The 288,358-nt window shown below is 34.5% G+C and overlaps 3 protein-coding genes across 3 annotated transcripts in view; all 3 read right to left on the bottom strand.

Moving 5' to 3' along the window:
• Positions 1-52,277, bottom strand: part of jp (junctophilin) — a 403,025-nt gene extending 350,748 nt beyond the window's left edge. Inside the window, exons 1-3 of the mRNA XM_089096954.1 lie at positions 52,037-52,277; positions 22,109-22,320; positions 8,354-8,628 (exon numbers count right to left, since the gene is read on the bottom strand). Coding sequence (XP_088953080.1) covers positions 8,354-8,628; positions 22,109-22,320; positions 52,037-52,257 — 708 coding nt within the window. The 5' untranslated portion in view covers positions 52,258-52,277. The remainder of the gene's footprint in view (positions 1-8,353; positions 8,629-22,108; positions 22,321-52,036) is intronic.
• A 26,221-nt stretch (positions 52,278-78,498) lies between these two features.
• On the bottom strand, positions 78,499-228,036 carry apolpp (retinoid- and fatty-acid binding glycoprotein apolipophorin). Its single transcript, XM_089096953.1, has 42 exons — positions 227,899-228,036; positions 223,553-223,719; positions 216,358-216,543; positions 214,083-214,229; positions 209,242-209,389; positions 208,414-208,697; positions 206,465-206,671; positions 205,028-205,207; positions 201,957-202,144; positions 198,841-199,104; positions 196,654-196,949; positions 194,791-195,051; positions 192,129-192,427; positions 189,772-189,904; positions 180,133-180,305; positions 175,776-175,981; positions 172,093-172,241; positions 160,685-160,922; positions 159,196-159,371; positions 156,969-157,171; positions 153,077-153,466; positions 148,445-148,648; positions 145,551-145,721; positions 140,699-140,931; positions 137,153-137,282; positions 131,371-131,536; positions 125,237-125,400; positions 124,052-124,306; positions 121,956-122,132; positions 118,649-118,798; positions 117,100-117,274; positions 111,712-111,896; positions 107,559-107,779; positions 105,565-105,857; positions 101,082-101,251; positions 97,916-98,062; positions 95,265-95,408; positions 92,214-92,352; positions 89,681-89,898; positions 84,915-85,151; positions 81,518-81,675; positions 78,499-78,746 (listed from the first exon to the last, which is right to left on the bottom strand). The coding sequence occupies exons 2-42, from the start codon at positions 223,661-223,663 to the stop codon at positions 78,563-78,565; spliced, it is 8,160 nt and encodes a 2,719-aa protein (XP_088953079.1). The 5' UTR covers positions 223,664-223,719; positions 227,899-228,036; the 3' UTR covers positions 78,499-78,562.
• Positions 225,576-261,270, bottom strand: LOC148947250 (vitellogenin-like). The gene is made up of 6 exons (XM_089096546.1): positions 261,073-261,270; positions 245,909-246,085; positions 242,029-242,169; positions 239,123-239,324; positions 227,899-228,142; positions 225,576-225,780 (listed from the first exon to the last, which is right to left on the bottom strand). Exons 1-6 carry the CDS (start codon positions 261,268-261,270, stop codon positions 225,576-225,578), a joined length of 1,167 nt encoding a protein of 388 aa, XP_088952672.1.
• Between the last annotated feature and the right edge of the window lie 27,088 nt (positions 261,271-288,358).

The raw sequence follows: 288,358 nt of genomic DNA, 5'->3' as shown, positions 1-288,358 counted from the left end.
AAAGTTCATTTTGGATTTCTTTCGTTGAAATGCAAGAGTTGGAATATTTCAGTAGTGTTTTGTCGTGGTTTACCTTGTCACAGTTACATTCACTTGATTTTTCAAAGTTCTTTGTTTTGTTGTGGTTTACTTTGTCACACTTACATTCTCTTAATTTTTCAAAGTTTATTTTGGATTTCTTTCGTTGAAATGCAAGAGTTGGAATATTTCAGTAGTCTTTTGTAGTGGTTTACCTTGTCCCAGTTAAATTCTATTAATTTTTCAAAGTTCATTTTTTGTCGTGGTTTACCTTGTCACACTTACATTCTATTGATTTTTCAAAGTTCATTTTGGATTTCTTTCATTGAAATGCAAGAGTTTGAATATTTCAGTAGTGTTTTGTTATGGTTTACATTGGCACAGTTACATTCTCTTGATTTTTCAAAGTTCATTTTGGATTTCTTTCGTTGAAATGCAAGAGTTGGAATATTTCAGTAGTGGTTTGTCGTGGTTTACCTTGTCACAGTTACATTCTCTTGATTTTTCAAAGTTCATTTTAGATTTCTTTCGTTGAAGTGCAAGAGTTGGAATATTTCAGTAGTGTTTTGTCGTGGTTTACCTTGTCACAGTTATATTCTCTTGATTTTTCAAAGTTGATTTTGGATTTCTTTCGGTGAAATGCAAGAGCTGGAATATTTCAGTAATGATTTGTCGTGGTTTACCTTGTCACAGTTACATTCTCTTGATTTTTCAAAGTTCATTTTGGATTTCTTTCGTTGAAATGCAAGAGTTGAAATATTTCAGTAGTGTTTTGTCGTGGTTTACCTTGTCACAGTTACATTCTATTGATTTTTGAAAGTTAATTTTGGATTTCTTTCGTTTAAATGCATGAGTTGAAAACATCATTTGTCAGTTATGTTGGACAAAAATTTTTTTATCAAGGAAATATCTGAATGTGTTTAAGGTATAGTACGAATGGCTTACAAAAAACACGGAAATACTATCAGAATGATAAATTCTTTATCAACATCCGTTGTTGGATATGTCATTATGAAAAAAAAATTGTAAGTAAGTAAAAAAGTAAGTAAGTAACAAACTCTTTCTTGAATTCACCTCTTGGATACACAGTACAGAAATTTAGTTCAGGAAATTATGAAAAAAAATTGAACAAATTCTGTTTTAACATTCATTATCGATTGATGTCGCTTCCTAGACAGACAATACACCAATTTCACAAAATCTAAGTATAGGAGTGATTAAATTCCATATCAACATTCATTTCTCGGATACATAGGAAAAAGTTGACAAAATCTAAGTATCAGAGTGAATAAATGCTTTATCAGCATCCTTTGTTGAATATATCGGATAAAAGTGACAAAATCTAAGTAGCAGAGTGTATAAGTGCATTATCAACATCATTTGTCGGATACGTCAGTTAAAATTGACATGTCGGATAAAATTGACAAAATCTAAGTGTCAGAGTGAACTTTTTTTTCTCAACATCTTCTGTCAGATATATCGAATATAATTGACAAAATCTAAGTGTTAGAGTGAATAATTTTTTTTATCAACATCCTCTGTCTGATACATCGGATAAAATTGACCAAATCTAAGTATCAGACAGAATTAATGCTTTATCAACATCATTTGTCAGTTATGTCGGACAAAATTTTTTTATCAAGGAAATATCTGAATGCGTTTAAGGTAAAGTACGAATGGCTTGCAAAAAACACGAAAATACTATCAGAATGAATAAATTCTTTATAAATATCCGATGTTGGATATGTCATTATGAAAAAAAAAATGTAAGAATGTAAAAAATTAAGTAAGTAATAAACTCTTTCTTGAATTCACCTCTTGGATACACAATACAGAAATTTAATTTGGATACACAATACCGACAATAGGTATTGGTATAAAAACACTATATGACAATTATATAACAATTATAATTATATAACAAAAACACAATAATAACAATTATATTCGATGTATCTGACAATAGGTATTGGTATACAAAAAATTTATTCACTCTGACGCTTAGATTTTTTCAATTTTATCACATGTATTCGAGAAAGGGTTGTTGATATAGAATTTAATCACTCTGATAATTAGATTTTGTCAATTTTATCCGACATATCCAATAAATGATGTTGTTAAAGCATTTATTCATTCTGAAATTTAGATTTTGTCAATTTTATTTGATGTATCTGAGAAAGGATGTTGATAAAAAAAAAATTACTCTGACGCTTAGATTCTGTCAATTTTATCCGATGTATCTGACAAAAGATGTTGATAAAAAAAAAATTCACTCTAACGCTTAGATTTTGTCAAATTTTTCCTATGTATCCGAGAAATGAATGTTGATATAGAATTTAATCACTCCTATACTTAGATTTTGTGATAGTTCTGTATTTTCTGTCTAGGAAGCGATTTCAATCGATAATGAACGTTAAAAAAGAATTTGTTCATTTTTTTTCATAATTTCCATAATTAAATTTCTGTATTGTGTATCCAAGAGGTGAATTCAAGAAAGAGTTTGTTAGGCCTACTTACTTACTTTTTTACATACTTACAATTTTTTTTTCATAATGACACATCCAACAAAGGATGTTGATAAATAATTTATTCATTCTGATAGTATTTTCGTGTTTTTTTTGCAAGCCCTTCGTACTATGCCTTAAACACATTCAGATATTTCCTTGATAAAAAAATGTTGTCCGACATATCCGACAAATTGTGTTGATAAAGCATTTGTTCAATCCGATGCTTACATTTTGTCAATTTTATCCGATATATCTAACAGAGGATGCTTATAAAAAAATCATTCACTCTAACACTTAGATTTTGTCAATTATATTCTATGTATCTGACAAAAGATGTTGAGAAAAAAAAATGTTCACTCTGACACTTAGATTTTTTCAATTTAATCCGGCATGTCAATTTTAACTGACGTATCCGACAAATGATGTTGATAATGCATTTATTCACTCTGGTACTTAGATTTTGTCACTTTTATCCGATATTTTCGACAAAGGTTGCTGATAAGGCATTTATTCACTCTGATACTTAGATTTTGTCAATTATATTCGATGTATCTGACAATAGATATTGGTGTAAAAAAATTTATTCACTCTGACGCTTAGATTTTTTCAATTTTATCCCATGTATTCGAGAAAAGGTTGTTGATATAGAATTTGATCACTCTGATACTTCGATTTTGTCAATTTTATCCGACATATCCGATAAATGATGTTGTTAAATCATTTATTCATTATGAAATTTAGATTTTGTCAATTTTATTTGATGTATCTGAGAAAAAATGTTGATAAGAAAAAATACTCTGACACTTAGATTCTGTCAATTTTTTCCGATGTATCTGACAAAATATGTTGATAAAAAATTTATTCACTCTAACACTTAGATGTTGTAAACTTTTTCTTATGTATCCGAGAAATGAATGTTGATATGGAATTTAATCACTCCTATACTTAGATTTTGTGAAATTGCTATATTGTCTGTCTAGGAACCGACATCAATCGATAATGAATGTTAATAAAGAATTTGTTCAATTTTTTTCATAATTTCCTGAATTAAATTTCTGTATTGTGTATCCAAGAAGTGAATTCAAGAAAGAGTTTGCTACTTACTTACTTTTTTACTTATTTACAATTTTTTTCATAATGACATATCCAACAACAGATGTTGATAAAGAATTTATTCATTCTGATAGTATTTTCGTGTTTTTTGCAAGCAAGTCATACTATATCTTAAACGCAATTTTATATTTCCTTGATAAAAAAAATTTTGTCCGACATAAACAACAAATCATGTTTCCAGCTTATGCATTTCAACGACAGAAATCAAAAATGAAATTTGAAAAATAAATAGAATGTAACTGTGTTAAAGTAAACCACGACAAAACACTACTGAAATATTTCAACTCTTCCATTTCAACGAAAGAAATCCAAAATGAACTTTGAAAAATCAAGAGAATGTAACTGTGACAAGATAAAGCACAACAAAACACTACTGAAATATTCCAGCTCTTGCTTTTCAATGTAAGAATTTCTAATTAAACTCTGAAAACTCCGGAGAATCTTACAGTTTCAAGTTAAAGCGCGACACACCACCATTGAAATATTTTAACTCTTCCACTTCAATGAAAGAAATCCAAAATGATCTTTGAAAAATCAAGAGAATGTAAGTGTGACAATGTAAACCACGACAAAACACTCCTGAAATATTTCAACTCTTGCATTTCATTGAAAGAAATTCCAAAATGAACTTTGAAAAATCAAGAGAATATAAGTGTGACAAGGTAAACCATAACAAAACACTACTGGAATATTCCAACTCCTGCATTTCAACGAAAGAAATCCAAAATGAACTTTGAAAAATCAAGAGAATGTAACTGCGACAATAAAAACCATAACAAAACACTACTGAAATATTCAAATTCTTGCATTTCAACGAAAGAAATCCAAGATGAACTTTAAAAAATCAAGAGAATGTAACTGTGACAAGGTAAACCATAACAAAACACTACTGAAATATTCCAACTCTTGCATTTCAATGAAAGAAACCCAAAATGAACTTTGAAAAATCAAGAGAATGTAATTATTATGAGGTAATCCACAACAAAACACTACTGAAATATTCCAACTCTTTCATTTCAACAAAAGAAATCCAAAATCAACTTTGAAAAATCAATAGAATTTAACTATGATTTTTTTGTTTTTCCTTAAGTATTTTTTATCTCATTCGAAGACATGTAAAAAAAAAGTTGAAAAAATATATCATGTTAAAAAAAGAAAATAATAAAAAAAAATTAAAAAAAATCGAAAAAAAAAATTCCAACAAAATGGGGGGAGGGGGCCAAAAATTTGGAGGGGAGGGGGGATCCCTTCGAGTTTGGGGAGAGGGAACCTTTGGGGGTTGGTGTCTCTGCTGGTTAGGGTCGTTGGTGCTTATTATCCTTGATGGTTAGTACTCACATACACCTTACTACATGATTTTCAAGGATTTATAAGGTTTTTTATTAATTTCATTATTAAAATTATTTTATTGCCATCTACATCTCTCTTAGTATAAACTTTTTAGTATACTATAACGTTAGACTCTATTTTAAACTGACAACACTGTTCAAACGCCACTTGTGTATTATACAGAACACATCGAAGAAGTAAAGCTATCCATTATTAAAATTCTTTTCTTACCATCTACATCTCTCTTAGTATCAACTTTCTAGTATACTATAACGTTAGACTCTATTTTAAACTGACAACACTGTTAAAGCGCCATTGAGGTTACCTTAACTGCTAATCACTTTAACTCTTTTTCTCCATTGTCATATGATCCAATTCGCAAATTTTATCTAGCTCTGTTTTTTCCCCTATTATTCAAATAAGATCGTTCGTACTGTCCAATTCGCGAATCCCTTATCCCTTTTTGCAAATGTCAATCAAACAATTCTGATTGTAGCATCCATGAAAACGTGGAGTTGAAGCAAACTTGTGTAACAAGCTAGACTTCAGGAACCAGTGGGGAATCCCCACTCGTACTGCCAGCTTTTTAAAATGCCCCCGTGAAAGTGTAGTGCATATTCTTGTGAAATTGATATCAATAGCAAAAAACCACTCTGGTTGTATTATACAACCTTGACTATAGTTTCAAAAAATGTTTTGCCATTTTATAGGTATAAAAGGATTGGTCGCTTTTTGCAATGTGCATGTGAAACTGTAGTGTATATTCATGCCTCAGGCGTAAGTTTCCTTGTCCCTTTCCTTGTCCCTTCTTAACCTTATAGAAGCTTACTACTGTCAATTAGGTGCAGATCCTTCCACTTCGTCACATACAATTTAAAGTTTCGGTTCAGATCACTTTTCTTATAATCCTCATTTTCTCACCAATTAGGTGCAGATCCTTCCATTTCACCCTAACAACATAAATTTTCGGTGCAGATGACCTTTCTCATAATCCTTATTTTCTCACCGATTAGATGCGGCCTCTTCCATTTCATCCCGTAGAATTTATAGTTTTGATGTAGATCACTTTTCTCATAGTCCTCATTTTATCACCAATTAGCTGCATCTCCTTCCATTTCATCCCGTACAATTTAAAGTTTCGGTGCACATCACTTTTCTCATAATCCTTATTTTATCACCAATTAGATGCGGACTCTTACATTTCATCCCGTACAATTTGAAGTTTTGACGTAGATCACTTTTCTCATAGTCCTCATTTTCTCACCAATTAGCTGCATATCCTGCCATTTCATTCCGTACAATTTAAAGTTTCGCTGCAGATCACTTTTACTATTACCCTCATTTTCTCACCAATTTGGTGCATATTCTCAGATTTCATCCCGCACAATTTAAAGTTTTAGTGCTGATCGCTTTTCTCATATTCCTCATTTTTTCACCAATTAGGTGCAATCCTTCCATTTTACCCCGTACAATTTAAAGTTTCGGTGCAGATCATCTTTCCCATAATCCTCATTTTCTCACCGATTAGGTGCATGCTCTTTCATTTCATCCTGTACAATTTAAAGTTTCCGTGCAGATCACTTTTCTCACAATCCTCGTTTTCTCATCACTTAGGTGTAGAATCTTCCATTTTATGCCGTACAATTTGAAGTCAATGCAGATCACTTTTCTCGTAGTCTTAACTTTCTCACCAATTAGGTACACATCCTTCCATTTCATCCCGTACAATTTTAAGTTTCGGTGCAGATCATTTTTGTTATAAGTCTCATTTTCTCGTCAATTAGGTGCAGATTCTTCCATTTCATCCCTTACAATTTTAATTTGTCATCGAACTAGAGCTCCAAGTTTCACTCAAGTTATTTTGGCTGACTTTCTTTAATTGTTAAATTTTCATACCTGGAATCGTCATGACATTCACTTTCCCCGTCAATTAGGTGAAGGTCGATCTTATTGATTCCCTTTAATGCTCTGAATATAGAATTTAAGAAGTGCTGGATTCGGTAAATTAAACTTCCATTTTTTGGCTGATACCCATCATATGATTTAGTTTCATCCCTTTTAAGGTCCAGTTGTTCATTTTTACTATAACTTTACATTGTTATCTTTATATAGCAAATATGGCTAAGTAAGGGAGTGAATTTCCTACCTATCATGGTTGCTATATTTCTCAACAGCACTTACTCGATTTCACGTTTGAGAAAGCATTCTTTTATTACTAGCTTACAAGTGACACAAATATTTTACATTTTTGAATTTTTGTCTTTTTGTAATAAGACGGTAACAATTAGGATCTAAACATTCTCTAAAAATTTGAGACGTTATTATACGTCAGCTTACGTATAATGTACATGTGCGTTTCTTGATTAATTTTTTTATTAGCGCAGATAAAACAGAAGAAAAAAGTTGTATCTCTCCGTTTTTTACCTTTTTGAGATAGGAAGCTGAAAATTGTAGTTAAATTTGATTGTTTTAATTCATTTTAAAAGTGTACTCTATAATACAGGGCTAAGGAAGAACAAAATCACAAGTTTGTATTTTGTTGGGAATCTTTTCCGTCAGTTCCCATACCCAAAAGATTGCTTATTCGGATCAATGCGAGAATTGGTGAGCCAAATGAATGCCCTAAAATTTTTGTAATTTTCAAATAGGAAGATAAAAGTAATATTTAAATATTATCTACTAATATATGACGTCGTAATACGTGAGCTTATGCATGGTGCATTTCTCTGTTTATTTTTTTATTAAACCAGAAAAAAAGGGTTATATTATTTCTATTTTTTTACCTTTATGAGATAGGGAGCTGAAAATTCTGATTTTCACAATTTTCTTATGATGTTTATTTGGATTTATAATAGGAATTCATTTTATAATATAGGGCTAATGAAGAATGACGCCAAAAGATTCGGATTTCTTGTGGAATCTTTACCGGGCGTTTCCATACCCAAGGAATTGTTTATTCGACTCAATGCTAAGAATTGTTTAGCAGAGCAAGTGCTGTGAAATTTCTGTATTTTTAGAATATCAGGTAGGTAATTACGATTTAAATACTCTCTTTTATTATACGATGGCATAAAGTGTCAGCTTATGTACGCCGTAACCGTTCACTTTTTGGTTTTGTTTTTACTAGCAAAGCGGTCTTATTTTGTCTTATTTTGTCATTCATAGTAAATTTTGCACATTTTAATATTGACATCCTTTATAAGCTAATTTCTGCTCATTTAAAGTTTTTAAATTCACCTTTTACTCTTCATTGCAAAACTTCTTTCTTTAATTAGAAAAAATGAAATGGGCCAAAACATTGGTTCCTTCAGCATTCCTTTTTCCTGCCTAATATACTTGCGAGCTCATTATCTACTTTCCCTATTGGCGCAATAAATTCTTTTTACCTGGACAATAGATTTCTTTATACTTGAAGTGTGTTCCACGAGCGACCGACGACGGGCTGGCACGTCATCACTCCTGGCTTTCAGCACAAAACCACCTCGTCCGTCATCAAGTCTGCGATCTCTTTCTGCAGCCGGATCCATCGTCTCACTTCTAAGTGAAACTTGTGATCCGCGGAAGTTATTTCCACGCTGGTTTGAAGCAACCCCAAATGGAGCACTAACTCTAACTCCATAACCATGGCGGAGACCTCTTAGCCACTGTCCTTGGAAAGTACCTTGAATGAATGGGAATTACTCTATATGATAGAAAAAAAGTTCTGAAATGTTATGAGTAGCCTTAATAAGCTTTGAGCATACTTGAGAATAATTGATCAACTGTAAAAAAACCAATACAAAAAAAAAAAACAAAAAAAAAAATATATATATATTGTTGTTTGCAATTATTGTCATCTACAATCTTGCAAAGATGATTACTCTTTCGGCTTAATCAAATCTTTCGAAGACACTGGATTAAGTAGGAAAGAAGTAGGCTTAAATGGCTTAAGTAGGCTTAAGTAGACTCAAGTGGGTACAAAAAAAGTACCAGTAAGGTAAAGTCCTTATAATGACAATGTTTCCATTTCGACGTGAAAATTCACACTTTGGGGTCAGGGCAATGCTTTTTCCCAAAGTGGGAAAATTCAATAAAAGACATACATTTTTTTATATATTTTTTAAATATATTCGTTTTACTATTACTGAATTTTTTCCGTTTTTGTGATTTAAAAGCCTCATATTTGCTGATATCATGGTTCTTATGCCTTTATTGATTTCATTCATCATGGGAAATTCAAAAGACAATGGAAAGCTAGTTCAGCATATAGTTTTGTGCTTTAATTCAGCCCCACCCCCCAAAAGTCATAGTCTTATAATTAAGCTTTTTACATGATTCGCAACATCTCAGTTTTCTGTTTTAAGACTGAAAACATTTTGTAAACGGGGTGTCTTTAAATTTAGAGAGACTAAGCACGATCGTTAACAATCTGTTATCTTTCATCTGTAGAATATGGTCTAGTCAATTCAAGCTTTCTTTTAGTATAACTTTACAAAGTGGGACCAAGCAACATTTTTGCAAGGCTTATGGTTTGATACATAAATAACAGCTTTGTCACATCATCCCCATACATACGACGTCAGCTCGCAGGCTTATCATTTAATTTCTAATGTCTGTTTTTCAACTGCGAAAAACCCCCTTCGCCTAGGCTATTATAATTTCCACATCTCAACCGCATTCACCTAACTAAATAAGTTAAGATATATCCTTGATCAGCTTTCTAGTTACCTGTTATCATCTCTTCACCCTAAAATATCTCTAGTGTGGAAGACTTAGTCTTCTTAACCTTAATTTTTAAATATGTTTTTGTACCCTGAACTTCCAAAACCTCCGAAAATTCATTCATTTTACCCACATCTATGGTATTCAAACCGTCTGGACAATCTCAGTCTAAGAGAGTCTATTTATTGCTATTTTGCAAGCTTTTTTCTTAAAATTATTCCATCCATCGCACCTTTTGAATTCAAAGCTCTCCAGTTTCATATCCAAATGCTCTCAGGGAGTTCCACTCGAATTATCAACTAGTAGTCTGTCAACATCATAACCACCCTCAAGACTACTTTTTAGGATTTTCAGCTTCAATTTAACTCCCGAGACTACTAGATGGTGACCTTTACTTCTAAAATCAATAACGACACTTCTGTAAACCCAAGTGTCCTGTATCAATCCTTTCAGTCTCTGATTTACAGTCAAAAGATCAATAAGGTTAGTCGTCTTGCCATCATGTAAGCACGATCTTAATATATCAGTTATTTTGTGATCAAATCACACATTAGTTATAGCTAGATTATTGTACCTATAAGAATGTAGCAGTCTATCACAATGGTTATTTTCCTCCCCTACGTCAAATTTACCTAAGCTAGCACGCCATGCATCCTATTTTCAAACAGTTCGTGGTAACGAATTGTAAGTATGGAGCACGTCGGCGTAATAGTAACCAAAACTGTAAAAAACTGAGTTTTGATATCAATAGATATATCAAAAGAATCAGCTTATTATGCTGATTCCAAACATATTATATTATTCAAGTTTAGTGTCACCCATCAAACGTTACGAGCCTGAGAAATTTGCCTGATTTTTGAAATGAGAATGATCATGGATCTAATGAAAATTATACCTTCAGAGTTTTCAAGCTCCTATGTGCAAAAATGTGGAATTTTGCATATTATTTTGCCGGCGGAAAAGTCACGGATGCATGTTTATTTATTATTCTTTTTTTAGGGGTGATCGTATCGACATAATGGTCCTCGAAGATCGGGAGAGGGTGGATTCGAACGGAAATTGAAAGTTTTAGTGCCCTTTTAAGAGACCAAAACCATTGGAGGGCTACTAGTCTCTTTCCAACGCCCCTTTTTTCCAAGAGTATCCAATAAAAATTTTGAGATAGCCATTTAATTCAGCACACTTGAAAAATCCAATAATTATGTCTTTTTGGGTAAAATGACCCCCCGCAGTCTGTGGGGAGAGGCATGTAAGTTATAAAATTTACCCATCGTTTACGTAGACTATAGCATTTTTTATTGGGAAGCATGCAGACGCTTTTATGGGGGGTGGGGAATTTTTCTAGGAGAATTTTCCATGGGGAGGGAAATTTCCGAGGATGAACTTTCCAGAGAAAATTTTACAATGGGGGGGTACAAAATTCCTATACTAAATTCTTTTAACTCTCTTACTTTCTCTGTGCCAACTCAATTTTGCATGTGGAGATGTTCCGGAGGAATTATCCGGGGGCTATTCCCAGCTTGTTTGGATTTCAAGAATGAGAAGGAGATTAGAAGGATATATTTCGGGAATGATCGAGAAAACGATTAGAAATTAAAGTCTTTTTCAATTGAAAGTATGCTAAGGAGAACTTTTCAAGCTGAATTGTCCGCAACAAATTATACAGGGCGGGGATTTATAGCGAGGATGGAACTGTCTGGAGAGAAGTTTTACGGGGGGGGGGAGTGTATTTTACATGGGATAAAATTTCCACGGAAGAGTTTCCCATGAGTCGGGGGGAATATTTCATAGAGGGTAAGCCAGATTTACCAGCAAAATTTGAAGAACGATCAGAAATCAATTAAAAAACCACAAGTTTTTTTTAACTGAAAATAAGAAGCAACACTAAAACTCAAAATGAAAGAAATCATTTCGTATTTCAAGGGATCGCCTCCTCCAGAATACCTTCCTCTTTACGCTAAAATTGACTGTTTGTCCCAATTTTTTAAGAACGGCTCCTGGACACAAGGACCGTTTAAATACAATAGGAAGCTTTGTTAAAAGTTCTGAAAGATTTACCGTAAAGAGCAAGGTATTGAGGAGCGGGACAAACCCCTTCATATACGGAATAATTTCTGTTCGTTTTGAGTTTTAATGTGGCTCCTTACTTTCAGCTATAATACTTGATGTTTTTTTATTTAATAATAATCTAAAGTCCATAGTTGACGAGTAGCATTTTGAAAGGGTCCAACATTTTTGCATGTACCGGTTGAATAGTATATTTTGCCTTATATTTGCCTCTCAGTCTTCTCAGAAAATAATTCGGCGCTTGAAATTGGCGCGCTGAAAGGTTTTTGGTGGCGCACCGCAAGTTTTCGGCGCGGCCTCGGGAACTAGCAGCTACCCACAGAAAGTCTAAAGGATGTTTAAATTCCTCTGTGTTCCCTCCATTTTCAGAGATTGAAATGTTACTAAATGAATTATTCTACTGCAAAATTACAATATAAAGGCCTATTTTTAATTCCACAGCGACATATTCAGTCTTCTCTTCCTCTTTCCGCAACCAAAATAAATATAAGGAATGCCGATCATCACATTACCAATGTAGACAGGGCTTGCTTATTGACTTTATTCGTAAAAACTAGGAAACAGACAAGTTCACAACTTTTTTATTTTGAATTGTTACCGCTCAATGTCTTCCCCCTAAGTCTGAAATCGATATGTGTGAATTCTGAAATCACTTTACTGAAAAAAAAGAAAAATTTTAAGAAGTGTTACTTTTTTTTTTTAATTAAAATATAAGTTTCTACGACAACTTCTATACGAAGTAACCTGGTCTAAAAAAAAAAACATAATAATAATACATTGTGCCCAGATCGCTCTTTACTTAGGCAGCGCTATTACTCTGCCTATGATAAAGTTCAAACATGCATAATTTCCGGACCTTTTAACTACGCTGAACAATATGGTTGGCTCAAAATTTTGATTGGATGTTGTTTGGGGGAATGTGGGCGTGAGAAGGGAGTAGCTACCCTCCGATCGGTTTGATTTACAAAAAGGGCACTAAGAGTTCCGATTACCAATCTAATAAGCTCCCTTCCGAATCTTATACGACCGCCCTTTCTATAAATATCTTATATGCCCCCAGGGAACAACTTACAACGCTTGATCTGAGGGCTGTAGGGGGGGGGGTGTCATCCTCAAAGACATCATTTCCGGACCTTTAAACTACGTTGTACAAAACGGTTATCTCAAAATTTTTACAGGATGCGTTTGGGAAAATGATGGGCGTGGGAGGGGGGTTGGTTGCCCTTTAATCACTTTTGACTATTAAAAAGGGCACTAGCCCCTTTAATTTCCAATCGAATTAGCCCTTTTTGAAGCTTCTACGACAACTCCTTCTTTACGAAGTGCCCTGGTCTAAAGACAAAAAAAAAATAATAATACATTTTGCCCACATCGCTCTTTAATTAGGCAGCACTATTGCGCTACCTATGATGAAGTTCAAGCATGCAAACCTTTCTCAATAAAATATACTATATGTAAGCAATGAATGGATTACCTAGCTCACACGTCATAACCTGAAGACTGTGGGGAGGTTGACATCCCCAAAGACATTACTATTGGACCTTTCAATAAAGCTGAACAAAATAGTTCTCTCAAAATTTTGATTGAATGTGTTTTGGAGAATGATAGGTTTGCGGGGGAGGGGTTGGTTGCCCTCCATTCACTTTTGACTCTTAAAAAGGGCACTTTATCTTCTGACTTCCAAGCGAATGAACCCCATCCGATCCGAAGTTTATACGATCATTCGTTCTATAAAAACCTTATATGCCCGGGGCACAGCTTAGATCTTTGCCCCTGGGCTCTGAAGAGTTTTCTCTCCCTTGAAGGCATTGCTATATGCTTTTTAAACTATTGTGAACAAAATGGCTATCTCAAAATTTTGATCAGATGTGTTTGGGGAAAAGAGGGTGCTAGGGAGGGGGGACTAGTTGCCTACAATCAATTTTAATTCTTAAAATGGAATTAAAACAGTACATTTCCAATAATAATGAGCTTCCTTTAAAGTTCACACAACCAACCCTTCCATTAAAAGCTTATATCCCCCAGGGGTATAACTTACAATTCTTGCCCTGAGGGCTGTGGGGGTTTGTCATCTTCAAAGACATAATTTCTGGACCTTTCAACTACGCTGAACAAAAAGGGTATCTCAAAATTTTGACTAGACCTGTTTGGGGAAATGATGGGCGTGGGAGGGGGTTTGATTGCCATCCAATCATTTTCGACTGTTAAAAAGGGCACTAGCCCCTTCAATTTCTAATCGAGTGATTCGTTTTCGAAGTTTATACAATAACTCTTTCTATTCGAAGTGCCCTTGTCTAAATAAAAAATAATAATAATAGATTGTGCCCATATCACTCTTTACCTAGGCAGCGCTATTGCGCTGCCTATGATAAAGTGAGGAACTGCAATTCTATCATTAATAACTTCTTCACTTCGGCATGGCTGAGGAGCTTCTTAATCATCATAAGCCTTACTATGTATCCTATTCTTCCTACCTGAGTAAACAAATCCTTGTTTTAATTCTTACTTAATTTCTTAATTGTTAACCCTGGAAGATAGTTTCTGAAACTGCTAACAAGTTCAAAACGTCTGAATTTTTCAACACAGATGTCAATACTATCGTTATCAGTCAGCGTCGTAACGTTCAATGTTGCATTCAATGTTGCATCGTTCAATGTAACGTTCAATCTTGCATCACTCGTGTTATCTAAATCATTAATATGAATATGGTCTCAAAAACAGCAAGGGGTTCCACCAATGCAGCTTAGGGACTAACAACTTCTTTCCAAGTATACACAAAATGCTTAAGCTGACTTAGAACCAAACAGCAAGAAGTCCTTGGGACTTCTAGCTGAATGAGGGCTCTGTACAAGCCTGGACCCATTTTAGTCACTACATGGTTTTAGCCCTTGACGATACTCTCATATTAACAGCAGTCAACCTCCTGTACAAACAGTCTCAAACCAATTGCCAATGAGTAATTATAAATTTATGCCTACAAGTATTATATGCCTACAGCTTATTTGGAGAGCTTGATAACTAAAATAGCTAGAGATAGATTATTCAGCCCACCAAAACAAGCAAAACCAAGAAGAAGAAGAATTATCGATTGATCAAAATCCAGTTCAATGCTTTGTCATTTACTAGGCTATAATTTCTTTGAGGGGTTGGCACTCCTTTAAGTTAAGATCAAGTCTCTTTTTTCAGTTCGTTGAGGGACAAGTTATCTTCAAAGATCATTTCAAACTTCTTTTTATATGTGGGAGGGGGTTACTTCATTTTGATTAGAAAGGCCGTGGACATCTAGTCTAAACATCCCTCTACAATTTCCTTTCTTCTCTGTGTTAACTGGATTTTTAGTCCAGTTTTTAGATGATTTGTTATTTCGATTATTAATTTTATTTCAGTTTAATTTAATTTTTTCATTTTTATACTTTTTCTACCTTCTTTATCTATTTTTCAGTAGGTCTCAGATAAGTATGCAGAACAATTCCACGTTTCTTCTAAAGTCCAGAGAAATTCTTATCTTTAGTAGAAAAAAAAGATATAAAAGGGATACTAAATTGCCAAAACTTGTCAAGGAAACTCGAAGGCAAAACTGGATTTTGCATATGAATTTCCGAAGAGAATGCTTCATTGGCAGAGTTCCAAGTAGAAGATGAAATAGCGCCAAAACAGTGCACTTGTTTCCATCGAACCTTCGTAGAAGAAAATAAAAACATTTTTCTCAGGCTTTTTAGCTTGTCATAAAGAGTCTTTCTACAACTTCGTCTTCTTGGATATCATCCAAATATAGTCTCCATCATCCATTCATAAGAATAAATGAATAAACTAATAAGTGCGCCTTTTCTTTGGATTGTGTTTGGGACTTGAAATCTTAAAAGTAGTATAAATGTGAAAAAAGTCTTTAACCGAAGAAACGATATTACGTTGAGACTAGGTGTTAAGTAAAATAGGTGTTAAATATAAAGGTTTGACAGTTGGGGTGAAATTTGTGGTGAAATTTAAAACCTCCCAGATTTATGAAAAAGGTTAAACACAGGAGCCGTGTGTCAGGGTTCCTCAAGAGGTATCAGTTGCTATAGATAAAGGGGAGGAGGGCAGTTACTCAGTCCAAATCTCGTTTTGTCCCTGATTTTTACTTTTCCTCTCCAACAGTTTCAAACATAAACCGCTTCTGTGATTATATTTGTAATTATAATTGTGTACTTGTAATGTTATTTTTCAAACATTACGAATCGTTTAAGGATTAACTTGGCTCAGTTTTACCCTCTACTCGGAAAATAAGCTTGCTCCCTCTAGATTTCTTTTTTTTTAGTTACGCCAATGGGTTTGCCCTATCCCCACTTGTTTGTGTAACAAATATTTTAATTATTATTTTTGTCATTTCCGCTTGAATAATTCACATATTTTAGACACAAATGCATTAGACGTCTTAAAAGGCAATATTCTTTTTAATCTCTTTATTACTTAACCACTATGTGGCTACTGAGGCAGTTCTGGTTATGCTTATGTTCTTTTATGCTTTTTTCAACAATCGAACGGCAATAAAATATACTACGAGTATTAATGATTAATAATCTTAAACATTTATAATTTGAACACCCGTAGGAATTGCTAAAAAATTTATTTTTAAAGTTAAACTAGATAGAACAAACATGAGATACTGACATTATCAAACGTTTAAATCAGGGGGCTCCCTTTTTGTATGTCTTTTCTGCAGTCTTTGGATAACCCCTTTGAATAGGCTGCTTGAACCCCGTTTTATACAGGCATCTTCGATAATACTGCTAAATAACTTGAAATATACCAATGGTATGTGGGTATTTTTTATACGCCCACTGGTCCTTGGTAAGAAGTTCAGTTATATTACTTTTAGTGAACCTAAGTGCCTTATTGGGGAAGTTCCGGACCAATTTAAAACTAAAATTGACAATTTCCACAGAATTTTAAATATTTGGAATCTATACAAAAGAGTTTATTTTTTCTAAAAGTTACTTTTTTCGAAAATACTTTTATTGAATTCAGGATTGCCCGTAACAAGGTAAACTCTCTTGGAAGAAGAGCAAAGAGGGATTCTTTTGAAAAGAAACTTACTGAGACCAAAAGTAATTCAAAAGAAACCTGGAAGGTCATCTGGGATATGATATCAAAGAAGAGCAGTGGTCAGTCTCTCTCAATAGAGGCAGATGGGACTACACTCCATGATCCTCTACAAGTAGCTGAACATTTTGCAGATTATTTCTCTAAGATTGGTCAACCAGTGCAACAGGAAAATAACCAGAGTCCTGAATCCTTCCGCGAGTATGATTTTCAAGATGATAAAGGGGGCAGAGTAGCCTTTGAGTCTGAGAAGTGTGCCAGTGATGAACTACCTAAAATTGCTGGAAGCATGAGCTCCAATTCAGCGGGGATAGATGGAATGAACATCCGAACTTTTAAGTCAGTTTTGGTTTACCTTCTGCCTTGTATTTTTCATATAATACATTGTCGCTAGAGAATGGAATCTTTCCTGGAGGTCTCAAGACAGCCAAGGTTATTCCCCTTCATAAAGGTGGCTCAAGATCTGATATTGGGAACTGGAGGCCAATCTCCATCCTTCCCCTTTTCTCGAAAATACTTTAAAAAGTTGTTCATCGACGTCTCTACCAGTATTTGACACAGCATGGTATCCTTAGTGATACTCAGTTTGGCTTCCGCAAAAGTCACTCAACTACACATGTCGTGCAACAGCTATGTGATTTTGTGAATCAGTGTCTTGATAGTGGAAAAATACCTCTCACTGATTTTATAGATTTTAAAAAGACATTTGATGCGGTTGATTTTAGTATTTTGTTAAATAGATCAAAGCTTTTAGGGGTTAAAGGGGCTTGTTTGAATTGGTTTGATTCTTTTTTAAAGGGAGGTCAATAAAGATTGTAATTGATAATGTAAATTCTAGTCCATATCTTTTGAACTGTGGTGTTCCGCAGGGTTCTGTGCTGGGTCCACTTTTATATTTGGTTTATGTAGATACTATGAGATTTTACCTTCGTGATTCGTGTCGTACATCTTTCGCTGATGACACTGCTATTTCTTTTCGTACTGTTTCTGTGGATGAGATATATAATCATGTAAATATGGTATTAAATGATTTAAGTGTGTTTACGTCTTTAAATGTGTTGCTGGTTAATGCAAAAAAGACAAGTTTTAAGGTTTTTAGTTGAATTGGTGAATCCATAGATCTCGGAGGGCGAATATTATTTTATGGCAATTCTCTAGAACAGGTTAATTTAATGAGGTATCTGAGTTTTTACCTAGATTGCAATACGTCATGGAAACGTCACAGTGATCTTGTGGCATCAAAAGCTGCAAGAGGCCTTGGAATTATACGTCCACTGAGGCACTTCCTACCAGGTCGGGTGATGTTGCTTCTTTATCATGCGGTTATTAGCCCCTATATATCGTAGGGTTGTGTGTTATGGGCTAACAATTTTTTTGGTAATTTTAGGTGTGTACAGGTATTACCGAATAAGGCAGTCCGTTTGATACGGGGGGGGGCACGTTAAAGAAACTAATAATACAATAGCTTGTTTTAGGAAACTAAAGGTGATGGATGCAGGACAAGTTCGTGAATACCAGGCTGCGGATTTTACTTACCAGTGTTTTCATAAAGTGTGTCCATCAGTGTTTTTAGATTTTTTTTTTCTGATTTGCATGATTATTATACAAGGAATACTAATAATGGCGTGGCTAGTTAGGCTATTGGGTTTGGGACGCGGGTCAGTGGTGTGACTCTGTAAGCTTAGCCAGAGTCGACCCAGCTCTAAATGGGTACCTGGAAAAATCTGGCGAAGGTAAGCAGCAAAGGGTGAGCGAAACCACAGGATGGCTGGCCTCCAGACCCCCATTGCACTTCCTGGCTGAAGGGCCACGAAACGGAGATCAGCACCGCCGGTTTGGACCTTAAGGGTAAAGTGCCGTCATACTTGCCTACTTTTTATTTAATACTAATAATCTGGTAACAGAGTATAGGTGTGGAAGTCAAACTGGATTTCTGAAACATCTGGGCCAGGGGTGAGGAACCATGATTCAGAGATTGAGGATATATGCTATAATTTATTTTCTTTTGTTTTTATCACCTTTTTTTTCTGTGTTTTATGTGATTGTTCATCAGTATGTGTGAAAATGAAATTTAAAATTTACTTAGAAATTTAAAAGTTATTTTTTAAGTACGTTGAAGTACTCTGTGGTAACCACCCAGTGCCAGTGCATTTATGTCTTCCCATGGGCGGTTACATATTGATCAAGTTTAACTAGGTCGTTTTGTAATAAATTAATCTAATCTAAAAAAAAAATCAACAGATTCAAAATTTTGAAGTAATTTCCATTCGAGTCAAAAGAAAGGAAGCTTTGCAAGACATAATCCTTGCACGTGTAACTTAAATCAAAAATAATATACAGTTATAAGTAGTCAAAAGTAACTATTGCCGGTCATGAGTATGTCCTCCCCCCTTGGGAGGTGATTGGGGTAGATCACTACTTGTATATTTGAAATCTACAGGTAAATTGTATATTTTTGTAGTTCTACAAAAAATTTGGTTATTTGCATTTACGCCTAATAACGAAGGGGAGAGACGTCCAAAAATTTCTTTTCCAAAAGTCTATTTTGTTTACCTTTAGATTCCAAATATTTAACGCTTGATGTTACATGTCTGAAATGAACATTTTTTTCGGTCAAATCTTACATATCTTTTAAATACCAAAGTTACCGAAAGATCGTGTCTGAAATGATTATCACCGATTTATTCTTGTCCAAGAATTCAGTTTTCTGGATTTCTAAGGTTGGTACCAGATGATACTGACTGTTTTGCTTTGAGGAAAGAATGTATTAAAATATCAATTTTAAACCTTTAAGAAAATGAGTGTTCTAAAAAGTCAAAGCAATCGTTTTGTATTTGTTGTATGTTTTCTTATACTTCAGTATTCACCTTGTAATTCTTAAGAATATGAAGTTTTAGAAGGATAGTAGGAATGTATTCCTACTTTTTAGGACATTCCTACTTTTTACAATAATGAATGTATTATAAATTTTAGTGTTGCAGCACAAGACAAAAATGTTATTTAAAAAACAATAGAGGAAGAATGATAGAATAAGCTTTAAATGGTATTTTATGTCTGAAACAAAGTATAATCACCTACGGAACAAGTACTGACAAAATCTATCCTCTCCACACAAAAAATTGACCCTTTGTATACCTATGCGAACCTGGCAACCAAAGTATAATCACCTACGGAACAAGTGCGTAACTCGCCGCCTGAATCACGCTGTAGCATAATTATTGGCCGGGGCAAAGTACTTTGACTCGGAGCGATTAAGTAGTACAACCTTTTGCATCTACAGGCACTGAAGTACGCGGGGTCACTTTTGGAGAGTTTTGTCAGTACTTGTTCCGTAGGTGATTATACTTTGGTCTGAAATAACTTTAATAAAATAATTTTTTTTTGCAAACTGACCAATGGTCCGCGTAGCACAGATACCGATCTCCTGATTCTCTGACTTCGTTCGGGAGTGCAATACATGATTGGGTGGAATTATTTCCGTCTTTTCCCCCCAGATCTCTCCAGGTACCCATTTGGAGCACTGATTAAAGAGTACTAAAGCTCTTATTAAATTACCACACCAGTACCCGGCAAAGATCATTTAACGTCTAAATCGGGATCTAGGTTGTTAATTTCTAGGTAACAAAATGATATACTATATTTACTATAAATGTGCTTATAAGAAAATTAAGCGAGTAAATAGATAGCATAGCTTTAAAGTTGACATTTTTAAAACCCAATAAGCTACGAAAAGGGAATACAACCAAACTAATCTAATCACAATATAATTGAAATATACTTGGCTCTAGCAGCATCAGAGATGTATAAAGATTACAAATCAGAGGCTAATGCTCCAGCATAAAATAATAAAAATAAAGTACTATGTCCATCAGAATTACTATTTAAGGGCTTTTAAAGTTATTACTTATAATATATACGCTAGTGTAGACTTAGTAAAGAGCATTGTGTTTCCAGTGTGATTTCTCCATCCTGTTATGCAGAGAAGGCGATTTAAAAAGTTGGGAGAGTGCTCGAATTGCAAATTTTGACATCTGGCGCTATTATTTAGGGACAAATAGACCAAGGGTACCTGATCTCTTTTTTTTGTCCCAGGCTCATTGTTTGATGGCTTAGCATCAAAACTTTTGATTATTTTCTCATCAATATAGCGATAAGCGTGCAAAATATTCCCCTAGGGATGGAAACATTCATACAGCCCAAAAATTATAGGGGCAAAATTTTTAAATAGCTTATTTTAAGACAAGCAACATGACTCGTTAATCCTGTGCTCATTTGGTTCCAACAAATCGTAAGTTTTAGTTCTAAATAATCGCCAATCCAAGCTTAGGAAAAAGAAGAGAGTGTAATGTTTTTTTGCCAGAGTAATATTTAATTATTACTATTCTTCAGATTTTTCAGCATATGTTCCAGTCAAAGACTTGAAAAAATCCTAGATAACAAATAACGCTATGACGCTATGAGTCACCAATTTGTCAGAAGGGCGTATCTGCAATATTTCATGAACAGCTAAGAGTATTAAGTTTAAACTTTCGGCAAAAATTGATCAGGATGTTGAACTAAAGCAAAAGATACGGTGTACGCCATCCATGTTCTTAAAAGGGCGTAAACCCTGTATCTCAGGAACAGCTGTGTGGACTAAGTTTAAAATTTTCGGGGAATCTCGAGCGGGGAAATTGAACTAAATTAAAAGAATTTAGGTAAATCCAATTTGTCAAAATGGGACATCGACAATATATAATACATGGCTTAAGTTATTAAGCTGAAACTTTGAGGGAATGTTGAATTAAATCAAAAGACACCATGTGCATTCAGGTTGTCGAAAGACATTATCTGCAACATTCCAGGAACAGCTAAGGGCTCTAAATCTGAACTATTATGTAAACTTAAGGGGGATGTTGACATAAATGAATAGGTGCTATACGCATCTAGGTTGTTAAAATGACGTATCTGTTATATTCCAGGAATGGCCGAGGGAAATAAATTGAAAGCTTCAGGGAATCTTGAGGGGGTTGTTGAACTAAATCTCAAATAATATGAGCATCCAAGTTACCGGGTCCTGCATATCTGCAAAACATCAGGTCTTGCTAAAGTTTTAAATTTGGAGTTTTCAGGGAATGTTAAGTGGGATATTTACCAAAATCAAAAGACGTTGTGGGTTTAAAAGAAACTTATTATAGTTTCTTTTGAAGAGAGGGTGAAAATAGAAAATTTTTCACCCTCTCTGCTTTGCACATATAGCGTTTTTCTTAAATTGAGAATAATATTTGGAGCTTAGGATGGAAAAAACTTACCCACATCAGCATACGTTTCAGTGCCATAGCCGTCTTGCAAGCCATTGGCCCAGGTTCCTTCATATTTAGCATTAGAGCTAGTTGACTGTCTTACCCCATACCTCCCTTTGAGCCCCGCAGTCCATTCTCCTCGATACAGCCACCGACCTCGTAATTCAACGCCAATTCCGTGACGTTTTCCATTTTGCCATTGTCCCTCATATGTACTGCCACTGCAAAAAAAATAATGAAAATCGTTTCTTAAAAAGTTTTTCACGGAGTATTAGCAGTTTTTTTTACTCTAAATAATATTTTTATTATTTCCGTGACGTTTTCCATTTTGCCACTGTCCCTCATATGTACTGCCAGTACAAAAAAAAAAAAATAATGAAAAATGTTTCTTAAAAAGATGTTCACGGAGTATTAGCAGTTTTTTTTACTCTAAATAATATTTTTGTTATTTCCGTGACGCTTTCCAATTCCGTGACGTTTTCCATTTTGCCACTTTCTCTCAGATGTACTGCCACTGCAAAAAAAAAACAATGAAAATTGTTTCTTAAAAAGTTGTTCACGGAGTATTAGCAGTTTTTTTACTCTAAATAACATTTTTATGAAAAAATTACTATTAATTGGCCTATATAATTTTACTCTTGGAAGCATGGTATTTAGATCAACAGCTGGAAAAGAAACACATAAGGTTTAAAAACATGTGCTCAAGACAAATTCTCAATATCTGCTGGAAACAACAAGTAACAATTGCTTATATACACCAAAAGACGTCTTAGCTTCTAATAACTGAAGTCATCAAGCACGGGAATTGGCATTGTTTTGGGCACGTGCGTAGTATGCCTGTACTCGACTTCCTAATATCGCTCTTCAGTGGCAGTCGTGAGGCTTCAGAAAGCAGAAGGTCCAAAAGAAACACTAAGATGCAGTTTTCAAACGAATTCACAAAATATGAGCACCTCACTTCAACCTGGGATGTCATCTGTGAAAGATGACTGACGAGTCTTCATGGATTGTCAAAGTTTGTCTGGAAGATCAGAAGAATCTAAGGGCTGTGGTAAGGAATGATTTTTATTTGATGATTTCTTTCAAAACTCTGTCTGAAAAGTACATTGAAAGTGGGATTTGGTTGTCATAGAAAATTTTCAATTTCTGTTCAATTTTCAATGGCTGTTCGGGTGTTTTCCAATTTTTTAGTCTAAGGGGTTGTCGACGCAAGCAGCTGTCACATTCAAGTCGTCATGTAGTCACAATCGCATGTTTCGGTGAGTCATAGTTGCAGTCACAAGTAGTTAGAGTCTCAGTCAGTCAGACTTGCACTTGCAAGTAGTCACAAACGCAAGCAGGAACAGTCTTAGATAGTCGCAGTAGCAGCAGTAGTAGTAGTACCAAGAGTAGCATAAATAGTAGTTGTAGTAGGAGTAGTAGCTGTAGTAGCCCTGAAAGCTTAGTTGTAATGCCCTCAGCCATTCCTGAAATGTTGCCGATATGCCCTTTTAACAACCTCCATTCATATAGTCCGTTTTGATTTTTTTCTTCAACATAAATTCAAACCTCTCCTGAAAGTTTCACCTTAATGCCACCTTAATTTCACTGTGGATAAAAGTTACATACGTAAAGTGGGGTGGAAAATACACATCATTTTCTTCTCATCAAAATTAAAAGAGTAAAATAGAAAAAAAAACTTGAACTTATCCTTGAAGGCCAAAAATGCCTTGCAGCTAATGGAATGAAAAAAAAAACTGAATGAAGGGACAACACTTTTGCCTTTAAAAGAAATGTTTTGAGACAGGAAAACTAGAATGCAGTTAATTTGAGCTTTGTTCTGCAAAAAAATAGTTCTGGGCTCAAACTTTCTTCTCTACACCAAGCTTGGATGTCTTGTATTTTTTTTTTTTTTCCACTGAAAAAATTAACACTCACTTATTGTTTAATCCCAAAATTTAATATCTATTTTAGTGGGGGAGAATTCTATTAGTAATTTCAAATTTTTGTTTTAGTTTTAGATCTTATTTTTGATTCATGTTAGTTACTGGGAAACTAACTTATTTTCCTGCTGACAGTGAATATGCACGTTTTTACTTTGAAGTAATCAGTTAGAAGTAATTTTCTTTAAGAACAGCTTTGAAATGGAGACTTCTCCCAAAAAGAAAAAAACTTTCGTATTATATCGTTCTTTTAATGGGGTATTCCGGATTTTTAACAAAGTCTAGACGTTCTGGATCAGCGTCTAAAGAGATGTCATTCTCATCATTTAGAAACCAAATTAGCAATAAAAAAATGGATGTTTAAACAAAATATAAAGTTTCCATATCTGCCGGCGGAGCTTCTTCTTAGTCAAAAGTGTTCAGACTTTACAAATTTTAGCATTAGACCAAAAGGAATGGGGAAACACCCAGATAAGCATTACACACCTCTATTACTAGCAGGGGTGGATCCAGGATTTTTGTAGGGGGGGGGGGCAAAATAGGTTGATCCGATAAACTTGCGTTAGGAGCAAGTTTAATTTACGCAAGCTTGCGTTAGTTAAGTAAATTGCGCTACTTTAGATTACGCTAGAGGGGCGCCCCCTCGCCCCCTGGATCCGCCACTGATTACTAGTATCTATTGTCTTCTATTATCAATGAGTCTCAACTTATTATCATATGAAATATACCCATGTAAAGTGTTTTTTTTTCTTTTTTTAAGAAGAAGGACGATTCATAACGATTCCTAAACTCCGTTCTGATTCAAAATTTCCTCACAAGCCCCAATATTTAACATACGCTTTACTGAAAGCACATAGGAATGAAATAAACACAGCCGATCGGGAACACTCCCGGCCGAAGGCACTGAATCAGGAGATCGGTACCTGCGCAGCACAGATCTTTGGTCAGCATGCGATTTTTTTTTAGATCGGGAACACAAAATGTTTATTTCCCTTTTCCTTTAAAATCTTTAGTCCGAAATTTAAGGATTTGTAGGTAGTGAACCTAAACGAGCAAATTTATCTCTCGATGCGTCGTAAGAAAAAGATGATATTTACTGAAAAGAGCAGCGGGGAGTGTAATGCAAGATGCCTTTAAACCTGAGACAAATGATATGCATAGCTTGCCGAGAAACATTTTCCAAAAAAAGAATCAGAAGACTCATAGAGTCAAAACTGAAAAATTTGCTATGCTCTTCTCAAGTTTTTGTTCCTACCTTGTCTAGATCCCAGATAGCTGGCACATAAAGAAAAGCAATGCGCCTAGTTATGATTCAAGTCATCTTTTTTTTGTATGATTCACTAAGCAACTGTCACTTCGTCTTGACAGTTTGGCAACATTACAGACATAAAAATAGCAACCTTTTTTAATGTTATAATTCTTTTACACATTCTCCCTGAAAGCTTTTATTGTTAAAGATGTTATATTGCCTCTTTAGATAATTAAATGCAAGCGAAAGGTAATAAAACTAGAGACACGACCTGGTCACTCAGCGTAAGCAATGCCATCTAACGACTATCAGTTTGGTTCTGTTATTATCGTTTGAGAAACTTATGCCTGTGTCACATTGTGGTCATAAAAGAATAAAGTCAAAATACGAAGGACTACGGCACCAATCCCGCATGCTGATCGTAATTTCTCGAGTTGAACATTGTTCAACTTTCCAGCATAAAATTTGTGATTGGTCAATCAGAGTCAAGAGTTAAGGCATAATTATTTGAAATGAGAAAAGATGAAGGCTTGGAACAGCAGTTTTTGCATATGTAACTCTTGAAAATAACACAAAGACATAGTATTAGCAGAAAATAGTTGGAAACAAAATGGTGGGATACAATAGTTGGGATACAAATAGTTGGGATACAAGCTTTTAAAACAAACTTCTAGTCTTAATTTTCCACTTCTGAAATACAATTGTGATGTTAAAATCCAGAAACAAAAACAATATCATTCATAAATCTTGGTTTTTTATTAAAATTTGTGACTATGGCGTGGATCAGGCATTAGTCTTAAATGTCCAAAGAAAGGCTAAACTAGCTTATAAGATGGAATATTTAAAACTACGAAAATGGTTGACTGAAATAGCAATATTTGAAAACTGATAATGCTTCATTTGTCCAAATCTACTTACTGAATTAAATTGGAATTAGTAACTAAATTTCAGCTGTTATTTTGGAAGACAGTGAAGTTTGCAGGTTGTTTTAAACCTATGAGTGTAATAATCTGAACTTGACACTAATGGCAACTTGCTAGAAGGAAGAAAAGGAAGAAGTAGAATAATCAATCAACCATTTTTTATGTGCTTCATATTAAAAAGCGTGGTGTCTCTTCCGTTGACAAAGGAAAAGAATTCAAAAGTATCTTTATTTTAAATGAAAAATTGCTTCTAAATTGATACAAGGGGTTTAGATTTCCTTCCTCTTTTCAAATATGTTATTGTTTAAATTCTTTACTTTTGTCAACGGTGACGACGCCTTGCTGTATAAAGTCAAAATACTCATTTGGTTATCCTCCTTTTATTTTACTGCTCAGATACTAGTCATTTTTTTTATTTACCTCTTAGGTTTTCACGAAATTCTCTCTAGCAGTTTTCCGCTAGTCATTTATATCAAATGGAAAGCTAAGTGGCCCTGGCTAGCAAACTCGCAAATTCCGCTTTTTATAAAATTTTTCTTCCGTCCTTGATTCAGCTAAGAACTGTTATATTCATTATGGAGACAGTCTTTCTGAATTCTGTAAGGGACTTAAACAATATTGCTTGGTTAATGTTGTCTCAACTTTCCATGTTATTGAAATGTATAATCATTGATAACTGCAACAAGCCTTAGCCACGGTAACGTATTTGCCAGTGCATTAGGGTTTTGTGTTAAAAGTGGAAAAGCCACCAGCAACACATTTTAATAGCATATTGCTAATACTTTCTTCGATGAGGTAGCAAGACTAAAAAAAATCGAGTCTTGAATAAAATGTATCTCAAAAGTACGGAAGACAGATAAGATATGACAGATAATATAGATAAGAAATATATGCCTTTTAAAGGTTTGTAACATCCAACCTCTATGGAGAGAGGTGGGGGTATCAATAATCTATGTATGCCAGGCCAGTTACTAGAAGAACTGACAAGATGCGTTGAAAAACACTCAACCAACAGGTATAGTTACAGCGTCGGGCATCCGTGCTCAATAGAACCTCATGTCCGTATCCTTGTCATTCAAAACTATGGTCTGTGGGATCTAAATCAAATTTTGTAGGCATTAGCAACAAGATGTTTTGTTGTGTTTTTAGAGAATACATGTCAAACTTGGTAGACACTGTCACTTTTGTTGATCCAAAAACTGTAACCTAGGGAAAAGCCACCAACAACACATTTTAATGGCATAGTGCTCCCTTATATAGAAATCACGACAATAAGCATCAACTTATCTAATACTGCCTTTGATGAAGCAGCAAAACTGTAAAAAAAATGGAGCCTTGAATAAGATGTATCTTAAAAAGTAGGAAGACAGATAAGAAGGAAGACTCAAATTCGTCTCTGGGGAATGGAACACAATTTGGCGTTACGCAGCAAAACAATTAAGCTAGTTTTGGCAAAAACTTGAAGAAAAAATTGGTTTATCTACTTTGTAAATGTCTTTTTGTGATTCTGTTATACACTGGATGGAAGATAAAAGAAACACTTTTGCTAGAATGGCAAAATAAGCGTTTTCGTAACACTTGTTTTTTTAATAACCCACATTCTTCCCACTGAAATGGTCTTAGAATTTCCTATTGAGCTGTCATGCAAAACAAACTGAGAGCCGAATTTTGTAGCAAAGGAATCACTAATTTTAGGCTCCAAACGAAGAGTATCCACAAAACCTCTAGAAACATCAGTTCCATGTGCAACAACTTATTTGTGCGAAGCAAGATTTTTGTCTGTTATGGTTATAACATTAAGACTCGCTCAAAAATTAACTTTGAATAGGAAACAAAGGTCGCCCTTGTCAATGTTATTCCGAGATTTGAGAAATTGGAGATTGATCAACAATCCCATCCCTCTCATTAATAATTCTAACTGTGTCAATCATCAATTGATGTTTAATAAATTCTTTATGAATGCAAAGCTTGTGTTTATTTTAATTTTAAACTATCCAAGCCATATTCAAGTGCACTCAGTGCTGAGCCCTTAATAAATGCATTGGCACCACTCTGCATTTATTCACCACTATCACCACTCTGCCACTCTGCCACCAATATCACCACTCTGCACTACAGCGGCAGTCTGCAATAAATGCAGTCTGCCGCTGTAACGAAGACCATGGTGGTGGTTGTCCGTCAAAATCGATATTTGTTGAAATCAGGTATTTTACATTATCACAAGGAGAATACTATTTGTTTTTAATTTTTAGCTGTTAAATTAATAATCACTCATAAAAAGGTAAGTTTTAGAATTTCTCAAGCAGGTCAAAGTTTAAAAAAATGATTTTTGAGGGAGCCTCGGAAAAATATAAGTTTTTAGGGAGTCTTAGTCCGAATAAGATATATAACCTCTACTTTAACTGAAATATAAGTTAAAAAACTATACAATAATCTTGTTTCGAATACTTTTAGTTTTGCTGATTAACGCTGCAATGTCAGTAGGGCCAGCGGTTTGGAATTCCTACTAAATCAGTCTTAAAGAAAGCAAAGTTCCTCTTAATCACTTTGCTCTGCTCTTTGCCAAATCAGTTCAGGTGTTTGCAAAATTAAGTCGCCCCCACCCCACACATTCTCCCCCCCCCCCAATATTTTCAGCCAGCCAGTAAAAAAATTGAGTCGGTAAAAAAGTGGCAAGAAGGGCAGCTATTTTACTGGCTCAATTTTTTTATTCGTTAAATAGGCAGATGGAAATAAATGAAGTAAAGTGAGTGGAAGGCAATTGATCTCAGTCGGTAAAGTAAGTTTACTATAAAAATAAAAATAAGTCGGTAAAAATAGCCAAGCATTTGGTATCCATTGGCTACCCTCCCTCCAAAATTTTGTCTACTGACGCCTCTGTGTAGGGGAGAATTTCCTGAGAAAATAGCAAACTTTTCATTTCTTCAGATGGGGATTTGGACTCTGTAATGATGCCTTTTAATATGCTGAATTTTATGTTTAATGTTTCTCAAGATGAACCCCCCTTTTGACGTGTTTTCCCTCGATTTGAAAATCAAGTAGTCTAAATTCTCCTAGGTTCTTAACTTTTCAGTGGTAAATTTATTCTTGATGAGTATTACAGATTTGGAATCACCGCGAAAAGTGGATTCTTTTGATGTACATATTGCTATGAAAACTTCTTTTTTTAGAGTTTTGGTTACTATTATCACGAGTCGTTCCTTATTTACGAAATTTCGGCAAATGTTAAGTTTTGCACAACGAAATACACTATGAAATTAACAAGTTTTTAAACTTAAGCCAGCCATGAGCACCACCAGAGATGGATCAGAAAAGGGGGAAGGGTGGAAAAAATGGCCCACCCTGGGAAAATGGATGAGATTAAAAAACTTCACTTCGACATATAAGCTTACATGTGTCCCATTTTGTCCTCGAACATATTAAAAACTGTGTCATTTTCATTTTAACGGAGATTTTACTACTTATTAAATAATTAGTTCATAAGTGAAAGTCACATTTCCATTTGATAAAAAAAAGATGCTAAATAGCCGTTTGTTCTTTTTATCACAATTAACTCACAAAGAGGAAATTGATAATAGATGTCATCTCCCATCTAAACTTGGTGAGAATTACGCACAAATCTCTGCCTTTTAAAGGTTTGTAACAGTCCAACCTCTGTGGAGGGGGTGGGGAAATCAAAATTTCTGTATGTCAGGCTATTTACTAGAAGAACTAGCAAGGTGCGCTGAAAAACAACTCAACCAACATGTATAGTTACGGCGTCGGGTATTCGTGCTCAATAGAACCTCTATGAGGGATGGCTGTATCCTTGTGATCCAAAACTATGGCCTCTGGGATCTCAATTAAATTTTGTAGGTACCAGCAACTATATATTCTGTTGTGTTTTTAAAGAATGCGTGTCAAATTTTGTAGACACTTTCGCTTTTGTTGATCCAAGAACTGCAACCTAGGGATTTCAAAAGCTACAAAACCTCACAAGGTCTCGAAGTCGGAGCTCTAGGTTATTGGTTTTATCTCTCATCGCATATTGTTTCTAAAAAAATGAAATTCTGTTTCTTTCTTTCTCTCTCTTGCTCCCTCTCTCTCTCCCCATCTTTCTCCCTCTCTCTCTCTCTCTTACTCTCTCTTTCTGTATCTCTTTCTCTCTCTTTCGCTGTCCTCTTTGCCTCTCTCTCTCTATCTCTCTCTCTTATATCTATTATCTCTCTCTCTCTCTCTCTCTCTCTCTCTCTCTCTCTCTCTCTCTCTCTCTCTCTCTCTCTCTCTCTCTCTCTCTCTCTCTCTCTCTCTCTCTCTCTCTCTCTCTCTCTCTCTCTCTCTCTCTCTCTCTCTCTCTCTCTCTCTCTCTCTCTCTCTCTCTCTCTCTCTCTCTCTCTCTCTCTCTCTCTCTCTCTCTCTCTCTCTCTCTCTCTCTCTCTCTCTCTCTCTCTCTCTCTCTCTCTCTCTCTCTCTCTCTCTCTTTTCGCTAATCCTTTCACCAGTAAAAACCTCAAAAAATTTCCTGCAAACAGAACTGAAAACAGAACTCATTTCTAGCTCTAAAGCAGGGAACCCTAGCGCACAAGGCTCATTTTGTCTAAGCTAGCTGCATACATGCTTTTATATGTACATATATATATATATATATATATATATATATATATATATATATATATATATATATATATATATATATATATATATATATATATATATATATATATATATATATATATATATAAATATATATATATATTATATATATATATATATATATATATATATATATATATATATATATATATATATATATATATATATATATATATATATATATATATATATATATATATATATATATATATATATATATATATATATATATATTGTATTCAAGCAATATCCACGGTTCCTAAAAAATTCCGGAATAAATGAGGCCAAGATCCATCATTTTTTTCAAAAGAAACGAGGAAATGAGAGAAATTACTATCCATCCTATTTGAAAAGAATCAGTATCCCCGAGGGTCTAAGATATATTTATCATCTTAGGACATTTTTCAGTTATCAGAATCCTCTTGGCCAGCTTTAAGTGACTCAAGTCAAGCACTTATGCCGGCACGCGGGGGGGGGGGTATTTCTATCAATCTTATTTTGCCGCTTCTTTCTGTTTATAGGAGACAGAAAAAGAACAAAGAAATTTTTTCAAAGGCAAGCATTTACAAATCAGAGAATTATGATGTAAAGTTTATTAAAAACAACAGCAATAATGAATAAGATTAAATTTTATTAAAAGCAACATATATTATATATATATATATATATATATATATATATATATATATATATATATATATATATATATATATATATATATATATATATATATATATATATATATATATATATATATATATATATATATATATATATATATATATATATATATAATATTATATATATATATATATATATATATATATATATATATATATATATACTGACATATATATATATATATATATATATATATATATATATATATATATATATATATATATATATATATATATATATATATATATATATATATATATAAGTTTTGTAGTGGCAGAAATGAAAGATTCTTATTTGCAAGAAAACTAGTATATGTCTGATGATGTTAGTGTTGTGGGATCGTAAAATAACCAAGTTCAAATTCAAGTTAGAATTTTATTTTTAACACTCGCAAATAAATAAATAAAAATGACACTTTCGCGCCTGACAAAACGTATGAGAGTTAGCGGTCACGCAAAACTCTACGTAACTGCTTACGTGGACTACCAAGTAGCATTAAGTATTTAGTTAGAACTCTCATAAATAAATAAATAAAAAATAACCCATAAAATACATAACAAAAATTAATATAAACAATAATAGTAATAATAATAAAAATGAAAATAAAAGTAGAAAGAAAACTAATTGAATAAAAATAATAATGAATAAATAAATATACAAAAGACAAATGATAATAATAAATCCAATCCCCATGATTCAAAAACACTTAACTCCCTCTTCCACCACCCTGCCCTCTCAGTTCTGCCTTATATTTCTCAGCATGATATTTTACTCTGACTAAATTAAAAAACAGTGTTTTAACAAAAAGTATAGAGTGGATTAAGACATAGCACTTAAATTTAAAATTTGATTTAAATTTGATTCGATATAGCACTCCTCAATACCCATGCTCTTTCAGCTAGTGTTGAGTCTTCTGTCACGATGTTTCGAGAATAAACTATCTTAACAGTTGAAACAGTCAACCAGTCATATTTGTAAGATTCTATCATGTTTTCAGAAAATTGTAAGCTATACATCAACATAAAGAGCTGGGAAACCGAGAAAGTGGGAGACAGGGTTGGCACTCTGACATGAAAGAAGTTACTAAATCGGAGAGGAAAAATTTACTAGATTGCATCTGTTTTACTAAATGCTCAAAAAAAATTTTCCACGTGCGGCTACGCCGCACGCGCACAGTCAAGCATCGATTTTTACTATAAGAGGATAATCAATACGATTTTCACAATCTTTTTTTCCTTTTTTCTTCTATTTTTTCTCTTTTCCTTTTTCTTTCGTTTTCATAGTATGATTGAAAATTCCGGAAACCTACAAGTTCAAAAATCTTTTTTTGGATATATATATATATATATATATATATATATATATATATATATATATATATATATTATATAATTTATATAATTGTTACATTTCTACTTACTTTTAATTTCTCTCAGCAGGCACCTTTTTCCTCAATAAAAATTTTCAAACTGAGGAGATTTAACTAATCACCTTGGGTGGTTGGCTTTTGTTTTGATTCCAATAGATTCCCAATCATCAAAAATCCAAGTGTCATTATAGCTTCATTTTTAGTTGGTAAGATTTGATACAAAGAAAGCTGATTTTTTCGACCTTTAGACGCTGGAAGTGAAGTGTTTGTATGTGAAATTAGGTGACTGCTTGTTTGTCCCTGAAACAGATAGGCAAAATTGTAAATTGTAAAACATAAAAGCAAAAATTGTAAATTGTCATATGTTTACGATAATTTTTTTCCCTGAATTCATGGAAAATAAAAAAAAAGTTTTGTTTACAATAAATCATGACTTTTTACTAGTTTTTACTAGATTTCGGGAAATTTACTAGATCCTCTAAATTTAATAGATTTTTTTTTTTACTAGATCTAGTAAAATCCTACTGACGTTAGCAACCCTGGTGGGAGACGTACTGATATTTGAGATGGTTTTTGTTCGTTTTAGGTTTTAACGTCGTTCTTTGCATTCACGTTAAATCCTTTTATACTTAATTTTGGTGAGAATAAGTACAGATTAATTTCATTATGAAACAACGAACCCCCACGTGGGAGTATGCCCTCGTGAATAGTTTTAAACGTCTTCCAATATATGAGGTTTTTTCATGTCTTGAAATTATTGCTGTCTCATAATTTTAGGAATTACAACGTTTTTATCCAAAGTGGGTCAAAACTGTCGTTCTGCTACGTAATCGCAAGATTTTTTGCACTTAAATGGGCATAAGAATTAGAAAGCTGCTTTTAATTAACTATTTCTTCATTGTTCAAATATTTGTTTTAATAAAATCCCCCCTGGAAGTTGGAACACAGCATAACCTCTAAAAAAGGTTTTCAAGGGGTGTAGGAAATGTCAAAAGAAAGTATTTTTTCAAGCCACAGTTTTCTGATTTTTTAAGGGCAAGAGGTTTCTCCTCATGATCTTGTCTCCGGGCAATTTCACCTACTACCTCCTTTCTGTAGAGCTAAGGACGTGAATGCCCAATTCCGTTTCATTCTCGGAATCTTTCAAGCAGTTCGTGGTAACGAACAGTAAGTAAGGAGTGACGCTGCTAAATAGTAACCGAAACTCTAAAAAACGGGAATTTTGATACCAATGGATATATAAAAAGAATCAGATTTAGAATCAAAGAATCAAAAGAATCAGTGATATATTAAAAGAATCAAACATATAAATTTCATCAAGTTTAGTCTTACTCGTCAAAAGTTACGTGCCTGAGAAAATTTTCTCAGAAAAGGTTTCAAGCTCTTATCTGCAAAAATGTGGAATTTTGTATTTTTTTTTTGCCAGAAGAAAGGTTACGAATGCGTGTTTTTTTGTTGTTTTTTTTTCTTTTCCCAAGGGGTGATCGTATCGACCCACTGGTCCTAGAATATCGCAGGACGGCTCATTAGAACGGAAATTAAAAGTTCTAGTGGCTTTTTATGTGACCGAAAAAAGGGAAGGCAACTAGGCCCCCTCCCACGCTCATTTATTTTCCAAAGTCACCTGATCAAAATTTTGAGATAGCCATTTTGTTCAAAATGGTCGAAGAATATAGTAACTATGTCTTTGACAATGATTAATCCCCCACAGTCCCCAGGGGAAGGGCTGCAAGTTATGAAGTTTTCCCAATGTTTACATATAGTATTGGTTATTGGGAAGCATACAGACATTTTCAGGGGGGATTTTTTCAGGTAGTGGAGGGAGGGGTCGGATGTTACTTGGGAGGATCTTCCCATGGAGTAATTTTTCATGGGGGAAGGGACAGCGCTATGAAGGGGGCACCGGATTCCCCAGCGTTATTTAACAAAACGATCGGAAATCAAATTAAAAAAACAAGTTTTCAACTGAAAGTAAGGAGCACTTCAAAACTTAAAACGAACAGAAATTATTACGTATATGATTGGGTCTGTCCCCTAGTCAATACCTCGCTCTTTACGCTATGTTTTAGTAATTTCATAAGAATTATTTATTCCAATTAACGGCCTTCGTGATTAATGAGTCATTCTTAAAGAATTAGAACAAAATTTGAACTTTAGCGTAAAGAGTAATATAGAAGTTCGTTACGTAATTCGTAAGTTACGTATATTTATTACTAATAAAAAACGTTCATAAATAAAATTAAACAACTTTCGAAAGAGGCATTTAACCAAAAAAAAAGTAAAATTAATATGCAAACTCCGTTTTAATTATACATGTTAGGTGAGCCAAAATCAAATCCTGCATTAATTCAAAAACGTTCAGAAATTAAATAAAAAACAAGTTTTCTTTTTAACTAAAAGTAAGGAGCGACATTAAAACTTAAAACGAACAGAAACTATTCCGTGTATGAAAGGGACTGTCCCCTCCTCAACGCATCGCTCTTTATGCTAAGTTTGACTCGGTCTCACAACTTTATTTTCGAAAACAATGAAAAAACTTTAGCGTAAAGAGTGAGGCGTTGAGGAGGGGACAGCCCCTTTCATATACGGGATAATTTCTGTTCGTTTTAAGTTTTAATGTCGCTCCTTACTTTCAGTTAAAAAAACAATGTTTTTTTACTTAGTTCTCACAAAGACGGGAGCTGCTACCCATCTAACAATCCATTCTTTTAAAACTAATTTATAAAATTAAGAGCATTTTTCCAAATTGAACATTTCAATTGGATAATGGATAAGGGTGCCACCCCGCTTCTTTTTCCATATTGACCAGATGAATTCTTAACAAAATATTGGAAAATATGAACCTTAGAACGTACTTTTTGAGCTTTCAGACTAGCCGCACTCTCCACAAATTGATCCCTGCAGTCCCTTCAGAGTTATGTGTATGTAAACAGTATACACAATCACATTTGTACATACAAACATACAAATTATATATATATATATATATATATATATATATATATATATATATATATATATATATATATATATATATATATATATATATATATATATATATATATATATATATATATATATATATATATATATATATATATATATATATATATATATATCATATATATATATATATATATATATATATATATATATATATATATATATATATATATATATATATATATATATATATATATATATATATATTTATATATATATATATATATATATATATATATATATATATATATATTTATATTTGTATATATATATATATATATATATATATATATATATATATATATATATATATATATATATATATATATATATATATATATATATATATATATATATATATATATATATATATATATATATAACATGCAAAGTATACACAAGCTAATAATCAATTCATTCGAATGAATCAATTCATTTGCATGAAGCTGTTAAATTGTTATCTGTTATAATCCTTTATCTTATACGTATGCCAAATTCGTTTGTTTTAGGACGGAATGAGTCACTTTATGGGGTGATGAAAGAGTTTATATACAAAACGTTTAACGGGATATTGTTCATCAGTCTTAACTGATTGGCAGCCTCAGAGCGTGTTTTCGCTTCTATTTTGGCTCTATTTGGGCCAAAATTTCGCACAACAAACTGCCTGAAAGTGGCATCTCACTTGGGTGCAATCTATTCGGTTACAAAAAAAAATGAAACGTAGTGGCCAAAATTTATGTTCAAATAAAATCCCCAAAATTACTTTACTGTTTGTTCGATGCCCAAGTACTTAAAACACAAATAGGTACCTGGGACACTAAAGGCTAGAATCTCATTTCCAGGGTTCTATTGACTTTGATTACGTAGTCTTCATCAAGATTATATTTTTAGAAGGACCTTTAATCCCCTTCAAAAATTATACAGATGCTCTTGTAATAACTTTTGATAGGTAACTTCAATCTTAATAAAATTTAAATAAACATTAATGTTAAATTCTTTTGATGAAAATACTGTTTCCAAAATCCCTACTCTTAGAACTTCGACTACAGCCCATAATGGTCGCTCTATATTTTGTTATTTGTTTCGTTTTATTCGAATGGAATAAACATGTAACTATAGGCTCATATAAGCTTTTAATCCGTGTGCTGTATGATTTAAAGAGTAATTACTATGTAAAGGTACAAACTTATTTAAAAAGCGCCTTTTGGACCACTGTAGCAGAAACCATTATATTGTTTGCAATAAAAGACCGCTGCAATATCCTCTCCTCTTTGATGTCCTTTTGTTCATGTTTTTATCTTCAGATTATGAAACAAAATAATTTGCAAATTTGCAATATGAATTTATGTCTTTGTGATTACCGTAGCTCAAAACACTAAATTGTTTGTGATAAAATGTTGCTGCTATTTCTCATTTTCATTTTTCAAATCATCTCAATTTGAAATAAAGTGCTTAGCGATTTACAATACTAAGTTAGAAGCGTCGTTTCTAAAGGAATTTGGATAAATAGCTTTTGGCTTGGATTCTACTGAAAGTCCTGGATAGCCGCCATAAAGTGGAATGTTGGCGACACCTCGCGGCAAAGATATCCTTAAACGATTTCAACCTGACACAGAACGAGAAAGAATATAAATATTTTATGACAACCGGCCTCTCTATAAAAAAAAGGAAAGAAAAAAAAACAACAATCTATTTCCTTTATATCTAAATTCAAATTCATTGAACAATTCGTCATTGTGATAAATTAAATAAAAAAAGCATTTCAAATGAAACTAAATAGCGAGGTAAAAACTTAAAATGAATGGTTGTCGTCCTATGTTTGAGGGGGATTACTTCACACCTTTACCTTTTACTATTTACGCTAAAAATCTACTTTTGGTACGAGCGTCCGATAATATGTTAAAACTTCAGTGTAAAAAGTGGAGTGTCTAAGGGGGTAACAACAAGACTCCTCCTCTTGTGTAAAACAATATGCGTTCACTTTATGTTTTAATGTCGTTCTTCACTGCCTTTGAAAAAAAGCTTTGTTTATTTAATTTCTGTTCATTTTTATGGCATTTTCAGGGTTACCCTTGTATGAGGTGGGACATCCTCTTTTCAGGACCCTTGCCACTCCTTATCATCAGTTTCGTCGCCTAGGCAATGACAATATCCTCTATTCAAACTTAATCTTTCGAAAAAACTTTGGCAGGGGGGGGGGAGAACTAAAATTTCATAAACTAATTTTCATATCATAATGGAAAATGAATTTCCAGGATGGGGTTCTTTGGACATATCTTGTTCTTAGGGGTTTCCCACCACTCTTACCTCTGTTCACGTACGCTTTCAAATGTATCCTCTTATTTCACATCCTGGATAACTTTCTAATAAGAAGATTTAATCTTTACAAAATCCTTGCTGCTTGCTTGGTCCAAATATGTAGTTCTAAGAAAAGGATGACAACTCAACCTTGGAAGTGGGGGGATAGACAATGAACTGCGGGCAATTTGGGCTTCAAATTCTGAGAGGGACAAACCGTTCGGTTACTATTTTCTTTCTTCATTTGAATAGTAAAACAACGTTTTCTTTCGTTGCTTTGTATTATTATGCAAAATATATGAAACTAGCCTCTCAGATTTCAAAACGATAAAGTCTACTATTACTATTACTAACCCATCCCAGTCTATTCCAAACCTCTCTAATTAAGTCTTCCGAAGAAGCTCCCATTTCCCTTAAACTTTTCCCTACTATATCCTTCTACCCCATTCGGGACGGCCCACTTTTCGTTTCCTTTCTTTCATTATAGCCCTTGAAAGTGGGATTTAACCACATTTTTCGTACAGCTTACTCTTTACACTTCACTTTTTTTTATTTTAGCAGCCGAGTATTTTGTTGAAAATTCGCAAGAAATGACCTAATTTACGACAAAATAACAGTTGGCCCGAAAATACTAGTCCATTTTTAAAAGAAGCCAATTGTCTAAATTTACAGAAAAATGTGCTTGAAACTATTCTCCACACACAGACATATAAGCAAGTACCAGAATCTTCATGGCATAATCGTTAAATTAAAGTAATCAAAAATCTTCATCTTCAATTTTTCCATATTTGTCTTTAAACCTCATTGATTTGACTTTAGGGTGGCTCATATATGACAATTTCTTGGCAGCGACACTTCAAGCTAATTCTTAAACACAATTTTCAAATATCAATCAAATACTTTGTGAAATTGAACTCTGAGTAAAAAGCAACAGTACCAATAAAAATCGAAATTCCAAAAAAGCAAGTTTGATAACAATGTATAGTACAAAAAGAATCTCTATTTTATACTGATTTAAAGTCTAAATTTTGTTCAAAATGGTAAGAAGATACAATCTTTGTGAAGATTATAAGACGCGAAGATCAAATCATAAATATTTTAATATTTTTCTTTGAAGGGGGTAGACCCTTGGCCTCTGCTGTGTACAGTCAATTTAGAACGATAAAAAATTCTAGAAGTAATTTTTAACTGATAAGTACTTGTGCTACTGTTTAATCTATATCTACGTAGGCTTCCGAGAAGAGGGCAGATTAAGCATTTTATCCTCCTCCTTTGAAGGCAAAATATATGCAAAAAAGGCATATTTTTTTACATTTGGGTTAGATATGAAAATTATGAAAAACAAAGTATGTCTTTAACCATTACTTCATTCTCAACCCTGGGAAAACTTCGAATCCCCTCCCCTCTGGAGAAAACTGTTCTGGGTGCTGTTGTTCTCTACCATATTTTCCGTAGTTCCTAATAATGAACTTTAAATAAGGAGCGACTTGGCTGAATAGTAACCGAAACTCTAAAAAGTGGAACTTTAATATCAATAGATACATCAAAGAATATACTTTTTATGCTAATTCCAAACATATAAGACTCATTAAGTTTAATCTTACTTATCCAAACCTAAGAACCTGAGGAAATTTGTCTGATTTTCAAAGAAGGGGGGGGAATCCTAAAAATTCAAGTAATCTTAATGAAAATCACACCACTAGATTCAGCATATTAGAGAAACCTGCTGTAGAGGTTTCAAGCTCTTATATACAAAAATGTTGAATTTTGCTTCTTTTTTTGCCAGAAGAAAGATCACGGATGCGGATTTTTTTTTTGGGGGGGGGGGATCATATCAAATTTGTGATCTTAGAAAATCGGGAGAGGGCCTATTTGAAAAAAAAATCAAAAACTCTGATGCCCTTTTTAAGTGACCAAAAAGACTGGAGGGAAACTAACCCCCCTCCCACGCCCCTTTTTTCTTCAAAGTCAACAGTTCAATATTTTGAGATATCCATCTGATTGAAAATAGTTGGAAGGTCTGATGGCATTTGTATCTAATATCCCCTACCTAATATTCTTCTAATGTGTTTCTCTGTCACTCAATCCTAATGAACTATACCAAAGTAAGATAAAAATATAATACTTTAGAAAACAAATTTGGGGCCATATATTTGCACATTATGGAGGGGGGGGTAAAACATAGCGGGTCTGCATGTCTAATGTGTTGGGTACAATTATTCAGCATATTATGCAGTAAGAATTATTTTCTAACTTCACACTGTCCAAACACTTTACCCCCCCCTCTAAATGTACAAAAATATAGCCCAAATTATATATTTTCAATCTATTCTGTCACTTCTCTTTGTCTTGTCTCAAGCTAAGCTGAAATAAACTAACGAAAAAAACTGGTTCTATAATTCTTCAATGAATGAACAATCATAGCAGTAGGGGGTTTATCATACAAGTTCTGGTCTGATAACTACGCCTTTGGGGATGACATGACCCCATTGTCCCTGGAGAAAGGGCTGTAAGTTACAAAATGTGCCCATTCTTCACATACAGTATTTCTTACTGGGAAATATACGATTATTTTTAGGGGAGTATTTTTTGCGGGAGAATTTTCTACGGGAAGAGTTTTTTGTTGGGAGGAAAGTTTCCGGGAGAATATTCCAGGGGGATATTTTACACTGGGGGAATTTACCAGAATCCTATACGAAATTCTTTTTATTTGTCCTACTTTTTCTTTGCTGACTCAATTTACAAGTGGAGATGCCTGGGGTGTCCGGCGGAAATTTTCAGGGGGGTTGGAATTGTCTAGAGGATTTTTTTCGTGGGGGAGGGATTTTCCACAGGAGTAATTCTCAATGGAGGAAATTTCCACAGGAGCAACTTTCCAGGGGGATTCCCGGGAAAATTTTTCACGGAAGGGGGAGGGATTTTCGACATTATCTAAAAAACGATCAGAATTTTTTTTTTTTTTTAAATCAAAGTATGCTGAGGAGAATTTTTCATGGGGAAACATCGGCAAGAAATTTTTCAAGGGGAACTCTCGGCGAGGATGGAATTTTCTGGAGAAATTTTCCAGAGGGAGGGAGAGGATATTTTTCATGGGAAGAATTTTCCAAGGTAGGATTCTTTCATGAAGAAGAGAATTTTCCATGGAGAGGGAGCCGAATTTTCCGACATTATTTGAAAAACGATCAGGAATTTAATTTTTAAATAAAAATGTTTTTTCAACTGAAAGTAAGAAGCGACATCAGAACTTAAAACAAACATAAATTATTCCGTACATGAGGGGGGTTGCCCTCTCCTCAATACCTTGCTCTTTACGCTAGTTTGAGTTTTTGTCCAAATTCATTAAGAACAAGTCCTGAAAGACAAGGCCTTTTAATTAGAATTGATTTCCACAAAACCAAACAAGTTTTTCAAAGAAAAGTAAAGAGCTTCATTAAGTCAAAAATGAGCAGAAAAAAAGTCAAATAATCTTCAAAATGTAAAACTACCACAAATCACTATCAATAAACGATTGAAACTCAAAACGAACAGAAATTACAATAAATAATCGAGCCAAACTCAAAACGAGCAAAACTTGACATAAGGACTAATAATCCCCATGCCTCCTCAAGACCAGAATTTAATTTAAGCTTTATTGAAAACAAATACGTTTCAAATGTTTTCACTATTTTTACTTTCATAAATAAAAAATATCAAAACTTGAAGGAGGAGATATCAGTATATGTTAATTAAACTGACAATCCACGTTCTTTTTCTTTCTTTCTTTTTTAAGCAAAACACAAATTATGTTCTGGTCTTGAGAAGGAATAGCGTTTATTAGCCATACTCATGTTAATTTTTGCTCCTTTTGAGTTTGACTAGGCTATTTATTGTAATGTCTGTTCATTTTGAGTTTAATTTATTTATTGATAGTAATTTGTGGTAGTTTCATGCTTGGAAGATTATTTGATTTTATTTCTGCTCATTTTGGGCTTAATGGAGTTCTTTACTTTTCTTTGAAAAACTTGATTTGTAGAAAAAGTTTTTAAATTAATTTTTGTTCGTTTTTTTATTGACATAGTATTTTCATGGAAAAAATAATATTTTATATCTTTTCAGTTTTTTCTGTAAGAATCCATAGTTTGGGTTGTTATTTGTATGTTTGAGAAATTTTTTCAAAAATTTTTAATCCTGACACAAACGGTATTTTTTAATTTAATTTCATGCCTCCTGAAGTTGACTCCAAAATAAAACTTAATAGCATTGCCATAAAATTCAATCTATGCTTTTTGACAACCTGGATACACTTCCACCCTTTTTATTTATTTAAATTGTAAAAGCAGAAGTAGTAATAGTAGTAGCCCCAAAAGTTTCAGCTTAATGCTCATGGTTGTTCTCGATATATTCCTGAGGTGTCCTATTGGCAACCATAAACACAATGCCTTTTGATTTATTTTAAAGCAACATTTAGTTTCAAAGCATAATGGGCCAATTGCATAATTGTGGGGGTTTGACATGCCCAATATCTCTAAAGACATAGTTGTTGGACCGTTCTACTATGCTGAACGAAATAGCTGTCTTAATAGTTTGACTGGATGTATTTGGAAAATAAATGGGCTTGAGAGAAGGGCTACTTGCCCTCCAATCTCTTTTTACTCTTAAAAAGGGCACCAAAACTTTTAATTTTGAATCAAATTAGCTCCTTAAAATTTTCACTTATATTTCTAGCTATTATAGAGTGGTGCTGCCTATGATATTGCTTGTATGCCTTTTAAAAAACCTAGATGCATACAGTTTTTTCGTTTAGTTGAAATTCTTAAACTTTCCCTAAATGTTTCACCTTAATACCCTTAGCGTCAATAGTTACAGTAGCACAACTTACCTTTATAGGTCTAACTTAATAATATAAGTTGTTCTTCAGATATTGCTTTTTTGCCCTTTTGAACGTCCACATGATCATAGTTTGTTTTGATTTAGTTCAACATCCACCTTAATATTCCTTAAAAACTTCACCTCAATACCCTTAGCTTGCAAAGTAGGAATAGTTGTTGCAGCATTAGTAGCAGTATGCGCATAGCCCCATTGGTTTCTTCAACACCCCCTTCAACACACGCTGAAAGTTTCAGCTTAATACCATTAATTGTTCCTGAAGCATTTCTGATGCGTCCGCTTGACGACCTGTGTGCATAGTGTGTTTCGAATTAGTTCAATAAAGTTTCCATATATCCCAAATTTTTCACCTTAATATCCTCTTTTAATAGTAGAATTAGTAGTCATAGTAGTAGATTTAATTGTAGTAGCCTAAGCTTTAGTGACATTAGTAGCAATAGAAGTAATGATAATAGTAACAGTAATAGTACTATGAATAGAAGCAGTAGCATTAGTATGCAAATATTTTCTTGTGTTTAGTTCAACATCCCTCACAACAAGCCCTATTAGTTTCAAATTCACGCACCAAACTGTTCCTAATGTATTGTTGTTGCACCTTTTGACAACCTGCATACAGACGGCGTGTCGTAATTCAGTTCACCTTCCCCCTCAAAATTTCGTAAAAATGTCACCTTCATACCCTTAGGCATAGTTGTAATAGTGGTCATAGTAGTAATATTGATATCATTAGTAATAGTATTGAAAAGCGGTAGTAATACTAGCAGCAGTAGTGTCAACATATGGCCTTTTCGTCAGTAGAACATTCCTCTCATTAAGTCCTAGAAGTTTCAACTTAACACAATCAGCCGTTCCTATGACATTGCTGATATGTCCTTTTAATAACCTGTATGTTCTTGTACTTATTGAAATTTTGATCTCAATGCTCTTAGCCCTACAAGTAGTTACAATAGAATTAGTAGTAGAAATAGTGGTAGTAGTAGTAGTAGTGGTAAATATAGCAGTGACAGTAGTATTAGAAGTAGTATGCACATATTGCCTTTTGGTGAGAAGATCTTCCCCTTTAAGCATTCTCTGAAAGTTCTAACTTAATACCTAAATCAATTCTTCAGATACACTGTTTTGACTATATGCATGCACGTCGCGTCTTTTGATTTAGTTCAAGTTTCCCCTCAATATTGTAAATGGAGTAGTATGGTAGTAGTAGTGGTGGTAGTTATAGTAGTATTGATAATATGCAAATATTGAATTTTGGATCATCTCCCTTATCATTTCCTGAATTTTCGAAATTAATATGTTCAGTTATTCCTGTGATACACCCTTTTGGCAATCCATATACACAGAACGTGTTATGATTTAGTTTAACTTTTCCCTCAGCATTCTCTGTAAAGTTCGCCTGAATGCCCTTCATCTTCTTGGAAAGTAAAGATCAAACATGCATTCCTTTCTCAATAACATATACTATGTGTAAACAATGAACGAATTGCCTAACTTACAGCCCTTGTCCTGAGGTCTGTGGGGAGGTTGACATCCCTAAACACAAAATTACTGGACCTTACAACAATGCTAAACAAAATAGCTTTCTTAAAACTTCGACAGAGAAATTTTGGGGAATGATAGATTTGGGGGGGGGGCTGATTGCCCTCCATTCGCTTTCGACCCTTAAATGGACACAAAAACTTCCGACTTCCAATCAAATGAGCTCCATCCGATCCAAAGTTCGTACGACCATCCATACCATAAAAACCTTATATGCCCCGGGGCACAACTTATAACTCTTGTCCATGGGCCCGGGGGATTGTGTCCACCCTAAAGACATTGTTCTATAAGTTTGGACTATTGGTAAAAACAAGGCTATCTAACAATTTCAATTGAATACGTTTCGGGAAAAGAGGATTTCAGGGAGGGAGGGGGTTTGGCTATTATCTCTTCATAATATATTACTCTTAAAGGGGAACTATAACTATACATTTCCAATCAAATGAGCCTCTTCTAAAGTTCGAACGACTACCCCTTCCGTAAATACATATATGCCCCTGGGAAAAACTTACAATCCTTACCCTAAGATTCTGGGGAATTATGCAACCCTAAAGGCCTTGTTATATAACCTTTGGACTATTTTTGTACAGATGGCTAAATTTTCAGGTCTCTAAACTACGCTAAACAAAAAGGCTATCTCAAAATATTGATCATATTCGTTTTGGAAATTGATGGGCGTGGAGGGGGCTTGTTATCCTCCAATCACTTTTGACTATTAAAAAGGGCACTAGCTCTTGCAATTTCCAATTGAATGAGTCTTTTTTGAAGTTTCTACGACAGCAAGAAGTAATTTCAAAATATCTATCAGATGCATTTTGGGAAATACGAGGTGTGGGGGGGGGGGGTTGTATCCCTCCTCCAATTACTTAGAGCCACAAACAGAGTACTAGAACTTCTGATTACCCATCCAATGAGCTCCCTCCAAAGTGTATACGACCACGCTTTCTATAAAAACCTTATATGCTCCGAGGGAATAACTTACAACCCTTGCCCTAAGGTTTTTTTTGGGGGAGGGGGTTATCAACCATTGCCCTGAGGGGTTTGGGTAGGCGTGGGAGGAGGGTTAGTTGCTGGACAATCACTTTCGACTATTAAAAAGGGCACTAGCCCTTTCAGTTTCCAATCCAAGGAGTCCTTTTCAAAGTTTTTACGACAAATCCTTCGATACAAAGTGCCCTGGTCTAAGAAAAACTAGGTAAAAAAAATAATAATACTATTATATTGTGTCCACATCGCTCTTTACTTATGCAGCGCTATTGCGCTGCCTATGATAAGAAGTTTTTTAAAAGTATTAGAAACTTTAAGTTTTTAAAACTTTAGGCATTGAGTAGAAGTCAACCCCCCTCATATACCAAGTAATTTATGTTCGTTTTAAGTTTTGATATTACTCCTTACTTTCAGTTGAAAAACTTGTTTTTTTATTTAATATTGAAAAAAGAAATATGATTATGCTCTATCCATCTAAAACTAAAAACAATTGTAAGTTTTCAAAAAATTTATTTCAAGTTAATAAAATTAAATATATTTTCAATCCTTAATAATGACAGATTATATAACAAATAGTTTGTTTATATTTATGGCTAATGCACCTTGCTAAGAGAATGAATGCCGCCGGCTAGGCACGTACTTAGAAGTTTTTCAGAGGGGGGGATACAAAAAAAATGTGGAATAAGCTCAATAAGAAGTACACAGAAATTTGAGAAAAGCATTTCAGCGGGGATGTGGGCCCTAATCCCCTCTCAGCGCACGTTCCTAGAACTAGCACGACCTTAGCAGTTCGGTATTTAATTTTTTTTATTAATTTTTTTAAAAAAATCCAAAAAGAAATTTTCCATAGAAAAGTAAAGAGCCCTGTTAAATTTAAGACCAAGAGAAATAAAGTTATGCTATAATTCAAACTCAACACGATCAGAAATTACTATTAAAGAATAAATTAAACCTAACACAAACAGAAATTACAATAAATGATTATCGAACAAAGAGATCAGATTATTATAGTTATTAATTAGAAATAAAAACTTTCTAAAAAAGAAGTTTTTCAAAGAAAATTAAAGAGCCATATTAAGTTTAAGACCAGCAGAAATAAAGTTCTATAATAATTTAAACTCAAAAGGACCATTATTAAAGAATAAATGAAACCCAACAAGAAGAGAAATCATGGGCAGCGCAATAGCGCTGCCTAAGTAAAGAATGATGTTGGCACAAGGTATTATTTATTTTTGTTTTTTTTTGGCTTCTTGGTCTTAGACCAGGGCACTCCGTATCGAAGGAATTGTCATAGAAACTTTGAAAAGAGCTTATTCGATTGTAAATTGGAGTTGGTTGTGCCCTTTTTAATAGTCGGAAGTCCACCATATCCACGCCCACCATTTCCCCAGACACACCCAATCAAAGTTTTGAGATAGCCATTTTGTTCAACGTAGTTGAAAGTTCTAGAAAATAGATCTTTGAGGATGACAACCCCCCCCCCCATAGTCCTCAAGGCAAGAGTTGTATGTTATGCCCTGTACAAGGTTTTTTTTTATAGAAAGCGTTGTCGTAGGAACTTCAAAAAGGGCTCATTTGATTGGAAATTGAAATGGCTAGTTCCCTTTTTAATAGTCAAAAGTGATTGGAAGGCACCTAACACCCCTTCCACGCCCACCATTTATCCAAACACATCCAATGAAACATTTGAGATAGCCATTTTGCTCAAAGTAGTTGAAAAGTCCGGAAATTATATCTAAGAGGATGAAACTCCCCCCACAGCCCTCAGGGTAAGGGTTGTAAGTTGTGCCCTGGGGACGTATAAGGTTTTTATTGAAAGCTTTGTCGTAGAAACTTCAAAAAGGGTTCATTCGATTGGAAATTCAAAGGGCTAGTGCCCTATTTAATAGTCGAAAGTGATTTGAGGGCAACTAACCCCCCTCTCACACCAACTTTTTCCCCAAACACATCCAATCAAAATTTTTAGATAGTCCTTTTGTTCAACGTAGTTATAAGTTTTAGATTTCAGGTCTTTGAGGATGATAACCCCCTCAAAGACCTGATGTTCTAAGTTATGGTTATAAGTTGTGCTTTGGGGGCATACAAAAGTTTTAATTAAAAGTGTTGTCGTAGAAACTTCAAAAGGGCTCATTCAATTGGACATTAGTAGGGATTGTGCCCTTTTTAATAGTCGAACGTGATTGGAGTATAACTAACCCCCCTCTCACGCCCACCATTTCCCCAAACACATCCAATCAAAATTTTGAGACAGCCATTTTGCTCGACGTAGTTAAAATGTCTGGAAATTATGTTTTTAAGGATGACACTCCCCCCACAGCCTTGAGGGCAAGGGTTTTAAGTTATGGCTTGGGGGTATATAAGTTTTTTTTTTTAGAAAGCGTTATCGTATAAAATTCAAAAAGAAATAACTTGATTGGAAATTGAAACGCCCAGTGCCCTTTTTAATTGTCGAAAGTAATTTGATGGCAATTAACCCCCCTCTTACGCCCAACAATTCCCCAAAAATATCAAATCAAAATTTTGAGATAGCAATTTTGTTCAACGTAATTGAAAGGTCCGGAAATCTGTCTTTGAGGATGACAACCCCCTCACAGCCCTAAGGTCCAGGGTTGCAAGTTATGCCCTGGGGCATGTAAGATTTTTATAAAACGCGGTGTCGTAGAAACTTTAAAAAGGGCTCATTCGATTGAAAATTGAAAGGGCTAGCGCCCTTTTAATAGTCAGAAGTGGTTGAAGGGCAGCTAACCCCCCTATCACAACCACCATTTCCCCAAACACATCCAGTTAAAAATTTTGAGATAGCAATTTTCTGCAACGTAGATGAAATTTCTGGAAATTAGATCTTTGAGGATGACCCCCCCCCCCGCCCTTACGGCAAGGGTTTTAAGTTATGCCCTTCGGGCATATAAGGTTTTTATTGAAAGCGTTGTCATAGAAACTATAAAAAGGGTTCATTTGATTGGAAATTGAAAGGGCTAGTACCATTTTCAATAGATGAAAGTGATTGAAGGGCAACTCACACCCCTCTCGCGCCCACCATTTCCCCAAACACATCCAGTCAAAATTTTGAAATAGCCGTTTTTTTCAAGATAGTTGAAAGTTCTGGCAATTAGGCCTTTGAGGATGAAAAACCCCTCGCGTCCGTCAGGACGACGGTTATAATTTATGTTCTTGGGTCATATAAGGTGTTTATAGAAAGCGTTGTCATAAAACCTCAAAAAGGGCTCACTCGATTGGAAATTGAAAGGGCTACTGCCCTTTTCAATATTTGATAGTTATTGGAAGGCTTGACATTTTTATAGTAAAGATGGATGTGGATACAATGTATTATTATTTTTCCTTTTTTTTTTTTTGTTTAGACCAGTACACTTCGTATCGAAGGAGTTGTCTTAGGAACTTCGGAAAGGGCTCTTTCGATTGAAAATAGAAAGGGCTAATGCCCTTTTTAATAGTCGAAAGTGATTGGAGCGCAACTAATCCCCTTTCCACTTCCACCCTCCCACGCCTACCCTTCCATTTGCCCTTTATGTTTAAAAACTAAATGCTGCCTTGAGATTAAATCAAAATGCACTGTGTTAACACTAATTCCCAATAAGGCATCTCAGCAGTATCCCAAGAACGACTGAGGGTATTATGTTCAAACTTTCGGGGCTACTTCTGCTCTTAGAATTTAACCAAATCAAAATAACGTTAGTGTATCCAAGCTATCAAAGAAATTAAACAGATTTTTTTGCGAATGGTATCAAGTTTTCTATTTCAGGTCAACTAGAGGAGGTATGAAACTAAATTAAACACTACTATTCGTGTCCCGATTTATAGAAGGGTGTATATTATTAAAAATTGCTAAAAATTTTCTCCAGAATACCAAACTATAAAGTCTTAAAAAAACGAAAAGATTTAAAGAATTATTTTCTTTTTCCCTGAAAGGACTATGTCAATATAGAACGAAAAGAAATTAATTAAAAAAAACTTTTTCAAAAAAATAAGCTTTTCAAAGAAAAGTAAAGAACTACATTAAACAAAATGAGCAAAAATAAAATAAAATAATCTACCAAGCATGAAACAACCACAAATCAGCATTGATAAATAAATGAAACCCAAAACGAACAGAAATTATAATAAATAACTGAGTCAAACTCAAAACGAGCAGAAATTAACATGAGTAGGGCTCAAAGCCCCTATGCCTTCCCAAGGCCAAAACATAATTTGCACTTTACTGAAAAAATATAAATGGTTTTACTTTTATAACTTTAATAAATCAAATAATATTAACATTTTGATTACTAAATATCAGTATATGTATATTAAACTGACAATGCACATTCATTTGTGTTTTTTTTCAGTAAAGTACAAATTATGTTTTGGCCTTGGGAAGGCATAGGGGCTTTGAGCCCTACTCATGTTAATTTCTGCTCGTTTTGAGTTTGACTCAGTTATTTATTATAATTTCTGTTCGTTTTGGGTTTCATTTATTTATCAATGCTGATTTGTGGTTGTTTCATGCTTGGTAGATTATTTTATTTTATATTTGCTCATTTTTGGTTTAAAGGAGTTCATTACTTTTCTTTGAAAAACTTATTTTGTGGAAAAAGTTTGTTCAATTAATTAAAATAAATGACCATGTCAAACGTAAAGATAACAAATACGGGTACAGATGAATCAATAAATCTTAAAACGAGTAAAATTAGGCTAAATTGTACGGTCAAGTCAAACTTAATAAGAACAAAAATTACTACAAACAGGGCTTTGGCTATTGCCCTCCTCCCTCTCCCCTAACCTTAAAAGTTGTAAAGCCTATTCCGTCATTTGTCTTTCATTGAAAAGTATATGTATTTTGAACATTGTGCTTTAGTTTTTCAAGACATAGACGACATATGAAAAATAAATTCCTATAATAATCAAGACAACTGGAAAGAACCAATGAAAATAAACTGAATGTTTAATGTATAATCATATTAAATCCTGGAAATCTCTGCAATTAGCGATTTTATTTTAATGTTTTTATTATATATAAAGAACTTTTAAAATATATATATATATATATTTTTTGGGGGGGGGGATTAGTTTCAAAACCTTTATTTTAAGTCCATTCCAGTTTGACATTGATGCGTCTGTCTATAGTAATTACACAGTAATTTCAGCCCAAAGAGGACCAAAATACTGTCGAATGAAAATCCTGAGATTTGTCTGAGAAAATTTTTAAATACTGAGAAAATTCTGAATATTCAGTTCCAGAGGCCAAAATTCAATGAGAAAGCTATAGCTGAAAGTAATAAATTTTATTTTAGTTATTTGACTTTGGGAGTTCTTCAGCACTTATTTATCTGAGTTTAGTCTAGATTAATACTGATGCCTCTGTTTGAAGTATGCAGTATTTTCAGCCCAAAAAGGATCAAGTCGAATGCAAATTCTGAGATAACCAATTGACTTAATATTATAGAAAAACTTTAAGTTGAGCTTCTCAGTTTCAGAGGCCGTAATGTATCTGTTTCGGAGGCTATAATATAGGTTAAGGATATTGGCTGAAAGCAAGCGATACAATCTTAGGTACTTAACTTCGGGACTACTTCAAAAACTATTTTTCTGAGTTTAGTTCCGTTTGAAGCTGATTTTCCTTTTTTTTAAGTAATTATGAGAGATAGTATGCTCAATAAGCGTTATGGTTACCCAATTTTTCTACTTGGGAAATTTGTGAATTTCGGCCAACTGTCTAAGGCTAAACGGAAAGCAGGTCGTATTTGGTTGGATGGGAGGGTTCCGTAAGGAAAGATTTAAGGGAAATGGGAACTTTCTGGGAGGATGTAAAGATGAAGGTTTGGAATATATTGGGATGGAGGAGAAGCGTGCGCAGCGATGCAGGCCTGAGGCGGATTTGTGCTGCGGTGAGTTGTTAGTAGTAGTAGTGAAATGAATATTGTTTCAAGACTCTGAATGCGCATAGACAGCATTTTGAAATCCTGTGAAAAAATAAATTTAATAAATATATTTCTTTTCCCTGTTAATATGTACCAGAGAAGACTATTCAGATCTAGGGTCCTAGTGAATTAAGAAAGGGTAAATAAATAAGGGGTGCGCAAAGGGATGTCATTTGATCCTTTTCCCTCTCTTACCCGCTACATCTTCACAACATTTTTACTTTTTTTTTATATCTGTGTTTTACGTTTTTTGTTAGCAGCCCCCCCACCCCTGGCTGAATTCCTAGAACTTGCGCTGGTAATCTCATTCAATGTTTGTCCATCCAAACCAAACACAGTCTAGTGTCTAGTGAGTAGAACAAATAAGCCAAAAACATTCAGCTTCTCCTTTCGATTATCCCAGCCCATAATAAAACCCTAAACAATATTCAGCTGTACGACTTGTATTTTTGAACTTCAGATTCTCAGACTTCTGATTTTGTTTCAAGTTTACATGACCAGTATAACTAACTTAGAGGGGCTAATTTGATTTCCTTTCAGCTCATAGTTGTCTTACCTAGGCCATGTATAGATCCCAGATACTTCAAATCCATAGTGCCAAGAGCCTGCATATTCACCCTGCCCTTTAGGGCCTGTGCAAACACCATGTCCGTGGGCTTTCCCATCCTCCCATCCACCACAATATGTTCCCCCATCGTCAAAATCAAATCTTCCCCCATGAACTTGTCGTGAGCCAACTGTGGCTATGGACATGGTGGGCTGTGGCGACGGCTGCATTATTCCAGACTGCTATACATTCCAAAAACAGTTTAACTCATGAGGAATCTTTAGAACTGAAGAGATCTATTGCTGTGTATTACAAGAGTTCCAGATATAACCGCTATTAGGTATCTCCGAGAAGTACGCAGGCGTGTTTGCTCGATATAACACTTGGAACTTCCTGAGCGTTACCTCTCCGAGGGATGTCATTGCCAGACTTGAGTAAAAGGTGATCACATTAAGATATTTTTTCACACACGAGCCGGTGAGATTCCTTGAATCTTACAAAACTGTGGACTACCCCTGAGACTAAAACAAATCTTTCTTGCATTCGAGAGTGAATGATATTAATGCAAAACCGAGTGCATTAAGAACGACGGTAAGGTGATGAAAAATCTGGGTGGAATGCATTTTGATAAACATATTTTTAAATATTAATATAAAAAAACTCGGACAAATGAGAGGAAAAGTGCGGAAAACGGAAAAGTGTGGTGGCTTAAAAGAGTGCCATGCACGTACGAAAGGATTTATATATGGAAGTTGGTGTTCCAGGGGGAGGGGGGGGTATAAAAGTATGTGGACAACTGATCGTGTATAGAGATAGTGTAGGGAACGGTACTTGTCTGTTATAGCACCTATGTTGTAGCACCTATGTATATAGAAGCTAAGTAGAAGGTAAAACCTGTTTCTCTGACGCTCATTCCTAATGTAAATTAAATTAAAAAACAAGTTTTTTCAACTGAAAGAAAGGAATTAAAACTTAAAAAGAATAGAAATTATCACGTATATGAGGGGTTTGCCCCATAGTCTGTACCTCGCTGTTTACGCTAAAGTTTGAATTTTATTCGAATCACAAATCCCTGAATCACAAAGGCCGTTTAATTAGAGTAGATACGTCTTTAGAAAGTACTAAAAAAAACTTTAGCGTAAAGAGAAAGGTATTGACTAGGGGGCAAACTCCCTCATATACGTAATAGTTTCTGTTCGTTTTAAGTTTTAATGTCGCTCCTTACTTTCGGTTGAAAAAAACTTGTTTTTTTTATTTAATTTCTAACCGTTTTTTAAATGATGCTTGGAAATCTGGCACCCCCTTCATAGAAACGTCCCTTTCCCAAAGCAAACATCCTCCATGGAAAGATACTCCACGTAATATGATCATTATAATGAAAATATAATACTTTTTTAGCAAATCTGGGCTATAGATTTGCACATTAGGAGGGGGAGGGGTAAAGTATATTGGGTCTGCATGCAAAATGTGTTAGGTACAATTATTCTGCATGTTATGAAGCAAGAATTGTTTTCTAACTTCAAACTTTCCAAATACTTTACCCCCACCCTCTTAATGTGCAAACATATAGCCCAAATTATACGTTTTCCATCTATTCTGTCATTTGTCTGTATTTGTCGTACCTTAAGCTGAAATAAACGAACGATAAAACCAGGTCTTTTTAGCTTCTATACACATAGGCGCTATAACATGGCGCTATAACAGACAAATATCTAGGGAATCATGCACAATTTAGAAATCTTGAATTCCGAGGAGGGTAGAGCCCCATTTCCCCCAGGCATATATACCGAAGAAAAATACTTAAGCAAGAAAAAAAATAATAAAACATGCATAAAAATTACAATCCACCACTCTAAAAATAATTCAATTTGTTCCTGAGTTTAAATTCTAGCAATGAAGCTACAGCATCTAGTATCTCGCGGTATGAATCAAAATTGGTAACTACTACAGTCAATTCCCGTGAAACACAAAAAAAAAAATATTTACATAAACCTAAAGCTCAATAATGGAATAAAATGTATGCATAGTAAAAGGCAACGGTAGTCTAAAAGGAGAGAAACACTGAACATTTTCCCTCCACATTATTGCTACACCAGTTTCCTTCGGTGCTTTAAATCACCATGATTTCTTATTAACAATTACATAAAAAAAACAAGTTTTTTAAATTGAAAGTAAGGAGCGACATTAAAACTTAAAACGAACAGAAATTATTCCGTATATGAAAGGGGATGTCCCCTCCTCAACGCCTCGCTCTTTACGCTAAAGTTTGACTTTCCCACAACTTTATTTTTTTAAACAATAAAAAACTTTAGCGTAAAGAGCGAGGCGTTGAGGAGGGGACATCCCCTTTCATATACGGAATAATTTCTGTTCGTTTTAAGTTTTAATGTCGCTCCTTACTTTCACTTTAAAAAACTTGTTTTTTTTATTTAACTTCTGAATTTGCAAATTTCAAACAAAATTTGCATATTAATTTTACTTTTCTTTTGCTAAATGGCTTTCTCTAAATTTGGTTCTGACGTAATTTACAAATTAACTTACGTAACGAATTTCTATATTCGTATATTTTTATTAATTATATTATGGAGTTCGCTCCCTAGTCAATACCTCGCTCTTTAAGGTAAATTCAAATCGTGTCCCAATTCTTTAAGAATGACTCCTTAATCACAAAGGCCGTTAATTATAATAAATATCTCTGATGAAAGTAAAAAAAATTTTTTTCCCTTGTGAATCAGACGAATTTGGGAAAAAAGGGGCGTGGGAGGGGGCCAAGTTACCCTCCAGCATTTTTGGTCTCTGAAAAGGGCACTATAACTTTTGATTTCCGTTCGAATGAGCTCTGTCTTGATGTTGTAGGACCACGGGGTCGGTACGATTACCCCTTAAAAAAAAAAAAATAATAAACACGCATCCGTAATCTCTTCTGGCAAAAAATACAAAGTTGCACATTTTTGCAGATGAGCTTGAAACCAATGTAATAGGGTTTTCTGATACGCTGAATCTGACGGTGTGATTTTCATTAAAATTCTTTCACTTGTAGGGGAGCCTTTGATGAGTAATACTAAACTTAATAAAATTTATATATTTAGAATCAGCAATATAAGCCCATTCTTTTGGTACATTTATTGACATGAAAATTCCGTTTTTTAAAGTTTCTATTACTATTGAGCCGTATCGCTTTTTTTATGGTTTTTTATTACGTATTTGTTTTTACGTATATGAGAGGTTTCTCCTCTTAGTCAGTACCACGCTCTTTGCGCTAAAGTTAAGATTCTCTTTAAATCACAAACCCCTCAATCACAAAGGCCGTGTAACTAGAATATATAGCTCTTTTCAAATCACTAAAAAAAAACTGTAGCTTAAAGAGCGAGGTATTGACTTGGGGCGCAAATCCCCTCATATACGTAATAATTTCTGTTCGTTTTAAGTTATAATGTTGCTTCTTACTTTCAGTTGAAAAAAACTAGTTTTTTTTAATTTAATTTCTGATCGTTTTTTAAATAATGCTGGGAAATCCGGTGCCCCCTTCATAGAAATGTCCCTTGCCCCAAGGAAAATCCTCCACGGAAAGATTCTCCCAAGTAAATCCCTCCTCCAGCCCCCCCATCAGAAAAAAAATCCTTCCTGAAAATGTCTGTATAGTTCCCAATAACCAATACTATATGTAAACAATGGGCAAAGTTCATAACTCGCAGCCCTTCCCCTGGGGACTGTGGGGGTTAAGTTATCCTAAAAGATATAGTTACTTGGTTTTTCCACTGTTCTGAAAAGAATGGCTATCTCAAAATTTTGATCGCGTGACTTTGGAAAAAAAATGAGCATGGGAGGGGGGCTAGCTACCCTCTTATATCTTTGGTCACTAAAAATGGCACAATTACTTTTAATTTACGTTCCAATGAGCCCTCATACGATATTCTAGGACCACTGGGTCAATATGATTACCCCTGGGGAAAAAAACAAACAAAAAACAAATAAACACGCATCCGTGATCTTTCTTCTGGCAAAAAAGGGAGAATTCCACATTTTTTTAGATAGGAACTTGAAACCTGTACAGTAGGGTTCTCTGATACGCTGAATATGATGAAGTTATTTTCATTAAGGTTCTATATTGTTTAGGGGGTCTTTCCCCCTTTTTTCGAAAATAAGGCAAATTTTCTCAGGCGCGTAACTTTTGATGAGTAAGATTAAACTTGATGAAACTTAAATATTTGAAACCAGAATTAAAATCTGATTCTTTTGATGTATCTATTGGTATCAGAATTCCATTTTTAGAGTCTCGGTAACCATTGAGCCGGGTCGCTCCTTACTTACAGTTCGTTAGCACGAACTGTTTGATAGCTGGTGAGACCATGTCTACAAATTTCCAATCTCAAAATCCAAAATATGTGGTAATGGAATGTAAGGAGGACTATTTCTTATAGTAGTCAAAAATCTAAAATATAAGTTTTCATCATAATATATTCATCAAATAGATAGTCTTTTATGGTGATTAATTAAAAAAAACTTTTTCCACAAAATAAGTTTTTCAAAGAAAAGTAAAGAACTCCATTCAACAAAAAATGAGCAAAAATAAAATCAAATAATCTACCAAGCGTGAAACTACCACAAATCAGCATCGATAAATAAATGAAACCCGAAACGAACAGAAATTACAATAAATAACCGAGTCAAACACAAAATGAGCAGAAATTAACATAAGTTGGGCACAAAACCCTTATGCCTTCCCAAGGCCAGAACAAAATTTGCACTTTACTGAAAAAAACATAAATGTTTTTACTTTTATAAATTTAATAAATCAAATAATATTAACATTTTGATTACTAAATATCAGTATATGTATATTAAACTGACAATGCACATTCATTTGTATTTTTTTAGTAAAGTGTAAATCTGTTTACTTACTTTCTTAGTAAAGTCTGTTTACTTTCTTTGATAGCTTGGATACACTTACGCTATTTTGATTTGGTTAAATTTTAAGAGTAAAAGTAGCCTTGAAAATTTGAACATAATACCCTAAGTCGTTCTTGGGATACTGCTGAGATGCCTTATTGGGAATTAGCATTATAACAGTGCATTTTGATTTAATCATAAGGCAACATTTAGTTTTTAAACATTTTTTTTTAGAGAGAGAAATTCATTTTTATTAAATATCAATATTCACAAAAAAAACATATCAAACAGGTCTACCACGTGAACATACCAAACAACATAATGGGCAAATGGGAGGGTGGCATGGGAGGGTGGGAGTGAAGGGGGATTAGTTGCTCTCCATTTACTTTTGACTATTAAAATGGGCACCACCCCTTTCAATTTTCAATCCAATGAGCCCTTTTCGAAGTTCCCCCGACAACTCTCGATACGAAGTGCCCTGGTCTAAACCACAACAACAACTAAAAATATTACTAATCACTTTCGACTATTAAAAAGGGCACTAGCTTTTTGATATTAAATCGAATGAGCCCTTTTCTGAAGTTTCTATGACAATGCCTTCTGTAAAAACCTTATATGCCCCCAGGGCATAACTTAAAACCCTTGCCCTGAGGGCTGTGGCCGAGTATCCTCCTCAAAAACATATTTTCTATATGGAAATCAACTATGCTGAACAAAATGGCTTTCTCAAATGTTTATTGGATGTGTTTAGGGGAATGATTGGCGTGGGGGGGGGACTAGTTGCACTCCAATCACTTTCGACTATTAAAAAGGGCACTAGCCCTTTGAATTTCCAATTGAATGAGCCTGTTTTGAACTTTCTACGACAACTCCTTCTTTAAAAACCTTATATGCCCCCAGGGCATAACTTAAAACCCTTGCCTTGAGGGCTCTGGGAGAGTGTCCTCCTCAAAAACATATTTTCTATCTAGAAATAAACTACGATGAACAAAATGGATATCTCACAATTTTGATTGGATCTGTTTGGGGGAAAGATGGGCGTGGGAGGGGGGCTAGTTGCCCTCCAATCACTTTCTACTATTAAAAAGAGCACTAGCCCTTTGAATTTTCAATCAAATGAACCCTTTTTGAAGTTTCTACGACAACGCCTTCTATAAAAACCTTATATACCCCAGGACATAACTTAAAACCCTTGCCCTGAGGGTTATTGGGGAGTGTCCTCCTCAAAAACATATTTTCTATCTGGAAATTAACTACGCTGAGCAAAATAGCTATCTCAAAATTTTGATTGGATGTGTTTGGGGGAATGATGGGCGTGGGGGGGTCTATTTGCCCTCCAATTACTTTCGACTATTAAGAAGGGCACTAGCCCTTTGAATTTCCAATCGAATGAGCCTGTTTTGAAGTTTCTACGACAACGCCTTCTATGAAAACCTTATATACCCTCAGGGCATAACTTAAACCCCTTGCCCTGAGGGTTGTTGGGGAATGTCCTCCTCAAAAAATATTTACTATCTGGAAATCAACTACGCTGAACAAAATGGCTACCTCACAATTTTGATTGGATGTGTTTTGGGGAATGATGGGCGTGGGGGGGGGGGGTGGAATAGTTGCCCTCCAATCCCTTTCGACTATTAAAACGGGCACTAGCCCTTTGAATTTCCAATCGAATGAGTCTGTTTTGAAGTCTCTATGACGACCCCTTCCATATGAAGTGCCCTGCTTTAAAGAAAAAACTCAATGATACATTAAACGTTTTGAAAAAAAAAAAAGTTTCAGGAGAAGAAGAATCGCTATTGAAAGCTGATTCAAGAATGGTAACTATTCTTTCGATTACTCTTAATGGTGGATATATTTAATGGCATCTACAAAAATTTATTTGTAAATAATAGCATCTACAATAAAACCTATCTGTAAACAATGGGTAAGATCCATATTTTACAACGCTTGTCCCTGGGACTGCGTCGGTCATATCCGGATATTTTATAACTCCAAACATAAAAATACATCCTTAATCAACAGTTACTACAGTACAGCGGCTATGAGACTCTTCCCTGAACAAGAAGGATTGCAGTTTGAGTTCTGTAGTAACGATACAGAGATCAATTATATCCTCAAATTGTTATAAGAAATGATTGTTACACTTTGAGAAATTACGGTACTGTGAAGAACGTCAATCCAGCGACTGAAAATATTCCAAGCAACTTAAGAAACTCTGCATGGTATATCTAAGAAGAGCATTTTAAACTTCTGTGCCTTTAGACTCTGTGTGGTGACGTTAGTGCATTCTAGAAGCTTTTGAAACTGAGTATAGACAAGTACAAGCACCAAAATGGTACCATAAAATTATTTCAGGTGGACATCTGTGTTACAGGCGATTTGTCTATGGTACATATTTATGGTACACCTTATTACATAAGGTGTAAGATTCACCTTATTGACTTGCCTAAGAATTTGTTCTTGCCTTAAGAGGTATCTAACCTGCTGTAAGACAACTTTCTTCGCATTTTTTTAAGAGATCACAAAAAATTGCTTTAGGCTCGATCTCACGAGTCGAAGCCGTTGCACATAACCGTGCCTAATGGAAACTTCTGTTGGAGAAATTATGGATGCCGGATGAGGCGGATCAGCGTCGAGTTCCCGTCAAAAGTGAAGTAAGTAAGTGGTAAGGTTGCATGATAAGATATCACTATGATAGTAGTTGTAGTAGATATGTTGACTTTCTGGAATTAATTCGTAACAAGACCAGTATTTTGGAGTTGTTTTAGCATCTGGTATGTTCCTTCTTTCGATAAAACTGAAAACATTTGTATTTCACTGGACTAAGCAAGTTTTGCATCAAATTTACTACAGAAAGTGTTCCTAATCCAGGTGAAATAGGGCTATCCCAAAGGAAATCACTACAGAGTAAAAAAAAAAATACATATATCATAAGCTTTCAGAGGTATTGCGTTTTGTATTTTGCTGATGTACGTATAGTGCTGATGAGAAATAAAGATTGACAAATTTTTAATAACTGTTTTTTAAGTTCATTATTCTTCGGCTTCAAAAAATTTTAAACTAGCTTCGATTTTACATTTTTAGCAATGACATACACTTCAGCATTTACTTTATAAGGTCGTATTCTCACCTGTTCGATCTGTTCGTCCGTGCTGTACTGCCACTAATTCCAGCCGAATACGAAGTCAAAATAAGGGTAGTCCTAATTAGCCGGCTTGGACATCATGGTTGCAGTGGCAGCTGCAACTTACTTACTTGTGACGGGATCTAGACACTGATCCGCCTCGTCCGGCACCCATAGTTTCACGAACAGAAGTCTTCCATGAGGTAAGGTCATGTGCAACGGCTTCGACGTAGTAGAGCCAATCTCCGCCACAGAGCCGACCGAAAAGACAGAAGCCTCCAAGTTGCTCTGTGTCGTTTTCACCGTTGATCACCAATCTTTCTTTTGGCCTCCAGGGCAAATTTTCCTATTTCCTCAATATCAGGGAGTTCAAGACAGACTAATCAAGGTGCTTGGGGGCCCCTGGTTGAAGACTTGGGGTTATGTGCGGGCAACAGGATGAGCTCAGGAGTTCTTGAAAATATTCCTTCCATCTTGATATTCTTGCAGATAGATCCTTTATGGTCTGCTAATAATTCAAGTGGATAATAAGAAACAACTTCTATACTTGGTGAATAACCGAAGTCAAATTTTAGGGATTATCAGGTTATGATCTGAACAGATCTAGAGCATGTATTGACACGAAGATATGGCCTGAAATCCAGCACAGAACTTCTAAATCTATACCTGACAAGTACATAATCTATCTTGCCCTTAGTAATTCCATCATTGGAGTACCAGGTAATCAATGTATTTTGTTGTGCTGGAACTGGCACTACTACTACTAACAACTCACTGCAGCACCAAGCCACCTGTGGCCAGTACAGCTACGCACGCTCCTCCTCCATCCTAATTTATTTAAAGCCTCCCTCTGTATACCTTCCCAGGAAGTTCCCAATTCCCTTAAATCTTTTTTTATGACATCCTCCCACTCCAACTCCACCTCTTACCCCACCTCACACCCCGGACGACATCCTTTCCGTTTAGCCCTAGGCGTTTGGCTAAAAACGACAATCTTAGGCAATAATTCATCCTTCATCCGCAGAACTTTTCATTCGCAACCATTATCTTGGTTGCTTCAGCTTTTATTGATCGAAAATTTTATGGTCCGGTCTTCAGAGGGACTTTACTATCTGGAAAGGCTCGTCGATTTTTCTCTTCCGTCACCTTCCTAACGAGAGCGTGTCGCCCCCGTCGCCCCGAGGATTCTAGTTCGGAATCCTGTAGTGATGCAGTGGGATCGATCACAACTCTGTAATATCAGACCAAGAGTTTAAACTCAGCTGCAGCAGTGAACTGCAGAACCCAAAATTTGATCCTGGTGATAATATTATATGAAAGCGTCTCCATACTATTCAAACATGAATTAGGAAGATAGGGAAGAGATGAAGCAATAGATAGATACTAATAAATAAAGTAACACTGAACTGTCAAGTATGCTATCCACAAAACGGCTAACAGTTGGTATGATATCACACCACTTTCAAAGCCCGTTAAAACAAAGAAAAGAGTAACGGAAACAGGATCAAACACAAGAAAAAGCATAAAAGCACGGTAACAAAGCAACACAGGGGGGACAGAACAAAAACCTAAAATAGGGGAAATTACCTTTTACAAGATTTACAGCCTAAGACGAGTAGAAATTGCTATTAATGAAGAAATGAAACCTATAACAAACATAAAGTAGCGTTTGTCATAACCATGATAGGCCTTATGCCTTATTTACAAGACAAAAGAAAAGAAAACATCACTGCTTCCAATGCAAAAAAGGGATTTTTCTTGTTGCTGAAGATGGGGGACTACCATGGGTGCCCATAAGCTAAATTCCAGGGGGGGGGGCAAACTTCGTTTAATTGCTACTTTTAATGCTATATAATAGAAATCTCTGAACAAAAAAATAAAACAAAGGCAGCATCATCCAGCCATGGGGGGGGCAAGAGACCCCCCTGCCCCCCCCCTTATGGACGCCCATGGGGACTACAGTTCTGCTGTATGGGGCTTTCAAGTAAGGCAATTCCAACAGTGCAGTTTTCATTCTGATTCCACACTAGTTTTGAGGGTTTTTGGCCTATTTTGGAAATTCCTATAAACCTGTTTCTGTAATAAATTCTAACTATTCAGCAGATTCCAAACTTTTTTGGAATTGATTGGGCGGTCTTACCATAATTTTTTGAGTTTGGAAAAGAGACCCAAATAAACGACAGAAAATTAAAATCTGACATCTGCTTTCACAGATATCTTAGAAAAATTATTTAATTTCTATAATTTTTTTGCCAGATATGCCTATATTCAAATTTAATGAATTTATCATCAGAAAATTTTAATTTTGTTTTTTCGACTAAACGAAGAAGAATTTTCTTTTTGAAGTTCAGGAAAGGGCCCTAAAAATTTTCTAACATACCTGCTTGAATAACGCTGAAAATCCGTTCAAAAGAAATTTCATTTGATTGGCCTGGTCACTTTGGGAGTTCCTGTGGTGTCACCCGCTTTGAGTGATAGATTGACTGATACAGTTTCAATGTTCTTCAATCAAATTTGATCGCAAAACACAAATTCTTGGCAGCTTTCAATCATAATTAGGCCCTGGGAAAATTTTCTAATCGACCCTTTGTCTTTGAGGCAGTTAGCCGGCGTTGAGGCTCACTATTTTTTTTTAAAGAATCGAATGTCCGTAAGGTAAGCCAATATAAGAGTTGTCATTTCTGAATCAGCTTCAAATGGTGATTGCTCCTCACTTGACAGCTCTTTTTTTAAACACGCTTTCATATTTTAGTTTGCTATGGGCTAAAGTTTGTTCCATATGAGGTTGCATCTGGCACTGCAATATGACAATGCAACCATGATTTCCCTGTTAAAATATCTCAATATTTTGGATTTAATGATTAAATCAGTGGAGTACTTGATACAAAACTAAGTATCACGATCAGGTATGTTGGGCTAACATTTCAAGAGGCCAACCTACTTTCAAATCCTCCCATAAAACAGGTGAACTATGCGCAAAATTGGAAAATAGGGCAAAATAGTATAAATCTGTATAGTTTTAAGATCTAAATTCAAAAGACCCACTCCTTTCACGTGTATGTGCCTAACAGGGAGAAAAGAGGTTTCTTACTTACCTCATATTCAATAATTTAAGCTTTACAGGGGGAAAAATAACAATTTAAAACACAAATACATAGAGAAATTAAGGTGGAAGGACATAGATTACTCAACTGAGGGACTAAAAGTGCATGAAATATCGTAGTATATCTATAATGACAGATGTACCTTTGAAGTGCATAATTAGTTGTAGAAAAAAAGAAGAAAAAAATGACGAGGACCATATCCTACACACTAGTGATGGTCTCCGACCGCGCGTAACTTCTTTGGAGGAGGACAACAGATCTTTGATTCCAATTTACAATTTGGGCATCAGATAAAAGGATGCAATTTCTTCAATAGGTAATCTCGTTTAGGTTACCAGTAGTAAGAGAGGTGCTGATTCTGAATATACATGCACTTTCACAAGCCTGAGGCATGGATATGTGTGTAGTTTAACCGGTACATTGGCTTACCAGGGCCAGTCACCTATTACTACGAACGGTATAATAGGCACCACTGAATATACATGCACTTTCACAAGCCTGAGGCATGGATATGTGTATAGTTTAACCGGTACATTGGGTTACCAGGGCCAGTCACCTATTACTACGAACGATACATGCCTTAGCAGACGGTTTTTCTAATGTGAAACGTATTTTTTTGTGTGTCAGTCGGTTAGAGAAAGCTGGCGGTTAGTCCATATGATGACTTGATTAGTCGGTTTTTAAAAAAACTTGGCAATCTATAATGTACTCAAGCAAAAAGCCCTATATAATGTCCATACACTGCATTCCTATTTTAATTACGTTTTAACACATTGATTAAATTACACTATATTCTATTAGCTTTTAAAATAATGGATTCGTCAATTTTCAATTTGAGTACACTTTTAGTTCTTTTATTTCCCAAAAAAAAAATTAAAGAAGAATATTTTAATATTCAAAAGAAATTTCAGTGGGGACTTAGCCCCCCGCCCCTCCAACAAAACACAATATTAAGACTATGACGTGTATATTAGATAGAAACGGCGAAGCAAACTTTTTTCTATTGTGTAAATAAAATATCTCCTACACAGCTATGTTTGCAAGTTTTAATTGTTTTGAAAAACAGTTCTTTATCATTCAGAAACAAGCTTTTTCCAAACATGTTAAATTTTTCTCGTTTGAATGAAAAGCTTGCGTGTTACAAAGAGAGTGACAGTTTTGTGAGTCAAATTTCACAAGCTCCACGGGTGACATTGTGACACTTTGATGGTGGTTAATCGAAGCTCTCGTTCCGTTGATGTGCCCTCATTTTCCTTAATGTCACTTATTTACTAAGAAAATTAAATCTCGTACAGGTTTTTACTGAGGACATTAAATCTCGTATATGTGTTTACTAAGGACAAATTTTTTTTATCAATATTAAGGTTCTCTTTAGCCCTGTTTAAAGTTTTATGTTGTTTTTAATAGGGAATTTCGCCTGTTTTTATCATATTTGCATATTTTTGTTGGGGAAACACACTGAAAAGCCATATTAAGAGCTATATTTGTGAGTTTTTCACTGACAATTCCATTTTTTTTTAACCAAGCCTTGACCTTCCTAAGTGCGTTTATACTGCGAAATGTCCCTAAGCTAACACAGCAAATGATAGAACCCCTACTAAAATTTTCGGCAATATTTAGCAATAAAAAGAAGGAAGGTAAAGAAATTACTAATAGGAGCACCTTTAAGCCATTATATACATCACGCCTTGATGAGCAATAAACTTTTTGCCTTTAAACAAGAGGAGGAGGGCAAAATTTGACATCTTAAGCATTTATCCAGAAAAATGTAAAAAGGGGATTTTTTTTTTCATGTTACATTTTGCCTTCTTTTTAAGGAAAAGGATTCGTCCAATAACCTCCTGTTAGAAAAAAAAGCAAGAGGGAGTGAAGATACATTCATGCAAGGCCACAAGGCTACCTATTACCAAATATGCTGGTAGAATTACACATGACCTGGACCAGCCCACGACCACACAACTTTTAGTGCCAGGGCCCTCTCACGCCAGCATTAGCCCTATGCAAGCTGGAAGGAAATTGAAAAGAGAATGGACTGCTTCTCATAATGCCTCAGCCCAGCCTACTCAAGATCGTGAGGTTGACCTCCCTTATGTTTGGCCAGGGACTTCATGTGTAGAGGCCCAGTCAGAATTTGTAAGTATATATATAATTTATTTTTTCTTTCCCTATTTTCAAAAATAAGGTAAATTTCCTCAAGCACATAACTTTTGATGAGTAAAACTTAAATTTGTTTCTAAACTATTCTATAATAATCCTATTTCATTTTCTTTCATTAACCAAATTAGCAGTATATAAAGGAATGCTTATAACACTGAAATAGCTTATCATGCATTTCTAAAAGAACTTACCTCTAACTTCTCTTTTAAGCAAGACGTTTTCTAATGCAATAATCCAATATTCCTTTAAACAATCTAACTATATAAAAATAAACAATTCACTATTTCACAGTTGACAAACATTCTTAAACTACTATATGTTTTTGCACTAAGCTTTTGCACATATCCGCCACTTATCAAAATCTCCCATCACTATACCTTAATTTTCATCCGCCCCGATAGGTATAATTTGAATTTTCAGTAGGGTTTCTTGCAAAAGGATCTCTAGGTCTGATAAGATATATTACCACACGAAAAAGGTTTTTTCATAATTTCCAATTATATCATCACAGTGATGTCAAGAAACATTATTTGGGGCGAACCCATTTCAAGCAATTATTTCGAGGAAACAGTTAGGGGCATTTCAAAAGATATTTTCGAGAAAGAATTTGAGGCTGTTCTATTTGAACAGTGTTGTTAAGTCCGATACCCCAACTCGAGCGGGCTATAATCCTCCTCCATTCCCGGACCCTACTTTTTACCAAGGGATCTTCCCGGGGGGGGGGCTCTAAAAAGAAGCGTTAAACATTTAAGTTTAATTTAATTGTTTTTATGTAATGAGAAAAAATAGTTTTTCTCTCTTACGATGATTTATGTCTTCCCGATCCGAAACTTCCAAGACTTCAAAAAAATCCGCTGAAAACTCACATAGTATAGTCTAAATTATCGAGAAAGTTACTCCAACACCACCAACCGAGAAATGGGTTCTTGTCCAATCACAAACGCTGAATATCACTGGTGGATCCAATATTCTGCATAAGTTGAACGATTCTTAAATTTTTTTGAGTTATATTCATGAATGTCAAGCCATCGAGTTGTAGACATGCTTTTTCTTTTTATTCAAAAAATATTTAGAATAAAACCATTAGTTTTATATATCATCCTCTTGTTCTAACTTATCCCCTAAGAATAAGACTTCATTTTCCTGACTAAAACAATATATATTTTTTTAACATGTTCTGTTGTAACTATTAAATACATTTGGCATTTTAACTTTTTTTTTCGTCTTATTTTATTTGTTCAGGTGGTGGTGGTGGAACAATGACTATGAAAAATTGACATTGTTTATTAACTTTATAAAAATAATGGTTATTTTACATACAAAATAAAACTTTTTTTCTACAGATTAGTGATATAGCACCACCGCCACCATTGAGTGATGAAACACGTGAATTCACAGGACCAATTCTTTCACCACCAAGGGAGTTCAGTGATGAAGCTACACTAGATCTAGAGAGTATAGAGTCGCATAAGGGTTTCCTCAACGATGTTTTTGGGGAAGTGGCCAGCCTAGACGACTTAACCCGTGATATTGACATGCTTGAGGAACCGGGGTGGGAAGATATATCTATGTATGAACATTTAAGTGACATTACAAGTTCATCTGAATAATCTCCTCATATTGAAAGTTCATCAAGGTAATAGACAGGCTGGGTCGACCAGTGATCCCCAAACACCTTGGAATATAGAAGTTGAAACTATCTCACGACACCTTAACCCACTAATAGTGAACAGACTGTAAGTGGTGGTGGTGTAATTGGCAGTTCTCTGTCACCTTTCGCCATTCTATTTGATGTTCAATGTAGTAGTAGTAATACAATAGTAAAAGTATCCCCTCTTCCGGACCGTTATTTCTGACCGTTTAAGTTTTTATGTTAGTGTTGTCAGTCAAAAGCTATGACCTTGAGAAAAGAGCTTGAGAAAATTGCCTAATTATCGAAAAATGGGGGAAACATCCTCCAAAAGTCGACAGGAATGCCCCCCTCCAGCGCTTTCTCGGATATGTTGAATAAAATATGCAAAGTCGACATAGCTTTATTTCATTTTTTTAAGGTTAATTTAGACGAGGTTACGTGCGCGCACGTAACCTCGTCTTTGTAAGTAAGTAACAAGCTCTTTATTGATTTCACCTCTTGAATATACAGTACAGATACTTCATTCAATAAACGCGATTAAATAGAGGCTACGTTTAAATAAATCTGACGTTTGAATAAACGGTCAGAAATAGAGGCTGTTTCCAAAGAATTAGCTAAAAAACCAGTCTGGTTGAAAACGTGGAGTTTTCGTACTGCTCACTTTTTTGCAATGTGTAGGAACCGGTGGGGAATCCCCGCTCATTTGGAAAGGTGTCAAGGAAAGGCAAGCAAATAGCATGTAGTTTCAAAACGTGTTTAATCGCGTTTCTTGAATGAAGTATCTGTACTGTATATTCAAGAGGTGAAATCAATAAAGAGCTTGTTACTTACTTACAAATATTTTCATAATTTCTTGAATAAAATTTCCGTATTGTGTATCCAAGAGTAGACTTCAAGAAAGAAATTGTTACTTACTGGGAATTTTTTCATAATTTCTTGAATTAAATTTCTACATAGTGTAGCTAAGTGAAAATTGTTTGTGATAAAGAGAAAAAGAAAAAAAAAGTTACTTACTTGCGATTTTTTCATAATTTCTTGAATGAGGTATCTGTACTGTATATCAAAGGGGTGAAATAATCCCCGCTTATTTGGAAAGGTGCCAAGGAAAAGGCAAGCAAATAGCATGTAGTTTAAAAACGTGTGTAATTACGTTTCTTGAATGAAGTATCTGTACTGTATATTCAAGAGGTGAAATCAATAAAGAGCTTGTTACTTACTTACAAATATTTTCATAATTTCTTGAATGAAATTTCCGTATTGTGTATCCAAGAGTTGACTTCTAGAAAGAAATTGTTACTTACTGAGAATTTTTTCATAATTTCTTGAATTAAATTTCTACATCGTGTATCTAAGTGAAAATTGTTTGTGATAAAGAGAAAACAAAAAGTTACCTTCTTGCGATTTTTTCATAATTTCTTGAATGAAGTATCTGTACTGTATATCCAAGAGGTGAAATCAAAAAAAAGAGTTTGTTACTTACTTACAAATATTTTCATAATTTCTTGAATGAAATTTCCGTATTGTGTATCCAAGAGTTGACTTCAAGAAAGAAACTGTTACTTACTGAGAATTTCTTCATAATTTCTTGAATTAAATTTCTACGTCGTATATCTAAGTCGTGAAAAACAATTAAGAGTTTGTTACTTACTTAGAATTTTGTCATAATTTCTTGAACGAAATGTCTTTTCGTTTATCCAGCAGGCGAATTCAAGAAAGAATTTGCTACTTACTTACAATTTTTTCAGAATTTCTTTAATGAAATTTCTGTATTGTGTATCCAAGAGGTGACTTCAAGAAAGAATTTGTTACTTACTTACGATTTTTTCATAGTTTCTCAAATGAGGTTTCTGCATTGTGTATCCAAGAGGTGACTTCAGGAAAGAGTTTGTTACTTGCTTACAATTTTTTTATAAATTTCTTAAATGAAATTTCCGTATTGTGTATCCAAGAGTTGACTTCAAGAAAGAAATTGTTACTTACTGAGAATTTTTTCATAATTTCTTGAATTAAATTTCTACATTGTGTATCTAAGTCATGAAATTCTTGAATGAAATTTCCATATTGTGTATCCAAGAGTTTACTTCAAGAAAGAAATTGCTACTTACTGAGAATTTTCTCATAATTCCGTGAATTAAATTTCTATATCGTGTAGCTAAGTGAAAATTGTTTGTGATAAAGAGAAAAAAAAAAGTTACTTACTTTGGCGATTTTTTAATAATTTCTTGAATGAAGTATCTGTACTATATATCCAAGAGGTGAAATCAAAAAAGAGTTTGTTACTTACTTACAAATAATTTCATAATTTCTTGAATGAAATTTCCGTATTGTGTATCCAAGAGTTGACTTCAAGAAAGAAATTGTTACTTACTGAGAATTTCTTCATAATTTCTTGAAATGTATATATATATATATATATATATATATATATATATATATATATATATATATATATATATATATATATATATATATATATATATATATATATATATATATATATAAATATATATATATATGTATTCTTCACCGTCACTCAACATCTCAACTACATCCAACACTTGCATGGTATTATTGGAATCTCGTTGCACGTGAGCGTAAGAGACCCCTATGGCTTCATGTATTTTAACACGATTTGAATTTGACGGATCGCACACGTCTGTCAGCTTAGCTTCGCAGTCCAAAGCGATCTTATTGCTCTGCAGGGGCGTGTTTTGAAAAATTTTAAAACGTAAGATCGCTGTATCTCCGCTTACCGTCTCCACAGCCTGGTATCCATGACGTTTACAGTGTTTAATGTGATGCTTTAAATTTAAATCAGAGCGAAATCTTGAGAGACATGTTGGACAGTAATAACGCGCCTCATGTTTCCTACCCTCACTTAGAACCCTACTAATATCCGTAATCGGATCGAAATGACCAATTTAATTGGAGTCTGTGGGTGGGGTGTATAGAAGCCACACCCAATGTTCTACTGATTCAATTGAAGGAGCCCGCACTGGAAATAATACACCCTTCTTATCGGAACGCTGACCCTCTTCAAATTCTGTTTCATACTATAACACCGTGACACCAATCTTTAAATGTGCATTAGTCCGCTCAAAAATATCTATTCCTTTTAGTCTCATGGGAAATTGACCATTTAAACAATTAAAATCTACTTTTTGGAATTGTGAACCTATCTAACTATTAACTACTCTTTTGTACAACTTCTTTTTAGTAGTATCCTTTCTAAGTGGTCTGCATTCTGCAATTAAAACTGGATACTTTAAACAATACAGCTTCGTATTGAAATAGATTCGTTTTCTCTCCCGACACCCCTCTAAATCAGAATGATATTTTAATTCAATTGCCCTCTCCCTATGCCCACCTTTTACAATAAAATCCTTTTTAAGCCTACATTTGTTAACATTTAAACTTTCAATAAATAAAACCACAGATCCACTACCTCCCTCGTTATAATTTTCCCACTTACTTTGAATACTATTAGCCCAATTTAGAAAAACTTCCCCATAATTTGATAAATGCGGGTGAATTGCCAACATCTCTGTGTGCAAGTATTTCGAATACATCTCACCCGCACTTTCATTTCAAAAAAAATTTTTTTATTGCTATTGATGCTTTTAAACTGACCCCCACACCCCACACCCGCATTTGTTGTTCAAGAATGGCTCGAATCTTATCAGTATATGAATGTGTAATGTCCGAGGGTTTTGTTATATCCCCTGACACTAGAGAGTTGAAGGGCTCACCGAATTAGGCACTGTAAACCTATGTTTGATGCAAGGCAGAGTTAGACAGAAAAAAATCTGGAAGAGGGGTTACTGTTAGTGTTTTATTACTACTAGAATCTATATCATCAAGTGGAATGGTGGAATGTGATAAAGAATTGCTAATTACATCCTCACTCCCAGTCTGGTCACTCATATTGGGGTGATATGGCCTGAGGCAGTTCCCTAGTATATACTCCAAGGTGTTTAAGGATAATTGATCGAGCCAGCCTGTATTGTCCTGTGATGGAATTTCGTTATGAGGACCCGATTCAGATGAACTAGTAACATCACCTAAATTCTCACGCATAAAACTATCTGCCCACCCCGGATCCTCAAGCATGTCAATATCACAGGTTAAGTCGTCTAGGCTAGCCATTTCCCCAAAAACATCATTGAGGAAACCCTCATGCCACTCTATACTCTCTAGATATAGAGTAGCCTCATCACTGAACTCTATTGGTGGTGAAAGAATTGGTCCTGTGAATTCACGTGTTTCATCACTCAATGGTGGCGGTGGTGCTATATCACTAATCTGTAGAAAAAAAGTTTTATTTTTTATGTAAAATAACCATTATTTTTATAAAGTTAATAAACTATGTCAATTTTTCATAGTCATTGTCCCACCCCCACCACCACCTGAACAATTAAAAGAAGAAGAAAAAAAAGTTACATTGCCTTCGGGGAGCTTCCATCGGGGTAGGAGGATTGAAGCCCTTTCGAGTTGGGATATCGGACTTCAAAACACAGTCCAAAAAGAACAGCCTCAAGTTCTTTTTCGAAAACATCTTTGGAAATGTCCCTAAGTGTTTTCTCGAAATAACCGCTTGAAAAGGGTTCCCCCGAAATAATGTTTCTTGACATCAATGTGATGATATAATTGGAAATTATTAAAAACATCCTTCGTATGTTATTATATCTTATCAGACCAAGAGATCCTTTTTCAAGAACCCCACTGAAAATTCATATTATACCTGTCGAGCGGATGAAAATTAAGGTGTAGTGATGGGAGATTTTGATAATTGGCGGATATGTGCAAAAGCTTAGTGCAAAAACATATAGCAGTTTAAGAATGGTTGTCAACTGTGAAATAGTGAATTGTCTGTTTTTATATAGTTAGTTTGTTTAAAGGAATATTGGATTATTGCATTAGAAAATGTTTTGGTTAAAAGAGAAGTTACAGGTAAGGTTTTTTGGGAATGTATGATAATCTATTTCATTGTTATAAGCTTTTCTTTATATACTGCTAATTTGACTAACTAAATGAAATGAAATAGGATTATTATAGAATAATTTAGAAACAAATTTAAGTTTTACTCATCAAAAGTTATGCGCTTGAGGAAATTTACCTTATTTTTGAAAATAGGGAAAGAAAAAAAAATTATATATATACTTACAAATTCTGACTGGGCTTCTACACCTGAAGTCCCTGGCAGAAAATAGAAGGGGGTCAACCTCAAGATCTTGAATAAGCTGGCTGGGGGCATTATGAGAAGCAGTCAAATCTCTTTGCAATTTCCTTTCAGTTTTTACTGGGCTAACACTGTCTTGAGAGTTGCCTGACATCATACGCTGTGCGGTTGTTTGCATGTCCAGGCCGAGTGTAATTTTACCAGAAAATTTGGTGATAGAGGGCCCTGTGACTTGCAATAATGTAGCTTCGCTCCATCTTGGTTTCTTTTCCAAAGGGGGGTAATTGCACGAATCCTCTTCCAAAAAAAGAAGGCCAAATGGGACATGAAAAAAAATCCCCTTTTTCCATTTTGTTGGATAAATACATAATAGGTCAAATTTTGCCCTCCTCCTCCTCTTGTCTAATTGTAAAAAGTTTATTATTCAGTAAGGTACGATGTACAGAATTGCTTAAAGGTGCTCCTATTATTATTTTCTTGACCTTCCTTCTTCTTACTGCTAAATATTACCGAAAATTTTAGTAGGGGTTCTATCATTTGCTGTGTTAGCTTAGGGACATTTCGCAGTATAAATGCACTTAGGAAGGTCAAGGCTTGGTTAAAAAAAAAGGAATTGTCAGTGAAAAACTCACAAATATAGCTCTTAATATGGCTTTTCAGTGTGTTTCCCCAACAAAAATATGCAAATATGATAAAAACAGGCGAAATTCCCTTTTAAAAACAACATAAAACTTTAAACAGGACTAAAGAGAACCTTAATATTGAAAAAAAAATTTTGTCCTTAGTAAACACATATACGAGATTTAATGTCCTCAGTAAAAACCTGTACGAGATTTAATTTCCTTAGTAAATAAGTGACATTAAGGAAAATGAGGGCACATCAACGGAACGGGAGCTTCGATTAACCACCATCAAAGTGTCACAATGTCACCCGTGGAGCCTGTGAAATTTGACTCCCAAAACTGTCACTCTCTTTGTAACACGCAAGCTTTTCATTCAAACCGGAAAAATATAACATGTTTGGAAAAAGCTTGTTTCTGAATGATAAAGAACTGTTTTTCAAAACAATTAAAACTTGTAAACATAGCTATGGAGGAGATATTTTATTTACCTAATAGAAGAAAGTGTGCTTTGCCGTTTCTATCTAATATACTTATCATAGTCTTAATAGTTTGTATTGTTGGAGGGGCGGGGGGCTAATTACCCCCTGAAATTTGAATTTACTAGTAAAACGTTTTTCTTTGATTTTTTTTGGGGAAATAAAAGAATGAAAAGTATACTCACATTGAAAATTGACGAATCCATTGTTTTCAAAGTTAATAATATGTAGTGTACTATAACCAATGTCTTAAAACATAATGAAAATTGGAATGCACTGTATGGACATTTTATAAGGTTTTTTGCTTGAGTAAATTATAGATTGCCAAGTTTTTTAAAAAACCGACTAATCAAGTCATCATATGGACTAACCGCCAGCTTTCTCTAACCGACTGACACACAAAAAAATGCGTGTCACATTAGAAAACCCGTCTGTTAAGGCATGTATCGTTTGTAGTAATAGGTGACTGGCCCTGGTAACCCAATGTACCGGTTAAACTACACACATATCCATGCCTCAGGCTTGTGAAAGTGCATGTATATTCAGTGGTGCCTATTATACCGTTCGTAGTAATAGGTGACTGGCCCTGGTAAGCCAATGTACCGGTTAAACTACACACATATCCATGCCTCAGGCTTGTGAAAGTGCATGTATATTCAGAATCAGCACCTCTCTTACTACTGTTACTAGCCCCCGCACGTTCAAATTATTGCGCCCTTTTACCTGGTGCCAAGAGCAGATCGAGGATTTGGGATTGCGAGGGGTAAAATTTGCAGATACCCATTTTTCTATCAAATATCGTATGATAATAAACGAAAACTGCAAGATCTTAATTTTCTTCATTTTCAACTTCTTGCTCAGTCATGAATTTACCCTTCGACCGAGAGAAACAGTGAGCTGACTTTCAGCACCTTTCTACATAAATTTTTACAAAAAGTCAAGCCTTTAGAATTTGTTTTCAGGCAGGACATGAATTTCGATGCAATTTCTATCCAGAAAAATATCATACTCTCTTCTTCTGATATATAAAAAAAACCTTGTTTATTCATTTTTGATCTTTCAAGGGACAACATGTCATTTTAGCCCTATTCTGGGCTCAACTTAAAAAAGCTCCAATCCTGAGCAGATGAATAGCTAAAGCTTGTTTCAAGACCTGTACAGCTAATAAAATAACTATTGAACTAATTAATCATAAAATAAAGGCGGACAAAACGTCCGCGGCTAGACTTCACAGGGATCTCGTATTTAATTGTATTATGAATATTTTCGTCTGGATTTTGACTCGTTTTGTATCAAAACTTCATCAATACAATCACTGAATTTTTCTTTGGTTAGAAATTCTTTGAGTTAAAGGATTGGTACAATTATTAATTTTCAGTTTTTTTGTAGATAACTAGAAAAATTCTCATTACTTAAATACACATACAGCTCCTAATACCCTAAATTAGACACCCTAAAAAAACTGCCTGAATAATCCTGTTGGGGTAGTTTTTGGCAATTCATATATCCTATAGTTGTTTAGATTTGTTATTAAAAAAGAAAAAAAATAATATACATACAAAAAGAAGGGCGCTGTCCATAATACAGAAAATTACAAAATAACCTAAATCGGGTTTAGAGAAAGATCGAAGTGACATTTTCAAGATAGAAAGGCATAGTTTAAATCGATATCAGGGGAAACATGATTCATGGGCTACACCTTCTTATGCCAAGATACCAGGATCCAGCCAAGGAGAATAAATTTTGGTGAATTCCTTCATTAAAAATTCAAAAATAAAAATAACCATTAAGTTACAGCAGCATCTTAGTAAAGAGCACACCGCGATCCATAGTAAAAAAAAGTTTAAAAACGCGTTCTCCAGAAAAAAGTGTCTACTGAGAAGAATTTGAATTTGCAGCTGATTCAGGAATGGTAAATATTATAACTATCATTAGGGTTAATCTAGATAGAAAAATGTAATTGCAAAAACAAATTTGTAGGAATTTCGAGATCCTGAAACCCCTCAAAAATGGTGCCGGATTGAAATGAAAAGTACACCATTGGAATTGCCATTGTCGAAAACTTCACGTAGTAAGATTACAGCCCCTCACCTTAAGAAACAAGGAAAGTCACTTTTTGCATGAAAAGCCCTGATGTCTTCCTTTTTTTCTTCACAGTTAGTGGGAAACTTGAACATTATAGAGCCGTGTAAGATCTCATTTGAAAGCAAATTTTTATATCTACGTGCTTTTTATAATTTCAACTTGACAACACTATCATAAAGTGCCATTTGGCACCCAAAATGACACTTTGGGTGCTGTTTGTGGAGTGAAAAGAGTGGGAAGCATGAAAACGGTACCATCATAATCTCCATGGCAAAAACACTAAAGCTGAAGTTTGCAATCCCACATCTTCTATGCCCACCTCCCAGCTCCTTATTAAGTTTAATAAATCGTCCGCTGACTAACAGAACTAGACCAGTGCTAGGCTAATGGTGCCGATTCACAAAATTTAGAGGGGGTGTATTTTTAAATATCTAGGAGGGCAAAATTTGTTGTTTTTTTACTATATTTGAATAAAAATATCAAATTGAAAATGGTCCAAAATAGTATTTAAGAAAATCTAGGGGGAATGAAATTTGGGGGTATACAGCTCCTCTGTCCCCCACCCCCAATTGACATCATTGAAACTACCAGGCAACTGCAACATTTCGGAGATGTACAAAGGCCCAATTTGAAGCTCTAGATCATATCAACTTGGTTTTTGTAGATTTATATTTGGAAAGAGCGTAAAAACGGCATATCCAGTGGTAATACCTTCATTTGAGTATCAAATTAATATATGTGAGTATCAAATATAATATAATTTACAAATTAACTATTCTTATTTTTACCGATCCGGGCACAAAATCACATAATAAAAATACCATATTTCTACTTGGGATCCGCTCTATTTGTTCCTGTAACTGTATGTAAAACTTATCTACTATCTTTAGACAATCACTACTGCCTTTATCAGTCGGTTCTACAGGGGCTATGACTGAATTTTTGCACTTTTAAGTCATAAAATTAGCTACTAAGACCCTACTAATACTTTCCTAAGCTAAGAAAGACTTAGAAGCTTCTTATTCATCGTGAATCCTACACCCTTCTTATACACCCAATCTTTTTTGCCTTAGTAAATATATTGTATACCACCTAACTTCATGATTTCTACCCCTGGGACAAAAATTTCTCAAACTTCTATTGAGACCAGTTCAAAGCCCCTTAATTCGCCGTCAATATTGACATAGTATGATTTACGATAGTATGACATAGTATGATTTTTTTTTTTTAACGTTGTAACATTCCTAGTTGCAATTTTCATATTACTTAAATCATTGAAATTGTTATGGCCTCAGGAAAAGCAACGAGTCCCACTAGTGCAGGTCAGGGACTAATACATATTCTCAAGTCCACACGAAGTGCTTAATCCGGCTTAGAACAGGACAACAAGAATTCCCTGTTACATCCAGTTGAATGAAGGCCTTCTGTATCCCTGGGGCCACCGTGGTCACAAACTTAGTGATGCACTTCTGTCAGCAAGAGTACACGTCCTACACAAAAAATATCAAGCCTATTACCTCCGACTCATTCAGAGCCATTCCAACAGGGGGGGGGGGAGAGCCGGGGCAATTTCCCCGGGTGACATGGCTTGGGGGTGCAGAAGGGAATTGCCCATTTGATCCAATTTCTGGCTTTGTTTCGGCTATTTTGCTTATATTGGAGTCGGGAGGGGGGCACTGTAATAGATTTTTTCCTGAAAGACGCCAACCCTAGAAACAGTTCTAGACGGATTATAAATTCGTATCCACAAGTATTATACTATAGTTGGGGGGCAGCCCATAATAGATAGCTTAGCTAGGAAGAGATTTTTTAGCACAAAAAAGCACAAAAAAAATAACAGAAGAATTAGCGATTAGTTACAATCCAGTATTATACTGTGTCATTTAAAAAGCCAAAATTCCCTTGAGGGGTGCCAGAAGGCTACCGTACAGCACCTTTTGCAGTCACGGTTCTGATTAGGCAAACCCGTAGATGGTCCACCCTGATTCAATTATGAGGCGACGCAAGCAAGGTTTCCCTTTCAGGGATAGGGACGCAGAAGGAAGCTTGTGACAGAGTAGAGACCCCAAAGCATCTCACAACACTGGAATATATCCAGCTCCAACCTTCTATACCCAGTTTCAACTATACCCAGCCTTAGTTCTACATCCCCGTCAACATTCCTTGAAAGCTTAATTTAATACCCTAAACTACTTCTGAAATATTGCAGATAGCGCTCTTGACAACATAGATGCACATGGTGTATCTTAACTTAGTTCAGCATCCCCCTCAATATTCCCTAAGGCTTCAACTTAATACCCTTAGTCATTCCTGAGACATTGCAGGTAAAATCTTTCGACAATTAGAATACATATAGCGTCTTATGATTTAGTTCAATATCAGCCTTAAAATTCCCTTGAAGTTTAAACTTAATACTCTTAGCCGTTCTAATATATCGAACACGCTCCCCTTTTTCAATTTAAAGCACAAGTTAAAATAATTACCAATCTGCAATATTTACAGTTCTTACCCCTGGGCCTGTGGGGGTTACATCATCTCTGGAGGCATATTCATTGAACCTTTCAACCTTTTTGAACAAAAAAAGCTATATTTTTTTGAATGGACGGTCTTTGGAGGAAGCAAGGGGGTGGGGAGAGCCTTGGTAGAACAAAAAGGCAAGGAATGAGGCTTATTGCCCTCCAAATACTTTTGACCCTTAAATGGGGCACTATAAACTTCAATTTTCAATCAAATGGGCCCCCTCCAAAGACACCTTCCATGTGAAGAGGCTCAGTGAAACAAAATAATACATTGAAAGCTTATGGCTCTTTACTAAAGTATTAAAGGCAACGCTAGAGCATTGCCTCTGTTCACGCTGCCTAAGAGAAATCGTACGGTATTTTCAGTCACTTTATTTTGAAACTTCAGAGAGGACTTTTTTATTTATATTTTTCTACTTTTTCCCACTTGTTTGGGGAAGATTTTGAGTTGATTCGGGAACTCTTAGGACTGCGCATAATGTTTAGGGAACTTTTAGTACGCCAAACGTAATTCTTCATTTTATTTCGAGATTCGTAGCTCAAGTTCATCAGTTGAGGTAAGACCATTTTTCTAAGTCTACCTTCTACTCAGTTTAACCTATCCCCCCCTTAAGACGACGGCGCTTGTATATCCATGTTTAATAGCAAATACGATAAAGGTGTCAAAGACAAACTACTCAATGAATAACATAGTAGCATCTAATTATTGTATGAAAAGTGAATACAAAAACTTGTAGATAAACTTTTAAACAGCAGGGCACATGTTAGGAAGACTAAAGAGAACTCCTTCCTCCTTGCAAACTTCCTTGTAACCAGCAGCAATACTGCATAGAACATTCCTTTGAACATCTTGAGTGCTTCTTACGCGGGCCACGGCCTTTTCGCAAAGACTCAGATATGGTGTAGGATCATGAGCCCCAAAGCATGACCTACAAAAGGTGTATCTTAAATGTGTGTAAAGTAGAATAAATGAGTCTTCATTTTATGAAAGTAAAGAGCACCATTGAGAGTTAAAACAATATCATAAGAGACTTACGGCTCTTCAGAAAGAATGACAACAATACATTTTTGACGTAATACCTTAAACTACGTATCCTTTTCCCAGACCACACTGCATTTCTATGACGAACAAACAAACCTCCAAATGGGGATAAGTCCATTTATTAAGACAGTGAAAACAGGTATATGTAATCGAAATATCTAGACTTTTGCACCTCTTTTCACTGTCTAAATAAATGGACTTATCCCCATTTGCATGTTGATTTAAACGACACTAATAACAAAATAACCGTACCATCCGATTCACCAATCAACACTTCTTAAAATATAATAGTCACAACCATGACAATGCACCCATTCCCACTAATGGTGCCCGATATACCTACTACTATTAATAATAATAACTATTTAGTTGGCTTGAAGCCAACACAGCTGCATACAATCATCCTTCAGTCCATTCTATTCATAGATTCCCTCTTTACCCCCTCCCAAAAATTTCCAATTTCCTTTAAATCCTGCCTAATAAATTCTTCCCGCCCCATTCGGCAACGACCTGCTTTTCGTTTGACCATAGAAAGTGCGACAGAACTTTGTTGTACAGCTTATTTTTTGAAATAAGGTCAGTGAAATGGGTACCCAAAACAATCCGTAGGCGATTCCTCTGGAAAACATCTAAAAAATTCTCTTCCGTCTTCCGAAGCACCAACGTTTCAGAACCATACTTGACCATTCCAATATTCGAATCTTGGAAGCCTTAAATAGCTCCAATGCCTTATATAGCCGTAAATATTGCTATCATTTTGCATAAAAAAATCCTATTGCCATCCAATACTGTGGCAACCTTTAATAGTACCCTTAAAACGAACAAAAATATGAGGAGGCCCCCTCCTCATTATCCCCAGCTCTTTACGCTAAATTTTTTTAGGTGTTATGCTGAAAGTATTTACGAGTGAAACAAATGGCGGTCGATTGCCTTTTAAAACATTTGAAATAAAACATAAAATTGTTTAAAGCAAATGCATATCAATAATCTCTTTTATTCTTGAAATATTGTGGAAAATACTTTTCACTCTATTCCAATTTATCTATTTCTATAGCAGTCAGAATTTAAAAGAGGGAATGTTGAGAAGGGGGAAGGCCCTTTCACATACTCATAAATTTCTCTCAGACTTCTAACTTCTGATGCATAGCTTTAAATTCAATAAGGTTTGCTGATTTGGAATAATCATAAAAAACCAATTCTTCTCATGTATAAATTTTTATAAAAGCTTCTTTTTCTAGATTTTCAGTTACTACTAGCAAGAACTGCTCCTTCATTACAGTTCATTAGAACAAACTGTTCTTTTGATGGAAAGAATAAGTGTGTAAATTTATTTAAATAATAAATAAATAAATTAATAAATAAATTATAAATAAATAAATTTATTTACTTCAAAAGCCGTCTGAACCAGAAGAGACACGGCAAGATCTGTAGCAGCAGGAACAATATGGGACAAGCTTCAAAGGGAAATCCTCGTCCCAGCCACAATATCTGCTTTATTTCATATTTCTCATATTTCTTATATTTCTCATTTTTTTTTATTTCTACACTTGCGGCGGTAGGTACTTTTAAGCATCGTGTGGTGCCACCATTCTTTCATCTCGTTTCACCAAGAGGTTGAAGAGTCTTTTGAATTTGCTTTGAAAGAGTCGGCAGAGAAACTTTTAGGGAAAATGCATCCAAGAAGATAGTTCTGAACTGAAGAGCACAGTCGAACGAAGCTGCTCTTCAATTACTCAGTTCTTGGCATGCCACCTTAGGATAATTGGACCGAGTTGTGTGCCTACGTGTTTAGCTTGTCGGTTAGGCAATGTGGTCACAATACAAGAAGGCTTTACATGAATTCATATACTTGAAGAAAACAGCCAGATTCACTAGATCTGACCTTTTACTTCGACTAACCTTTCATCCAAACTTTTTTTTTTCATTCATTATATATAGCAGTGTAGCCTGGAACCTATTTATTAGGCAAAATCCATTCACAAACTGTGCTGCGAAACCATATTAAAATAGAAATTGATCAAACGTTAACTGGCAGTTTCATGGCGGATCTACTTGATGATTTATCCACCATATCTTCTTGAAGAAATATGAAAAAAAACGCATATCACCGTCACAAGTGGGAAGGTCTTTCTAAACACTAAACTAAGATAACACCAGTATAAAAATACGGTGGTGACATTGTGTAACAGGTCTTAGCCAGTATCCTTCTATTTATACAAAATTAGTTATTTTAACTCTAACTATTTCAGCTTTAGGTACTATTTTAATTAATACATATTATTTTAACAATTAATATTTATAACTTCAACTATTTGAACTATTTAAGAAATTTAACTTGATATTAACGAGTATATTTCCATCCCAGACTTAACAGCCCAGTTTGGCTGACGATGATTTACTCCTTCTCTCCTCTATGCCAGTAGTAGTAGCGTAAAGTTTGGCTGAAAATTCGATCCAGATTTTGCAAATATTTACTTCATTTGAAATTAGAATTTTGTACATAAAATAGGTTTCCGTTAGAAAAACACTATATTATATTATATTCAAGATAAAAGGAAACGAAACTGATTTCAGACAATCAGTTTTAATTGTCATTGTTCTTGGTACTATAAAACTATGGCATGTTTATAGCAGCATTATGTGAAAATTCATATTTACCTAAATGGAGAGCGCACGCTTGCGAACAGCGATTGACAGTCACGACCCACTTGGCTATTTTGAAGGTTGAGGCTTGTAGCAATAGCAGTGACAGGTTTTTCTTTGCACTGTTTGTTCACTTTCCAGTTGTTGGTAAACTCAATTACATTTTTTGAATCCTGAAAAAGACAGAATCAAACCATGACAGAATACGATAAAAATACCCAAAACTTTGTTGGCTGTAATCATAAATGTATAAATGGCTTTAACACTTTCGGCTGAGATACATCGAAATTCACACATAAGATACTGACATGACCCTAAATAACCTTAAGTAATTGTAACAACTGACCTAGCCGAGGACGGCTCATGGTAATTTCCTAGACGTTGGCTTTAAGCATCAATGTAATAATTTATAACAAATAATTAATAGTTTATATAATATGTTAATATATAAGCAACACACAACATGAGTCATTGCGTGCAGGTGGCGCTTTTGCCACCTGCACGGTGGTTCTCTCCAAGCATTAAAAACCACTGAGCCAGGAGCAAAACTGGTTATTTACGCATGATTATCTAAACTGATTTGTTCCATCATTCTTGTTAGATGCGTGGTATTATCTCCTAACACATAACTGTATGGCCTAATGTGCGTCCTTACATGAATGTTTGTCCTAACTGATGGATACATCCCCTGTTAACATATGTCTTAACGTGATTTCAATTAATATTTCTTTTTTGGTATTTTCATTGAAAAAATTAAAAAAGCACAAATTTTCCCCCCTTCTAGATTTTTAAAACATAGTTAGCCCCCTCACCAAATTTTCGTGAAATGCCGCCAAAGTATTCAGATGGCATTTGCTTTGGCAAGCTCCTTGTGACTTTTTCTCTATACTATTAGAAAAGGTTTCCAAAGATGTTTGAAGAACACGAAACCAGCTATTTAGGACTGCCTCTTTAAGCTGATTGATTGATAATGATTGCTTCTGCCATAAACGTTAAATACAGGTTGAATGTTTACCTACTCACGCATTATTGCGTATTGCAAAATACTAACGTATTCACAGAAATGTAGGGCGGGTGTATTTTCAATATCTAGAGAGGGAAATTAGAGACTCCCAAAAAAGGCATTTTGCAAAATTTAGGGAGAGGGACAAAACTTCTATATTAAGAAATTATCCACTTAATTTTGAGGTGAAAAAAGACCCACCTCGCGCATTTTAAAGGGGAAACCCAAGATTTTAAGAAAAAATGATGATCTAAAAAGAATGGGATTAGAACCCTCTTACTTAGAGTGTCTTTGCATGTGTATACACTCTTCCCTTGATCATAGAATTATCTTGTTGTTCCCTTGCTGCTTTTTTTTTATTACACGCTTCGCGGCTCTATCACAGGTGATGACATGCAGCTAGTCCTGGTAATTACCTCGTTTTCCAACACTGAACTATTTGTTATACCTTCTCTTGAATGCGTCAAGGGAAGGATATTCTAGGATTACCTCTGCCGGCAGGCAATTCCATGTGGCGACCGATCGCCGGACGAAACTCGTCTTCAGATATTCTTGGAGGGGAGTACCTCTTTGGAAACCACGTTGAAGCGTCCCTGGATCAACTATGGGGTTTTAGCTTTCGCGTTCCCAGAGGTTGCTGCACGAACTGCTCGATTTTGAATCCGTTAAGAGTGGAGCGACGCGTCTTTTTGGTGCACCAGCGAATGTAGGACATGCATATTCCATGACAAGTCTGATGAAAGAAATGAATAGTTGCAGAATAGACTCATCAGGGAGGAGACTTTTACATGTTAAAATAACTCCTAGCTTCTTGTAGAAAGAGGATCTAATTTTAATGAGAGTGTTCAATCCATGAGAGATCCAAAGAGAAGTTAACTCCAATTACGCGTTGCGTATTAATTCTTGTTATTGCCTCTCCTTTGAAAAGGAGAGCTTGGCTTTTTCTTAAACCAAGTGTATATTAAAAAAAAACATAATTTAAACATGCAACACAGAATTAAAGTTAATTATAATAACATAAAAAATATCTTTCATGTTTTTCTTTCAAACAAAAGAAAGTCAAAACTAAACAAACGGAGGCATTTCATGAATATAGTGATAATTCTTCTACTGTCTTCAGAATAATGTTGCCGTTTCTTTGAATATTTGTTTCTTTAATTATAATTGCAAATACAGTTATTTCGTCATAATCTATGTTTCGTAAAATGGATTTGGGGTTTTAAACTAATAGATGAAGAAGTAGAACAAAAAAGGCGTATATACGGGATAATAAATAACAAGAAAAGCATAAAGTTAAAAAAAAAATGAGGAAGTATGAAAAATAAAGCCGAACTGGCCAGCCATAAAAAAAAAATGAAGAGAGAAAAATTTCAACATGAAAAAAACAGACGGGATTACGGCCAGTAGAAGGAAAAGACAAACTAAAACGACAGGGATATTCCGCCTGTATAAAACAGGGCGTCTTCAATGCTAAGAAACAGAAACAAAGATAAAATCTAAAATAATCTATAAGACTTAAAATGAAATAAAATGTAAAACAAAGAGAGAGAAAAAATCTTAAGATAAACAAAACAGACGGGACTGCAGCCAGTAGAAGGGAAAGACAAACTAAAACGACGTGGATATTCCGCCTGTATAAAACAGGGCGTCTTCAATGCTAAGAAACAAAGATAAAATCTAAAATAATCTATAAGACTTAAAATGAAATAAAATGTAAAACAAAGAGAGAGAAAAAATCTTAAGATAAAGAAAACAGACGGGACTGCAGCCAGTAGAAGGGAAAGAAAAACCAACACGACGTGGATATTCCGCCTGTATAAAACAGGGCGTCTTCAACCCTGAGAAACAAATATAAAATCTAAAATAGCCTGAAATTAAATAAATGCGGATGACCCAGGATTACGTAACCAACTTGCTGCAGCATTCTATTACAGATCCAGAGCTAATTGTTTTACTAGAGGGAAAGTGGGTAAGACCAGTCAGGCTGCGGACACTCCTCCTTCATTCCAATGTTAGTAGTAGTGGCTCGTCACTCTAAAATGTGGGTGTGTAGCCTACTTTTTTTTTTGTCGGATTTGATCCAGAACTGCAAAGTTGAGGCTATCAATTGATCCAACCAAAGGGTCTTAAAGATAAAATAGGATCCTAAGGGATCTTAATCTTAGGTTAATAGGATAATAACCTTAATTAATAGGATCTTAATCTTAATATAGGATCCTTTATAGGATAAAGGATCTTATGTTTTATCCTTATCTGAGAAGATTCTCAACAGACTACCTGCTTGGGTTGTTTCAAAGGTGATTTCCTAATTTTTCTTTTTTTATACAAAGGAAACGAGTCTATAGTTTACTTCATTTTCGTTTAAAGTAAATAATCATAAATAATAAACTAAGGAGCTTATAAACTTACCTTTTTATTAATGCTTGACCAATCATCAGCAACTTCATGGTTAAAAGAGCCAAGGAGACCAAAAATTTTTCCAAAGTAAAATCCTGAGACATTAATAACACACACATCTCTTTTTGTGTCACAGCGCAATGTATATCCGGAATGAGTCCTGTATACTTCCAAAATATCACCTTCTTTTTTGACATTCAAAAATTTTAGGGAAAATGGTGCAGGAAGAGTTTTACCATTGGCGATGAGCTAAAATAAAGTTCAAAATAATTAATAATATAGGCAACATAGAATGGATCATTAGTGGGCAGAGTATTCTTTTAAAGGGATGGATTGGAATAAAATCCAACATCTGGACTTTATTAATGTGAATACTTTTTATTTTTGTTTTCCTTAGGAGCCTTTCTTCAATAGAGAGCTTTCGCTGGACACTCAAACCCCAAATCCCACCTCTGTGCAGCCGTGGCAATGGAGAATGCTGTTATCAACTGTTCATTTTTTAGCTTTGCTTAACTCACTAGCGATAATGATTTTCAAAACAAAATTTCTATATAAAAAAAAACAATTAAAAATAGAGTAGAAATTTTTTTATCTGTTATGCAGATAATCTGTACAGTGGTTACATAGTTACAAAAGCATATAAAAATTACAAACTGTAAATCAGTGGTGGATCCAGGAGGGGGTGGCAAGGGGCGCGCGCCCCCCTAACGTAGTCTAAAGTAGAGTAATTTACTTAATTAACGCAAGCTTGCGTTAATTAAAATTGCTCCTGACGCAAGTTTATCGGATCAACCTATTTTGCCCCCCCCCCTAAAAAAATCCAAGATCTGCCCCTTCTGTAAATAATGGTATTTTACTATCCATCTTCTCTTTTTTTTGTCAAAAATTACATTTTTAAATATGCATAAATAGTGATCCTTATTATTGGGGCCACTCCGTCTCTTACTCTGGACTAGAAATACGGAATTTTCTGCCAGAATTGTAATGAACCAACAAACTCTTAAGGGGAGACATGGGTATAGAGGTCATGTATCTTGACGGGTTCTGAATAAATTCCTTCATTCATAACTAGATTTTACAACCCCAACGCGTTTTCAAATTATTGTTGCCAAAACAGGGTTCAAAAATTGAGTATCAAATTGAGGAAGCGTAAAATAAAAGCAATCCCTACAGGAAAACACAATTAGTTTTGGGATCCTCCTTTTCCATAAACGCTTATTAGATCAAATTCGGAACTTTACAGTTTTAAAGCTCAGACCAGTATTCCACCTAGGCGCAGACGGCGAAACAAAAAGTGCCTTATGCGAGAAACCGCTCACCCAATCAATAAATACAACAAAACAAACTTAGAGATTAATCCAACCAATGCTTAAACTCACCCTTCGGATCTTTCCTGTCCCCCTTGTTTATCAATTTTCTGTTTTGTTTACGAACAACCTTAATCTATATTCTTTTTTCAGTTTTATAGAAAAAGAACATTTACATCAGAAAAAACATAAAAAAGAGCACAAAAATATTATTTGCTCTAGACACACTTTTCAAAAATGGCTTCGTTTATTATTTTCTGTAAGTTCTGTCTCTATTACGTTTATTAATTGTGGCTACTTATATAGATACTTCCTACTATCTCTCTCTCCACCTCTCTCACTGTTTTAATATATATTTTTATTGTATATTAGTTGTGTTTATATATTAAGTGCATCTTATAGTATGTTAGCGTATATTATGCTATGCATGTGTCTTATACATTTAGTTTTGGAATCCTCGTACTCCATAAAAGCTTATTATTTTTTATAGTCATATATGTAATGTGCAGTTGTATATGCCTCTGGTATCTTATACCTTATTGTAACTTATACTCTTATAGCAACTGTATGTGCATCAACTTCCTTCATAGGCCATAGAGTCTTTGCGGGGATCAGTGTTGTATATTTGTTGTACGTACTTTATCTTATCTCATAGTGCTGACATAGTTACCGCAGCAGACAAAACGAACAAGCTTCTTTTTTTTAGTAGAACTTTTTTTTTATTCAAGATAATCTTTTGCAAGTATACATAACAAGATTTTAAAGTCCTAATGTATGTTTAACGTCATTGTTGCCTTATGCAAGGTTTAAAAATCCAGCATCGAAATTTAAGAAGCATTAGCAAATAAGCAAAAAAACACTTCAAGGGACATATATCTGATTTTTTGGGCTTCCGTATCTATACTAAACGCATTAGATCAATACTGAAACTTTACATGTTCATTTTGTCATAGCATTATTTTGTCATGGCAAACGTGTCAAAAAATAGTGATGTAAGCTGCCAATGAATCGCTATCATTGTTTTTGTTTTCATTTTAGGTTTCCTATTTCTACTCCAAATTGAATTTTTTCTAATAAACAAAAAACCAGGCAAACGTTCTAATTAGTACTTGAACTGGTAATCTCATCTAATTAGTAATTAGTAGTAGTAATTAGTAGTAGTCATTCCTTTCAGTCGAAATGTTCATGTTAATTATTTCGTTTGTTCATTTATTTAAAAATAAAAGTTTGATTGATTGATTGATTGAGTTAACAATTAATTACTAATTAGAAGTATTAATAATTAGTAATTGGTAATTAATTGGTTACTAATATTTAGTAATTAATAGTTAGCAGTTAATAATGAGTAGTTAGTACAGGAAGGACACTTATGGGTCATTAAAATGATTGTCTACCATCTGTAGAAATCCCAAAGCAATTATTCAACAATCTGCCGTTCTCGTTAAAAAAAATCGTCAATTATATAAAATTATCCTTGGATGTGGCTTTGCCAGGAATGCGTTTGCAAAACGATATATCTTCAGTTATATAATTTTCTTGAACATATCGAATATTTGCAATTAAATATACGTCTTTAGCTACAACAGTTGCTTCATCGATTTGTAAAGTGAATTTTGAAGCGCCCATCTGAGAACATAAATTCATCGCTAAGAAAGTCAGATATTTCATCGATTCGTCGGCCGACCGTGTTATCCAACTATATGCCAACCATTATTGTGTATGTATTTTTCGCTACTTAAAATCAAATGCTAAGTGTTTTAAGATATTTTGTATGACTGCGTAGTTTTAGTTTCATTTGATTTTTTGTGAAGCCCGGCTAATATTGATGCCTCCTTTTAAACTAGTCCACGCCTTCCTAGGGAGGCAGACCTCCCAGGTTGAAAAACACTGTTCTAGACAGTTTAAGAACTTTCATTTAGCGTCTAATCCCTTTTGTCCTTGATAAATAGACCGTAGATAAACCTGCAAAATTATTCCAGGAGGGATAAGATTTGAAAGATTTTTTTGCCAAAAAGCGTAATATTTCCAAAATGCTACAAGACTTCACTGTTTGTATATTTTCTGGCTTCTAGGGTGACAAAGGGGTTAAAAACCCCAGAAGTGAATCCAGGATTTTTGCTCGGGGGAGGGGGGAGGGGTACATAAAAAAACTCAAAAAACGCATACAAAATTTGTTTATGTCCATTTTTGTTACGTTTTTTAAGTCAAACAAACATTTCGGGGGGGGGGGGGTTCAAACCGGGTAACCCCCCCTGGATACGGCCTTGAAAAACCCTTTTACAGCAGCAAACCGTATACAGAAGCAATTGGTATACGCAATTAGTCAACAAAAACTAGTACATAAAAGAAGGACTAGCAAAAATCAGTAAAAAAAAGGGAAAAATCCGAATTCATGCTCACTAAATAATTTGTCATTCAATTTTCTTTTGAAATGACCAAGATTATGAATATTTTCAATGATATTTAATTAGATACGAAGCAACAAAACTAAAAAGACTACATACATTGTAGTCCTTTGTAATTTGCAGAACGTAATTTGAGTCTGAAATGAATTTAAGTCAGAAATATTAAAAAAAAAAAAATTCATGCTCACTAAATAATTTTTCTTTCAAAATCTCAAAGATTTTCAAACAAATCAACACAACTAATACAACAAAACAAATAAACTATATAGATTGTAGTCCTGTGTAATTTCAAGAGTGTCATTTGAGTCTGAAAAATTAGTAAAAAAAAAGAAAATGCTCACTAAATAATTTTTCATTCATTTTCTTTCAAAATCATCAAGATTTACAATATTTTAATGATAAGCAACTAGATACGAAGTAACAAAACTAAAAAGATTATATAAATTGAAGTCCTTTGTAATTTACAGAGCGTTATTTGAGTCTGAAATTCCGAAATTTGAGATTGAAGAATTAATAGAAAAGAATAAAATAAAATAAAAACCTAAATTCAAGCTGATTAAATAATTTTTCATTCAAGTTTCTTTCAAAATCACCACGATTTTCAATATTTCGCAACGATATTCAATTAAATACGAAGCAACAAAACTAAAAAGACTATACACATTGTATTTCTTTGCAACTTCAAAAACGTCATTTGAGTCTGAAATTCTGAAATTTTGAGTCTAAAAATTAGTAAAAAAAAAAAAAAAAAAAATTTTTAATTCATACATACTTTATAATTTATCACTCAATTTTCTTTTAAATGATCCAGGTTTCCAATATTTTACAATGATATTTAATTAGATACAAAGTAACAAAACTAAAAGGGCTATGTACATTATAGTTGGACTATACATTACGTTATTCAGTAAAAAATTCTGGAATTTAAGCAATTAGTAAAAATTCCAAGCTTATCCTCACTAAAATGATTTTTAATCAATTTTCTGTCAAAATGACCTTTATTTCCAATATTTCCCGAAGATTTTGCAAGTCTATATTAAAAATCACAACTGAAAAGAATATATACCTTGTAATCCTTTGTAATTTCAAGGATGTCATTTGAGTCTGAAACAAAAAGGCTTTTCTGTGGCACCCCATCCCTATTCATATCATCATAGCTGATACTCAGGGTGAAGTTTCCATCAACGAAATCCTTTGATAGCAAGTATTGACAGCTGCTGATGAAATCATAGACTTTACCATCAAAGGTGACGTATCCCTGTGAACCAATAATGGCAGCATAACCTAGAATGAAAGTACAGATGGAAAATTGCTATAACAAATTTGGATTTATAAGAGGTTAGGTATTAAATTGGATGTCCCAAAGACCTAGCAGATGATTGAAATATCCTACATAAACATTTCAGCACACTTAATGAATTTTGAATGTCTGTTTGTCTCTTTCTGTCTCTTTATGTCTTTTTCTGCCTCTTTCTGTCTCTTTCTGTCGCCTTTTGTCTATTTTTACTCTGTATTTTTTTTTCTCTTTAAGTCTCTTTTTGTCCCCTTCTTTCTCATTCTGTCTCTTTCTGACCTAGTGGATGATTGAAATATCCTAGATAAACATATCAGCACACTGAATGAATTTTGAATGTCTTTTTGTCTCCTTCTGTATCTTTTTGTCTCTTTCTGTCTCTTCCTGTCTCTTTCTGTCCCCTTCTGTCTCTTCCTGTCTCTTTCTGTCCCCTTCTGTCTCATTCTGTCCCCTTCTGTCTCTTTCTGTCTCTTCAAAATGTCATAAAAATCTCAGCACACTGATTGAATTTTTGAAGTTTTTTAACACTTCAGGGTGTAAGAATAGGTTTGAAAATTAACGTTAAGAAGACTATGTTGCTTAGACGATCAATAAGTGAGGATGAAGATATGATGTAAGGTAATAAGAAAATGAATCGAATGAATAGTTTCATTTACTCATGTAGCTTTATTAGTAAATATGGTGGATGCAGTGAAGAAGTAAAAAGTAGAATAGCCAAGCCGCACGTTTTCTTTTTTAACTGTTGGAAAGAGTTTGGAAGAATAGGAAGAAAACTCTGCAAAATACGATTAGAATATTGGAAGCAATGGTAATGGCAGTGGTCAAGTTTGGTTCCAAAACGTGGGCGCTGCCATCACCATTGCTTCCAATATTCTAATCGTAAGAAAGCTCTGCAAAATACGATTAGAATATTGGAAGCAATGGTAATGGCAGTGGTCAAGTTTGGTTCCAAAACGTGGGCGCTGCGTAGAGCTGAGGAAAATTTATTAAATGTTTTCCAGGGGAATGGTCGAAGAAAAGTCCTAGGTACTCTTTCAATAGAGCGTTTATCAAACACTAAGCTGAAAAAAAAATGTGGTTCGAGCCCACTTGCGAGAGCAATAATAAAAGAGAGGTTAAACTGGCTAGGCCAAGTTTTGTGAATGAAGGATGACAGATTGTCAAATATTGCGCATTTTGGCCATGCATCAAGGGTCATACGACTAGCAGGCCATCCCCAAATGGGCTGGGAAGATGCCGTAAGGAGGGGTAAAGGTAGTTGGTACTTCATGGGAAGGTGTAAAGAGTGAATCTTGGAATAGATTGGGGCAGAGGAGCAGCTGTGTGGGCCTCAAATGGATCGGTGCTGCAATGAGTGTCAGTATTAGCAGTATAGGTAGTAGAAGTTAAAGCATGGATGAATATGCTGAACAGAAAGTTGTAAGTTTCAGCATTCCTCCAATTTTCACTACAATTTGAGTCTTTGTTTTATTAGCTGAAGTGTATTTTAGTTTCGTTCTTATTTTTCTTCTTTCGCTTCGCTACTCCACATATGTCATCACTGTTGGAAAATGTGGCTTAAAAACAATTGGGTATTCTTATTATGACTATTTAGAATAGTTGATGAATTTCGTTTCAACCAAACATAAAAGAAACTTGTCAAAGTTCCACAGAAATATTTCTCATTTCTAAGACATTCCCCTCTTATCTTCAGGCAATTACGTGGCGAGGATTTGAATTCAGTTGGGTTACTCAATTTTTTGCGCGTGTGAAGTCAGCTATAGTAAAGACCTGTTATAGACATTAAATAACTAAATGCGCGTGTTAATACGTAATTTTCAAATCGTTTTTTTTTCTTTCTATACAGTTCTATATTTGCTTTTTGCGGATGTGTTTGCAGTTTTCACGGAAGAAATAGAATATTTTTATACAAGAATTTCTGATTTTTTTTTTCTGCATACGATATGCACGAGCCATCTTGAGTTGGAAAAGATATACGAATTTAGGGAGTTTTAGATATTATAACACCAGAATACAGTCAAAACGCAATCAATATCTTTAATTGATTAGAAAATTGTCATATCGGCAATTGTCAACTAATTCGTCAGCAAATTGCCCTGATTGATCAAAGCGAGGGATAAAAAAGGTACAGGCCTCATCAATAACTCGGAGCGAACAAATGTCGTCAATCAGAATGCTGCAAACGATCCATCAACTAATCTCGTCAACAGCAATATTGTCAAATAAGTCGTCCACGAATTTTCATATCATCAATTGTCAACTAATATCGTCAACTGAGCCCAAAACACCTAAAAGAAAAACATACCTGCAAAAGGTGGTATTAATTCTCCTTTCTTGAAAATATCTCTAAGTGGAGAAAAGCGGCTGCTACCTTTTGAGAGGTCAAAAAAGGCAAAGGCCTCATCAATTTCGCGAAGCGAAGATATCCCTCTTGGCAATGGGACCTATAATAACAAAAAAATTATTTACTTTAAATTCTCTGCTGGATGCACTAAATTTAATTATACCTAATGACATTTCCGGTGCAAAAAAAAAAATCGAAAAAGCAACGAAGTTGTCCTCCTAGATTTCAAAAAATACATTTTGCCACCCCTACGTTTTCATGAATTGACATCCTTGGGTTGGCAGTTATTGTAAATTGGCTGCATATATTGCATCGGAGTAAAATGAAAAAGAGAGGTCTAGGGCTTTTTTAGACCACAAAATTTGGTAGATTATGCTCAAGGAGAAAAAAAAATACTATCTAATATCTTTGCCTGATAAAGATCGAAGGTATGCGGTGCTTTGACTTCGTGAGTAACGAGAAGCTACTGCAGCTCACAAAGCAGTCTCGATTTTCGACTCAAGCAGCCGAGCTTACCTTGTGATGGTTTTGACACCTACTTCGAATGCCTCTATTTTACACACAAAGACAATCTTCAAGTTCGACCGAAGAAACGATTATCTGACAGCCTATCCGAATTCCTGTCGATAGCAAACATCAGACGGAGCGAAGCGCAAACGCTTGCCATGGACCAAAGTGGATAGAGGAGGCAGACGTCACTCTCTACGCCAATCAGCACCCGACAGGAGACTTAAGTCAAAGTAAAGTCAAGTACATTCCGTGGCAGAATGTGTGCTACAACTTCATTGGTTTTTCTTCTGTGACATATAAGCGCATAGCATAAAGCGAAGCTAATAGCCACGTCTTTGTAGAACCTGATTGGTTCCTTTGTGAAATATTAAGCCAGTAAAAAAAAACTAAAAAAAAAAGTAAATGAAGTTGATTCTAAGTGAAAAAAATTTGACTTTAAAATTTCCTAAATTTAAAGAACTATATTCTACTGTAAAGTGCAAGCACTTGAGAATTTATACAAGCACATCTAAATTCTAATTGTCCCTGATATTTATTTAAAAATTGCCCCTGATATTTATTTAAAAATTGCTCCTGATATTTATTTAAAAATTGCCCCTGATATTTATTTAAAAACTGCCCCTGATATTTATTTAAAAATTGCCCCTGATATTTATTTAAAAATTGCCCCTGATATTTATTTAAAAATTTCCCCTGATATTTATTTAAAAACTGCCCTTGATATTTATTTAAAAATTGCCCCTGATATTTATTTAAAAATTGCCCCTGATATTTATTTAAAAACTGCCCTTGATATTTATTTAAAAATTGCCCCTGATATTTATTTAAAAACTGCCCCTGATATTTATTTAAAAACTGCCCTTGATATTTATTTAAAAATTGCCCCTGATATTTATTTAAAAATTGCCCCTGATATTTATTTAAAAATTGCCCGTGATATTTATTTAAAAACTGCCCCTGATATTTATTTAAAAACTGCCCCTGATATTTATTTAAAAATTGCCCCTGATATTTATTTAAAAATTGCCCCTGATATTTATTTAAAAACTGCCCGATATTTATTTAAAAATTGCCCCTGATATTTATTTAAAAATTGCCCCTGATATTTATTTAAAAATTGCCCCTGATATTTATTTAAAAATTGCCCCTGATATTTATTTAAAAATTGCCCCTGATATTTATTTAAAAATAAATATCAGGGCACTATTGCTGTTGTGCTGCTGTAATAATTTCTATTGCTCATTTAGTCTGGTTTTCGCTTTCTTCAGAAGTAGTTTTCAGGTTTTTTTTATTTCTACCAGAGTTGAATTTTAAAAGTATCAGGGTTTGCTATTTATAAATCTGAGACTAATATTGCAATACATACTTCACAATCAAAACACATTAAGCATGCATTTAAAAATGTTGGCCTTGCTACTCCTCCTTGAAAGTCTTTATGACTGGAAGGCCTGAAGTGAGGTTCTTGGACCTGTTTCCCTCCAGCTTGACTATGTTAAATGTGGAAAGGCACAGGGACTTAGCTTCAGAATTTTTATTGAAGGGACAAGAGACTTTCAAGAAGGAGTAGCAAGAAGGAGGAGCAATCTATATCCAGATAGTCAAGGGGCATGGCCTATATAATAATTTTTTGTCCAAATTATTTGGGGGGCAGATGGTAGCGGGCCAAGTGGTAGAGCTGTTACCCAGCCTTACGACGAATAGAATGAAACTCCAGGTCCCGTCTTACCAAGACGAGAGTCCACTGCCCTACCACAATAGCGAGTCCACTGCCCTACCACAGGGACTGTAATTCATGATCCAATATCGTAATTAGAACTAATTACATTTGTCGATTAGTTTTTGTTTCTTCGATTTCAAACTACTACATTTTAATTGGTGATTAATGACGAGTGTTGATTATTTTTTTTATTTTTAATAACACATACTAATTAAATTGTCGAATTTTTTAATGAATAAATACAACGTAAATAATTTCAAAGACCAAGCCGCCTTTCCATGACGATAAACATAAGTTCAAATAGGGATAAAATCCTTTTAATCGACAGTGATAAATTTTACCAAAATGTTAGATTTTTTGCCAGATGGCAGTGACCATCATCGATGACGTAGTAAAACTACTGATGACGGTCACTGCATATGTGACCGAAATATCTAGTATTTTTGTAAAATTTATCACTGTCGATTAAAGGATTTTATCCTTATCTTAACTTACATTTATCGGAATAAATGTGAGAAAAACTCAATGATTAAAGATTGAACAATTATAAATTTCTCATTTAGTATAGTTTCTGCTGTCTTAAAAATACCTACCCGGTTCGATATTATTTTCTGCAATCCTTTTTTTCTCTGGTTAGATATGGAAAGAGGGTTATCCCTGTCAATTGTCCTGTATCTTAATTTGATAACATAAAAAGCCTCAACAAGATGCTGATTACTTCATACATAGAGTGTAATGTCATAAGGCCGTCCCGCGATTTAAGCGATTCAAGGATTTAAACCTACCATAAATTCAATAGCTCCATGTTCTGGATCAAAGCGAATCATTTCAAAGCCCATGCTTCTTAGTCTATTTCGAATCATCGAAGAAACAGAAACCGTTTCATTGGTAGATGGAGCTGCTACAAATGAACGGAGCTTTGCACGAACCTGAAAAAAAACGAATTTACAAACGAATATATTTTTTTTTATATTCGTACGAATATAAAAATTTTCAACGAAAATTATTAATAGTTTACGATTCAATGGCTGAGTTATCAAATCATTAACGCGATAAACGGAAATAGAGAAAAAATTAAAAAATGTTTATGACAAATTTTTTATTATGTTATATTTTTGATTAAAACTTTTCGATTATGTTAATGCCTCAAAATCCAAGAGAAACAAGGTAATTTTTGGCCAATAGCCAGTTACAACGACAACCAGGGCCGTATATGGGGAGGAGGTCTACCTGGTTTTAGTCCCCCCCCCCCGAAAAAAAACATTTTTCTGGCTTGTAAATTTTTCGAAAAAGTTCAGATAAAAAAAAACTTAAAAATAATTATTCAACAGGTAAATTGATCTTAAACAAACATTAATTGAGACCGTTACACAAAGTGCAGGGGGGGGGGGTAAACTCCTCCTTCGTTATTTTTGCACCCCTTCCTAAGAAAAACTCGTTGATGCTCCCCCTCCCTTCCCCCGAAAATAAATACTGGATAGGACTGAGATAACTGCTACAGCGAAAGGTCTTGCATTCCACTTTCTAAGCCTTACAAATGTGAAGTGGAAGAGAATGAAGCTTAAAAAACTTTACCAGGGCATTACCTAGGCTAAAGACCTATTCCTGAAAGATTTGCTTACCTAACTCAACCATTTTCTAAGATTGTGCCCCATCAACTAGCCTATAATTCTAGTAAGCAGGCAAAAATAAATTTCAAAGACAATTTTTATAACGATTTATCAGAGTAAATTTTTTTTAGAGGAAATAGGCTATGGGGAAAATATTGGCTTTATCAAGGCCAATTATATGGCTGTAAGTAAGTTCACAGCTCTCCTGAGACAAATTCAAACAAACTAAATTTTGATTTAAGCTGCCAAAATAGTTTAAATTACCAAACGGATTTAAATCAAAAATAAATTTAATTCAAACAGCAAAATGAGCTTAAATTTAAGAAAAAAACGAAACAAAACAACTAGCTAATTAGTATTTAGAGTCCATTATTTTTCGTTCAACTGTGTTTTCTTTGGTAGCTAAGCAAATCCACACAATTGGATTAATCGATTTGGCTTCAGATAGATCGATTATCAACAGTATCTACGTATAATTGCAAGTTTTAGTTTATTAGATTATTTTTTTTGTAAACTGTTCTTTTTTTTAATTATCGTTTTTAATTTATATTGTCGCCCTATACGAAAGGATGTATCAAATATTTTATGTGATGTGGCATATCGTTTCTTCATCTTCTATAAACTTTAATCTTCAATATAATTGTATATTGTATGTATATTGTATTGTATATTGGATGTATCAAATATTTTGTGATGTGGCATATTTTATGTGGTATATTGTATTGTATATTGGATGTATCAAATATTTTATGTGATGTGGCATATTTTATGTGGTATATTGTATTGTATATTGGATGTATCAAATATTTTATGCGATGTGGCATATCGTTTCTTCATCTTCTATAAACTTTAATCTACAATATAATTGTATATTGTATGTATATTGTATTGTATATTGGATGTATCAAATATTTTATGTGATGTGGCATATTTTATGTGGTATATTGTATTGTATATTGGATGTATCAAATATTTTATGTGACGTGGCATATCGTTTCTTCATCTTCTATAAACTTTAATCTACAATATAATTGTATATTGTATGTATATTGTATTTTATATTAGATGTATCAAATATTTTATGTGATGTGGCATATTTTATGTGGTATATTGTATTGTATATTGGATGTATCAAATATTTTATGTGATGTGGCATATCGTTTCTTCATCTTCTATAAACTTTAATCTACAATATAATTGTATATTGTATGTATATTGTATTGTATATTGGATGTATCAAATATTTTATGTGATGTGGCATATTTTATGTGGTATATTGAATTGTATATTGGATGTATCAAATATTTTATGTGATGTGGCATATCGTTTCTTCATCTTCTATAAACTTTAATCCACAATATAATTGTATATTGTATGTATATTGTATTGTATATTGGATGTATCAAATATTTTATGTGATGTGGCATATTTTATGTGGTATATTGTATTGTATATTGGATGTATCAAATATTTTATGTGATGTGGCATATCGTTTCTTCATCTTCTATAAACTTTAATCTACAATATAATTTTAAAAGAGAATTATTCTGTTTTTACGAATTAATTTTTTGTCAAGATTGCAATATAAGCTGCAATAAGTTTTTCATAAATCTTTATCGTTTTATTACTAAAATGTCTCTATACAACATATCTTAACAATAAAGCTATTTTTTTTTTGTAAGTTTCCTTTACAATATAAAAAATGAGATTTCAAATACTCAGGAAATCAACATATTCTAGACCAAGTGTGTTAAAAAAAAAAAAATGACTTAAGTTAGTAAAAATCGATTCCGATACGATAAAGAAAAAAAACAACAAAAACTTACTATAGATAGAGTGCGACTGTCTAATCTATAGATCGGACGAAGAAACTCTGGATATTTCTTGGTAAAGTCGGCCCTCCATGTGTCCCAGGGTCCAAAAATGTTTGTTTCAAGAAATTTATAAATGGCCTCGCGTCTCTTTTGTGTGTCCTGAAAGCCAAAAGTAAGAATTAGCAATATAATTATCACAAGCACTATTAAGAACTTTATACCAATAGGGGAGGAACAGAAAAGGGAGACAGAAGAAAGAGCAATAGGAAGAGAAAGGGGAGGGAAAGAGAGAAGGGGGAGGGAGAGATATTATTAGATTTAAAATATTATTGTCGTAGAAGAAAATATAATTAAATATTTGGATAGTTAATATGATGCTCCTAAATAGGGAAGCACCTGTCTGAAAGAAAATTCTCCTTGGCATGAAATTTTTTGAATTAGGGTTATTTGAAGGGTCGCATCAGAATCTGTATTTTACTTGAGTTTCTCCGTTACATCCGCCATTATAGAAGTGTTACTAGAACCCATATCTTTAGAATGTATTGACATGGGGACGATTATTAAGCATCATTTCTCTGAATAGAAATTGAAAAGTCACTCTTTTTCAGGGCTCCCACTATCCCAGAGCTTCTCCGATCCCGCAAACGTCTCTAATAGAAAACTGGACTTCCAGAAATTTCCTGAAAATTAAAGCTCGTAGATACTAAGACGGTAACGCAAAGCACAAAACGTTAGCTTTTGTTAACGCTATTTTTCGAGATTTCGGAAATCCCAATTTTAGTTTGGGCAAATTCGGAGAAATCCTAGAAAATTCGGGGAGAGTGAAAGCACAGTTCCACTTTAACAACACTTTTGGGATGCTTTGTAGTACAGCATGCAATAGCTGCACGGACGAAAACTCAAGCCAGTAATCCAGCTTATGAAACAGTACTTCCACATCGAAGGATTTATCTCTTTGGACGGTATTTCTAAGCCTTCCGTAAGACATTTTTTTCGGAAAATAGAACAGATATTTTTAGGGATAATTGAAAACTTAATTTTTCTATTTCGAATGTTGTGAAATTTTGAGACTCGGGAATTTGATTAGAAGTATCAAAAACGTCAATGGGTCAATTTTTTGAAATAATTACAAAACAAAATATCCCTCAAATATACCACCCTATTTCGGTGAAACGAGAGGTTGTGATTTCACTAGTGGATATAGCTTTCCCAGGAATTTCTAGATTCGTAATTGTTATATTTGAGGGATATTTTGTTTTGTAATAATTACCCAATTAAGTTCATTGACAAAATAGTAGAAAAGAGATGTGTTAAACATGATAGTACGGTTATTGGGGTTTCTCAGCCTTCAGAATAAAACATATCTAAAAGTTTCATTTCATTGCCATGTGTACCTGGTTTGGGTGAGAAGCTTTCACGGATTTTGCGTAAATTTAACAATAATAAATGCTTTCAATCGTTGAGACCAATGGGTAGTTTCTTTAGGTCTGGAAAGGATTTAACCCGGAGAAATTTAGTAAGTGGGGTGTATAAAATTCCGTGTTCTTGTGGGAAGTTCTATATTGGTAGGACTCACCAACAATTTGTTGAAATATTTATTGAGCATCGCAATTCAATTGAAAAAAAAACTATAATTAAGCAAGCCTCCAGAAGCTTTTGTTTCAGCCTTAGCAGAGCATATTTGGTTTCAACCCGATTATTTTGTATAATTTGATGAGACCTTAGCTTAGTTATTAGTGGGCGAGAGAAGCCATAGAAATTAAAAAACATTTGTTTGCTAACCTTTCGATTAATAGGGACACGGGAAATTTAAATATTGACTCAATTTATGATAATCTTTTGAAAAGTGAACCAATAGTCAATAAGGGAATTAAGATTTTAAATAATCACCAGGGACTATTTTACCTACTACACCAAAACGATTTGCTACAAGCCAACAAGAGGATTATTTCGCAACCGAATAATTAACGTAATTCCATTTTCTTATATTTCAACCTCAGTTGCTTTGGTGTTCTCACTGAAGTAACTAATAGCTTCTTTTCCCTCCCTACGTGGATAGTTGCGCCAATTGTATTTCATTGGTGGTGGTTTTATTTGTGTTTAGTTTATTTTTTATCTTGTTCTTCCTGTGTTTCTCTTTGCTGAAGACGCCTTGTTTGGATACTGACGAGATATCCACGTTGTTTTACATTTTTCGTCTTTTCTCTCCACTGACCGCAGTCTCGTTTGTGTTTTTTTTTCATTGAGTTTGTTTCTCTGTTGTTTTTTTGTCATGGTTGGCCAGCTCGGCTTCAGATCTTTCAAAAAGTATTTCGCAAAAGGCTTTCAAAAAGATCTTTCAATTATTTCGCAACCGAATAATTAACGCAATTTCATCTTCTTATATTTCAACCTCGGTTGCTTTGGTGTTCTCACGGAAGTAACTAATAGCTTCTTCTCCCTCCCTACGTGGATAGTTGCGCCAATTGTATTTTATTGGTGGTGGTTTTATTTGTGTTTAGTTTATTTTTTTATCTTGTTCTTCTTGTGTTTCTCTTATGCTGAAGACGCCTTGTTTGGAATACAGGCGAAATATCCACGTTGTTTTCTCTCTATCTCTCTCTCTCTCTCTCTCTCTCTCTCTCTCTCTCTCTCTCTCTCTCTCTCTCTCTCTCTCTCTCTCTCTCTCTCTCTCTCTCTCTCTCTCTCTCTCTCTCTCTCTCTCTCTCTCTCTCTCTCTCTCTCTCTCTCTCTCTCTCTCTCTCTCTCTCTCTCTCTCTCTCTCTCTCTCTCTCTCTCTCTCTCTCTCTCTCTCTCTCTCTCTCTCTCTCTCTCTCTCTCTCTCTCTCTCTCTCTCTCTCTCTCTCTCTCTCTCTCTCTCTCTCTCTCTCTCTCTCTCTCTCTCTCTCTCTCTCTCTCTCTCTCTCTCTCTCTCTCTCTCTCTCTCTCTCTCTCTCTCTCTCTCTCTCTCTCTCTCTCTCTCTCTCTCTCTCTCATATATATATATATATATATATAGATATATATATATATATATATATATATATATATATATATATATATATATATATATATATATATATATATATATATATATATATATATATATATATATATATATATATATATATATATATATATATATATATATATATGCCAACAATAATTACTTAAGAATCAAGACGAGAAATAAACTTACAGATATAATTTGAATAAATCGCTTTAAATTTTCAGTGACGCGTTGCCTGTCTGCCCCAGCAGGTACATTCTCGGAAGCATATTGCACAAGTCTCTCTACTTTCTCGTTCACAAATTTCTGTAAACCCTGGAAAAGTTCTCCCAATTGTCCAGACACTGTAACATATGCATCTAAAAAAAAAATGAGTTACTAGGGAAGCGAAACCCTTTTAATCTTATCTAAACCTATGTTTAACTTATGTTGCATATCAAACTGTTTTTAGCAGCCGGGCGCCATAAGGGTGTGAAAAAATAAATAATAAAAACAAGAAAGTACAAAGAGAAAACACACCCATAACTCTTTATGGAAAAAATCTCATAAAAACCGAGTACTTATTAATGCCTGAAATTAAATTAGCTAACAAATTCAAGCTTTTGAAAAATGATCCATAGTTTCAAATGGACAAGACGGACTAGCTTTGGGAACATTTTACAAGAAAATTGATCAGAAGTGTCCTGATAGATGTACAATAGTTGTATATATACATATAAAACTACAGATGTAAAAAGCAAGGGAAGAGGGGTTCCCTCGCCCCTAAATTTGGTTAAAAAAATCTCTCCTTTGAAAAACTTAAATACTACATAACTAGCAGTGTTCTTTTTTGAACCAGCACACCCAACTGTTCTGCAAAAAATAAAAAAAAAATAGAAAAAAATAAAAAAAAAACAAACAATGAACACCCTCATTCCAAGTTACTCACACATGCGCAACTGTGTATCAGCGACCAAAGAGAAATAGTAGCCACTCTTATAAATATGCTGTTTTCCCTTTGTTTTTGACAACCTCCCCCCCCCCCATCGTTAAGTTATGGTATTTCAGCAGAGGTCTAAAAAGATTAAAAGGATAATTTTTTAAAGCATATATTTCATTTTGTATAAATACAGTGACTGGTTTATTTACTTATTTTAAGGTCTGTACATATATTAGAAATTATGGAAGAGAGCAAGTGGATATGGATGGGTTTTACATACGGTTTCGGGGTCTCAGACGGATATGGGTTTCAAAGAGCCTAGAATTTCAAAATTTAGCGAACCACATTCCGTCTGTTCATTAGCGACCCCTTTCGCTGCCAGTGTCACTGTCCATCTGTCACTGTATATTAGCTACTGCAGGCAGCCTTCTTAAAATTAAATTTTTCAGAGATTTTGGAGACTGGCTTAGTCTATTTTTTTAAGAATTTGTTTTTAATCCTGATAATAGCCAATTCACACAAAAATTTCATGATGCAGGATTCAATCGAGAAATTGCATTTTGTATTTTACTCACAGAATACCTCGTTTATTTTTTATATCTTATATTACATCGCAAGCTATTTTGACTCATTGTAAGTGAAAAGATGTCAGTTCACAATTTCTGAAAGAAAAAACTAAAGTAGGAGAGGTGATAGTACCTTTCTATTAATCATACCCCATAGGCCACAGCCACTCAAAATCAAAAGACATCGCTTCAGTAAATCAATTTTCTCAAAAGGAATACTCGAAATATTGAAAGTTTGAAGTTGCATATTACCGACGCAATAAAAAAATATATTTGAGCAAGCAGATCAGTTAACAAAAGCTAGAAGAAAAACTTGCATTCTTAGACAAAAGAAGTCATATCAGGTGGCTGCAATGACATTAACATAGGTATTGCAAATACTGTCTTGATACCCCCTCCTAACATCAAATGAACTTTCGAACTTTTGGCAACTTGACATTTTATGATGTGCCTGATACTTTAATCGGAACCACCAGAGCATAAAGAAGGATATCAGGTTTCATTTATTATAAATCAATTTAAAGCAATAGATTTGAGTCTTTTTTAGCATAGAGAATGCTCAGTAGAGATTGGGGAAGGAGGATTCTGAAATCCAAATGACACTAAAGTTTTCAATTTTTTCAAAATAAGAAAGAAAATTTTCAGGATTTTCATATTCTCTACAATAAGATTTGAACCTCTGTCTTAAAGTTTTTGGATTCATTATAGGTTAATGCTTGAATAAAATTCTAAAAGAGCAAAGTATAAACACACACAACAAGTACTGACAAAACCTATCCTCTCCACACAAAAAAAAGTGACCCTTTGTCCGCGTCTCCGGAGACGATTCCATACCTATGCGAACCTGGCGAATAAATCACAAGTTCCGTAGGTGATTAGGCTATACTTGTTCTGTAAAAGCTGTATTAAATTTAATTTATTGGCTCGGAGCGATTAAGCAGTACAATATTTACCCTCTAGAGGCGCTGAGGTACGCGGGGTCACTTTTGGAGAGTTTTGTCAGTACTGTGTAGTCAGTATGTCTTTATACTTTGTAAAAGTGTAATCAGGTATTACTCCTTAAATATTTAAACCCTTACCATGATATATAATTCAAAGGCATCGATTCCTCCAATTATACAAAGTTAGATATAACATAAGGACAGATTATTTCGACGAGCATTATACCATTTAATAGCAATAACTCAAAAACTAATCCCTGCAACCCATGTTCAATTTTAGGCCCAAATGGCATATAGATTATTCCACTGAATGCGTGCAAATACACTATACCAGAACCAACACGCTTTCATTTGTAATAAACCTCCCATCAACCCATACTCCATAAAACGGTTAATAATACAGACTCCCGTCAACCCACTCACTGTATGAACATTCAACACAAGTGGCTTACAATAAAAAAAAGATTAACCACAATAAGCATTTATAGGATACTACGGAGAAAACGTTAAATTCACAAGATTTAGGAAGGATTAGCCTTCCTCCTATGTATGCGTCAAATTATACCACAGTTATTTTTATGACATTTTTACAACCAAAAACCAAAAACCTGACAAGTACTGTATTCTAAACATATTCTCACATTTCGCAGAAGGCAGTGACCATCTTAGGCCGACCATCCAGTGTAATATAGCCTAATTATTATAAATAAAAAGGTACTTGTGTATTATCCAGACCACACTCAACAAATTTGCTCTGTTAGATCTGAGAAAAACCGGTTTGTCAGTCTGCAATCGGTTAAAATCAGCTTAATTTTAGTGAGAAAAACTTCGATGCAGATAGATTTTAATTAAATATATAAGATATAGAGGTGGTTAGGTATTTAATATAATACGTTGTGGGCTATGCAGATACATTTTAATTAATTATTTAATATATAGAGGTGGTTAGGTATTTAATATAATACGTTATGGACGGCCTGCTTTCCATAATTCTTTGTTGTAGTTTCCATATTTTTGTTATTAAAGTGTTACGTTTTCATCATATTTTGGTATTTTTCACTAGGATTAACCTAACTTCACTTCTTGAGTGTGTTCTGGATAATAAACAAGAACCAAAAAAAAATATGCATGACTTCGGCCAATCGACTTTTGCAGGTTCGATCCTACAAATCTCATAATTAGTGTCAAAAATTAATCTCGCTTTTTACGAAATAATCTCCAGACATCAAAAGTATCACTAAAATATTATAAACCTAGACAAACACACAAAAATCTTCAGACACAGCCTCTATCATGTCAAGTAAGTTTAGAATATTATTATTATAATATATATTAGTATAGAATTATTAATTACATATTAGTATAGATTATATTATATTAGTATATTAATATATTAGTATAATAATATATTAGTATAGAATATATAGGTATAGAATATTGCTTAATATATATTACATATTACTATTAGATAATACTATTACTATTAGAATATTACATATTATTTAATATATTAGTATAGAATATTAAGCAGAACCCACAAGGCTAAGAAATATTTTTGTAGGTCGCTTATCGAAACAAAGAAGAAGAGGGGTGTTAACTAGACTGAAATAAATATTAAAAACTTAAACCTGGAATGAACCTTAAATCAATCTTAGACTGGAATGAGTCTTAAATTATCTCATAGTAAGCTAAAACACTAAATTCTCTCTTAATTCTCTTAGACCTAAATTCTATACAGAGTGTTTAAATAAAATCTCTTGATTTACAGCATTTGTAACTACAAATATAAGATAAAAATGTATCTTGATTCTTGTTGATATTTTTTTTACTTTTTCATAATTCGTAAGCCACGAACTAGGTTTAAGTATATTTTGTCTATTTTTTAAATGCTGTTCATAGGAATTATCTAAGCATAGTCTTAGGAACTCGTTTGACTGACTGTACATCAAACAAGAACAGCTTTTTGGCAATCCATCTGGGAAACAAACGTAAAGTAGATCATCCCCGAACGGATTGGGAAGAGATCATAATGAACAATTAAAGGGAAATTGGACATTCATGGGAGGGGCAAAGAGTGAAACTTCGAATGGATTAGGGTAAAGGACGTGCACACGCAGCTGCGTTGTCCTCAGACGGCTTGGTACTGTAGTGACTTAGTAAAAGTAGTAGTAGTAAGACCAGGTGGAACTCTAAAACCCCTGTATCTAGCTATAGGCCTACTAGTAAAGAGTAGAGACTGAACTTACATCTAAGCTTGGAGATGATTCCCGTGGACTCTTCAATTTTGTTGCTAGCTGTGGTGAACAAATCTACAGAGCCAGACAATACGGAGCCTAAAGCATTTCTAGATGCAACTACAACTAATTCAAAAGCTTCTGTCAAATCCATGATCGTCCTGTTGATAAGCTGGGGAAGAGAATTGACAAAATTTATTATTTTTTTCTTCGCTTCTTCTAAGGATTTTTCAATTTTGATGGTTAAATCTTCAGCAGTTGAAGTGACAGCACCAGTATATTGAGCTCCAAGTGTATACCCTTGCCTATAAGAAGAAAATGCATATTAGTTCAAATGTTAAATTTGAATGTCATTTAAGTGTTTGTTTACAGCACTAGAAATTGCGCTAGTTCATTCTGTCTCTCGTCTTTGGTTACAAGAGGCTATTGCTATACTTCAGCACCCTCCAGCATGTCCCTCTCCAGCTATTACTAGAACTCTTCGGAATATCACTCAAGAGTATACCAAGGGACCGACTCAACTCGCGAACAGAAAATCTTCGAGACACCTGAATAGAATGTCTCGGCTCCACCCCCACTAGCTCAATTGTGTACTTTCATGGGCCGCACTAAGTGGCTTGGATTGTTTTCTCTGGTTGCATTAAGATTCTCTACGGTTTCATATGTCTTTGAATTTTTGTCTCTAGCTGGAAGGGAACTTCTCAGATTCAAATCGATATATGAAATTGCCCTTAATTGTTTTCCCAAAAACAATCAGTTTATCAGTTTTAGAACAGTATATTTGCCAAATTGAGGTCTAGTAGTGTCAAAACATTGCTTCGATTAGGTTTATCGAATCAGGGAAATATTGCAGGATAGGGAGATATAACCAGGAGATATAAACGAGTGCGGGGTCCTATTTTATTTCCTTTTTTTAGCCAATAAAGTATGTATCCAATGGGTAACATAGCTTAATTAACATTTTCAGAGTTTAGAACAATTTTGCCACGGTCCGTGGCAATGAAAATCAATCACCTAATTGCACAAAATAACTAGACCAATCTTCCAGAAATTAGTTAAGTAGAGGAAAATCACTAAAACACAAATCTTCTAAATTAGCATTGCAATTTGGCTTTGCTAGTCAAAACCATCAATTACTTTTTTTTATAATAAAAGTACATGTAAAGATCACAATATCTGGGAATAGTTCAAATACATTAATGATTGACAGTAAAAAGCGATGCAACTTTTTCACTAAAGTAAATGACATATTAAAAAGGTTATGCCAAGAACATCTGAGACAACTGAATAGAATACCTCAGCTCCGCACTCACTAGTTCAATCATGCGCTTTCTTGGGGGCCGCACTAAGCGGCTTTGATTGTTTTCTCTGGTTGCACTAAGATTCTCTGCGTTTTAATATGTCTCTGAAATTGTCCTTCATTTTTGTTGCAGAAACGATAAGTTTAGCAGTTTTAGATACAGTATATTTGCCAAATTGAGGTCTAGTAGTGTCAAAACATAGCTTCCATCATGTTCTGCGAAAGAGGATTGACTAGAAATTGAACCAGGAGATATCAACGCGCGCGGGGTCCTATTGTCTTTCCTTTTTTCAGCCAATAAAATATATGTCCAATGGATAAAATAGCTTCATTAACATTTCCAGGGTTTTAGAATAGTTTATTCATGATTGCCACGTTTCGTGGCAACCAAGATCATTCACCTAACTAGACAAAACTACTAGACCAATCTTCCGAAAATTATTGAAGTAGAGAAAAGTCACTGAAACAGAAACCTTCTGAATTAGCATCGTAATTTGGCTTTGCTGGTCAAAATCATCAATTACTTTTTTTCATAAAGTAAATGTAAAGACTAAAATATCAAGGAACAGTTAAAATACGTTAATGGATGACAGTGAAAAGGTGATGCCACCTTTTCACTAAAATGAATGACATATTAAAAGTGATGCCAAGAATATTTTAGTAAAAAGAGAGCACATGATTCATACCTAATAATAATAATTCATACCTAATAATTCTAGTAGCTTCGGCTATACTTTCATCTTTTTCCAAGTCTTTTTTGAAGTCAGCAGTTTGTCCTTTATAATCTGCCAATACTTTGTCACTGACAGTTGAAAGAGTATCGAAGGCAGCCCATTGTTTTCCAAAAGTCTTCAATTCTTGGCTAAGAATACCTGTTCGTTTCTGAAATTCTTCTGTGACTGCCAGGCGTCTATTCCTGATGGTATTCTATATATAATAAGAAATATATATTTAGAAATATTTTATACTGTATCAAACTACTACTGATAATATGAAATATAATCAACTAATAATATCAAATTATAAATTATGCTCTTGTTTATACACAAGTAATCGTCAGATAGTTCCTAACATTTAGCCTTCTCAATCACTGAAAGAAGCACAGTGCTATCAACAGCAGCACAGTTGTGGTATTTTCGGTAATTTTTTTTCCTCAAAATAATTTCAAAATGCAGAAATAATCTAAAACAAAACAATTTAAAAAAGGGATAAAATCTAAAACAAAAATTAATGACAATAAAATATCAAACTTACATATATACAAATTCTACTCCATGATGAGCATGGCGCAGGCAATACAAAATTAGCGATGTGCCTCTATCAAAGCACAAAATCAACAGATTGTATGCACCTCACTAATTGTATATTGCCTACGCTGTGTGGAATTTGTGTCAAACAGTTCGTGGTAACAACCTGTAAGCAAGGAGTGGCCCGGTTCAATAGTAACCGAAACTCTAAAAAACGAAATTTTTATACCAGTAGATACATCAAAAGAATTAGGATTTTTATGCTGATTTCAAAAATATAACTTTCATCAAATTTAGTCTAACCCATCAAAATTATGACCTTGAAAAAATTTGCCTTATTTTCGAAAAAAGAGGGAACCACCCCTAAAAGTGATAGAATCTTAATGAAGAGATAGCCATTTTGTTCAGCATAGTCAAAAATCTAATGAATATGTCTTTGATGATGTCTTAGTCCCCCACAGTGCCCGGAGGAAGGGCTGCAAGTTAAGAACTTTGCCAATTGTTTGCATATAGTATTGGTTATTGGGAAGTAAACAGAAGTTTTCAGGAGGAATTTTTGGGGGTCGGGGGGGGGGGTGGTCGGAGAAAGGGGTTACGTGGGAGGATCTTTTCCTGAAGGAAGATTCCTTGGGGGAAGGGACATATCTATGAAGGGGTGCTCTATTTCCCAGCATTATTTAAAAAACGATCAGAAATTGAATTAAAAAAAAGTTTTTTCAACTGGAAGTAAGGAGCAACATTAAAACTTAAAACGAACAGAAATTATTACGTATATCAGGGGGTTTGCCCCCTAGTTAATACCTCACTCTTTACGCTAAAGTTCGAATTTCGTTCGAATCACAAATCCCTGAATCACAAAGGTCGTTTAATTAGAATAGATAGCTCTTTTGAAAGTACTAATTAAAACTTTAGCGTAAAGAGCGACGTATTGACTACGGTGCGAACCCCCTCATATACGTAATAATTTCTGTTCGTTTTTAAGTTTTAATGTTGCTCCTTACTTTCAGTTGAAAAAAACTTTTTTTTTATGTCCAATATACATATTAAATTGATCCTTCTATTTTCTTTCTTTTTCAGTTTAAATTTTATCCCTTTTCTTTTTAAATAGTTTGGTTTTAGATTTTTTTTTCTTTTAACGGTGAAGGCACCTAGTTTTACACAGGAGAAATATTCGTCATGCCTATTGTCTTTTCTTTTCTTTCTACCCGCTGTTTTTTTTTTGTTTTTTTTTCTCGTGGTTTTTCTCTCTTTGTCTTGTCATACAAAAATGAGTTAAATAATAAATTAATATAAAAAAAAAAAAAGTTAATATGCTAATTTTATTTATTTTGTGCGTCGTTACAGCCTTAAATCTTAAAATACGTGAAAAAATATTTTTGAGTAGATCAATTATGATGCTGTATGGGTTGAATGTTTTTTAGCATACCTAATGTTTTAGGATTAAATTTAAAGTGCCAAGTAAATCAAAATAAAACATTCTTTGTCGCCTGGAAAAATCTTATGTCTATTTATAGCTGAAAACCCCGATTTTCTAAGATTTTTTTTTTTTTAAAAATTATGATCTTGTTAAGATAGTGACGCATTTTCTTCAGTGTTGTCACGTTGCAGCGTAAAAACTAACATTAAAAATCCGTTGACACCCAAAGATAACTCCACCTTTAAGCGAACGCTACGCCTTCATAAATTGTTTTGTGCCTTATGTTCTTAGCTGATTTTTTTTTTAACCGATTTTCACCCATATTTTCTTTTTTCAAATTTGGCAACTGCTAATAATAAATACTGCATAACTTCAGATGGAGTTTTATTTTTTTTTTTTTTTTTAAGAATTAATTTCCTGATTTTTAATAATTTTTAAAGATATATGGTTGCGTAAGTTTCCAAGCAACCAATTCAAACAATCAGATTTCATTTCCACTGTCCATGATACTTTAAAGATTATAAGACCCATGAAGATATATGTATCTTTTCCGCCTCAATTCAGCCCCCCAGATTACGTCTTTCCAACATATGTAAATATCAATTAACCATGAATTGATTTAACAATTAGCATGGACAGGGTATGTAGTTACTGCCCCCGTAGTATTATTATTATTTTATATTTTTGTTCTCCTTTTTTTTCTTTCTTTCGTATATTAGCGAATTTAAACGATGCTATATGTGTGTGTTTTTTCACCTGATTTACCCCACGCAAACCATTTGGTTTTAGGTGAATCATATTGATTTTTGTATGTAAATTGTTGAGAATGCTAAATAAATATACCAATATGTTTTGATAACATCAAAATAGGGTGATATGATCAAAGGAGATCTATGCCCCTTGATTTTTTACGCATAGGAATCCGTATTTGCGCCAAATTTTTGTATTTTCCAAAGGATTTGAAAATTCTTTTGGTTTGAGAGGAACCCAAACTAAACTTTTTAGGTCATTAGGATTAAGAGAGAACAGTAGAAGAAACGCAAAGTTTAATCTCAACACACGTCAATACTTATTCAAACATCAAACGTCAATACTCAACATACGTCAATACTTAGTCAAACGTCAAACGTCAATACTCAACACACCTCAATACTCAGTCAAACGTCAATACTCAGCACACGTCAATATTTAGTCAAACGTCAATGCTCAACAAGCGTCAATACTTGGTCAAACGTCAAAAGTCAATACTTAGTCAAATGGCAATACTCAAAAAACGTCAATACTTAGTCAAGCGTCAATATTCAACAAACGTAAATACTTAGTAAAATGTCAATACTCAACACACGTCAATACTTAGTCAAACGTCAATACTCAACACACGTCAATACTTTGTCAATCGTCAAACGTCAATACTCAACACACGTCAATACTTAGTCAAACGTCAAACGTCAATACTCAGTCAAATGTCAATACTTTGTCAAACGTCAATACTCAACAAACGTCAATACTTAGTCAAACGTCAATACTCAAGAAACGTCAATACTTAGTCAAACGTCAATACTCAACAATCGTCAATACTTGGTCAAACGTCAAACGTAATTACTTAGTCAAACGGCAATACTCAACAAACGTCAATAATTAGTCAAGCGTCAATATTCAACAAACATCAATACTTAGTCAAACGTCAAACGTCAATACTTAGTAAAATGTCAATACTCAACACACGTCAATACTTAGTCAAACGTCAATACTCAACAAACGTCAATACTTAGTCAAACGTCAAACGTCAATACTCAACACACGTCAATACTTAGTCAAACGTCAAACGTGAATACTCAACAAATGTCAATACTTAGTCAAACGTCAATACTCAACACACGTCAATACTTAGTCAAACGTCAAATGTCAATACTTAGTCAAACGTCAATGCTTAGTCAAACGTCAAACTTCAATACTCAACAAACGTCATTACTTGGTCTATCGTCAAATGTCAATACTCAACAAATGTCAATACTTAGTCAAACGTCAATACTCAACAAACGTCAATACTTAGTAAAACTTCAAACGTCAATAATCAACACACGTCAATACTTAGTCAAACGTCAATACTTAGTCAAACGTCAATACTCAAAAAACGTATCCTATTAATTCCTCTTTATCCACACTTCAATAAAATGAAGAGCTTAAGAGCTTACTACAAGAGCTTTGGCTTTTTCCATATCCCAATTTTGTGTTGTGCGGAGAAGACTTGGTGCTGCAAGAGTGACTCTAGTTAAGAAGACGTCGTTCCTGTGACCCACTTTGTTGTGTTGTAAGGATAAATCAAAGGTCTGGTCATCCTGTAAGCCAGCAAATGCAAAAATGTAATTTTCCGGAGTGGCTAAAATGGAGAAAAGTTTCAATTAATGCAATTTTTTACGCATTATGTATACCATGCGATTGTGGCAAATATTATATAGGTAGAACACACCAGAATTTAGAAAAGCGCATACAACAGCATAAAGATGATATAGTCAAAGCTCTAAATTCTAATATTTCCACTGTTTCATCTGATTCTGCATTAGGCAGCCATATTTTTGAAAATCCTAACCATAATATACTTTTTGATGAATCCGCCCTTATTAGCAATGACCTAGGCATAAAGCAGGTAGTCCGAGAATCAACTGAAATCAGACTTAAGATTAATAATAATATTTCCTTAAATAGGGACTTGGGGGAATATACACTAAATGCTCTATGCACAAATTTGATTAAAAATGATCTTACAAAATATTTAAAAAAACCGATAGACATTAACACATAACCAGTCACAAAAAGACCTTTGAGGTTATCTGCCAAAAAGGCTGGATTAGCAATAAGAACGTGTTTTTAATTTATTTTTCTTTCATCTCATTGAATCGCCTTGTTTTACCTTACTTTTTATCAGTCCTGGTTGAACTTCGCTGAAGTAAGGATGCTAGGACTGCTTTGAAAAAATTTTACTTTTTGGTTTTATTGGTCGCATGTTGTTGTGAGTCTTTTTTCTTTCATATATTTTTGTCTTGCTGAGGACGGCCCTTGGACATAGGGCCGAAATATTCATTCAAATTATCTCCACTGTCTTGCAAAAAGATTTACCTATTGTTCTTCGTACTTTTGTTGTTTCTTTTTTTTTGTCTGGTAGATACGGTTAGTATGCATAAATTGGGCCTACCTTGGCTATGCTGTTGGGTGTTGGGTCTTTTTACTTTATGTTCTGAGGTCATGCAAGTAGCATAGGTTTTTGTAGGTCATATAAAACCCCTGGGGGTTAGTCCGTATAGAAGGATTGAAGGCCAAAACTGTCAACATGGCTGGTGAGGGCCGTTGACAGTCTATTCGCTTATCTTCCACTTTTTTTTATAGTTTGCGCTCCTGCCCTCTCAAATTCTGGTTGCCAAAAACTACAAGTTAGCTACACAAATAACAACCTGCATGTGTTTCAACACATCTAGAAGGAGCAGGGTCAGCCCCTTCCCTCTAGATTAAAAAAGCGGTATTTACCACCCCCCCCCTGTTTTAGGTCCCTTTGTTCAATTTTATTCTATTTGTTTTTAATTTTTTTAATCTTCATCAATATTTGAAGATTATCTTCCAAACGTCAATATTTGACGTTCCACAGTATTGACATGTGTTTCCACAGTGTTGAAACACATGCAGGTTGTTAGATGTGTAGCTAACTTGCAGTTTTTGGCAACCAGAATTTGAGAGGGCAGGAGCGCAAACTATAAAAAAAAGTGGAAGATAAGCTTCCACAGTATTGACAGTATTGACGATTATCTTCCACAGTATTGACGTTTGACGTTTGACCAAGTATTGACGATTGTTGAGTATTGACGTTTGACTAAGTATTGACGTGTCTTGAGTATTGACGTTTGTTAAGTATTGACGTTTGACTAAGTATTGACGTTTGACGTTTGACTAAGTATTGACGTGTGTTGAGTATTGACGTTTGACGATTGACCAAGTATTGACGTTTGTTGAGTATTGACGTTTGACTAAGTATTGACGTGTGTTGAGTATTGACATTTTACTAAGTATTGACGTTTGTTGAATATTGACGCTTGACTAAGTATTGACGTTTTTTGAGTATTGCCATTTGACTAAGTATTGACTTTTGACGTTTGACCAAGTATTGACGCTTGTTGAGCATTGACGTTTGACTAAATATTGACGTGTTGGAAGCTTATCTTCCACTTTTTTTTATAGTTTGCGCTCCTGCCCTCTCAAATTCTGGTTGCCAAAAACTACAAGTTAGCTACACATCTAACAACCTGCATGTGTTTCAACACATCTAGAAGGAGCAGGGTCAGCCCCTTCCCTCTAGATTAAAAAAGCGGTATTTACCCCCCCCCCTGTTTTAGGTCCCTTTGTTCAATTTTATTCTATTTGTTTTTAATTTTTTTAATCTTCATCCTCCCCCCCTTACCATCCATATTTTCGGGAATTAAGGCCATTGTTTACTTTTGTGTCTTTTTTCTTGAAGTTCTGTAACCATGCCATAGTTCATCGTCATTCAAATAGCCTAAGGTATTCATAAAGAAAAAATTTATTTTCTTTTCAGAATATTTTTGTACTATTAAAATGTTTACTATTGTTTTTTTCTCATTTTATTATACACTATGTATGTAAGTTTTTACTCGACATACACACTCTAATCCACTTATGTTGGTAAAATATTCAAAGTATGTCAAAAAGAGAAAAAAAATTGAGCGACTAAAAATAAATAAAATAGAAATCAGTTGACAGAGTGACAAGTTCCACTACCACTGCAAATTTAACTGCTTCCGTATGATTTATGACAGTCTGATTGATTTATGTTATGGTTTTGGTAATGTTGATTTATAAACCACTGTTTTTTTTTAATAACTTGTGGCTTGAAAAGACACAAATCGTTATCATTTATCCTTCAAACAAGAAAAAGATGACTCAAAGATTACAATTCAGGTTGGTTATTCGAGAATTGTTGTAAACAGAGGTAAATATAATCGTAATGCTTTATGCAAATTATATTCTGTGTTTTGTGATCATTCGGTTCTATGTCTTTCCGGATTTATCCTCAGCTAAATAAAATCATATTTTCTCTTTGCGGATTCAGTATTTCCGGTACTGTAAATTTCTTCTTTTTCTCCTTCCATGGTACCGTTATAGAAAAATTCTGTCAAAATTCGGATTGAATTATGTATTTAGTAAAGTTGCCGTGCTAAGTAGTAAACTTTCCGATTGTATTTATAATACTATAATTGTATTATAAATGTATTATTTATAATACTGACACACGTCAATACTTATGTGCTTTTTTTATGATAAATTTTTTTTTTTTAATATTTTCAATACAAATTTTCAATAAAAAATTTTTATTGAAAAAAAATTAAATTTATCCTTTCCATTGTCTTGAAAGTATATATTTTTCATGGTTAGTGATTTTCTTCTTTCTTTTTTTATATATATTAATCCGATATTTAAATTTTTTATTAGTGGGTTATAAATAAGATAACAATAATAATATTCAATCGATATCATTCAATATAATTTTATTATTATTATTGTTATATTGTTATCATTTACCGTTATTATTTCTAACATGATTGCATTCTATTTTAGATTTAGAAACTATTTTTATTGTTTAATTTCAAATCTAAGATTTTCTGGAACAAAAAAAGGTAATAACAATTATTATTTACTTTCTCAATACTTGCAGCCCATTTTAGACCTGAAGCATACTATTACAAGGGGGCAACTTCAGAGGAGGAAAAATAAAGCTCTGGCCTGGTTCATCAAACATCAAGATTCTTTTTATTTGTTAATTTTTTTTCTGTTTTTTTTTTATATTTGAATTCGGCATTTTTTAAAACTATGCTTGTGATAGTTGTCTTTAAATAAAAGTTCAGTTGATTTTTTGGACTTAATGTCAGTCAGATAAATATTTACAAAATTCCTTATTTGCTAGCATTTCTTCCTTGGTGCGAATTTTTAAACCTAAATCAGCTATTGGTTTTTCAGTGATATTTTAGATAAAAAAAAGAAGATAAGTTAGAATCCAAAATAGAAAACATTTAGTAAAAAAAAAGTAAATAATTCAACATTCAGGTAAAAATAAAAAATAAAGATTTATTCCTGTTTGTGAGACAATGCCATCATCAAGAGTGAAATATTCGAGATAAGGAAGAGACGTGGCCGGGATTGCATAATCGGCAGTAAGTAAGTAAGGATGACGGCACTAGACCCTTAAGGTCCAAACTGGCGGTGCTAATCTCCTTTTCTTGGCCTTGTAGCCTGGCAGTGAAATGAGGCCAGCAATCCTCTGCTTTCGAACACCCTTCCTACTTACCTTCCCTAGATTTCTCCAGGTATCCATTTAGAGCTGGGTCGATTCTGGCTGAGCTTAAAGAGTCACTGTAACAGAGTCGCATAATCAGCAGTAGGAGGGAGAAAAACCCAAGGAGCTGAGGAAACGAAAAAGCATATGATCTGAGTCTAGGTTTTGCATGAATTCTAGCAAGGGTATATCCGGTTTTTTTAGGAAGGGGGATTTTTCTTCAGAGCATGGGTGTGGGGTATCCAAAGAAACTTAAAAAACGCATCAAAATTTGTTTATATGCCTTTTTTATGTTTTTATGAGCCATACAAGATTTTGAGAGGGGGGATTGGCGTCAAACCCCGACCCCCCCCCGGATATGACCTTGAATCCTTGGGTACATTCAAGAATAGGCATTGGAAAGAGAGAAATAGTTTTTAACTGAGTTTTCATTTCATTTGAGCTTTTAAGATCCCCCAACAAGCGATTTTTCTCACTATATCTGACAGAGATTCCATCTCTTAGATTGATTGCCAAAAAAACAGTGTGGCTGTATCGAGTCTTATTCAGTCGACGAGTTCCGAAGGCAGTTGAAAGACCAATGTTTAAGGGTTTATGAAAAGGGTGGGGGAGGAGTTTCTGTTGTTTTTTGTTTTTTTCGTTCTTTTGTTTTTTTCATCTATTAAATTAAAAAATTGCTCCATTTTGGTTCGACGGATTGAAGATGGGAGGTCCCAAATGGTTGGTTTGTTTTTTGTTGTTGTTTCTTTTTGTTTTTGGGTGGTTGATTGTCATCACTCTGCACAACTTAGTATATATTTAGGCTTAGTGGGGTGATTATTTGACTTAACACGATTTGCTTCTGGTTTTGTTCTATCTACTGTTTATGAATAGGTCCCTTTCATACCACACAAAAAGAAAACTTCCTAGTTGGATAAATCGTGTCATTATACGAGGTAAATTTTTTAGCTTTATCACTAAGGTAATTAATCTTTGGCATTTTTCACCTTTCCTCTCGTTTTTTTTGCTCCTTTACAGATTTCCATTCACTTTGCAAATACCCGTTGTTATGTGAAGTTGTCAGTAAAATACGAATCTTCTGATAGAGGGGTATTGGTACCACCCATACACAAACAATCGTCCATGAGGCAAAAACGCATCCAACAGTAAAGGGGATAAAAAACACCTGTGAGATTACAGTTAGGGTTATCTTAAGAAGAAGCCTATTCCCTTAATCCCAATTGAGGTAATAAAATTTGGAGCTTACCATTATTATAAATCTGAGTCTGGAGTCTTTGGTATGGTGATATCTCAAAGGAGTAGATCGTCGGCGCAAGTCCAAGGACTGCTGTAGAAGCTTCAAGAGTATATCTAGGATCCTGAACAGAGCCAATATTGTTCCACTGAGCACCTAATCCCATTTGCCTCTCCGGTCTACCAACCTACAATTCATAAAAAAAATAAACATGGTATAACCCTTGTAAGTAAATCCAAAATTGTGGTAGGGGGTAGCTGGATAGAATTTTGGTTCGAATTTCTTTTTCTGGACAGGTTATAAACAGCATGGTGTTTCCCAAAGACAACTACACCTTCAACGGAAAGCTATACATTTTTAAGCTGTTGGCTTCCTTTAAATCATATCTTCATAGCTTTTTGTTACCCACGTTTCTTTTCTAAAATTTGGCATTGTCTGCTACCAAAAGTTGCATAGCTACATACATATGGAGGTCTTTTTCATTGAAAACTGAGTTCCAAATTTTCTCTAATATTCTTAGATATATAGGGCCGTGTAACTTTCCGCATAACCAACTTAAGCAATCAGATTTACTTTCCACTGTCCTTGGTACAACAGAGCAAAAAGGGTACTCTTCGTGCAACAGGGGTAAATAGAGGGCATCACTTCTGTGGTCTAATTCTTTTTTTTCCGTATTTTGCTTTTCTGTTATTTTCTTCTTCTTATATATCGCAAGAACTGGGAGTCCAAAGTCAGACTAGAGAAAAAAATATACGAGGAAAGCATGTCACGAGACTAAACCATTTACTAATCCCCAGCATATTGCAACCTGAGAGAGAAATTGAGAATTATTGCACAAAAATATACTAAAAAAAACGAGATTGAAGGTTTAGGAATCAATAGTCCAAAAAAATAACAGGTTGATTTTTTCTCTGGCAGATAATGATAGTGGAAACAAACAAGGAGGGTAGAATAATTTCCCCCACAGGGTAAATTCACTCTCAGGGAAATTGCTGAGGTATCGACTGGGATAAAACTGTATTTTCTGTTGCTTAGCAGCAGACGGCCGCAAAGAACAGAAATTTGAAAGAACAGAAAGAATTATATTAGGTTTTTGAAGATTTCCTAAAGTTTGGTTCCTTACACATTAGGCTTTTCTCTCAAGTCGCGATATGCACAGACTAAAATTTATAATTTAACTTAAAAATGGATTCACAATGTATTCATCATACAATTTTAGATAAATGACAATATTTATAAACTATTCCTTTTTGTTATTTGTCAGATTCACGATTACCAATCTGCTGTTTTTACCCGTCGACTTTGGGATGATAAATATTCTGCATATTTTACTGTTGTTTTTTTTTACATAATTTTACTGATCGTTCACTCCGCAAGTATGCAACTAGAGGGGCGAATAACTTTACTGATTTTACTGTTGAGTATCAAGACGCTACACGTTCAAGTTTCAGAATTAGGTATGTCACATAAATGAGGGTGTTTCTTACTCAACAGTCTGCTTGATGCTGGATAGATTGCTTCAATTTATCGATAAATTTTGTATAACATACATTCGATTTACCTTGAAAGCAAAGGATTTTTCCGTGATCTCATATTTGGTTAGAAGAACATTTTCGTTGTTACCGTCTTTCAAAGTGATGAACGTGGTTCCCAATCGTCCAGCTGGTGTTACTGTCTTGTATCCATCCACCTTCCACGATAAATCTTTACCCTTAAGTAAATAAAATCACACGTTGGTTAAACTGGTTCAAGAGAAATCCAACTCGTTCAATTCAAGAATAATTAAAAACTAGAGAAAGAAAAAAAAAACTTAAATAATTTTTAAGGCCAGATTCGAAAATGACACCAAAAATAGGCGAATTATATGGAAAAAGGAAAAGCTACAGAAAAGGCTACAGGAAAATCTACAAGAAAAGCCACAAAAGAAACATGTTTTTCTACTCCCCACTCCCTACATACGTGTATTTTTTTATGGTGGCCAAAATTTAAGCCGAGGGAAAGGGGGGATCGCAAGCATTTTCTGGTAAGAGAAAGAGTGTTCACCTATACATCTTATTTATGCCCTTTGAATCCGGACGGGATGGGGTGGACTAACGTTAATACAATATGAATTTAATAATATTCTGAGACATAGCACCAAATTTAGCATAGTTGTAATGAACAATGTTTAGCTGGGCCAAATTACTCAGTACATAGTCTTATAAATGAGTTGACAGTCGCAAAATTCCATAAGTAATTCATCGCTGAATATCCATTTTTATTTACTGCCAATCCTCTGCATAATAGTCGTTAAACTTGCAAGTTTTCTAATTTGGACCTATAAATACTTCTCAGAAAAGATAGCTTGGACTAAAAAAAATAAAATAAAAATAAATAACCTGAATTTAGCCCAATCAAAATTGAGAGACAAGGACTGTTTGTGGAGCATAAAACTCAAAGATGAGTAAAATTCATTCCATACATACAGATGCCATGATGGGAGATTTGGGCCCCTGCCTCCCCCTTAATTACAAGATGTTTTCTAGTTTTCTTATAATTGCTCACAATTTCTATGTAATTCAGCTATTATTGGTGTTTTCCTTTGAAATAGTGCCCACCTCCCTACCAAACAAATTCTCAAATATACGCTTACGGTTCAGAACGGGAATAATATTTTTGAAGATTTTAGTAGAGCTATTTTGTCCTTAGCATTAAAAAATTTAAGATCACTTCTCCCTTTTTAAGTTAAAAGATAAATAAGAACGGTCCCAAGGATAGATAATATTTTCTTTAGCTATAATTCTCAGGTTTTAATAAGAATGCCAACGGAACTTAAAAAAAGGAGTTTTTCAGGAATAAAATTATCTACCCAATACGAGGCGATTTTCTACACTAACATTGATTTTTACTTTCGAGATTATTAACACGCAGCAGAGAAATAGACGGATGGATAGTTTTATTTTGGCCAGAAGCTCCATTAGCCATGGCTACAAGAACAAATAAATAACAAACAATGAACAACCATAAAGGGCCAGGGTCCCAAGCCCCCCCTCCCCACTGCGTACACTCCTGCCTTAAATAGTCCAATATAAAAAGTCATTCATTATTTAGAGCCCTTTCTCATGACCAAAAGGAGAACCATGAACCGCCCTAGTTGACTCAATGAGAGTATCGAAATTTAAAATGTTGTAGAAGGTGAATATAAAACAGATGGCTTTTCTGAAATGACTACATGAAAATAAATTCACTGATAATTTAGGACAGTAATCCCTACTGTCAAAATATTCGTAAAATTATAAAATTATAATAGCAAATAACAACAGCAAATAAATAATATTAATAACAAATAGATTAATAAAAACTAATAAACAAATGAAAACAAAAATCCTAGCTGGATAAAAATCCGAAAAAGTCCATTTCTGCATTTCAATTATTCTAGGTGGTAGTTGAAAGAATCACACAGGGGAGAGGTCTTATCGCCTTTTCACTAAAAAAAAATCAACTGAAAATTTATGACACTAATTACTAGTATATATCAAAATAATTGAAACTTATATTTATCAATACAACTACTACTGCTAGTTCTAATCCCAACAATCACTGCAGCATCAAGCTACCTGAGGCCAACACAGCTGTAAACGCTCCTCCTCCCCGTCAATTTGTTTAAAGCGTCACTCTTTAACCCTTCCCATTAAGTCTCAGTTCCTTTAAATACTCCCTTATGACCCATTCCTACCTCACTACAAGTTTCTATCAAGAAGTCTATCAACTCCTTAGTAAAATGACTTGCAGAAACTATATAAGCTATAGCAATAATTTTGGTGGATAAGGGTAAGGTCATAATGAAACATCCATTCTCCCCTCTTAAGTGAATTCGAGAATGCAAATAAACAAATTGTAGAATAAATAATTCCTGACAGAGAATATATGACAAAGCACAATAAAAATATGCAAAAAAGTAAAATAAATAGTTCAAAAAGTAAAATGCAAAAAAGTAAAATAAATAAAATAATAGTTCATCTAATTTTTGTTGTTATTCATTTTATTCACTTTTATTATTTGGTCTTATTTTATTGACGATACTTTACAGTTCCACTTGATTGGTTCTTCTTCAGTAAAAAGAACGAAAAGCTTACAGGATTATTTGAAGTAAAATCTCTGTTTCTCTGTGGCAACCTGCCTTTCTTTTGACCCCAGATTGCTGTTCAAAAAGAACAATTTTTAGGCGTTTGTCATCCTTCACCCGTAAAACGTGACATAAAAATCTTAACCTTTCTTTCATTATAGCCCTAGAAAGTGCGATCGGACCCCATTTTTTCGTAGAACTTTGTTTGATATGGTCAAAAGATTAAATAAGACTATCCTTAGACAGGTCCTGGGGAAAAAATTATGAATATTTGTCAATTTTTTTATGATATATATACAAATTTATTATTACTCTACATATCATTAATAAACTGAGAATAAATAGATAAAAAATATACAAAAAAAAGAATATCAGATTCAATCATAGATAAAATAGAAACAAAAGTAAAACGAAATAGTAGGGTGGTGTGATGCCTCAGACAGCTTAAGGAAATAATCCACTAACGAGTTTTATATAATTTTGGAAATTTTAAGGATAATGTGGTGGGGCCCTAAGGACATAAAAAAATGAGTTCAATGCTTCTGCTATCCCTGAATATCCCTGAAAATGAGTTCAATGCTTCTGCTATCCCTGAATGTTTCGGGGTATCTTGAAATTTCCCCGAGAACTGACGTTCTCAAAATACGCCAATGTTAACACAAAATTTCTGATTTTTGGGGGACATAATTAGGGAAATTAGGGGAATTTTGATGGGTTAAACGTCAAAACATTTGGTGGTAGTGAAAGTATGGCATGAACTAACCTGCGACTGCAAAGTGAGGTCATAAGTATAGTTTACTCCTTGTTTTATGTTATCTCTGTAGATATTTCCTTCAAGAACCCATCTTTTGTGAAGAGTACTCAAAACGTCCATATCAACCTTCCCATGGTATAAACGATTCTTTCCATTACAATGTACCTCGCCAATAACGTCAAAGTCCTGAAAAATACTTCATTAATGATTCCAATCATTATTTGTGACAATTGCTAAATTTGTGACTGTTTAATCATGAATAGAGACAGGTAAAATTACTATAAACTAGCGGCACAGAAGTCATAGAAACTATAGACACAGAAAACAGAGGGAAAAACACAGAAAAACTTGTAAAAAATTGAGACACAGAAAAACACAAGACACGAAAAGACACAGAAAACATAAAAATACAGAAATAATTGTACAAAATTGAAACCCAAAAACTGGTCGTTACCCTCTACTGGCTTAAAATGAAACATGCCTATGCCCCTTATGTACATGTAATTCATAAAAATGTAAAAATGTAAAGAATACGGCATTGGATAGTCCCAACCGGCGGTGCTGATCTCCGTTCCTTTGCCCTTCAGCCAGGAAGTGCAATGGGGGTTGGGGGCCAACCATCCTATGCTTTCGCATACCCTTCCTGTTTACCTTCCCCAGGTACCCATTTAAAGCTGGGTCGACTCTGGCTGAGCCTACAGAGTCACGCCACTGACCCCCGTCCCAAACCAAATAATTGTACATTGGGATTCAAACCCTCATCCTCTCGGACAAAGAATCCTAAATCCAGCGCACCACTCTACTCGGCTAGGACGCAATTCATACGTTGATTGGATAAAGAAAAATCAGGTTGAAAACCAATCAAGGAATGAAATTAAAATATCTTCAAATCAGGATACCTTGCAGAAAACTGATGGCCAAAACTATATTATTAATTATAGAAAATATTAAATATATATTAAATATAGGTTGAAAATTTCAAAATTCTGGGAGTTATTGAAACTTATTTTTCGGGGAGAGGAAAGAATTCCCTTTCATCAATATCTCTTGTGTGCAGAAGCTTCCTAGGTTGATTGGATGAGCAATCAGGTTAAAAAGTTAATAAAATTAATGTAAGAAATATACCATCAAAGCAGAAAGAATTTCGGACACCTTTTTCCTAAGAGTCCTCAAGTTTTCCTAGAGTCCTTGAAATCAAGTTCTTGTAGAGGCAGGGATTCTGTCTTATCTATTTTACAAGTGTCTAAGCAAGTCATAATTTAATTGTACAGACAACCGATAAGCTAATCTAATGAAAATATTAACAAATCGGGATAGCTTGCAATAGAGGTATGGACCTAGTGTCTAAAAACCTAATATCATGTCTATATTTCTCAAGTTCTCCCAGAGTCACTGAAGTAGTTTTTAGCGTGTGTGTGGGGGGGGGGGGATGGGGGACACCTTTTAGCTACAATAGGAGTATGAGACTAGATGGCTAAAATTTTATTATTAGGTACATATTTCTCAAGTATTCCTAAAGTCCTTGAAATAATATTTTTGTGGGGAGGGTGGGGGGGGGGGGGGGATTCTCTTATCTATGTCCCTAGTGTAAGCAAGACATAGGTTGATAAACAGAAAATCAAGCAGGACAGCCAATAAATTATTCAAATGAAAATGTTTCCAAATCGGGATGACTTCCAATACAGGTACGGACCTGGTGACCAAAAACGTAAAGTTAGGTTTATATTTCTCAAAGTCGTTTCCCAGAGTCGTTGAAATAATGATTAGTGTGTATGTGGGGAGGGGGGATTTCTCTTATCTTTGTCCCTAATGCATAGGCAAGACAATGGTTGATTAGACGAAAAATCAAGCAGGACAATTAATAATTATTCAAATGAAAATGTTTCCAAATCAGGATGACTTGCAATACAGGCACGGACCCAGTGACCAAAAACGTAACATTAGGTCTATATTTCTAAAAGTAATTTCCCAGAGTCCTTGAAATAGTTTTTAGTGGGTATGTGGGGAAGGAGGGGGGAGTCCTTTACGTACAACCTCTTTGTGCAGGAAAAATCAATGGTTGATTTGTAAACGATCAAATTGGAAAACAATTACAAAAAAAGTACCTTCATAGCAGGATGCCTTATGGATACCTTCCAGTTGTAGCCATCCATATCATCTAGCTTATTAGGTTCTGATGAAAAATACACTGACAGTTTCCTATCCGGCTTCGATTTTTTATCAAGCCAGATTGAACAGATCAACTTCTGCTTCACTGAACTGCTGAATACCCGAGACTTGGATTCACGAACAACATTGGCGGCCATCACACGTCTTGATGTGTACAATTCAACACCCTTTTCGGATTCTGATTCATAAACCTAGAATGTATTGACATTTTTCAAGAAAAAAAAATATTATATTGGAGGCAATAAGGTAATGCATAAGGTAATGCAGCCACCACTGGACGTCTTGATGTAATCCATTGTCATTCTTGCATAGACCAGGAAGGGATTTATATTTAGAATAAAAAAAAAAAGATTACATTGGCTGCCACTGTGTGCCATCACTGTGACATTCAAGGTCCTTACACGTTTCGATAAGTACAATTCAATACAATTTTCGGAGCATAATCCATAGATTTGGAATGGATTAACACTTTTTAAAGAAAAAAAAATATGAGTTGTAAACTTACCACGCGTAGTGTCCTGATTTCATAATAATTTACTAATCTTGTCATAAACTCATTAGCTCGAAAAGCTACTCTGTCAAACCGATTAGGTTCTATTGCTACAAGTGCATAGAAAAACATTCTTTGTTATGCAAGGACTTATGCAGGGGCGGCGGGGGGTTGACGTCAGGCCCAATTACTTACCTAATTTACTGAACATCACTCTCTATATTTACATTCCTGGTATAAAAAAATATTCCCGTAAATTTTTCTTTGTGTGTTAAAGCTTTAATAATTCCTTCAATATAAGTTAGTTTTAGAAAGAAAATAGCAGTATATTTGTAAAAATAGAACGGTTTTCAACAAGATAACTTTTTAAATTTCTACTTCAAACAAGTATTACGGGAGGTAAGTCTCCTCCTCCCTTCTGTCTCAAGTACACAGACGGTGCAATGAATCGTTCTACATTAAAAAAAACAGTTATACGAGTGTTATCTGACCTTATTGGTCAGATATCAGCGAAAAAATATATTTCGTCGCAACAGAAAGAAAAGTCAATACAATGCATGTAAGAGGACGCAAAAAATGGATTGTACGAACCCAGAGACAATGAAATAATGGAATTTACTTATGAAATTACCTTAAATCCAATAAGTTTGCTTGCTTCTTTATTAAAATAGTATTCAACAGCATTTTCGAAAACATCTCCATCCTTAAATCTCACTTGAAGCCCAGAAGTTGCATCCTTTCTATTTTCCTTTCTCTTTACCGTCATGCCAAATTCGAAGTTCTCGTTTCTCTTATCTAAAAAAAGAATCGTAAAAAGCTATTTTTACCCTTTTTTACCCTCCTCCTCTCCTCTCATTGGTTCCAATGTCTTTACAATCCGAAACTAATAGCTTTATTTGTGCACCACTTAAAAAAATGATATTTGAAACCCCAACATTATCAATTAATACTGAAGTTTAAGCAGTTTTTAACTTAGCAGATTTAGGTTTGGGGTATTCTACAATCAATTACCATTATCAAAAAATTCGAGTCGTAATTCAGGGTAGTCTCCCATCATAAAGCACACTCTCCACAGTGGGACTAAATTACAATAAGTTCAACAAAATATATTTGTTCACTCCAACATCCCTTTGTTTACCATAAATTCCCTCCTTCCCAAAATACAAAATTCCCATTACCCGAAATGAATAACCTGATCTTCCCATAATTTTACACAAAATTTTACTTAACAATTACACAAGGTTTTTTATTTTCATATTTAAACATTTAATTCAATTATTTAACACAACCCTTTCTAACTACTCACTTAATTTTATTTATCTGGATTTTATATATTTATTTTTCTTTTTTTTATGAGCTATTAGGATCACGCTCAAAGCTTACACTCTAGGGACTTGTCATAATTCTTGTGCCATGTGTCACATATCTAACTTATCTTAGAGGTTCTTTTATTATACAAATAGTAGATGGACTTGAACCAATTCATTCTCAAAAAGTAAGACCAAGGGTTGCCTTTTATTTTCATAATATTATGTTATTTTTAAAACAGTGTCATTAAAAATTTGTCTTCTCAGTTGAAGAAATAGACTATAGGGTATTTTAGAGAATAGAATAAATCTCCATGGCCACTTAGACATTGCAGTTTCTGGTACTGGAAGTTGAGTAATAATTCAGAAAATGAAAAGGAAGTTGTATAGCCACTAAGCCACAGTAATGTTTGGTGCAAATAGTAAAAGTTCCAAGGACAGTTATAATGACATCTAATTGGTTCCATGAAAAGTTATCCAAGCACATATATCTTGAAAAAAAAAAATAAATCGGGAATTAGCTTTTTAATGAAGAAACCTCTATATGCAGTTATGTAGCTTTTAGTAGTAGTGGGCGCTACGCTTAGAAAAGAAACATGGGTGGAAAATCAGCAATAAAAGCTAAAACATATTGCACAATCATCGGAAGAAGGTGTAGCTTTTCTTTTTAGTTGTAGTTGTCTTTGGGTATCACCAGATTATGAATGCTTGAATTGTTACAGATGTGAAGTGTTAGCAAACTTCATTAATTAGTTTTTTCTATTTATTTTAACAGTTCAGCGTGGCAACACTGAAAAAAATATGGTACTGCCTGGAAAACTTCATAATTTCGAAACTACCGAAAAAAAACCTTACAAGACCGTGGTTTTCATAAATGAAGACCTGGGATGGATACAAGGGGCAAAAGATGCTTTTATTTTGATGTCTTTAGTACAATAGCAATAATTTCGACAAAAAAGTGAAGTTCCCTGGCCACTCAATCACTGCACTGTCTGGCACCAACTAAGTAATATTCTAGGTAACAGTATCAGGTTCTATAGTAACCCCACCACTGCAGTTTCTAGTCCCAACGGAGATCATAGACGGCTGAAAAGAACCATAATGAGTAGACCTCCTTGATTATTTTTTTCGTTGATTTGTGTATATCGTCGGGATCTTTGTTCATAATATCAGGCCCATGATGAAAATGTTTCTATGCTTATTCAAGAGATACTTAGCAATATAAAAACGTCTAAGACTAAAATAAATGTTTCTATGGTTATTCAAGAGATACTTAGCAATATAAAAACGTCTAAAACTAAAATAAATGTTTCTATGGTTATTCAAGAGATACTTAGCAATATAAAAACGTCTAAAACTAAAATAAATGTTTCTATGGTTATTCCAGAGATACTTAGCAATATAAAAACGTCTAAAACTAAAGTAAATGTTTCTATGGTTATTCCAGATATACTTATCAATATAAAAACGTCTAAAACTAAAGTAAATGTTTCTATGGTTATTCAAGAAATAACTAACAATATAAAATCGTCTAAAGTAAAACGTCTAAATGTTTCTATGCTTATTCAAGAAATACTTAGTAATACAACGTCTAAAGTGAAACATCTAAACATCTATGCTTATTCAAGAAAGACTTAGCAATATAAAAACGTCTAAAACTAAAATAAATGTTTCTATGGTTATTCAAGAGATACTTAGCAATATAAAAACGTCTAAGACTAAAATAAATGTTTCTATGGTTATTCAAGAGATACTTAGCAATATAAAAACGTCTAAAACTAAAATAAATGTTTCTATGGTTATTCAAGAGATACTTAGCAATATAAAAACGTCTAAAACTAAAATAAATGTTTCTATGGTTATTCAAGAGATACTTAGCAATATAAAAACGTCTAAAACTAAATTAAACGTTTCTATGGTTATTCAAGAGATACTTAGCAATATAAAAACGTCTAAAACTAAAATAAATGTTTCTATGGTTATTCAAGAAATAACTAACAATATAAAAGCGTCTAAAGTAAAACGTCTAAATGTTTATATGCTTATTCAAGAAATACTTAGTAATACAACGTCTAAAGTGAAACATCTAAACATCTATGCTTATTCAAGAAAGACTTAGCAATATAAAAACGTCTAAAACTAAAATAAATGTTTCTATGGTTATTCAAGAGATACTTAGCAATATAAAAACGTCTAAGACTAAAATAAATGTTTCTATGGTTATTCAAGAGATACTTAGCAATATAAAAACGTCTAAAACTAAAATAAATGTTTCTATGGTTATTCCAGAGATACTTAGCAATATAAAAACGTCTAAAACTAAAATAAACGTTTCTATGGTTATTCAAGAGATACTTAGCAATATAAAAACGTCTAAAACTAAAATAAATGTTTCTATGGTTATTCAAGAAATAACTAACAATATAAAAGCGTCTAAAGTAAAACGTCTAAATGTTTCTATGCTTATTCAAGAAATACTTAGTAATACAACGTCTAAAGTGCAACATCTAAACATCTATGCTTATTCAAGAAAGACTTAGCAATATAAAAACGTCTAAAACTAAAATAAATGTTTCTATGGTTATTCAAGAAATAACTAACAATATAAAAGCGTCTAAAGTAAAACGTCTAAATGTTTATATGCTTATTCAAGAAATACTTAGTAATAAAACGTCTAAAGTGAAACATCTAAACATCTATGCTTATTCAAGAAAGACTTAGCAATATAAAAACGTCTAAAACTAAAATAAATGTTTCTATGGTTATTCAAGAAATAACTAACAATATAAAAGCGTCTAAAGTAAAACGTCTAAATGTTTATATGCTTATTCAAGAAATACTTAGTAATACAACGTCTAAAGTGAAACATCTAAACATCTATGCTTATTCAAGAAAGACTTAGCAATATAAAAACGCCTAAAGTAAAGCGTCTAAATGTTTCAATGTTTATTCAAGAAATACTTGGCGAAATAAAAAACGGCTAAATATTTCTATGCTTATTCAAGAAATACTTAGCAATATAAAAACGTCTAAAGTAAAATGTGTAAGTGTTTATATGTTTATTCAAGAAATAATTGGTAAAATAAAAACGTCTATTTCTATGCTTATTCAAGAAATACTTAGCAATATAAAAACTTCTTAAGCAAAACGTCTAAATGTTTCTATGTTTATTCAAGAAATACTTAGCAATATAAAAACTTCTTAAGCAAAACGTCTAAATGTTTCTATGTTTATTCAAGAAATACTTGGCAATATAAAAACGTCTAAAGTAAAACCTCTAAATATTTGTATGTTTATTCAAGAAGCACATGGCAAAATAAAAACGTCTAAAGTAAAACGTCTAAATGTTTCAATGCTTATTCAAGAAATACTTTTTTTTGTTACTTTTATTTTACATTTTCAATTCAGCAATTTTCCTTGGCCTATTTTTTTCCGTAAATGGTTGCTTTTTGGGTTTGTTGGAGTAGTTTTGCAACTCACTTTTTTACTCCTAGATTTTGAGGAAAATAAATATTTCAGCAATTATTTAATGTTGGAATAATAACAATTTCAATAATAATAATTTGAAAAATTTTAGTAACATTTGATGTCTGAATTATTATTTACTGTTTGAATAATAATTCAGGATCATAAATGAGTCATTCAATGATTATAATCATTTCCATTTTTTCAGAATTTAATAAAAAACCTTAAAATTCTAATTACTTTTGTTATTTTCATTTTATGTAGTCAACTCAGTTATTTTTTCTAGACCAATTTTCCCCCTTTTTATGCTTGTCTCCTTTTTGTCATGCGTTGCTTCGAGGAGTTATTTGAGTGCCTCTAGTGTTTGACTATTTTTCTTTGTTTTGTATTTATATTCCCTGATTCGGAGAGAAATAAATAAATTAAAGTTTAATAAATCCGTCATTAATTTGTCACCATAAACGCAGCGACATAACACTGACTGAAGCAACCAGGGTATTTCCGCCCGGTAAGCAACCCCAAAAAAATTTCATTCACATTTTCAAATTTGCTTTAATTTAAACTGCTCTTATCTTAATTAACTTTAATTACACTGACCTAGGTTATTTGTACGATTTGAAAAGACAGTACTTATTATGTTGCACACAGGGGCGTATCCAGGATTTTTTTCGTGGAAGGGGGAGTACAAAAAAAAACTTTAAAAAACGCAACAAAAATTTATTTATATTCATTTATTCATTTTCGTTACGTTTTTACGAGACGGACAAACGTTTCGGAGGGAGGGGGTCGAACCCCCTGCCCCCTGGATGCGACCTTGGCTGTACATGTGCATTATTAGAAATAGTTTGAATTACAATATTGTGCACAGGTATGAATTACTGTGCATAACTGGTGGTACTTGTTAATTATTCAGAACACACTCAAGAACTTTAATCTGTCGATCTTTAAAAACCGATTTCATATTTCATGGCCACAAGACTTATTTAGTTTGCCAGAATGCATTGGACTTATGTAATTTGGACTATATATTTGCCAATTTGGGGGGAGAGATAAAGTATTTAGACAAAGTGAAGTCAGAAAATAATTCTTACTTCATAATATGCAGAATAATTGTAGCTAACATATTTTGCATGTAGACCCGCTATACTTTACCCCCCCCCCTAATGTGCAACTATATAGCCCAAATTATATAAGTCCAATGCATTCTCCATCCCATCACTTGTCTTTGTGACTATGAAACCGGTTTTCTCAAATCTTACATTCAGATCCAAAATCTTGTGTGTTCTGACTTCTGAACAATTAAAAAGTACCTAACTGCTCATTGAGCTTGAGTTTAACACCATTTTAAGCTGTATTTGCATACAAATATAATTTTTTCAGCTCCCTTTGTTGTTTCGTGAATGATTTTTACTGTAGTTTTCTTCTTTAAAAGAATCTAAATATAAAACCAAAATATTCGGTTTTTTTCACTATCTTAATTTAAAACTTTGACTGTTAACTTAAAAGCTGTGACTTTTATTATATACATTTATGTATTCATTTCATTTACAAATTACTTGATATGATATTAACCAGTAAATATGAATCTTAATCTAGCAGTGACCAACAAATGCTTACACCACCTGAGGACATTCCAGTGGCGCCAATTTCAAGGGTGGGGGGGAGGCAAAATGTATGTTTCAATATCTATGGGGACAAATTTGTCGTCTCTTAAATTTATTCAATTAAGATACAAAAAAAGACATTTTTCAATGAAAATAAGGATACAAAAGTTTTTTTTTCAAATCTAGGAGAGCAAAAAGCCTGGGGAGATATAGCCTTTTTCGTTCTTTTGTTTTTTTTTCAATGGCAGAATGACAGTTTTTTTTTACTTTTTCCCGTTCTTATTTTTCCTCAATTAGCCTATTAATTATTTATTGCTAAACACTTAAAATAGCTTGATTATTTTTCCTCCTTATACCCCTTACCGTAGATTAAAAAAAAAATCGCTTACCACTCAAGTTCTTAAAGTAGATCACATGTTCTAGACAATCACGCTTTTCACATGATGAACGCGAAAAGCTTCTCTCTTTAATAGAATTTTTCAGGACGTACTCCACTTTACGAATTCCAGATGGAACTCGGGCTAAATCCCCACTCAATTCAGCGGACAGCAAAAACTGGAAAAGAAGGAGTTGGTTTGAAAAAGAGATTTAAAATATTTACTATTATGGTCAGGAGAAATTACAAATTCAAATTTCTTCTTTGTAGTCACCCCTTCCTCTTTTATATATAAAACACTCAATAGATCTTTCAGCTTCCAAAGGGAGGTCCCTCAGCTACTTTTTGGTTACTGATTACTAGCCAAATCAATAATTGCATGATTACTAATTACCAAACACTTGATTAAATCAATAATTTGATTCGTTCCGTGAAAAAAATAAAAGTTTCATGATAAAACGAAAAAATAGTATATAAGAGAAAAACGAGGATTATACAAGCCAGTGAAAAATATGGACTAAAATGCAAATATTTCGGTCAAGACCTCCGCTTGACCGTCCTCTGTGCACGATAATAAAATAAAAATTACTAATAAAAATCCAAGCATAGTATAAAAAAATTCAAACCTTAAAACAAAACACAACTAAAATTTGACGACCCTTTCCATGTAACGGCGAAAGGGTAAATGAATAAAAAATACAGTAGTGAATGGGAATTCAATTTTTTAATGTATACAGAGCATTTTTAAAAGCTAAACGCTTTCCAGATAAAAAACCATCACAGATTAGGTTAGGTTAAAAAATGTGATTTATTTATTTAGGTAAAAACGATGAGAATTATTATTAATAATTATTATTATGAACTTATAAATAAAAATATCCCCGTAGTAGCATAATATTTGTAGGCATGAATATATAATGAGTTAGAGGTAATAGGCTTAATATTGTCTATGCAAGAGTTCGACTCTCTTGTTAATAGAGGAGCATTACCAAATATTAAAAACCATGTTTGGACAAAGAAGAGTTAAGTATTGCACACAACCTCCATTCATCGAGGTCCCAGAGACTTCTTGCTGCCCGGTTATAAGTCGGCTTAAGCACTTAGGGGTAGACTTGAGAAGATATGTGATCCCCGTCCTGCACTGGTATCCGGGATCATTGCTTTTCCTGAGGCGAAAAAAAATTTCAATGATTTAAAAAACATGAAAATCGGAACTTGGAATGTTACGACATTAAAAAATGACGATCGTATCGACATTTTGACTGATGAATTCAGACGATTCGAACTGGATTTATTAGGAGTTTCAGAAACTCATATCCCAGGGGTAGGAAGCATGAAATTAGGTGATATAGAATTTGTGTACTCAGGCAGGAAGGATGGGTTACATAGACAGGGAGTAGGGCTCATGATGAATAAGGAAGCTGCTAAGTCTTGTTTAGGCTGGAAAGGTATTAATAATAGAATACTAATGGCTCATTTTATGACTAGAAAGTTCAGGGTATCAGTTATAGTAGTATACGCCCCTGTAGAACCGACTGATGGAGATACTGGTGACTCAGATGAATTTTACTTACAGTTACAGGAGCAAAAAGACAAGATCCCAGGTAGAAATATGATGTTATTACTGGGAGATTTTAACGCCCAGGTTGGTAGAAATAAGGATAGATGGTATCCCAGCTTAGGTAAATTTGGTGTAGGAAAAGAAAACAGTAATGGATACAGACTTTTGCAATTTTGTAGGTATAACAGTCTAGTTATAACCAATACGGTGTTTGGTCATAAAATGGCTCATAAACTAACATGGTATTCACGTGATGGTAAGACAGCAAACTTTATTGATTATGTTCTTGTAAACCGAATAATGTCAGAATCAGTAAAAGGCACTAGAGTATATATGGGTGCCGATATTGATGTTAAAAGTAAAGATCACCATCTAGTAGTGTCAAGTATTGATTTAAAGCTGAAGTATAGGAATGTTAACTACCTCCCGGGAAGTTTTGATGTTGGTAGACTCTAGGGTGAGAATTAGAGAGAAACTTTCAAGGAACAGTTGAATACTAAACTTGAGAGTTTAAAATTTGATAATGTGGAAGATGGTTGGAATAATTTTAGAAAAATAATTTGTGAAGTTGCTGAAGGTGTCTTAGGAAAGAAACCTAGAATTGCAGCTAAGAATATTAGTGAAAAAGCTTTAGGTTTAATAGAAAGGAGAAAGGACTTGTACAAGAATTATCTGAGTGATAGATCGCATGAAAACAAAAGAAATGTAAATAAAGTGGAGAAAGCATTGAAATATGAACTAAGGAGGTGTGAAGTGGAGGCCACGGATAAAATTGCCGAGGATTTAGAAGATGCAGCTAGACGGCATAATAGTAAAATATTGTACTGGAAAGTCAAAAAATTGAGAGATAGTAGTCAATTCGGACTTGTCCCAGTTAAAGATAGGAAAGGGGTAGCAATTAGCGATAAAGAAAAAGCTAAAGCGAGATGGGCCGAACATTTTAAGAATTTGCTTAACCAAGATAGAGCTGCAGGAAAAAATATAGAGGAAAATGAAAAAGTTTGTGATACCTTGGATGTGAAGGAAGATTTGTTTTGTGAGGAGGAATTAGCAACATTACTAAAAGGACTAAAGAATAATAAGGCTCCAGGTGCTGATAGGGTAGTAAATGAGTTTCTCAAATATGGTGGTTCTGAGGTTAGAAATAAGTTATTGAAGATTATGAATATGATTTTTGAAAAAGGGGAAGTACCTAACGATTTTAGGAAAACCTTAATTAAGCCACTTTATAAGAAAGGTGACAAAAGTGAGTGTGGTAATTATCGAGGCATTAGTCTGGTCTCTGTAGGTAGAAAATTGCTTAGTAATATGATACTTTTTAGACTGAGAGATGCCGTAGACAAAGTTTTAAGAGAAGAGCAGTGCGGTTTTAGAAAAGGTAGAGGATGTGTTGACCAAATTTTCACTCTTAGGTTAATATTTGAGAAGTGCCTAAGTTATCAAACACCTTTGGTCCTCAGTTTTATAGATTATGAGCAAGCGTTCGATTCTGTTGATAGAGGAGCTTTTTTAAAGGTTTTATCCTTGTATAGTATACGAGACAAACATATTAAAGTTATTAGCGCTCTATCCGTGAATGTTACAACCCTTGTTAAGGTAGGAAATGATATAAACAGCTTGGTTTTTACTGAATAGCCAACTAAATTGGACTGTATTATTTCTCCCTTAATTAAGAACGTCTTAATGGATTTTCTTATTAGGAGCCTAGGAAAAACAATGGGAGAACATCGAATCAAATGAAGAAGATAAGGTCTCCTTGACTTAGATTGTGGTGATTATTTAAGCATCCTAGATGAAAGTGTGAGCAAAATGAAAGAAGTTTTAGAGGTTTTGTGAGTTCAGGGTGCTAGAATAGGTTTGAAAATTAATGTTAAGAAGACTAAGTCACTAAGGCTAGGAATAAGTGAAGATGAAAAGGTGACGTTGGGTAATGAAAAGATTGATCAGGTGGTCAGCTTCACTTACCTTGGTAGTATTATTAGTAAAGATGGTGGGAGCAGTGAAGATGTTAAAAATAGAATAGCCAAGGCTCAGGGTGTTTTTTCACAGTTAAAAAAAGTCTGGAAGAATAGGAAGATAAGTCTGCAAACCAAGATTCGAATATTAGAAGCTACAGTGATGACAGTGGTCAAATATGGCTCTGAAGCATGGACGCTCCGAAAAGCGGATGAAGATTTGCTAGATGTTTTCCAGAGAAATTGCTTAAGGATTGTTCTGGGTACCCGGCTGACTGACCGTATTTCAAACAATAGGCTATACGAAAAATGTGGTTCAATACCGCTTTTTAGGTCTATAATGAAAGAAAGGTTGATGTGGTTAGGGCACGTTGTGCGGATGAAGGATGACAGATTGCCGAAGATTGTTCTTTTCGGCCAACCATCTAGGGCTAAACGGAAAGCAGGTCGTCCCCGTCTGGTGTGGGAGGACGTCATAAAGAAAGATTTAAAGGAAATGGGAACTTCGTGGGCGGGTGTAAAAAGGGAGGCTTTGAATAGATTGGGGTGGAGGAGGAGCGTGTGTAGCTGTGTTGGCCTCAGGCGGCTTGGTGCTGCGATGAGTTGTTAGTAGTAGTAGTAGTATAAATAAAAAAAAGCAGAAGAGCAGTTAAAGAGCAGTTTTACTCTTGCCATGGTTTTACAGATGAAATCGTCAGAACATCAAAAGGAAGAAAAAGAAATCTCATAACCATATTTTAATTCTTCAATGCAACCACTATTACTATTAATAACTCACTGAAGTACCAAGCCACCGGAGACCATCACAGCTACGCAAGAAATTCCCTATCATAGCAAATTAATACAATAATAAATGATGATTTGAAGAGATTTTTTGTGCTTGTAATTTGTGATTTGAGCACCCATGATTATAACAAATTACTTTGAATTATTCTTTTTCATCTGTGAAATTCCACCTGTGATCATCTTCATTATAATAGTCCCTTCTTGCAAAATTTCTCCGATTCGCTTTAACAGTCATGAGACAAGTTGATCTTATTCTTTACATAGAAAAACCATACACAACCTGCTTCAAATCCTGCTTACGCTCACTGAACAGCCTACTACTATATTCAAGCAGCTCCATTTTCGCGCAAAAACGCATTATTTTCATTTCCTTTAAGATATAATCCGTTTTTGATTGCAAGTTAACGCGTTATAACGGTTCAACCACTCCATGGATAGATTTAACAGCGACATTAGAAAACACAACCTTTAAAGAAAGAAATATTAGTCACAGCTTTCTGCCCAGCTCCATATATGATAATAAGTCTATTCCTTAATATCTGATTGGCATAATTGGCTCCATATATGATAATAAGTCTATTCCTTACTATCTGATGGATGTAATTGGCTCCATGTATGATAATAAGTCTATTAAATTAATATCTGATTGGTGTTATTCGCTCAATATATGATAATAAGTCTATTCATTAATATCTGATTGGTGTAATTGGCTCCATATATGATAATAAGTCTATTCCTTAATATCTGATTGGTGTAATTGGTGTAAATTGTCATGATTTGATTCGTATGGAAGGGTAAAGTCTACAATAAATGCAATGAAAAGACCACTAGGTGTACTATTGATCTTGGGTTGAGACTCCCGGATAGTCACTGGGGAGTCCTCACCTCAACTTCGACACCACCGGCGAATCTTTAAGCAATTATAATTACATTTCTGGTTCAAATAGTTAAATTTCTGGTTCAAATAATTTCTTATATTCAAATAGCCGCTTAAAAACGCCAAGAGATACTTTTTTTTGTGTTTTCCGAAGATCGACGCAAGGTCACATGTTATGATGGTTCAACAGCTCCAAATAAAACGAAGATCATTAATAATTAAGAAATACAAAAACCAAGATCTATAAAAACCTCAGATATAAGATCAAATAATTTAAAAGACGATCATTTTTATAATGGAAGAACTTTTTTGTCATTATTCTCATAAACGCTTTCATGAATGGAAATCAGGAAGGTCTGAAAATTCATAAAACTTTCAGTATATAAAGCGTGAGTTAATTGGAACACAGCTTTTCAACCTAAATTGAAATATTTCATTAAAATTTATTGATTTTTTTATAGGCTCAGATATGGCAATGAAAATTTTGTTGCTTAAAACAATACTTTAAATACAATTAATCATAATAAAATTTGAACTCTAATTTATCCTACTAAAGTCCCACGAATGCTCGAGGAGAGAGACAGAGAGAGAGAGAGAGAGAGAGAGAGAGAAATACCTCTTCTTTCTTCCTGTCTTCATAGACAAAGTTGGCGGCACCTGCTAAGTTAAGCAGCTTTTTCAAGTCAATATCCAATTTGCCTTTATATTTTAAGTTGTTTCTATACTCTTTTTTGTCGTACGTCATCCTGCAAAATTAATGGTCATAAAACAAATCCTAAGTTTCTGTTCTTTTAATTTAGGCTGAACAGAAAGAAGACTTTAAAACAAAGTGCTAAATGATACAGATACACATACAGATATTTTATTTATGAAATATAGATAATGCTACAAAATACACCAGCGTAAATGCCTGGTGGCATAATTGAGCGCATTAAAAATTACAATAAATTATTAAACACCGTTAGCAAATTAAATGAAAAAAATACAACTGCCCAAATACAAACAAGGTAAATAAAACCAAAGTCAACCTTCAGAGATAACCTTCCCCACCATTCTGCGAAACTGCTGGTAATCAGCGCACTCTCTAATATCCAGGGGAGCAGAATTCCACACCTATGGACCAATATACCTCAAACTAAATCCTGCTCTAGTTGTTTGCCTAAACTCCTGCGAGAAATTAACCCTGAGTAAGGTCGGATATGAATGACGCTGCAAGTTAAGAGGGAAAATTCCATGGAAATCTGATGCTAACTGGGCAAAAACGTAATTGTGACATAACATGATCAACGTAATGAAAACATGATCTTAAAAGAAATTATCTAGCTAGCAATTAATTTACCTTTTATCTTTATGTTAGGTGTTATACAACAATCTAATCATCCGGTTAATCTTAGTTTCGAAAACAATTGTTCTGAATCCACTCAGTGCGTAGAATGTAGTATCTACGTAGTACAAGAATACATATTGAAATTATAAAAAGCTATGGCTTTTCTTACCAAAAGAGTGTCTGCTAGAAGTGTCCTAGGATTCTGGACGAAGGTTAGTAACAAATAACTTGTATTTACTCCAACTCTAACTGTGAGAAAAATTAAATTTAGAGACCCATGAGACCATACTAAATAATTTCCTTCCTAAAGACACCAAGCTAATGCCCCTATAATTACAACATTCGCTCTTGTGACCTATTTTGGTTGACAACTTGACCACACTGACAGGAGTTGTTTGACTCTCTCCTCTACTTTGTGAGACGATTATTGCATGCCCAAGCTGGCCAGAAACTGTCATGTGGTGCTCTCTGGATGGGGGTTAATATGGGGAAAAACAACACCTTGAAACTACCAAGGAATACTCTGCTAAAAATGGAAAAACAAATGGTTCTATGTCAAAACACCAAGCCCGAAATTTACTCTTTTTTATGTAGAGCCAATAGGCCTTTGAAACCTGGGTTTCGATTCGTTCCGAAAGGCCATTTTCGATTCCGCTCTCACGTACCATCTTTTTTAACACGTTATTTTAATTTTGGGTACTATGGTCCGCGGTTTCTTACTTAGTAGGTTGCAGCTGCTGCTGCAACCATCATAATGATAATACTTATAATAGTAATACTAATGACCATAATAATGATAATAATAAAATTGAATTATATTCTTAGACTGATATACTGTCAAATTGTTTAGCAAATATTGTAAATTTATACTATAAGAAATTACAATAAAAAGATGAGAAATAATTAACATTGCTAAAAAGATTATGTATGTAAACAAATTACGGCACACGAGAAAAAACAAGCGATTCTTCTTCACCTTTATTGCTACTAAGGATAGTTTAGAACAAATAAGAGTAGGTCTGAGAGTACTTGGCAAACAGAAGGTAAAATACGACGGTGGATTAAAATTTAAAATAAATTTACTCAATTTTAGTATCCGCTCCTTCTTAACCTTAGATAACGATTGAGTTTTAATACGTACAATATTTATGTGCAGTCAAACGGTTTGTGGCCTATAATAGCCTATACTGATTCTTTTTTACGCTATCAATTTGTTACAAGTAGCTTACTACAAATATACCCGTTTTAGTCAGTGTTTTGATAAGAGATTAAAGTTAGAATGTGAAACCAAATATTTCAGTATATATTTGTTTTGTTTTCTTTCTGTTTGTTTTCTTTTTTCAATTCAACTCAATTTCTTCAAATAAAATAAAACATAACACCAATAATAACAGAGATCCTGGAAACGAACTTGTTGAGGACCATAACAACAAAAAAGTGAAAATGAAGAAGAGAGAAAAAAAGAAAAAAGAAAGAGAAAACACGAGTAAAATAAAACAAATTGATTAAAAATTTAGACAATTATAGTATCGAAATTTAGCAATATTATTATACAGCGTGAGAAAACTTGTGGATAGCTCGAAACTGGAGGGTATTATATTCCATTGAAGCATAGATTTATAAATGGGGAATCGCTGGGTGGAACTAGAGACACACTTGGGGACAATGAAGAAACGGTTGGATGGACGGAGACAGAGGCCTTCAGAGTTATTACAATTAAAATAAGATGATAATTGGAGAGGAAGACCTTTATGGTAAGCGGAGTATGCAAGGGATACATTTAATTTTTTGATGATTTGTTCAAAAGGGATAATAACAAAATCGGAGTACAAGTCCTGGGTGGGATATCTTCGGGGCAGCCGAAAAACTGCTTTGACGGCACGGTTTTGGGCAGATTTTAATATTCGTTATATTCATTTTCGCTATAAAAGAAAAAATAGAAAACAAACAATAAGAAAGTAATAAAAAATCAAATTTTTTAATGAATGTAAAAATAAAATATTATCTTGAACACTTACAGTTTAATAGTCTATTTTGGTGTTTAAAAAAATTAATGCAAATTCAAAAATTCCAGTGATTCAAAATAAAAACTAAATTGGTTGTCTATACAAATTGGCATATTGCAAATGTTAATTGTCTATTATGGTTTCAAAAAAGTAAAATAAGAATAGATAAAAAAAAGAAAACTCAAGAACTGCTAGTTAGCGTGCTTCGACCCCCTGCGTGTATACAAATATTTTGAACTGTATATATGTTACCATGAATGTCCAAAATCTGGTTAATGTCGACATTCACCGGTGAATGTTCGAAATTCCTTTTTCTCTGCTTGGATTCAATTAGCCTTGCAATTCAGCTTTTTCAGTCCTGTGCAAGCTATGATGGTAAAAGTTAAAGTTAGGTTAGATTGTGTTAGTTTAGGTTAGATTAGTTTAGGTTAAATTTGGTACTAAATATCAGATAAGGGTTAAAAACCTAAGCTAACCAAACCTAACCTTTCGTTATCAAACCTTGCATCAGACTGAAAAAGTTGACTGGCAATGATGACTAGATCCAAGGAGGAAAAAAGGTATTTCGGACTTTCACCGTTGAATATCGATATTCACCAATTTTGGACATTCACGATAACATATACACGCTGTTTGGAACAAAAATTTTCTTATACATACAAAGTAAGTAAAAACATGATAAGAAAGCAATTTGTATTTTGAATAGATGTTTCGATTTTGATGAAATAAAAAAAAAAGACAGATTCGTTTTCAATAAATCTGGAGAATTGTTCAATCCGAAAACAAAACTTCTCCCAACGTTCAAAGGCTCCTTTGTAATTGGTCTTACCTTAACAGGGCAAAAACATCAGCTGCCTTCTTAACTGAAAATTCTGCTGTATTTTGTTTCCTCTTTTCCATTCTGTTGTAGAATACCATTTCATACTTGTTTACATTTAAAGCAGGACTATCAACCATTCCTTTGAAATCAAAAACGTCCAAAGATGTGAATTTACCAGCTGCAGATGTTGAAATGTATGAGCCACTGAAGTCTACTCGACTCTCAAACTTGTATTCAGCACCCTAATCATAAAAGTGGTTAAAACATGAACATAATCGTTTAAAATAAAATTGATAAATCAAATTGATGGGAAATTACTTAAATACCATTAAAAATTCCAAAAAGCTTGAATTCAATTTCTAAGAGATTTATTTTCAATTCAAATTTATTTAGAATTAAATAAAATTAATTAAAATTTTTCAACTGCACATTTAGAAATGTGCGTGCCATTAAAGCGGATTATCACACTTGTAATCTACAGAAAAATAAACTAAAAAATCCACTAAAAATTTGTTAATTAATTCAATATAATGTAAATTACGTAAATTGATCAGTGAAATTAAATCAAATCATGTGATTAAACTCGAGTTAAGCCCAAATTACATTTTTTTTAAAATCGGTTACGATAAAAAAAAGTAATTCAAATTTACCAGCTTCAGTTTTTATAATCTATTTGCCATTGAAGCCGACTCCACAACTAGCAATCAACACCCAAAAGAAAAGATACAGTTTGAAAATTAAAAGAATATAATCAATCAAAGCAAATTTATCAATTAAACGAACATGAAAATTGTTAAACAAGATTACTAACGAAATTAAACAAAATGCAGAAATTAAACGTAAAATAATTCCATAACTAATTTCTTAAATAACTAAAACTGAATAAATTAAATAAAATTTATCCACAGAAGATGTTGAAAGATTGCAGTATGACGCTTTAACTGAGAAAAAAAAAACAATTCCACATTTTTGGAAGATGGCAAGTTCAAACGTCGATTGTAGAGTTCTCTAATATGCCAAATCTAATTGTATGATTTTCATTTAGATGAATTAATTTTTTGGGGTTATTTTCCCCTTTCTTCGATTAATAAGGCAAATTTTATCAGGCTCGTAGCTTTCGATAGGTAACATTAAACTGAATGAGTTTCATATATATGATATCAGTATAAAAAGAGTATCGTTTTTTCAAGTTTCGGTCACTATTGGGTCTCTCCTTCATTACCATGAATAGTTTGATACTCACGACCCTAATTACAAAATATTTGTAATATAATTCGTTTTCAGTGAAGCGCCAATGACACAGTAGGCATTAGGTTTTTACTGTTAGGCAAGCGGGCAGTATCTAATCTCTTGTTTGCAGTGAAAGTATATTCGTTTTGAACAATCTTAAAAACAACTAATAAATTAAACTGAATATTTGATGTATAATGATATTAATTGCTGAAAGCTCATCAGTTCAAAATTATACATTAATTTTAATATTCATTTTCAATATTAAGTACAAAAGAAAATATTTGTAATATAATTCGTTTTCAAATATTTTCTTTCCCAGTTTTCTCAGCATTGAAAACGAAAATAAAGATTACAGTGAAATAAAATCTTGAACTGATGGATATTTAAACAATTAATATTAGTACACATAAAATTTTCAATTTGATTTTGTTTTTAGTTTTCAAGACTGCTAAAGGCACACTTAGTTTTCAATAGAGTACCTATGACGCAGTAGGTCTCAAAATTCTGCATTAAGGGAAGTAGGTAACACCAAAACTCTTGTCTGTAGTGATCTTTGTTTGTTTTACAATTGATTTGCATATTCAATTTAAGTTTCACTCGTTATAAGATTTATTTATTCATTTATATTAGTATCTATTTTATTTTTGTTTGCATGGATTGTTTATTTAATTTCTCTTCGTTTTGGGTTTCATTTATACTTCAATAGCAAATTTTTTTTTCGTTTTAAGCTTTATTTGCGTATTCATTTTAAGCATTACTCGCTTTAAGATTTATTAATTCATTTATATCATTACTCATTGTATGTTATTTGCTATGATTGTTTATTTAATTTCTGTTCGTTTTGGGTTTCATTTATTCTTTAATAATAATTTCTGGTTGCTTTGAGTTTGAATTTTAACAGGCATTTGTATCTGCTGATCTTAAGTTAAAAATGGCATTACTTTTCTATGAAAAACTTCTTTTTTGTAAAGATTTTTTTAAATTAATTTTTGTTCGCTTTTATTGCACAAAATTTCAAGTTTTTGAATATCCCTTATTTCAAAATCAAACTTTTTTGTCAACATCAAACGTTCATCAAAGCATTAAAACGAGTATCAAAGTAACAATATCAACTCTGAGCAATTTCCTCAGGATTGGGGGCGGGGGTTCAACCCCGGAAACATAGTTATTTGGCCTTTGAGCTTTTTTGAACAAAATGGCAATCTCAAAATTTTGACCGGATGCCCTTTGGGAAAGTGGGGCGAGGGCTAGTTGCCCATTGATCACTCTTAAAAATAGAACTAAAAGTTTCGATTTCCGATCAATTGAGTCCCCTCCAAAGTTAATACGACCACTCTATCCACAAAAACTTCTATGCTCTAATAACGGGCAACTTACACAAGTTAAAATCCTTGCCCCAGGGGCTATGGAGGATTTCTCAACCCTAAGCTAGTTATTTGAATTTTGGACTATTTTGAACAAAATGGCTATTTCAAAATTTTGATAAGTTGCATTTGGGGAAAAAAGGCACAAGGGGGGGGGGCTTGTTACTTTTTCATCACTTTCGATTTTTAAAGGGGGCATAATAAATTTCGATTCCTGGTCGAATGAATTTCCTCCAAAGTTTATACGACCAGGCCTTCCATAGAAGCGCTATATGTTAACGATGGGCTGCTAGTATAACTTAAACCTTTCCCCTAGGGCTGGGGGGGGGGTTCAAAACCAGAACCATAGCTGTTTGACATTTGGACGATTTTGTACAAAATGGCTTACTAAAGATTTTGATCGAAAGCATTAAGAAAAAACAGCGTGGAGGGGGGGAGGGGGTGCTTACCGTCCAATTATTCTTGACTTTTAAAAACGGAGCTACAATTTTCGATTTAAATCGAATGAGCCTTTTCCGAAGTCTATACGATTAACCTTTTGTCGAAAACCTTATATATGAACAATGGACAGCTTGCACAACTTACAACCCTTGCCCTGGGGGGAGTGGGATGTTTTGTTAACCCCCGAGGCATGATTATTTTAATTACTTTACCTTTTGACTATTTTGGACATAATGACCATCTTAAAATTCTGATTGGATGTATTTGGGAAAAAAGAGCTTGGAGGGGAGGGGGCTAGTTGCCCTCCGATCACTTTTGAACCTTACAAAGGGCGCTAGAACTCGCGATTCCCATACGAATGAGTCCACATTGAAGTTTATACGACGACCCCTTCCATATAAAGTGCCTCTGGAAAAAAAAATAATAATAAAAAAAATAAAACATTTGAGCCGTATGGCCTTTACTATAGGCAACGCTATAGCGTTGCCTACAGTAAAGTGGTTGAAACACAAAGTGGTAAATTGGTGGTTTGAAACAAATTTCAAACCACCTAATTTCACGTTTCCTAGCCCTGAAGGACGAGTTTCTGAGAATCCTAACAACTCTAGGTCAAAACGTTTGCATTCGTCAGTCAAAATGCCAACACGATAGTTGTCTTTCGACGTTATAACTTTCCACGTCGCAATTTTAAATTAAAATCATGACAATTGTTATGGCCTCAAGAAAAGCAATAAGTCCCACCACTGCAGGTCAGACACTAATAGATTATTCTCAAATCTACACAGAACGCTTAAGCTGGCTCAGAATGAGACAGCAAGAAGTCAGGGATCCTACAGTTGAATGGAAGCTTAGTGCAACCCTGAGCCCATCTTTATCACTACACACTTGGCGATTCTCCACACTTGGCGATGCTCTTCTATCATCAAAAGTCACTACATGATTCTCCACACTTGGCGATGCTCTTCTATCATCAAAAGTCGATGTCCTGGACAAGTAATCTCAATCCTATTATATATTCATGCCTGTAAATACTATATAATGGGTAGGCAACCCACGATCAATAGCATAGCTAGGAAGGGGTTATTTTGTTGTTCTCAATTTTTGTGCAATATAACATCACTACAAAAACCGCGAAAAAGTACAAAAAACATGCCCTGTAAATATACTAATATACTTAACTAGAACACTAAAATGCCAAGGTAACGCGTCCACCTTCAGCCTGTAGATGCACGAATTAACACATATACAAGTTGAGCACACCCTTGCGAGGGAAGAGGGGAGGGGGAGAAGGGGAGGATTCCTTGGCCGAAAGGACCTCTTGTACCATAGACTTATTATAATTTTATAATCGTATTATTTTTGTGTTATAATTTTGTTCATCATGGCTTTTTGTAATTTGTTTTTAGTTATGTTTCACAATTTTTTTATAATTACTTTTAATATAATTACGTTTCGCGTAGAATTTTATCACTTAGGATAGCTTTTAGTCCCCCTTCTCCCCTTTCCTCTCTTCTTCTTCCTCTTTTTGGAATTATTAATTTTTGTTATTGTTGTTGGTTTATTTCTTGTGCTAAAGGAGATGAATCGAACTTTACCTCTCTGTCTGCCTTGTATAAGTCTACGTGTATAATTTTCAATACCTTAATTCAATAAAACAGTTGTTACAGTTACGCTGCAGTTACGTTAATCCTATACAGTTCCTTTAAGTTTTGGTTGGTATCTAGTGTCCACAAAAGAGCCGGCTACTTTAATCTAGAGTGCTTCAAAATCTTGGTTTTTTGTATCCTTAACCTGTCCAAATATTGCATAATTCTAAGTTTTACCTGTACCAAAGTTGTATAGAATCGGTAAGGTTGCAAGTTGCTAGCGGTGAGAGAAACATCAATAACTTTGGCCTTATCTTGCATATCAAACTTTCCTGTGAGTTTCAGATTTTTGGCTGTTGACAAGCCAGCTCTTACATCGACATCATACGTTTTCTTGTTGTTTGACGCCTGAAACAATGTTTCCTTTTGACTAAAAGGTACATAAAAAATCATTGATTCTTCAAGCAGCTTCGAACCCTCTATTTCTCTTTATTAGTTGAAAAGAAAAGTTTTTGAAAAAGAAAGTTTTCAAAGAAAAAAAATTAGCCTTATTAAAACCTAAGACGAGAGTGAATAAATTCCTAATTGTTCAGACCTAAAACAACAGAATTACTATCCCCGAAAAAAACAAAACCCAAAACGAATGAAAATTAAAATAAATAATCAGATCATATATAAGGTACCAAATACTGCCATAGATGAACAAATAAATCCTATAACAAATAATTAAAATTAATACTACTACTAGCAACTCATTGCAGCACCAAGTCGCCTGAGGGCAACAGAGCTATGGACACTTCTCCACTCCAATCTGTTCAAAGCCTCCCTCTTTACTCCCTCCCAGGAAGTTCCCATTTAAATTAAATATTTCTTTATATATCCCCCCCACCCCACACCAGGACGACCTACTTTCCGTTTAGCCCTAGACAGTCGGTCGAAAAGGACGATCTCCGGAAATCTGTCATCCTTCATCCGCAGAATGTAGCTTAGCAAATTATTGATTAAAGTTAATGATCAGTTCCAATTTAAAATGAATAGAAATTACCACAAGCGGAATTAGATTTTCTGTCCCCCCCAAAACGTCAAAAGGATATTACGTCATTTGTTCTCCACTGAGAACGATTTGTATTCCGAACAGGATTTATTTTATTAGTCACAACATCAACAAAACAAAATAAAAAAAAAAAACATCATAAGGCTAATCAAGGCTTATTAATATTGATGGTGCTACTTATCCTCTCTCAGAACCATTTAAACGACTTGAGTGTCATAAAAAATTATACTGAAAATGATATTTATTTTGAAAAAAAAATGGTTTTATTTGTCAAAAAATTGACAAAAAATAATATTAAACTAACCATAATAATCAAGATAACTGGAAACAACAAACAAGATTAACTAACTGATTAAAACTGATTAATTTATATATAATGCTACTAACCAAGGCCGTATCCAGAGGGGGGGGGGGGTTACCCGGTTTGAACCCCTCCCGAAATTTTTGACCGAGTCGGAAATTAGTCTAAAAAATACCTGTAAAGACAAAACCTTACCAGAAAAAAAATATGCTCCCACACTAAATCCTATTGCATTTTGTGGGTAAACGGTGCTTATCAGCTTACGCAATTAGGTAACCGTAGGTAACCCCATGTTCACATGACCTTGCATAGTAAATTAGGGTTAATATCCGCTATTATCCTTTTGCATTTTGTGACATACAAAAATCCTATTGCAATTTTGTGGGTAAAAGGTTGTGATCAGCTTACACAATTAGGTAACCCCATGTTCGCCTTATTATGCAAGGCCAGACCTTGAATAGTAAATTAGGATCAATGGGGGCTCGAGGTAAATGTTATAAGAGTGCAAGATTGTCAGTTCAGTTCAATTTCGGACTGGGATAAGAGAAGAGCGATTTTCCACATGAAGAGGATCAAAAAGCTACAGTGGTTAACTGTAGCGGTATTTAACTGTATGTAAATACTTGTCTTTTTTTGCGTTACCTAAAAAAAAAAAAAAAAAAAAAAAAAAAAAAAAAAAAAAAAAAAAAAACCATAAAGATACGAAAGTATGCCTAGAGGACGCGTCCTCGTTCGCAAGGGGCGGACTAACGGTCTTGAGCTAACGTAATGTTTCTCGAGGATGTTAGACAAAGTCCACGGGAAAAATATCGGGTAACCCCCCCCCCCGAACAAAAATCCTGAATACGGCCCTGCTACTAACCCATGGGAATTTCGCTCTCTCTCTCTCTCTATCCCTCATTTCTCACGTTCTCTCTTTCATGCTCTCCTCTCATCTCCCTCTCTACCTCTAGTTTTAAGAGAATAATATTCGATAGGCGTTGTGGTGACTCCCAACAAATAAACAAAAAAAAAATAATAGACTCAGAAATCACACAAACAAGCATCATTGGGTTATCGTTGGGTATTACAAAGTATTTAGGATGCCCACTGCCAAAAATAAATAGGACTGAGGTCCTTATTTTAACCATTTAGGACACCCTATTCGTGAAATACGAGTATTCTACTCGTATATTCGTATATTCTACAGTCGATTAAGTGCAAAATAGCAAAGTGCACAACTGGAAGGCATTGAAAGCGGCTTAGCAGAAGCCTTTGCCAAAATATCTGCTTTGTCTTTTCGCTTTATCACCTGGCTGAGAATCACTTTCGTTTAGTTGTGTCTTTTTCTTCGTTCGTTTTTCATATGTAGTCTATAGTCAGCGTCATCTCAGAATGCATTTATGAACAAATTATTATCTTTTTTTTTTTTTAATATGATCGGTATATTTAAAAATTTGCAGTTTTTTCTTCAGATTTTGCATATTTGTCCCTTAAAGTGTTTTCACTTCAATTCTTTGATTTTAAGTACTACTTCACTCATACATAGTATAAGAGAAGCATTAAGATTAAGAAATGTTCACAAATTTATTGTTAGACGAAAATATTATCATTATTATTATTTATTTTATTATTATGTTCAAATTTTATTACACATTAATTATTTAATGTTGTCACTGGTATAACGACTATAATTATTAGTACAGGGACAGTGATGCTGCAAATAAAGTAGACAATGTCCTATATTTTAAAAGGATTTTACTGAATTATAAATAAATATAAAATTATTTTTCTTACCCTAGAATCAATTCTAAATTCAACTTGGTCATATTCCTTGAATGGTGTATTTGTTATAGCTTTGAAAAGCATACTGTCCATAGTTTCTTCAAATAAAATGTCTGTTTTAATCTCAGCTGGTTGCCGGGAAGACACTGGGTTCCACTGAAGAACAATCGAAGCATCATGCTTATTTGGTATACCCTTATATCTTGCTGATAAACTCTGAAAAAAGCATTAAAATCATAAATAGCTTGCAAAGTCACACTGGCAAAAGAAGATGTAAGAAAACTCGTAGAACAATACAATTATTTATTATATTATTTATATATAATATTATTTATTGCCCAGGTGAAGTCAGAAAAGAATGAACATATTCTGGAAGAAACCTCCGCTGAGCTGTCGTCAGAAGAAAATAGAATAAAATGTGAATAGAACATAATAGAATAAAAACACGAAAATGTGAAATAGAATAAAATAGAATAAAAAGAAAGAAAATAGAATAAAAAGAGACTAGAAAATGGAATGGAATGTGAATAAGAAATAATAGAATAAAAACATGAAATAGAATAAAAAGAAATGAGAAAAAAGAGTAAAATATGAATAGAATATAAGAGAATAAAATATAACATGATACAACAAAAATATGCAAATGTGGAATAGAGCAAGATAGAATAAAAATATAAATATGAAATAGAATAAAATAGAAAAAAAGAAGAAAATGAAAGAAAATATGGATAGAGTATAGTAGAATAAAAATACAAAAACATAAAATAGAATAAAAAGAAATAAGAGAGTAGAGTAAAAAATGAATAGAATATAATAGAACACATATTAATAGAATATATAAAAACTGAATTTATTTAAGTTTTGCCTTTTTATTTTATTTTTGCAAAAGCCAAAAGCCAAACTACTCACTAAAAAAAACTTTTTGTTTGGATTGTTTTTTTTCTTCTTATATTAGCTTATTTTTATTTTTCAATCTACCTTATATTTTTAATTAATAAAATCAAACACTGTCACTTTACTTATAAACATAGAATTTACTTATTTTAATATATATATATATATATATATATATATATATATATATATATATATATATATATATATATATATATATATGTCATTTTTGGGTTTTCATTGGCTAAAATTTGTCTTCGTTAATTTTCTGACACCACTAAAATTTTGGCAAAAACAAGAAACAAAAATAAGAATAAGATACAAAACTGTAGCACTTTGAGTGGCACACCATAAAATAAGGAAACTGAATAGAATAATCCTTGGAACTTTGACGTAGGTGTAACGTTAGGATAAACGTAACATGGGCATAAACGTAACTCGTTCAATTTTAATAGTTGTACCTCCCTTCCTCCTCCTCTTTGTCAACATCTCTGACACACCCCCCCCCTCATGCCTGCATACGTCACGTCCAACCTGCTAGAAAAATAGGTAGGCGTTCTGCAGATCGTTTTTTACCAAAGTCATGCAATGAATCTCAGTCGGTATCAATAAGAAGCACAAAGCAGGCCTATGATCCTGCCAACAACCCCCCCCCCCCCGTCCCCCCACACACACACCAGACCCCTCCAAACCATTTTCTTTGCAGTTTGTTGCACCTTTTTTAAGGCAGAATCATGCAAGAATTCTCTATCTCTAGTTTACTGGAGGTATAAAGGAGGTTGTCCCCCCCCCCCAATAACCTTTAGCGCCTCCCATTGCAAACTTCTTAGCAGCAAAATTAACAAGTTGCAGCATGTCTAAAGCAAAATCATGCAATGACATTTGACCATCTTATTGGAGAAGCAAAGTACGAGCATGTGAGAGAACATCCCACCACTCCCGTCAATGCCACATCAATGCCATCCCATCACTCCCAGTACGAGCTTTTAGCATAAAAGTAGCAAAGTTGAACCTTATTTTACAGAATCAGTGAAAATTTTTTTATCTGCATGATCGGAGGGCCAAAGTGGGGCCAAGCACCTTCAAAAATACTTGCCAGCCCTTCTTCCATCAAGTTAGCGTATAGGTGGACATTTTGCTTTAATTTTAAACCAGAATCATCCAAGATTTTTAATCTGTTCAGCTGGAGGACAAAAATGAGCCCACTGTTCCTCATACATTCCCTACTCCTCCCACATCCAAATTATATATCAATCATAATGACAGGAAACTATTACATGATCATTGTTTAAGAAAGTGCCATATGCTTATTTTTCAACTAAAACTTTGGTGATGGCGGTTGATAAGGGATTTTGGAGAGGCCATTAGCCCACTTTGGTCCTCTTGTCATACAAACTGAAAATCGTTGCATGATGCATCATGCGTATTTTTGGGAGGAGGGCACGATATTTGGGAGGAGGGTGGGAGGGAGGGGGCTATAGAAGTCAGTGGCCACCTTGGTTCAATCGATCAGACTGAAAATTGTTGCGTGCTCTAGTCCCAATAAGATTCACTGTCCCTACCTTTTTTTAAAAAAAAGTTAGCGCTTTGGAGAAGCAGGGTGGGGTATCAAAGGAGCTGCAAGCCAACTTTGTGTCTCAACAAACTAAAATTATCACGTGATACTACTCCAAACAAGGTAAAACATGCACTTATTTTTTCCGATGGACATCTCAGCAAGGAAGTTGTAACCTCCTCAAGGATTTCAAAATGGTGCGTGTCATTAACAAATTTTGTATAGAAAAATGAAGTTCTACGGTTTAATCATTTTTTCAAGGATTATATTGAACAGCTCATACTAAGGATCCATACTTCATACTGAAAACTTTCAACAACATACTATTTCACCTCGAGGTTACGCCTACCTAACCTTGAAAAACTAACGACCGAAAAATTGCCAGCGGTTGTCTTGTCTGAAGACAACTAAAAGCCATTGTGCTGTCTGTAAACGGGTATTTGATATTCCTTGCGCCATTTACTTTCCTTGTGATCCCCTACATACTTAACATCCGCAAAGTATCAGAAGAACAGTAGCCACCATAGAAATTATTTGAACCAGAGTCACGCCTGGATTTTCATTCTGCGTGATTTGAGAACCTAAGTGGGCCGATGACCTCTCAAATTTTCTCCTTTCTCCTATCACCCTTTTTTTTTAAAGAAAAGTAGTCACACTGCACATCTTCTTAGCCGAAAACACCCTATCATTTTCAATCATAATGGTTTTAATCACAAATCACAACCGTCAACCCTTGCCTCCCCCCTCTGTAAGTATGACGGCACTAAACATTTTAGGTCCAAACCGGTGGTGCTGATCTCCGTTTAGTGGCCCTTCAGCCAGGAAGTGGGGGCCAGCCAACCTATGCTTTCGCACACCCTTCCTGCTTACCTTCCCCAGATTTCTCCAGGTACCCATTCAGAGCTGGTTTGACTCTGGCTGAGCTTACAGTCACACCACTGACCCTCTTCCAAAACGGAATAACTGGCCACGCCAGGGATCGAACCTGTGCCCCTTGGACAAAGAATTCTCAACCCAGCACACCAACCACTTAGCCGCCCTCTGTACCAGATTTTTAGCAGAAATATCGAAATTTTTCAGCTTCTAAAAATAAAATTTGTAAAATAATCTTTAAACTTTATGACTGGAGCAACAAAGTTGGCCCGTAGTCCCTTGCAGCACCTTCCCCACTGCCAACTTTTCAGGAGAAAGGTAGGCTGATATTTTTTTCACACACTGGTTTTAAATCCATAGGGTAAGTACCCTGGATCAGCAGGGAGAGAGGATGATTTTCAGAGACAGACTCCCTTTCTCCGAGTTTTGCATGAAAAGCTCAGAACCATTTTAAACTTACGGAGCGAACTCCTTGGGCCAAAATGGCCGTTGGAATGGGTTTTCAGTTGCGTTTGCCTCTTCTAGGAAAATTGGTAGGCAGGTACTAACAGCCAAGAAGCCTTTAACCAAAGCATGGTGAGGGCTCCATGATTATGCTAATTAGTCTACCTTTTATTCGGTTCCGTTACCTTTGAGAGTAGGAAATTTTGTCTTCGTTGCAGAGGTACAGCGCAATGACGAAATTTTATACTTTTTAGTAAATTGTTTATGGTAACAATCACTTGGTAATAGATAAAATGCATTGGTATTATATGATCGGCATTATGTTTGGCGCCCCAATAGGTTAATTGGATTGTACAGTCTACATTTTCGGAAATAACAGCATAAATACAGCTGTTTTAAGATTTTTGTAAAGTAATAAAGCATTAGCTTATATTTATGGTGCACTTCAAAAGTAACAAAATTGGTTGATGAAAGGAGGAAGTTGGTTTTCACCAGAAACACCGTATTTTAAGACAGTTTTCAAGCAATGTTGTCATCATATTTCTTTTAAGCAGAAAATGGATAAACAGAAATATCACTTAAATTTTTTTAGGGTTTGACTGCTACAGCATTTGATTAATGACGAAAAAATGTGCCCCACAACCCCTTTCGTCGCCGATCAATACGGCTGCAACACTTCGCACGGTAGAAGTACAGTAAATCTAGTTGATACTGCATCATATTAATAGTAAAGCCTTACTTCAAAATCGGACAGAAATAGAAGAATTGATATATAAGACTCAGCGATGAAAATTAAAAGAATCAAAAACTCAGTTGTCGTCTATAGCCTTCAAAGGGGTTAATCAAACACTCAGACACAAAAAGAATCAAACACTTACTTGTCGTCTATAGCCTTCAAAGGGAGTATCCAAGGAAAGCATTGCTTCTAAAGCTTCCTTATTTGAGGCTTTGGCTTCAACTGCCATATTGATATTACCAGCATAAAAGATATTGATCTTCTCTGAAAATTCAAATTTCCCCTTTCCCATTTCATTACTACTGATCAAAGTCAATTTAACTTCTTTCCAGTCCATTCGGGGTGCTTTCACATGAATGAGACCATTGATGTTCGCTTTACTTCCAAGTAAGGTCAGTTTCCCTTCAGAGTCGAGGCTGATAAAACTGGGTCCTCTTTGTCCAGTAGCTACTAGTTTGTAAGATTCTGAGGACACGTCGAGGTTGAGGTTACCATCAATATTGTGGCCAAGACGCGGAGCAGAAAAAGTAAACTAAAAAACATAAATAGATCAATCTAAAATAGCTGTTATAATTTAGTTTTAAAATAAGAAAAAAAAATCATTATATCTGGTACACTCTGTGAGCCTGGCAATAAAATATAGATAGGTGCAATCAGGTCTATTCATCATGATCGAGCGAAACGTACTATATTTCGAAAAAAGGTGGATGCTCATGCCTCACAAGGTACAAGTCATTACGCTTAGTTTTAATATAAATTTCAAAATTTTCTTGGGATAGGCTTTCGGACTAATACCCATAGCTGCAGGGGAGCCTACAGGCCTTCTTCTAATAATAGAATACAAATACAAAAACGTGAAATAGAATAAAATAGAATAGAAAGAAATAAGAAAATAAAATAAAAAGAAACTAGAAAATGGAATAGAATGTGAATAAGAAATGATAGAATAAAAAAATGAAATTGAATAAAAAGAAGTGAGGAAAAAGAGTAAAACATGAATAGAATATAATAGAAAAAAATATAACATATAATAGAATAAAAATATGCAATTTTTTTAACGTCTTCTTACTTTTTTTCCGTCTTACTTTTTTTCTGTCTTACTAAATTTAAGAGCAAGACGAAAAGTGGGGTGATAAACCCCTCGCCATGATTTTCCATGATAAGATAAGCGTTGAATAATAGTTTATGTCACTAAGTTTTAATAAACTATTTAATTGTAAAACTTTATTTATTTGTAGGGACATGGGGAAGAATCTGTAGAATCTTTCTTTGGTTTGCTTAATTCCATAGATACGAAGCTTCAATTTGCTAAAGAACTGGGGGGGGGGGGGGGGTGAACACGTGTCTTCCTTTTATAGATAGCCTAACACCCCAGGATGCCATATGTTTTAAGTACAATATGTACAGGAAGCTTCTGTACATCTTGATATACCAATATTCATATATTCAATATAAACATACTTCTAATCATTCTTCTACTGTGAAGAGAGAGATAGTGACATTCTTAGTTGACAGAGTAATACTTGTGTGTTCAGGGTGTTTTCTTGACTCAGATTTTTACCACCTCAAGATGTCATATTTGGAAATGGGTATCCGATCTCTTGAATAAATCTTGTCATTGAAAGAGTTTACAAACATAGATGGGGCTTGTAGTCTCCGCGCAGAACGCATAACCTAACCCCCGAACCACATCCTAATATTAAATATTTAATTAAAATATACATACATCGTAGTTTTTCTCACTCAAAATAAGCAAATCATAACCGAGCCCAGAGAGGCAAACCGGTTTCCGTCAGATCTTACACGGCGTAATTCTTGAGTGTATTTCATTTAACAGACAAGTACCTAATCCCCCACCAAGGTACTATTCTTCATTACGATGAAACTAAAAAAATATCCATGGTTTGGCTTAGACAAATGTTTCTCAACCATTTAGTCTATTTAACTATTTATGCGTTGTAATTCCACACAAGCTAGTCTAAAAATGGTCAAAGGTGTTTGTTAAACCGTGACCACAGTATATAAACATAGATGGAGACAATAGATGGAGAACTCAGAAAAATGAAGGAAAATTTGTCTATCTTGGTCTTCCTTCTATAATAGGAAGACCAGACTGCAGGAAATCTTCCTTCGACCAAACTGCAGGAAATCTAAACGAAAAAAATATTTGTCCTTATTATAATCCTGGTAAAACTATTAAATCAGATTTTTCTGGGTAAGGATCCCGTTCCTGTGTTTAATAGTTTGGGTGTCTACAGAATTTCTTACTCCTAAAGTTTATGGTACATCGGAAGGACAGAACAGCCTCTTACGGAGAGAATATCTCAGAATTTCAATTGATAATGCCCTCAAAAAGATGAAAAACCTGAAAATAATGATCCAGCCCTTGCCGAGAGCATTTATAGCCCTTTTTTAGCATATTTCTGACTACCCGTCCCATAACATTTTACTCGATCGGGGTAGTTTGATTTCACATTACAAGGGTGTGACCTAGCAATACAGAGAGGCTTTTGAAATATACAAATATAAAAATTTACGTTTGGCTCTGAACAGGAAACGGGTGATTTTAAAACAAGTGACTGTTATTTCGGTTTTATTAGACACGAAGCTGTTAGTTTATTCATACATAAGATAAATTCTGTGTCACTCTCACAATCACAAGGGGACACGTGCCCTCAACCTCTTAGATTAAAAAGAGATAGTGCAAGAAAAGCACCAATCAAATTTAGACAAAAATTCATCCATAAGATAAATTCTGTGTCACTCTCACAATCACAAGGGGACACTTGCCCTCAACCTCTTAGATTAAAAAGAGATAGTGCAAGAAAAGCACTAATCAAATTTAGACAAAATCTGACGTAGTATTCCCCAAGCTACCTAATTGGGTTCATTTAACTAGCAAATGAAAGAATTTTTATTAATTGAGTCACTAATATAGCATTATTCAAGAAGTACTATTTTTTGCCAATCGGAAATTTTGGTGACTGGCTCGCTTCTGAAATTAGGATCTTTGGCTTTTCAATTTTTAATTTTACTTATTGTTTGTTTTTTTTTTTAATATTTTTGTATCTGTATTTATTTTAATCTAGTTTTATTTTGTCTCTTTAATATCTTATTTATTTTTTTACAATTTTTTTTACAATCTTTTTTTTTACTGTTTGTTATTTTTTTATGGTTCTCCGCGTTGCTTGGTTTTTAGGCTCTTTAATTCTTAGAATTTAGGCCTTTATCCGTTTTTTCTGTTTTCTTTCTACGTTGTTTGTTTTTACCCGGGTCGTTTCCTTCACATTTTCGTTCAGAAATGTGAATGTGTTTCCTTCTAACTTTTTCTTGTAGCAATGAAGCTCAAACTATATCCGTTTTGTTTCGTCAAGTATTTTCCTCGGCCTTATAAAACCCCATTCTCTGTTTTCTGTTGTTTGTTGTTTTTATTTTCTTTGTTATGGCAGGCCAATGTGGCTTACGAAATTGTAATTTTACTTATCATAAAAAGAAAGGAATGAAAATGGCTGGAGATCTAGAAGGAGGGTTTAGAAATATCCTTGAGCAGTTCTCGAGGGTCAGCCTCTGAGGATTTTCCCGTATGTACTCTCTTAAGCTGTCCAATTATTCAGTATTGTCAGATTGACTTCTAAGTAATAACTTAGAAGTCTTGACTAATATAAGAATTCGTGATTAATTTTAAGAGTTCTGAAATTTAGAGGGAAGTCAGTTTAACAGAAATCCTGGAATCCTGAAATCCAAATCCTGAATTGAAATCCAGGACCATCTTGGGTAAAGGAAATTAGAAGCAGTGTCATTTAAGCTTAAAGTAAAGGCTCAAGTTGCGTCCCCTCTCGACCTCTATGATAAATTCTCATTCAGAGATACAGTTACACAACCCAGATTAGTTTTTTTTGGCACAAGAGTTTGTTTAAGATGGCTTTTGTCTCTGTTTGTGAAGTATGCCACTAGCCATGTGTGTTGTCCTCAAGCTTGTGTATTTATGTATTTGTGATCAACTGAAAAATTTTATGTTCTATTCCAATACTTACACGTCCAACTGTGGTTCTTAGACCAGCTGAATTAATTTTTCTTCCTAGATCGACATGGAAAAGTCCATCACGAAAAGCAGGAGTGAAAAATTTAATATCTGACTGTGCTGCAAATGTCAACTTCCGACTATCTACGTCTGTGAGGCGATTATCTGTTTCTATACGATATTCTTCACCACTGGGGAGAGTTGCTTCTAAAGCTCCTAAACAAAATAACAATAGTAATAATAATAAATAAAATAAAAAGATTACAATGGGAAACTTATTCTTTTTGGACTTAGAGGAAGTAAGGGTATATAATATAACAAATTAATGATAACAGTGATAGCAAAATAACGGCTAATTAAAAAAAAATAATTGAATGATTAAGCTAAACAACAAGGAAAGTTCTAGCCTGTGTTCCAGTTGCGACGAAAAGATGAGTAGGTTTTCGTAAACTTATTTAAAACAGAAAATTAAAAAAAATTACTTTAATTCGTTTTTAATTTATAAAAAATGTGGCCCTGTGACCAAAATGTTTTTGTGCAAGGTCATTTGGTTCTTTTCTTCTGTCATTAGTGTTTAAATAGTTTATCAATTTCTTGAATGGCATTCGGGGGAATAACAATAATCTAATGCATTTTATTTGGAATCAATTTAAATAGCGATTATTCTTAATTTATTATTTTCAAAGTCTGTTTTAAGAGTTTCGTTTACTATTGGGTCGAATCTCTCCTTATATACAATTCATTGCCACGAACTGTTTGATATTGGATGCTATAACAGGTTGTATTGCATTCAAACAAGTTCTTCGACGCTTAGACTTACATCATTACTGTAAATGTACATTAGGTAATTCCAATGAGACCTAAATTTTTTAATTCCCATTTTGGTTATATTTTTTACAGTGAAAGTTTGTGCATTAAAAAGAAAGTTTCAGTTAACGTTCTTAGGGGAGGGGGGGGATTTATTAAAAAAAAATACAGAAAAGATGCTATGCATATAAAGTTATTATAAAATTACTAAAACAATTATGAAATAATTATAAAATATACAACATATAAAATATAATTATATTATTATAATTTTATTATAACAATTTAATTAATTTCATTATAATTAATTCTTTAATAATTAATAACAACAATAAAAATTAATAATAATAGTAATCAATTAAAAATATAATATAATTTCATTATAATTTTATTATTTTGTAAAATTATAAGACATATAAAATAATTATAAAAATTATTCCATAATATTTCGACCTTAGACTTAGAAGAGGGTTTTTGCTTCAACTAGGCATTTTTTCCTGCAATCCTGTAATGTTTTAAATTAATTTATGTTATTTCACCAATTAACAAGTTTGTTCGAAAACTTTTTTTTCAGAATTCTCATTTTTAAAAGTAATTCTTATAATTTTGACGATTGGCCAATTGGCTCAATGTTTCTGAATTCATTTTAGGCAAAATATCTACCGATTTAAAAGGATTATCAACTTTAATATAAATTTCTTTATTGTACCAAGTAATCAATTTCTTCAACATTTGACTGTTAAAAAAAAAAATGAATGCTCATTTTTGCCATAATAGCACAGAACTAGCAGCGGACGTCACACAAGAAATATAGCACGCAATAAATGAAATAAACCTAAAAATGACTAATCAAAATGAATTCCTTATTTCAAGCAGCATTTCATGCAGCATTTTCAAGAAGTTCATCGGTGTTCATGGCCAATCGGTTAGTGGTTCTTCAAAATCTGGTAAAATTTTCTGATGTACATCAGAGTTCAGGCAATTTTTTTTTTCAAAAACACATCGCTAAGAGTTTGTCTTTGGCATAATATTTATAAATTCGTAGGAATTCTGATTATTAAGATTAATTTTCTTATTTTACCAATTGACCAATTGGTCAATTGAAATCCAACTTGTTGAATTTCTTACCTTTAAGATTAATTCTGTCATTTTACCGATTGAACAATTCACACAATATTTACCGTTTCCCTTTAGACAAAATATTTACCAATTTACAAATTTGTTGAATTTCTTACCTTTAATATTAATGCTCTTTTTTGTTACCGATTGACAATTCAGACAATATTTCCCGTTTCGTTTTAGACAAAATATTTACCAATTTGTTGAGTTTCTTCCCTTTAAGATGAATTCTCTCATTTTACCGATTGACCAATTCATACAGTAATTACCGTTCGTTTTAGACATAATATTTACCAATTTGTTTAGTTTCTTACCTTTAAGATTAATTCTGTCATTGGACTTTGAATTTGAAGATCGGAGTCCAAGGACGACTTTTTTGGCACCAGGAAACTCTAACTCAAATCTTCCTGTGTGGTCAGCATAAAATCCGCGACCTAAAGTTCCAGCAAAATGGGCATTATACTTGCTTCCAATCACATTAAGACCAGCTCTGAAATATAAATAGATATATTATTAAATCATCTGCTTCTCATTTCAGCTCTTTCCCAGTGATTAAATACATCCCATTAAATCCCTTTGAATCCTACTTGAGAAATAAAGAGATAAACAGGGATAAGACATAAGATAAAAAAAGAACAATTAAAACTAATCCAAAGGCCAAGTTCATATTTCAGATTCAAAAACAAAAACATATATTTATATATATATATATATATATATATATATATATATATATATATATATATATATATATATATATATATATATATATATATATATATATATATATATATATATATATATATATATATATATATATATATATATATATATATATATATATATATATATATATATATATATATATATATATATATATATATATATATATATATATATATATATATATATATATATATATATATATATATATATATATATATATATAAGTTTTCCCAGAAAAAATTCAATAACTAATATAGATGTAGGGTAAAAGACAATTATATTCAGCCAGGGATTAACTAGTGTGAATAGCATGACCTCGATGTTGTCATCCAGCACATTTTCATGTTTTTCGATTTATTGAAGAGGAATAGTTGGGAGGGGGTATTTTCGGTAATTTTCTGCGGAGTACAAGGCGATTTCTGGGAGATAATTTTTTTTTTTTGGGGGGGGGGGAGGGGACGGGGGGGGGGTTAAATACTTTTAAATTTGAAAACACAATCATTAATAGAACGTGAAAGGAATTTTCCATGGCTTATATCGTAGGAAAACATAACGGGTTAGCTAGTTTTAATGTATATATATATATATATATATATATATATATATATATATATATATATATATATATATATATATATATATATATATATATATATATATATATATATATATATATATATATATATATATATATAAAAACCGGTAAATATCAATGCTGATTGACATTGCTGAATAATAACAACACTCATGATCCTAATTTTATAATGAATAATAATAAAAGTAAACATAATAAATAACAATTAACAAACAATAATAAATGTATATAATAAATAATCCATTATTGTTTTATAATATAACATGCATAATAAATAATAACTACAAACATGTATATATTTGTATCTATTAAAACATACAAACGTGTTACATGATTGGTAACTGTGCTGATTGTTAAACAACTAGAATGATAAAAATGAGGTAAGAATGAGGTAAGAATGAGGTAAGAATGAGGTAAAAATGAGGTAAGAATGAGGTAAGAAATGAGATAAGAATGATATAAAAGAGGTAAATAATAGTTACCTCAGGTCCGTAGCAATTTCTGACGGTGGAATCCTTGCAGAAACTTCAAGTGAGATTTGTTTTGACTTGTCGTTGACAGCATCCCATGCAACAGCTGCTTCTAAACGCTTAAATTCACCACCGGTTCTTGCTAAGGAAGTTGCAGTTATCTTGCGATTATATTTCGGGATAAAAACCCCAACTTCAAAAGTCTTGTCACTTTTCCCGAGTTTTCCAGATAGTCTTCCTTCAGCTCGTCCTAAAAATCCAGAAATGAAAGATTTTTAGTTGACCTCCCTAGACAATGTTTAAAAAGGATACTTTCTAAAGCTTCCAAACACTCAACGCTACTTTAGCTAAGACGCAAAATAAGTGCGTCTTTGCTGACGTAGACAAGCTTTTCTTGCAATATTTTGGGATAAACTTGACCTGCTTTCCAATTAGTTTTCCTACAGTTCATCCTAAAAATCAAGAAAAGGGGAGTTTTTAGCTGAATCTAGACATTATTTAAAAAAAAAAGATTTCCATGCCCAGAATGTTAGAAATCTTGTGAAAAAATTTCTCTCAGTAAAGGGAGAAAGGCTTGACTTTATTAAACTTGAAAGTTCATGTTATCACAGAATATATTATATTACAATATATTATAATAAAAGAATATATGACAATACAATTTCGAATGTTTAAATGAAAGAATATGTAACAAAACTTTGAATGTTTGACTTCTTGCCCTTCAAATTATTATTATTTTTTTTTCAAATGAGAACCGTCAAGATTAGCCTTACGGATTTATTTCAATGAATGTGATCTCACAAAGATCCCACATGAGGGTCAAGTCAGTGTTACCAGATGCCTAGTAAAAGACAGCACAACAATTTTTGGATCAAAATTGTGGCCAAGTTGCATATTGAAAAAAAAACCTTGAAAAATAACGATTTGGACAATTCAATATGCAACAGCCACGGAAAACCACCCAAATGGCACAATAACCGGCAACATTAATTCCAGTGCGGATTTTTTTAGTCAAAATCGTTTTCAAAACCTTTTCATCTGAAATTAATATAACAAATATAGATTTGCTGCAGGATACTTGACAACCCTGAGATTCGTCAAGTGGTACTGTTGACTATTCAAATATTCAAATGATAATCACGATAAAATGTTCTGTATTTGAAATTTACACGAAAATTACACAACTTTATACAAAAAAATAAAGCATGCTCTGACTATTGAAAACCACTTTGAAATTTCCCAAATAAAAAGTTAAAAGCACTTCAGGCTTACAAATTGGTAGGCATCCCATGTAGGACATTTCAAATGACTGTAATTCATGACAGGATTAATAGCTTAGTGAAAAATAATGAAGATGAAACTGATTGGCAAATGCCTAAAAAAACGGTTAAAAATTACCAGTAAAAAAAACGGGAAAAAAAATCTTTTCTGAAAAAAACTTTGCATTTTTTTACAAATTAAGCAACGTACGGCAAATACTATTTTGGGTCTCTCAGAAGTCATGTTCATTGTAATAATTCACTAACAATAATCTTGACGATCATAATATAATAAAGAACAAAAAATGATAATTTAAAGAGCAAAAAAGAAAAATATTTGGTTTTTAGTCCTTCCACTATCATCTAAAAAAATAACCACTTCGAAGAACTTTCTTTGCATATCCCTGCTTGTTTTCGGCTTTTCCTAATTTGTTCGCTGAAATCCATTTATAGAGAAGTGAAAAGCTCCCCTGTCCCCCTTTTTTAACGAGACACATTACTAAGCCGGAATTTAAATAAATAAATTCATTTATTATAAGACCAAAGCAAAACAACCATATTTACAATTCAGAGTAGAAAACTAAAACCGCTAATTACCACAGAAAAAAATTATTTGACATAAAACAAACAACGGAGCCATTAATTAATCAGTAACAAAATATGACACGACAGGGTATGCCAAATAAAGAAAATGCAGGGGAGGGGCAAGGATTTTTTCGTTTTTTTTTAAATGAACATACGACACAAAGATACTTTTACAGATCTAGGGAGGTTTTTTTAATGACAATACTGATAAAACATTCCAGAATCTATGGGATGGGGGGGGGGGAGAATTGATCAATTTGTGTCCTGCTAAACGATTGGACACATCGATATCTATGTGAAAAGTCGCAAGAGCAGCGTGATCAAATACGAATTCATTATCTAGCAACATTATCATATCCTGGGATATTATCATGACATGTCATGACATGTGACATGTTCCATTATCATATCATTACGTGTTTAAATTTTTCTTCTTCTAGCCATTAAAATATGCTTCAACCCTGCAAGGTTCTCTCTGTGAGACTGTATTTTCAAGTATTACTACGAGAGTTACCAGTATTTGTTTTTCCAAAGTGTACCGGATACAATTAACAACAATTATACAACTAACAACTAATACAACTAACTATAATAAAATGTAATATTAACTATAATAATAATTAACTATATATATATATATATATATATATATATATATATATATATATATATATATATATATATATATATATATATATATATATATATATATATATATATATATATATATATATATATATATATATATATATATATATATATATATATATATATATATATATATATTGTATTATCTATATATGTATTATAATTAACTATAATACAACTACTATAAACACAACTAACAACTAATAAAATTTATATCTGGTTTCTAGGCTTCGAAAACGAAGCTTAGTTTCCTGGTGAATTTTAATATTTATGCATGATTTTTCTTTCTTCAATACTTAGATTCTCCTTCTTAAACTGAAATTACCCACAAATAAGTCATAAAATAAAATTAGAAGTTTCTACAGAATATGATTTTAACAGGAGAAATGACAAGGTGGTAGTCCTATGTCGTTAAATGTGTTCTGAGACCGGTTATACAAAATATAGCCAGTATTATTTAGTTACATTATACCGTATATAATTAGTATATTCAATTAAATTGAAACATTTAATTAGCCACCCAAATTGAAGAGCAGAAAGAAAACAAAATCATCAATTTGGTCATGGAAAATATAAGACAAAATAAATTCTGGTCAATATACACAAACTTAAATTTACTAATAATACATAAAAATACAAAATAAAATCTATATTTAGGAAATATCCGAAAATACAAAAATTATGCAACACGACAAAAAATACAACTAATTTCAATAATTATGAAATCGAAATTCCAGAATGGAATTTATGGGAAATCGACGGGGCACTAGTGAAATAAATTTTTGATGCTTCGAATTAATTATCACAATGGGATCTTTCATAACATGTTGTTTTATCAATGATGATGCAGAATAAAATTTTGAAAGTCGACATAAAAGTTTTCCAAAATTAAAAAAGTTGCTTTAATATCTGAACAATTAGAAGAGCTAAAATACGGTAACCGATTTCCGGATACTGAAAACGCGCGGAAGAGCTACAAAATTAAAAACGTGAGCTAATGACTTTCTAGTCAAAAAATCACGGAGACGAATTATCCTATCAAAACTTGCAGAGATGCGAGAACGGATAGATTTCATCATATGTGCTCAACAAAGGGCACAGTTTATAGAATTATCCAGTAAGCTTATCGCAGATCATTTCTGGTCTTCATTCTTGGTGCGAACAAAAAGCTCCTCCCACTTATTTCTGCATTAGCGGGTTAGTGGGTTTTCGTCAATCAATGAGAAATGGTTACAAAGTGCATTATTCGTAATTGCGAAAGCAGAAAAAAACATGGTAAGCCAGCCAAGTGGTTTGCAAGTGTCCCATCTCACAGGTATGACTTAATTTATATACAAATTATGACTTATTATTTACATAGAGTGGACTCAACTGATCGGCCTATGTAGGATTTTATAAAAAAGGGGGTGGGGGTTGATGAAATTTGTGAAAATAAGGAATTTTTCCTTCTTCTAATAACTGATAGAATAGGTGTGATGGTTTCAGGGGCGGATCCAGGGTTTTTTTAGGGGGGGGGGCGCAAAATAGGTTGATCCGATAAACTTACGTTAGCAGCAAGTTTAATTAATGCAAACTTTCTTTAAATAGTTAAATTACGCTACTTTAGACAACTATAGGGGGGCACCCCTCGCCCCCCCCCTCTGGATCCGCCACTGGATGGTTTATCATTTTTTTTTCACGTCGTGATGTTTATTTTCTACGATATTTATTTTCTAGATAAGACTACTTTCGTTTTCAATCAATGTTTTCGTATGAAATGGGCAGACCTTTCCTGAACTTTAAACAATAAACACCTCTGTTTGAAAATCTTTGCACTTTGTGAATTTAGATAGCGATAAGGGTTCCTGATTAAGACCAATTTTAGGACTTGGATTCTAATTATTGGTTGCTGTGGTAAAAGTTGCCATAATAGCCCTATCCAAGAAAATACCAAACGTCTGTTAAGAAGTGTTTTTCGTAAAATTCTTAGGGAACTTTCAGAAAATTTTATTTCTACTGATCTTAAGTTTAATATATATATATATATATATATATATATATATATATATATATATATATATATATATCGGCGCGTACAAACAGCTCCTCTCATTTGATCTGCCGTTAGCGGTCCAATTACCCTGGAACACGTATTTTAGCAGAAACTTTCTCAAAATGCCTTTGAAACCAACTCGAGACTTCGAAACCTACTTGTAATTCCTATAAACATCTGAACTAATTTTATATATATATATATATATATATATATATATATATATATATATATATATATATATATATATATATATATATATATATATATATATATATATATATATATATCGGCGCGTACAAACAGCTCCTCTCATTTGATCTGCCATAAGCGGTCCAATTACGCTGGAACACGTATTTTGGCAGAAACTTTCTCAAAATGCCTTTGAAACCAACTTGAGACTTCGAAACCTATTTTTAATTCCTAAAAACATCTAATAATAACATTACACTACTAACTACCGATTTTCATGTATATATTGGAATAAATTAATTTAAAATTAGTTTCTTCAAAATAAGTGTTCCAACGTTGAAGCCAAGTTTCGCGTCCAAGAGAAATCTGACTTGTATACCCGTGAAAAGATCTGATGCCGCTTATGTTTATATCTGCAAAAACGTTCTCTGGAGCACTCGCACCCCGGTCCGGGTTTTTATAATGGGTGAGATAGGGAATAATCATACTGCTAATTCTATAAACTGTGACAAAGGGTTAGCAAAGGATCATTAGGAATACCAAAATAAAGAAAAGATTCAAGTGGTTTCAGAAGGACATCATGAACTTTAATTCTTACTTTATTATTAATTAAAAAAATACTTTCCGAAAAATAAGTTTTTCAAAGAAAGGTAAAGGCAATTTTAAACTTAAGCTCAGGACATACAGATACATGTTAAAATTCAAAATAAAAACGACCCGAAATTAGTATTAAAGAATAAATGAAACCCAAAACGAACAGAAATTAAATAAACAATCATAGCAAAAAACATACAACAAGTAATAATACAAATGAATAAATATATCTTAAAGCGGGTAATGCTTGGATTGAATATCAAAATCAATCTTAAAACGAAAACAAATATTTTGCTATTAAAGTATAAATGAAGCTTATAACGAACAGAAATTAAATAAACAATCAATGCGAACAAACATACAATATATATTAATGTAAATGAATAAATAAATCTTAAGACGAGTGAAACTTAAATTGAATATGCAAATCAAGTTTGAATCGAATAAAAATAACTAGAAACAAGAGTTTGGGTATCGTCTCACTGCAGAAGCCTAAAACCTACTGCATCGTTGGCACTTTACTGAAAACAATTCTTTGAAATATTTTCACTTTTGTAACTTTAAGAAATCAAAGATTAATTAAGATTTTAGGGAATAAATATCAGCATATGCATCTTAAATTGACAATGCACATTTTTTTTCAGCAAACTCATTTGAATTTTTTTTCACTAAAGTACAAATTATATTCTGGCTTTTAGAAAGCATAGGGGTTTTGAACCCTACTCTAATTAATTTAAGCTCGTTTTGAGTTTGACTCTAATATTTATTTTAATTTTTGTTCGTTTTGGGTTTCATTTATTTATTGATACTGATTTGGGGTAGCTGTATGCTTCGTAGATTATATGATAGTCCGGACGCCAGGTGTTGAAAATGTGAATCATACCACGACGGAATGGGCCTGATACGAGAATTAGCCTACCCTCCACCCCCTAAATTGACCATGCGGATTCAAAAATTCGAATGGCACTTGCTTGCGAGTGGTGGAACACTCCGAATCTTGACATTTTATTATATTTTGGTGTTTCATGCAAGAAAATGCATGTTCCACAAAGTTTGAGGTGCAGTTTTCCGCTCAAATAGAAATGCCTAGAAGCCATAGAATGTTTTCATAACAAACTAGCACGATTAGTTAGAAAAAATGGCAGAGTTAAAAAAAATGGAAAAACTATACGAGTCTTGAACCGTCTTGGAAAATATAAACAAAATCAACTTTAATATTGGATATATAATGATATTAATTGTTGAAAGATCTGTCAGTTCAAGATTTTTTCTTACTGAAATTTTTATTTTCGTTTACAATGCTGTAAGAACTGGAAAATAACAAATTTTTAATAAATGAGTAATTCGTTTTCAATGAAGCACCAATGACGCAGAAGGCTTTAGGTTTGTACAGTTAAAGAAGGGGGCAGTATCCAAATTTTGCTTGTAGTGAAACAATATTTGTCTTGACCAATCTTGAAAAGAACTAAGAAATTAAACTGAATATTTGATGCATAATGATATTAATTGCTAAAAGCTTATCAGTTGAAAATTTTACTGTAATTTTAATATTTATTTTCAATATTAAGTACAAAAGAAAACATTTTGTAATATTATTCGTTTTCAGTAAAGCGCCAATGACGCAGTAGGTTTTAGGCTTCTGCAGTGAGACGATACCCAAACTCTTGTTTGTAGTTATTTTTATTTGATTCAAACTTGATTTGCATATTCAATTTAAGTTTCATTCGTTTTAAGATTTATCTATTCATTTACATCAATATATATTGTATGTTTGTTTGCATTGATTGTACATTTAATTTCTGTTCGTTTTAAGTTTTATTTATACTTTAATAGCAAAATATTTGTTTTCGTTTTAAACTTGATTTTCATATTCAATCTAAGCATTACTCGCTTTAAGATCTGTTTATTCATTTATATTATTACTTGTAGTATGTTTTTTGCTAAGATTGTTTATTTAATTTATGTTCGTTTTGGGTTTCATTTAATCTTAATAGTAATTTCTGGTCTTTTTGATTTTGAATTTTAACAGGTATTTGTATCTCCTGAGCTTAAGCTTAAAATGGCCCTTTCTTTTCTTTGAAAAACATTTTTGTCTGAAAGTTTTTTTTAATGAATTTTTTTTTGTTTTCGATTGCAAAAAGTTTCAAGTTTTTATGGCATGGGGGGGGGTGCTTACTTTCCGATTATTCTTGACTTTAAAAAACGGATCTAGAACTTTCAATTTAAATCGAATTAGGCTTTTTTCAAAGTCTATACGATTACCACTTTGATAAAAATCTTATATATGAACAATAGACAGCTTTCATAACTTGTGGACAGCGATTGACAACAATGAATGGATTGAAAAAATAGCTCCAATAAGGGGGCTTAGACCATTTCACTTGCTGACACAAAAGGATCACGACTGTTTGGAATTGACCTTAATAGGAATTGGTGTGCCAAAGCAATTTTGCATCTATCATAGAGTATGTATTTTAACCTTATAATTGGATAATTATAATAGATTTCCTATGTGTTCTTCCCATACAAAAGCCCTTCCGATAAGTTATAAACCCCCCTTAATAAGTTATGCCCCAGGGCATAACTTACAACGCCTACCCCTGGGCCCTGGTGGGCTGTGTCGACACAGGAGTTTTTTGTTATCAGAACTTTGAACTATTTTAACAAAATGTCTATCTCAAAATTTTTATCTGTTGCATTTAGGGCGTGGAGGCGGGAGAGGGGCTAGTTGCCCTTCAATCTCTTTTGACTCTTAAAAAGTGAACAAGAACTTTCAATTTTCTATCAAATGAGCCCTCTCTAAAGTTTATACGAGCATCCCTTCCATAAGAAATAATATGTAGGATTCGGAGAATCCTTAAATTATAACCCTTGCCCTGAGGGCTTTGGGGGAGTTTTAATTCTCAGAGACCTAATTTCTAGAACTTAAAACTACGTTTAATAAAATGGCTGTCTTAAAATCTTGATTGGATGTGTTTGGGAAAACGTGGCGTGAGAGGGGGGTTAGTTGCCCTCAAATCACTTTCGACTATTACAAAGGGCACTAGCCCTCGGAATTTCCAATCGAATGAGCATTTTTTGAAGTTTCTACGAAACCGCCTTCTATAAAAACCTTATTTGCCCCCAGGACATAACTTAAAACCCTTGCCCTGAGGGTTTGGGGGGAGTGTCCTCCTCAAAAACATATTTTCTATCTGGAAATCAACTACGCTGAACAAAATGGCTATCTCACAATGTTGATTGGATGTGTTTGGGGGAATGATGGGCGTGGGGGGGGGGCTAGTTGGCCTCCAATCACTTTCGACTTTTAAAAAGGCCACTAGCCCTTTGAATTTCCAATTGAAAGTGTCTTTTTTTAAGTTTATATGACACTGTCTCCTACAAATACCTTCTATGCCCCCAGTGCATGAAATAAAACCATGGCTCTGAGGGTTGTGGGGGAGGGTCCTCCTCAAAGATATGTTGCCAATCTAGCACCCCACCACACTGTTAAACATGGCTATCTAACAATTTTTATGGGATGTGTTTGGAAGAATGATGGACATGGGTGGGGCCTAGCTGCCTTCCAATCACACTTGGTTCATAACAAGAGCACTATACCTTTGAATTTCCAATCGAATTAGCCTTTTTTAATGTTTCTACGACAACACCTTCAATAAAAACCTTATTTGCCCCCAGGGCCTAACTTAAAACCCTTGCCCTGAAGGTTCTGGGGGAGTGTACTCCTCAGAAACATATTTTCTATCTGGAAATCAACTACGCTGAACAAAATGGCTATCTCAAAATTTTAATTGGATATGTTTGGGGAAATGATGGGCGTGGGGGGGGGGGAGGGGCTAGTTACGCTCCAGTCACATTCGACTATTAAAAAGGGCACTAGTTCTTTAATTTCCAATCGAATGAGCCTATTTTGAAGTTTCTACGACGACGCCTTCTATAAAAACCTTATAAGCCCCCAGGGCATAACTTAAAACCCTTGCCCTGAGGGCTGTGGGGGAGTATCCTCCTCAAAAATATATTTTCTATCTGGAAATCAACTACGATGAACAAAATGCCTATCTCAAAATTTTGATTCGATGTGTTTGGGGGAATGATCGGCGTGGGGAGGGGGGAGGGGCTAGTTGCCCTCCAATCATTTTCGAGTATTAAAAAGGGCACTAGCCTTTTAAATTCTAATCGAAAGATCCTGTTTTAAAGTTTCTACGAAAAATCATTCTATAAAAACCTTATATGCCCCCAGGGCATAACTTAAAACCCTTTCCCTGAGGATTGTGGGGGAGTGTCCTCCTCAAAAATATATTTTCTATCTGGAAATCAACTACGCTGAACAAAATGCCTTTCTCTAAAATTTTGATTGGATGGGTTTTGAAGAATGATGGGTGGGGGGGGGCTAGTTGCCCTCCAATCATTTTTGACTATTAAAAAGGGCACTAGCCCTTTAATTTCCAATCGAATGAGCCTGTTTTGAAGTTTCTACGACAAATCATTCTATAAAAACCTTCTTTTCCCACAGTGCATAACCTAAAACCCTTGCCCTGAGGGTTGTGGGGGAGTGTCCCACTACAAAATACATTTTATATCTGGACATAGACAACTCTAAACAAAATGGCCATATCAAAACTTTGACTGGATGTGTTTTGGGGAATAATGGGCGTGAGGGGGGGGGCTAATTGCCCTCCAATTATTTTCGACTATTAAAAAGGGCACTAGAACTCTCGATTTCCAATCGAATGAGCCCCCATTGAAATTTCTACGACGACCCCTTCCATATGAAGTGCCTCTGGGAAGAAAAATGAATAAACAATAAATAATAAAACATTGGAGCCGTATTGCCTTTACTATAGGCAACGCTACAGCGTTGCCTCTGATTATTATGGAAGGCTTAGGACCAAAAATTAAAATTTGACATTTTTCCGGCCGAAATCTAAGACCTAAATTTGAAAAAAAAACGTTATTCTAAAAACAAAGAGAGAGAATCTTAAGATAAAGAAAACAAACGGGACTACAGCCAGTAGAAGTAAAAGGCAAACTAAAACGACGCAGAAGTAAAACAAAAAAGCTGTATTATACCTTTACGTAATAATAAATAACAAGAAAAGCATAAAGTTAAAAAAAGAAGATTGAGGGAGTATGAAAAATAAAGTCAAACTGGCCACCCATAAAAAAACGAAGAGAGAAAAATTTCAACATGAAAGAAAACAAACGGGACTACGGGCAGTAGAAGGAAAAGACAAATTAAACGCCGCAGATATTTCGCCTTTATAAAATAAGGCGTCTTCAACGTTAAGAACAAAGATAAAATCTAAAATAATCTATAAAACTTAAAACAAAATATAAAACTAAGAAATAAAAAAAAACCATCTATATATAAAATTGATACTACTGTGTTTGAGCACAACAGAAGTTAGTTAGAGTCTCTTAATGAGAACACTGAAGTGACATTTTGTCATGGCTGGCCAGTTTAGCTTTAGATCTTTCATTCAAAATTATTCTGAAGAGAAAACCGGGAATGACTAGGTAAAAGAAACATCTGTATACGAAATCCAAAAAGTTAAATATCCACGATACAAAAAAAGATGTTTTAATAAATAACATATCTTATTTCTCGTACATACTGCTTGAGTACTAGAAAAAAAGGATAGCATCCAAGAAAAAAGGAAAAAATTATGATCTGTTTGTTGTTGTAAGTATTAAGTTGTAAGTATGACGGCATAGTTGTAAGTATGACGGCACTAGACTCTTAAGGTCCAAACCGGCGGTACTGATCTCCGTTCCATGCCCCTTCAGCCAGGAAGTGCAATGGGGGTTGAGGGCCAGCCATCCTATACTTTCGCACGCCCTTCCTGCTTACCTTCCCCAGATTTCTCCAGGTACCCATTTAGAGCTGGGTCGAATCTGGCTGAGCTTAGAGAGTCACTCCACTGACCCCCGTCCCCAAAAAAATAACCGGCCACGGCAGGAATCGAACCCGTGCCCCTCGGACAAAGAATTCCCAACCCAGCTTGCCAACCAATTAGCCAGGATGACTCAAGTGTACAATGTTTGTCACAGTGTACAGTGACTTTCGAGACATCTTATACATTAAACAAAAGAAAAGAAATATATATAACCAAATATATTTGTTTCAATGGCTAGTTCCGGCTCCACAGCTGTTGGATCAAAGCGACCATCCAACAGGAATTTGACCCCACCGTCTCCTTCGAATTTGTTCTTAGTGACGAAAGCGTATTTATCCTTCAATAAAAGGTAGGTCTTCAACCTGGAAAAACGGAAAATGTCAAGAGTATTTGCAAATATTTGCTATTTAAAGGTTAAAACCAAACAACATAAGGATTTCAGTACAGTAAATATATATAAAATTAGTCAAACTCAAAAATGTTATGCAGAAGCGGTTTTAGAGGAGTGTCACGAAATTTTAGAGGCACAAAATTTCTATAATAAATAATCTATAAGTTATAATCATTTTGTAATTTTTTTAATTTTATTTTTATTAAAATAAAGTAGAGGGCGCAATTAATAAATGAAAATAATCAATTGAATATTAATCAATTAATAAAATAAAAACAATTAAAAATAGTTAAATTTGAAATAATCAAATTAAAATAATTAATAATAGTTAAATAATAAGGTATAGGATACACAGTCCCTACCGACGGTGCTGATCTCCGTTTCTTGGCCCTTCAGCCGGGAGGTGCAATGGGGGGTTGGGGCCAACCATCCTGTGCTTTCGCCCACCCTTCCTGTTTACCTTCCTCAGATTTCTCCAGGTACTCATTTAGAGCTAGGTCGATGCTGGCTGAGCTTACAGGGTCACGCACTAACCCCCGTCCGAAACCAAATAATTGGATACACTAGGATTCGAACCCTCACCGTCTCGGACAAAGAATCCTAAATCCAGCGCACCAATCAACTCGGTTAGGATAGCTATTTATTAATTAATAAATTGAAAATAGTTTTGTTAAAAAATTATATTTTGTTTAATTTTGGCCTGAAACTTTTGTGGAAGACAGGGGGAGGGCGTTAATACAGATTTTACCCCAGGCACAAGAGGGATCAGAACCGCCACTGATGTTATGGCTAACTAGCAAAGTAGCCCTTGACAATAAGAGCAAAACCGACAAAAAATTGGCGAATAAAAAAAATCATACAGGACGGCAAAGAGCTGCATAGTTGAAATCCAGAATACACTAGATAAATTTTATGTGTTGATTACCTAAGAACAATCTTAGCTCGCTATTACAATTCTTTTCTTTTATTCTATAACTTTTATTTTAATGATATTACTAATTTTTTGCATTTTATACAGACTAAAATATAAGCAAAATCGTCCAACAGGAAAAGAGTGCATACAACATTAAAATAAATAATATATTCTAAATGTTGAAAACTAAAGAACATTGTCACTGGAAAGTTCCCTTCCAAATAATCATAGACAGCGCAATAGCACTGTCTAAGTTAAGAGCGATGAAAACAAAATACCATTTAAATGTTTTCACTTTTTAACTTTAGTAAATAAAAAATTATTAAGACTAAGGAATAAAATATTAGTATATGTATACTAAACTGACAATTCATGTCCATTTGTGTTTTTTTTAGTAAAGTACAAATTAAGTTTTATTCTTAAGAAGACATGGGGTTGTCAGCCCTACTCGTGTTCATTTTTTGCTTGTTTTGGGTTTGACTCGGCTATTTATTGCAGTTTCTGTTAGTTTTGGGTTTATTGTATTTATTGATGGTGATTTGTGGTAGTTTTACGCTTGGAAGATTATTTGATTTTACCTACATTAAGAAATCTTCGGTTGTTCCTTGGTTGGAACCTTAAGAGCGAACCACATTTTACACCCATTGCTCTTTATTAGGATTTATTTTCTTCTCTCTTTGTCTCATACTAGGCTTCCCTTTCATGTTGTTTTGGCTGCTCGGTTAGTGAAAATATTAATTTTTTGTCACTTTTCATTAATGCTCCGTCCTATTCAGGTTTTTGTAGATGGTTTTCAAATAAATTAAACAAAAATAAGAAAATCCAAGAATTCAGTAAAGTGACGTTGTGTGTGCCAGGGCCTGTGGCTACAGCTGCTAGCTGTAGTTAGCAAAGCAAGCGGAGGAAGGTGATGTCAGGTTATATTTGAGAGGGCCAAACGCTCAAGACTGCCAATGGCCAAGACCAAAGACCTGAATGAGCGGAGTGACGCGAGAATAAGCAAAAGAAGTGGCTCCCTACAGTGGCTCCCAAAAGAAGTGGCTATTTAATACACAAATCGATGATAAGAAAATGTCTTTCTTTTGCAACTGTGTGTTGATAAAGCTTAAAGCAAAGGTTAAATGAAATTCTGTCCTTTTATGGTGTAGCCTATACCACACACAGGAAAAAGCCTTCGTATTTTGTTTACCCTACTAAAGAGCTAACTACTTTTTTGAAGCTACTACTCTATATTATGACCTGCGCCTTAAAAAAAGACACATTAGTGACACATGGGCTTACACATAATTTTCTCACGATTTCAAAAAGAGAGGGGTTGGGAAACCTCTAATTAAGAGGTTTCCCAACCCCCAAGTTTTGGACCATTGCGCTATCCATGAATGGCGCATATTTTTAATCTATATACCGGAATGAGGCTAAAAAGCGCTGTCAAGATGAATTTATGCGAAGAACCACGTAGATAGATGCATAATATTTCAACTAAGCCACTAAAGAGCTGTGGACTATGCCACAGTGCCCCGTTACCGCTTCTTGAAAATATGTTTGGGAATTGAACGTACTTAATTGCGTATATTTTAGTATGTTAATTACGTATAATTAATTTACTTAATATTAATAAAGTATATAAATAAAATTACGTATATTAGTTTACGTACTTTTTACTTGAAATGTTTGAGAGGTAAAAGATAAATAAAAAACTTTCAATTACTAACCAGATATATTTGCTGCGTTCTAATAATTTTTCAATAAAGCATAAGTACAAATTTTACTATTAAGCAGGGATTGGTGCTACATAGGCGGGGGGTGGGCCGACTCCCATATTTAGGGTAATATCGGCTCTTTCGAGTTTTAAAATTACTCTCTTTAAAAATAGGTGTAAAAAGCTTTTAATTCCATTTTTGTTCAAACTTGAAATGTTTGAGAGGTAAAAGATAAATAAAAAACTTTCAATTACTAACCAGATATATTCGCTGCGTTCTAATAATTTTTCAATAAAGTAAAAGTATAAATTTTACTATTAAGCAGGGGTTGGTGCTACATAGGCGGGGGGTGGGCTGACTCCCATATTTAGGGTAATGTCGGCTCTTTCAAGTTTTAAAATTACTCTCTTTAAAAATACGTGTAAAAAGCTTTTAATTCCATTTTTGTCCAATTTAATTACTTAGAATTGTAAATTGGATAATAGTGACCTAGAGAAAGGTACCCTACGCATCATTACCATGGGTTGTTTGATACTACTACTGCTACTGCTGAAAACTGAAGCACGAGGCCACCTGAGGCCAACACTGCGCATGCTCCTCCACCACCCCAATCTATTCAAAGCTTTCCTCTTTACCCCCTCCCAAGAAGTTCCAATTTCTTTTAAGTTCTTTTTTACGACCTCTCACCCCATTTGGGGACGACCTGCTTTACGTTTGGCCCGAAAAATTGCATTTCGGCCATATGGATGGCCGAAAAGGACGATCTTTAGGACCTATCATCCTATCATCCAACGTTTGACAATTTGGAAATACGGTTGTTCTCAAATAAAATTACCCCTCCTCCCTCTTTTCCGAAGACTTTTGATCATAGAAATCATAGGCAAGCATTTACTTGTAAGGTTTAGATGCATAATTCGGCTTAACATCAGCATCAATTTCAAATTTCAGATGATCTCTTCTATTGTCATAGGTCAACAAGGATATTAAATCGTATTTAGGTCCGGGCTTCAATTCTAACGATGAAACTGATTTGTAGATATGTTCGCTGACTTGTTGTACATTGTCATAAATTTCAATTCGACGACCAGGATATTCAACCTGAAAAAAAAACATCCAGGTTTATAATAAAAATCAGAAACGGTGCTAGCGAATGTGTAATATTCTAAACTAAATTTGGTTTTAATTTGCACTAATTAGTATGTAATGAAATCCAACATAATCAAAACGAAAGCATGACAAAATATTACCGTAGGTGATCATCCCTGCCTATGCACAGGAATGTTGAGGATATTCCATCGATTTTATTTCAGAGGGGGGCGATTCCCTCAATACCATGGTAAGGTTCGTGTCTTGACGTCTGTCTGACGACATCTGGCGTAAGTGTCAGACAAAGCTTCCTAGAAGCTGTCTTAGAGGTCGTAACTCAGATGTAACAATGTAATTACTCTATATTCCTCACCTTATTCCCATCAGATGGACGAATAATTAATGCCCAACGTGATCATCCCCTCCAGTATTCTCCTATCTGCGAAAATGTGGAATTTTGTATTTTTTTTTGCCAGAAGAAAGATCACGGATGCGTGTTTTTTTGTTTGTTTGTCTTTTTTTCCCCCAGGGGTGATCGTATCGACCCTGAGGTCCTAGAATTTTGCAAGAGGGCTTATTTCAACGGAAATTAAAAGTTCTAGCGCCTTTTATAATCAAAAAGAAAAAAATAGAATCATTTACATAGGCAGCGCAATAGCACTGCCTAAGTAAAGAACGATGTTGGCACAATGTATTATTTTTATTTCTTGGTCTTAGACCAGGGCACTTCGTATCGAAGTTGTCGTAGAAACTTGAAAAGGACTCATTAGATTGGAAGTTAGAGTGGCTTGTGCCCTTTTTAATAGCCGAAAGTAATTGGAAGGCAACTAACACCCCTTCCACGCCCACACTTTCCCCAAACACATCCAATCAAAATTTTGAGATAGCCATTTTGTTCAGCGTAGTTAATTTCCAGATAGAAATTATGTTTTTGAGGAGAACAATCCCTTACAGCCCACACGGGCTAAGGTTGTAAGTTATGCCCTGGGGGCATATAAGGTTTTTATAGAAAGCATTGTCGTAGAAACTTCAAAAAAGGCTCGTTCCATTTGAAATTGAGAGGGCTAGTGCCCTTATTAATAGTCAAAAGTGATCGGAGAGCAGCCAACCCCCGTTTCAAACCCGCCTGTTCCCAGCACACATCCAATCAAAATTTTGAGATAGCCATTTTTTTCAACATAGTTGAAAGTTCCGGAAATTAGGTTTTTGAGGATGACAACCCCCCCCCCCCCACCACAGCCCTCAGGGTAAGGGTTATAGGTTATGCCCTTGGGGCTTATTAGGTTTTTTTTACAGAACGTTTTGTCGTAGAAACCTCAAAAAGCGCTCATTTGATTGGAAATTGAAATGGCTAGTGCCCTTTTTAATAGTCAAAAGTGATTGGAAGGCAACTAACACCCTTTCCAGGCCCACCATTTATCCAAACACATCCAGTCAAAATTTTTAGATAGCCATTTTGGTAAAAGTAGTTGAAAGTTCCTGAAATTATATCTTTGATAATGACACTCCCCCACAGCCCTCAGGGTAAGTGTTGTAAGTTATGCCCTGGGGGAATATAAGGTTTTTATTGAAAGCTTTGTCGTTGAAACTTGAAAAAGGACTCATTGGATTGAAGTTGAGATAGCCATTTTGTTCGACGTAGTTAAAATGTGTGGAAATTATGTTTTTGAGGATGACACTCCCCCACAGCCCTCAGAGCAAGGGTTGTAAGTTATGCCCTCGGGGCATATGAGGTTTTTCTTATAGAAAGTGTTGTCGTAGAAACTTCAAAAAGGAATCCTTCGATTGGAAATTGAAAGGGCTAGTGCCCTTTTTAATTGTCGAAAGTGATTGGAGGGCTACTAACCCCCCTCTCACGCCCACCATTTCCCCAAACACATCCAATCAAAATTTGGAGATAGCAATTTTCTTCAACGTGCTTGAAAGTTCTGGAAATTAGGTCTTTGAGGATAACAACCCCCCCCCCTCCACTGGGCAAGGGTTGTAAGTTATACCCTGGAGGCATGTAACGTTTTTATTGAAAGCGTTGCCGTAGAAACTTCAAAAGGGCTCATTCGATTGGAAATTGAAAGGGCTAGTGCCTCTTTTTAATAGTTGAGGAGTAACTGGAGACTTTGGAGAGTAACTAACGCCCCTCTCATGCCCACCATTTCCCCAAACACATCCAATCAAAATTTTGAGATAGCCATTTTGTTTAACATAATTGAAAGTTCTGGAAAGTAGGTCTTGGAGGATGACAAACCCCTCACATCCCTCAGGGCAAGGTTTGTAATTTATGCTCTGGGGGCATATAAGGTGTTTATAGAAAGCGTTGTCGTAGAAACTCAAAAAGGGTTAATTCTATTGGAAATTGAAGGGCTAGTGCCCTTTCTAATAGTCGAAAGTGATTGGAAGGCTTGACATTTTTATAGTATAGATCGCTGTGGGGACAATGTATTATAATTTTGTTTTTCTTTTTTTTAGACCAGAGCACTTCGTATCGAACGATTTGCCTTAAGAACTTCTAAAAGGGCTCATTCGATTGAAAATAGAAAGGGCTAATGCCCCTTTTAATAGTCAAAAATTATTGGAGGGCAACTAGTCCCCCTCCCAAACCCACCCTCTCATTTGCCCATTATGTTTAAAAACTAAATGTTGCCTTAAGATTAAATCAAAATGCACTATGTTAATGCTAACTCCCAATAAGGCTTCTCAGCAGTATCCCAAGAACAACTGAGGGTATTCTGTTCAAACTTTCGGGGCTACGTCTGCTCTTAAAATTTAACCAAATCAAAATAGCGTAAGTGCATCCAAGCTATCAAAGAAAGTAAACAGATTTTTTTTGCGAATGGTATCAAGTTTTCTATTTCAGGTCAACTAGAGGAGGTATGATACTAAATTAAACACTACTATTTGTGTCCAGATTTTTAAAAGGGTGAATGTTGTTAAAAATTGCTGAAAATTTTTCTCCAGCATACAAAAAGCAGGCCAAATTAATAAAGTCTTAAAAAAAACAAAAGATTTAAAGAATTATTTTCTTTTTCCCTGAAAAAACTATGTCAATATAAAACGAACAGTAATTAAAAAAAACTTTCTACAAAACAAGCTTTTCAAAGAAAAATAAAGAACCCCATTAAACCAAAAATGAGCAAAAATAAAATAATATAATCTACGAAGCGTGAAACTACCACAAATCAGCATCGATAAATAAATGAAACCCAAAACGAATACAAATTACAATAAATAACCAAGTCAAACTCAAAACAAGCCGAAATTAACATGGGTAGTGCATAAAATCCCTCTGCCTTCCCAAGGCCAGAACATAATTTGCGCTTTACTGAAAAAAAATACAAGTGAATGTGCATTGTCAGTTTAATATACATACACTGATATTTAGTAATCAAAATGTTAATATTATTTGATTTATCAAAGTTATAAAAGTAAAAACATCTACCAATGTATCTGAATGCTGAAAAGGCAAAAAAAATTGAAAGTTTTGTAATTTAAACCAAAGAATGTAAACTAAAGAAAGTTCCTAGAGGTAGAATAAAAACGAAATTGTAGAATAAGAAAAAAAACTGAAAAGGAACCCAAATTAAAATATTTGCTGTTAATTTTTCATTTATTCTTAATACTTTTGCTTTATATAGGACAAGGATAAAAGATAAAACAAGGTATATTTTTTATATTTTATTTTTTTACTTTCGCTATTATCTTCACTTGAAGAAAATGAGATTTTTGGGGGAAACAGAACTAGTTGTACAACAAGTGGATTAAATAGTATATACGAAGATTTGAGTAGATTATCATATAATTCAGTTCCGTCTTTAACAGAATCAGTGGTACCCAAGCAAAAAGTGATGTTCCTTGCTGCTCGAGCCATGGGACTGTACGTTTTCCTGTGCAGGGTTTGTAGCCCTGGGGATCCTAACGGTGTACTTTTTGTTTCGATCTGACACATTTTTTGGGGGGTTCGGGCTTTTTTTCGAAATTCCCTTACTTTTGTTTTCAATATACCATTTTATCACTAAGTCTTTAAGACTAATTTAGATAATGGTACCGTTCCTGAATCAGCTAGAAATGGCAATTTTTTTTCACTTGTCGGTGTTTTTGAACAGCTTTTTTAATTTCTGGTTACTATGGGCCGTGTTTCGTACTTTGATAGGTTAATGAACCATGTTTACCTTAATTTTGGCATCGTATAAAGTCCTCATATCTCGCTTAATGTTAGCAATCAGATCAGCATTGAGAATGTTTTTTCCACCAAACTCCATTTTAAACCTGCCATCTAGTTTCTGTGGATAGTAGTTAAGGGACTGATCAACTTTGAAATCAAAATCTCTGCCAGGGTAACAAACTGCAATATAAATTGTAATCACTATCAAGAATTAAGGGTAAATACTGTAAAGTTAGTTTGTAATGTACACAACAGTAAACATGGAACAGTAGCACAAACCATAGATATAGTCAAATTTAGCGTAGATATCATAAAATATTGTGTAAAACATAGTAATCATAGTACCTAGAAATAAAATAGTAATTAGGGCAAAAAATTATGGATAAAAGAAAATTTAGGACTAAATCGATTACACAAGATGAGAAAAATTTTAATTCATAAAATTATTGGTGTTCTTTATGCTCCAGCAATATCAGTATGCGTAATAAGCTTGTAGATGATTCTAGAAAAAAAAACTGAGGTTGAATATTCTAAAATTGTAACAAATAGGGGAAAATTTAAACGGAAAGCCTTATATAAGTTATTTTCAACTTTTTGTGATCATGCTGTGCTTTTTCCTGTTGGCGTTTTTAGTCTGCTAAAATGCCAGGATATTAGGCGCCTGCAATCGTATTACTTTCTATATCTTTTCCTTCTTTATCTGCCTTCACGAACTCGGAACCAAAAATTTATTCATAATTATAGCCCATCTGAAGTGACAAATAAGCGTGAGTTACTTCATGTTCAGTTGCTAAAGTCAGCCCCTGGCAAGCTCGGGCCGCACCACGGGTTCATCCGTCTTTTCGTTCATTTGCAATTTTTGTATTTGTGTTGTTGTGTTTTTTCCTTTCTTTTTCTTTGCACTCCGCTTTCCTCCTGTATTTATTAGCGGGTTATAAATAAATTATTATTATTATTATTATTAATGAAAATTTCAAGACACTCAGAGGAGACGATGGAACTGTTATTTTAATGTAATTTGATATCACAGAGAAAACGCCTTTCCTTTGATAGCACTGAGATTTTTTTTAGTCACGAAAGTAAATAAAAAAATAAAAGAAATTGATAAACAATGCAAATAACAAACAGTTTTTTGTACTAAACAACAATAAGCAATAACAGATAAAAGAATGGCCATAGGATGACATTTTCTCAGTAGCGGTGAAAAGGTTACTCCAACCTCAGTAACACCGTTACTGAGAAAGGGTCATTCTATTTTAGTTTTGTGTTTTGTTTTAAGGTTTGGTTTTTTTTTAATTTTTTTTTCAGTTTTATTCTGCACTGAGGACGGTCAAGCGGAGATCTTGATCGAAATATTTGCACATTTTTTCAATTTTTTCACTGGCTGTTTATTGTCCTCGTTCTTTCAGGTTTTATCAGGATTTTTATATGGTAAAAAATAAGTATATAGAAATACAAAATGGCCATCAGCGCCAAGCATTTGGCAAGCATAACTGAGCCGAGAGTACATATAAAGCTGCAAACAAGCTTGTGACTTCAATTAATTTGGGTTAATACTTTTTCATGATTCAATAATATTTTAACAAATTGAATTAATTGAATGATAATATTTTAATACTACTACTACTGTTACTAACAACTCACCGTAGCACCAAGCCGCCTGAGGCCAACACAGCTACGCACGCTCCTCCTCCATCCCAATATATTCAAAGCTTCCCTTTTTAAGCCCGCCCATGAAGTTCCCATTTCCTTTAAATCTTTCTTTATGACGGTCCTCCTACCCCAGACGAGGAGACCTGCTTTCCGTTTATCCCTAGATGGTTGGCCAAAAAGAACAATCTTCGGCAGTCTGTCATCCTTCATCCGCACGACGTGTCCTAGCCACCTCAACCTTTCTTTTGTATTAAATGAAAAAACAAGTTTTTTAAACTGAAAGTAAGGAGCGACATTAAAACTTAAAACGAACAGAAATTATTCCGTATATGAAAGAGGCTGTCCCCTCCTCAACGCTTCGCTCTTTACGCTAAAGTTTTTATTGTTTTAAAAATTAAAGTTATGAGACAAAGTCAAACTTCAGCTTAAAGAGCGAGGCGTTGAGGAGGGGACAGCCCTTTTCATATACGGAATAATTTCTGTTCGATTTAAGTTTTAATGTCGCTCCTTACTTTCTGTTAAAAAAAACTTGTTTTTTTTATATTTAATTTCTGATCGTTTTTTAGTTAATGCAACTTTCATTTTGACTCAACGTCATTGAATAAGTAAACAAAATTTGCATAAAAATTTTACTTTTCTTTTGCTAAATGGATGTCTCTAAATTTGGTTATGACGTAATTTACAAATTAACTTACGTAACTAACTTCTATATTTGTATATTTTTCTTCTGGCAAAAAATATAAAGTTGCAGATTTTTGCAGATATGAGCTTGAAACCTATGTAATAGGGTTTTCTAATACGGTGTGATTTTCATTAAAATTCTTTCACCTGTAGGGGATGTTTCCCCTCTCTTTAAAAAATCGGGTAAATTTTCTCAGGCTCCTGGCCTTTGATGAGTAATACTAAACTTAATAAAATTTATATATTTAGATTCAGCATTATAAACCCATTCTTTTGATACTATTGATTCTTTTCGATCACTATTGAGCCGTATCGCTTGTTTTTTTATTGTTTTTTTTATTACGTATATGTTATTACGTATATGAGGGGGTTCTCCCCTTAGTCAATACCTCGCTCTTTACGCTAAAAGTTAAAAACAAATTCAATTCACAAACCCCTGAATCACAAAGGCCGTTTAGTTAGAATAGATAGCTCTTTTGAAAGCACTAAAAAAACTGTAGCGTAAAGAGCAAGGTATTGACTTGGGGGAGAACCCCCTCATATACGTTATAATTTCTGTTCGTTTTAAGTTCTAATGTTGCTTCTTATTTTCAGTTGAAAAAAACTTGTTTTTTTTAAATTTAATTTCTGATCGTTTTTTAAATAATGCTTGGAAATCCGGCGCCCCCTTCATAGAAATGTCCCCTGCGCCAAAGAAACTACCTCCACGGAAAGATTCTCCCGAGTAACCCCCTCCTCCAGCCCCATCCTCCAGAAAAAAAATCCTTCCTGAAAATGTCTGTATTCTTCCCAATAACCAATAAATAATGCTGGCAAGTCCGGCGCCCCCGTCCTGGCACGTTCCCTTCCCCCATGAAAACTTCCTTCATGGACAGATCCTCCAACATAACCCCCGACCCACCCACCCCCTCACTACCATAAAAAAACTGCCTGAACACTTCTGTATACTTCCTAACAACCAATACTATCTATTATCAGTGGGTATAGTTAAAAACTTTCAGCCCTCTTCCTGGGGACTTCGGTTGACTTAATCATCCTAAAGGAAATTGTCATCATATCTTTGATAATGTTAAACAAAATGACTATCTCAAAATTTTAATCGGATGACTTTGGGAAAGCAATGAGCGTGGGAGGGGGCCTAGTTGCCCTGCATTTTTTTTGGTCAATTAAAAATGGAAATATAACTTTTAATATTTTTTCCAATTAGCCCTCCCACGATATTATAGGACAACTGGTTTTAAATGATCCCCCCTGGGAAAAAAAAAAAAAAAAAAAAAAAAACACGCATCCGTGATCTTTCTTCTGGCAAAAAATGGAAAATTCCACATTTTTGTAGATAGGAGCTTGAAACCTCTACAGTAGGGTTCTCTGATACGCTGAATATGATGGTGTGATTTTCATTAAGGTTCTATAACTTTTAGGGGGTCTTTCCCCCTATTTTTGAAAATCAGTCAAATTTTCTCAGGCGCTTAACTATTGATGGGTAGCACTAAACTTGATGAAAGTTATATATTTGAAATCAGCATTGAAATCTGATTCTTTTGATGTATCTATTGGTATCAAAAACCCGTTTTCTAGAGTTTCGGTTACCATTGAGCCGGGTCGCTCCTTACTTACAGTTCGTTACCACGAACTGTTTGATAAATATATAATACCCACTTAAATAAATAATAATAAAATATTACATAAATAATGATTTAATAAATAGTATTTTCATAATCGTCAAAAGTAGAAAGAAATAAAAATTTCAAAACGATCTAGTTGGCTGGAAATACTCCTTAATAAATTTGGTGCAAGAAAAAAAGATTGTATTTCGACCTTCTTACAGGGATTGATACTTTATTTAATTTTACCGACTATAGTCATCACAACTTTTTTACAGAGCTCATTGGAATTGACCTAATACATGGAGTAAAGATCTTAGAAAGTTGGATAAAAAACTTAAAACAAGAAAATAAAAAAAAATTAAACTGATGAGCTAAAATTAAAGTAAAATTATAAACACCAAAACCGAAATCACAATAGCCTATATTTTAGGTACAAAGAAATAACAATAGAAGAATTTGAGAGATATATGATGTTTCTGTATTTGGTACGTCCATAGAGAATTAAATAGCTGCCATCTATCTTGAACACGCGCTGCGGATAGACAAAAGTCGCCTCTCTAGCAAAGCACAAAATTGGAAACCCCACGGTAGGCATAGAAGAGGTTATCCAAAGAATATACAGCACAGAACACTAAACCAAGAGCAGAAGATGGCTGAAACCTCACTGGCACCTGAAGTGGGGTATATCATCGCATCGTCAACCATCTGCGGTGAATGGAGATGTTTCGCCGATGCCCTATGCGCCACAGATGGCACTGGAGAAACTAAGGTCTAAGGCAAAGTATTAAAGACGATACAAAAGGTATAAAAAGGGTAAAGAGTATAAAATGCAGTAAAGGCAGAATGACTTTTCTTCTTTGAAGACTTCTTTTCTTCTTGTTTCTAATACTTCTAGAAAATTGTCAAATAAAATTGCCTGCTTTGAATAAAGTTCCATTGCTCTCATCGAAGTAGCCATTACTTTATCTATATTTATCTTATTTTAAAATGTCAAGACAACTTGCTATTTTAGCGTTAATTTAGAAAATATTACTGAAACTCGCCAAAGTTACTATGAGTTCCCTTGAGCTTTTAACCTTGAACTTGCTCACTGTGTTTAATCAAATTAAATAGTGCAATAACGAAAATCGGAAAAGCGATATAAGTAACCGAGAGGTATCGATCTATTCTCCCAGTAGTATTCTTACTAGAAGACCTGACAAGTCATGGACTTACCAGGTAAGCAGACTTGCCAGGAATCAGAAGAAACTACAAATCACTGTACCGAGCGTGCAGATTTGTAAACTCTTTCGCGCCTTTCGTTGGTGCGTTTAACACGTGACCCTTTTTTGCGTTTTTTTTTTGTGATTGTAAAAATAGCTAAATTTAGCATTTATTTCTCAGTGCTACGATACCTACGTAGATAAAGGAGTTTGAAAAATTAACATATTAAGACAACTTTTAATTCAAGTGTTCAAGGAAAGCACAAACACAAAATTGAAAGATTCGAAATTTACAATCGCAGGGGAAATCTCGCACTGAGTTGCGACGTTTTTTGTCTTTTTTTAATTAAAGTTTCCATGGATCAGGGTGTACTGGAAGTTGAAGATCTTACTTTTGGAACATATTGAAAACCTTGCAAGCAAAATAAGCTAGATAAGGAAAATCGGGCTCAATGTAGAAAACGCGCGTCCAAAATTCATATGATCCAGGTGCAAACTTCAATCGGAATTGGAAATTTGCACAACCATTTATATTATAAAACGTTAAAAAAAATTCGGAAATCAATTTTTAAGATTTATTCGGTTTGGTATTAGCGGTTGTCAAATAAAAACAAAAAGAAACGCGGATGAACAACCAGCTACAAATCAGCTAAAAACAAATTAAGCCAAACAGTTAAGAAAGCGTAGCTTTCACTTGGAAGTGTAGCTGCCTTTGGCAATCAACACATTTTTAAAGTTGAATTTTTAAGGACAAAAACTGTTATCTTACTTTACTTTACTTGTACTTGTGGCGGGAATCAGGCGTTTCCACCTCGCCCGGCATCGATGATCTTGGAGACCTTCTTGGACCATGTTGAGCGATCTTCTGCCAGCTGCTCTGCAAAGGTAAGCCACTGAGTTGACCATCTGTGTCCGAACTTTCTGAATCCCCCGATAGGTTCAAGGTCTGATTTGGCCAGGTTCCACCAGTTTTTCCTCTGTCCTCCTTGGCGTCTCTTCCAGGAGCTAATAGGCTCGACTAAAAGTATTTGGCGAGGCAAATATTCTGGCGGCTTCCGTAAAACATGGCCCAACCATTTCAAACGGCGTTCTTTAATAGTGAGCGCAACATCTCTCTGAATATTGCATATTCGACGTAGATCCGTGCTGGAGATACGGTCACGCAGCTGTATTCTGAGAATTCTTCGCAGACAGGTATGCTCAAACACCTTCAGCGTATTCTCATGCTGTAGTTTTACCGACCGTGTTTCGCATCCGTAAAGGAGAACGGTGCGGACTAGTGCCATGTAGATTCGAACTTTCGTTCGGACACTGACTTCGCGGCGATTCCATAAGGGTTTCCGAAGGAGGCAAAGACTGTCTGCGCTTTCTGTATTCTCTGTTGGATATCAGCGTCGGAGGATCCGTCAATACATATTTGGGAGCCTAAGTATGTGAAACAGTTGACTTTTTCCAGCTGAACTTGGTTGACAGTTAGTGTGAATGGTCCTGTGGCGTGGTTAATAGCCATGAATTTCGTTTTCTCTGTGCTGACTTTTAAGCCGATCAGGTCTGCCCAGGCCACCACGTTGTCAAGCATGTTTTGAGCTTCTACGGGTTCTGACAGGAGGCCAACATCATCCGCATAATCGAGGTCAGTCAGTGAGAGATTCTGTCCGATCTGAACTCCTGGATAGGACGACAGTGCATTTTCAAGCACCCAATCGACGCAATAATTGAACAGAGTCGGAGAGAGGATCCACCCTTGTTTTACTCCGAACTCAACCAGGAATTCTTCAGTTTCTTCACCATAGACTCGAACTCGGCTCACTGACGCGTCATAGTATGCCTTCATCAGTTCAACAAACTTCAGCGGCATTCCGTCATTCTCTAGGATCTTCCAAAGTTTCTGGCGAGTGACAGAGTCGAAGGCGGCAATGAAGTCCAGGAACATCAAGATCAGGGGTAGATTCTACTTTTCAAACTGCTGGATAATGAGACGAAAAACGAAGATATTATCAGTACAGCCTCTACGTGGCCGAAAGTCGGGTTGATTTTCTCGGGTTCTTTCCTCCCTTGCCCCTTTGAAGCGGTTCAGGAGTATAATCCCGAATATTTTGACCGCAATGTCAATAAGATTTATTCCGCGGTAATTTTTGCATTCAGTTTTATCTTCTTTCTTATAGAAGGGGAGAATGACTGATGTCTTCCAATCTTTTGGGAAAGAATTGGTCCTCCACACTTCTTCGAGAATGCCATGGAGCTGTTCAGCAGTGACCTCAGGGCATTGTTTGTACACTTCCGGGGGAGGCCGTCTTCACCTGGGGCTTTGTGGTTCTTCAGGGTCTTGATCGCTTTTAGTATTTCGGCTCTGGTCGGTGTATCCAGCTCGACGTCGTAGGGTTCTTTAGAAATGGCAGGTGGGAAAGCATCAGGGGCGGATGATGGGGATGGGTTTAGGAGGATTTGAAAGTGATCCTTCCATCTTGCTAAGCGCTCCTTCTGACAACTGATGATTTTTCCTGATCTGTCTTTGACTATTTCTGAGACAGCAGCTTTCTTACAAACGGACTCTTTCAGGATCTGGTAAAGCTTGTGGGTATCATGTGAGCGTGCTGCTTTCTCTAACAACACGGTAGCATCCTCCCACGTTTGGCGGCGGTCCAGACAAACAGAGCGTTTTACCTGTCTGCGCAGCTCTTTTGTTTCTTCTTTAGGGCCGCTCATCTTTTGTCTTCGCTCACCGACTATTGACAGGGTCCTAGTGGTAATCCAGTGCTGTCGTGTGATTTTTGCTCGGCCTAGGATCTCATCAGCAGTCTCTGTCATCACTGTTTTAAAGGTCTCCCATCTATTCTCGGGGGTTGGGTTTTCATCAGAACTGAGGGCGTCAAATCGGTTAGTCAGTTCCAAATTGAGGGCCTGCCGAACTTCTTTGTCTTGGAGCTTACCGATGTCGAATCCGGCCTTAGGTTTGATATTCCTCCGAGTTGCAAGACGTAGCAAAATTTTTGTAGCAACAAGCCTGTGGTCAGACCCAGACTGCGAGCCTGTGTCCGTGCCGTTATAAGAGTGTGAGTCCTGTACAGAGTTTCTCCAGTGCTGCCGCACGAGAATGAAGTCAACTTGGGCCTTAGTTACACCGTCATTTGAATGTCTAGTTAAAAGGTGGCTAGGTTTGTGCTGAAATATGGTATTGGTGACAACAAGGTGGTTCATCAAGGCGTAGTTTAACAACCTTGGCCCATTTTCGCATCTGTGACCTTGTCCAAATTTTCCCAGGACTTGTCTTGTGGTTTGGTCAGACGGACCAACTCTTGCGTTGAAGTCACCTGCAACAATCAAGTAAACAATTGCGACGACATAAGAAGACAGCTGCTGTAGCTTGCTGTAGAAACCATACTTGGTCGTATCAGCAGCATCACGAGTGGGGGCATATGTAGAAATCATCGACACATTTGCGGGGTTTTCTTTTAGTCTGATTCTGGCAAGTCTACAGGAGACTAGTTCCCATTCTAGGAGAGCATTTCTGGTTCTTTGGTTCATGATGAAACCAACTCCGTGGAGTCCCGAATTATCCTCTACTCCGGAGTAGAAAAAATGGAATTGATGTAGCGTTTCAGGAGCTGTAATAACTATGGAGCCAGAACCTGAAATTCTGGTCTCGGATATGCAAAGTATGTCTATGTTGTACTTCTCCATCTCATGGACAAGAAAAACTTGCGTGGCTTCTTGTTTGACGGATCTTACATTCCAGCATCCCACATTTATTCTAGATTTTGCCTATTTAATGACTGTAGTGGGGTTTCCTAAATTTATGGCATGAAAAGGATTTTTCAACTTCGCCGCCATATTCGAAATTGCGTCGCCTGCCGGGAAAGCCGTAGTATGGTTGGCTTGTTTACTTCTCGACACCCGCGCCAATACAGGGGCCGCGTCGCTTGCCGGGGACGCCGTAGCCGTTACAACTTTTCTTCTAGGTCTCAGATCCATCGATGTTTCTTGGGAATAGAGTTGACCGCAAGGTCCCCAGTCTTGCGGGTCACCCGGAGCGCGTTGGCCACCAAATGGCTCGGTGTGGAGCTCAGTGGTGTTTACACCCTTCCACCGCGTTGAGGTGCGCTGACGGATTTCCTCTGCTGCCCAGGGACGGAAGATCGAGCCTCATTGCCTGTAACTACCATCACTGCCATGGAGGTATACAAGCTTAGCTTGACCTTTAATTCCCACCTGGAATTTTCCAGGTATGAATAAACCTCAGACGGGTCCAGGGACAATAAACTTTTATTTTGATGTCCTTGGTACTTTCTATACATTTTGTGTTTAGACAGGCTGTTTCAGAATATTCATAGTTTGGTCCAGGGGACAATAAACTTTGTTTTGGTGTCCTTGGTACCTTATATACGTATTGTGTTTAGACAGGCCTGTTTCAGAGTATTAAGTGTTTGGCAATTAGTTTGTGAAAAAAGCCGTAGCTGATAAACGCTAGAAAAGAAAAATATAAAAGAAAACTAAAACATTTACCATCAATTTTGTTTTCAATAACCAAGTCTTTTGTAGCTAAGCTTCCACGTCGTTTCCTGTACTGTTTAAGAGAAATCTGGTTCTTTTTAGCCTCGGAATCTGGTCCAAAAACAAAATTGAGAACATTTTCAACCTAAAAAATAGGGAAAATCAAATAACCTTTTCAATAGGCGACCCCCAAGTTGTGCTCTGAAGTCTAAGAAAGGGGTTGACCCTCCTCAATTTTCTTTCACACGGAACAAATATTTCCACGCAAAAGACCACATCCTACCATTTGTATAAGATAATATAAATAAACGTAACAGGCTATAGCTTCCAATAAATAAATATAGAAGAAAATATATAAAATAAATAAAATACAAATGTAAATAAACAAAAAATAGAGAAATATAAATAAATGAAAATAATTCAAATAAAAGTAATCTTTCTTTCAATATATTGTATGGTAAAATGATATTAAATAATGATATTAAAAATAATATAATTAAATAGTAAAAATAATTTAAATAAATACTGTACAAATAAAAATGCTATGAATAAGATAATAAACAAATTTTGATCATGGTTGTGACTTAAGTGAAATATAGCGGTTTAAAAAATAACTTATGCGTTAACAATCTCCATAATGATTCAACATAATTTTAATTTTGTTTATTGATTTAATTTAATTTCAATTATTAAAAAACTGAACATAAACACACCCTCTCCAAATGCCTCAACATGAGATGGAGGATGGATAAAAATAAGTTTCAATCACGATTCTGACTCAAACTGAAGTACAGTTCTTGATAAACGTTTTCAAGATATTAATAAACAATAAAAATTGGCCCGAAACCGAACTACCCCGAAACAGGTTTCGAGCACGATTCTAAGCCGTAAACTCGACAAACTTCAAAAACTTATTGAGTCGACTAACTCGACAAACTCTACTTTTAAGGCAACAAATTTTCAGGTCGTTTCCTAAAGTTAAAAATCGGACTCAAAATAAAAATAAAAATCATAGTACGTCTAATCAAAATTCCGTAATGCTTTGATTCAAACTGCCTCAACTAAAATAAATTATGTGATTCTTTTATTATTAACACTATGTTTTTCCATTTAATATTACCCTCTTTTTTCATTTCGTAGCTTATATATTCGACTGTTTTCCTGAAGTTCCAATTCAGACTCAAAGTAAAAATAAAAATCATAGTACGTCTAATCATAATTACGTATTGCTTTGATTCAAAGTGCCTCAATTAAAATAAATTATGTGATTCTTTTATTATTAACACTATGTTTTGCCGTTTAATATTACCCTCTTTTTTCATTTCGTAGCTTATATATTCGACTGTTTTCCTGAAGTTCCAGATCAGACTCAAAGTAAAAAAAAAAATCATAGTGCTTCTAATTCATATTTTCGAATTGCTTTGATTTAAAGTGTCTCAATTAAAATAAATTATGTGATTCTTTTATTATTAACACTATGTTTTACCGTTTAATATTACCCTCTTTTTTCATTTCGTAGCTTATATATTCGACTGTTTTCCTGAAGTTCCAATTCAGACTCAAAGTAAAAAAAAAAATCATAGTACGTCTAATCATAATTCCGTATTGCTTTGATTCAAAGTGCCTCAATTAAAATAAATTATGTGATTCTTTTATTATTAAAACTATATTTTGCTGTTTAATATTACCCTCTTTTTTCATTTCGTAGCTTAAATATTCGACTGTTTTTCTGAAGTTCCAATTCAGAATAAAAGTAAAAATAAAAATCATAGTACGTCTAATTCATAATTTCGTATTGCTTTGATTTAAAGTGTCTCAATAAAAATAAATTATTTGATTCTTTTATTATTAACACTATATTTTGCCGTTTAATATTACCCTCTTTTTTCATTTCGTAGCTTAAATATTCGACTGTTTTTCTGAAGTTCCAATTCAGACTAAAAGTAAAAATAAAAATCACGGTGCTTCTAAATCATATTTTTCATATTGCTTTGATTCTAAGTGTCTCAATTAAAATACAATATGCGATTCTTTTATAATTAACACTATGAAGTGCCAATTCAGGCTAAAAGTCAAAGAATTCTTATTACTTCAAATCCGTGCTATTTCCTTTTGCTTTAATTCAAAGCATCTTATTTACAAGTTTAATATGAGATAAATATTTTTTCTCTTTTATTACGAGCTAGTTTTTTCGTTTTTTTTATATAGAAAATTAAATAAAAAAAATATTCTTAAAGCAATTTTCTGATCTCCTAATTCAAACTGAAGTTTAAATTTTGGAATATTTTTATTTATTTAGTGTAAAGTATCTTAATTAAAATTGATTATGTGAGAAATATATCTTTTTTTAGCAAATGAAATAAACTTACATTTTCAGGTGTTTTCTTGAAGTCCCAATTCAGACTAAAACTTAAAAATGGGAAACGAGTTGATTTGAAGCCAACTTCAGTTCCATATTCCCTTACAGATTGAACACTTTTATCCTTCACCTTTCCTACAAAGCCAACTCTATTATTTTGACCATATATGAGCTCAAGACCAGAGTCAACTGAATGATGATCACGGGAATAGACTGCCGAAAATCCGGAATTGCCAAGAGGAGTAGTTACCTTTACATCTTTAAATGCTACCTTTCGAACAGCGTTGCTAAAGTCAAACTCAGCTGATCCTGAAATTATTTTAATAAATGAGAAAAAACACACAAGAAGATATAGATAAGAAATTCCAGACATCTTTCAATAGTGCCAGTGGCGGTTCTAGGCCTGGGCAGGAGGGGGCAATTGGCCCCTATTTTTTTCTAACATTAAATTCCTTTTATTTTATATTTTTACTCTCATATGGTATACCTTGCCCCCTTTCCAAGACTGTGAGGCCTGAAACCGCTACTGAATGGTGTTGCAAATAATAAAAAAAAATAAAAAAACTAAAACTCAAAAATAACGTTTTGAGCACAACAATACTCAAGTCATCTGTGCGGATACTACTTGGATTACACTGGGGGCGAAATTTTGAAACTGTTTTGGCCTAATGTCTAAATAGGCAAGTTAAACAGACAGTCATAAGCTGAATTCAGAAATACAGTTAGTATATGTCAGTCACCCAGACATTTTTTTCCTTTTTTTGTTTTTACTTTTAGTGATTCGTGTGTCTGGAATTTTCTTTTAATTTAAATTTTAATGGTTCAGCAGAAATTCCCTAATAGGGAACTGAAGCTAAATTCAAAAATGGTGATCGTGCTTTTTTTTCTAAGGTCAAGGGCTTGAGGTTTTAAGTTTCAGGTCCATAGAAAAGTTTATTGGGCCAATTCGGGTCCCATTTCCCAGTGAACTAATGCTTTTTTTTTTTTTTTTTTTTTTTTGCAAATTAGTTCCAAATTTAAGATACAAGTTTCGATCTAATCGAACGACACTGCTTGATATCTCGTTCATACTAGAGACACAGAGAAAATTTGCACCTGTTTCCTGGGGACAAGGACCAATACAACCTTTTTTTTCGTCTTTATTCTTGCCCCTGTCTGTTTACAACTTTAAAGTCAATAGATAAAAACCTATCTGAGTTCCAAATTTGACCTGGCAAAAATAAAGTCTTTGGCACTGATTTGGACACAATTTAGCCCAAGATATTTCTTCTTACAGTAGACTCCCTTTGGCCCAGGGACATACAGTTGTAAGGTTTAAACTAATAAAGGCAGCCTTTTTTTTGCCCTAACATCGTCCTCTTCCCCAAAAAGTGTGTGGCAGCCTTAGCCCAGATAATAATCCTTGAAAGCTTAAGCCAATAAAAAACTATTCTTTTGTCTCTTTGTGGGCCATTTTTAAAGCAGGGACCATAGCTTAAAACTGAAATTTTTCTTGTACGTAAGGATCTTTTTAGCTTAGACTTCCAGTTTTGAATTTAATCTTCCAAAAAAAAGAATTTGCTGGCCTATTTGGGGCCCCTTGGCCCATGGAACTCCGGAATTTCACCGTATTTTGGCCAATTGTCGAAGGAGCCACTTTTTTCTATGTACTGGGATCCACTTAGCCCAAAGACTGAAGGCTATAAATCTCAAACCGACTGTAGAATGGCTCTTTTTAGAGCACCGTTTTTGATCAGCCGTAACTCCTAATTTTTTTTTTTTTTATATTAAGTGCTTATGTGCGCAATGACTTACAGTAGTAAGTTTCTTAGGGGTCGGTGAAAAAAAAATGTATCCATTGTTGGTTTTCTAATTGCCCCCACCACTCCCAACCAAATGTGTGATCCCCTTTGCCCAGAGAACTAACCTTTAAATTTTCGAGCCAGGTAAACACCCCAGATAAAACATGTTTCCCGTTTTCAAGAACAGAACTTACCTGTAAACAATTGGCAATTAACACAATTTGCGGCACTTTGCACCGGGGGCCAGAAGAGTCTTTTCATCCATGGAGATACATTTATTAGATACTTTTCGTCTATTTTGAGAAATATAGCTACCTTAGAATTTTTATTCTGATAGAAAAAGGCTACGGGAGGGAAGATAGCTGCCCTACAATTACTTTACATTTTGGCTAATGAATGTGGAAAATTTTCTTGAAACCGCTCACTAAGTTCACAGCAGAATTGAAAAAAGCCTATTTTTAAACTTCAAACTATATAAGAAGATACAAAAACTGGGACGTTCTCTACAACAAACGACAAATACATCATAGTTAAGCAGCCAATATATTGCTGATGGACATAAATCAATATTGTCTCAAAATATAGAGGGAGTGGAATGACATCACGACAATAAATGTAAACATTTAAAGCATGAAAATGATTCGCGAAATCCAATAGTTTTGGATCTAAGATATACTTTGTTTTTTCAACGAGTTGAAGCATTTGACTTTTCAACGGCTCATTTAAACGTGCTATGGATTTATTGGAAAACATGCAAGTTCGCATAACTTCATTTCATGCCTTACAATGCACACATTACATTAAGTGCATGTACATATTTAAGGAAGACATATCCCCTGATCCCTATCAGTGAGGTCCTCAGTCAAGATACAAAAAGGATTGGATATTTACCAGAAGCTCCCAGTTCAAGCTTTTTCCATGAACCGGAGGGTGCTACCTCAAAGGTTATCTTCTTCCCTCCTTCTATTATCACTCGCCCGGTAACTAGGACATCTTTTTTACCATTAGGTAGAGTGTACTCGATGACTGGCGAAACAGTGAGTCTTGATGAGCTTTGAGCCATATCGGTATAAACTTTTGCTTCGTAAGATTTACCACCAAGTTGTGCTTTTCCTTCAATACCATACCGGCTTTGGGTATTGAAACCAATGCCTAGAAAAATTTAATGAATGATACGGATATATAAACAAAAGGTAATGGATCTTTGACCGACGTCTACCGGGATCTACCGGTCATCTTCCAGTAAAGTTGTACCGGGTTCTATCAACAGTACCCGTACTGTATTTACCGGGCATACTTACATAGATAGATATATTTATTCACACGAAAGCCCTATTGGGCCATGGAGACACACAACAAACAAGCAAAACAATAGAAAAGTAAAAAACGTAAAATGACAAAAACACAAGCTGACTATAAAAATCTTCAATAAAATATTCACGGTGCCTGATACCTACACGGACCAACCTTCCAATACTATTTATGTCTAAATAACACCTACAAAGTTTCCAAAATCCAGTCTCTCCCCCAGACCTCCCTAAATAATTTCCAGCCCCAATTCCCTAAATTCCTTACATTCACCTGAAATATGATGCCAAGACTCATCCTTCTCTCCACACGTAGGGCAACTTTGAGGACCGTCCCTGAATCTTGCCCTCTCTAAACATTTCTGTCGTTCTCCAAGAGGCATAACCAAGAGCTACAAATATGTTTATTTTCCTTAATTTTAGAATTTAACAGATTTCTGTTTTAAGATAATGTCGGTGCCAAAAGCTATCTAATACAAAACACATTCATAAAAATGTTTAGAGTCCAGAATCTGGCACCTACTTTGAATAAACAAAATTTACATGTTGCCATTAGAAATGTGAAAACTGAAAATTATAAATTATTTATGTACTGTTTCAAGTAACTGTTTCACGAATATAATCTGTGGTAAAAACGGGGTAGAAATTAGCACTCATTTGAAGACACGAAGGCTATAGTAAGTCAAACAAAAAGTCCTCTCTTCCTATGGTAGCCCATGGTTAAAATCAATAAAGGGAAAATATCTAAATACTAATCAACACCAGAAAGTTTAACGTTCTAGGTATAGCCCTATAAGAACAATTTTTTTTTAAATATCAGGAGAAACCAAAGAATTAAAACCGTCATATTGTCTCACATTATCCTCCCTGTTGTCCTCACATTGTCCGCCATCCTTCTCTTGCAGATATCCCTGTTTAAAATCCATAAAAAAGATATCTCAATTCCAATCAATATTATAAATATTAACGCTTCTAATAATCACTATAAAAGAATACCTTTTACTTTCATTTTATTTTTCAATAGACGAAAAACTAAAGGATTAAAACCGTCATCTAGTTGGCCAAATACCGTCTCATTGTGTGAATACCCATACTTAAAACTCATAAAAAGAAAATGTCTCAATAACACTCAAAACTAGGATGGTCAACGTCCTAGGTACAGGACTATATGGGAAGGACTTTCTCTTTAGTATCTAAAAATTAAAACCTTCGTTTTGTCTCACAAATACCCTCAATTCCTGTGAATGTCCACAACTAAATTCAAATAAAAAGGGAAGATCCTCGCATTAATCCATACTAAAAAAAGATCCAAGTTCCAGCTATAGCAGAGGAATACCTTTGATTTGTTTTATTTTTATGAAGTCTGGGTTAACAAAACAATCACAACCATCTAGGAAACAGGGTTAAATGTTATTTGGATAAACAAAAGATAAACCAATTCAAGTACCTGTGAATACGATTTTCCTATCTGTCTGTGAGCCTGGAGTGTCAAATATAATTTCAAATGACGTTTTACCACCATTGTTGCTACCCTTTGCAATCACATATATTCCAGTCATTGAAGGCTCAGTTTTTTCCATGTAGATAGACCCGTCAAAGTGACCACTCAAGGGGAACACCGGAGTAATATCTTTAATAGCTCCTACTGCAGTCGGTGCGGGAGGGACTAGCATTGCATAATGACGACAGTAGCGGAGACCGAGTAAGGATGAGGCACTCTCAACACAACCTCCTCTTTTGTACCTAAACAAGAAAAATAATGTCTGAGCGTAATAAAAAGTAAATGTAAAACAACAACGTATGGTAAAAATAATATAATATCTTGGCTACTAAATTTTGCTGAGGTCTACAGATCTACAGCGGTCATTTGAGCTCGAACTGGTGGGCAAGCAGAACATTGCAGTTCCGTAAAGGATTTAAATTAAAGTTAAATGTTTCCTCAAAAGGAAACAAAATGATTGAATTTATTAAATGATTTAAATTAGATGATAAATGATTAAAATTATTAAGGTAAACCCGATAATACTTTTGCGTGTAAAATCAAAGCGATACATACCAAAATGGGTGGGATGGTAACATTACCGATCTTTTGGCAAAATTTTTATATGTCATGTAATGACTATATAGCTATATATATATATATATATATATATATATATATATATATATATATATATATATATATATATATATATATATATATATATATATATATATATATATATATATATATATAGACATAATATATAATATAGCTATATGCCATAAATGAAATATAGCTAAGAGTTTTATGTTATTAAATATATTAGAAAGTTAGTACTTTATATATGTATATATAGCTTATTATTAAAATTAACTTGAATTCAAGCGAGTTGAATTAATATACTACTTTTCAGACAGCTTAAGATCCAGAAAGATTTAACATGTTAAAGGGACTTGTTTTTACAAATTTCCCAACTTTTAAACATTTAATTACAGAAAACTAGTTTTGTACACCACCCATACTATATTTGAAAGAATAAAAATTACATATTTGTGGTTAATTAGAAAACCTAATATATGAATATTGTCTGGCAATAAAACTTTTCCTCCCTTTTTTCCCCTCTTTTTTATGTTGACATTAACTAAGAAATTAAGAAGCTAAAAGGTGCATGTCCGAAGAGTGATATAATACCCCAGTTTACATTGTATTTTTAGCCAACGCCATACTCAGGTATGTTGGATAGTTACCCCATTGTTCTGAGAAAAAAAAAATATAGTATACTTTTCAAATAAATTTTAGGAAGTCTCAAGGCCTCTACCATACAATGGAACTACATATGAGTTGTTTAAAAAAAATCAAAAAATTATAAAATTTTCGGAGTTTTGAAGTAACTGTATCAGACTGCTATAAACGGCAAATGCTATAAACGGCTATAACGGCTATAAACGGCAAAATGCTATAACGGCAAAATGATTAAAACACAGCTATAAACGGCAAAATGATTAAATTATTTGATGACTAACAAAAGAAATACTGAAATATGTGCATGTTAAGAAAGACTATACAGTGACCATCCCAAATCACACCAAAGAAAACAACTCAATTTTCATTATATTTCATGCCTTCGTAGAAATCCTGATTTAGAAAAGATCCAGCTTTGAAAATAAACTTTTATCGTATTAGTACTTAAAAACAACATAAAATATTTACTTCCAAGGATATAGTTTTGATACTCTCTGATTTTAGTAGAAAATGTCTGATTTAGTAAAAACCCCAGTTTGTGACCCACTCGACTAGGAAAACAGTCTAAAAGCAGTACCCTCTCCAATACAATGGGAATTCTAATGGATTTGCAGGTTGTATAAACTAAGCACTGCCGCTTAATTGCCGATAATATATTTTGGTTAAATCAAAGAACAAGATTGAAAGCTTACATAGGGATACTGTTCAGCCCAAGAGAGGCTGTTTTTAGATCCTACAATATAGCTTTTACATCAATTTTGCTTTCATAGTCCCAAGCCAATTTAAATAGTCAGGTTTCATGGTTATTAGCTGAGCAGCGAACGATCTATTACGAACAAGTTTGATTTCACCTTTTTTCAAAGCAATTAGAATCTCAAAAAATGGATAGACGAAGGAAAAGGAACTTACTCAACAGTATTCAGAACATTCATTTTCTGTAGTTTCTCTGATCCATCATCAGTTCTTTGAGAAAATATATATAAGGATGATTTAGCATCGATGAGAGACATCTTCGTCTTTGGGAGGTCCAACTTGAATTCAAAGCTCTTCCCTTGATTCCAACTAGCCTTCATACCTCCCCCTCGTGACGAATGAAGGTTCATAATAGTTTTAACGCCATATCTTAGATTGTTAACTTCAACGCCCATTGAGGCACTAATTTCAGTTGAAGCCCTAAATTAGGAAGACAATATTATTTTTGCTCTAAGACATGCTATAGAAGAGAAACTATGAATAGAAATAAATACTAAAGAGGTATAAATATAAAGAAATTTAACATAAAACAAACAGAATATACACAAATAAACATAGTAAACATAGAACAAAATATTTTCTGTTTTTATTATCTCCCCCTCCCCCCGCCTCCAGAAAAATGTGAATGTTAGGGCGGAGATTTCTTCATTATAGGAAATAGAAGTAGTGATGCCCATTCGTTAGCTTATTAAATAAACAAAACAAGTTTTGTTTAAAATATAAAGTCAAAAGAGACAGTAAAACTTAAAATATATAGAATTAATCCTGTATATGAAGGTGGCAGTAACCTCTGAAATTAATTATTAACATATATGATAACGCATATGTGAATAAAACCTTTTTGGCAATAGAAGATGATTACTCTTTTTGGTGAAAATAATATTTTTAAAACAAATGAGATTTCCAGGAAAATGACAACAGCTTTCTTAATATAAATGCGTCTGTGAAAGGCCATCCATGATTGCTATCGAAAGCCATTCTTTCTTCCAAATCCACATCATTTAAATGTGTGGAGATTTATACTGAATAAAACTTTCTAGAACCATCAACGGACAATTTTGAAGCAATTAATTTAGCATATTCTATATATTTTTTATAATCTGTAACTAAGATTCACAGTGGATTCCAACCTCTTCCTAATTCTATTTCCTGCGGTACGTAATATTTTGAATAAATACGAGAATGAAAATAAACCATTCTTATTGTTACAACCAAGTTTCTATAAGATTCCTTGTGTTTCACCGTTCAACCATATCTATTTCAAACAAGGGGTTTGCAAGGAGATAGTTGGCCCGTGTGTTATCCTCAAAGGGATTAAATATATGTGAATTCTTAGCACTAGCAGAACGTCACAATCACTGACCGTTGTAAGTAGATAATCAATGTAACTAGGACAACAAAGAATAAGAGAGACATGATGACGCTCTCGATTATGGACATTTTTGACGGTGTTAGTAGCCATGTGTGGGTCAGAGTAAATTACTAAGAAAGTTTCAATAAAAAAAACTATTTTAGAATTAATATGTTTGTGACAATCAATTTATTTTAGAATTAATATGTTTGTGACAATCAATTTATTTTTGTGGCAATTAAATTATTAATGTTGATTTTTTATATACATTCGATGGTAAGAACTTACAAGCACAAGTAGTAGCTTATAATCAGAAATCATTGATTATGTTTACCTACAGGGGCGAGAGGTTTCATATTGTTGCTATCTGATTTATCTTTAATTTAAAAATAGTTTAATAGGGTCTAAAATATAAAAAATTATTTTAGTTGTAACACTTTCACGTTATTCAAAGGTGTCTTAACTTTTTAAAAGGTTTGGTCTTTGCATAAGGTAAAAGTAACTTTGCATAAGGTAATGTTTTGGATGTGGACGCTGGTTAGACTAATGCAACAAATTACGAAGAAAGGAGTTGCCTGACACTCCAATAAAATATTTTTGACTGTATTAGCAGCTACATGGAGGTTTTAGTTGAAGTTAAAGCCCTATTGTGGTTAGATGTGGCCTATTGTGGCTAGCTTGAATATTGCAGTTTTTCTTCATTTATGGAGTTTTCAATGGAAATGCACCCAAGCTAAGGGGAAGGGGACATTCTGCAGAATGTCCCCTTCCCCGGTGGCGTTTACATAAATGTAAGTAAACGCCACCCAAGTGAAGGAGTAGCCAGGCAGAAGATGTTTCTAAACATTAAAATTACTAAATTTTTAAGCAGTTTTTATTAATTTTATTTACATTAAACTAAATAAAACTTAAATCCTGCGTAAATGGTTGGCTAGTCACCAAGCATCCCCTAAGTCATTTGCGGCCTTACACCATGAATCTTGTCATAAAAAAAAACTGTGAAACTATTGAAGCGAGAGTGGGCTATTTTTCAAAATACGAGGTCTAAACAAAGATATAGACCAATAATTACTTAGGAAACCCTGAAAGCTATTGAAATTAAAACCATCAGTACTATAGATAGCGTAAATTGTCGGACCAAACAGTAAAAAGGTAAGAAAGTTAATTTACCAAAGACATCAAAATAAACATTTTTTACCCCCTTGACCCATATTAGGTCTATTCATACCTGAAAACCGCGAATTTTTTTTTAATTTTTCTTTTGGTTATTTCAAATTATGAAGTTTCTACGGCATTAAAACATCGTCAGTGTTACCAAATTGAACCATGAAAGTAAATAAGCAAAACTAATTAGTTGAAAGTGACGAAACTTTTCGTCAATTAGCGTAAATTGACAAAGGATCCAATCATTAAGGATCTGCTAATTACCAAAAACACCTACACTTTCAAAGAAAATTTTACCTTTTTAAGCTGTTTGGTCTCGCATGTTTTAGCTTTTTTGCTGATTATTTAACCACGTTTCTTTTTTTCTTTTAGAAGAAAAAATTCAATAATTTTTTTTTTTAAGAAAAAAATTCTTTTTCTTTTAAATTTGGTGCTGACTGCTGTCCAAAACTACGTAATTACGCATGAAGGTATTTCTTAATTGAATTCCGGATTTTTCCTTAACTTTTAAGATAAATAATTATGATTGTGCACGTTTCCAGTTAACCAGTTCCAATAATCAGATCACCTTTTTAATGTCCTTAGTGTTTAGAGTGAAGTGTCGTCCTTCCTAACCCTAGATTTTCCCAAATTTCTGGGCACATCTTATTCCAATTTGCCTGTCCAATTTGCCTGTCCAAGTTCCAATTTGCTCGTATGTGCCTGTCTCAATACTGACCTCTTTTGATAAATCCAACGATTAGAATTGATAACTTACATGGGGATAATTGTCAGTCCAAGGGAGGCTGTCTTTGGATCTCGCAATATAGCTTTTACATCAATTTGACTTTCAAAGTCCAGAGCCAAACTGGCAGTACCATTCAAAGCCAAACGAAGAGGAAGGCCAGTAACAGTGGGGAATGTAGAGATACGGTCAAGGAACATTACAGATCGAGCGATTTCAACCTGAAATACAATACGAAATACAGAACAATTGTATAGTGCCAGACGAATTGTTGCGATTCAGACAACTTCTTGGAAAATAATATATTTCCGCAACGTAAGTGTTGACTGAACACCCATTTGGAAATTCTTCTCCACCTTTAATAAAAAGCAAGTCCGGTCGTGATTCTTTAAGTTTTGCGAATATTTTCTATATTTATTTTCGTAACAATTAAATTTAATGATGCCACGGTGTGTTGGAGGTTTGCCAAAAATGGATGAACTATTACATGGGTTTGCTGACCGCTGAAATAGAATTGTCAATTTCCCACTGATTTGTCTAATAAAAAGTGGAAAAGTGAAAGAGAGAGACAGACAACAGAGAGAGAGATAGAGGCAGACGGAGATAAAAAGAAGAAACAAAAGAGTATAGAGAGATAAAAGATTGCAGATTAACAAAAATGTGTTGTTTATAAGCATCCAGTACTTATATTTGTAATTCTCAAACAAAAAGACTGGAGGGCTCAGTGTAAAAGTAGACCAAAAACATAACTTTTGATGCATAGAATCAGGCATAGAAAACGCAACAAAAAATTGTTTACATGCATTTACGTTTTTACGAGTCGGAAAAACATTTCGGGGAGGGGATGACAATTCTGACTGCTAATTCAGGTTCAGCACAAAATTTCGCACAAGATAGAGCAATCCATTTTTTGTATTATTGGGCAAGACTTTGACTACCAAGTAATAATAAACTATCCTTATTATTATTATTTAGCCTGATTATTATTATTTTCTATAATATTCCTATTATTATTATTTTAGCCTGAGATTGTTGCACTTTTCACACCGTAGTGGCCATAATACGCAATAATAAGATTTATCTTACGTTGCCAGACGATAAGAAAAATAAATTTCATAAATGTATATGAATATAGGTATATAAATATAAATATTATAAATATAAGTTTTATAAGATAGGAAAATTAGGATAAGAAAAATTTTGCTATTTGCATCGCAAGATGCCGAATCGTGTGGCATTTTCCCTCTTGAATCAGATACGGATCATTATTTCTTTTCCATGGCTTCTTTTTTGCATTGCTTCAAAAATTATAAACTCCCTAGCTACAACAGGATTTCTAGTAGTTAGTACTTCGACTCCACATGGCTCAAAATCATCGTTTTGTGGCACAAAATGGTATACAATGGCAGCGCGTTTTAATACGTTCTCTTTTGAAACTGAGTAAGAACCCTAAAAATTTCCGAGTCGTATTATTTTGCCACATTTTGTGACAGCTGGATTGATAGAATATCTAGGAGAAAAAAAAACGAAAGAAACAAACAAATACACATGCATCTGTGACTAGCTATCTCAGGAAAATTACTAAACTTCATCTTTTTCATAGCTAGATTTGCTGATAAATCTCAAACCTGTTGAACTTGATAAGAAAATATTTATGAAAATAGTATCTCTTTTTGGAATATCTTCAAACTTTTCTAAATATTAGAAAATTTTTAAATTAAAATAGCACTTTAATCACAGATGTTCACTTTTGAAACTAAATTTGACGCCACCTATCAATGCTTTTGATAGGTAGCATTGAATTTAGTGTTTCACGTATTTGAAATCAATATAACAATTAAGTTACTTTGATACATATTCTTTAAAACCTTTGTTGGCATTTTTAGACCCTTTTTAGGCCCTTTTTAGTTTAGTAGACAGGAATTACTCTTTACTTAACGTTCATTACTCTTAGGGATTTGAGAGGCTTATTTTTTTTTTTTCATGTCTTAAAAAGTTATGCATTTATAATCTACCTGTTGATTTTTAGCTCCATCAATCATAATGCCAAGAAATCGGAATATTTGATCAAAAATAATGTCCGCATCAGGGGCATCAAGGCCACGTCTCTAGGACAAATATTCACTTTTGAAACTAAATTTAACGCCACATATCAACAGCTTTTGATAAGTAGCGCTGTTAACATATCTGAAAATAAATGTAAAAAGTAGATTATTTTGACGCATATTCTTTAAAAGTTTTGTTGGCGTTTTTTAAACCGTTTTCTAGGCCTTTTTAGTAAAGAAAGGGGTTACTCTTTTTTTAAAGTTCATTACCATTAGGCATTTGAGACGCTAATTTTTTTTTATCAGCATCTTAAAAAGTGCATCATATATAATCTACCTGTTGATTTTTAGCTCCATCAATCATATTGCCAAGAAATCGGAATATTTGATCAAAAATAATGTCCGCATCAGGGGCATCAAGGCCATGTCTCTAGGACAAATATTCACTTTTGAAACTAAATTTAACGCCACATATCAACAGCTTTTGATAAGTAGCGCTGTTAACATATCTAAAAAGTAGATTATTTTGACGCATATTCTTTAAAAGTTTTGTTGGCGTTTTTTTTACCGTTTTCTAGGCCTTTTTAGTAAAGAAAGGGGTTACTCTTTTTTTAACGTTCATCACCATTAGGCATTTGAGACGCTAATTTTTTTTTCTCAGCATCTTAAAAAGTGCATCATATATAATCTACCTGTTGATTTTTAGCTCCATCAATCATAATGCCAAGAAATCGGAATATTTGATCAAAAATAATGTCCGCATCAGGGGCATCAAGGCCATGTCTCTAGGACAAATATTCACTTTTGAAACTAAATTTAACGCCACATATCAACAGCTTTTGATAAGTCGCGCTGTTAACATATCTGAAAATAAATGTAAAAAATACATTATTTTGACGTATATTCTTTAAAAGTTTTGTTGGCGTTTTTTAAACCGTTTTCTATGCCTTTTTAGTAAAGAAAGGGGTTACTCTTTATTTAACGTTCATTACCATTAGGCATTTGAGATGCTAATTTTTTTTTCTCAGCATCTTAAAAAGTGCATAGTATATAATCTACCTGTTGATTTTTAGCTCCATCAATCATATTGCCAAGAAATCGGAATATTTGATCAAAAATAATGTCAGCATCAGGGGCATCAAGGCCACGTCTGTAGGAATAAGTTGCAACTTCAGCGCCAAACAATCGAAGGAAAAAATCCCCTTTAGGTGGGTTATAGAAAGTCTTGTCCAGATTCATCTGAAAAAAAAAACTTATGTTCATTACAAACAAATTATAGATACCTAAATAAGATACCTAAACGTAGAAACTTTTTGCCTAAATTATTTAAGGAGATAACAGAAGGAATATCCGTTCAGGGTTTCCACCATCTAACTGCAGATCAGGTAGGTATAAAAGGGGGTTTGAGCCCATACCCTTCCCTTCGTAATTTTTATGCCCTAGTAATTACTTATTTTAGTAATATATTGTGCCTATTTTTGCACTTTTTCAAATCCCACCGAGAAACATCCTGTGTATTTGGCACTTACACAAATTTTAAAATTATGTAGACAATTAGTGATAAATTTTTCTTATTAGTAGGCGTTAAGACTCGATATCGTGTTTTCACACATCAAGGAATTTTCTACAATCGATTGTTATTGAACAAATTAACAGAAATTATAAAATTCTTTAGACTCAAAAAAGACTAAATCAGGTGCTAAGACTTTCAGCCTATTTAGGCGTCTAAATAAATTTTTTATATATATGCCTATGCTTTTAACAAAAAAGATTTTGTCTCTGATTCAATGATTCATTTTGATTCTTTTTGAAATTGTATGGCCATAGAAAATATGCCCTTTCGTACCCCCTCCCTCATCCTTTGCTTCACTCACTATAGCCAGCAGACTTCTTCTTTTTTATAGAATTTTATTTTCATTTTACAGTTTACCATATCTTCTAACAATTATGGCTCTAAATTGAAATCATCTCTCAAATTTCATTTTAAATTCTCATTAACTCCTCTTTTGCCTAGTGATACACCCAACCTAACAACATAAGAGAATTATATTTGCCACAATCCTACATTGATTACGAGACAGATGATGTAATTAGGGCATATAAATGAAATATAGAACATACGTGATTCCACGAAAAGCTACCAAGGGGGCGGGGGTGGGGGGGTGAAGCTCATCCTGTGATCCAGAAATTTCTTTATTTTATATCTGATCAGCAGCGGTAATGACTAATATTTCTAGTTCAATCCCTATAAAATTTGAGTAACAAATTATGTAATTTCTATATTTGTCAAATTATGAAAAGTTTATTATTTATCGTCATTCAATTTAGTAATAAAAAACAGGAAATTAAATAAGAAAAACATAAGAAATGAAATAAGAAAAATAAAATATAACAAAACAGGAAATTAAATAAGAATAAAAAGCAAAAATTTACAGAAGAAGCAAACGATAGAAATAGTAATACAAGCAAAAATTTAAAATTAAAAGTAGCACTTACGAGTTTTCCCAGAGCTTCAATTTCAGCCTTATTTACCGGTGCTGCTCTCTTAGGTCGAAGAAGTGAGTTGAAACGGGACCAGAATTTTTCATTCAAAGTACCGACCCTCTCTTGCGCGGTAGGCAAAATCTCATTTGCTCTGTAAATTCCTTCAGGTCCGAAGTAAGATTCGATCAAGTACTCAAGGCCTTCAAAGCGCCCGCCAATCTAAAATTCAAGACAAAACTTATTTTGCGTGGTGGTCTAAAGCAAAAATGCCATACTTTAAGGACGCAAACACGTTAACTTTAAAATCGGATTGACTTCTGTAAATACAGGATTAACAATAGCAGAATTTTCATTAAATTTTGCTTAGTAGAATTTAAAGTCAATTAAATTTAAGCGTAAAAATAAATATATCAGATATAAATATATACAATTCCGATGCCAGAATATACCTGGCAATGGTTAAGAAAGCTATTATATTACAGAATTGGACAAAATTTACTCATAATCGTAATTGCATGAAAAGAAAATCAGTGTTTAAATGAAGTCAGGAGTAGAATTCAAGTCAAAAATATGAGGTACATAAAAATATTGATTCTTTTCAGGTCTGAATGTAGATCTTGTGTCTGTTGTGTTTTCAGTAAAGTAATTAATCCATTACAAAGCGCAAGGAACTTTTAGGCGCAATATTTTGGACGTGAAAATTGGTAGCGTTTCAAAAAATATTGAAAATATTTTCAAGGGATTAAGAGATTCAGACAATGAAAGCAAAATGAGGAAGGAGCAAATGTCTTTAAAAATTCACTGTTGAGTCACTGTTTATTGTTAACCTACTGTTACTAATGAATATAATATGTTGAGATTACTGTTCAGACTAAGAGGGAATCTATTACATTTAAGGTGAGCTTAAAAACAGAATTTTTGAGGTGGGCTATTGAATTAAAGGATGATGGTTTGCCTCCGTAATAGGTGTTCAAATACGTTCGTGGAGTTTTGACAACAGATACCGTAACTTGTTTGTTATTCAATCGATCCAACTTTTCAAATATTCATTGGAAAGCTACTGTTATTAGGCATAAATGTCAGTTTAAGTTGTTTAGTTGAAGTGTGAACAACAATACTATTCATTGATTTTTGTTTCAACTTTGTACCCAATAATGTGTTTTACAGGTTTACATACCCAATGTGTTTTACATACATGGGTATGTGTTTTACATACCCAATAATGTGTTTTACTTCACTACATTAATATGAAGAAAATACTTCCGAAAGCCATTGAATTTTATTAGAAGTATATGCTAACCATATTTTAGCTTAAAGAGCGTGTTGGGAGTGGTTTGCACGGTTTGAAAGTGGCAGTTCTGACCTGGAAGACGAGGAACTTGCTGGAGCACCAGCAAAGGTTAGAGACGAAGAATTAACATTAAAGACGTTAAAGACATCTATATAAAGGTTATAGACGTTAAAGACGGAATAAAGGTTAAAGACGAAGAATAAAGAGAAAGGTTAAATACAACAATAGTTTGGAAAGCTAACCTATGCTTTTACAAAGCTTTTACAAGAGAAACCCTTATCTCCCACCATATCCCTTTTTGCATTAGCTAAAGATTTTGAAAAGCGGATAATATTTCATTACGAAAATTTCATAAGAAGAAAAAAAACAGGAATGAGAGTTCTACTTTAAGAACTAACAAAAAGGAAAACAAAATTTTAAAATTTCTGCAGAAATAAGAAATCAAATGCCATACTGTAGCTTTAAAGCATGACTCAATTTAATTTCAAACAGCCCGAACTACCTCGATCAAGCTCATCGGTCGATGGAAGAGGTTCGTCAAACTGAATATAGGAGATGGAGAATGGCTGAGTCAATCAATGAGTCAGTCAATGTTTTTGTAAGGAAATCTCCATTTTTAAAGCACATGCATCCCGATTTCGGGCACGTAAAAATTTATGGGAAAAATTACCTCAAAGAGGTTCATCGATTGGCCAAAGAGGTCCAACGTAAAATTCATCGAAGCAGACTTCGGTAAATATGATTCTGGGGAATAGATGATGTTCAAATCTGCATCCCATCCTGCATTATTCTCAGTACAGAAATAGTCAAACTCCAAATTGCGCGAAAATTTTCTGAAGTCGAAAGGGAAAGATCGTCCATGGGATACGGATCTGGCCATTTTCCTGATTTCTTCCTTACCGGGACTAGAGCTGGATTTTAGATTGTCCAAGTGGCTTTGGATAAACGAGCCAACTAGAAAATAAATCAGTAAGTATAGAGACTGACGAAAAAAATGCTTCTTGAGGAAAAAAACTACATGTTCGGACGTTTAATTCATGGAGATTATGGAAATATAATCATACCTGTCATAGGTATGATTACAAAAAAAAAAAAAAAAAGATTTTCGCATTAGCCTAGTGTGAAAGGACTTGCTTTAAGTGAGAATATTAACTGGAATTTAAGTCACACACTTTAAGATTATGCATATCGTAACTGAACCACTTAACATAGACAGTTACGTACATAGTTTGAGAACCACTTAACGCTACATGTTTTTTTTTTTCTAAGAGACGGACTAAGTTCTCTCCCTGATCAGTTTTATGTATTATAGGTAAATATTAGTTGCTTTTTATGGAGAAAAGTGGGGGAGGGGCTTCTGTCTAATGAGACTCTTTCGAAGACCCGTCGAGAAATCGAAAAATAGTGGAATAAAATACCCTTTTCACAACTAAGGCACACACCCCTAACATACAAAAAAACGCTCTGATATGCCTTACACATATGTTACATGTCTTACCTTGATTAATTTGTTCATTTTGTAGAACTTCCTGTATTTTTTTCATTGTTGAGTATGATGGGCATTTCACCGCTCCAAGGTACGACGCAATACGAACTTCAACGTTTTCATTTGAATTAGCCAATATTGAAAGGAGGAGATCAGAGGTCTGCAATTGAAAATACAAAGGTGGTGTGAAGTAGCATTAACTCTATGGAGAAGTACAGAAATGGTCCTAATCTATTCTAATTCTTTTGTCAGAAGACACCAACACAAAAAATCTTTAATAAGCAATCCCACTTTAATAAAGATTCCAAATGCACAAAATTTATTAAATTTCATATACCCGTAAAATATATTTGCCCTCCCCCCGTCCCCCTTCTGGAAATACTACTAGTAGAATACTACTTCCTTACGTGTTTGAAAAAAAGGTAAAAGCGATGGGAAGAAATACGACCGCTTGAATGAAAATGTATCAAACACTAAGATGTATGAAAAACTTAATCCAATCCCGCTTTCTAAGGCTATAAAGAAAACAACGTTAAATTGGCAACGTTATAAGAAAGCAATGTTATAAATTTACGTTTTGTTTTAATTATATTTGGCTTTCTAAAAGAAAGTAACGTTATATTTTACGGATGAAATATTACTCAACATTCAACTTTGGTAATCGATCCAGAGCCCAGCAAAAATCAGGACGTGGGGAAGGATAATACGGAAGAATTTAACGGAAATGGGAACTTTGTAGGAGGTTGTGGATTGCCCACCCCTTCATTCTCGTGAAGATGTGCCACTGCTCATGAGTAACCATGACATAGCTGCTGCTATTACGTGATGTATGTGTAAAGTGAAAGCTATCCCGGCCTTACAAAAATTTTAAGGTCTATTCTCAAACCTTCATCTATTTTTCTAATATCTTTCTACATCTTGGAAATTACGTTTTATCAGGGCAATAGCTAAAAATTATAATTTTATTCTAGAGCCAAGATACAGTAGAAATTAGTCATTAATTTTAAATAAATTTTAAAGCTAAAAAACTCTTAAAATCTTAAATTAAAAATCGAAAAAAACGTCTACCAAATTAATGCTTTAATTTTTATTTCTACTCTCTGAAAAATCTTCTAAAATATTTCTTTTCCCAATTTTAAACTATATTTTATAAAAGTCTTAACTAAGAATCCGAATTATCTTCAACCTTGGAAGAAATTGTGGTAGAGGAGAGGTGGGTGCACCTGTATTAGCCTCAAGCGGTTTAGGGCTGGGATGAGTAATCAGTAGTAGTAGTAGTAGTGTTGATAGTAGTAGTAGTGGGGATAGTAGTAGTAGTAGTTATGATTAAGATTAAATACAGGCTTTATCCCAAGAAAACTAAACTCTTCTTAAGCTTTCACTTGTTTGGGGTGTATCAATTCCTCTAATATATATAATATCATTCGATAAAGAAAAAAAATGAGAATGGAATTTGAAGAAAAAAGAAAGAAAAAATCCTGCCCTTACACGACTCCTGTCGCAACAACCCTTCGTACCAACAATTCATCCTATTTACTAACACACCCAATACCCCTGCCAACATAAAAAAAAAAAAAAAAAAAAAAATTCAATTTATGGGCAACTTGAGAGAATACCAATTTCAAATTAACTATACATCAAAATCCTACAATTGGAGACGAATTGTTTTAAGAACTCTAGGGAAATCAGTAGTAGGATTCGCAGTTGAGGTAGTAGTAATTATAAAGCGCAAAAAAGACTTCAGTCTATTTAAGCCAGAGAGATAGTCTTAACCTAACTTTAGGATTATGCTTCTTAAGCAGCCTTTATTGGCATTTCTACTTCAACCAACTGAGTCACTGAGTGATCAATTCTAAAAAAATCCATAATAAAGGATGAGAAAACTGAAAAGGAAGTTAAAAAAATGAAAACTTCATTGCTATTTTGATTTCAATGTACCGGTTTTTGGTGTTGACTTATGCACTTGCATTCTCCAATGTATTTTAGAATAGACCTAGTCAAACTGGGCTTTAAAAAATTCTCTTTAGCGTCCCATGGCGAAACAAAATTGTTACATCTTTGGCGAAAAAAAATTGAAAAGAAAAATGTTACATCTTTAAAAAAAAAAAAAATTGAATGAAAATTGAACGTGTATGCAGCGATTTGTGTGCAATGATACTACTTAATTAAGAACCGTATAATGAAACAGTTTTAATTAAACAATAATGAAAATGTTGTTATCACTCAACATTATTTAAGAGTTGAGTTGTAACTCAGCAATGGACCGGATCTCAAATCGTAATGATGCTCCACGTGCTAAAAAAAATAAAATAAACGTTTTCTATTACCTGAACTTGGCAATTTGGCCCCTCTATAAATTACTAGTGCCTTATGTTAACTAATGATATATTAAAATATTGTCTATTCGCACCCGAAAACCAAGATTTCCAAAATTTTTCTCTTTACTGTGTCAGGAATACAAGGTTATTACAGCAGTTTCTCACTTTTGTCAGTGTTGCCACATTGAATAGAATAAATCAGCAAAACTAGTTAGTTAATTTGACAATGTTTTTCATACCAAAGACAACCACACCTTCCTATACCTTCTTAAGCTCTTTGAAGTCATATTTTACCTTATTTTTTGCTAATTTCTCACCCAATTTTTTTTTTTTTTTTTTTTTTTTTTTTTTTTTTTTTTTTTTTTTTAGAACCCATTATTATCAAATACTGCATAGGACGCTTTTTTCGTTCAAAATCAAATTCCCGCTTTTTCCTAAGTTTTTAAGGCATATACAGTTTCTTAGGTTTCAACATGATTAATTCACACAATCTCCTTCGATTTTTTTGGTTCTATTCGTAAATATTCATTTTGTTCTTCTAATATATATTTTGTTCTTTGATTTTTTTTTTATTGGGGCAACAGCTAAAAATATTTTTTAGATTTGTTTGGATTGGATTTTTGGATCCATGTGGCAACGGGTACTGAATAAAAAGTAATTAGTTTTCAATTTATAATTAAAAATTTTAAAGCTGAATATTTTAAATGAGAAATTGAAGAAAAACTATCAAAATAATAACTAAATTCTTATTCCTGTTCTCTGAAAATTCTTCTAATACATTTAAACTCTTAAATTAAATTTTATTGAGATATTAACCAAAAATCCGAACTTTTTTCTAAAACCAAGAGACAGCAGGTGCTTAGTAAAATATAACTTTATTTACTATATATAATTAAAATCTAAATGAATTCTAAAATTTAAACGAAAAATTAAAATTAAAATTTAAACGAAAAAATTATATAGTAAAAATTTACTATATAAATTAAAATCTAAATGAATTCTAAAATTTAAACGAAAAATTAAAAGAAAAACGAGGCACCATACACCAGAATAGCATTTAAATTTTTATAATATATATGGTTCTTGTTCTGCAGCTTTGCACCATTTATATTGGCTATATTGGTTCTGCGACTAGTTTAAAAGTTATTTCCTTCAGCTCGCTGAGGGAAAACACTTGCCAGAAAGGCAGCCTATGAGTAATGATTTTTATCAACAAAGTAAAGCCAAACAGAAAAAAAAGTAATGGATCTTTCACTACACCATAGCCTTTCCCTCTAGCATAACTTGAGACTTTACGTGGCTATATGCAATCTTACGGAGCAAATGTTTTCCGTAAAATAGGAAGCAGAAAGTATAATTCAGTCCTACTTAGAATTGTACGCTTCATTATGGAAAAGTCAGCAGCCAAACGTCAATAACAGCAACAAATATGAATTTCTGTGGGGAATTAGTAAAATTTTGAACATAAAAAAGTGAACTTTTCCTAGAAAGCCTTTCAAACATGATCAGAGCTTGAATCTCCGTCTTCATTCCACATTTTTAATTTTTGAGTAGTTTGATTATGACATTTGTTATAATATATGTTTATAGACAATAATTATAATAGTATTATAAATTATTATGTTAGCCTAGGATCAAAGGACTTGTTTAATTATTATCATTATACTTATAAACCGCTAATAACAAAATTGTATATAGCGGAGTAAAACATTTAAAAAGAGAAAAAGGAAAAGCCCTAACTATGAAAAATATATAATTTCAAGACAATGGAACGGAGGAAGCTTATTTTTTCAATATCCAAAAGCCTACTACTTAGCAGGGCAGCTTTACTAAAAACGTCAATCATCCTGAATTTTTATAGTATCTTCCCATTGCGATACCATGGAAGGAGAAAAAAAAAGAAATTGTGAAATTTACGTAACGTAACTAAATCTTTAGCATAAGTTACCATACTTGAGAAGTGTGAAAGCCACTAAAGTGCCACGAAAAAAGATTCACGAAAAGTTATTTAAACGCAAGCAAATTCATACAATCGACTTAGCAAAGATATATTAAGGTTTTACCGGCTTTTCTTGTAAATTAAAAAATTAAATTATTTTCCAATAAATTCGTCGTATACAGTGAATACGACGTCTAATATAACTTATTATATTAGAATAAGTTATTGTATTCTACAAGTTGTATTTTCAAAACTTTTATTACCACTAGAAAAACAAAAAGTAAAAAAAAGATTAAAAACCAATAAAACTAAATATAAAAATTCGCAGCATGTATTTTGTATATACTGAGACGAACTTCATATAGCAAAACAAATAACAAAATATGTGCAACTTTGTATTATTTATAATACACTAGCAACTAATATAATTTTATAAGGCTAAACTACTTTTGCAACTAGTTTGAGGTATTTATTTCATCATGTATAACCAAATTTTTCTTTTAGAAGTTTTGAATATAAATATTTAATTAAATCAGCATAAACTATCAATTTGATGAACGTTTCAATAAAATTAAATTTCTTATTTTTCTACTTACTTCACAAGCCCGCGATCTCACAGCCTGTAAAGCAGCCAGCCTTGTTTGAACAGGAAGAGATGCATCTTTAATACAATCACGGATGGCGTTTTGTACATCTTTGTGCGCTCCGCCAATATTTCCAAGAGCTTTCAATGTTGCCAGGATCTTTAAAACAAAATAATTCAAAGATAAAATAGATAAAAAGTAATCAACTTAAACAGTTGAGAATAGAAATATTTTCTATTATACCTGGTCAAGCTTCCTGGGTTGATCAAACTATTGGCTGGGTTTCTTCAGTCAAAATTGGTCGAACTTGCTAAAAAGTTGCCATAGTAATACGCAGCCGCTTAGCGATTAAAATCTATAAAATTATCTAGAAAATGGATCTTTGATTTTCTTTATCTGACTGATTCAACAGTAGAACCCAGTGAAACATTATAAAGAACAAAACAAATAATAAAAAAAAAACATGATTCAATCAGTTTTGCCTCATTTCCGTTTCATTTGTTTCATCTGAAGCATCCGCGCGCCATCAAAAAAAAAAAATTATATTATAAAATAAATACAATAATAAAAAAAACGTTGAAACACAAGAAATTGAGCAATTTCATTGTAATAAACACCAGCCATAGAATAAAGAAAAAAGAGCCATAAAAAACCATAGAAAAAAGAATAAAGACTAGATTCCATAAACCTGGCCTTTTTCAACTTTCTGGTACCAGTGCCACCAGCCTACCAGCATAACCGCTTATGACAAAAAAAAACTAACCACGGATTTACTTAGAGTACCAAGTACAACAAAATAAAAACCTATTTAGAACCTGGGCCCATCTCAACTCTATTTACACCTGAAAACAGTGATTTTCTAAGACTTTTGTTGTTGTTGCTGTTCAAAAGTTATGACATTTTTGGCACATTCTCGTCTTTGTTGCCACACTGAACTGTGAAAGTGGATTGAACTTGATAAAGGCTCTTCGTCTGTGAAAATTCAATGCGGTTCACAATTTTTTGATTTCTGAAGACAGCTACACCTTCAAATGAAAAATAAATCTTCTTAAGCTGTTTTGTGCCATGTCCTTTTCGCTATTTTTTTGCTCTGTTCACCCACGTTTTTTTTTCATTATGTTAGGCAACCGCTAATAACAAAAACTGCGTAACTCCACATACAGGTCATCAAAAATTGAATTTCCGATTTTTCTTAATTTTTGTAGATATATATTAGCGTAAATTTCTACTTAACTAATTCGAAGGATTCATTTTCACTGTCATTGGTACTTCAATTTGTCTTTATTTATTTACAATAATTACAAGCATCTTTCAGAAGAATAGTACTTTCTAATAGAAAGCCGGAGAGTCGACCAACTTATTTATCCCAAAGGGATTTTGCCAAACAGGTGAATATGTGGTGACTAGACTGTTCACCGTCGCTTGTAGCGATGAAAATGCGATTAATGTTATTTTTCTGTCCTGTATTTTGGATATTATTTGGATATAAATAATGTCTTTATCAACTAATATAAATTATTTTATAAATAATGTCCTGTATTTTGGATATGTAATGTTTTCGCATTACATCGTGGAACCTTTCACACTAGCATAAATCCGTCGCATTTCGCAAAAAAGGGCCTAAGTCCACTTTTCCTGATTTTACAGGAACAATATGACCAAAAAGATGCACAATGAAAAAATCTTTCTCGCAAATCAGAATTTAATAAACTTGAAACTTTAAAGACTCATTCCTAGTTAACTTTCCAATCGACATGCACTGGAAATGTCCAAATTACTGAATTGTTCATTACTTAGAAGATAAGCAACTTACGCTGTTTTTTATGACCTTTTTGGGACAATTTATAACTCGGTCAGAATTAAATATGACCTGTCGATCTGTCGACCAATCGATAGATCTGTTCGAGTTCTTTTGAACAATATGTTTAACTCATTTTCGGGAAAAAGTTGACTTTTCGAAAAAAGCCCTTGTTTACAAAAAGCCATGGAAATACGACTACCTTACGTGTTCTTGTAGAGCGAAGCACATAACGTTGGAAGTACTAAGTAGAATTGAGCTCTATATGGATTTTACCATTAATTACGTTTAGGGCTACGTTATGGAAAAGTTAACATAGTAGCAACAATATGAAATTTCTTATAATAAGTTTTAATTTAAACTTTTAAACTTTAATTAATATACTTTTCTTAGGCAGCCATTCATGCCGTCTTTTCATTATATAAGATCATCATCAAGCAATTTCCAGGTTATAAATCAAGATCAGTTAGCTTAGCTGTTTTCAACTACCTTTTTCTCCTCTGTGACATCTTTGGCTCGGCACTTATTTCCAAGGTGCTTACTCATCTTCGCCGTGAAGACTTGAATTTCTGGGTCTGTGGCACAATCACTACCAAGGGACTCACAAACTTTTCTAGCATATCCCGAAACACCAATCAACGCCTGAGTCAATGGTTGAGGCTTATCAATTATTACCTAAAAAAGAAACATTTAAATTCGACTATTATTGCAAAAATATTCTTTAAAGTGTTATTTAAGTCTCATTTTGATAAACACATCAGAAAACACTAAATGAGTCGTTTACCTGTGAAAGGACACATATGAACTTTTTTAATTGATAGTTTTTTCTTGTGACTTTTTTTCTTGATAATTTCTAATTAGTTTTTTTAATTGATATTAATTGACTTTTAATCAGCTATTTCAATTGTTTTTTTATTGACCTTTTTTCCTACTAGTTTAGAAACTTTTCACGTTGAAATGCTTATTTTTATATGTTTATGCTTATAATTTCAGACTTTCATCTAGGGCAAAGCGAATAAATGAAAATGGAATAATTTATAGAGGTCTATAAGTGGACTTTATAGAGGTCGTGAGGAAGGATTTGAAGGAAATCGAAACTTCTTGGTATAAAATAAAAAGGGAACCTTAGAATATATTAGAATGGAGAAGAAGCGTCCTCAGCTGTGCTGTTCTCAGGTGGCTTGATGCTGGAGCGATTTGTTAATACCAGTATCTCTTATCTGAGCTCTAGTCAATGTTTCTGCCTTTAACGAACTAATTGAGTGACATCTTATCAAGCATATCCTAGAGACTATGTTGAAATAAAAAAAAAGTAATTTCTTATTGAATAATCAAATCCCTCTGTATCTGCAACTGCTTTGGGTGGTTTTCAAAAGAGAGACACCAAAGTGCAGTACCTATTTATTTTTAAAGGTGTAGTCGTATTTATCCCACAGCTTTAAAGGTATACTAAATTAACTACAGTGTTGATCCACATGCTTGAACAAGTGCACCTTATATACAGGATACGTGTCAAGTATATCGCCATTTCCTTTGGCTAACTTTACCAGAGTGTAGCACCTATTTATCTTTCTAAGTATGGGGTTTACCTCAGAGACTATGTTAAAAGCAAAAATGGGCGTTCTGAGAAAATTGATTCCTTATAATTGCAATGCAACCAAGAGAATTATACAAGCATCTTATTCCAGTTGTAGTTCTGAACAGCCTCTCAAATAGCCATACAGCGTTCCTATCGGCCCCATAACAACACATTTCTGGTCAAATCTGGGTGTAAATTTACAGCCAGTCCTGGTCATAAGGAGACATGTTAAGAAAACAATTCTTACTTCTTAATATGCAAAATAATCCTAGTTTCACCTTTATCCTCACTATTTTCACTGTTGTACAATTTTTTCAAAATAAAATTGTGAAAAATAAACATATTTGACTGCATTTATCCGTTTTCAAATATTCTATATATGAAAGTTAAAGGCCATCACTGTCATCTACCAAAAAGAAACAAATAAGCTAATATTAATGAATTTAGGTTAGGTTAGATTATTAGATGGCTCTTGGATGTTTTTTTTATAAACGATTTTCAAGACTTGGAGAAAAGACAAAATATTGAAAATGTGATTGAAAAACTGGAAAAACAGTGAAAATAGGGAAGGTAAAGGTGCTGCCCCTGGAAAATATGTTAACTGGGATAATTTTTCATATTTTGAAGTAAGGATTGTTTTCTTAACATGTCTCCTTATGATCAGGAGTGGTTGTAAATTTATACCCAAATCTGTACTATTTTTCATGTAGAATCCAAATATTCGTTGTGTTTACGATAAGAAATTCTAGAAATGCCCTCAGTATCTTCCTGGAGGAGATGCTGTATTCATTTAGAATTAACTTTAATCGTCAACCGAATCCAGGGAATATTTATCTGATTTCCTTTTTGTTACATTTATTTATTCCATTTATTTATTTCCCTAAAAATCAAGGAGTATGTAAAACACTGAAATGGAATTACAAAAATACAAATGAAACAAAGTAATGATTTACAACACGCTTAAAAAACATAAATGAATAAAATAGGTAAAAAGCAACAAAAATAATTAAATATCAAACATTACTTAAATTCCAGAAAAAAGGAAAACGGTTATGCAAGGAGGATATTTTCAGACTTAAAATACAAAGTATGTAACTTAATCATGGCAAATTTCAACAGTTCTTTAATTCTAAATCTCGAAACTAATTCAGTATTAAACAAATTCCGAAACCAAGAAAACACTTACACCATTTAAAATAGCAAATGTGAATTGAAAAAAAAATCACAGATCTTAGAATCTTCTTCCATGAAAATTAAATCAAACAAGAAGCTGTTCATAAAACAAGAAGTTGTCAAACAAAAGGTTGTAAGACAAAAAAAACTCCATCCCACTCTCTAGAGTGAAAGAAAGCTCAAGATGGTAGTCAAGTTTTACAAATGAAATGTGGCTAAAAGTCGGGCTTTTCGACGATCAATCTGGGGTAAAATTGAATTCTGGGGTTTACCTGGGGTTCTCAAATAGGACAGTAGTAGGTTAGGAGAAGACTTAAAGAAGTAGGGGCTTTATTGAAGGACGCTAATACTAAAGGCCAATATCTAAGAGGAGGGGGAGCGTACGCAGCTGTTTTGGCCTCGTGTGGCTTAGCACTATGGTATCCAGTTAGTAAAAGCAGTAAAGGGAAATCACAATAACAATAAGCAGTAATTTCAAACTTGGTCCTGTCCTTTCAAAAATTTTGCAAACCAAATAGAACCTGCGCAGAGGTGAAAAATGCACTCGGATTTTAAAAGCAGAGTTTTTCATTATACTTTGTTTTGCACATAATTGTTTTATATTGAATTTTTTAACGCAAGAAAATTAATTGATTGTAAAAGCTCTTGTGCAACATTTTACGCCAAATTAAAAAAAAACAATAAAATTTATTCAAAAATTTAGTTTTTTGTACTAAGATTTAAGTTTTAAAAAATTATAGTTTTTCTAAGAAAGTTTTACAAAAGTTTTGCTAAGTTTAAGTTTTTGTAAAAAATTTAAGTTTTTTGTACTTCAGAAAAAAATTGGGTAGATTTTCAGTGTTTCGTACAGAGAGAAACTTCAGAATTACTATTAAACTACGGTTATCTGTCATACTAACTCACAATGTCGATTATTATGATCAGAAAGAGAACTGAAGTGCAAAAAAAAAAAAATACCATGTTTACCTTTAGCGAGCAAATTAATCAAACAATCAATAATTAGACTATCACAGCCAGCCAGAGAATTCAAAAAATTGATATGAATCTGAATCACTGAGTAGTAATTCATCAAATAAATTTGAATAATGTTTATAATATTTGAAAATACATGTATTTTTCGTTTTCCAATAAATACAAAGTGGTCCTTCAAACACTTCCCAAACCACATCTTGTGTTTTAGAAAAAACCTAAGCCTATTGCACTTTGAATGATCTAGAAACTTGCAAGTGATTTAAAAATGATTCCAAAATGTCAGTGATGGAAAAACCCTGATGGCAGGCTATTTTCGAACTTAACTTCAAAAGATGCATTAATAGCATAGTTGCTTGCGATACAATCTTTGTTGTTTACTGTAATTAGTAAAATTTCGATTCTGGACTCCAAAAAATTCATTTAGTATTACGGTTTTATAATTATCTATGTTCAATCGATACCGAAAAAATGAAAAAACTGGATTCAAATAAATCGAAAACAAACAATATAATTAACGGAACTACAACAAGAATTGTACCAGATTATACTGGTAACAGAAGAAAAATTATGGTCAAGAATTTTCCGATCAGTACTAAAAAAAAAAAAAGAGAAAAAAAATAGGAAGTAAGCAACAGAATAATAGAGAAAATAAAAAGAACCTCACAAAGAAGATAAAAACAGAAGCATAGAACATTCAAACGAGGAAAATCTTCCATGCAGAAATTTTGTTGCAAAAAAAAAACAGTTCAGCTTTGTAAAATTCCTACACATAATCACTAATTAAGCAAAGTTAGATTTCGTTCTAAATTTGCTTATATTAAGGAAACCCTATTTCAACTACACCTAAAATTGTATTTACGAGTGTTTTTCAGGGCCAGATTTCCAGAACCGTTTGTAGGAAGAAAAAGGTCCAGCCAAGAAGTAATCGTGAAAAAAAAAGTTTTTCCATGAAATCCAATCTTTCTTGCGGGGGAGTAACAAAGAAATATGTGAACTATGTCCAGTCATGAAATCCTTGTGAATAACCCGTTTTTCCATGAAAATCAACCGTTCTTACACGGGAGTAAAAATGAATGTGTGAACAAAGTTTCATGTTGTACACTAGCCAGATAAACTTGCATATTTAAGCACAAGGTTTCAAACTCAATTTTTCACGATTATTTACATTTGTCCTTTTTTAGTCAACTTTCTACGCGAAAAAACAGATTTCCAAGACCGTTTGTAAGTAGAAACAAGTCTATGCAAGGAAACTTCTTGGAAAATACAGTCTAAAACATATAATTTACGCGTAGTATAGTTATCTCGTTCTTCTTTAGTTCTAAGTCATGGCGTGGCAAATCAGCAATTTCAAATTCAATTAGAAAGTTCTAGTGTCAATTCAGTCCCTCCTTCATGTTTACCTTTCACAAACGCTAAAAGAACACGTTCCTTCATTCCAATGCAATTTACATTTGTCTTCTAACCGTAGATTTCGTTGTGCAACATTACGTTTGGAATTGAATGTGATTCTCGCTATCCCTTGATCCATTCCTTTTGCTTTAGGTGTTCGGAGCCATTCGTGATCTCGTATAATTTTGCATGCCGATGCGTCAAAGACATCAAAAATTATAAGACCAACTCTAAGATAAAGTCACGTGAAAAATGTTTTTCCAAAACTACGGCTCTAGAAACTTGAGACCTTTTAGTCACGAGGATCTAGATCATTTTTTTAGGCCAGAAAATCTCAGTGTGGTAATTATAAAAAAATATATATATGGAGCCATAACAAACTCTAAGTAAGGAGCGACCCGGCTCAATAGTAACCGAAACTCTAAAAAACGGATACCAATGGGTACATCAAAACGGATACCCAATAGGTACATCAGATTTTTATGCTGATTTCAAATATATAAGTTTCATCAAGTTTAGCCTTACCCATCAAAAGTTAAACGCCTGAGAAAATTTAATTCATTTTCGAAAAAACGGGAAAACACCCCCTAAAAGTAATAGAACCTTAATAAAAATGACACCATCAGAGTCAGCGTATCAGAGAACCCTACTGTAGAGGTTTCAAGCTCCTTTCTGAAAAAATGTGGAATTTTGTATTTTTTGCCAGAAGAAAGATCACGGATGCATGTTTGTTTGTTTGTTTTTTTCCCAGGGGTGGTCGTATCGACCTAGTGGTCCTAGAATATCGCGGGAGGGCTCATTCGAACAGAAATTAAACTCTAGTGCCTTTTTTAAGTGACCAAAAAATGGAGGGCAACTAGGCCCCCTCCTACACTCATTTTTTTCCCAAAGTCACCCACTCAAAATTTTGAGATAGCCATTTTGTTCAGCATGGTCGAAAAATATAATAACTATGTCTTCAGTGTATTATTAATATATATAGTATTCAGTGTTTTATTAATATAAATAATTTGGGCCCTATGTTTCGATGTTTAAGATAGCGTAGTTTTATAGAATAAAAGTTTTCTTGATTCCAGTGTATTTAGTCCTTCAGAAGGAAATTTTGAAAATTATAAAAATTTGAAAACTAAAACAGTTTAAATATCTTCTTATATGATTTCTAAGAGCAGGTCAATTTACTTTAACCCCCCCCCCCACCCACAACCCCCCTAATCCTTAAATATGAAGCCCAAACTATCTGATCACTAGGAATTTCAGACAGCAGAAAATAAGGTATCCAAAGTCACAATTTTATTTCATGTTTCAGAAAAATTCCATAGTAAATTTGGGGCAGTTTGTATTACTAGCCTACGAATAAGGAGAACATACCTCTCGATGCCTTTTTTATGCCCTTTCCGAATAAACAATTGCTTTATTTGGAAATTCAATTTTAAGCCCATAACGGACCCTTAAATATGATACCCTTTTCTCTTATTTTTGGGTAAAAAGAATAATTCTTACTTCATTGTATGAAGAACATTGTAGTTAACACATTTCAACTACAGCTTCACTATACTTTACCTCCCCCCCCCCTTCATGTGCAAAAATATAGCCGAATTATATATTTCCGATGTGTTGTCTGGTTCTCGATTTTGTCAGAGTCGATTCAATTTACTCGTAAATCAGTTTAAACAAGAGTGATGCTAACAGCGTATAAAAGCGGTATCTAAGATATGAGGAGAAGTTATCATCTTTGAGGGTCTTTAAAGGCCTGAAAATTGAATTTCCGAGTAAAGCATTTATTATATTTGGAAAGAGCATAAAAAGGCATCGAGTTGTATGTTTGTGGTCCCAGTAGTCACATTAGTCCCGAAAATATTGAGATTTTTATTCCTTTTTTAAAGCTATGAGTCACTTTTTTTTTGTAAACAGGAATCATGAATCTTATTAGTTTGTATGAATGAATGCTTTATTTCCAAACGACTACTCACAAGCTCAAATGTCCGGTTTGGTATTCTCATCAAATAAATAAGAAGATTAAAAATACGACAGTCAATCGACCAATCTACTCATCAGTCAACCATTCAGGCAATATATAGTTTAATAGTCTATGAATGATGTATAGAACGATCTATAACAGATTGAATGATCTGCGGCTAAAACAAGGGCTATTAAGGCCCTCTCCTGCACCCGGGGAAAAACCCTTTTCAGCCCCCTCCCTCTTCTCCTGTCTTTCACAAAATTTTCAAGCCAAATATTCAAACAAATTTCATTTATTAATTAATTAATAATTTATTTTCAAATATTTTTTTTATTTATAGTTTGAATTATTTAATTATTAATCGTATTTATTTTGTTTTTATAAATTGATCAATAATTTGTTAATTATTTGCATTTATCAACTGCACCTTCTACTTTATTGATATAATTTCAAAAATTACAAAATGATTATAACCGTTAGATTGTTTGTTTGAAACTTTGAACTCTATAATTTCTGCACCCGAGGCAAGTGCCCCCTCTTTCCCTCTACTAAAACCACCTCTGGGCTAAACCATCTTAAGATCAGTTTGTTTGCATGTAGGATGGACTTACGTATAAGCTTTTGAGAGCTTCCTTTGCAGGATATTTGGTAAAATGAAGATGCATGAACCAGGTCCGTTGCCGAACTTCACTAATTTTCCCTTCATTTATGAGTAGAGCCATAAAGAGTTACAGCTCCTGGAGTTCCAGCATTAGGTAGAGAATCCAAAAAAATTGATCTGGAATATGGATCAGAAATAAGTACTTTATATTTCCGCTTTATTCTGGCTGAGACAAAGCGACATAGCAGATATGCCCGACCATACACACCAAAACAAGGTTTTCGCCTAAAAAATAAATTTGCAGCCAAAGATAGTCCGGTTCTGATTGACGATACAGCCTACATAAAAAAAATGAGCAATCGAAACAGAAGTTGAAATAAACGTGGAGGGCTACACCCAAGGCCGTACCCAGGATTTTTTTGGGAGGGGGTTTTACTGAAAAAAAATTTGAGGGGGGTTTTACACAAAAAACCTCAAAAAACGCATACAAAACGCGTAAAAACGTCCATTTTTTTACGCAGTGAAAATCGAAATAGGTTGCGCTAATTAAATTTTATAGTACTTAATTTGAAATGACTTTAAATACTGAATTTTCAGTGCTAAAATTAACCATTTATATCGTTCCGTCGTATTATGTACAAATACGTGAAAAGTTTGTTTTATTACATTTTTATCACTTAAGTATTTTATGGCTAAATTCTACTTTTAGCCAAATTACAATTTTTTAGTCGAAACAACCACTCTTGGAGGCAAAAAGTATGTCGATTTCTTCGTACCACGTCTATAGGTAGATCTCAATTCTATTTTATATTTAACAGTTTTTTAATAAATAAAACTTCTTTGTGATTAATGACTGGTGATTATTGAAAAATAAATTGACTCTGAGTCTACCAAATTTTAATAATTAGACTAAAGATTATAATGAAAATTTAAAAAGAAGAAAACGACCCTCCTTGCTTATCACGGCACATCTAGTTAGGGGGCGATTCAGATTTTACCCTGTAAAGATTTCGCATAAGGGAATTCTAAAATAGCTCAAACTATACGTTATGTGGCTGCTTATACAGCTTTGCTAAGGCCGTACAGTCGTACCAATGGATCTTTACAGTAGGTGAGGGGGCTTCTTACAGCAGAAAGTTATTGGCACCCCAAAAATGTCGCTATAAAGTTAGAAGTAGATTGTTGACCTTCAAGACAATCTCCTATAATGTGAAATAATCTGGTGCACTTGATTGCTTCAATATATAGCGGGTGATAGTTGATAGCAACAGCAATTGACCATGGATGGTAACCTTCATGCGGATCTCCTATATTGGTAAACAGACTGATACAGTTGATTGCTGATAGCAGTTGATTATTGATAGTATCCTTCAAGCAAATCTCCTATATTTGGAAATAATTTGATGCAGTTGATTGCTGACGGTGCCCTTCAAGGCAATCTCCCTTGCACCCTTCAAGGGAAGGGAAGTGCCCTTCAAGGGAAATGATATGAGACTGATTTTTGCAGTTAATAGCTCTTGATTGTTGATATAAGTTGGCTTTTGATGGTACCCTTCAAGCCAATCACCTATGTTGAGGAACGACATATTACACTTGGTATTTTATGCTCAGCTTCGTTCCTTTTGTAATTTTGCATGCGTCACAAATACTAAAAGCGATATGACGATTTCTATGGTAGGAATGATGTAATTTATGCTCTTGAAATGTGCTCATAAATATCACGTCACTCGTATAATATTTTCCCCAAAATTTTTTTCCAACTCGTGACTTGTCTAGATCGTTTTAGTTTTAGTTCAGGCCAGAAGATCCAAGGATACCAATTTCCCACATGGAGCCATTCTTGAGAAAAAAAATTCATTTATACATAAATAATTGTTGCTCGTTTAAAGAGAATTAAAGAGATAGTAGAATTAAAGAAATTATTGCTCGCATTATGCAATTATTGCTCGTTTAAAGAGATAGTACTGGGAGCCCAGGCGGCTTCACCGCCAGGCCCCGGTACGGCTACGCAGCAAGTGTTTATATATTGATTCTCATTGTTGCTTGTCTTTTAACCGAGGCTGGTGTCCCAGTGAATCACGAAGTTGATTTACATCATCTTCCACTTCTCGCATTTTCGTATAACATTTGGCATAGTTGTTTGTGTCTTGCAATAGTATTTCCAAAAGATTCATTAGGTTACTAGAGATCCCATAGTTTAAAGGATATGCAAGACGTTCTTCAACAGCTTTGCTGGGTCTAAAAAGTCATTTGGCTATATGAAGGTGGTTTAAAATCACCTTCAGGGGTTTGTGATAAATGTGCTGCTAAATTGATTTGGTGGTAAATTTTTCCAGGTCCTTGGAAGTTGAAAACATTACAGATATTCATGGTTCGATAATTACACACGTTGAATGAAGCTAAAGCGAAATATGAGTTCAAGTTTTTTGATTTGTTAGCGGAACTGTTTAGAGAACTAGTGACGTCCTAAAAACAGCCAAGCCAATTCGTTTTGAAATTCTGGTGGTGATAATAAAATGTGACGAAGCAAGCAGCATTCTCCAAATGAATCACCTTTTTTTTACTACTCTTTTTAATACTAGTTTACTACATCTTATTTTTTTTGTTCTTCGTGTTTATTTTTGATTCGTTCTGATCCTCGTTGTGGCGTGTCTTGTAACCACATATTTTCTTGTGCTTCACTTCGTTTTGACTCGTAATTCTCGCTTCCGCTGATCTTTTAAACACATACTCATTTGTTCTTCAATTTCGTTTTTGACTCGTTGTTATTGCCGTTTTTGCAAGTATTCCAAACACATGTTTCTTTGTTCTTCATTTTCGTTTATCATTACTACAGACATTTTTTCAATGGCCTTTATCTTATCTGCTGAGATTGGTAGGATCACAATTGATAGTCTTGGTTATTCATTTTTACCCGTGAATTTACATTTTTCAGATCGTCCTCTTGATCTTGTCTCAGTTGATTGTCCCGTTTGTTCATTTTAAGCAAGTGGTAATTTACGTTTTTGTCCTTTAAGTATTATGACACTACTGAAAGGCCTTTTGTATATAGACTCATTACTCCTGATTTTTTATACTTAGCAATGTTTCATGTGTAATTTTGCCTGCGTTATAGACACTAAAATCGATGCAAGCACTCTTGAGGCAAAAATGACGCATTTACCATCTTGAAAAGTGCTCATAAATATGACGTCACTCATGATTTTTTTTTCTAAATTATGGCTCTTAACGAATTTTTTCAAACTCATGACCTATGTAGATCTTTTTTGCAAGCCGGAAAATCCTAGGATACCCTTTTTATGTCATCATTTGATTGGAGGGCAACTAGCACGCCTTCCACACTCCGTTTTCCCCAAAGACATCCGATGAAAATTTTGAGATAGCCCTTCGATTCACCACAGTTGGAATGTTCAACGACAAAACCCCATATAGTCATTGGAAAAAGGGCTGTAAGTTGCGAAATTTGCCCACTGTTCCAATATAGTACTTGTTATTGGAAAATGTGAGGAATATTTGTTGTTTTTATTTAGGAGGGAGGTATTTTCTATGTAGAGGAAAGTCTTCTGAGGAAATTTTAAAAGGACTATTTTGCATGAGGGGGTGGGGGGGGGAGGCTAAGAAGATTTCCAGGCATGGGATTCGAGAAACAGTCACAGAATACACTCAAAAAAGGCAAATTTTTTCGACTGGAAGTAAGGAGCAATATTAAAAATTAGAACGAACATAAATTATTCCGTATATGAGGGGGAATACCCATTCTTCAACCTTTTATCTTTATATTCAATATAGAATGTTTTAACAATTCGTAAAGAAAAACAGTTGAAGCAAAAAGGCCGTTGAATTGAGTGAAAAGTGCTTTCAAAAAACTTTAAAACTTTAAGACTATGGCATAAAGAGGGAGGGCTGAGGAAGGAGAAGTCTAAGTCTAAACAATTCTACATATATATTGACCAATCTGATAAAAGGACGGTTTCATAGATGCGTAGTTTACTGCCTCTTTATTTTTGATTCGGTCGAATTCTCGTTGTGGCATGTCTTGTAACCAATATTTTCTTGTGATTCACTTCGTTTTGACTCGTAATTTTCACTGCCGATGACCTTTTGAACATATATTTATTTGTTCTTCAATTTCGTTTTTGACTCGTTGTTATTGTCAGGTTAATGAATGAATTATTCATTCTCTTTATTTCGCGCATTCATTAGACAGTTTTAAGCAAATCGTTCTTTTTAAACTTTCTTTTAGGCTATTGTCCTATTTTGTTTCTTTTTTGATACCAAAATATGAATTCGACCTTTCTAACACTGATAGTGATTTTTTTGTATAACTATCTTAACTTAAAGACGTAAGTAACTTACACTGCCTTTGCAACTTGTGGGCAGGATTTCTTTGCCACCAATTTATCATAAGCCCATCTTAGGTCTCTTACAGAACATCTTCTAACAGCATGTACCAAATGACTAAAGAGTCCTGGTATTAATTCCCCTTCATCTGAAGTTAAAGCTTTGCAGATATCCTTCGCAAGTCCATAAACGAGATCTCTGTCGGCGCTACCAAGTTCAGGTAATGAGGAGTCGAAAAGCAAAGATTCTTCATCGAGGTCTGAAAAATATAGAAATCTAGTTTTCTAATAGGGATTAGTGGCTGGATGGAGCCAAAATTATTCTTGGTTCTAATCTCCACGTACTTAAGCGGTTATTTTGTTTTTACTTTTTCCGATTAGTCGTTTTTTGTTTACATTCTTCTTTTTTTTAAATTCTTTTCCACGGTTACAAACATTGAAACAGTTTATTCCATGAAAAATAAACTAAGTTTACTTAAATAAATTTTAAAAACTTTTTCCTCATAACAAGTTTTTCAAAGAAAAGTAAAGAGCTCCATTAAGTCAAAAATGAGCAGAAATAGAGACAAATAATCTTCCAAACGTATGAACTACCACGAATCACTATCAATAAGTAAAGGAATCTCAAAACAAACAAAAATTACAATATATAGCCGAGTCAAACTCTAAACAAGCGAAAATTAATATGAATCGGGCTGATAAGCCCCATGCCTTCTCAAGACGAGAATATAACTTGCACTTTACTGAAAATAAAATACGTTTTAAATGTTTTCACTTGTTTTACTTTTATAAATAACAAATTATCAAAAATTTAAGGAATAAATATCAGTGTATGTCAATTAAGCTGACAATCCACGGTCATTTGTTGTTTTTTTTTCTGTAAAGCACAAGTTATGTTCTGGTCTTCAGGGGGCATGGGGGTTTTCAGCCCTACTCATGTTAATTTTTGCTTGTTTTGAGTTTGACTCGGCTATTTATTATAACTTTTGTTCGTTTTGAGCTTCATTTACTGATTGATAGTCCCCTCCAAAGCATTTACTGCGTCCCTTTCTATAAGAACCTTATATACCCCCAGGGTATAACTTACAACCCCTGCCCTGAGAGCTGTAGGGGGAATGTCTTCCTCAAATACATAATTTCCGGACCCTTCAACTACGATGAACAAAATCGCTATTTTAAAATTTTGATTGGAGATGTTAAGGGAAATGATGAACGTGGAGGGGGGGGGAGCGCTGGTTGCTCTCAAATCAATTTGACTCTTAAAAAGGGTACAATAACTTCCACTTTCAAATCAAATGAGCTTCATCTGAAGTTCATATGACCATCCATTCCATAAAACCTTATATGCCCTCATGGTATAACTTACAACCCTAGCTCTAGGGTGCTGAGGGGCTGTGTTAACCCTAGGAGCATTATTATACATTCTTTGGACTATTATTAATAAAATCTCTATCTCATTATTCCAATCAGAGGCGTTTGATGAAAAGAGGGCTTGTCGAGCGAGGGGGGGCTAAATGCCCTCTATCACTTTGCCTCTTAATAAGGAACTAAAACTTCCAATTTTCAGCCAAATGAGCCTCTTCTAAAGTTAAACAACCACCCCTTCCATAAAAAAAAGCCTTAAATAGCCCCGCAGCATAACTTACAGCCCTAACCCCCAGGCTCTGTTGGTTTGTATCAACCCCAGAAGCCTTGTTATATGATCTTTGAACTATTTTGAGTAAAAAGACTGTCAAAATTTCTATTGGATGTATTTCGGGAAAACACGAGGCGTGGGGGGAAGGTGGCTGCCCTCTGATCACTGACTCTTAAAAAGGGCATTAGAAATTCTGATTTCCAATCCAATGAGTCCCCTCCGAAGTATGAACGACTACCCTTTCTATAAACACCTTATATGCCCTGAGGGCACAGCAGCTCTCAGGGCAGGGTTAGCCCGAGGGCTAAATCTGCCCTGAGAGCTGTGGGGGCGGGGGTGTTAGGCTCAAAGACATCATTTCCGGACCCTTCAACTACAATGAACGAAATTGCATTCTCCGAATTTTTATTAGATGTCTTTGGGGAAATGAAGAGCGTTGGGAGGGGGGAGGCTAGTTGCTTTCAAATTACTTTTGACTATTGAAAAAGGACACTATAACTTCCAATTTCAAATCAAATGAGCCCCATATGAATTTTATACGACCACCCATTCAATAAAAAACCTTATATGCCCGAAGGGAATGACTTATAACTTCATGGCACTAGGGGGTTGTGTCAACCCTAGAGGTACTGTTAAATGTTCTTTGGACTTTCTTGAGCAAAATCGCTGTCTCACGATTTCAATCAGATTCGTTTGGTGAAAAGAGGATGGTTCAGGGGACTTGCTACCCTCCATCACTTCTGACTTTTAAAAGGGAAGTAGAAATTACCGTTTTCAACCAAGTGAGCCTACTCTAAAGTTTATACAACCATCTCTTCCATAAAAACCTTAAATGTCCCCAAGGCATAACTTACAACCTTTGCCCCCAAGCTTTGAGGATTTGTATCAACCCCAAAAGCCTTATCATATGATATTTGGACTATTTTAATTAAAATGGCTATCTGAAAAATTCTATAAGATGCATTTCGGGACAGTACAACGTGTGTGTGGGGTAGGGGAGCTGCCCTCCAATCACTTTGGCTTTTAAAAAGGGTACTAGAGCTTCTGATTACCAATCCAATGAGCCCCCTCTGAAGTTTATATGACCATGTTTTCTATAAAACCTTACATGCCCCAGGGTATAACTTAAAACCCTTGCCCTGGGGGCTATGGGGGGTTTTCATCCTCAAAGACATAATTTCCGGACCTTTCAACTACGTTGAACACAATGGCTACCACGAAATTTTGATCGGAAGTATTTGGAGAACTGATGGGTGGGGGGGCATTTGCCCTCCTCTCACTTTCTACTATTAAAAAGTGCACTAGTCATCTGAATTTCCAATCGTATGAGCCCTTTTTGAAGTTTCCACAACAAAGCTGTCTATACAAAAAAGTCTTATATGCCCCAAAGGCATAACTTACAACCCTTGCCTTGATGGCAGTGGGGGGGGGAGTATCATCCTTAAAGACATAATTTCCGAACCTTTCGATTACGTTGAAAAAAACGGCTATATCAAAATTTTGATCGGAAGTGTTTGGGGAAATGATGGACATGAGGCGGGGGGCGGCATTTGCTCTCTGATCACTTTCGACTATTAAAAAGGGCATTAGCCTCTCAATTTCCAATCGAATGAGGTTTTTTTGAAGTTTCTACGACAGTGCTTTCTATATAAACCTTATCTGCCTCCAGGGCATACCTTGAACCCCTTGCACTGAGGGCTACGGGGGGTTGCCATCCTCAAAGACATAATTTCTGGACCTTTTAACTACGTTGAACAAAATGGCTATCACAAAATTTGGATCGAAAGTATTTGGCAAACTAATGGGGGGGGGGCATTTGCCCTCCTCTCACTTTCTACTATTAAAAAGGGCACTAGTCATCTCAATTTCCAACTGTATGAGCCCTTTTTGAAGTTTCTACAACAACGTTTTCTGTAAAAAAAAAACTTATGTGCCCCCAGGGCATAACTTAAAACCCTTGCATTGAGGACAGTGGCGAGGGAGGTGTCATTCTTAAAGACATAATTTCTGAACCTTTCGATTACGTTGAAAAAAAACGGCTATATCAAAATTTTGATCGGAAGTGTTTGGGGAAATGATGCACTGATGGCTGAAAGGGCATGGGTGTAGGCAGCATATTGTCTAGGGGGGCAGTCGATAGTGTGGTGGAGGGCCTTTTATCAACTGCTTTTCCAACCATCTACTTTTTCAACCATATCTGATATAAATTTGAAGGTCTAGGGGGGTGGGGGCAGCTGCTCCCTCCCTACGCCCATGTGAAAGGGGGTTGTCATTTTCCAAGATTATTTGAAAAAAACTTTTTGCACAAAATAAGTTTTTCAAAGAAAAGTAAAGAACTCCATTAAACGAAAAATGAGCAAAAATAAAATCAAATAATCTATCAAGTGTCAACCTACCGCACAGCAGCATCGATAAGTAAAAGAAACCCAATACGAACAGAAATTACAATAAATAACCAAGTCAAACTCAAAACGAGCAGAAATTAACATAAGTTGTGCTCAAAACACCTATGCCTTCCCAAGGCCAGGATATAATTTGCACTTTACTGAAAAAAATATAGATGTTTTTACTTTTATAACTTTAATAAATCAAATAATATTAACATTTTGATTACTAAATATCAGTATATATATATTAAACTGACAATGCGCATTCATTTGTATTTTTTTCAGTAAAGTGCAAATTATGTCCTGACCTTGGGAAGGCATAGGGGTTTTGAGCCCAACTTATGTTAATTTTTGCTCGTTTTGAGTTTGACTCGGTTATTTATTGTAATTTCTGTTCGTTTTGGGTTTCATTTATTTATCGATGCTGATTTGTGGTAGTTTCACGCTTGGTAGATTATTTGATTTTATTTTTGCTTATTTTTTGTTTAATGGAGTTCTTTACTTTTCTTTGAAAAACCTATTTTGTGGAAAAAGTTTTTTTAATTAATTTCTGTTCAATTTATATTGACATAGTCTTTTCAGAGAAAAAGAAAATAATACTTTAAATATTTTCGTTTTTTTAAGAATTTATAGTTTGGCCTGATAGTAGTGTTTGATTTAGTTTCATATATCCTCTAGTTGACCTGAAATTGATACTGAACTTGATACCATTCGCAAAAAAATCTGTTTACTTTCTTTAATAGCTTGGATACACTTACGCTATTTTGATTCGGTTAAATTTTAAGAGCAGAAGCAGCCCCGAAAGTTTGAACATAATACCCTCAATCGCTCTTGGGATACTGCTGAGATGGCTTATTGGGAATTAGCATTAACACAATGCATTTTTATTTAATCTTATGGCACCATTTAGTTTTTAAACATAAACTCAAATGGGAGGGTGGGCGTGGGAGGAGGATTAGTTTCCCTCCAATCACTTTCAACTATTGCAAAGGGCATCAGCACTTTCTATTTTCAATCGAATGAGCCCTTTTCGAAGTTCATACGATAAATTCTTCGATACAAAGTGCCCTGGTCTCAACAGCAACACCAACAAAAAAAATACATTATACCCACTTTGATCTTAACTATGAAAATGTCAAGCCTTCCAATCACTTTCGACTATTAAAAAGGGCACTAGGTCTTTCCATTTCCAATCGAATGAGCCCTTTTTGAGTTTCTACGACAACACTTCCTATAAACACCTTATATGCCCCCAGGGCATAAATTACAACCCTTAGCCTAAGGGCTGTGAGGGTGGTTGTCATCCTCTAAGACCTAATTTACAGAACTTTCAACTACGTTAAACAAGATGGCTATCTCAAAATTTTGATTGGATGTATCTTGGAAAATGGTGGGCGTGAGAGGGGCGTTAGTCTTTCTCCAATCACTTTCAACTACTAAAAAAGGCATTAGCCCTTTCAGTTTCCAATCAAATGAGCCCTTTTTAAGTTTCTACAACAACGCTTTGAATAAAAACCTTATATGCCCCCAGGGGATAACTTAAAACCCTCGCCCTGAGGGCTGGGCAGGGTTGTCATCCTCAAAGATCTAATTTCCAGAACTCTACTACGTTGAACAAAATGGCTATCTGAAAATTTTGACTGAATGTGTTTGGGGGAATGGTGGGCGTGAGGGGGGTTAGTTACACTCCAATCACTTTCAAATATTAAAAAGGGCACTAGCCCTCTCAATTTCCAATTGAATGAGCCCCTTTTGAAGCTTTTGCGAAAATTCTATCATTAAAAACCTTATAAGCCTCCAGGGCATAACTTACAACCTTTGCCCTGGGGACTCTGGGGGGTTTGTCATCCTTAAATACATAATTTCCAGAACTTTCAACTACGTTGAACAAAATGGCTATCTCTAAACTTGTTTGAGGAAATGGCGGGCGTGAGCGGGGGGGGGGGTTAATTACTCTCCCCTCACTTTCGACTATTAAAAAGGGCAATTTCAATTTCCAATAAAATCAGCCCCTTTTGAAATTTCTACAAAATTAAACCTTAAACCTTAAACCTATAAACCTTATATACCCCCAGGGCATAACTTACAACCCTTGCACTGAGGGCTCTGATGAATCCTAAAAGACCTAATTTCCAGAACTTTTGACTACGTTGAACAAAATGGATATCTCAAAATTTTGATTGGATGTGTTTGGGGAAATGGTGGGCGTGAGAGGGGGGTTAGTTGTCCTCCAATCACTTTCTACTATTAAAAAGGGTATAGCCCTTCAAATTTCCAACCGAATGAGCCTGTTTTGAAGTTTCTACGATAACGCCTTCTATAAAAACCTTATATGCCCCCAGGACATAACTTAAAACCCTTGCCCCGAGGGTTGTGGGGGAGTGTCCTCCTCAAAAACATATTTTCTATCTGGAAATCAACTACACTGAACAAAATGCCTATCTCAAATTTTGGATTGGATGTGTTTGGGGGAATGATTTGCGTGGGGGGGGGGGCTAGTTGCCCTCCAATCACTTTCGACTAACATAGTACATTGTGCCAACATTGTTCTTATATGCCCTCAGGGCATAACTAAAACCCTTGCCCCGAGGGTTGTGGGGGAGTATCCTCCTCAACAACATATTTTCTATTTGGAAATAAACGACGCTGAACAAAATGGCTATCTCAACATTTTTATTGAATATGTTTGGGGGATTGAAGGGCGTGGGGTGGGTGGGGGCTAGTTGCCCTCCAATCACATTCGACTATTAAAAAGGGCACTAGTCCTTTGAATTTGCAATCGAATGAGCTTTTTTTTAATTTTCTACGACAACACCTTCTTTAAAACCTTATATGACCCCAGGGCACAACTTAAAACCCTTGCCCTGAGGGCTGTGGGGGAGTGTCCTCCTCAAAATCATATTTTCTATGTGGAAATCAACTACGCTGAGCAAAATGGCTATCTCAAAATTTTTATTGGTTGTGTTTGGGGGAATAATGGGCGTGGGGTGGGTGGGGGCTAGCTGCTCTCCAATCAAATGCTTCCGGGCATAACTTAAAACCCTTTCCCTGAGGGTTGTGGGGGAGTGTCTTCCTCAAAAACATATTTTCTATCTGGAAATCAACTACGCTGAACAAAATGGCTATCTAAAAGCTTTGATTGGATGTGTTTTGGGGAATGATGGACGTGGGGGGGGGGGGCTAGTTGCCCTCCAGTCACTGTCGACTATTGAGAAGGGCACTAGAACTCTCAATTTTCAAACGAATGAGCCCCTTTCGAAGTTTCTACGACGACCACTTCCATATGAAGTGCCCAGCTCTAAAGGAAAAAAATAATCAAAAGTACATTGTGGCAACATCGTTCTTATATGCCCTCAGGGCATAACATAAAACCCTTGCCCCGAGGGTTGTGGGGGACTGTCCTCCTCAAAAACATTTTTTTTTCTGGAAATCAACTACGCTGAACAAAATGGCTAACCCAAAATTTTGATTTGATGTCTTGGGAGGAATGATGGGCGTGGGGGGAGGGGCGATCTGCACTCCAAACCCTTTCGACTATTAGAAAGGGCACTAGCCCTTTAGATTTCCCATTGAATGACCCTTTTTTAAAGTTTCTACGACAACGCCTTCTATAAAAAACCTTATATGCCCCCAAAACTTAAAAACCTTGCCTTGAGGGTAATGGGGGAGTTTCCTCCTCAAAAATATATTTTCTATCTGGAAATCAACTACGCTGAACAAATTGGCTCACAATTTTGATTCGATACGTTTGGAGGAATAATGGGCGTGGGGGGGGGGGACTAGTTGCCCTCCAATGACTTTCGACTATTAAAAGGGCACTAGCCCTTTGAATTTCCAATTGAATGAGCCTTTTTTGAAGTTTCTACGACAACGCCTTATATAAAAACCTTATATGCCCCCAGGGCATAACTTAAAACCCTTGCCCTGAGGATTGTGGGAGTGTTCTTCTCAAAAACATATTTTCTATCTGGAAATCAACTACGCTGAACAAAATGGCTATCTCAAATTTTTGATTGGATATGTTTGGGGGAATTATGGGTGTGGGGGGGGGCTAGTTGCCCTCCAATCACGTTTGACTATTAAAAAGTGTACAAGCCCTTCAAATGTCCAATCAATTGAGCCTGTTTTGAAGTTTCTACGACAATGGCTTCTATAAAAACCTTATATGCCCCCAGGGAATAACTTAAAACCTGTGCCCTGAGGGTTGTGGGGGAGTGTCCTCCTCAAAAACACATTTTCTATTTGGAAATCAACTAAGCTGAGCAAAATGGCTATCTCGAAATTTTGATTGGATGTGCTTGGGGGATTGATTGGCATGGCGGGGGGGGGCTAGTTGCCCTCCAATCACTTTCGACTATTAAAAAGGGCCAGAAAACTCTCAATTTCCAATCGAAGGAGCCACTTTGGAAGTCTCTATGACGACCCCTTTCATATGAATTAGCCTGATCTAAAGTAAAAAAATAATATATGGTACATTGTACCAACATTGTTCTTATATGCCCTCAGGGCATAACTTAAAACCCTTGCCCCAAGGGTTGTGGGGGAGTGTCCTCCTCAAAAACATATTTTCTATCTGGAAATCAATTACGCTGAACAAAATGGCTATGTCAAAATTTTGATTGGATGTGCTTGGGGGAATGGTGGGCGTGGTGGGGGGGGGGCTAGTTGCCCTCCAATCACTTTCGAACATTAAAAAGGGCACTAGCTACCTTGATTTCCAATCGAATGAGCCCTTTTCGAAGTTTCTACGACAACTCCTTCGATACGAAGTGCCTGTCGAAGAAAGAAAAAAAAACACATTGTTGCCACATCGTTCTTTACTTTGGCAGCGCTAGCGCGCTGCCTATGATATAATTTCCGGACCTTTTAACTACGCTTAACAAAAATAGATATCTCAAAATTTTGATTGGATGTGTTTGGGGAATTGTTGGGCGTGGGAGGGGGTTAGTTACCATCCGATCACTTTTGAATATTAAGAAGGGCACTAGCCCTTTCAATGTACAATCAAATGAGCCCTTTTCAAAGTTTCTATGACAATTCCTGCGATACGAAGTGCCCTGCTCTAAAGCCGAAAACCCCCCAAAAAAATTCGGAGAGGTTACTTGCCCTCTGATCACTTTTGACTTAAAAAGGGCACTAACCCTCTCAATTTCCAATTGAATGAGGCATTTTTGAAGTTTCTACGACAGCTTTCTATATAAACCTTGTTTTCCCCCAGGGCATAGCTCACAACTCTTGCCCAGAGGGCTGCAGGTGGGTCGTCATCCTCAAGAACATAATTTCTGGACCTTTTAACTACGCCGAACAAAACAGATCTCAAAATCTTGATTGGAGTGTTTGGGGAATAAGTGGGCGTGGGAGGAGGGTTAGTTCCCCTCCAATCACTTTCGACTATTACTAAGGTTACTGGCCCTTTCAATTTCCAATCGAGCCCTTTTTGAAGCTTCTACCACAATCCCTTCGATACGAAGTGCCCTGATCTAAATCCAAAAAACCGAAAAAAAAAGAAAATCCAGTTTTCAACCAAGTGAGCCTTCTCAAAAGATTATACAACCATCCCTTCCATAAAAACTTTAAATGTCCCCGAGGCATAACTTACAACCCTTGCCACCAAGCTCTTGGGATTTTTACCAGCCCCAAAAGCCTTGTAATATAATATTTGGACTATTTTAATTAAAATGACTATCTCAAAAATTCTATTAGATGCATTTCGGGAAAGTAAGACGTGTGTGTGGGGGGGGGGGGGGCTGCAATCCGATCACTTTGACTCTTAAAAAGGGTATTAGAGCTTCTGATTACAAATCCAATGAGCCCCCCTCCGATGTTTATATGACCATGATTTCTGTAAAAACCTTATATGCCCACAGGGCATAGCTTACAACACTTGCCTTGAGGGCAGTGGGGGGGGGGTTCTCATCTTTCAAAGACATAATTTCCGGATCTTTTGCCTACGTTGAACAAAATGGCTATATCAAAATTTTGATCGGAAGTGATTAAAGAAATAATAAGCGTGGGGGGGCATTTGCCCTCTAATCACTTCCTACTATTAAAAGGGACACTAGTCCTTCAATTTCCAATCGAGTGAGACCTTTTTGAAGTTTTTACGACAGCACTTTCTATATAAACCTTATTTGCCCCAAGGGCATAACTTACAACCCTTGCTCTGAGGGACTGTAGGGAGGTTGTCATCCTCAGACATGATTTTCGGGTCTTTCAACTACGCTGAACAAAAAAGACATCTCAAAATTTTATTGAATGTATTTGGAGAATTGGTGGACGTGGACGGGGGTTAGTTCCCCTCAAATCACTTTCGACTATTAAGAAGGGCACTAGCCCTTTCAATTTCCGATCAAATGAGCCCTTTTCGAAGTTTCTACGACAATTCTATCGACATGAAGTGCCCTGATCTAAAAAAAAATACATTGTACCCACATCGCTCTTTACTTAGGCAGCGCTATTGCGCTGCCTATCATAAACTTACACACACAAAAAAAAACTAAAAAAATTCATAAAAATTTGTTTATATCCATTTTTGTTACGTTTTTACGAGTCAAAAAACATTTCGGGGGGGAGTTCAAACCCCCCTAACCCTCCCCCCTTCCCTCTGGGTACGGCCTTGCTGCTGTGTGCAGAAGCTACAAAGACATCTTAGAAGAAAAGTAAGTTAAACAAGCAGAGCCTATTAATTAATATTTTACTCCACTTCCAAGATTAAATTTGTTCTTCATTCCATTCAAAAAATTAAATTATTTACGTAATGAAACAATCGCTTAAATTATTACGACATTATATTATAATTTTAATTCAATTCCTATTTTTGAATCATTAGTCAAAGAGAAATGAAAAAAATTAAACTGAAATTACGACAAAAAAAATACCTTTCTTCGTAAAACCACGTCTAACCTCTTGCCCCAAATTTTTCGTTTTTTTAAGCCAAATACTTTTCGGTGAGCCCAAGTTTTAAAAAAAAATAGTTTTAAAGAACATAAAACTCATGCGGATTTGTTTAAATTCTAGAATTTCTGACCAGGTACATGTGCAAAGACATATATCCCCTGCGCTTATGTCTAACCAAAACTAGTATCGCAGTTTCTATGTCAATTTTTCTGCAGTTTGAGTTGCGAAATAATTAGATTTGGCAACCAAACCACTCATTTAATAAAATATTTAATATAATTAATAAAATATTTTTAAATAAAATATAAATAGATTCTTACTCTCTGCCTTGAATGAGCTTGCTTTTTTCGTGCTTTGGAGTGAAATGGAGGCAACAGCTTTTGTCTGTGCTCCTCCACCAGCTACTGACGACAACGGTCTGAGTAGGTGAGTTTCTAAACATTGCGAAGATTCAACAACACCTTTGTTAACCAGCATACGACACTCAGAATTGGCACGGAAAATAGGAACCGTCTGGGTTTGCTAAAATGGTGTTTACTGATCAAGAACACACGAGTGCAACGGTTACGGAGGAAACACTTAATCACAAAAACGTATTTAAAAAAAATAGACATTTAACTTTCTGTAAGTTCATTTTGAGAATCAAGTCCATTGCTTTTTACTGTTCCTATTCCAAGTTGGGATAAATATTTATGAGATTCAGTAACTAAGTTACAAAACTTTATAAGAGCTTTTAGAATTTATAGCTAAATTAAATTTCCCTTCATCTTTTTTTTCTAAAAACATAATAGAACCCTACACTTTTGTAGATAGGACATTCTAGCTACAAACAATATACTATTTGGTCTTGAGATATTCCATAAGTTAAGATGGTACTCACAGGATGGTAAGACGGCCACTTTTGTTTATTATTTTGTAGTAAATTGAAGATTCGCAGAATTGATAAAGGACACTAGGGTATATAGGAGTGCTGTAATTGATGTTAAAAGTAAAAATAACCATCTAATAGTGCCCAGTTACTTTAAAGCTGAGATTTAAGGGGGGGGGGGTTGCTGCCCTCCAGGTAGGTAGGATATTCCTTGTGGTTCCCGGTATTTATGACTTTTTCCTTCTTTTGCTAAAAGCGGTTATCCTTCCGACTCCTCAATATAATAGTTATACATCCCTGAAACTAATTTTTCTCGCAATGCGAACGATTATGTAATATAAATTATGTATGTCATTAAGGCCCAAGCCCCAATTCGAACAATACTTAAATAAGAAACAGTTCATTTTCAATATGTATTTTTCTTCTCTATATAGAATATAGACATATTTAGATCTCAAAGCGATGGAGTAGACAAGGTTTGATTCCATGTCAGAAAAATGAATTTTGAAATATAAAGTTATGAAGTAAACTGTAAATACTTGATCCATTTCTCCAAATACAGAGCCGCGTTTTCAGGCTCAGTGGGTTCGAACACGGGTTGTTCTCGTTTAGTTTCAAGTTTCTAGTTTTTCGTCTAGTTTCAGCGGGTCCGAAGTTTCAACCCCATGTTTGATTTAGTGATCTAGTGCATCAAACACGGGGTTGAAACTTCGAACCCGCTGAAACTAGACGAAAAAAGACGAAAAGCTAGAAACTTGAAACTAGACGAGAACAACCCGTGTTAGAACCCGCTGAGCCGTGAACAACCCGTCTTCGAACACGGGTTGTTCTCGTCTAGTGTATCAAGCGTTGTGCATCAGTGCATCGAAGTGCATCAAACACAGGGTTGAAACTTCTAACCCGCTGAAACTAGAGGAAAAAAGACGAAAAACTAGAAACTTGAAACTAGACGAGAACAACCCGTGTTAGAACCCGCTGAGCCGTGAACAACCCGTCTTAGCTCAAAATCCTTTAGTGGGTCTTCAATTTCAAAACTAGATGTTTCGTAATCCATCAAACCTCCATGACTTGATTTAACACAAATATTTACCGTTCTTCTTTCTTTTTGTTTAGAAATTCAGCGAAACCATTGAATAGAAAAATTAAATCAGAGGCTGTGAATTGAATACAAAACCAACTTTATTTTCATTTCAAACCCCCCCCCCCCCAATCTCTAAGAATCTATTGTATATCCTACTGGGATCCACTGGAATTCCAAATACTGGAATTGCGAACTACTGGAATAGCAATTATCAACAAATCTTCTTATTTTTAGTTCACTTTTTAGTCCCTCAGAATTGTGCAAATAAACACCTCAATTTTCAGTCTTGTGAGCATTGTGCTATGTGCTTTAAGTTTGTTCAATCCCATTGCGTAATTATAGTGTCAAAGGCAATAGCATAATACAGTAAGTGAAAGCAGGTATCCTTGAGCGAAACTGGCGATTTAAAAGTTTGAGCGGCGCGGAATACAATTTCTTGTCATTTAGATTATCTTTTTTTATCCCCATGCATTTGATGCTCAATAGCGTGATAGAGGTCTTCTTTCTACAGGTAGCACCAGTAGCACCAGTTGTCATTCTCCAGCGCCAAATTCGAGTAGCAAATTAATAAGACAACCCGATAGTTTCTCTCTTTTTATTATTTATACCAGTTCCTTCACTTTCCATCCCTTTTTGCTTTTTATTTACTTTGTGAATTTTACTGGTTTCATGTGTTTTTAATATTTTTGACACGTTATGACTTTCTCTCTCTTTTCCCTTTCTTATTTTTGACCATTCTTATTGCATGACGCTTTAATATAACATTCCACGAATGATTATTCGTTTGATTTTGTTATGTGTTAATGCACTGTTTAGCCAGTTTTACATGGTTTCTTGTTTTTAAACCATTTTATGTTTTTGATGCCAAATTAAATACTCTTTTTATAATTTACCTACGTCTTATTTGTTTTTTTTTTCTTTTTGAATCCGAAATGCAAATTTGACCACCTTGGGCCCGTGAAAGACATTGAAAAAAAAGTGTTTTATTTTATCCTAAGAGGGTATAAATCCCAAGAACATAAAAGTTTGATTTTTAGTCAGCATTTGGTTTTCGGACCGGCACTAATTAGATAAAACCAAGGGCAGGTAGCCTGAATAATTTTTAGTTAATCAAAATTTCATTCTCACCTTGGGTTTGGTGCTAATTATTTTTATGCCATTTAATACCTACATTTATGTAAATATATCAAACTAAAGAAAATGCTACCAAAAATGTAGCCAGCCAGCTAGCCAGTCTAGCCAAGTTTCAATTATCTATGTAACTAAAAGAAACTTACTGCAGATGCAGAATAAGATACAGTAGGTACTGCTGAAAATCTTCCAAGGCGCCCACTGCAGAGAGTCAAGTCCCGTTTCTTAAGAATAGCTCCTTTTTCAGAAATGGTATAATTGGTTGGACAGCGACCAGCAACGTCAGTCTGAAATTTAAAAGAGGCGTAAAGAAATATTTCAGCATTAAGCAGTTTCTCCTCTGAATGCTAAACCTTAAGATTTTTCAGAAATGGTATAACTGATTGGACAGCAACCAGCAACGTCACTCTAAAATTCAAAATAGGCGTAAATATACATTTTCAGTATCAAGCAATTTCTTCCCTCGATGGTGAGTTTTAGAGAATTCATAGAAAAGAACAAAAAATTGAGTTTTAAATATTAAATTCTAGTTTTAGGCAATAGTAGGCTAGCAGGATGGCTTCAAGTGTCCCACTTTGATAAGAACAAAAAAAAAAATTATTTTTTATGCACTACTAATATTGTACTACCTTGGTCACGGAGGCGTGCTTATTTGTTTGTTTGTTGTTATTTTTTCCCAGGGGTGAAAGTAACGAGCCAGTTATCCTAGTATATCGATTGAGCGTTCTTACTAACGTAAGTTAATTTCAAATCATACAAAGGTGAAATTAACCAACCTCAAATTTCCCAAAAAAGAAACAGGGAGGGGGAGCTTAAATCTTCCAAAGCTAACAGTTCATTATATCACAGTTCATTATTTCAACTCCTCAGTACATAAACAACAATAGAATTTAGTAAAAAAAAAGACCCTATGAAGACTTAGTGTCAGCATATAACCATCATTCACCACTTATGTTCTGTTCCATTTCCGTACCAACAAGACACTATGTCCACAGAAACAGGGGCGTAATTTGCTATGGGGCAGGGGGGGGGCAACTGCCACCCTCAGACTTTAGTTTGTTCTCCCCCACCCCTCAGACCCCAATTTGCCCTCCCCCCAGCTGCAATTTAGTTTCTTCCAAATTCTTGTCAAAACTAAGATAAATCTGTATAAAACAAGCATCAACAGAAACAGATCAGTTTTTTTAGTTAATGTTATCTTTATAGTACTATAAAGTACCTTTATAGTACTAAATAGTACCATTAAGATAACAAATGGCTTATTGTTTAATTTTTACTGTCATTTTCACTTGATTTGGGGAAAACTGGCTTCAACTTTGCCCCCCCCCCCCGGATTTTGATGAAATTACGCCACTGCATAGAAAATGTGTTGTATGATGCTAGTCGTTCCATTTACTTATATTTATTATAAACAAAAACTTAAACACATCCGCATTCCCTCCGAATGCCGGGGCACTGTAAAGTCTTCTGGATTTAAAATGTAGTATCAGATGGCCTAGCTGTCAACATTTGTTGCTGCATAAATTCAATGTATTTTATGAGAAAATTAAGGTAATTTCCAGGAACTTATTTATAACCGGTAGTAAGCATTTCTGCGTATACTTCCGTGAAGTGTTATAGAAAATATATTCAAACACGTGGAAAAGAATGATATATATTTGCGTGTTTAGCCCTTAATAAGGAGAGTCTAAGTAATGTATTGAACGAGATAAGTGTCTGCTTCTGGTTATGGTTTGATATAAATAGACCTTTTATATATACATCTATGGACTTAAATATCTTGGTCTGCAAAATGGTATAGAGTTTGTAAGCACCATTGGATGAACTCGTCAACTATTAAAAAACGAAAGTAAAGCCTACAGTATAATATGGGGGAGAGATAATGAAATAAATCGACAAAATACAAAAATAATTACTTTCACCTCAGAGGGGCTTAAAAACCATAACTAGAACATCATGTACCAAGCCATCACTAGCATAACCCTCAACACAACTCCTTCCTTAAAACTAATCAATTAATAATAAAATGAAAAAAAGATAGCAATAACACTCATAATTAATCACCATTTTAACCAATTTTATATCTTATTAATTTAATCACTGAAATCATGTTTAGAAAACAGTTCATTTTTCAACAGCCTTTTACATTCACTTAGCGTACATCACAAAATTTGTCAGTATCAGATTAGTGATTGATTCCCCATTTGCTTGTGAATTTTGGAATTGAAGCTACAAAACTGTGTGCGGGAAATATAGCATAAATAAATAACTTAAGAATAGAAAGTTAAAAGTAATGTCTTTAATCAAGAATTTTAAAAACTAAGCCCCAATAAAGGAATAGCTTTTCCAGTATATGTTAATTCAACATGGTTCACACTGGACATGCAAGGGATTATAAAAAATATTTTTTTTGACCATGGGATTTTCCCTGAACATTTAAATATAGTTTAATTATATCATTGATTACAGAGCCCAACATCTAGATTTAGCTGAACTGCACTGATCCATTGGTACTGTTACTAAACATGATAACAGAGCTATGTGACACATTAACAACAATATTTCATAATATAACACATAGTGAAGTCTTTGAGACATTTAGTCTACAAGTTATGTTTCAATTAAATTACTTTTAAAACGAATAATCTATTGTTCCATTCCCAACACTGCTTTCTTTTAGTAAAGCATAACTTTCATAATATTATGGTCATCAAAAACAAAGAGATAAGGAGAGACTGAATATTCTCACTCATTAAATGAGAATATTAAAAGCAGAGATTTAAGTGAATTTAAAAGGCTGTTGAAAAATGGATTGTTTTCTAAATATGATATTAATGATTAATTTAATAGGGAACATCCTTGATAGACTAAAATGGTATTAAATCATTCAAATCAGTATTTTATTTTGATTGGTGTGTGTTAAGGAAAAAGTTGAATGTTAAGGTAGTGGTAGCAGGGTGAGGAGGAGGCTCATTGTCACAAGGGCGCCAATGAGCAAAATCTTGAGGGGGGGGGATATGACAAAGTGCCAAAAATTGACAAATTAATCCTAAAAAAAGAGTAACAAAAGAAAAAATAAAACAAGAGGACGCAAGGAAAAATCTTGGGGAAGCCCAGGGTCCCTCCCCCTGGCCCCCCTGTATCCGCCAGTGTCTCTGTCTTTAGTCAAAACACTCATACTTGACGTCTTAGATAGTTCAAAACAAGAAGTAAGGGAGCGTGATGAGAATGGAAAAATACAGTAAATATTAGTGAAACAAAATAAAAAAAAAACACAACAGAAAAATACAGTCAATGTGAAAACTGGATAAGACAGTGGTGATAAAGACATATATCATATTTGAGTTTCTTATATTAGCATCTTGATTTGACAAAATATATAGATCTTGTTGAAATTGAAAATAAGAAATCTCTTAATAAAATTAGACGATTCTAATAACAAAAGAAAAAAAAGAAAAAAACTATTTCCTTTACTGATAGTACAAAACAAACTTATTTGAGTAAGGATGGTATCTTACTACTACTACTACTAGCAACTCACTGCAGCAGCAAACCACCTGAGGTCAACACAGTTACACATGGTTCTCCTCCATCCAATTCCACTACAGTTTCTATTATAAGGAAAATCATTGAACACAAACATGGTATACAAAACAGCTTAGGATTGGCCAAGTGACTAAATTTAACCAAATTGAAATCCTTTAAAGAATTTAGATACAAATACAAAATGATATAAAAATATAGAATACACTGGTATAGCCTATATATATATATATATATATATATATATATATATATATATATATATATATATATATATATATATATATATATATATATATATATATATATATATATATATATATATATATAAATATATATGTTTTTGCTCTCAATTTCTTCAAAATAAACAACGTTTTGAAGCTGTATAGGAAATGGAAAGAAATAAAATACAGAAACAGAAGAGAAATAATAACAAAATAACTGCAAAATTAAAAAGTTTATACAGAAAAAATTTATAACTACCTCAATAGTAGAGTCAGCAAATTTGAGACTGTCTGGTGTATGTTGGAAAAGAGAAAGGATTGCCTTCTTGATGTTAAGAGCCCAAGAGGGCTCTTTATCATTTGGACAAACTTTTTCAATTGTTCCATCTCTAAATGAGAATAGTAGAGGGTGTTTTTCTAGTGGCCCTGCATCAACCTGAAAAGTAGAAATACATTGTAACAAATGTTTGTGGGTGAATAGCATACAATGAAATATAGGCTATTATAGACAGAACATATTAAACTTGTCAAACCAAAAAACGAAGTCTTTAGACTCATAGTTGGGAGGGAATATGTGTATAAAGAAGCATGATATATTCAGCAAATCATTAGAATATGTTATTCAACTTTTCTAAAATTAGATCCCAAAGACTCCTGCCCTGGAATCCATGCTACTATTAGTCTTACAGCATATAATGTTTCACTGCAAGACTTTCAGAATGTCATTTAGGCTTATGTCTTTTATTCTTACAGTTCATATTTATTTTGGAAAAACATAGTATATACTAAGAGGTTTTATTAATTTTTAGGTTTTATTAAGATTAAGAGGTTTTAGATTAATAGAGGTTTTAATAGGCTATTAAGATAGGTCTTAGGATTAAGAGGTTTTAGTTTAAGATTAAAAGGGTAAGATGAAAATTAGATTAAGAAGTTTTACAGTTGTTAGTGGTGAACCTGTGGAGAGTTGACACCATCTCTCCCTCTTGGCTTTGGCAGTTTAATTTTGGCTGGTTTTATATAAATTTGGAAAAAAATATTGACTGCCAAGGGAGTACCCCCTCTACCAAGCTTCAATTTTACTTGAATCTATACAAATATGTTAGGGGGGAAAGTTCTCTTTGCAATATATTTCCAGGATTATTATAGTAGGCTAATACAATCATTACAACCCATGCAAAACTGCTACAAATACCTTACAAGTCCTTGGTGGAGCTAATGAATGACCAGTCAAGATATGAAAAGTAGAGTAAAATTCTACTTTAGCTACTTTTGGCTATCTTGGAAAAGGGCTAGGTTAGGAAAATGAAACTTTCAGGGATGGGTCTGCAGCCAAAAGAATGTCCCAGGAAGGTATTTTGAAGTACCTACCTCCACTTCTCTCTCTCTAGGGGGTCCTGAAATTTGCCCACATGACAGGTCTACACCTATTGAAATTTTGACAAAATAACAGTTCACCTTAATTTTCAGTTATCAATTTCTTTTTCTCTGGCTTTAGTTCTAAAAATGCAATACCTGTTATTTGAGTAGAATTTTGAGCTATATCAATGTTTTTTTTTTTCAAATTTAGGAAATGTATTTGCGTATCTTTAAAACCTTATAAATTAGGATTAAGCAAAGTTGTGAAGCTGAAAAAAAATTTTGTTGTACTTCATTAAAGCAGAAGATCTATTATGCAAGGTTTCACTTTTATAACACACAGATTTTTAAAGTTCAGCAAAGGTCAGGATCCTCTAGAGGGAGAGGAAGTGGAGTTAGGTACTTCAAAATACCTTCCCCGGACATACTTTAGCCTGTAGACCCATCCCTGAAAGTTTCATTTTTCCTAACCTAGACCCTTTCCAAGATAGCCAAAAGTAGCTAAAGTAGAATTTTACCAAAAGTAAAAGCTCCAAAAGCTTTTAGAACTTTTATTCTTAGTATTTCATGCTGTGCATCTTATTTCTCACAACACTTTTCATTCAGACAAAATCAAACGTTTTCAAATTCAAACCAATTGTAAAGGTGAACTTTGTCTATTTTATGTATTGTGTGCTTCTAAAATGCCAGGCTAAGTTTTGAAATCACCAAAATTACCATTTCTAGGGAGTAACCTACTGTATCAGAAGCAACGCTATAGCGTTGCCTACTGTAAAGGCCATACGGCTCCAATGTTTTATTATTTGTTTATTATTTTTTTTCCCCAGAGGCACTTCATATGGAAGGGGTCGTCGTAGAAACTTCAAAGGGAGCTCATTCGATTGGAAATCGAGAGTTCTAGTGCCCCTTTTAATAGTCGAAAGCGATTGGAGGGCAACAAGCCCCCCCCCACGCCCATCATTATCCCAAACATATCCAATCAAAATTGTGAGATAGCCATTTTGTTCAGCGTAGTCAATTTTCCAAATAGAAAATATATTTTTGAGAAGGACACTCCCCCACAACCCTCAGGGCAAGCGTTTTAATTTATGCCCGGGGGCATATATGGTTTTTATAGAAGGCGTTGTTGTAGAAACTTCAAAACTGGCCCTTTCGATTGGAAATTCAAAGGGCTAGTGCCCTTTTTAATAGTCAAAAGTGATTAGAGGGCAACTAGCCCCCCCCCCCCCACGCCCATCATTCCCCAAACACATCCAATCAAAATTTTGAGAAGGCCATTTTTTCAGCGTAGTTGATTTCCAGTCTTGAGGATGACTCTCCCCCAAAGCCCTCAAGGCAAGGGTTGTAAGTTATGCCCTGGGAGGATATAAGGTTTTATATAGAAGGTGGTTTCGTAGAAACCACAAAACTAAGTAGGTCATTTTGAAATTCGTAAAGCTATTTCCCTTTTTGATGGTCAAAATGGAATTGGAGAGCACTAGCCCCCCCCCCACACCCAGCATGCCCCCCAACACAGCAAATCAAATTTTGAGATAGCCATTTTGTTCAGCGTAGTTGATTTCCTGTAGAAAATATGTTTTTGAGGAGGACACCCCCCAAACCTCAGGGCAAGGGTTCAAATTATACCCTGGGGGTATATAAGGTTATTATAGAAGGCGTTGTCGTAGAAACTTCAAAAAGACTCAGTAACTAGGTAACTTTTTAATAGTCAAAAGAGATTGGAGGGCACCTACTTCCCCCCCCCCACACCCTTTTTTCCTCAAACCCACCCGATAAGAACGTTCAGATAGCTATCTTTTTAAATAGTTCAAAGACCATATAACGGAAACTCGGGGGTCAACAAAGCCCCCCAGGGCCCGAAGGCAGGTGTTGTAAGTTATGCCCTGGGGGAATATATGGTTCTTATTGAAGGGATGCTGGTAAAAAAATTCAGAGATGGCTCATCTAATTGGAAATTGAAAGTTCTAGTTCAGTTTTTTAGAGTCAAAAGAGATTGGAGAGCAACTAGCCCCCCACGCCCCCTTTTCCCCAAATGCATCCAATAAAAATTTTGAGATAGCCATTAAGTTAAAAATTACTCAAAAGTCAGATAACAGGAACTCAGGTGTCGTCACAACCCCCCAGGGCCCTGGGGTAGGCATTGTAAGTTATGCCCTGGGACATATATAGTTCGTATGAGAGGGATGCTCGTATAAACTTCAGAGAGGGCTCATTTGATTGGATATTAAAAGTTCGAGCTCACTTTTTAATAGTCAAAAGAGATCCGAGGGCAGCTAGTCCTTCCCCCCCCCCCCACGCCTTCTTTTTCAAAACTTAATCTGATGAAAATTTTGAGATAACCATTTTGTTAAAATAGTTCAAAGTTCGGATAGGAAAAAATCCGGTGTCAATAGAACCCCCCAGGGTACAGGGGAAGGCGTTCTAAGTTATGCCTTAAGGGCATGTATGGTTCTTATGAAAGGAATGATTGTATAAACTTCATACAAGGCTCATTTGATTGGAAATTGAAAGTTCTAGTTCACTTTTTAAGAGTCAAGAGAGTTAAACTAGCCCCCCCCCCCCACACTCTTTTTCCCCAAACCCGTCCGCTACAAATTTTGAGATAGCCAGTGTTTTGGAAATTATTCAAAAATTAGATAGCAAAAATGCCCCCCAGAGCCTGGGGGATAGGCATTGTAAGTGTTGTCCTGGGGGCATATATGGTTCTTATGAAAGGGATGCTCGTATAAACTTCAGAGGGGGTTCATTTGATTGGAAATTAAAAGTTCTAGTTCAATTTTTAAGAGTCAAAAGATATCCTAGGGCAACTAGCCCCCCCCCCCCACACACCCTTTTTTCCCACAGCAACCCAATACAATTCTTACAACAGCCGGTTTCTTAAAAATAGTTATAAGGTCTGATAAGAAAAATTCATGTACCAGCGGAACCCACAAAGGCCTGGAGTAAAGCGTTTTCCCTAATGCTCTTGGGGCATATATAGTTCTTATGGAAGGGATTCTTGTATAAACTTCAAAGAGGGTTCATTTGATTGGAAATTGAAAGTTCTTGTTCACTTTTTAAGAGTCAAAAGAGATCGGAGGGTAACTAGCCCCCCCACCCCTCCTCCACGCCCTACAAGCATCAGATAAAAATTTTAGAGATAGACATTTTGTTAAAAATAGTTCAAAGTTCTGATAACAGAAAACTCCGGTGTCGACACAGCCCCCAGGGCCCGGAGGTAGGCGTTGTAAGTTATGCCCTGGGGGCATATATGGTTGTTATGGAAGGGATGCGTATAAAATTCCTAGAGGGCTCATTTGATTGGAAATTGAAAGTTGTAAGTCACTTTTTAACAGTCAAAAGTGATTGGAGGGCAGCTAGCCTCCAACATATTCCCATTTTTTTTTTCCCAGAGGCACTTCATATAGAAGAGGTTGTCATAAAAACTTCAAAGGGGCTTCGTTCGATTAGGAATCGAGAGTTCTAGTGCCTTTTTTAATAGTCAAAAGTGATCAAAGGGCAACTGCCCCCCCCCACGCCCTTTTTCTCCACATACATCTGATAAAAAATATTGAGGTAGCCATTTTGTTAAAAATAGTTCAAAGATCATATAACAAAAACGCCTTTACAAATGGTCATTTCGTTAAAAATAGTTCAAAGTTCAGATAAGAAAAACTCCTGTGTCGACACAACCCCCCCCCCCCACAGGGCCGAGGCAGGCAGTGTAAGCATTGCTCTGGGGGCATATATGGTTCTTATGGAAGGTATGCTCGTATAAACTTCCGAGATGGTTCATTTTAATGGAAATTAAAAGTTGTAGTTCATTTTCTCAGAGTGAAAAAAGACCGGAGGGCAACTAGCCCCTCCCGCCCTCCACGCCTTTTGGTGTACCGGGTGGATAAACCATCCGATAAAAATTTCAGGTGACCATTTTTTTTAAATAGTCCAACCATCATATATTAAAACTCCAGGATCGACACAACACCCCAGGGCCCAGGGACAGACATTGTAAGTTATACTCTGGGGATATATATGGTTCCTATAAAAGGGATACTTGTATAAACTTCAGAGAGGGCTCATTTGATTGAAAATAGAAAGCTCTAGTTCATTTTTAAAGAGTCAAAAGAAAACGAAGCTTGATCTAGTGCCCCCACGCCCTTTTCCCCCAAACCAATCCGATAAATATTTTGTGATAGCAATTTTGTTAAAAATAGTTCAAACATCAAATAATAAAAACTCCGAGATTGACACAAACGCATTTTTTCACTTTAATATTGTTACTTTCATACCAGTTTTGATACTTTTACGAATATTTGATTTTTTTTTAAAGTTTGATTTTGAAATATTGAATTTTTAAAAACTTGAAATTTTTTGCAATCAAAAACGAACAAAAATTGATTAAAAAAATATTTCCGAAAAATGAAACCCAAAACGAACAGCAGTTAAATAAACAATCATAGTAAAAACATACAACAAATAATAAAATAAATGAATAAATAGATCTCAAAGCGAGTAATGCTTAGATTGAATATGAAAATCAAGCTTAAAACCAAAAAAAAAATATATTCCTATTGAAGTATAAAGAAAACTTCAAACAAACAGAAATTAAATAAACAATAAATGCAAACAAATATGCTATAGATAGCATTGTGAATGAAAAAATGAACCTTAAAACCTGCGGCACGCGGACTGCATGCACAAGTAACGCATGAATCGAACAAAAATCCCTACACACAAGTGTTCGGGTATGATGTCCTCTTTCTGTTGATTCCGAAAACCTTCCGCTTTATCTACACGCTACCATAAACTATGAGTACCTTGAACAATATCTAAAAGCCTTGACAACATCAATTTGAATATTTGATGTATAATGACGCCAGTTGATGTAAGAACCATCCGTTCGACAAATTATTTCACTATAATTATATTTCTATTTTCAATACTGTAAGAACTGGAAAAGAAAATATTTTTAATATAATCCGTTTTCAGTTAAGCACCAATGACTCAATATGCCCTTGGTTTTTATTTACAGCTAAGAAAGAAGGCAATATCCAAACACTTTTTCGTAGGGAAAGTACATTCGTCTTTAACAACTTTAAAAAGAGCTAATAAATTCAACTGAGTATTTGATGTATAATGATATTAATTGCTGAAAGCACATCAGTGTAAAATGTTAGTATAATTTTAATTTTTGTTTTCAATATTAAGTACACAAGAAAATATTTGTCATAAAATTGGTTTACAATAAAGCGGCAATGACGCAGTAGGTTTTAGACTTTTACACTGAGAGAAGGAGGTCATACCCAAACTCTTGTTTGTGGTGATTTTTGTTCGTTTCAAGCTTGATTTGCATATTCAATTTAACTTTTCACTCGTTTTAAGATTTATTTATTAATTTACATTAATATCTATTGTATATTTGTTTGTTTAATTTCTGTTCGTTTTAAGTTTCATTTATACCTCAATAGGAATTTTTTTTTTCGTTTTAAGCTTGATTTTCATATTCAATCTAAGCAATACTCGCTTTAAAATCTATTTATTCATTTATGTTATTACTTGTTGTATGTTTTTGCTATGATTGTTTATTTAATTTCTGTTCTTTTTGGGTTTCATTTATTCTTTAATAGTAATTTCTGGTCGTTTGAGTATGAATTTTAAAAGGCCGTTGTATCTGCTGAGCTTAAGTTTAAAATGGCCTTTACTTTTCTTTGAAAAAATTTTTTTGGGAAAGTTTTTTTTTAGATTAACTAGTACAAGAAGCATATAGTCCCATTCTATTCTACCAACTACAGACAATCAAAAGTCAAAACTTTAAGCTCAGAAATAGCACTTGCCCCATTTGTCCAAAAAAATCTTTATTGCTTTCTTTTATAAGTCTAGGGTCAGTTTTGTCGCACGAAAGCAATTTCGGCTCATTTTTAGAGATTAAATGTGAACTAACATCGACACAAAAAAGCTATGAAAGCTAAATAAATTTACGTATTGATTGAATTCTCCTAGAAGTAGTTCAATTGCGTTTGCTAATTGTTTTTCTTACAAGAAAATTAATAAACAATAGCTAAAACAAATTCTTAATTCAATATTTGTTATAAAAACATTTCGCATGCAAAGAACAATATCTTGCGAAATAGAACACAGATTTCTTGAGATTATTTGCAGAGGACGAATTTCACTTCTTATCATTGGTTCTGGAGAGTAATTACATTTAGACGAGCAGCGGTGATTATAAGGTGCAGATTAGTAGCAGTTTACAATACAAAATATTCTCTTTGATACCAGCAGACGTATCCCTAGAATACTAACGGTGGATAAACTTCATCCCTGCGAAATTGAATCTATTTTTTTCATTTTTATTGAGGGTTAGAGAAAGGAGGTGGGATTCCTTGTATTTTGTCTTTGACCGGAAAGGAGCTAGTCGGTCAGTTAGTATTGTATCAGACATTACCGACAGATACAGGAGGTACAGAGATACAGGAGGTGAGTGGGTAAATTTTACCTATCTTTAGTATTTGCATATCTCTTTTTGCTTTCAGTCAGTAATTTGACTTCTCAATATTTTAGGCAGACTTGGATATTCAATTTAATTTTTAATTCTTTTAAGATTTCTTTATTCTGTATTTACGTTTGCTAACTTAATATTTGATATAATCGTTTACTTTATTTTATTGCGAACCTGCCTCTGCCTTTAATTGCTTTTTTTTAGTTGACAAGGACGTACCGATATTAGAAGCAGGACCGATGTGTCTGCTGTGTGGCATGATGAATACGCCTTTAATCAACTCGTTTATTATTTACGCACATATTGCACACCACCTGGGACAAAAAAATCGTCAGCCACGTGGCTTTATGATGACTTCGTAAGAAATGCTTGTAAAGCCGCATATGCAACAACATTATGAAACTCCAGATTTAAAACTTTGATTCCGAGAAATCAGCCGATACATTTCAATGGAGAATACTATTCGTTAAAAAACAGTCTCGGGGGAGGGCAGGAGGATAAAGTGCCGGTTCTGCCCACTCAGAAAGTGCCGCGAAACCACCCACCATGGTGCTTCATGCCGGAAGCCATTTCGTAGCTAATATTGGCCATTATTGTGCCTAAAGTGTGTACCAGAATAGCCCAAAGATGTAGGAACGTCAGTGGTTCAGAAGAGAATAGTCTGCTTTTTGGTCTGATTTTCGTCCCGATCATTTTGAATAAACATTATCCGATTTCATCGATGTCAAAGATCAAGGGGTATAATTTACCACCCTTAATATTAATTTTCCTTAGTACCCCCACCCCCTTTATTATTCTAGGGTTAAATATTAGCACTAATACCAATAATTTATGAAAAATATTCAGTAATTGTGGGTATATTATTGAATTATGACATACGAGTTCAAACTATTGAATTATGAAAACGTTAAATGAAAGCGTTAAAGATATTCTTATGAAACTCTCTTTTCAGATGGTAACTAACTTTAATTCCTGCCAATCAGGTGCAAGAACTAAAGCCCGTAACAAACAACTCTCAAAATAAAGCTTTAAAGGGGAAACCTACTCCTCAATAAAATTTTTTGACGTGGCCGGAAATTTTAGGTCCTTTGGCTTCTAGGCACGCTTTACAAAAAAAAATATGATCAAGACTAGTTGACAAGCCGAAGATGGGGAGGTTCCTCTCACAAGAGCCATAGCGGTGCCCGCCGAGTGTCATACTGTTAAACTGCTGGTTAACGTAGCAGGACCATACGCTTCTTTTGCTTTGCCCTTCGTAAAGAAGCCAAAGGAATGTATCCTCTAGAAGAACAAAAGACAGAACTCAACGCTAGGTAGGAGAACAAGTGAGGACAACAGAGTTATCGCGCAACCAATTTCGGAGCCACAAGGACCCTGACCGATGGGAATCCAGGTGCCATTTGCTGACTGATTGATTGATTTACAAAAGAGGCAAAAGACAGAACTCAACGCCCACCTTTTCCCCAAACATCCAATCAAAATTTTGAGATAGCCATTTTGTTCAACGTAGTTGAAAGTTCTGGAAATTAGGTTTTTGAGGATGGCAACCACCCCACAGCCCTAATTACAAGGGTTGCAAGTTATTCCCTGGGGGAATATAACGTTCTTATAGAATGCGTTCCTGTATATACTCAAAAAAGGGCTCATTCGATTGGAAATTGAAACGACTAGTGCCCTTTTTAAAAGTCGAAAATGATTGGAAGGCAACTAAAACCCCTTCCATGCCCACCATTTCTCCAAAAACATCCAATAAAAATTTTTAGATAGCCATTTTGTTCAACGCAGTTGAAAGTTCTGGGAATTATATCTTTGAGCAGGACACCCCCCACAGTCTTCAGTTCAAGGGTTATAAGTTATGACCTGGGGGCATATAAGGTTTTTATTGAAAGCTTTGTCGTAGAAACCTGAAAAAAGGCTCTTTCGATTGGAAATTCCAAGGACTAGAGCCCTTTTTAATAGTCGAAAGGGATTGGAGGGCAACTAACCCCCCTCTCATGCTCGCCTTTTCCCCAAACACATCAAATCAAATTTTTAGATAGGCATTTTCTTCAATGTATATGAAAGTTTTTGGGAATTAGGTCTTTAAGGATGAACCCCCCCCCACATCCCTCAGTGTTACGGTTGTAAGTTATTCCCTGGGGGCATATAAGGTTCTTAGAGAAAGCGTTGTCGTAGCTTCAAAAAGGGCACATTCGATTGGAAATTGAAATGGCTAGTGCCCTTTTTAATAGTTGATAATGATTAGAGGGCAACTAGCCCCCTCTCACTCCCACTATTTCCCCAAACACATACAATCAAAATTTTGAGATCAACATTTTTTTTTCAACGTAGTTGAAAGTTGTGGACATTATGTCTTTCAGGATGACACCCACCCCCCCACCCCCCCCCAGCCCTCAGGATAAGGGTTGTCAGTTATGCCCTGGGGGTACAAAAGGTTTTTATAGAAAGCGATGTTGTAGAACCTTCAAAAAGGGCTACTTCGATGGGAAATTGAAAGGGGTAGTGCCCTATTTAATAGTGAAAAGTGATTGAAGGGCAACTAGCCCCCCTCTCACGCCCACCATTTCCCCAGACACATCCAATCACCATTTTCAGATAGCCATTTTGTTCAACCCAGTTGAGAGTTCTGGAACTTATATATTTGATCAGGACACTCCCCCCCAGTGCCCTCAGGGCAAAGGTTGTAAGTAATGCCCTGGGGGCATATAAGGTTTTTATAGAAAGCTTTGTCGTAGAAACTTCAAAAACGGCTTATTTGATTGGAAATTGAAAAGGCGAGTGCCCTTTTTAAAAGTCGAAAGCGAATGGAGAGTGGCTAACCCCCCTCTCACGCCCACCATTTCCCCAAACACATTCAATCACAGTTTAGAGATAGCCATTTTGTTCAATGTAGTTGAGAGTTTTGGAAATTATGTATTTGAGGATGACAAACCCCCCAGAGCCCCCAGGGCAAAGGTTGTAAGTTATGCCCCGGGGCATATAAAGTTTTATAGATAGCGTCGTCGTAGAAACTTCGAAAGGGGGTCATTCAATTGAAAATTGAGAGGCCTAGTGCCCTTTTTAATAGTCGAAAGTGATTGGAGGGTAGCTAACCCCCTCTCACGCCCACCATTTCCCTAAACACATCCAATGAGCATTTTCAGATATCCATTTTGTTGCAGTTGAAAGTTCTGTAAATTATGTCTTTGATCAGGACACTCCCCCCACAATCTTCAGCGCAAGCCTTATAAGTTATACCCTTGGGGCATATTAGGTTTTATTGAAAGCTTTGTCGTAGAAACTTGAAAAAGGGCTCATTCGATTGGAAATTCAAAGGGTTAGTGCCCTTTCTGATAGTCGAAAGTGATATGAGGGCAAATAACCCCCCTCTCACGCCCAGCTTTTCCCCCAAAAATCCAATCAAAACTTTTAGATAGCCATTTTGTTCAATATAGATGAAAATCTTGGAAATTAGGTCTTTGAGGATGATAACCCCCCCCCCCATCCCTCAGGACAAGGGTTGCACGTTATATCCCGGGGGTATATAAGGTTTTATAGAAAGTGTCGTCGTAGAAACTTCAAAAAGAGCTCATTCGATTGGAAATTGAAATGGCTAGTGTCCTTTTTAATAGTCGAAAGTGATTGGAGGGTTACTAACCCCCCTTCACGCTCACCATTTCCCAAACACATTCAATCAAAATTTTTCAGATAGCCATTTTGTTGAGCGTAGTTGAAAGCTCTGGAAATTAGGTCCTTTAGGATGACAACCCCCTCATAGCCCTCAGGGCTAAAGTTGTAAGTTATGCCCTGGGGGCATATAAGGTTTGCATAGATATTGTTGTCGTAGAAATTTCAAAAGTGTTTTTTCAATTGGAAATTGAGAGGGCTAGTGCCCTTTTTAATAGTCGAAAGTGATTGGAGGTTTACTAACCCCCCTCTGAAGCTCACCATTTCCCCAGACACATCCAATCAAAATTTTTCAGATAGCCATTTTGTTGAGCGTAGTTGAAAGCTCTGGAAATTAGGTCCTTGAGGATGACAACCCCCTCATACCCCTCAAGGATAAGGTTGTAAGTTATGCCCTGGGGGCATATAATGTTTTTATAGAAGGCGGTGACGTAAAAATTTCAAAAAGGGCTCATTCGATTGGAGATTGAAAGGATTATTGCCCTTTCAATTTTTTATGGAAGGGATGGTTGGTTGACTTCAGAATAGGCTCAGTGTTTCTCCCTGAAAAAGACATGTCAATATAAAACGAACAGAAATTAACCAAAATAACTTTTTTGCACAAAATAAGTTTTAAAAAAAATGTAAAGAACTCCATTAAACCAAAAATGAACACAAACAGAATCAAGTAATTTACCAAGCATACAACTACCACAAATCAGTATCAATAAATAAATGAAACCCAAAACAAGCAGAAACTAAAATATGTCAAACTCAAAACGAGCAGAAATTAATCTGAGTAGGGTTCTAAGTTCAATGCTTTCTAAAAGCCAGAATATAATATGTACTTTACTGAAAAAATTCTTTTAAATGTTTTCAACTTTAAGAAATTTAAATGTTTTCAACTCTTATAACTTTAAGAAATCGAAAATTAATTAAGATTTTAAGGAATAAATATCAGCATATGTATATTAAACTGACAATGCACATTTTTCTTAAGAACTTCATTTGAATTTTTTTCAGTAAAGTAAAAATTATATTTTGGCTTTTAGAAAGCATTGGGTTTAAAACCCTACTCAGATTAATTTCTGCTCGTTTTGAGTTTGACTTATTTAAATATCTGTTTGTTTTGGGTTTCATTTATTTATCGATACTGATTTGTTGTAGTTGTATGCTTGGTAAGTTCTTCGATTCTATTTTTGTTCGTTTTTGGTTTAATGGAGTTCTCCGCTTTTTTTTGAAAAACTTATTTTGTGCAAAAAGTTTTTTGATAAATATAAATAAAAAATAACAAAGGCACTACATAAGAAAATCATCGCTATGTTCACCGATTACAAGTCGGAGATAAAATAATCGAGAGAATCATCGGCACTCATATTTTTCAGAGCATCAGCTTTCAGATCTTTAGTGCTGTCATCTATCAGCACTAGCCGGTCGGTAATTCCAAAACGAGAAATAATTTTCCGGTTTTATACGATCTTGGGAAATATACTAATTTACAGCATTTAAAATACACCTCTCCGTATCTGAAAGTCTTTTCTGCTTTAAAGGTTGGAAACCAGAAAAAAATAGAATTCTTGGAGAGCAAAAACTATGGTAAAGTTTATACAAGCCTCGAAGACTGTACCTTCCTCTATTTGGCGAGGTTTTACCATACAAAATAAATATACATTGCAAAGTACTAGCAACCAGAGACGAGTATGTAGCCAAAAGAGTAACAGAGAAAGTAATTCCAAGCTATTTTATCTTTGAAACACACTCGAGTAGCATTGTACCCACATATGAAAGAGGAGCAGGGTTATGAATATTAAAACAAAGAAAGTCCAACTTCGCCCAGATTATCAGTCAGAACATGCAGATTTTTAGCGAGGTCCAACCTAGTATGACTAACTAACAGTAAGCCATCAGCAAACGCAAAATGACTAACAACCAGTGTTGCCAGCTGTTTCCACCTAAAAGTGAAAATGCGCTGAAAGCCCCATCTTTCTAGTGTAAATTCGCCAAGTGAACGATTTCCCCCTTTAAAAAACAAGCCGATTCGAAAGACTCAATGCGCAAACATCTACAAAAAAGCGCAAAATCGCGCAAATTCACCCCATCTGGTCACTGCTAACATCAACGTTTAAAAAAAGACACAGTAGGAGACAACAGTCACAGACAATCAGCAAGCACACTTTCAAAAATATGTGGAGACAGTACATTACCTTGTCTGACTCCATTTTTTAATGGGATTGGCTCAGTTATATCAGACATCCATTTCAAGAGAACAAACCAATTACACTACTAATATTGGAAAACATTTACGACAGAAAAATTGACTCCTGCTTGAACTAAGAAATGAAGCGCTTGCGAATGTACGCCATTGTCAAATTTTAAATGATTGGTCTGGTCTGCATTTTCTTAATCGCTCATTGCCTTTGAAATAAGGGTTATTTGAAGCAATTTTCAGTAGAGATTGCCTTTAATTAACATGGAAAATTGTAAATTGATTTTAGACTCCTTACTTACATTTTTTTAATTTTGCGCCTTTTTTTTATTTTAGCGTGCGAGAAATTAAATAATATTTCACTATGCAAGTCTTTTATGATACCTTGGATACTGAAGCATTTTCCACACTTACTTATCTAGTCTTTCTGTCTAAATTCATTAAATGTGTCGTTGTCATCCTGTTATTGGTCTGTATTATTTTGTGACATCAATGTCTTTTTTTTACGCACCGGCGTCGTTTTTTTTTATGTGTCACTGTGTAGTTTCATATGCCATCTTAAAGAAACAAAAGTTCCATTTCTAAGATGCAGCGATGGTGATCAATTCTCTTCTTCCCTCTTTATGATTTTTTTATACCGATGGTTATAATCATTCCTGATTGTATTTATTATGGACTTTCTCCAACCCATCCACCTAGTAGCCCAGATTCAAGCAGCCTGTAATCGTCAGTTACAGAGGAAAACCACAGTGTCGGTATTGGTATTAACTACTATATTATCAGTTTAAAGAATTTTGCTGATATTTTCGTGATATTGACATTCATATAATAAATGTCGTTTGTTGCAAAGAAAGATGAAGGATTATTAGTAATTACAATGTGATTGGTTTGTAGAGTAACATAAAGAAAGAGAAACGAGAAAAAACGGGGTTTTTTAAGGGTTTTTTTTTTAAATTTATAAATAATTTTTTTATTTATTATAAATAAATAAATTTCAAAAAATGGGGTTTTAAATGGGGTTTTTAAAAATTTATAAATACCAACATTTAGGTCTAGTTTTGAATTCAGGTGATTTAAGAATAAATGAGTCGTATTTCGGTTTTCTCAAAAGAGAAGCCATCACTTTAATAGTCCCAGATATAAACCTTGTAACACTTTCCCAATCACTTAATCAGACACGTCAACAACCCCTTAAGTCTCAAAGAGTGTCTGCAAGAAATGCAATTATTAAAATCAGGAGTCAGATGACATGGCTCTCAAACTCATTCAATGCTGTTTCGTTTTGGTTTGAGCGAATGAATGTTTTTCTTTTATTTCTCAGTTATTCGCTAGTATCCGTCGATGGCGGTTCAATTTTGAATTTTTTTTTTTTGCAAATCACTGATATTGGTGAATGACTCACTTTTATTTTTGTTAGGTATTTGGTTTTAATTCTTAAAATTTTTGGGCTTTTATTGACTTTTATTCATCTTTTAATTTTTTAGTTTTTTTCACATTCACATTGATTTTCCATGTTTTATTTGTTGGTTTGTTCTTTGGCACTCGCATTGATTATATTTTTTCCTTTCGCGCTGAAAAAGAGAGGCGTTTGTCCCCTCGAAATATTCGCTCTGCTGTGTTTTTTCAGTATTTTCATTTGGCCTTTAAATACCACATTTTTGCTCGTTGTTCTTTCTTTATGTTATGTCGTGCCAATGTGGTTTAAGAAATTATCTTCGTAGAATAAGTTTTATCTTACCTTTTCATTAGATGCTATTACTTTAGTCTTGCTTATCTGCAAGCTAAAGTCGCACGGGTTCAGAACATTAATAATAGCGACACCGCTGAGAGTGACAACTGCGACATCTTTGCTGGTGCCAGTAATAGCCGTCTCAGTCGTGGTCTGAAAATTGTATACATATGCCTTTCCAACTTCATAGGAGAACTTTGGATTCATAGCTGTAAAAAATCGTAATTAAATGAAATTAGTGTAGCCCAGCCACAAATGAAACATTATATTAGGTTAAATATTTTAACTTGAGTAACTTTAAAAAATCTGGGATTCTTAACTGTGGGTTAAGGCTATAAAATACCAATGACGTCTAAAATTTTTTTTTTGCTTAAATCTATTCATGCCTAAAACCACAATTGTCTAAGAGGTTTCCTTTGGCTATTTCAAAATTATGAGGTTAGAGTACATGACCACACTTTTGTCAGTGTTGCGAAACTGAACCATGCAAACAAGTGTGACAACTTAATAATTTAAATTTACAGCGCTTCTCGACGGCAAATTGTTGATCACCAGCAAACTGTTGCGTTCCAAATATAAATACACCTTAATAAGTGGTTTGGAGCTATTTTATTTTTTTTACTGATTTTTCGCCTAAGTTGCTTTTTATTAAATTTAGCATGCGCTACTATCAAAACTACACAACTGCACATGGAGGTATATCTCATTAGAAAAGAAATTCCTGATATTTCATTAATTTTTAGGATTTTCAGGTCAGTTTAAGTTTCCACTTAAAAAAATCAAGTTTAAAAAATCACATTTTATTTTCACAATACTTGGTACTTTAAATATTGCTGCTGGTTATTAATTTAAAGCTGATTTTATTGACTCTAAAGCCACTAAGCAAAACCGATTAAATTAAACCCTAAGACATTACAATTTAAAAAGCTATAAATTGGGACAAAAGGCAAAGAAAAGATGTACTTTGTTTCAAACATTTCTACTGATAACAACACTAATTTATCACGATGGGAATTCAGTTCCTATTTTGATACGTTTTCTTCCTACTAGTTAGAAGACTTCTCCTGCTGAAGCTGAATACTTAACCAAAATTCTGCAATCACCCATGGTTATTGAACAATGTTTTTTTCAAACTTCGTAATTTTGGAAATTTTGATATTTTAGAAGATTTTTATTAATGATATTGTCTAGGGAAGCATTTCAGTGTAGCTTTGAATACTAAATTCAAAATCAATATCAGAGTTGCTTTATTATTTTTAATTTATGCTTTAAAATTCAAAAAAATATAAAAAAAAATCGTATCAAATATTTTGATTGACGGAAATGTCTGATTATTAATTCCAATTTAGCAAAAAAGTGGTATTAAAACCACATAGTTTATTTCTTGAAACAGGATGGATTTTGTTCCGAGGATCATCATAACCGGATAAATTCTTAGAATTGTCCTTATAATAATCTTTGCCTGCCAAGACCTGCATGAGACCTGTTGCCTCTGATGATGAAAAATCTTACATAAAATATGATAAAAATGAAATCACAAAAAGAACAAAATAAGAGGAACAAGAACAGTATAAATTGAAAAATAGCAAAAATCTCTAGGAAATTGATAAAAACATGCATAGAATAAACAAACTTACGTAGCAAGCATTCTGATGCACATGTTGACCGAGGAAGAGGGCCTGCAATTAGAAAAGTTATTAATTATTTACTCAGGGCATTGCTAAATTACCAAGGTAAGTGAAGTAAGGAGTCGCTGTGGCCAATCAGAAAAGCTATCGCTTATCATTAAAAAACGTTGCCTGAAACTCCTCAGCCACACATTAAACCGTCCTGAAGGCACGATATGTCGAGACGTCCTTGTCTGCGAACCAGCCCCCTCCTGGAAACGTAAGCCAGGAGGACAAAAGAAGAACCTGTGGCTAAAATGTTTTTACTTTTATAACTTTAACAAATGAATAATATTAACATTTTGATTACTAAATATCAGTAAATGTATATTGAACTGAAAATACACATTCATTTGCATTTTTTCAGTAAAGTGCAAATTTTGTTCTGGCCTTGGAAAGGCATAGGGGTTTTGCACCCAACTTATTTTAATTTCTGCTCGTTTTGAGTTTGACTCGGTTAAGGATTGTAATTTCCGTTCGTTTTGGGTTTCATTTATTTATCGATGCTTATTTGTTGTAGTTTCAAGCTTGGTAGATTTTTTGATTTTAGTTTTGCTCATTTTTTCTTTAATGGAGTTCTTTACTTTTTTTTGAAAAACATATTTTGTGGAAAAAGTTTTTTTAATTAATTTCTGTTCGTTTTATATTGACATAGTCTTTTCAGCGAATTAATTAAAAAAACTTTCCGAAAAATAAGTTTTTCAAATAAAAGTAAAGGCCATTTTAAACTTCAGCTCAGGAGGTACAAATACCTGTTAAAATTCAAACTCAAAACGTCCACAAATTACTATTAAAGAACAAATGAAACCCAAAATGAATAGAAATTAAATAAACAATCATAGCAAACAAACATACAACAAGAAATACTGTAAAGGAATAAATAAACCTTAAAGCGTGTAATGCTTAGATTGAATATGAAAATCAAACTTAAAATGAAAACAAATATTTTGCTATTTAAGTATAAATGAAATTTGAAACGAACAGTAATTAAATAAACAATCAATGCGAACAAACATACAATATATATTAATGTAAATGAATAAATATATCTTAAAACGAGTGAAATTTAAATTGAATAGGCAAATCAAGTTTGAATCGAATAAAAATAACTACAAACAAGAGCTTGGGGATCGACTCACTGCAGAAGCCTAAAACCTTCGGCGTCATTGGCGCCTTACTGAAAACTATATGAGTCTTGAACAGTCTTCGAAAGTATAAACAAAATCAAATTGAATATTAGATATATAATGATATTAATTGTTGAAGAATCCATCAGTTAAAGATTTTTTTTCACTGTGATTTTTATTTTTATTTTCAATGCTGTAAGAACTGGAAAAGAATAAATTTGTAATATACGAGTAATTCGTTTTCAGTGAAGCACCAATTATGCAGAAGGCTTTAGGTTTTTAGTTAAAAAAGGGGGGAGTATCCAAATTTTGTTTGTAGTGAAACTAAATTTGTCTTGACCAATCTTGAAAAGAACTAATAAATTAAACTGAATATTTGATGCATATTTGATATAAATTGCTAAAAGCTCATCAGTTCAAAATTTTACTGTAATTTTAATATTTATTTTCAATATTAAGTACAAAAGAAAACATTTGTAATATAATTGGTTTTCAGTCAAGCGCAAATGACGCAGTAGGTTTTAGGTTTCTGCAGTGAGGCGATGCTCAAACTCTTTTTTGTAGTTATTTTTATTCGATTCAAACTTGATTTGCATATTCAATTTAAGTTTCACTCGTTTTAAGATTTATTTATTCATTTACGTTAAAATATATTGTATGTTTGTTCGCATTGATTGTTTATTTAATTTTTGCTCGTTTAAGTTTTATTTATACTTTAATAGCAAATATTTGTTTTTGTTTTAAGTTAGATTTTCATGTTCAATCTAAAGCATTACTCGCTTCAAGATCTATTCATTCATTTATATTATTACTTGTTGTACGTTTTTTGCTCTGAATGTTTATTTAATTTCTTTTCGTTTTGGGTGTCACCTATAATTTGGAAGTAAGTTTTGGCCATTTTGATTTGAATTCTAATATATTCTTTTACATTCTGATAATAATTTTAAACTGACCTCTATTTTTTATTGAAAATATTCTTTTTAAGAAAGTTTTTAACTAATATATGTTAACTTTTCAATGCAAAAAATTACTAGTTTTTATGGCATGGGAGGGGGTGCTTACTGTCCGATTCTTATTTACTTTAAAAAACGGATCTAGAACTTTCAATTTAAATCGAATGAGGTTTTTTTCAAAGTCTATACGATTACCTCTTTGATAAAAACCTTTGATAATGTCTATCTCAAAATTTTTATCTGATGCATTTAGGGCGTGGAGGAGGGGGGGACTAGTTACCCTCCAATCTCTTTTGACTCTTAAAAAGTGAACAAGAACTTTCAATATTCAGTCAAATGAGCCCTCTCTAAAGTTTATACGAGCATCCCTTCCATAAGAAATAATGGGAAGGATTCAGATAATTCTTAAATAACAACCCTTGACCTGAGGGCTGTGGGGGAGTTGTCATCCTCAAAGACCTAATTTCAAGAACTTAAAACTAGGTTTAATAAAATGGCTGTCTCAAAATTTTGATTGGAAGTGTTTGGGGAAAAAGTGGTTGTAAAAGGGGGGTTAGTCACCCTCAAATCACTTTCGACTATTAGAAAGGGCTCTAGCCCTTTGAATTTCCAATTGAATGAGCCTTTTTTGAAATTTCTACGACACCGCCTTCTATAAAAACCTTGTATGCCCCCAGGGTGTAAATTAAAACCCTTGCCTTGAGGGTTGTGGGGGAGCGTCCTCATCAAAAATATATTTTCTATCTGAAAATCAACTACGTTGAACAAAATGGCTATCTCAAAATTTTGATTGGATGTGTTTGGGAGAATATTGGGAGTGGGGGGGGGGGCTATTTGTCCTCCAATCATTCTCGACTATTAAAAAGGGCACTAGCCCTTTGAATTTCCAATCGAATGAGCATTTTTTGAAGTTTCTACGACAACGTCTTCTATAAAAACCTTATATTCCCCCAGGGCATAACTTAAAACCCTTGCCCTAAGGGTTGTGGGGGAGTGTCCTCCTCAAAAACATTTTCAATCTGGAAATCAACTACGCTGAGCAAAATGGCTATCTCAAAATTTTGATTGGATGTGTTTGGGGGAACGATGGGCATGGGGGGGGGGGGCTAGTCGCCCTCCAATCACTGTCGACTATTAAAAAGGGCACTAGCCCTTTGAATTTCTAATCGAATGAGCCTTTTTTGTAGTTTCTACGACAACACTTTCTATAAAAACCTTATATACCCTCAGGACATAACTCAAAACCCTTGCCAAGAGGGTTGTGGGGGAGTGTCCTCCTCAAAAACATATTTTTTATCTGGAAATCAACTACGCTGAACAAAATCGCTATCTCAAAATTTTGATTGGATGTGTTTGGGAGAAGGACGGGCGTGGGGGAGGGGGGCTATTTGCCCTCCAATCACTTTCGACTATTAAAAGGGCACTAGCCCTTTGAATCTCCAATCGAATGAGCCTTTTTTGAAGTTTCTAAGACAATACCTTCTATAAAAATCTTTTGTGCCCCCAGGGCACAACCTACAACCCTTGCCCTGAGGGCTATGGGGGAGTGTCCTCCTCAAAAACCCATTTTCTATCTGGAGATCAACTACGCTGAACAAAATTTTGTTCAACTACGCGGAACAAAATCTCAAAATTTGATGTGTTTGGGGAAATGATGGGCGTGGGGGGGGGCTAGTTGCCCTCCAATCACTTTCGACTATTAAAAGGGCACTAGCCCTTTAATTTCCAATCGAATGAGCCTTTTTTGAAGTTTTTACGAAAACGCCTTCTATGTAAACCTTATATGCCCCAGGGCATAACTTACAACCCTTGCCCTGAGGGCTTTGGGGGAGAGTCCTCCTCAAAAACATATTTTCTATCTGGAAATCAACTACACTGAGCAAAATGGCATTCTCAAAATTTTAATTGGACGTGTTTGGGGGAATGATGGGCGTGGGGGAGGGTTAGTTGCCCTCGAATCATTTTCGACTATAAAAAAGGGCACTAGAACTCTCGATTTCCAATTAAATGGGCCCACTTTGAAGTTTCTACGACGACCCCTTCCATATGAAGTGCCTCTGGGGAAAAAACCAATAATAAAACAGTGGAGCCGTATGGCTTTTACTATAGGCAACGCTACAGCGTTGCCTCTGAAAAGAAAATAATACTTTAAATCTTTTCGTTTTTTACGACTTTATAGCTTGGCCTGCTATTTATATACTGGAGAAAAGTTTTCAGCAATTTTTAACAACATATATCTTTTCAGAAATCTAGACACAAATGGTTCTGTTTAATTTTGTTTCACACCTCCTCTAGCCGACCTAAAATGGTAAACTTGATACCATTCAGAAAAAATCTGTTTACATTCTTTGATAGCTTGGATACACTTACGCTATTATGATTTGGTTAAATTTTGAGAGCAGAAATGGGTGGGTGGGCGTGGGAGGGTGGGAGTGGATGGGGGATTAGTTGCCCTCAAATCACTTTAGACTATTAAAAAGGGCATCAGCGTCAGCCCTTTCTATTTTCAATCGAATGAGCCCTTTTAGAAGTTCCCACGATGACTCCTTCGATACGAAGTGCCCTGGTCTAAACAACAACAACAACAACAAAAAATAATACATTATACCCACTTAGATCTTTACTATAAAAATGTCAAGCCTTCAAATCATTTTCGTCCATTAAAAAGGGCACTAGGCCTTTCGATTTCCAATCGAATGAGCCCTTTTGGAAACGACAACCCTATCTATAAACCCTTTATATGCCCCCAGGGCATAAATTACAACGCTTACCCTAAGGTCTGTTAGGGTGGTTGTCATCCTCTAAGACTGAATTTCCAGAGATTTCAACTACGTTAAACAACATGGCTATCTCATAATTTTGATTGGATGTGTTTGGGGAAATAGTGGGCGTGAGAGGGGGGGGGGTAGTCGCTCTCCAGTCACTTTCAACTATTAAAAATGGCCCTAGCACTTTCAAATTCAAATTAAATGAGCACTTTTGAAGGTTCTACGACAAAACTTTCAGTAAAAATCTTATATGCCCCCAGGGCATAACTTACAACCCTTGCCCTGATTGCTGGGGAGGGGGGGTGTCATTCTAAAAGACCTAATTTCCAAAACTTTATACTACGTTGAACAAAATGTCTATCTGGACATTTTGATTGGATGTGTTTGGGGGAATAGTGGGCGGGAGAGGGGGGTTAATTACTATCCAATCTTTTTCTAATTTTAAAATGGGTACTAGCTTTCTCAATTTGCAATTGAATAAACTCTTTTTGAATTTTTACTACTACTCTGTTTATAATAAACTAATATGCCAACAGGGCAGAGATTACAGCCTTTGCCCTTGAGTCTCGGGGGGGCTCGTCATCCTTAAATACATAATTTCAACAACTGTCAACAACGCTGAACAAAATGGCTATCTCTAAGCTCTCATTGAATGTTTTTGGGGAAAGGATCGGCGTAAGAGGGGGGTTTTTCACCCTCAACTGACTTTCGACTATTAAAAAGGGATATTTCAATTTCCAATTAACTAAGACCCTTTTGCAATATCTATAACAACTTTCGATAGAAACTTTATACGCCCCCAGGGCACAACTTACAACCCTTGCACTGAGGGCTTTGAAAGGGTTATCATCCTAAAAGACCTAATTTCAAGAACTTTCAACTACGTTGAACAAATTAGATATCTCAAAATTTTGATTGGATGTGTTTGGAAAAATGGTGGGCGTGAGAGGGGCATTAGTCGCTTTCCAATCACTTTCGACTATTAAAAAAAGCGCTAGTCCTTTCAATTTCCAATTGAATAAGCCCTTTTGAAGTTTCTACGTTTCCAATAAAAACCTTATATACCCCCACGGCATAACTTAACGATCTCGCCTTGAGGTCTGTGGGTGGGGTTGTCATCCTTAGAGACCTAATGTCCTTTTCAGTGTACTACTCTGAATCAAACTACTATCTCAAAGTTATCACTCAATGCGTTTGGGGAAAAAACGGTCATGAGAGGGGGTTAGTTTCCCTCAAATCACTTTTGACTATTTAAAAGGGCACTAGCCCTTTGAATTTCAAATTGAATGAGCCCTTTTTCAGGTTTCTATGACAAAGATTTCAATAAAAATCTTATATGCCCCCAGGGCATAACTTATAACCCTTGCCCTGAAGACTGTGGGGGGGGGGGGGTGTCCTGCTCAAATGTATAATTTCCTGAAGTTTGAACTGCGTGGAACAAAATGGCTATCTCAAAATCTTTATTGAATGTTGTAAAAATTGACGGAAGTGATAGATAAAATAATAATGGAACAATTCTTAGAAAATACCTATCCAAATATGAGAATGTACTTAAAAGAGTCCCTTCGAAAACGCCATCTGCCGTCCCATCAAAAAAAATAAAAGTAAAGTAGGGACCCATGCCGAAACAGAAACAAATAGATCCCAAAACCCTCCATCGTACTCACAAACAGTAGTGTAGTAGTGACACGTCTGACTGGATGGGGGGCTGTGCCAGACCGTCCATTGTTATTAGGGTTGGATTACCCGATATTTATTTAGCTAATGCCCCGAAGACCGCAGGCTGAGCCCGCGCGCCATTATGTCAACCCTCTCCTTCCCCCTCCACATCGTAACACCCGTCCGCCCATTGCACCCATTTGCCCAAACACCATTCCCTATACCTCCCGCCCCTCCCCAAATCGTAACAACCACCCAGATACCACCAATAAGATACCACTACCACGATACCACGCCCTCCAATAAGATACCACTACAATCCCAACTCATCACCAGCCCCATCTGGGGTTGCCCTACAACAGAGGCAACCTTCGAGAAAAGAGACACTTATTACTATAACCCCAAAACCACAACTACCTCCTATAACAGCTAAGAGCAAGGCAAAAATTCATTATCCTGCTACGGATATTCGATATCCTGGTATTGCATCTACAAGCAGAGAGGAGATTCATTATCCCCCCACGGATATTCAATATCCTGCCGAAGAAATAAAACCCCTGCTCCCTGCATCATCCCCCCTAAAACCCGCAGAGATATTAACGGATAGGGCTCTTCTCGACATGTTTGTTGACCGTCAGGAGAGTCCCGAGGACGACATCCTGGACTTGTTCCCAACGGAGGAGGAAGAGAGGCTGTTGAAAAACGAAGAATATTTCATAGTACCGCACACTACTCGGAAAGGAAGAAACCCCCGCACGGCAGGAGCTCTAATGAAGAGATAAACAGGAAAAACGGAAAGACGAAGAAACCGGAGAAGAAAGTTTGTTTTTATTGTATTTTAATTTGATTTTATGTCCAAATTTCCAGCCAATCCACCGGAGTAGCGGCCATTTATCTTAGGAGGGAGGTGCTGGGACCGTTGGTCCTAGTTTGTTTCAGATAAATCCCCTTCCCAGATTCTTCTCTTTTTGGTCCCTTAATTATTCCCTTTTTCCCCTCGTAATAATTATTAATTTTCACTTAATTTTGGCTGCGCTATTTTCTTTTTCCTTCTTTAATGGCATAGTTTGCTAAACAAACCACGAGGCTTTAATTGCGCAGTTAGGGGTGATTCACCATAGCTAAAAGTTACTTTCAGTTCCGTTTGTGAGTTCTGTTATATGCGTGATTGAATACAGTAAGCTTTTTTATACTATATAATCTTTGACTTTTTAGCCTAGGTAGAGTCCAAGGAGATAGTTAGAAATATTAACGGTAACCCATGGCGAGTACCCTTGGCCTTAAAGTGGCCGCTTTGACCGTTTGATCACGTTATCGTACCCTAAGGCAGGGTATGCTGTAAATTGGGTACTGACATACCCGATATTTACAGAACCGTTGAGGTAAGCGCGGGCATCCCACTAATATTTGGCGCCGCCAGGGGCTTCCCTTCTAGTAAGTGGTATAGCACCATTTTTGCAACAATAAATGGTGACACCCGTACTTTACCACTCCAATAGTAAATAAACCCCCTGCTGTGAAAGCAAGAGTGATTTTAATTGTTTACAGTCTTCTGTCAAAGTCGGATCTAGAGCAATATCTTGGGGGGGAGGGGGTAATGCGACAAGGGCGCTAATAATTGACAAAATTGACAAGTTTATTTTAAAAGACAAAAATGAACCGAGGGTGCCAAAAAATCTTGGTGGAGACCCAGGGTCCCTCCTGGATCCTCCTTCCCTTGGACCCTCTTATACATATTTTCCGACCATGTTAATACCTATGGTGCACTTGTAATTTGATCTGACGCCATTTCATATGGGGTCTTGCACAAATTTGTTTTCAAATATTGGGATACCATAGAGAACGTTGGAAATATTGGAAAACACTCGGTATTGATATGCCCGATCCCCATACCTGCCCAACACCAACACGCCTAATAACAATACGGCCATACCGACATGCGGGATATCGATACGTCTGATACCGATACAGGGTACAGCCCTTTCCAAAGGGACTACGGAGGGTCGTATCATCACAAAAACCAAAGATATTGGACCTTTGAACTATGTTTAACAAAATGGCTATCTCAAATTTTGATGGGATGACTTTGGGGGGGAGCCTTATGGAGGGTACTAGTTGCCTTCCGATCTATTTGATCACTTAAAAAGGGCACTAGCAAATTTAATTTCCGTTCGAATTCAGTGCTACAGATACAAAAAAGCGATTTTCTTTGTTGTTCAAGGAGGGGGAATATAATTTCCCTGTATGACGTTTTTCGACCATGCTGATTCCAATGATACACTTTTTATTTTGATCTGACACCACTTTCGAGGGGTTGCAAGCTTTTTTTCAAAATCACCATAAATTTCTTTTTGCAATGAAATTTTACTTTCAAGGCTAACCGAAATAGTAATTATCATTCCTGAATCTGTGTCAGATTTTCACTAGGCAGTTTTTTTCAAAACGTGTTTTTTAACTTTTAGTTACTATGGGCTGTGGTTCGCTCTTTACTAGGTTGCAGCTACCGCTGCAGCAATGATCATATTTCATAAAAGTTTTGTATCAGAAAGTATGAGTTTCTGCCCATTACAGAGGTCGTAAAAAAGTGACGCAATAGAAACAAACAATGAAGCATAAATGCGTGGGTAGGAATTTAAAAGTATTTCTTGAAATATGAGACATTTCTGCTTGACTTTTAAAGATAGAAATTTAATATTTTTAGAATCAAAAGGTAAAAATTTAATTTTGTATAATGGTATGAGGCAAACAAATTTACACATTCTTAGTCAAGTACTGAAAACTGGGATGTTTGCCATAGTTACTTGGTCTTACTATAGGAGACCATACTTCAAGTGTTGACAGGGAGACCATGTTTGAGGGAATGAGGGTCTGGAGTTCGCTGGGGTAAATATTAAATGCACTACGTGGAATGGGCCTATTGAGATATTTAGGGTATAGAAGCGTGCAAGGGAAGTATAGGCCCATGCCACCATTTCACCCAGTACCTTGAAATCATCACGACATTTTCAATGATTTTTTTTTTACATTTTCCCCTGCAACCTACTTGTGTCTGGTGTTTTTCTTAAATTCGTCCTCCCTTTGAAGGCGAATTGCGTAACTGTCCAGTAATATTAAGAAAAACGGTTAGGATTGACGGCAAGGACTACAAATTGCGACTGGAATGAGGCTACCAGAACATCGTAGACAGATCTTTTATAGCTATATAAAAGATATTGCTCATATCTACGTCCTTCGTATAAATTCCACCATCAGCAAGTTCCAAATGGCACTAAAAACGTCATTTGAGACCTGTTGCTCAAATATACGTGCTTTTTTTATGAGTTTTCCATTCGTAAGAGCGATGTAGCACTGAAAACAACACTTTTGGTGCCACTTCTTAAGTGGAAAAGCTCTGAAGTACAAAACAGGTACTATTGTAATAGTTTTGTTCCAGAACACTTAACTGGATGTTTACAAGAACCCCTCCCGTACACTGCCCCTCCCAGCCCCCTTAGTAAGTTTAATAAATCGTCTGCTCATCAGTAAGCTACTGAAACATTAGCAGGCTACCACACAATCGTAGATAGATGTTTAATGGCTCAATTAAAAGCTATTACTTATATTTATTGTTTTTTTTTCATTTTACCATCTGTTAGATTTCACAAATTTCAATATCAACTAGCTTCTGAGGAGAATTTGCAATGAACTCTGTCATGGTTGAAGCATTAGCTGCAGCCTAGTAAAGAGCGAACCACAGCCCATAGTAACTAAAAGTTAAAAAATAGTAAACTGTCTTTTTTTCTTCTTTTTCCCAGGCCTGGCGGGTTACTAGAACATCATAGAGATGCTTAAGAGCTCATTCAAAAGCTATTTCTCACATGTACATGGCTTATATAAATTCCGCCATCTGTAAGTGCCATATGGCAGAAAAAAGGCATTTTCTATGCCGTTTCTCGAGGGATGGGGATAGCGGGCTACCACAAAATCTTTGATAGATTTTTGATAGCTCATGTTAAAAATATTGCTCATATCTATATTCTTCCTATAAATTCCACCATCTGCAAGTTTCAAATGGCACTTAAAACGGCACTTTTGGTGCCATGTCTCAAGCGGAAAATATGGGGCTAGTGGGCTACCAAAACTTTTTAGAGTGATGTTTAATGGTTCATTTGAAAACTGTTGCTCATATCTACGTGCCTTTTATCAATTCTAACTTCATAAGTGAATATATCACTGAAAACAAAACTTTTGGTGCCACTTCTTAAGTGGAAAATTTTGGAAGCATAAAACTGTATCATTGTAATAGTTATGGTCCAAAACCCTTAACTGGAGGTTTGCAAGAACACCTCCCGCAAATTCCTCCTTTAGGCCCCCTTGATAAGCTACCCAATTAAAGTCCCGCAAACAGCAAAATATTAAATTATATCATTAGAGGCGTGCTTCTGTTAATACAGCGCTGGACTTCAAATTAGATTATCATGCGTTCGATTCCAGCTTGGATTTTTTTTTTCAATCATGGTTCGTCTTTTCTTATGATTACTTTTCAGATAATCCACTATTTTTGCAAATGCAATACGCTCATTTTTTAAAGCATATCCCGGGAGGGCTCATTATAAAACTATTACTCATAGCTGCGTGCTTTTTATCAATTTTTACCGTCCAAAAGTGCAATATAGCACTAAACCCGGCGCTTTTGGTACCACTTCTTCAGCGGAAGTTTGGAAACATAAAACGGTATCACTGCAATAATTACGATCTAAAAGATTTAAATGGAGGCTTGTAAAATCCCCTTACATATACTCCCTCTTCAGACCCTCTTAGTAAGTTTCATAAGTCACCTACTCATCTTAAAAGTAAAAGATTATTGTGAAAAAAATTAAATAAAATTAAAAACTTTTCCACAGACAATCTACTAAAACTTACGCTTGAATGATCAACAGTTTTGAATTGAACCTTCAAACTTCACTCTACGATGAAGCCTGTGTGCTAGTTCTAACGGCGGTAATTGAGGGGAAAGAACGTTCTTACCCCCTTAATTTTTTGCTCCTGCCTAGGTTTAAAAAACACCCTTTTTTGTTCATTTCATTGAAAAAGGAACTTTTTTCATTTAAAAAAGAAATGGGGGAAACAACCGAAAGTGTACTTTATGGGAATGTGCTATCAAGTCAAACTTATAAAAAGCGATTAGGTATAAATATAAGCTTTTAAATGAGCCCTTAAACAGCTCTCTTGTTACACTGCCTTCTAGTTTCTGCTAGTCAGTAGGGGATTTTTAAAGCCCTGTCTTCATTATGGCTTTTTCAGACGATGTCGACCGATTAAAAACAGCTTTTTGCTCATTGAAAAACAAAAGTTCCTGAACAACATGTATTGTTTTGTGAAGCATGGATAATGAACTTTATGTTATGGACTGAAAGCTTTTCATAGCTGTCAAGGTTGTTTGCAGTATTTTCTAGAGGTTTTATCTCCCCTTAGATCGGTGATAATTAGAAATTATATTAAAAATAAGCTTTCAACTGAAACTAAGGAGTGACATTAAAACTTAAAACGAACATACATGATTTCGTATAAATAAAAAAGATTATGGCAGCATTTTTTCTACTTTAATTTTTAATCAAAACGAAAAAAGAACAATTTAAAAAACCAAGCTTTTCCGAGGGAAGTAAAGAGCGAAGTCGAAACCTAAAACGTACAAAATTATTACTTCACAACCTATCTAATATATATCAATAAAACTAGTACAAATAAACTAACTAATTATGTTTCCTTATGCTTTAAGGATTATAAAAAAACTAGCGCTTTACCGAAAACACAAAAGTCAAGTATAAAAAACAGGAAAATTGATTTGGGAGACAAAAATGAGTAGGCCTATGTTGCCTGAAACAATAAACGAATCTATAAAGCTTTTCATAGTTTACACTAGTTGTGACATCAGTAACTTTCAGTATACTATAAAATTATCTTAAAAACATAAGCGTAAAATTAATTTTTTTTTTTTAATAACAACGAAGTAATTGAACCACATACAGAAATATCGGATTGATTTATCAGGTAGCATTTTGCTCTCGCCAGCTATAATACCAATAGTGAGTAATATAGCCTACAGTCTTAAATTGTTAGAAATGTACTCATTACTTGACATGAATATCAGATAAGACATAATATGAACTCTGGGAATCCTATTATTTCTCAGGCATATGCGCAAGCCATCCAAATAGGTTCATCGGCAAAATTCTAGTTTAGGAGCTATTCGCAATCTTGGAAAGTGGTTGGGGTAGGAAAATGAAACATTCAGGGATGAATCTGCAAACTAAAATATGTTTCATTTTCCTACCCTAACCACTTTCCAAGATTGCGAAAAGCTCCTAAACTAGAATTTTACCGAATTTGATAGTTTGACAGTTGTATGCCTCCCCCCAGAACACCTTAGAAAACCCTAGGCTAGGCTTTTTTTCAAGTTGACATTATGAGTCAACTATTGTGAAAAATAGCATAAATCAATTAAATCAGAAAACTTTACACATAGCCTTGGGCTAAATCCAGACATTACGATTAGGGGCTTTTGTGCAATTGTGACGGTAATGGTTATTATCTATAAGAAATATAGTGTGAGGAATTTAATTATATTTTCATTATATTTTATTATATCTATATTGTGTATTTTATTATATATAGCTATTTAGAGGGAGAGTCGAGCACTAATATTACCAAGTAATATATTTTTCATAATTATTTTGCACTTTTTTTGTTTCTATGGCGCTCCCCAGCCCTCCGTATTTAACATTCATGATGTGTCTATGAGAAGATGAAGAAAATTTATTTCCAAATACCTGCAAGTATTCCTGGTAGAAGAAAAAGGAGACACGCGGCATGTCTCTCCATCTTCTAAGCTATCCTGACACCGGCTGAATTTCAACTAACTTAGAAATTGCTAGAAACCAAAGCTGTGTGTCATCAATGCACTTGTTGGGTATATCTTGGATCAGATAACAGGACCTCTGGAAACTGTCAACGGATTCAAAATTAGAGGTTTGGAAATTTATGGAATCCAATAACTCGTTTTGGGCTTAGAAACAGTTATAAAATCGACCAGATCCAATCCCAAGGATCTAAGAAATCTTGTTGCTAGGCCTTTCTAGCTATTTTTCTAAGGGAAAATTTCAAAGTTACCTTAGTCTAAACATTCAATTTAAGAAATAAAAGATCTTAAGAAATGACGGTATCTGTAACTCTTGCGTAAGAAATTGAAAAATACTATCAACTAAGATTTCGAAAATTTTAACTTAGACCGATTGTTGTACTTATCAAAAAAATCTGCAGACGAAAAAGGGAACTAAGTTATTATTCGTTTTTAAGGACATGGAATTTGAAAACAGTAGAACCCAACAAGACGCTTACGTAAAAACGCAATGGGTGAAGCCACCCTAACATAAAAAGACACTGCGCCAACAAAAGTACTGGTAGCATAATGCCAGCAAATAGTGCCAAATCCCAAGGCCGTATCCAGGGGGGGGGGTTACACGGTTTGAACCCCCCCCCCGGAATTTTTGACCGAGTCAAAAATAAGTCGAAAATTAGTAAAACCTAGGTAAAAATCAGTAAAATTAGTCGAAAACTAAGTCAAAAATTAGTAACCCCCCCCCCCCCGAAAAAAAAATCCTGGATCCGCCCTTGCCAAATCTTCTAGCCATTTTAGCCTTTCGGTCTAAAATAGACAGTATTATGTCTCTTAGCTATATTTCTTAGATTTTACATAGGTGATGCACTTGAAAATTGTTTTTATGTTTGAAATTCTTGGTATCTAATGGCTTCGCTACGTCAGTAGCACTTAACCGGTAGTAGTCTCACTATTAACACTTTTCTTGGGTACATCTGTTCCTCAAAGAATCTTGTTAAGGGTCTTCATGCTCGTCACGTAGAGTAGTCTTATTTTTAGTGTATTGTAGTAATCTTAGCGCATAAAAACCCTATTTCACATAAAAAAAATTATTTATATAATTTTTATATAAAAATTATAATTCACAAATTAGTTTTTTTATAAAAAATCTTAATTTCTATTTCACCTTCACATTTCTAAAACTATTAATTTTCTCTTTTGGTATAAGATCCAATTTCTTTAGCTATCTCCTTGGCCCACGACTTGATTAGGCCTATACTATCCGGGTTAGCTAACTGATGAATTGAGAAGTAAAAACAATATTTTTAAAACCCCTTATATTAAAAAACAGTTTATTTTACATAAAAGTAAAGAGCGAGGTTCCAACCTAAAAGAAACATAAATCACCTTGTAAATGTTGGACGGCTTCAACTTATTTCTAAACCCCCACTCCTTACCATATATATTGACACGGACTTCACTAGAGATAATATATATTCAAACGTACATTTTTTCCTTTTCAGTGTTAGCCTACTTTGGAGTACCTATTTAAAGGACCATGGACAGTGAGTTTTGAACTGTTTTGTCGAAAACTTGTATAAATTTAAATGTCTTTCAAAAAATTGAGTTGATTCGGAAAATTTATTTTTAATGAGAAACACCTGAGCAACCCATTTGTAGTTTTTGTAGTAACAGAAACCAAATTAAACGAAAAGAAAGCTGCTTTTCAACCTTATGGATTCCACTTCTTGCACTGCTTCCATGTCAACACCTGAAATCATAAAATAATATAACCTCTTAAAAGAAAATTTGACCAAGCCTACTTTTTCTGGCTAATCAAACTTTCATTGCAGCTTTTTGTAATTGATTGCTCATCACCAAGGGTGTATCCAGAATTTCTCTTCGTAGGGGAGGGGTATATTTTTTTTCAAACGCATCAAAAAAAAATTTCATTTACATTTTAACAACCCGGACCCCTGCCCTCTGGATACGTCCAGACTCACCACTGACGCCCACTTTTCTCGAAAATCTCATTATTTTGAAACAGCCAAAAGAAATTTTTTTTAGAAAATTATAGTTTTCAGATTTCAATAGATCTAAGATGAGCCCGGAGGTCAAAAACCGTCTTGTCCTTGGTACTCTAAGAGCGAATTCGCTCTATAAAGGTAAGTTCAGTACATTTTGTCCGCGGGGGAAGGGGTACAAAAATACGAAAGATACATAAAAATTTGTTTACCCAGTCCCCCCCCCACGCGAATATGATCTTGCTTGCAACCACTATATCAATTGGGGCAACTCGAAAGGTATTAAGATGTGAGACCTCGATTTCCCAAAAAGGCGAACAAACTAGAAAAATTGCTTTAGATTTATGCATTTCTTAGATAGGAGGAGGGGAGTAGATTCTTTGGGATCTATGCAGCTCCACATATACCAGACTAGATTTAAAAAATCAATAAAATTTGATGGGCATTACGAACTACTAGGTAAGTTATGCATTTTATGGATCTATATCCAACACATCCTCTGTGGAAGGATTAGATCCCTAAATCCTTGGTCATTACTGCATCAATTAGAGAGCCTTGTCGAATCTTAAGCAGAACAAAAGCGAAGTTAAAGCAAGTGTTTTAGCAGTGCCTTTTGAAGGTGCACATCTTATCTGACTTCTCTGACGGAGAAGGAGTCATCTGAGCTCAACCAAACCTATTGACAAGTAAAACTAAACGTCCCGTTTGGGCTCTTTGGAGATATAGCCTGAGCAGAACCCTTTTGGGGGAAAAGGAAGGGGTCAGTAGAACTAAACTTGGTGCTACGCTACTCGAGTCAGGCGTCTATGTATCTAAAGTCGGGGCAACAGCTTGCTAATTTCGGTATCCAAGGAATTAGTTGCTATTTAAAATCGAATATGCCGATTGCTGATTTAGGTGTTCAGGAAAACCAATAAATTAATGTGGATAACACGATAGTATATATGATGGGTGCTGGTAGGATTCTTACTTGCAAAAACCAACTTCCTGGGAAAATATGGTGAATAACGTTCGAAGGAAACAGGGAACAAATATTCGTTGATTTATTACCTCCCTTCTTCTTTCTAGGAGCCTAAAATGTAAGATCCTAAGAAGAAAACTTTTATGTCTGCTACCGAGTTTTTGTGGTTGCTCTAACCGAAGAAAATAGCAGGACAAATTTCTCAGAAGCTCTGCTCTTCATAATAGTCTAGCCAATTAGAAGGAGGGAGAAGGAGTCAAAATTACTCCATCCTAGATTTTGAAAATACCTTTTTTGTTTCTTTATTGTTTTTTTATAGTAAAAATTAAGAACGCTTCCAACTTGGGAAATACCTTTATACACCCCCCTGATACGTTCCGAGTAGTGATTTGGAACCAAGTTTTTAAAAAACGTACAAACAGAAATGTAATTTATTTGGATTTTCTAGGGTACTGGAATTAGCGAACTTCTGCCCCAAATTTTTACAACTTTGGGTCCAAGAATTAGCAACATAATGCTCCGATTCCAAGGAGCACCTACCCGGAAACCGAATATGATTTTTCAGAACCGAAGGGGTCTCTGAATTCTTCTTTTCGTAACTATATCTAGCAAATGGGATTTTGGACACCAGCTATAAAGTTCAAATAGGGATAAAATCCTTTTAATAGACAGTGTTGATGATAACAGTGATAGAAAGTCACAAAAATACCAGATATTTCGGTCACATCTGCAGTGACCGTCATCAGTAGTAAAACTAAATAACTGGTATTTCCGCGGATTTCTATCACTGTTATCATTATCACTGTCTATTCAAAGGATTTTATCCCTATTTGAACTTTTATTTATCGTCGTGGAAAGGAAGTTTAGGCTCCGAAATTATCCAGGTCTGTGCAGGGATTAGCAGAAGTTGCCAAATTTTTCGTCAATGAATCTTGAGCATCTAAAAATGGATCCTTTTCAGCCAAATTATGTCCATATTTTTTCTATAATATGTCCATCTTGAAATCTCAGAAACTAGTTTTTTTACGACTTGAAAACCTCTTTCAAAATGGTCAGTTAACATCGAATATAATGTAAACGAAAAAGATTTAAATGAACATCCATACAGAATGAACTATTGTGAAAGCACAAAATTCATAAAAACATGTAAACAGTAAAAAACTACTTGTGAGAGCTTGAGGCTCATCTTCCTACGAAATGAGATACATAAAAAAAACCACAAAAAAACTTTTTTATGCATCTTCCTACATAAAAAAGTACATAAAAAGTACATTTTAATCAACAAGCTCCTTGGTTCTGTTGATCAATGCCAAAGCGTTGGACGGATATTTTTTAACAATATTGTTATCAAACATGGTTATCAAACACCAAAATATCTAATGCCTTTAGACTACTCAGTATTTATAAAAAGTAACGCATTATCAAAATAGTTTGTCCAAAGTAAAACATTAAAACTAAGATGAAGAAAATTAAATAATATTTTTTTTAATATTTTAAATTTAATTTTGAATACCAAAACCTAATATATTTGAAACCTTTATGCCTTTAGAGCTTTCAATTTACAATCGAGCCGCTTTCGAAGTTTCAACGACAACCCTTTCTACACGATGTGCCTTGGTCAGAAGTAAAAAATAAATTGTAACCTTATCGGTCTTTCATTCATTAAATGAAAAAACAAGTTTTTCTACTTAATGTAAGGAGCAACATTAAAACTTAAAACAAAAAGAAATTATTCCTTATTAGAAGAGCTGCCCCTTCTTCAATACCCCTCTCTTCACGCTAAAATCTTTTTAAGAACTTTTAAAAAAGGTTTTGATTCAATTACAAGGCCCTTGTGGTTCAAGAATCGTTCTTAAAAAATTACTCAAAAGGTTGAACATTAGCGTAGAGAGGGGGGGGGGTATTAAGGTGGGAGTAGCCCACGTAATATACGGAATAATTTCTGTAAGTTTTAAGTTTTAATGTCGCTCTTCACTTTCGGTAGAAAAGAGGTGTTTTTTTTTTATTTTTCTGATCATTTTTCAGATAATTCCAGGAAATCCTCCCCTCTGTGGAAAATGTCCAACTGGACATAAAATATGTCCAGTTGGCAACACTGGGGATTAGTGGTCACTGAATTCTAGTCACTGCAATATCTTCCATAACGGGTTATCACATCTCAAGAAAACTTAGGTGGATTTGACAGCTAGGGTCCTATATATCCCTGATATATATCCCTGGAGGGGTCAAGAAATGACCCCTCCAGGGTTGCTCCTTTTCTTGTTAACAAAAAATATCTAAAATTTTCAACTAAAAATTAGTATTAATAGAGGTATCCGGATAGAAATGACACGTGTTGTAACAACCATGCTAAAATCAAAGACTCTGAAATTTTTTATCCTCTATGATCTAACTTGATACTTGTTTGTGTTTTTGTTTTTTTTAGTTGAAACACAAATAGTACAATTTTCCACTTAAAAATTGTGCTTAAAAAAAATCTTAAAACTCTTGTTGTAGGTATTTTAACTTAGCACTTTCTTTCTCCTCAAAGGAAAAAATGTTAGAATTTTCCAACTTAAGAATCGCACTAAAAACAAAATCCGAAACTCCAATACTCCAAAAATTCTGAAATAATAACTATGGACCATCCAAGACGTGTTTCCGTTTTACCATTGGTTTTAGCGCATAAAGCTTAATTCTAAGAGTTTTCCTTTTAGACGGGAAACACCAAACGGAACATGAAACTGTTCAACTTGAGATATTATCACATGTGTTACTCCATAGCTATGACCCACAGGTTACATCTTTCAACAATTTAGGGGGCATTGACACAGGAGATCCAGTTTTAGCTGTTATTCATTTTGAAAGACAGACGTAAAAATAATGAGAACACTGAACAGATACTGAAATACGTGCATTTTGCGCCCCCCTCCTTGTGTAAGCGCCATTGGTTAAGATTTATTTTGAGGTTTTCCCAAGAAAAATAGGAGAACTTGAGAGTAAAAATGCAACCGTCGAAAATGAACAGTCCACACAGAATCATTTTAGACAGTTTATCCTGCCATGCTAAGAGTTGTGCAGCATTGCACAGTTGCACATCAGTTATTAGAGAAGGATCTTTTCGCGGAAAGGGGGGTAACTAAAGCCTCAAAATGTACATTTTGATCAAAATTTTCAAGCTTTCCATTAGAAGTCCTTCAAATAAGCATGGAGGGAGGTTTAACCGCTGACCTCTATTGATTCAGAGAAATTATTTTGAATTAAGTGCGCAATATAGGAGCTGAGGGAAGGGATGTGAGAGCTCTCCTTTTACTGTCGAAACTTAGTTTCCGGGGAATATAGGTTTTTAATGCAGGAAGCGTGTGAAAAAATAGACCTAACCCGAAACAAATTACAAGAGGAATGATTCTTTGACTACCCGACTCAGAAAAATGTGCTGATTCCAATTATGCAAAGTTTCACAAAAACGTTTTTTTAGGTTGAGGTTGATTTTTAGGGGGTGGAATTCGTGTTTCCATATATAGACGTACAACAAGAAAATTGATGTCTGGAATAGGGTAATAGATCACGGTGATTATGAAAATCAATTTTATTTGAATATAGAATTAAAAATCATGTTTTTTAGGTTGAGGTTGGTTTTAAGGAGGTGAAATTCGTGCTTCCATGTAAAGGCGTACAGCAACAAAATTGATGACTAGAATAGGGTATTAGATGTCGATGATTATCAAAATCACCTTTATTTGAACATAAAACTAAAAATTTAGTTTTTGAGGTTGAGGTTGATTTTGAGGAGGTGAAATTGGTGTTTCCATATAAAGGCGTACAACAACAAAATTGATATCTAGAATAGGGTATTAGATGTCGATGACTATCAAAATCACCTTTATTTGAACATAAAACTAAAAATTTAGTTTTTGAGTTTGAAGTTGATTTTGCGGAGGTGAAATTGGTGTTTCCATATAAAGGTGTACAACAACAAAATTGGTGTCTAGAATAAGCTGCTAGTTCACAGTGATTATGAAAATCACCTTAATTTGACCGTAAAATTAAAACTTTCATTAGAATATTCCATCAGTTTCATAGCCCTTTCGCGACCGACGGAACCTCAGAGTCCCGTCGAATTAAAGTATTCAGTGTCTCCGATAAGGATATGGAGTTCTTCACTACTTACCTTGGTGCATTGGAAGGTTACACAGACTTGTGAAGTATAGAGGAAAATCTGTCCCTGACAGATGTTGCGAATAAATTTTCTTCTCTTAAAAAGTCACTTTCGGAAAGGTCACGTACGGCGAAACTATGGATACAATAAATCGTAATGATAGACATTCTGAAGAAGTTCATCCAATCGGAGTGTAAGGCTGTTGAAGCTATGTTGCTGTATTTCGCAGCATCCGACCACTTCCACTTCCTATATGCAAAGTCTGTCAGGGTGTACCTGCAAAATATGAAACACCTGGAAACTACCAATCCCGAAAAATTTGACAATGTTCAGAACGGGAGGTATGTTATCTGTAGATTTGCAAAATTTTGGGTGGGTCTGTCGTCAGATCTGGTCATTGAGCAGGTCCTCATGCGCTCGATGAAAACTAAATATGGTCTTACAAGGGGAAGCGCCATCAACGAGTTACAGAGGCTGACTTGGCTGCCTTCAGCACCAACTTGTAGTGCAATTGATTCGACGATGCAAACTTTTGCTAAGGTCCAATACGAGACGACCGAACAGCACAAAGAAGTTAGAAAATCGAGGATTGAACGCGATAACCATGGCACTAGCAAGCTCCTTTGCTTTCTTGCTAAGAATACCCTTTTTGGAGAATACCTGAGCTTGCGAAACCTTACTTCTGGAGCTACGGCTGATGAAAAATTCAACGTTGACATAGCTAGACCCGTCGGCCAAGAAACCATGGATAGCATGATATGGGAAAACGTCAACACGTACACATTCAAGAAAATGTCTGTGGCCGCAACGCTTGCTAATAAAGTTGCACCGGTTATTAACGGACAGTCAGTTGCCGTTGATCCAGCATTGATGTTTTTGAAGCTGGTGACAATTGCTGGAAATAGCGACAATGATTTGGAATCATACTTTACGTATGAATTGTGTTCACCACCTCCGTCACTTTTTGAAGCAAACGGATTTCCACAATTAACCGATGAGCCTGCCCTCACCGATGCAATGTGGTGTCTAGTTGCAGAGCAGCAGCCAAAAACTGAAGACTTCGTAAGTGACAAGCATATAGCTCTTGATGGTGGGGCACTGCTTCAGCGAATTCCTTTAGAAAAAACTAAATTTATGAAAATATCTGCCAGAAGTATGTTGACTACATTGCACGGAAATACGGGGTGCAAAGGACGTCGGTGGTTTTCGACGGATACGACCAAGTGTAAAGTATGATCCTTCTCATGTTGGTCACATGTGGAGTATGGACACTGCTGGACCATTACCGAAAACGGATGAAGGGTTTGAGTATGTAATATTAGCTGTAGAACATTTCCCAAAATTTGTTGTTCTCGAGAGTGTAAAGAATATTCCCGCAAAGTCGATTTTGAAGTTTTTAAATGAAAAAAATATTTCTTATTTTGGGTTATTTGATATATTGCTCACGGATAAACATGCAAGATACCGTTCTAAAGTGGTGGATGATTTCTGTGCTAAGCACAAGATTGATCACCGATTTTCTAGTGGCTATAACCCATTTTCGAATGGTATATGTGAAAACCGAGTAAAGGCTTGCAAAAACATATGCAAGGCCTACTGTTATGAATCCAAGTCTAATTGGTCGGAGTATTTTTCAAGTACTCACCTGGTACTCAATAGCGCTATTTCATCAACCACAAAATTTCAACCATTCCAACTTATGTTCGGTCGACAACCAATTTCCTATCTTGATTTAAAGTTACTGCGACCGAGACGGGACGACTTCAGCAGTTACGAAGAGTTTGCAGCTAGCCAAGTCCAACAGCTTTTCTACCTCCATAGTACTTGTCGCAAGGAAATCAAAAAATCAAGAGAAGTTCAGGCCGGACAATATAATAAAAACAACACAAAAATTCAAAGGCTGAAAGAGGGAGACATTACCTATGTTCAGGATATGACATGCAAAGGGTTAAAATTAAAATTTCGCGGTCCATATATAATAATAAAAGTAATACAACCAAACCAAGTTTTCCTACTACAGGGATTAGACGGAAAGGGCACCAGAAGAATAGTAAACATCAGACTATTGAAACCAGTCAAAGACCCCTCCGTATTTCTTGCAAAAAATCCAGAGTACTCTGAGTATGTAAGTATTAAACCAATCACTAAAGAATCGGAAAAGACATTAAATGATGTTGGGCGCTTAGGTCAGCGTTTAAAAGAAATTTCTTTATGTATAGATGTACCAGTAGCACAGCAACAAAGTTTAAGAAATAAAGGTAACTCAAGCACCGCCTACTTAGAATCAAGAAGCCAAAACGGGGAATTAACAGTCCAGGAGTCCAATACCATCAACCCATTATTTGTGGATGTAAACACAGGGGATACTCACCTTGACATGACTAATGTATCTACTATTTTGTCGAAACATACTAGTCCTACAAGTAATACTGTCCAGGAGAGTAGCACCAATAATAATGTAGAGAAATCCCCAGTAGCACTGCCATTTGTTGAACCACAGGCTAGTAGAGAAAAACCAAATAGGTCTAAACCGAGGCGTTCCGCAGCAATAAAACCCCGAGGATTTTATTGGGAATAATATCTTAACGTCATTGCAGCATGGTATGATTTTTAGAGTTTCTGCAATTTCATTTATTTGTCGCTGGTATTTTCAGGATTAATTAGCCTTTCCCGGTCAATCCTTTTGCCCTAATTCAAAGTTTATACATAATCCCAACTTTCCTTGTCCTCATCAAATTCAGGGGTATAGGGAACAAGTCTATTTTAAAATATACAAAGAAAAATGAATTGTTAAAATATCCAGTTTCCGACTACTGTTGTTAGTATGGTTCGTTTATACTATGTAAGTTTTTACTTATGCAAGTATTGTGTAGTGTTTGTGTTATGTAATTGTTTACTAGTTCATGCTGTAGAATGTTAGTAGGCGAGAAGTGAATGATTTGGGAAGGGAATGTTTTGAATCCAATTAAAGTTTGGGGCTTTAATGAGAAGGGGATAAGCCAAATTTGGGAAATTTAACTTAAAACAAGGGGGAGAATCTGTAAAGTATTTGAAACATAAATTCGAGAAGCTTTTCCGGGTATCTCATTTCTTAGTTATTTAGGCATTTATATGTCAACGAGAGCATTCCAGGGGGGCTCTTGGGACTAAAGCTAGTCGTGGGAAAGGGCCCGTTCCCAGGCATGGTTGAACAACCAATAACTGGAACTTCCGTTCCAGGAAAGTTATATTCTTGGTTCATTTCTAAAGGCAGTCCATCTCTCGCCTTCGTCGTAGCTAGTTGATCTTGTGCTACCTTATTTTCTCTGTGTGTATTCTCACGTTATTTTATAAAGACCATGTACCAACGTTTATCGTCTATCTTTGGAATTTACGTAAACCATTATATCTGCCAATATAAAAGGCATACAAATAAAGAACTAAAGAGAGGTTTACACAAGCATATTCAATCAAAGATGTCACCCATTTGAGACAGAAAAAGAGACACTCGTACCCGCAGACCAATTCTACCAGGAATTTGGTCTGTTCTACAAAGAAAGAAGTATTCCTAAGGAACTTCAAGGATAATCAAGCAATCATAGCCTTGACTAGTGAGCACCTGACCAAAGCTGGGTCTCACGTAGCAGAAGGTGATCCTGATCTTCTCATTTGTTCTAACTGCAGTTCGATCAGCTTCTTTTATGCCTACTGTCCTGGTTTGAGATGACACAAATCTTCTTATACTCCTGAGTCATCAAGCACAGACATGAAGCCAAGCGATCTACTTTTACTCTGAGCCTCGAGCTGGAATCTCAAAGAATAGAATTTGGAATATAAATACAACTAAATTCAAACTTGGATCTCGTATATGCAGCACAATACTGTGTGTCAACGCCTTCTTTGGGTGCGATTCAACTTCTCGTGTCAGTGGCATTGCAAAGTCAGCGGGGCTACAGCTTCTGGTAAAAAAAAACAACTAGTTTTACGAATCCGCTAAAATTTTTATGGACGCACTATCCACCAAGCACGACATTTAAATAGCTGGGGAGGAAGCATGATGCTTTTGTATTAGTGTCCAGGCTTAATTTCAACCCTCAATCAGTTTTGCTATCTCAAATTCATCGAGAAAGTAACAGCATCTGCTTCGTATGTTGAGTCTAAAGTTCTCCCTCCCATCAGTGATGCTTGCAGCTTCCACTCATTTTGAGTTTGTTTGCATGTTTAACCATGGGAAACCCTGGGATATAATCTTGACCCTGCTCAGTTCGGTTGGGTAAATCAGAATGGATTATATCACCCTATTTTTGGTGAACTCCCCGCTGCCCCTAACTCTTTCCTTGCAGTTTTTCACTGTAACTGCAAAACTGATTGCTGAAATGTGTGATGCATTTGCTAAAGAAATGGCATGAAATGAATCTGGGCCTGTGGACCTTGCAAGGGAAAAAGTTGTGCTAGCTGTGTTACGACTATTTTTTATTATATTTGTATATTATATTAATGAAAAAGTCAAGAATATTTCAATCTTTAGTTAAACCAGCAAAATGGGTGAAACTTGTAATTCTACATTTTGTAACTGTCATTATACATACTACCATTAATATGTGGCTTTCAACTTAAATTTGAGTCAACCAGTAAACCTAGGTAATAAAAAATGTCAAAGCGTGATGTCTCTGTACTTGACATAGAAGACTTAATCTGATTAAGACCTGGAAGGGCTCGTGATGTACGTGAATATACTATAAATTTAGTTTTGAAGTATTCAAAGCTAGCCTATTTGCCGTACAGCATGCTACTAGTCTATCAAAGGCAAGAGTTAAATTATGTTTTACACTATCCTCATCAACTGCAGAAACATCAAAGCAATGTGATACAGACCTAAGCTAAAGCGTTAATAGCAGGATTTTATTGAGACGCATGCTTTTATCACATTTAGAAAAATCTTATTTTATAGGTATAAATCACCACTGTCAAAATTAGCCCTTATTCTCGAAGCATGATCATACGTAGATAGCAGGATGAGGGGCAGCAGTTTCTGTTGCCCATTTATGACAGTCTTTTGTAATAAGAGAGTAACTGTTACTCTTGAGCGCCCGAATTGTACACTTAGTCCGAATATAGTCCTCCAGACGAGGGCTAAATCCCTTTCCATATTAGTTTGAAGAA

Source organism: Artemia sp. Qi Xiang Cuo, chromosome 11, assembly GCF_049724085.1.
Source record: "Artemia sp. Qi Xiang Cuo chromosome 11, ASM4972408v1, whole genome shotgun sequence".
NCBI lineage: Eukaryota > Metazoa > Arthropoda > Branchiopoda > Anostraca > Artemiidae > Artemia > Artemia sp. Qi Xiang Cuo.
The sequence above is the reverse complement of the archived record's forward strand: the minus strand, read 5'-3'. Positions and strand labels throughout refer to the sequence as shown.

Coding starts and splice junctions, on each gene's coding strand:
- LOC148947250 (XM_089096546.1), bottom strand. CDS start 261,270: ATGAATCCAAAGTTCTCCTATGAAGTTGGAAAGGCATATGTATACAAT. Junction 246,086..261,072: donor TAATAGCATCTAATGAAAAG/GTAAGATAAAAC, acceptor TCTACTTTTCAG/GTTGATGCAGGGCCACTAGA. Junction 239,325..242,028: donor TATCTTATTCTGCATCTGCA/GTAAGTTTCTTT, acceptor ACACCATTTTAG/CAAACCCAGACGGTTCCTAT.
- apolpp (XM_089096953.1), bottom strand. CDS start 223,663: ATGGCTCTACTCATAAATGAAGGGAAAATTAGTGAAGTTCGGCAACGG. Junction 206,672..208,413: donor AATCGATGAACCTCTTTGAG/GTAATTTTTCCC, acceptor CTTGAATTTTAG/ATTGGCGGGCGCTTTGAAGG. Junction 122,133..124,051: donor TAAGGCATCCTGCTATGAAG/GTACTTTTTTTG, acceptor AGTATTTTTCAG/GACTTTGACGTTATTGGCGA.